Source organism: Heloderma suspectum, chromosome 2 (assembly GCF_057233095.1).
Source record: "Heloderma suspectum isolate Gila_16-S chromosome 2, 16-S_ref, whole genome shotgun sequence".
Taxonomy (NCBI): Eukaryota; Metazoa; Chordata; class Lepidosauria; order Squamata; family Helodermatidae; genus Heloderma; species Heloderma suspectum.
In genome coordinates, this window is record NC_139459.1 from 182295016 (window position 1) to 182583373 (window position 288358).

General features: G+C 45.1%; 4 protein-coding genes across 9 annotated transcripts; 2 read left to right on the forward strand and 2 right to left on the reverse strand.

Moving 5' to 3' along the window:
* Positions 1–10440: 10440 nt before the first annotated feature.
* Positions 10441–48897, reverse strand: STAC3 (SH3 and cysteine rich domain 3). Its single transcript, XM_084832271.1, has 12 exons — positions 48730–48897; positions 43195–43264; positions 34875–35130; positions 32013–32110; positions 29706–29766; positions 29520–29611; positions 28276–28342; positions 24011–24057; positions 21844–21935; positions 20516–20567; positions 18587–18736; positions 10441–14699 (listed from the first exon to the last, which is right to left on the reverse strand). The coding sequence occupies exons 2-12, from the start codon at positions 43261–43263 to the stop codon at positions 14601–14603; spliced, it is 1083 nt and encodes a 360-aa protein (XP_084688397.1). The 5' UTR covers position 43264; positions 48730–48897; the 3' UTR covers positions 10441–14600.
* Positions 48898–53737: 4840 nt separating this feature from the next.
* R3HDM2 (R3H domain containing 2) lies at positions 53738–226251 on the reverse strand. Of its 6 annotated transcripts, XM_084836602.1 has the most exons (25): positions 132174–142837; positions 126809–127005; positions 124917–124958; positions 122692–122778; positions 121505–121631; positions 117000–117078; positions 115217–115276; positions 111033–111173; positions 108523–108631; positions 106245–106340; positions 104834–104865; positions 104676–104729; positions 99049–99284; positions 89228–89385; positions 84646–84747; positions 80576–80818; positions 79728–79854; positions 77739–77974; positions 74379–74536; positions 72056–72156; positions 59658–59827; positions 59395–59542; positions 58674–58774; positions 57067–57151; positions 53738–54550 (listed from the first exon to the last, which is right to left on the reverse strand). In XM_084836602.1, exons 2-25 carry the CDS (start codon positions 126971–126973, stop codon positions 54210–54212), a joined length of 3198 nt encoding a protein of 1065 aa, XP_084692728.1. In that variant the 5' UTR covers positions 126974–127005; positions 132174–142837; the 3' UTR covers positions 53738–54209. The 6 variants fall into 6 exon arrangements, with proteins under 6 accessions (XP_084692728.1, XP_084692726.1, XP_084692724.1 ...); XM_084836600.1 differs by lacking the exons at positions 84646–84747; positions 132174–142837 and adding an exon at positions 225379–226251 and having other exon boundaries at positions 74379–74533; XM_084836598.1 differs by lacking the exons at positions 84646–84747; positions 132174–142837 and adding an exon at positions 225379–226251.
* A 1433-nt stretch (positions 226252–227684) lies between these two features.
* INHBC (inhibin subunit beta C) lies at positions 227685–234962 on the forward strand. Its single transcript, XM_084829743.1, is given in 3 exon segments — positions 227685–228553; positions 228555–228715; positions 234229–234962. Coding segments are annotated over 3 exon segments (1002 nt in total). The 5' UTR covers positions 227685–228446.
* Positions 234963–265852: 30890 nt separating this feature from the next.
* On the forward strand, positions 265853–270993 carry LOC146353502 (inhibin beta E chain-like). Its single transcript, XM_084832272.1, has 2 exons — positions 265853–266509; positions 269114–270993. Exons 1-2 carry the CDS (start codon positions 266146–266148, stop codon positions 269830–269832), a joined length of 1083 nt encoding a protein of 360 aa, XP_084688398.1. The 5' UTR covers positions 265853–266145; the 3' UTR covers positions 269833–270993.
* Positions 270994–288358: the final 17365 nt, after the last annotated feature.

The following is a 288358-nucleotide window of genomic DNA, read 5'->3' on the forward strand; positions in this document are numbered from 1 at the left end:
TACAGCAGCGGTGTTCCCCATTTCCACTGCCACTGTCTGCCCAACCTCATCTAATCTATTTAGGGTTGCAGCTGAATTTCAGTTGTGCTTCAGCATCCATAAAAAAAGGCCACATCTTGGGGAAGGGAGAACCCTGCCCTAGACTGTGCAGCCACCAGGGACAAAAAGCAGGTTTAATCCCACCCCACTGTTTTCTACAAGTGAGCCCCTTTATGTACTCTGTGTATCCAAGGCCCCATCCATATGGCACCGTTTTGACTCCCCACCCTGTCACAACTGCGCAGCAGTGTGGCTTTGAGGCAACATGCCCTGCGATCCACTCGCGATGTACTGTGCGTTTCCTGAAGAGACTCGCTGTGCCCTCTTTTTTTGCCATTATACTGAAATGTGCAGCTGTGCAGTCCTGCGAGTGTGGGGGTGCAACACTTCAGTGGCTGTTTTGTATTTGTGGGGCTCTGCTGTGTCTTTCCATCCCTTTTTAGGTAAAAAGTGGGTGTTTTGTGCTCCTTCATTTCCGCACCATCAGTTTGACAGTTCCCCAGCCTGAGACTCTCGCGATGGTTTGCACTCACAAGCGTGAGCGCTACATGCCTAGCCATCACTCCGAAATGGTGGCTGGAGCAATGCTGGTCCTTCCCCAAGAACCCCGCCCCCCTGGCCCTTGGGTACTGAGCCCACAACCGTTACGAAGATACGAAGCTGCAAAACTGCAGAAGTGTGATTAAAGAGATGAAAACACCCCTCTGTGCCTCTGCAGCTGCGATGGGATGGCGGAGCAAAGGGGCATCATAGAGTGACGCAGGCACTACGCACACCCACAACACACCCACTGCAAAATGCGAAGTCGGTTCGGGGAAAGAACAGACAGTCTGCAACCAAGGGGAACCCCGCAGCAAACCCCAAAAATCGCAATAAAACGACTCCTTGGAACTCCGCTTTTTCTGGGCAAAAACCACGGATGGCTGCGAAGTCGCGACTGTGTCATCTATCATGAGGGACCTCGGCTTGCACCCGCCCCAGAGTAAAACCCAGTGTAGATGGGGCCCAAATGGCTGCCATTCATGACTATGGGGAAAAGTGAAGCGTTATACTTGGGGACAACTTGTTGGTGGGTGCCAAATCTACTCACCTACAGGAGGCAGGAGATGCCCAGTGCACTTCTTGGATGGGTCACTGCTGACTCTTCCTTTGTACCACCTTGTCACAACAATGATAGACACACTTTCCTTATACACACAACATTTGGTGTGGCGGTGGTGTTTTTTTCATGAAAAAGGAGCCATCCCCCTCCTAGCTAGCACAATAACCGCAGGCGGCCGAAACCACACAACTTCTTACCTCCCGACAGGCTCACAGGCTACCCCCCGAGGATGGCCGTCTGTCTCGGTGAGGCAATCAGCGGTGGGCTGCAGCAAACAGGCCCCACGGGGACCGCTCAGGGATTCTGTGAAAGCTGCAATTTGCCGGCAATAAGATTACAAGAAGGTATAACAAAGCTGGCTAATTTAATTAGGCTCCTGATCGCAGAAAGATTAAAGATGTGACAGACTGGCTGAGCATGGAGAGAGAAGCGCCGGGATGGGAGTGTATGCAAAGCCACTTTGGGTAGGAGGGAGAGATATATAATTCTATTCACAGGCTGACAGCGAGAGACAAGGAGGGCTGCATGACTCAGGGCAAAGCAGTGAAAGGGGGAGGCCAGGGCAGCAGATGTTAGACAGGGGCATTAGACTCTGAGCTACTATGCTGGAAGAATTCCACGGACATATAGCGACAGCCCCTGCCTTCTCTCTCAAAGCGAGCCCCACGGATCAGAAAGAGGAGACAGGCTATCCTGTGAGCAGGGCTGGTGTCAAGGGCAGGCATGGTGGGGCACCTGCCAAAGGCCCACACCCAACAGGGTCCCACTGACAAGAATCCCTTGGGCCTACTCCTCCACTTCACCACTGCAACCTGCTTGTTCACCTGCCTCTTTCTCTGGCCCAGAGAAGGGAGATGGCAAGAAGGAGCAGCAGCCGATGCCACAATAGCAGTCGGTGACAATGGCGGTGAGAAGGTAGACTCGCTGAGGGAGGGGGGCCCTCCAAAGCCTGCACGTGGGGCCCCCAAGCCTTACAGTCGGACATCCAGCGTGAAGGAGTGTCTTGTTTCCCTGAGCTTCAGGCTTTCGCCCCTTTCCTCGGGGGTGGGGGCGGGGCAAAGAATAGGAAACTTGCCCTCAGTGTCCTCGCTTTGGAGCAACCTTCCTCAACCTGGCACCCCCTGGATGTTTTAGGCTACAGCTCTGAGCATCGGTGACCACTGAGCATGCCAGCTCGGGCTGATGGAATTTGTAAGTCCAATGCATGTGGAGGGCACCAGGTTGCAGAAGACTGCTCTAGGGCGTGTGAGCCAAGCAGCAGGGCAGCACTCAGATTATGAGGGAAAAGACAGGGGTCTTTAATGAAATCCAAAAACCCCATCCCCTGACTCCCCCCAGTTTTAGCCAAAATGCTCCCCATGCCAACCCAGTAGCCTTCTAAAACAGAGGCCTTCCACTAAACCCTAGCCCTCATAATCTGAGTACTGCAATGCTGTATGGCAAGGGGGAAAATCATTATTTGTTAGTTACGTTTATAACCTGCCTTTCCTCCAAGGAGCCCAAGGTGGCACACACGATTCTCTCCCTCTCCATTTTATGCTCACAACAACCTGTGAGGTAGGTTAGGCTGAGAGTCAGTGACTTGGTCCAAAGTCACCCTGGAAGCTTCATGGCCGAGTGGGGACTAGAACCCGAAACTCCTGACTCCCAGTCCAAAGCTCTAACCACTACACCAGACGACAGCAAGCTGCTCCTGTGTCAAGGATGGGGGCAAACAGAGAGGAGAGATTTCTAAATGCCCTCCAGATGTTTTGGACTATGTTGTATTGGTAGTAGGGATGACTGCAGGAATCAGCAGGCCTCGAACACAACTGTTCTTTATTCAGCACACACAGAAGAGAGGGCTTAGCAGAAATGCCACCCACTGTTGCTGCTGCCAATTCTACAGGAGCTGCCAAGGTTCAAAGACAATAACTAACCCACAGTACTCCCTAGAATACATAACAGACTACAACTCCCATTATCCCTGTCCACTGACCATGCTGGCTGGGGCTGATGGGAGTTGAAGCCCAAACTATCCAGAGGGCACCAGGTTGTCTACCCGTGGTCTGGTCTGACAGGAACCAGGCGTCTAGGGCCCACGTTTGTGACATTGCCGGAGGTACCAGGGCCTGCGCCTGGACTCTAACCTGCAAAGCGTGAGCTCTGCCGCTGAGCTGCAGACCCACCCGAGGCTTTCAACTCCCTTTCAGAGTGCGCCTCCCCACATTCAGAAGTGCCTTATTCAAGCCACAAGGGCCCTGCCAAGCTGGGCTTGCTACTGAATATTCATTCTGCACAGGGCCGCAGCCAGTCACAGCTCCCGCACACGGCCCACTTGCTTGCAAGCGCATTGTTTCCTGCATGGGCACCTACAGTTTCAGGTGCTCATGCAAAACCACCTTAGGTTAGGCATACTCTTTTAAAACACGCTGTGTGAAACATCCCCGAATAGTGTGACTACGAAAAAAAAAAGAGCAGACTGTTTGGCTGCTAGCTGGGGACTTGGATCAGGTATCGGCAACCCTGAGCTGTTGCAGATACCGTTCAAAGTGCTAAGGAAGTGGGAGGCGGTGCGGTCGTGGCTTCCCCTGCCGCATTCGTGGAGATGTGCGTGCAAGCAAAATTTGACTTCACTGAAGTTCTCCAAATTCCACCTCAAAGCGCGTTCCATCTCGTGTCTGCGTCAGATTCTGATCTTAGGTTTTTTTTTCTTTCCGCATAAAATTCGTAGGTATTTCCATGTGTGTTTTTCCAAATGTACACATCATTTGTCTGCATCTTTGACATGTACACATTCTTCTCCCACTGATTAAAGCGTGTTTGTGCACATTTTTTCATGAGCATTTTTTCCAAATGTACGCATGCTGTTGGCTTGTGAATGACATCGCAAGTTTGGAAATGTGTGGACTTTGACTTCAGATGGCATTTAAGTCCGTGTTCAGTCTGAAAGGTGCAAACTGAGTAAATCCTGATCAAAAATGAACTGAAACATCCCCATTAGCCGCCCTCCTCTCTCCTCTTCCATGGTAAGGGGGTTTGCTTCATAGCAGATGGAGGAAGAAGGACAAGGAACTGGGAGAGGGAGAGGAGTCAGGGGAAGCTGTGGTTGCATCATCTTCCACTAATTAAATTATTATTATTATTATTATTATTAATTATTGCCAAAATGGCTTCAACAGCAGCTACCTTGGCAGTTTCAAAGATCTATGCAGCACCTCTGGCTTGCAACCTGGCAATTGTACCTGGAACCAGGATTCAGGAAGTCCCCTCCTTGGACATTCCTACAGATCCAGCCTCAGCCCCACAAGGAGCAAACTATGTCGTGATGTCTGGAGTCTCTGGTTTGGGCCGTTTGGTTTGGCAGAAATGCTAGGAGGGTTTTGGTTGCCATCTAGTGGCTAAAATATGGAATACCTTATTTGTGTCTCTGATCCCAAATAGGGGCTTTTCAAGAGATCAGTCTCACTCTCTTCTGCATGACATGGTTCCCAGGAGCAGGCCCCTATAAGGATTCCATTGGTCCCAGAGGAGGTGGCCATGTGACGCATATCATAACCAGTATGGTCAGGGTGCTGTTGCACTCACATCGTGCTTGTGGGTTTCCTATCAGGGTATCTGCTTGGCCCCCATGTGAACACAATGCTGGACTAGATGGACCCTTGGTCTGATCCAGCAGGACTCCTCTTACGTTCTCAGCTCCAGAGGGGAGCAAGGTGGACTGTGGAGCCTTAACCAACCTTGGGAGTTGGACTCGATGGCCTTGTAGGCCCCTTCCAACCCTACTATTCTATGATTCCCACAAAGGCACTACATGGTCTTTGCAAAGCAGGGGCTCTACCACTTAGTGACAGCCCCTCCCAACCCCTCTGAAGCTGGACCCCTGGTTCTGATAAGCTTGGCCCCTCTCACCACCATCCATTAATAACATTATGATGACTGAAACTGAGCAAGCTTGCTTTGTTAGGGAGATTGCTGGCAGAAGTTTCCCGACTGGGAGCTAATGGCTAGGAAATAGTTGGGAGATTTCTCTTGAGCATTCTGAATATGGGTTTGTATTGCCCCTGCAGTGGGTGTTCAACTCCTAGGTTAGAAGTGCGAAGATAGTGATAAATCAGATTCAGTGGTTTACTTACAAGGAGATACTTTATTGAGTAACTTACAGCACACAGGCATACCCAATGGTTGGATCAGACAGCTTCTCTGAACCCCGAGCCATGGGGTCAAATGGGTTTTATACCATACACATTAGCAATAAGACAGCACGACACCAGCAAGCACCCCTAGTGTTCATTCCCAGCATAGGCTAGAAGTGTTTGGTTCTCAAGCACAGCTACCTAAGATAAACAAACTTTGCTTCGCAGGCAGATCTTGATATCAGTCTTTTGACTCATCTCAACATGCTCAGAGACCTACGAGCAAGGAGACTGCAACAATAATGAACTTAAGCAAGCATTATGGATCTCTAGGCCACTCTAACACTACAAATGACTTGGCTACACTCCTGGGGCCAATACAGGCAGGCTATCTGAGCTCAGGAGGTGACACATCACTTTCCCCGCAGCTAAGGGGAGGGGACTGATGCAGTGTGTGTGTGTGTGTGTGTGTGCGCGCGTGCATACACGCGTGTGCTGGACGGTATGTGTGTGTGGGAGAGAGAGAGAGAGAGAGAGAGAGAAGCAAAGACAGAAGTAGTTAGATGAAGACTAGAAGTACCCTGGGGTGCGGGCAGGTGCCTCTCTCTGAAAATCTGATGTGGGAGAGGCAGATCTGCCTTGTGACAGGAGAGCGCCTGTGTCAGGAGCACCCTAGCGGTCTCTTTCAGTAGACTCCAATAGCCAACTCAAGACACAGACGAAAGGATTCTTTTCAAGGCTTTAATCCTTTTACAACTTAATGACTCTTTCAGATGCTAATCACCAGCGACTAAGCAATGAACAGCAGAGTGGCCTGTGCTCCAAGTAGGCAGTTGATCCCCGTTTGAAGGCGAGTCACTTGCAGACCCTGAACTTATGGGCTAGGAAGAGATCCTCCCTCTTTCCCTTGGGTCCATGGGAGGCAGCCGTTGCTTGCACGCCTAACGGGCCCTACACCTCCTTTCCGCGCCCTCCATCGCTCGTCTCTCCCTGTGTCTGCGCCGAGCATCCAGCAAGCCCCCCTCCCACACTCTCTCGCTGCTAGCGTCACTATCTATCTCAGGAATGCCGGCAGGAGGAATCTCTGCCAGCTGCTGTGCCTGTGAGGGATGAGCTGGCTCCTCTCCCACGGATTGCTGCTCCTCCTCAGAATTGGAACTGCTCTGGGGCTCTATCAGCTCAGTTTCCACCCTGACATCATGCTGCTTGCCTCCACTTATGCCCTGCTTAGGTGTTTGTAAGTAAACCTTACAGATCAAACACACTGTAAGCCTCCAGTTCTCTCTCCTGAAAGGAAGCCAACCCCAAGCAACGCTGCCCCCGGAGCATGTCAGGGAAGTGTGGAGTGTGTCACATTACGAAGAGGCCAAAGAGGTGGTAACATTCAGTTCTGAGGCACCCCCGTTCCTCCAAGCAGGCACTGGTGGCCCCATCAACACAGAACAAAATCCAGCTTGCCACCAGCACTCCCACCCCACTAGCCCCAGGAAAGAAAAAGGCCCAAGGGTCCACAAAGTGAAGTGTTCAGCTACCTTCTGAGACGCATGGCTGCCTGCTCAGAGCTGGTATTCTGTCTCATTTGCTGCTGGACAACCTAGACAGACAGACACACACACACACACACACACACACACACACAGGACTTAGTTGCTGACATCAGAATAGGTCTGGATCATTGTGACCCACCAAGCCTAACATAATTCACCTACCATATAGGCCAGTGGCCAGATGTCCTACTGTCCTCTATTTGAAGGCAACCTCTCTCTGAAGGGCTGTCCAAGTCCAATTTAAAGATAAAGATCCATAAGGACAGAGAGCCAGCAGGGGCCTTGAAGGAAGCTGTCCACCAGCGGTGAACCTCTGGACAGCAGGCTGGGCAGGCACACCGGTCACCTAGTGGTCACAGTCTTCCGCCCTCCGGTGAGATGGATTGTTTCTCTATTTAAAATACAGCTGTTATTTCTAAATTTGCATCTATCCATATAAATTAGCATATGGGAATTGGTGTCCTCTTCTCTTTTCTTTTTTGGTGATGCATTTCCTTTTCAGGGGTGTTGCGTAAGTGGCCAACCTAGGTGGCCCAGGGCTGAGGTGGGGAGGAGCATTAAGGTCCCTTTTGTTGTTGTTGCTTACCCGAGACCGCAGGTGGACTTTGAGACCAGGCAGGGCACAGCATAGGACTGATAAACTACGTTTGTTGTGGCAAGCCCCAAGTTGTACAAGGCCTGCATTAACAGGTTTTGCCTCCTGTCATTGCTACATGCACACCTTCTGCCCTGGAATCTCCGGCCCAGCCTCCCTCCAGGGAGCGCCACCACCGGGGTTGCCGCTGTCCTGGCTGCTCTACTCAGGGGGTGTGAGAGGGTTGAGGAAAGAGCTGGGGAACGTAGGTTTTCTTCAAAAGCATGTGTGTGGAAGGGGGACAGATTGCTGCCAGGAAATTGTGATGAGATGGTTCAGGGAGAGTGAAATTAAGACTCCTTCCCAGAGGCTTGCTGGCAGAAGGGGGCTGTCGGTTGGATGGCCCCTGCCATTTTTACTCCCTAAGTGCAGCCCAAACGCCTCCGCTGCCCTTGGAAGAGGACTGGGGCTCACAACTCCAGAGACTCTGGAAGCAGTGGTACAGCTAAGTAATTTTAGGGCCTGGACTTAGGGCTCAATCCGATGCATGCTTAGGCAGAAAGAAGTCCTACAACTCCTGGCATGCTGGGAGTTGTAGGATTTTCCCTATCTCAACATGCATGGGATTGTGTCCTTAAAGCTCTCATGGAGGCCCCTTTAGACAGCCATGCGCATTAGTTTCATCGTGAAACACACAACTCACATTTCTCTCCCCACCACCTTGGCTGCCCTTTCAGGCTTTACAACTGCGTCTACCTTCCTGACACGTAACAGCAGTAAGATAGAAATTAAAACTGTGTGCCAACGCTGATTAAAGAGAAGTACTCTGAGCATGTGCAGTTTCACCTTTTAAACTCATTTAAAGCATAGCACGAACATGACTACACAGAAAAAGTGGAGTTTGCTTCTGCTGCTCCGATGCCCTCATCGTATACTGCTCTCTGGGTGGTCGGGGGGTGGGGAGCTGTGGCTTTTCAGACTTTGACCCCAAGGTCTAGCCCTAACTGCACTACTGTACGGAGGCAGTTTGCTGGTACTAGAAGACTTTATTCTCTTCCCGAAGTGTTCTGCCTGTAAGATTCTGTAAGATTTTATGTAAACTGTGTAGAGATTTTCAGACAACAAGCGGTACAGACTTGGCTTAAATAATTAAGATCCTGAACAGAAACTCTGCAAGTAGCAATTGGAGGGAAGTCTAAGGAGCCATCACAGAGAGATCCCATTAGTTCCCCCACATCCTTTCTGTTCTCTCCCAGACCCACAGAGCCAGCCTGTCTACCTACCTGCACAGAGCAGCTGACTAGTACTTGATTTAGGGTGCATCCCTATGCATGCTTAGACAGAAAAAAGTCTTACACCTCCCGGCATGGCCCAGTCAGCCATGCTGAGAGGTGTAGGACTTTTTTCTGTCTAAATATGCGTAGGATTGCACCCTTAGTGGGTGAATAGGGTTCAGATCAGGCAAGAAGGTGCAGAGAGTGGTAATAATAGTCAGAAACACCCATAAAAATTATATTTAAGATCCGCTTGCCTTAATCAGTAAGACTTCCAACTGCAGAACAAGGGGATGTTTGCAAAAGGATCCATGCACACTCCCTTAGTCCAGCAATCAGATGCATGGCGCTGGACTGAGGTCAGGGAGGAGAGTAGGATGGCCACTTATGGATCACCAAAAAGAGAGGACAAATGAGGGTGTTCATTTGCATAACATTTGCATTTGCTAATTTATATATCTAGATGCAAATTTAGGAATTATTATCTAATTTAAACAGAAATACAGTACATCTCACCTTAGTGCGGAAGACTGTGACCAGGTGACCCGTGTGGCTGTTCACTCTGCTGCCCAGGCTCTAAGTGTTGATGGGTAACTGCAAGGGCCCTGCTGGTTGTGCTTCCTGTTGGTCCTTTATCAGCTGGACCTGGACTGAACAGCCTTTCCAACAGAGGACATCTTCCAAATAGAGGACAGTCCTCTGGCAGCCTTTCAAATAGAGGGCTGTCCTCTGTAAAAGAGGGCATACGGCCACCCTAGGAGACGAGCTCTGCCTCCAAAGGGTTGGGAAACATTGTTCTACAAAACCTGAGTCTCCACGTTCTGAAGAGTACTAGTGCCCCCTTGAGATCTAGGTTCATATGACACATCCTGCTTCTGAGTCTGCATTGTCACCTGTCCCTCCTCTACCCTCTTGCTTGGCCCGAGCAGCAATGCAGACACCACAGGTGGACAGACAGCACCTGTTCACTTAGGAGCAAGAGGCACAAGCCTCCCCCCTCCCCCCGCCCCAAGAATCTTTTGGTCCATGAATTTTCCAGTGACATAGATTGTGAAAATCAACAGATCCAGCTGCACCTGTCTCTCCTGCTCCCATACATGGGCAGCCCCTAGGCAGTGCTCCAGTTCCCAGCAATGCACTCTGGTTTCACATTCCTATCAGGGACGTGGCTTCTGGCTGGTCTGTCTCCACTGGGTGAGAAGAGGTGGAGGACTTTTGATGCTGAAAATAGATCCAGGCAGCCTAAGTTTTGTGCAACTCGACAGCCAGCACCACGGTGTGCTAGAAACCAGTTTTCCAGAGCTGGCTACATTATCTCCTCAAAAACATCTGCCACATGGAAGCTCATAACTCAAGGCTTCAGGGCACCAACTTTGTGATGCCTGCATTTGTGGGAAGATGGTGCCCAGGGCTGTGCAGATTTCTGTGTCTGGCAGGGCTGGCCCAAGGCATTTTGCTGCCTGAGGTGAAGAACAAGATGGTGCCTCCTCCCATTCCATGTACAGAAGATGACTGGACTGATAGTTGAATCTTTCTTCATCACTGACAATAGGACAGCATCCTCCACCACACCTGAAGGTGGCAGGATAGCTTAGGGGTTGCAAGGAAGGCCATGTGGCATACAGTTCTTTCCTCCAACACTTTGCTGCCACCTCCCAGCATTTGCCACTTGAGGCAACTCACCCACTTTGCCTAATGACAAGACCAACCCTGGTGCCTGAGTAATCGACATCCAATGAAAAGACAAATTCTGCAACTTGAATAAATTATTGGAACTCTGCATTTGTTTACTGCTCATACATATTTTATTCCGCTCCTGGGAATTAAGCATACTGAAAACAGAACACCATGACATCTGGAATTCCTGCTCAGTCCCATTCCAGTTTCAGATTCCACCAGACAGTGACCAGACATGTTCAGGTTTATTTCCAGGGGCTTGCGATTAAAAAGCTGCTGATTTAAAAGCAAACATGAAGGTTGAGGTTCTCAGGATGCTGAAATTCGGCACTAAATACCAAATTCCTCACTTGTACAGTGCACGCACACGCACAAACACTTACATTATACATAGCCTTGTACATGCCACTAATAGGCATAAGTCCCCAGGCAGATGTTTCAAATATGTTCATGTCAAAAATAGTGGTTTCTCATCACCTGCCCCCTCCTATCAGTGTATTGCAGTCCTTCAGATCCAATGAGACAAGAGACAGGTAATGTGGTATAGACATTGGGTCATGCTTGTATTAGACACAAAAACATGCTCACCTTGGATTGCCTTCGCCAACCTAACTTCATCTTAGCTCTCAATTTCCATATCACATCACTCACAGATGCAATACTGAAAGGTTCCAGAGAGGCAACCGGAGATGGATATTCAAAGCCATTTTCAACACCCCACTGTACATTTCTTCTTTGCTCAGACCATCTGATCTGACAGAGAACTGTGCAAACACTTCCTGCACACATCTTCTAACGAGTGCAAATTAACCCTACTTGCTAACTTCTCCTTCTCTTTGCCCATACAATTCAGACCTACTCTCTTTGGGTGAAGTTGAAATGCAGCCGACACACCATCAGTTGGCTCAAAAAATCAGATGGGTTCACAATCTTGACAGAGACCAAAACTAACAAGACATCATTGTAGATACTAGACCAAGTACCTCATGATAAATAGCCCTCCTTGTTCTCCTTCTGCACCCACCCACCCAGTCCCGGTATGTCTAGTTGGAACTGCAAAGTACCCATGCTGGGGACAAAGAAAGTGTATTGCTGTCTAGGCCTTACTTAGAGGCTATTTACATCTACCTGAAATGGACTTGATATGATACAGCCCCTCTGCCTTGTTCACTAAGCACTGCCATCAAACCTTCAACCGCCTTTTGCTAGCATGATGTTTTATGTGTGTTTGCCTTCGCAACTTACCTTTTTTGGCCTGCCTTCCCTAAATAACTCCCCCCTCCTTGTTTCTGAATACATTTTGAGTTTTGCCTTGGGGATTCAGTAGCTCTCGCTCTGGCACTTGGTTCTATGCATCTTGAAGCGTGGGGGCGAGTCTGATCATCCTCAGTGTTAACTAGTAACCAGCCATGGCTAGACTCCACATCAGTCCCAAGTACTCCTGTTCATATTAACTAGGCATCCTTAATTAACCTAGAAGTAAATAAGGGGTATAAGCTGATAAACTTATTCCTGCACTTGTGCAATACAGTAGCATTTGTTCAGCTAGTCCGGGGATACGCAATCTGGCACTGTCTGGATGGTTTGGATCACAACTCCCATCAGCCAGTGGTTGGGGATTATGGGAGATGTAGTCCAAAACATCCAGACAGCTCTGTACTATATGAGGGCCATCATGGGATTTGGGCTGGAATGAAGGGAATGACCCTTGTAACATTTTAGAAGACAACCAAACCAAACCAAACCATAACCAAACAGCCAGAATCTTGTGGATGTATCAGCACCCTCTAGTGGACACATTACATCATAGACCAGGGAACACAACCTGTGCCCCCCATAGGTGCCCTGACCCCACCACTGCTGCCAAATCCCTGCTGCTATTTGTACTCTCCACTCCCCCACCCCATAGATCCTAATACAGATCACTCTTTCCCTGCTGCTGCTAGCAGTGAGGAAAAAGCAACCAGGATACAATCAGGATCACTTAGATGTGCGTGCGTGTGCATATCCATGTGCATGTGTGTGCACAGCCCCAGTCTCAGGGCCAGCATCGAATGTGGCCCTCAGGGCTGAAAAGGTTGTGCACCACTTGTTATAGGCAAAGCACTGCTGACCTGGATTTGGGAGGAAGCTTCCATGAAACGCAAGGAAAAGGGGACACAAAAGTGGGTGTGGTAGTGGGGAGATCCCAAAAATGTAGACTGAGAGAAAATTTGATACAAGGATTCCACACATGGACTGGACAGATTTACTTGCAGTCTGGCAATAACCAGGGAACTGCAAGAGCCTATTTAGTTCACGGCGCCAGAGGAAGCGCATGGGAGACTGTGGATCCAGGCTGAGGCCATGACAGCACTAGCCAGGGAGACAGGCAGAACCGCTGTCTTGTTGACTTCTGAGTGCTTAATACCAAGAAGACAACCAACCGCAAGGTGGTTGTGTATTCATGGGCAGAAAACGCGGGTGACAGCCAAGCATGATTCGGAGCATGTTGCTGTGTTAGCATGCTTTGGCAAGTGTCACCAACGGTGAGTCAATGAGGATGACAAGTGGCCTGCAAACGTGCTTGCCTTGGCATTCCTCGTGAAAGCAAGTGTGAGCGCAGCAGTGAGCAAGTGTGAGGGGAAACCTCAGCATGCAACCGCTCCGCACACAACAGCACGCCCAAATAACTTTGCAAGGGCTCAAGTTGTGAGCAGGCAAAGGGCTTGTGTTAAATTAGCATGGTTGGGCCAAGAGCAGCAGCATCACATGCTGCAAATGTGCCGACCCCACAAAGCAAGCCTATGCACCCAGACGCTGCCCATAAACTCTCTCAGCCACTCTGAAACCTGGCAATATCTCAGTGCAGGACTGAGCAGGGGGAGGCAACCTGGTGCCTTCCAGATGTTTTGGACTATAACTCCCATCAGCCCCAGCCAACATGCCCAAGGGCAAAGCATTATGGGAGCTGTAGTCCAAAACATCTGGGGGGCACAAGATTGCCTACTCTATAGCATCCCCCCCCCCGCACTGCCCTCCAATAATTTGGAGAGTGAGAAGAAAAAATAGCTCCAGATGTTACAACTACAAACTGATGTAACGTCTTTTCATGCTTCTCCCGTTGAGAGATTCATGAGTTCCAGACGGGCGTATCGCTCCTTCCTCTTTCCTTGGGGGAGATGCAGACATGACCACTTCAGCTGTTACAGCCAAAGCCTATCACTTGCGGACCTTCTGTTGCCTCATGTTTGTAACATCCAAAGGGCTCAGTTTAGCACGGACGCCAAAGCCCTCCCTGAGCCACAAGGAACGTGGGAACAGATAATGCTCCTTTTTCATACACCAAGCAACACCCACATTACTGTAGCCAAGCTATTAACGGCCTTGCATGCTCTTCTCCCACCTCATGTCAACAGACAAAGCCACAGCAGTATACAGAGAAATATACGTAGATACACGCTGCGACATATACCATCATGTAGTACATCAGATCTCCCTCATAACTGAGGCCAGAGGGTCACTGAAAGGGGACGCTCTGAAAAGAATCCATTTCACAACAGCAGGAAAGTGGAGGAAGGGGATAAGAAGGGAGGTATATCACGTCAACATAACTGGAGCTGAACAGCCCCACATCCTCCCAAGCCACCAGGCCTTTTCATTGGACACCGAATCCAAATCTTGCCACTTTATGTCAAGGTCGGTTGGGGGGAGAGAGAGAGAGAGAGAGAGAGAGAGAGAGAGAGAGAGAGAGAGAGAGAGAGAGATAACATATATTGGCAAAATGTAACAAAATCTAAGCATCCAAGTAACATGAGGTGCCAGGCCCGCCCCCCGCCAGCAAAGGGGCAACCATTTTGTCGCTGAGTCAGCACACGCGCACACAAGCTTGGCGCCACCTAAAGGAGGCAGCAGCAAATGCCATTTCTCAAGTCGGGCAGTCAAGGTGAACGATCTCTATCCACTTCCTTTGCAGACAGGAATCAGAACAGCTTCGATTGCATCCCAGCACTTCCGCGGCTACATCATCAAGGGATAATGGCTAAACCCATTCTGTAGTCTGCCACCAAGCCACTGAATTCAAGAGGAGCATCAAGGCCCTGAAGGTGTACTCCTTGCCTTGAACCGTAGCTCAGAGATGACAGGCCTTGGTGGGACATTCCGGGCCACAGGCACTTGCAGAACCCAGCTCCATTGCAGAGAGTCCTTGGTAGCTAGGAATCTCTCTCCAAGGAAACAACCGGCCTTCTCCAGCCCTGGCTAGGATACCATCACAAATGCCCGGGCCGGGCCTCAGATCTCTTGCAGGAAGTCGACGGGAAAGAGCCCCACCTTGCGGCCAGTGTAGACTTTCACGTACCCATTCAGCTCCTCGCCCTTCTGCACCACAATCTACAGAAGAAAGAGGGAAAAGAAGAATGGGTGAGGTGGATTTGAAGTCAGCTGCGGATGCCTTATGAGGTTATAAGGTTGCCACTTCTCCCAGAAGGAGGAGGAAAAACAGCTCTTGGTCATTTATCTAAGTTTGAAGGCATTACATATTTCAAATAAACCACAGAACGGCATGTGAGGGTGGCCTTGAAATGAATGCAGGACTTAAAGAAGCAGAGGCAGTTGTGGGGCTTAAAGCCATCAAGATCAAGGGTTTAAAAGCTCTACATGAGTCCGTATGCCAGAGACACAGCATGAACTACATACTGGAGCAGATACAGGGCTGCCTGATTATGAAAGGGGCAGCCCCATGTAGAGATGTAAAATTTCCAGAAATTTTGAGGCCATGGAAAAAAGCCATTTTTTTCCAGAAAAATTGGAGATTCTGGAAAATTTGAAAAATAAGCAATACCCATTTTTTTAGAGCTCTTTACAGATCTAAAGCCACTTTGTTGCTTTAAGACAGCCTTCCCCATCCTGGTGCCCTCCAGATATTTTGGACTTCAGCTCACATCAGCTTCAGGCAGTACGGCCAATGGTCAGGAATGCTGGGCATTGTAGTCCAAAACATCCAGAGGGCACCAGGTTGGGGAGGGCTGTTTTAGGAACATAAAGCAGCCTTTCTGTTCCTAAAGTTATTTTATGTATGACTTAGTTTGTTCATAAAATCATATATTTAAAAACATTTAAAAGTAAACTCAGTAAATTTGTAATTATTGTTTGAATACTGGATTAGAACTACATTAAGTGACTGCTACAGCATCAGAAACACAGGACTCTGTAGAACAAAACCCACGCTGTCACAAATGCACATTTGCTATCAAGAATGCACAATAGTGACTCTACTCACATGTGGGGAAACTGAGCATAAATGTATATCACTCAAACATACTTTAGATCAATTATTTTAATAAGGAATGAAAGAACCAACGATGCTGGGAATCTTACAGAGAGGATTAAAGAAATATCTTTCCCCATGGTTGCATTATTTCCAGACAGTTTACATCTCTAGTCTTTCTATAAAAGTGTTCTTATTACATAGTTTTTAGAAATCATTTTTGGGGGAGTAAAGGCTGGGAAACAATATATAAATACTTTGTCCTAAATTCTAAAAGAAAATATGTCATAATCCAAAGCTGTTCAATTTTCGGGGGGGAAACAAAAACAGTCCTTGGGAAAAAAACTGAGTTTTTTTCCAAATTTTTCCAGGTTTTTTCCAGGCCTTCACATCTCTAGCCCCATGTCACATTTAACATAACACAGTGGTGGGAAACCCCTTTTCAGCCCAAGGGCCGTATTCCCTTCTGGGTAACCGGGGGGGGGGGGTGCCGTGCCAGCAACATACCCCATTCACACACACCCATATATCTCCCCTTCACGCATCGTCATTTAAACCTTCTCATTCTTTATGTTTCTCTCCTTTCATCACCACTGATTTCATGCAGGCTTTCTCCTTCATGAGGCACTGATGCAGAAACGCTCATTCATGTCTTCCACGCAGGCATTCTCCTGCTCTCAGTGCTCGCTGCCCCTTCCCTGACTGGCCCCCAACAGTGCTCCTTGTCAGCTGTTTGCGTTCTGAACGGGACTTCACTGCCTCAGCAGAAGGGGGAAATGGGTACACGGGAACACGGGAAGCTGCCTTAGACCGTGGGTCCATGTAGCCCAGTACTGCTCACACTGACTGGCAGCAAAGGCTCTCCACAGTTTCAGGCAGGAGTTTTTCCAGCCCTACCAGGAGATGCTGGGGATCGAACCAGGGACCTTTTGCATGAAAAGCAGGAGCTCTGCCACTGAGCTATGACCCCTCTGTAAGTGGGTGGAGCATTTGCAGGAGTGCTCCAAAAATGCCCGGGAAGACCCAAGAGAGCACATCTGGAAACGAGCAAGCTCTTCTGAGCCTGAAGAACATGTCGGAGCGCTTCTCACTGAGGAGAAGCAAGGCACAGTGGGACAATGGTTGCATTGGTAACAGCCACACAAGCACAGGAGGCATGGTTAATCACCCAGGACCACAGCGAGGCATTCAAGAAGAGGGAAGAGCAGGGCCTGCGAGGGGCATGACCTGGGGAGGGGTGGGTGGGGTAGAATGAGAGGGGTGGGTTAGGCCTGTGGCCTGGAGGTTCCCCACGCCTGCCATAACACATAGTTCCACTTGGCTGTGCCATTGCCACATGGTGCATTTCCCCACCACCAGCAGCTCTGATGATGTGGAGTTGGCAGAGGGAAGCCTTGACAACGTCAAGTCACAGGTTAAGTGAAACTCGACTCTAGGGTGGGGTGGGGGCTGGGCAACCTGGTGACCTCCAGATCTTTTGGACTGGAGCTCCTATCAGCCCCAGCCAGCAACAGTCAGGTATTGTGGGAGTTGTGGTCCAAAACATTTGGAGGACCACAACTTGCCTACCCCGGCTCTAGGGAGAGAGAAGGGGACAAGTGATATGGCGTGGCCACTTTCAGCCGAGCTGAAGCATCTGCTACATTTAGTCTGGCTTAAGGGAGAGAAAGTGGGAGACGCTTTGTGGTGTTCAGTGCTTGAGAAGTGGGATCTCAACATTAGGGGACGTTTTCCCTAAGTGACACTAAGGACCCATTTTAGGAGTCAGTCATGCCCGAATGATGTTAATTCAGGCCACAAAAAAGAAAGAAAGAGGGGATTCATTTTAAATTCAGATCTACATTATAGTCAACAAACCGTTTTTCAATCAGTTTACAGACAAGGAAAATGCTAAATTGTTTTAAGCATCGCTTGCAAATTGATCAGGGATTCAAGAAACACACGTTTGTAAGGGTTGGTAGGAGTTCCTTACACTGTCTTGTTTCTGGTTCTGATTCATGGGGCTAATTATAGGAGAGAATACAAGATTGGATGTGTCTCCAGTGTTAGATGTATAGGAGTGTGTATGTATATATGTATAGTTTGGAGAGAAAGGAGAGAAAGCTGCTGACCATTCGCAGTTGGGGGGGGGGGGTTGCTTTTCAATGGCTGCCGGGGGTGTAGCTATTCATATCCAGTATCACTGATTTTGTAGTCATTTTTTTCATTATTTCTATACTGCTCAATAGACAAAGATCTCTGGGTGGTTCACAAAAATTAAGCCTCTAAAATACAACATGATAAACCATAATAAAAAAACCTTTAAAACCTTTTATTAAAAATAATAAAACCAGAGTAAAAACCAGCAGCAGGGTAAAGATATAAAAACACATCAACAGGTTTAAAAACAAACTGAAGGAACAAAAAGCCTTCAGGGGCTTCTTCACATGGAGCTTTTATCCTGTATTGAGACTGCTCACTCACAGAAGTTTGCACGTCCTTTTCATGATGTCATCAACCTCCAGGGCACATGCAGAGGTTATTTCCTGGTTATTCCATCTCAAAAAGATCCAGAAATAATGATCTATTTAAGTCAGATTGTTACACTATTAAAACAGCCACGAGATGGCACTGTTTCATTGATCTCTATGGAACCATGAAAATTAAAAACTTCCCCTCTCAGCAACCACATGGTCGCCATCTGGGAGCCCACTGTAAACGTGGAAAGGCTCCACAACGGGAGGACTGCAGGTTTTTTCTTTAATGTAAAGGCAGCCCAGGACTAAAGATGAATAGCTTTTAAGACCCATTAGCATGAGAAATACCGGGGGGGGGGGGGGGGGCTTGGTGGTTTGAGGGCATGTGTGAAGCATGAACTCGTTAAGGAAGGGTTTCTATAGATCAGAGAAGTGAGCATCCATTTCCAAAGTTTTAGTCCCAAGTTACACCATTGTTCTGGCTGTTTTGAGCTTTGTGTGTGTGTTTTGGGGAGTTAAGCTGCGGCTGGATAAAGTGCTTCCAAGTGACCTACCTGATCCTTTTTTAGTGTGATCTGTCCAATCTCTTTGTTGCCCACGAAGGACCGCATCACCTTGTGTACTCGTTCTCCTGCACGCACCCGGATAATGAAGTTTGGTGGAAAGTATCCAATTTTGTCCCCGACCTCCCCAATTTTCTTGCCCTAGGAGATCCACATATAAGGGTAAATTTTAAGGAAGCCAACCCACCAAAAATTCGTAATCCTACCACCACCAAACAGGACAGAATTAAAGACAAGTATAACAAATACATTTTCTGAAAAATAGCTAGAAAGAGAGAGAAAAACCTTGACAACTTGCACTCCCTCCCTCCCCCAACACATACACAAACTTCTTTTCAGGAGGAGGAGGAGGAGATAACAACTATGATTCTGGAATGTAGGCTCTTGCCAGCACAATACATTTAGATTTCTTCTTCTTCCTCTCCAAAAAACATACATCAATAACCATCCAGATTTCTCATTAAGTTATTTCCAGGATGGTAACTTAGCATGTTCTAAACGGGGAACATTTAAAAAAGTATTGCAAGAGGAAAGTTATTAAAACCTTACAAAAGGATTATTTTCAAAAGGAAAAAGACTTAAAATTAAGGTGACAGATTTCCTTGAACCCCTTCATGAAAGTGCTCAGTTTAACACCACAGAAAACAGGGCAGGTTTCATTCATAATGAGTTATTGGTTGAGGATGGAATAGTACATGTTTTGAGGCATACTTAGGGCTTGCAATCCTGTGATTGTCCCATAATGATAATGACATGGGAAGGGTGGGGTGGAATTTGCAGGGGAGAATAATCAGGCAGGAAGGGGTGCTTAGCCTCTTCTCTCCCCAACAATTCTCCTCAGTCAATTTTTTGCCCAGCCAGAAAGACGTCTGGCTGGAGCAGGAAGGCCAGGGGGAGGGTAAGCGCTCCTCATTCTCTGCAAGTGCCCCCCGCCTCTCAGCAAACACACACACAAACACATATATGAACCTCACAGAGAGAAAAGCTCCTGGGGAATGACAATTTGGAGTGGAGAAATGCCAGGCGGGGAAAGAATTAAGCACCCCCTCTCCTCTGCCGCTTCTCGGCTCAAAATCCCACCCCACCCCCATACATTTCTTTTTTGAAAAAAAAATGGTGTTGGTGCTCCATTGCATACACACGGACCGACGGTAGCTCTTTAACAAAGAGCTCTTCCACAAATGAGTAGTAAATTGTTTAACTGTTATGGTGCTACCCCAAAAAAACATGGAGATGGTAGCAGAATTCAGTGCTAAATGATCCCAAGCCTTTTCACAGATGCATAAGCACTAAAAACCCTGTTTTTATTTAAGTTTATTTATTTAGAAGATTTATATCCTGCTTTTCAGTTGAATGATCCTCAAGGCTTTTTTTCCCCCCTCAAAAGACATTGTCTATTTTTTCCTCAGCAGACAACCCACGGGTCTCACACAGACTGCTAGATCTCCCCCATCCCCATCTCCCACTCTTATCTCCCTGCACTGTGCTTGATGTTGCGTGTGCTGACTTGCCGGCACTTCAGTCCCAGCTGCCATGTTAAGGAAAGGAAATCAGGGCACCAGCAATAAGTTCAGGAAACCAATGTTTGCCCTTGACTCAGAGGTCACAGGACTTGTTCACCTTTCGATTTGACTGAGTAACAGCACTTTTAAGGGGAAGCGTCAGTAAAACCAGTATGTATTTGTCATGTGAACATGGTTTGAGCAGCACTGAATGAGCGGAGAGAAGCCCACAACTGAGATATCACAGGGGCTGCCAGTACAGGAGCCTAGTTCTAAAGCTACAAGCGAGGCAAGCCCCAAAGAATGCTTGTGGCCCCATTGGACTTGAAAGATATTTTAAAATATTAGTTCCAAGAGACCAAAAACATTCTTCTCAAATGGCCAGGGCTTGGTCCTGAAGCAGAAGGACTCTTCTTACCCGCCACCATTCTTCATTGGAGTCATCAACAATGGCAATTTTGTCCCCGGGGCTGAAAGAGAACAGGCCTAATTTGAAAATGCTGCTGCAAACCACAGTGGCCCTACATTCTGAGCTGCCCACAGAGACTCTGGAGTCTCGGACAGGTTATTATCTCTCTCTCCCCATCCTGAGTAGCTGACCAAGTCAGACAGAAACAAACCTTCCTCACTCACATTGCCACCACCAAGACAAGGAAGCTCTGGATGGGCTGTGGTGGTTGCCTAGCAACTGCCACATTCATTCTCCTCCATCACACAGCAGGCCTCAGTGGATGGCCTGTTGTGGAAGCTGCAGCTAGAGGATGTTTTGGTGGGGCTCTACTCTCATCACCACTGGAGTTGACATCTGCATACACCATGCCGTATTCTCATAGCCCCTTCATCCTGACCCTGACCCTGACCACAACCCCTCCCTCCGCTCCCCAAACCTCGGAAGCTGTCCTGAGACAGAATGGGGAATCCAAGCTCCATTGTCACTATAGTCTTCCTATGTGGGGATACCTCATTGACTCCAGGTTGGAGTTGCTTGACTGAAATAATGAAAATAACATTGAAATAAGAGAGACAGTCGTGGTGTTTTTCACAGGCCTTTGAAATACCTTGAATAAGGGACAACCCTTCATAATAAGTTACACCTTGCAATTCTTCTTCATTTTTAACGTAGCCCCTCACATACATTTGCATCCCACCTTAGAGAAGCCACGTAGGTAAAATGGGTTGAAAAGCTTTTCTTTTCCCCCATTGTGATATTTTAGGAGTCTTCCCAGCCTAGCAGGAGTTGACACAGTGGCAGGAAACTGAGTTTAGACTTTGTTTCCCTCCCATGCCTCCAAGTCCCTAGCTATGAATTACTGCTCAGACAATTGGGAAAAGCCAACTTAGCATAGCATACCACCTTCGCACTTTACTTTCTTACACTGACATTCATCTCAGTGTCAAAATTAACAAGTAAAATGGCTTTCATGTGACAGCTAGGAGCATCCTACAGCAGCCTTCCCCAACATGGAGCCCTCCAGATGTGTTGGATTACAACACCCATAACCCACAGTCACCATCAGCTATGCTGGCTGGGGATTATGGAAGTTGTTGTCTTATATAACTGGAGGACAACAGGATGGGGAAAGGCTGCCCCACAGGATCTAGCTTCACTTCTGTTGACACCAGGTTGGCTAAATATATCAGAAACTTCATCTAAACAGTTCCATGCAAAGCAGTGATTTCAAGACCATCAGAGCTTGGCTTAGTCTGACCAGCAACAACAACAACAAAATAAAACTCCTCACTCACTGGAAATCCAGGTCATCCTTCTCCAAGGCTTTGAAGCGATAAAGTGCAATGAAATAGTGAGACTGTGGGAACCCAGTCTGTTGCTTCTTACTCTGTTCAAGAGAAGAAAGGAGGCACGTTCAGACTAAGCACTGGAGTTCTTGACAGCGGTCAGAAAAGCCAGTGTCCCCTCAAGGTTCAAAAAGAACAGCCTATTCAAGGGTTCCCTTGCAAATGCTTCCAAAAACTGCATCCCTTCCAAGTCTTTTTTTGTTGTTGTCCAATTTGGGGGCAATGCACAGTAAATAACTACCACAGAAAGTCCATTTTAAACCATTCCCTCTTAGGGCTGTTCTCCATGAGAGCAAGAATTTAAATTGGCCTCCTTGTGGTACCAAGTTCATATATTCTGGCCTTTAATTTAATTTTTTAAATGTTTTATTTTAAATGCTTCTATGTTTTCACAAAAACGCTTCAATTCAAAATTTCCAGGGCAGTTTACAATAATGATATTACAATAACAATAAAAGGCAGTGCTAATAACAATCCCAGCAGTGGGAGAAAAACCTCACAGCTTAAAAGTCTGGGAAAATAAAAAGGTCTTGCCTGGAACCTGGAAGACATGACATAGGGGCACCAGGTGAACCTCACCAGGGAGAGGATTCCACAAGTGAGGTGCCACAGCCAAAAAGGCCCAGTGCCCCTGTAGCCACCCGCCTCAATTCAGATGATGGGGGCACCTGGAAAAGAGCCTCTGAGGGGGATCTTAATGTGTTTGTCCCTATAAAAGCTGGTGAGAGGCACAATTCACGGCCTTCTCTGTCCCACGGCACATTTACCTTATCCCACAAGGCAACCATGTTATGATATCATCTCATGACCAAGCCACTCTTTGGGAAACTGCTAAGTGAAGAAGTGAACTGGGACATGAAAGGCAGGCATATTCCCCCTGCGCACGCGCACACACACACACACGCACACACACACACACACACACAGCCACCTCATTTTTATACTTGTGGACTTCCGTCAATCTAACAGGGCAAATACGTAGATGTTGCTGAAGACCCAGGATGCAAATCTAGACTGTATCAGAGTAACTGCTATGACATTATTATTTTTGCCGTCAGAATACTAAAAACAACCCTGGTTGAAAAATGTGATGGCATAGTAGTCACCCTCTTTCTCTCTCCCCGCTCCTAATTAGCATCAGGAAGGGGGTGATTAAAATAAGTTGTTCAGAAAAACACAGGTCATGTATGTGAGCCACAGCAAAAAGTGAGCCAATCCCCTGCTCCACAACACCTGATCAAGACTATCAGCACTGTACTAAAGGGGGCTGGGGGTGGGAATTCTGCGTCAAGAAAAATCAAATTGTGCAGACTGAAGAAATGATGCCAGTTAAGCTGATACATGCATCTGCTTAACTGAATTTTCCCCAAGTCCATCAGGAGGACAAGAAGCTATGCAAGATTCTGAAGAACCAGGGCTAGGCCACTGGAAGTCTTGCTTTCTTGCCAGCCTCACAACTCTTTAAGGTTTCATCAGACATCGCCGAAACTATACTGCTGAAATGAAGAAAGCTTGGGGTAACCAGGGGAGGCGGAGGGCTGTGTGCTCCATTCAGTTCTAATATTCAAATGCTTGGGCTCAGAATTCTTAAATCCTAAGTGTATATGTCTTTCGCACCAGGCTCCTGTGGGTGGATCTCAGGGTTCTACTAAAAAACAAAACAAAATAGATCCCTAATGCCTGAAGTCTCCCCACCCTTGCCCAAGACCATTTAAGCCAGGAGGACTCAACAAGGCTTAGCCCTGGGACCTATTTTTAATGCCAAGTCAGGCTTGGAGATGGGGGGTGGGAAGTAATTAAAGTCCCAGTAAGTATACACTGAGCACCTTAATACCAAGGGCTGGTACACACACGCCACAAATGTGAATTGCTGGGTTCGTGCTGACATTTCCCCATGCAATTCACAGCCTGCGGCCATTTCAATTATCACAGCAGCTCAGGGAAAACACCCTTGAGCAACTCCACACATGTCTGGGATTTGGGGAAGGAGGGGGCTTTGCAGATCCGTGTGCAATTCCCAGGCAGGCTTGTGCCCTAGCTCCGCTATTCAAGCACACCACACACACACGCACACCACCTCCACCCCAAAGGAGGAAAGGGGCAGGCAAGTAGGCACCTTGTCATCAGGGGTATTCTTCTCTGCCTTCTGTCCTTCTGGATTCCCTGGATGCCCAAAAAGAAAAAAGAGACAGGCAGCATTCAGAGGGGGTGGGGCAGACAAGGAAAGAGCAGAACTCAGACAGTTGCTTCTCCCCTCCCCGCCGGCCCATGCCACCAGCCTGAGGCATTGAAAATAAAATTCCCCCAACAACAGCCCTTTTCCATGGTTTTGTTCTTTGTGCCTAAAAATGAAGAATCCATATAGCTAATCTCTTCAGTCCATTTTGATGCTTTGACCATGCTCATCCTTATGTTCCACGTTACAGCAGTAACGCGTTTGTCTGTGCGCTGTGTTCATTTTGTTCACCTCATCTTTTTCATTTCATTTCTCCTATAGTTAAAGACCAGTACAAGGGATAGACAGCAACTGTCAGCAGCTGTCAACCACAATGACAGCAGTACCAACAGCAGTTAAAGGGAGGGGAGGCGGGAAATACAATGACCACGTTGGTCCTTGCTGCTTCTTGGCACTGTCCTGTTCTTGTTTAGATGCGTAAAACATTAGAACCCACTTAGACCAGTCCTCCTCTTCCCGCAGTGTGGCCAGGTGTTTGATCTTCCCACACTTCCTGGTAACTCAGGCACACCTATGTAGACCAGTCATTTTTCACGAAGTGACAGGGCGATCAAGATGGCCTCCAGCACCACGCACTTTGCCAGAGGGGATGGTCTTTCCGGGCTGGGGTGGAGAACCAGATTGGCTCTGAGGGCTGGATGACATCCAAGGGTGGACCCCTCCCTCCTGAAGCCCTGCCCCCTGACATCATCTGGCCTCCCTTCCCTGTTTCCATACACAGAGAGGCACAGAATGATCGCTTCATGCCTCTCCTGCATGGAGAAAGGGCCAGCCTGTTTGTGTCCTGGAGAACGGGACTCCCTTCTTCATGCGGAGAGAGGCTGACCCTTTCTCAGTGCACAGACAGGCAAGAGCAATTGCTCCATCCCTGCCTCTCCACAGAGAAAGGGACTCAGCTGGCTTCTCTCCTCCCTCATCCTCTCCAAGACAAGGAAGGAGTGAAGCTGACTCAGTTCACTCCTCAAGGCAGCGGCCGAGTCCTAAGATGGCTTCTCTCCCCCATCCCTTTCCCTAATTGGGGAAGACAAGGGAGGAACCAATCCCGCTGAGCCGCAGCCTCAAGGAGCACTCCTTGAGGCCATGGCACAGTCACTCTCCGGTCCCTCCCGCTTCTTGGAGGGGGCGGAGCCTTGCCTGAGGCCTCTGCGGGCCAGATGGGGCCACGAGATGGGCCAAATACAACCTGCAGGCCAGAGGTTTTTACTCCCTGTTTTAGGAGAAGTAAACTACAACCACATAATTGTCACCCTCCCAAAGTACCGGAGGGCGTTTGCCCTCGCATGTTTTAATGTGAGACCCTCAGCCCTCTTGGATGGGGGATTCAGCGGGATACCTTATTCCAACAGACTATGTCCTCGTGGCTCAGAAGAAACTGTAATTTTTATTAAGACCTCCATGATGAGTTAATTAACTCATTAATCTCTTTGTATCCAGGAAGATCATCTGAATACTATGTCCTTTTTCTTCTTTTTGATACAAAAGAGTCTGTTACAAAAATTGCAGCTAAATACTTGCTGAGAGCAATGAGGACACTGTCTAAAATATTATCGAACTAGTCTACACTTTCTGCTTGTGTTCTGTTTTATTGTTTCTTTGGTCTTTAACTATTGTATAAATAGAAATATTTGATTTATGTTTTGGGATTTTATTTCTGTAAGTCAAGCTATGGCCTTGTATTTTATCCACCCATGTCTATTGTTGTATAGGTCTTACTGGCTGGATTCACATGACACGACAACCCATCATGGGTGACAAGCCATGGTGGGTTGTTGTGGCATCCCAACCCAGATTGATTCCCACAGGGTGGCTTGTGCATGGGCAACAAGCCACTCTAACAACCCATAGCTTGTTCTTGGGGTTGTTTAACCCATGATGGGTTGGAGTGTCATCTGAACCCGGACATGCCAACCCACCATGGGTTGCAGCACTGGGCAGCGAGCTGCTTGACAAGAGCAGCAGAATCCCCTGCCACTCTTCCCAAGCATGGCCACAATCTCTCTTTGACACTGAGACTCTTTTTCACAGAGGTCTACATGCTGCCACCCCTTTCCCTCAGGTCTGCACTAACTGTGGCAACTTTTGTCAGCTCCTTTGATAGCTAAGATGAAAGGGTGTGAAAAGGGGGGTGGCTTGTTTGTTTCTACAAATATGACATGCTGGGGGCTTGGGCAAGTGGGGATTTGAAACAGGGCACCCCCAAAGGCCATACATCCCCAATGTTCATCCATGCCCTGACCATTCGAAGCAGGGTATCCCCAGTGGTCATGCCCTGACCATCCCCCATGTTCAGGGCATTCCCAGTGGTCGGCACTCCTTTTCCCCACCTGCCAACTCTAAAAGGCTGTAAAATCAGCCTATATACAGTGTCTTCTTGTAGGTTACCTTGCATGTTTGACAGCATGTTTACACTGTAAACTGCATGTATATACAGTACAGTGTCTTCTTGTAGGTTACCTTGCATGTTTGACAGCTGAAACATATAAGGTACTGGACAAGGCAAGCATATCTCTTTGGGACAGCCGGAGCTGTGCACTTGCACAACTGCGAAAATGCAACAACCACATCGTCATCATCATCGGACATTTGTGCACATTAGTGGAGCTGGAAAAAACATAAAACTATTTTTCGGCCCCATTTTGCACAAAGAAAATATTTCTTTATTTTTTTTAAGGCTCCAGCCACGATCAGGGTCACAACCGGAGAAGGTATGGGGGACTTGGCAGCAGACAACATGGGTTCTGCCATCAAGTCCCCTGGGATACTGGGCAGAGCTGGCTGAAGGGCCAAGGGGGAATGAGCAGGGAAACAACCCACAATGAGAAAAGTTACGCAGACCACTAAAACCCCACCCACTGACCAAAGGAAATCTTACTGTGGCTCCCATCACCACCAGATCAGCTTCTGAAATGTCACCATGCATAGACTTTCAAACCTACCTTCAGTGCCCAGTACCCACAGCCACTCTTTGTGATCACTCAACACTCATAGGCCACTTGCATCCATTAGTCCAGTGCCGCTAGGAGACATAACCAGATTATGCAACTCCTGGGCTAGTGGAAAATGTGTCCCTACAAGGTGCCGAACACTATCCCCAAAATAGATTCAGCACCATGGATAGCTCCTTTGGAGTTCTGGGTGGCTCTGACTGAAACCCCAAATGGATTTACAGCCCCACCAAAATCGGAGCCACTAGCCACCACTGACTCCAGGAACACGCACCGCATTTGCACAGTCATGTGACATATCGCAGGAATCAGGATGCTCTGCCCAATGACGGCTGACAAGGGTTTTACTACCCCTTGGTAGACCTTATCTGCAGCTTATCCCAGTGGTTATGGCTGTGTCGGAAGGCCCAGGAAACAAAATCTGGCACAAGTAAGTTCCAAAAGGGTTGGGAAGAAAGCCACCTTCCATATTAGCCAACATTGTCCCCAAAGTCCAGTTGGGGCTGTTTCTCGCAGTATGTTTTTCAGAAGGAAGAGGGCTCCTATCAGTCACTCCCATGAAGTCAGACGTCTGCTAAACATGCTGTTTGCATGACTTCACCGATAATTCGACAAATCAGACAAGAAGCAATAGCAAGGGCTGCATGTGCTGTGTTGTAATTAAAATTCTGTAGGAAGGTAACACAAATTCTGCACCAAAAAAAAAAAGCTGGATATTTCAATATTGGCACATATTTACTTATTTTGCATAACTTATTCTGCTGGTAGTCATGGGGTAAGGCAGGGGTGGGCAACTTGTGGCCCTCCAGATGTTTTGGCCTACCACTCCCATGATCCCTCAGCATTGGCTATGCTGGCTCGGGAGCTTAGGACAGAACATCTGGAGGGACACACGTTGTCTACCCCTAGGGTAAGGATACGCAATAGTTTTAACAAAAGGCTACTTGGGAACTGGCTTGGAGTTTTGAGAAAATCATTAATAATTGCCTTGTGTTAAAACTATTGTGTATGCACAGATGTTGTCATTGGGTATCACTCATTTGGTACAGTGCAGTTGAAAGGTTTGATCTGTAGTGAACCATTCCCCACCCCCACCTCTTTACTGCTTCTGCCTCTTGTATAATTAGTCTACATGAGTTTGACATCTGATGAGCGGATGTTTGGATTGCAGACCTTTCTTGGAGCAGATTGTTAACTTACCTCCCTCAGGTTTGCCACCTTCTTGCTTAGGGACCTCTGTTTCCTCCTCCATCATAGCAGCCAACGGCTAGAAAGCAGGAAAGGAAATATGTCAGAAGGTGTATATAGCACATCCTTTGTTGCCGATTGCAATGACGCATCCTCAGCCACATAAATAGGGCTGTAGGACACAGGTTCCTGGCACTGAGGGACTCTGGGAAACAGAATGGAGTCAAGGGGCAAGCACAGCAGGGACTTCTGGGTAACATGACACTAGGAAAGCCCCCAGGAGATTCTGGTTGATGTTTATACATCATCCTGCATAGCAGCATGAAAACTGTGTAGCACAAGTACTAGTTACATAAATGGAGCCTACCATGGCATACACCTTCCTTTCTTCCTGTGAAGAGGAAATTCTCAATCTGTCAGTAGTTGCTGTGGGACTCCAGAGAGGGATTTGGGGAAGTAGGGTTGCCGATTCCCAACCTACCTCAAGGTGCTACATCCTTTAGTCTTCTATGGTTGGGAAGAAGTGGTTAGGTATCGTCTCCCCTGCTGCAGTAGTCAGAGTCGCCCACCTGCCCCATCTGCCGTCTGAGGCTGGAACTATACATTAAATGGGTGGTTGCCACTGATAACAGCAGCCATATGCTTAATCCCTCCTTCCCCTTTCTCACAGCCCTACTTCATAGCATTGCGCATTTCTCCACCCTGCAGCAGCTGCAACCAATGCAATGGGATGTGGGCAGGGAAACACATAAACCTGACATCATCAGGACACAAGGAAGCTGTCCTAGACATTATGGTTGGGGTGGGGGAACTAAACCACACCCTTGCTGTTCTGGCAGTCACTATGCATTTCATGTAACATGCCATTCCAATCAGAGAAAGGCACTATGCAAAGAAAGAGCGAGCACTCTGAACGGTGCAGCCTTCCACTGCAGTATGGAATCAGGGACTGGAAACATGGGGAGGGTGCAAAAGACAGAAACGTTCGATACTGTACATTGCATTAACCCTTTAAGGATGGGGAACCTGCGGCCCTCTAAATGTTTCTGGACTTCAACTCCTATCATTCCCAGCCAGCATGATGAATGGCCAGGGACCAGCAACACCCTTGCTTTACAACTAGCTGACTCCTAATCCCACCACTCCAACTTGACGGGTCTTGCCCTGGCTGTCAGTGAAGGAGGATGCTGTGGCTATGAGATGACAGATCCACCACCTTCTCATGTTAGGACATTTCCCCACACCAGCTCCCTTACGTTCTTTTTGTCATCCTGCCCTTTCTTGCGCTCTTTGTTTGCCATGACAACACCCGTCCGCAGGGTCTCAAACACGGGGTCGCTTCTGTTCGCTGTGGAATGAGACCAAAACCAAAAAAATTGCTGTTTGCCATAATGGAAGATGTCCACCATGCAAGGGGCGGAGGCACGGGACTCATTACTTACCACCAGCACGCTGTTGGGCACTGTACAATGGAGAGCTGTAAGCACGCCGGAAACCTGGGGGCTGCAGGGCGAAGACGAGTATTATGCACAGGCAAGGGTGTAGCAAAGAAGGGGCAAAACCCGTCCCTCTCCAACACTGGGGGGGGGGGCTTCCAACAGCATCAGCACCCATCTGTGAAGAATATCCCTACCCCCAGCTCAGATATCCATGCTGTAAAAATAGGGCTCGGCCGAAAAGCAAGGAGGTCATTCTTTGCCAATTTTCCCATCGAATGCAGAAAGAACGCTGCCTTTTGGTGACTGGTGGTAGTGGTGGTGAGTACTATGAATGGAGTGCAAAACTGTTTGCCTAGAGCAGGAGTGGGCAACATGTGGCCCTCCAGATGTTTTGGCCTACAACTCCCATGATTTCACACCATTGGTTATGCTGGCTAGGGCTGACGGGAGTTCTAGGCCAAAACATCTGGAAGCTGCCCACCCCTGGCCTAGAGGCACAGAGCTTCTGAGATACAGTGATTATAGTGCCCTCCCCTCTCAAATAAGACAAGTACTAATGGCAGGTCGCAAGGGGGCGGCACTGGGATTCAGTAACAGCTGTTTGCAGGAAGGGGGCTGTTCTTCAGTGCATCGCTAAGGAGAGACAATGTCCAAAAACAAGGCTGCTTCTGTGCCATGACCCCTGCCCTTTTCACTGGCCTGCTTAGGGGAGAGCCTGATTGGATGGGCTCATCCACACAACCTGTTCAGGAAGCCCTAACTATATCTCAGCTATGTTTGCCCTCACTTATGTCATCACTTTCACTATGTGATCCCTGGTTGGCAGAGATCATTCAAGGAAGGCGAGATCACAGGGGAAACGGGCACCAAAGCAGACGCAGCCCTGGAAAATGACGACTGCGAACTGCCAACAGTACTGAAAAAAGTAAATGTAAGTATTTTTGGGAGGACTATTTTGGTCCTCGCCAAAGCATGTCCAAAATGTTCACAGTAGAACATTCAGTGCAACACTTTTGAAAAACAACATATCACCATCTGCATAGGACTTTAATAATATGCAAAAATGCTTTATAAATCTTGATCTTGCTCACCCACAAAACTCCTCTGAGTTGGGTTGCTGTTCCCATTTTGCAGATGGTGAACTGAAGCCAAGGAACAACTTGCCCAAGGCTATGCACTGAATCCAAGATAAGAAAAGGATTTGAATCAGGTCTTTTAAAGTCAAAGGGTTGTATCCAACGTTAGTCCTACTTAGAAGAGACCCACTGAAATGAATGGGACTTAAGTTAATCATGTCCATATAGGAAACCTGATGCAATCCACATGTAGGTTACAATGTGGAATGCACAATCCTCATTTGTTTGTTTGTGCTCTGTCTAAATATGGGCGTATGCTTGCTGCTGGCAAGCTGTGGCTTGCCAGCACATAAGCAGTGAAATGCACACATTTGCAAGACTCACCCATGGTGACTGATGTTCAGGTTGCGCATTATTTTCTACATTAAGCTCTTCTCATGTAGGAAAAACCTCACACACAAAGTGGCCCTTAGATCTGGGGGACCTGGGTATAGCTCCTTGCAGTACTAGGGATCCCATGGTGGGGTTAGGCAAACTACTAGCTCTTCAGTTCCTACCGTTCAGATATTTGTTAAATGCACATCAGCCTTGGGAGAAACCAACAGGGTGGACACAGCATGGAGTAAGAACTGGGACCCAAGCGCGGGCTCCGAGGTCAGTTCCCGAAAAACGAAAAATCCTATGGCCGTCTAGCCGCTGTCTATCAACCATAGGATTGGACCCTAAATCTAGTTTTCTCATCCATGGTCAAATGGTCTTCTACACTATGATTAAGGTATTGATGGCCCTAGAACAAAATTAAATGGTTTCTATACATTTTCAAAAAGGACTTTTGCAATATCCCCTGCTCCAGCCATTTTGTCTAAAAAGTTAATCTCAATGATATCCCGGATCCACATATCTGATGACAATACACAAAAATGTTCCCATTTCAGCTAAATTTATTCTAGCTGCCAGCACTAGGCTACCCAGTAATACGTAGTATCTTGATCACACAGTTTCTGCTATGTTCCCTATTACAGCAATCAGAGAGATTCCCCTGTTCTCACATTAGCCTGCCTCTGCGGGAAGATCTCATCCTGCTCCCTATGCCTCAACATTTTCCACTCTTCAAGTTATAAGGCTAACGTGATCCAGACTCATAGTCCAGGCCCGCAGCACAACGTATCATGTTAGGCAGGGCAAGTAGCACAGAGCGGAAACTTTGCGTTTGGGGCCAGCAAGGGGCACTTACAATCTTGCCAAAGCAGCGTTGAAATTCCACATAGCTTTGACAGTGATGATGGATGTGGGTTTTGCAATTCTTGCATCTCAGGCCATATTTGTTGTTGACTAAAGCAGAAAGAGAGGCAATCAGTTGGTGGCAACATGGGCCAAGGCGACCTCCCTCCCCCCGAAAACTCCCCCCACTTCTAGGGACCAAACTACAGGTGACAGCATCAGACTCATGTCTTTCAAGGTAGGTCTGTCTCAATCACACTGAAAGCAGGCAGTGCCAGCCCTAGGTTTTGGAGGGCTTCTGGTCAAGACACCCTCAGTGGCCCCCTTCCCTCAGTGAGTCTCCCTTCTCACCACCATTGTCCCTGGCTGCTTTTGCTCCTCCGCCTCTTTCTCTGCACTACTCCCACTTGCTGGCTTGACAGGCAGGGAGCCAGGGAGCAAGCAGGCCATGGCCTCTGCTGCTCCTCCTCACCACCACTGCTGTTGTCTGTGTCAGAATGAGAGGACACTGAACAAACAGGTTGCAGTGGTGAAGAGGAGGAGCAACTCCAGGAGGCTCTTGTCAGTGGGCCCTGCTGGGGTGTGGGCCCCCGGCAGGTGTCCAGCCGTGCCTACCCTTGACATTGACCCTAACTATTCATCTTTTGTCATTTGGAATCTGCCTGTCTAGTCATTACTTTGGACACTTGGTAATCTAAATTCTCTCTGTCTCTCTTTTTAAAAAGCAAGTTTCTAGGCCACATGGTTATGGAGACACCTTTGAAATATGGAACCTTGCAGTGTTCAGGACGAGAGATTGAGCTCTGGGCCAGAACAAGAGGCAGGCGAACAAGCGGGCTGCAGTGGTGAAGAGGGGGAGCAACTCCAGGGGGCTCTGGTCAGCGGGCCCCTGCTGAGGTGTGGGCCCTCAGCAGGTGCCCAACCATGCCTACCCTTGATGTAGACCCTGAAAACCGGGGATGGGAGATGCCTTTTAAAAGCGTAAAAGGGGACATCTCCTCTCCCTAGCTTTCCCTTGCAGGCCACTTATCTCCCAGCTGGACTCACTTCAGTATCAGAGCCAAACTGGGGAGGAAATGGCCGCAGGAACTGGGTCACATCACATGCTCAGCAGCACTCTCTGAATGTCTTCAGCACTTGCAATCTCTCTGTCAGGAGTTCCAGGGGCTGCTGTATTGTTGGGGACCTTCAAGCTCTGTGTGCAACTGCCCCCCGTGGTGAACTGGGGGAATTGCAGTTTGGAACAGGGAGGTATTCTCAGACTTCGGGCTAGCCCCACTCAGCCAGGCTGGCTATTGGGCACTCCGGGGCCAGAGGGGCTATAGAAGGTGGCTTGTTTAGGTCAGGGCCGAGCATGAGCAATGCGGTCTTCCTAGGTGTGATATATTTCTGTGTGTCCTTTGGCTCCAACACTCTGGCTCTCCCAGTTCACCTCTGACAGCCAACTACGGCTCAGCCTTGACACGCATCCCGTTTCCATGTTACACGTGGGCTGTTTGCTTTTGGTGGAGGGAGGCCTGCGTTTAAAGACATGGCATTGGCTCCCTCACATGGAGTTTGTCCCCTGAGCTCACCAGCTTGTGCGTTCAAGCATTCTGGCACCTATAGCTGACTGCCTCTGAGCTTCCTTTGTAAAAGGTGCCAACTAGAGACCTCTCTTTAAAATGGACCAAAGGATCACTCACACAGCCTGAACGTGTGCAGAGTGCTCCCGTTCCTCTTAAAGGTACCTTTCTTTTAATGTGAGATGGATGGAAATAGCAGTGAAAATGTCAAACACGGTTGGTTGGTTGGTTGGTTGGTTGGTTGGTTGGTTTGCTTGTTGGCCTGGCTTTAAGTCCTCCTTTTCTGGCAAGTGCAGGAGGAGGAAACTTTGGCCAAGCTAGTAAAGTTTTGGGCAGTGGGCAAGGGCAATCCTTTCCTCTCCACTATTGGTGGAAGGCAGGCATCACTCTGGGCAACAATTGTGCCAGAAGGATGGATCAGGGAGTGAACCATTTCCCATACCTCATGAATATCACAGGCCCTCACCTCATGAGAGAACTGTTTGACTCACCCCCTTTCCAGACCTAGGTACGCGTGTAATGATATGTGGGGGAGAAGAACACAGATAGATCATGCTGCCTATTCACCCCACCTCAGCCCTTTCAAAGTTGGGAGGGAAATACGACGATTAACTTCATTCTCCCCCTCCCTGCTACATTACAGATTTTGGGGGAGAGCCACAACTTATTGAGAAAGAGAACTGCTGTGGCCAGCCATTTGCTTTCTCAGCTTTAAAATGGCTGCTTCTACACAAGAGAGGTAGAGGTGTGTGTGTGTAAGAGTGAGTGAGTGTATGCGCATGTGTGTGAGAGTGCGTGTGTCGCTGTGTGTGAGAAAGCATGTGTGAGAGTGAGCATGTCTGTGTGTGAGAGAGACAGCATGTGAGAGGTGTGTGTGTGAGAGAGAATGTGTGTGAGCATGCATGCATGTGTGTGTGTGAAAGAGAGAGAGACCACCCCAGTCAACATTTAGCCCATAACCTCTCCATCTTACTGCCTTACTCTGTCCCTAAAATCCATGCCTTCCCAATGCCAGACCTCCCCTCAAACCCTTCCCCATCTCCCTTCACAACCTCCCCCTTTACCACATAAGCTTAACTACTGTCTTAGGGGCAGGGCTCGTGTGCCTTTAACAGGTGCATGTCGTATAGAAATTCAGCAGTGAAACTCCCCTCAGCACAGAGATGCAGTGACAGGAAAAGCTACACCTGTTGGATCTCTGCCTGCTATGCCATTGTTAAAGGCTCAGGAACTCTGAGAAAAGGAGGAGAAAGCAACCTTCTGACCACCGTTATCCCCCTTGCAGCTCGCCCCCCTCAGGCAACACTCACGGACAATCATGCGGGCACAGACATCACAAAACTTGGGCTTTTTGAAGTAATGATCCTTGAACTTGTGAGGTTTGTCGTTGACTGGTCTTTCCGGCTCCGGAGGTGGTTCGGGCTCGTCTTCCTCCTCCTCTTCCTCCTCATAGATGTAGTAGATGGGTCCCCCCGAGGGGCTGACCAGCTCCCCATTGGCTTGTGGTTCTTCTGGGACAGGCTCTTCCTTGGGCTTGCGTTGGAAAAGCTGCTTTAGCCGCTGCAGCTGAGGATCCAGGGTGGGGTGGGTGGGGGCAGGGCAGGATGGGGGGGTTACAATCAGCACTTTCGAGATGCCAACAGGGAACCCTAGCAACCAGTGCCATTGGCATGCAAACGCCCAGCTTGTCCATGGCTAGCTCAAAAAGGAGGCAAAGTAATGGAGGAGGAACACCCAAGGGAGCCACAGGGCTTCTGAAGCAAAAACCAGGGAAGAGAACCCCAGATTCCTGCCTGCCAAATCTGTGTCTTCCCAAACACAAACCAATGTCCAATGTACATACAGAAGCAGTGCTGTGGCAGCCATGCAGCTCCATGGAAGCCCTACCACAGAGCTCACTGTTCGTGTGCAGTGGCTTTTTCACCACACCACCAAAAAGAAAAGAAGCTGTTGGTTTGCAGTGGTGAAAGCAGCCAGGTCCGGCTGTTTAGCCACAGCACAAGATCAGCTTGCACTATGGAGCGATCTCCTTACACTGGCATTCAAGCAGGACTAGCAACCAAATGAAGATTTGTTTATTTTCTTTAGTTGATTAGTCACCTGCCTTTTAACCAACTAATTGGTTAATAATAATTACTCGACAAAGCATTTATATAATTTCAAGTATAGGGTAAAATCCAACCGACGTCCTACTTAGAGTAAACCCATTGAAATGAATGGAACTTAAGTTAGTCATGACTAACTTGCATCCCATTCATTTCAATGGGTCTGCTGTAAGTAGGACATCGGTTGGATTTTACCCATAATCTCAGCCATCATTTTAACAACCCTGGAGGATAGGTCAGCATTATTATGCCCATATTGCAGATTTTGGAGGAGGGGGACGATGCAGATAGATTTGAACCGGGGGCTTCCTGAGAAAGAAAATTTCTTAGCAGGTACACTCTCTTGAACTGATTCATCAATCAGATTTAAAGCCCATGTGCCTATGACCAAAACTCACTTGCTCCCCGCCCTTTTTTGAAGGACGTATTTAACGTATGGTTTGACAAAGCTACCACTCATTGTTCGAAGGAAAAGTTATCTAATATTTTATTTTCATCTCCCATTAAAGCAACACACTAGAATCAAGATAGCCCCAAAAAACAAATGTGGGGGGCTGTAGGGGTGCACCATAGCAGGGGTCATGCCTAAGGATGCGAGCAGGCACAGCTTCACTCAGACGGGGTGGGCAGAATGTGTCCCACTCTGACAGTTGCGTAACTTTATATTTGTCTGTTTGTTTATTACATTTATAACCCACCTTTTTTCCTCCTTAAGGAACCCAAGGCGGCGTACATCATCCTGCTCCTCCTCCATTTTATCCTCACAACAACAACCTTGTGAGGTCGGTTGGGCTAAGAGTCTGTGACTGGCCCAAAGTCACTCAGTGAGCTTCCATGGCCAAGTGGGGACTGGAACCCGGATCTCCTGACTCTAGCCACTACACCACACTGGCTCTCTTCAACTTTACTTGAAGGCTTTGCTATATCAAACAAAGGGCTATTCCAACCCATGCTAAGTCCGGTCCATTCGCTAGTAATAATAATAAAGGCCTGGAGAATGAGGCAAGGGAAAAGACAGGCTCCAGAATATTCAGTTTAGCCAATATGTCTATTGACTGTACAGTAAAGGGGGGTCCTCTCTGGGAGCCCCTGCTAAAGGCGGGTGGCTACCAGGAGGAGGGGCTTTTCTGCTGTGGCACCCTGGCTGTGGAATGCTTCCTAGAGAGGTTTGCCTGGTGCCTACGTTGTACTCTTTCAAGCGCTAGATGAAGACCTTTTTCCAGCATTTTAGCGTTATAGTCTTTTAACTTTGCTGTTTTAAATATGTTACTATATTTTAAATCTCTGCATTGCTGCTAGGTTATATTGTGGTTGTGTTTTTATACTGTAGCTTGAAGCTTTTATATTTTATACTGTTTTTATTCTGTACTTTGTGGTTTTAACTTTTGTGAACCGGCCAGAGAGCTTTGGCTATTAGGCGGTATAGAAATGTAATAATAAATACATAAATAAAACTAAGAGGCAGGCACATGCCATGAGAGAGGGCAGGGAAAGATGCTAGTACACACTAATTGGTATGTGCATTTGTACGCACCCTAACGGTGCCACCATCTCTGGATTTCAGCCCTGCAGCTAACAGTAAGTAACTTAACGCTATAGGTATGATGAAGTTCATCTTGACCCTGAGCAGTGCAGTCTGTGCAAGGCATGGGGCTGGAGGACACATCGCTGGCCCAGATGTTGCTTCTGCTGCCAGGGAGGGCAGCCAAGGCAGCGTGCAGAGGACTCTTGGGACAGCAACAAGCTGGAAAGCATGGAGTCAGCATGGAGAAAGCAGTGGTTGAAATGCAACCCCTCTCTCCTAAGGCTACAGTTGCTAATACATGTCTCAGGGGACAGAACCAGCCAATACTCATCCTCCTGTATTGTTTCACATACATTTATTTGTGCACATACAGAGCCCCCTGGGATCCTGAAATTTGGCAGTTTAATGAAATGTGGAAATTCTTGCAGCATTTGGAGTGTTGCAGCAGCTTTCTGCCACCACTGAATGCTAAGCAAGATCACTGAATTGACAACTTGGGGCTGAGTCCAGCATCTTTCAAAACAATGCATTAGAATACAAATTCCATACCAAGACATTAGATTCTTGCTTGAGGGGAGGGGGGGCAATATCTACATGCAGATTGTTCCTGCAAAAGCTTTCTGTGTGCATTTCTATGGGGTAGCCCCTCGATAGCAGGGTTATAACATCCCATCAGTCCTATCCAGCATAGCCAATGGGGAGGGATGATGGGAGTTGTAGGCCAAAACATCTGGAGGGCCACAGGTTGCTCACCGCTGCTCAATAGAATAAGACCACCTTATGCTGGTCCTGGCCAGCCCTCTTCTAGTGCTAAGACATTAGGTTCAGCAGAATAGGTAGGACAGCAAAGCCGATGTATTGTAACTGAAAACAAATCTATTTCCAAAAGGGGTCCTTACATTTACATTTATACATAAGGGGTCCTTACATATCTAGTTCCAAGAGGGGTTCCTTACATTTTTCCACAGGTAAGAGCAAAATGGAACAAAGATCATAATCCTGGGTGGGGGACATTTTGAAAGGAAGGTTAGTATGAAGAGCAGAGACGTGTTGGCCTGTGGAAGACTATCAGGAGAGGGCAAGGGTCAGGATACTGCCTCCTAACCTCTGCATTTTCCTGCATGACTAAATGGACCCACTTCGTACATTACCCAAAAACAGCAACAGAGAATGCATGCAAGATGCATGTCATGTCTTCTCACGTTTCTGGGCCTTGGGAGAAGTTGCTAGAGCTGGGTGTGCAAGCTTTGTGTTCACCCTGAGAAGGGATGTGGCCTTTCCAGAGTTACATCTGAACACCTGAAAACCTTCAAGGGTGCATGTGCATCTGAGCATTTGCAGGAATGGTCACAGGGTCTGATTCCCTCTGCTGCCTGCTACCCGACCCTCATCCCTAAAAGGGATTTAAAAAACCCACCCCTCAACTTGGCGGCCAGGACATGTTAGCAGGTGGCAGTGGCTCCTTTGAAGAGGCAGGAGGCCCGCTCAGGAGAAGCTGTGCCAGTCTCCGTTTGAACCCAAATAAATTGCAACAGCTCAAGCAACACTCTTAGAACTTGCAAGTTTTCCCCACAGTCACATTCTCCCGTGAAATCTAGAGCTCACCAGATCGGCTTCAGGGAAGACATACAACTTCCCCAACGCATGGGAAGAGAAGGAAGAACACCATTTCACATCCACTGTCATCGTTTCTGGATTATGAGACAGTCTACACACATTTCACATACAATGCGTATAGAAGTGGTAAAGCACAATGGTAAAAAGGCTGCGCTGAGAATCTGGAAGCCCCTTGTTCAAGTTTTACCAATCCGACAAACTCACTTGTTTGGCCTCAGGCAAGCCGCTGTCTCAGCCCTAAGCCCCCAATCTGCAACATGTCTATCATAATAATGGTCTGGTTTAAAGGGCTTGCTGTAAGCATTACCGAGAATGCACGTGAAGCACTTCGAACACTCAGAAAGAGCTTTCTGTCTGCCAAGTATTGTGTGCACATGCGTTAAGTGGATGCAGAGAAGCAAGGGAAATTGTCAGGGATTTTCCTCATTTGAACCTAAAACTCCCCCTTCATCCTGCTTTACCATTGCAATGCCTCTGATTTTCCATTTTCTTGTGACTCATCATCATCATCTATACATCCCTCAATAACATCATCTATACATCCCTCAATAACTTCATTATGCAAGTCGTGCAACAACTCTGTAAAGTAGGCTGCTATTCTCCTCATTTTACATATGTGAAATGAAGGCTGGGGTGGGGTGGGGAATAACAATACCTGATAGAGACCACTGTAGGAGCTTATTATGAGTTGACCAAACCCCAGACAACTATTGAGCAATCAGGGACCTCACAAAATTAATGTCCCTTGATGGCTGGAACTCACTCCCTGGAATTTCCTGATTTCCTTCTCCTGTGGAATGCAACACCCATCAGAATATGGGCAATGGGCAGAGCAATAGCGAGAAGCAGAGGCAGGTTGGAATTTGGAAAGAGGAAGAGAACTGAGAGTTTAGAGCTGTGGGTTTACTGGAAAGCAGCTGGTGGTGGCATACTGGTGCTTTAGGAATCTGATTCAGGAACAGTGGTTTTGCTGCCTGTTTTTATGTGCTTCCAATAGACTCTACATCTATCTTTGTAAATAAAAATGGATATTACAATGCCACTAAGCCTCCAGTGCTCTCTCTTGCAAAGGAAACAACCCTTGAGTGCTACCTTTAAAATCACCACAACTGTGGGAGGTGGGAAGGAAGTGCTTAACATTAGTTTTTAAGGAATACATGATCAATTGTTCAAAAATGTGTATCCCATGAGCCAAACATCTATAGCTCCTGGGAATCCCACAGAAGAGATTCCCTGAATATCTAAGATTTCCCTATTCTTCCTAAGACAAACCCCATTGCTGACAATGGGTTCGATCCAATGGAGCCCTATCACAGGCAGCCAGCACTGCCAGCCCCAGCTGCGCACATAGAGACCCTACCATCACTGGCGGCGATGCAGCGCTTCTGGGGGCAAGCCCCCAAACAATCAGAAACACCCATTTCTGGAAGGCATGACCTGTCCCTTCCAGAAATGTGCGTTTCCACTTGTTTGGGGGCTTGCTCCGGAAGCACTGCATCGCCGCCAGTGGGGGGGGCCAGCCACACGTGCAGCAGGCCTGTGCTGGCTGCCAGCAGTAGGGCTCTATTGGACCCGAACCATTGACCCAAAGATCTGCATAAAGCATTGCCTTTTCTAAAAACAGAAAGCAATGTCACAGAGGGACTTAATCTAAGACACACACGAACATGCTCATTTACAGGGCTTCTGTCCTTCCTTTCAAGTTGAGGAGTTGAGGAGTGTGCAGAGGTAAGAAATCAGTCACTAGTTACCAGAGTGATTCTGGACAGGACCATTTAGTGTAGCACTCTCCATGTAACCCATTGCCACCTCATAAGGCCTCAGATATAATGAGCACCGCCACTGTGTGCACGCGCACGTGTGTGTATAAGCAGAAATGGCTCACACTTCATAGAATCGTAGGGTTGGAAGGGGCCTACAAGGCCACCGAGTCCAACTTCCACCATTTGCACTTCCAAGTTCATGTCCCAACAGAGAAGATGAGCAAGCTGCATCCTTATCTAAAGCTAGCACATCTTCCCTGCATGAGTTCCCTTTTAGACATGCACACTGGTACATGTTCTAATGCCCAAACCTATCTCACCTCTGCCAATTCCTCCAAATTCCAGCAACCTGGTCAACATGCCAGCAACTTCTGCAGAATTATGCAGCTTGAATACATTCGTATGCTTCACTGGAACAATGTATTCCACCCCACAGTGCAGAACTTTGGCCTCCTTGTTGCAAAATTCCCAGCATGCCTTGCGGATTTAGACCAGGATCCAAAACAAAACCCAAACAACTAGTTTTGCCGACCTAAAAAGGGCCTGGTGTTTCTTGAACAGCGACCCTCCATGCACCATGACAACTTAATGGTAGATGCAAAAGGGACTTTTAAAAGCAGCTTGTGACATGCAAAGTGGACAACTGTTGATTTCAAAAAATCCTGATACCTGGGTGGAGTGGGTAGCGCCCAGCCAACTCTGATAGCTCAGGGGGCAGCCTGAGGGTTGTTACACTGAAGAGGGCAAAGTTTTGCTCTCTGCTGTCTCAGAGGACAGAACTACATCTACTGGGTAATGTAGAAATGTAGGCCTGCATTGAACATGAGGAGAAAAGTTTTGACAGTAAGAGCAGTTTGGCAATGGAAGCAACTACCTAGAAGGGTGGTGGGTTCTCCCTCACAGGAAGTCTTCAAGCACAGCCCTAGCTCTGGAATCTTCGACTAAACAGTGGGGGTTGGACTAGATAGCCAACAAGACCTACTCCCACTCTATGATTCTATTAGTTTATCCTCATGTTTAGTGCTGTTAGGCATGTTGGGTTGAGTCTCAGTTTGTGTTCCCCACATGCATGGAAGTGGGGAAGGGCTGTGGCTCAGTGGTAGAGCAGCTGCTTTGCATGCAGAAAATCTCAGGTTCAATCCCTGGCATCCCCAGGTAGGGCTGGAAAAACTGCTGCCTGAAACCCCAAAGATCCACTGATGGGGATATTTGAGAATTTCATTTTGATTTTTTTTTTTACCATCACTTGTCCTGTCCGCACTCGTGAGCACATTTTTCGGGCAATGCTTGCAAATTTCCAAGCTTGCGATCGTGTTCACAAAACACACTCGATAGAAACATTTCATTCTTTAAAGACTCATTTCTTTATCCAGGCCTTCCCTGGATGAATGCGCTGCCCAGTCTGTTTGTTTGTCATTGCGATGTTTTAATTCATTTGAATTTATTTTAATGCTTTTATTCATGATTTATATTAATGTTTTAGCAATTCTAAGTATTTTAATTGTATTTTAATGTATATTATAATGTATTTTGTGAACTATTTAAAGATATTTTTAAATATGCTCAGTGGTATAGACATCTATGAAATAAAATTATTAAATAAAAATGTGCACTTTAAAATGCATATTTGGGGGAGGGGGAAGCAGTTTCACCTTACTCAATGGGGGAAAAGGATGCATTTATTTGCGCAGTTCAAAAAAAGGTGCAACCAAGTGTGCACTTTTCCCATTCAAACATCATCAACAAAAAATTCAGGAATGGGAACAAGGTGGACCAAGCTTCAAGGTGGAACTTGGAGACCACTGACGAAGCTCGAACCTCCCTGATTCTCCCATCATCCCTAGCCTGGATGGCCTAGATGGACCCATCATGGGCAAAACTAGCTCTGACTCAGTAGAAGATAGCTTCCTCTGGTCCTATGAATTGTGCATTGAAGAAAAGCAAGAGAAATCCTCACAGCTGCCATATGCTACTTTGTAGCCATCTCTTTTTTGCTTTTAAACAAAAAATATGTCAGCCAATCAAAATGTCTAGCTTTCACAGAAAAAAATATGGCAATTGCCTCAAGCTGTACAGAAGAGAAAAAAGGCACAACCAAAACAGGGCAGGCTGTATGAAGAAGAAGAAGAAGAAGAAGAAGCAGAAGCAGAAGCAGAAGCAGCAGCAGAATTCTGGCTTGTTGGTGACCAATGCCTTATACTATAAGGCTTATAGCATGATGGCCTTCTGTTCAAGAACTCATGTTTTTAAAAAATCCCATTGAACATGCCTGAATTAGCTTCTTTGGATCGCGGCCGTAAAAGAAAACTTCCTTTAAATTCAAGGCTGGACAAGCTGGTCCAATGGCTACCCTAACCTTTGGGAGATACCACAGGAAGGTAGGGGTGTGTGTGTGTGTGTGTGTGTGTGAGAGAGAGAGAGAGAGAGAGAGAGAGAGAGATTCCCAGATCTGATTGGTTGCAGCCACCGTGGCCAAAAAGGCCACAGTCAGAAGGTTCCGGCATCATAGGACATTCCGAAGGACTGTGTCCCTCCAGACAGACCCCATGGCTGATTGTGCAGGAATTAGAAGTGGGAGTCACCCTCCTTGTCCTCTCAGAATAACCACAACAGCACTTACCCCTTCCGAGGGTTTGCCCCCTTCAGATGTGGGTGACGCAGGTGGCTCAAGAATCTCTTTTTCCGTCATACTGCATGGAGAAGAGAGCAGATGCAAAGATAAAGAAGAAAATATATAAACCCGGTCTCTTCCACTCTTAGGGGGAGGCATGAGTCAAAGTCCCATGGGACAGGGGTGGTGGTCACAGCACCTATTCCAGGTGTGTGCATCAGGCACACATCTCTGGCAATCTCCCCCAGGCTCAAACCCCATGCCCTGATATTCTGCAAAGCCCCATCGTGGGAAACCACAAACATCTAGACAATTGCCAGCACCAGCTGTCTAGCCAATGGAATCCCAGGGATGGAAGGGGTGAAATAATGCCACAGGCATCTTTGGGGATGAACATCTAGCAAAGGGAAACCAGATTCTCAGGCTGGCTAGACTTTAAGGTTGACCAGGGCCTAGTCCCAGAACCGGAGTTCACCATCAGAGCTTAGCCCCAACATCAGTAAAAAGAGTACCTTTGAGCATGTGGAGAATGCCTCTCACCCCACTGGTATTACCACCTTTTAACTGGTAAACATGAGACAGTCCAGCATTTACAACGTCAGCAGGGCAAGACAGGTGGGACCTCAAGAGGCTGCATCTTATAATTGTAGACTACAGCATACAATCACAGGTATCGTGTTGCATTATTTGATTTACTAAATATGAGTTGGCGAGCAAGTGACTAGTTCCTATGGCTCATATAGGGCCTGATTAACCTACACAGCAATTTCTGTTTTCAGAACAGAACAAGACAAGTCCTCCTATGTTACATTTCTGCAAAACAACTCAGCTGTGTAAATTCTTACTTTACAGTCTCCAAACACCTTCATCCTTCCCAACACAAGTTTTTTTAAAACTGAAAAGCTTCTTCACTATATTTAGTATCTTGTGAGAATGAACTTACAACAAGGCTCTGCCCATAATACTTCCCACCTCCCTCTCTAATGGAGAGCTTCCAAAAGATGAGCAATCCATGAAGTTTATGAATGAGTGAGCAACCCTACTCACTGATGAATAATCACAACTCATGCTCACACATAATTAAGGAGAAGACCTTTCTATGCATTGCCGGCAGACCCTTAGCTCATGGTTTTGAATGCAAAAGGTTCATATGAGGTTCTGTATCTGAAATTCAACGCACCAGTTGGCACATCCCTGCCTTAGAAGAATTTTGGGAGCCTTATTTAGATAGATCATGAGGACCAGTAGATACATAATTTGGCAGATTCCAGTGGCAATGTTTCCCTTGGATTGCAACACATCAGGGTGTAGGTGAAGGGGTTGTGATGTTTGAATGTTCCCCCATGGCAGTGGTGGTACGAGACAGAAAAACCCCGCACAGAGACAGCTAGCACATGAGGGCAAAATTAGCTTTAGTACTTTCTCCTGATGTGCTAGTCATCTGTGTGCAGGGAGTCTGAATGCTCTCCCTTGAAAAAGAAAGAAACAAGCGCAACCATCAGCCGTCAACCTGAAGTGGTGTAGTCCACCTGATTCTCCAAACTGTAGAAATTGGACCCCAGTGTAACCCAGTAAATGTGCAGCTAAGTTAGTAAAGAAGCTCTGTGGTCTATCCTGGTCAAACTAGCAAAGAATGTCATTCCTGAGACTGAAAACTAGTTTACCAGAGCTTTGGCATGGCAGAGGGATGGCTCCAGTCTGGTGTAGCAAGGAATTTGAAAGGCATACCAAATTAATTGCTGCCAAGGAAACGTGCAGCCTGGCTCAAGGATGGCAAGATGGTATTTTAATTCCTTGTTCCTTATAGTGCTGCGCTCCCACAGTACCACCTCAGCCACCTTGGGGAGAATTGTCCAGTTCTTGGCAATGTTTGATCATCCAGCGTAATGAAAGACCTCACACAGATATCTGTCCGCTTCCACAGAAAGGATCGGCTTCTCTGCATCCTACCTAGAAAAGCAATCACTAGAGGTACTTTTACAATGCCCACAGAGTTTGGTATTCTTGGTAGTTCCCACAACACATATGACTTAATGTTCCACAGAAAAGCAGCTAAACGAATCACGTTTAAGGGGTCAGCAACTGGCAGCCCCCAGGCTCAGATTGAGCCCTGAAGGGGTGGAATTGGTGTCCTCTCGGTCACCAACCTTCTGTCTCTTGAAACTGCTTGGCACCTATAAGGAAGGAAATTCTCTCCTTCAGGTGCCACTCTGTCCATCTCCCCACGGTATTTCTGAGACAGGAGAAATCAATGTTTTAGAACAGGGGCATGGAACCTCTTTCAGTCCATGGGCCAAGTTCCCTTTTGGAGAAGCTCTTGGGGGCTGCATCCCAGTAGTGGGCAGGGCCAAATCCAAATGGCTGGGGCTAAAATACCAAAACTGCCCATGTATTTTAGCTTAAAGCTCTTCCTGCCAGTCACTAAGCTTAGGAGAGGCCCTTCAGCCTTTTAGAATGGGGGGTGGGGAACTGCCCCAAAGCCCAACAAGTGGTGAGGAGGAAAGGGGGCGTGGCCATCCATAGTGCTCCAGAGGGCTGGATTGGGACCCCAGGCAGGCTGGACTTGGTCCCTGGGCCTGACGTTCTGCACCTCTTGTTTTCAAAAGACCAAAAGGGCGAGAGAAAGACTGAGGCAAAACAGCTTGTGAAGAGAGAAGAGAATTTTCTCTCTTCCACACATGCCCGTGCCTGCTCCCTGAAGCTGATGAATGGCTTGAAAGTGGAGCCAGAGAGAGCAACAGCAGAGAAGAAACAGGGTGCTGTGGGGGCACCTCCTGCTCCAAGGTATGTCACATAGTGCACAGAGAAAGGGTGAGAGCAGTGCTCAGAGTAGCCAGTCGACCACTAGCGGGGGGAGGGTGCTAGGCCCATCACCCTGTGCCCATTTTTAAATGGCGTTTTCACTAGTAACACTGAGGTCGCCTTCTAGTCTGGAACGCCGCACAGGAAGCCAGTTGTGGAACTGAACATGCCTCATCCACCTAAAGTAAGTTTTACATTCAAATTAGATGATGGCAATATCAAATTCTGATTTAAGCACGGCTTGCAAAAATGGTTGAAACTGGCCCGCCGGCAAAGTTAGTTGCTGACTACGGTCATATTTCCTGAACGAGTCATCTCACTCATAGGGAAGACGGACCTCTGGGCTTTTTATTGTTCATGTGTACTACACTGCAGCCACCTCTGGGGAAAAGCAAAAGCAATCATTTCCTTTCACTGGAACAAATATTGCTCCTAATCTGTGCCATCATTAAGTGTTTTCTGGGTGCATTCACTGTCTTTTTTCGCTCCGAGACAACCTAGCAAAGAGCGGGGGGGGGGGGGGAGAGCGGAGAATTATCTTTATTATCTTCACTAAGGGTACATTTTCAGAGTCCCTTGTATTTGTGTTAGGCTTGTACGTAGACCCCAAACTACCACTGCTCCAGGGGCTCCTGCTCAAACCCAATACAAATTAGTTATCCCGGATTAACCCTCTTGTTTAACTCTCAGTTCAGGCTGGTAAAAAGGGTGGACCACTTCCTGGATGCAAAAAGGACCCAATCCACGTTAAGCACTGTGAGTACAGAACCTCTACATGTCCATTTCTAAAATGCATTTCTAAAAGAGTTTCCTACCCAGCTCCAGGAGTCACAGCATCAAGGACATATTTACGCTATGGATTTATATTAGGAATAGCTGTCATGACCCTCTCTCTCCCTCTCTCTCTCTCTCTCTCACACACACACACACACACACACACGCACACTAACTATCCCGGGAATTCTAGTTTGGTCAGGGTGCTGAGAACTAGAGTCGTCTAGCCCCCCCATACAGATGGAAATATAATTCTGGAGGCGGGGGGAGGTGTCCTAAGATCATTAAAGCAGTTTAAATCTGTAATAAAATATCCTCAAAGGACAACATCAACATTTGGAAGCCATCGTAAAATGTCCCACGGTGGGGTTATTTGATCAAGTGAGTCACAGCAGAAATTCACTGCTTTCCCCATGAGGGTATGGGGGTAGCTTCCCAGATTTCAGTACAGTTAAGGGGAATGAAAGGGGGTAAGTAGTTCTTGTAAAGAGCTAATATACAAAGCCAGAGATTTAGTTTCTAAGGGCTTATTGCTTGGAGAGATCAGATGGATTCCATCACTAAAGGGGTATAAACAAAGTGCTTCATTGCTATAAAGGCAGGTCATCTGGGAAGCCCTGCTTCTTAATCCTGGGTGCGTAGGAATAAACTGTGATTACTCAGTGGTGGGGTAAAGGCACTCTGCACATGCTCAGAGGTGTTTTTTCTTTATTACTCCTCCAGATATTTAAGCCCTGGTTTTGCAAAACACAGGCAAGTGCTGAGCTCTGTCACAAATCAGTCTGTGGGCAAAGGTGCAAACACACACTCCTAACCCATCCGACCAAGCCCTCTGAAAATAATCTGGCTGCACAGTTTTCCAGAAGTTTCCAAAAGGATTGGTACTCATCAACAGAAGAACTGAGCCCCGAAGTAAAAGCAGGAAGCAATTCTTGGCCCTTGACAAGATCCTTTTTCCCCCGCTCAGCACTCTCATCTTCCAAAACTTTATGACAGAGCCAGGGAGTGGCCAACCACAAAAGAGAGCCGTGCCTGCCGTTAGCCACGTCACTGGCAGCGCAAAAGCATTTGGGCTTTCCAATGCGTAGCTGGCTCTGGAGTCTCCGTGCCCACAAATGGATCCAAAGCCGCTGCAGCAATCAAACAGCAGCCATCGGCTTCAGATTCCTAGAGGTTTCATGATGGCTGCCTGGCCGTCCAGCTCAGCCAGCCATGTAAGCGACTAATTTACCAGGTTGGTGCAGAGACAGGAACAGCCTCCTGGCACAAATTGCAAGACAGTCACAAGCTCCAGTCTTATGCAAAATTCAGCCTCTCACTTTCTACACCTGAAAACAGCTATTTCCCCAAGGACAAAATGTTCCTTGCACTTTAAGCTGTTAAACCAGGCCCACATTTCATCTCATCAGGACTCCTATCAGGGCCACAAACAGCCCTCACCTCCTCTCCCTTTCCAAAATAACAGGAACCAGGGAGGTGGCACAGCTCCTTTCTTCACTTTAAACTTTTAATGGGAATTAACTACCTGTGGAAGCTGGGCTACTGCGCTGCAAAAAAGAACAGCCTTCAGGAAGTCATGAATCTTCATTTCCCCCCTCAAAAGCACAAACTGAAAGCTTATGGTGAATCCCTCCCAACGCTCCATGGCCTACCGACAACCGCAAAATGCAGTATTTCTGCAGAAATACGAAACCCGCTCCCCTCCTTTAGTTTTTTCCCCACCCACTGCCAGAAAGTGTTTCCGCCATTTTAAGCCTCCAGATTGAAACATACATATTCTTCTGCCTTAGAAAGAAAATCGCTTAAAGTAAGTGTGTGTGGGTAGGGCGGGGGGCAGGGGGGGACACAAAGGGACATCTGCCATGTTTCTCAACTTTAGGACCCAAGAGACAAGTCTTATTTCCCTGCAAGAAATCAGTAGCTGATGGCAGTGAGGGGGAGAGAGAGAGAGATTCATAATATACTGACCTTCAAGAATGCGGGTTCACACTCCCTGCAGATTAAATCCTTCTGAACATATCAGGCAGTCCCCACAGAGTCAGCTCTCCCCTGGCCTGCCCGACATGTCACTTTAGAGATCCATGGAGGGGATAGTTTCCCCTTCCCGGGTCTTAGCATGTAAAAGTTTGATGTCCCAGCACCACAAGGAACTCGAGTGACAGGACAAGAGGGGAAAAGACAGCTGCCCTCCATTGGGAGGGCTGACACAGAGAAATTGGACACTGTTCAGCTTTGACATGAATTGTGGGCCAAACTGCCTGAGACGTCAGCGCAACAGCTCAGCCAACCTATGGGGGACTGGGGACGAGTGGGCATTGTCCAGATATTGGCATGGAGATGGGCCAAAACTAAGATCCATTTGCCCATGAAGCCTCAAAGAGAAATCATGGCTTGAGATACAGGCTTCCACCAATCCAATGCTGGAAGTTAGCACCTCATCAGAATGTCCCAGATCAAGACCTATCAGCAGAGAGACCCAGGCACATGGAGACTACACAAGATCTCGCCAGGTTTCCTTATTTTTCATCTATGCCCCTCTGATCAAACCTACCTACCAAGGGCCCACAGCCCAACAAAGCTCAGTTAACAAGACTGCTTTCCACCCTGCACTGCCCCATACCTGGCAGATTTTGAGACCGTCGTAACTAAAAGGAGCGCCTGTCTCTGCAGAGTTTCCCCCTGGGTCTGCATGCAAGGCACCTGAGCTCAGCGCTGATTCCAGAAAAATGGATCCAAAATATTCATGGCAGAACTCCACCCCCCACCCACCCCAAGCCTGGTCCCAGTAAGGCAAGCCGATCTAGTCACGCCAGCCACAAATGCTTACCTGCTTCTTGACAGACAGCCCATTCAAGCTTTCTTCCCCAACCTGGTGCCTCCCAGATGTGCTGGACTGCAACAGCTAGTGGCAGTCCCGTCAGCACAGCCAATGGTCACGAGTGCTGGGAATTGTAGCCCAAAACATCTGGGGGCACCAGGTTGGGGAAGGCTGCTTTCAAGGAAAACCAGAGGATCAACATGCTTGGAGGACTGATGGAAGTAAGGTTTTCTCCAGCATCAGACTAGACATAATAGACTGCAGTTTCCCTTGAGTTCTACCCATGAACCCCAGATAGGGATCAGAGTACACAGAACATAGGAAGCGGCCTTATACCACCAGGTCAGTTTTCCATCTAGACCAGAATTATCTATTCTCACTGGCAATTGTTCTCCAAGGTCTCAGGCAGAGAAAGGGCTTTCCGATCACTGGCTACTGGAGATCCTTCATTTTAACTGGAGATGCCAGGGGTGAACCTGGGACTTTCTGCATGCTACATTTCTGCCCCTCCCTGCCTCCGACCACATGTACTGCGATGAACTGACCATATTTGACCACTGTGTGGATTAACCTATTGCATGTAGGACATGAGAAGACAGCTGTATTGCTCTGTGAAGTGCCATATACATTGATGTTGGTTTATGAACACAATTCCATCCAAGCCTATACTTTTGTCCTATATCCCAAGACTAGTCAGATCTAAAAAGAAAACTTTTAAAGCTTCTCAGTTCCTGCTCAATAAAAGAGAACCCACAGGTTCTACCTACCTATTAGTGATACAGACAATGGGCCTGTTCACACAACACGCTAACCCACACTCAGTGGTTGAGCGTGGGTTGTTGTTGAACCGGGTGTTGTCTGAACCTAGGACATTGTTTGCAGTGTGGGTTAACTGTCCTGAACAACCCAACATGTGAAAAATGTCCTGGGTTCAGACAACATGCTAACTCACAGTTCATCAAACAACCCACACTCAACCAATGAGTGTGGGTTAGCATGTTGTGCAAACCCAGTCGATAACTAAGTTGAGGCCAGGTGGTGGTGGTAAGGCTGAGAAATAGTTGCTTGCCTGGGGTTACCTAGTGAGCTGATAGCAGAGAAATTCAAACCAGTGAACATTTAGTTCACAGCTCAGGCTCTTAGCCACTAAAGCTGCAATCCTATACCCTCTTACCTGGGCGTAGGCCTCACTGAACTCAGTGGCATGTACTTCTGAGTAGACATCGATAGGATGGCACTGTAAATCACTTTAGCTCTCTACAGCAATACTTGGGGAACTCTCAATGGGAGGCACCAAGCAGGAGTTCCAGTGGTCAATGGGTAGGGCTCAACGCCCCTCCCCAAGGCCAGCCGAATGAATTATGCCATTTGGTCGCATTGCATGTTTTATAAAAAATCCAAAGTTACTTGGCACACAACTTTGTTTGTTTAAAGAAAAATATACACAAACCTTGGCATAGATGTAAAAAGGTTCTTTAAGCCAATGTATACTGCATTGGGAATTTGCATGTTGCAGGTTTGGAAGAGAATATAATATGGAAAAAATGGGGCAAATAGCAATAATCTCAGCCAGGAAGAAGGATGGATCAAGCCTAGGTCTTTGTGTTTTATATGTTGATGTAAATATTGTCCAATCTGTAGAACAGATTATGGATTCCTAACATCCCAGCCTTCAAATGAACCTTGTTTGTATTTTATCTAGTTTTAATTTCTAAAATTAAGAGATGCATGCCTAGATGTCACAGTCTCCCACCTTGGACGCTCTTACCTCTAAATCCTAGATGTGTGGTGGCTGTTGTGGTGAGCTGCATATTTTCAGAAATATTCTTGTTTAGCATTCCATCCCTTGTTCCAAGCCTGCTCCTTCACACCGAGAAAGGGTATCAGTGTAAGTCCACTAAACCCAACTCATGAAACTGTCAGGTTCATAACTGCCTTCCTGCTGGGCAGATTCTTTTCGTGCCAAATATTAACCAGCTAGCTAGTTGCCGTTGAGCTTCTCTTCTAGCTGCAGAATAAAAATCTTTAAAGGTACCTTGTTTCGTAGCTTGCAAAAACACAGATTTCTGTCTTAACCTTGTCAAGAGTCTTTGAAAATAAAAAAGCCACTCAGTTCAGAGATGGTACTATTGGCTGATTGAGGATGGAACTAGATATTATCCTTGGAACAGGGTTGCTGCCCAAAATGGCAGCCCTATGTTGAGTTCTCCCACCTGTCCCTGTAAAGCAGCCACGAAGAACCGTCTAATGTGAGCCGCGAGGCTCCCCAATCCAGCCCACTAGGCTGTTTCCCTTGGGAACGCACCCTTTCTGAAGCCATGCCCCCATTACCTCTGATTGTCTCTTCTCCAGAGTGCTTCCATGTTGCATCATCAGTGGCAATCCATTCTGAGACCTTTGGGAGACTGGATTGCCAATGAAACACTAGTGCTCTGGAGAAAGACAAGAGGCATGCGGAGCTGGCTTCCTTGGGAGCTGCCACACGGCCCTGTCCATTGGAGAAGGAAAGGAGCACACAGAACTGGCTCCCTTGCTTGGCATGCCTCCAAGTGGCAGCTCTCAAGGAGGCCATTTCCACACAACCCTCAAAAGAGAGGGGTGAATGCAGCTGACACCCAAGAGGCACCTGGAGCTTCCTCGAAGCAGCAGCCCCCAAGGGGCACGCAGAGCCAACTTCCTGGGCGTGTGCAGATGTGTGTGTGACTGCATGTGTACATGGGTGCGTGTGCATGGATGCACACACGTGTACATGGCGTATGGAGTATGTATGTGTCCGGGGTGAGTATGTGTCTGAATGGGGGGGTGCATGAGTACGTGTGCATGTGTAAATGGCTGCATGGGTGTGTTTGCACGTGTACATGGCATATGGAGTATATGGGTGTCTGGAGCGAGTACGTGTAAACGGGTGCATGTGTACATGGTGTATGGAATGTATGTGTGTATGGAGTGAGTGCGTATCTGAACGGGGGGAGGTATGCGTAAATGGAACTTGTGTGCACAGGAGGGAGTGTGGGGGCAATCCACTGCCGCCATGCGGCCCCTGACATCCTTCTCCAGCACAAATGTGGACTGTGGTCAAAATATGTTCCCCACCCCTGCTTCACGTTTAGCCATCCTTAGCCACCCCAGGCATTTCTCCACCCTACCAGATCTGAAGTGAGGACAAGGAAATGCACAACATGACTAAGTGGGCCTAAATAGCATGGGGTGGGAGAGAAATCAACACGGGACTGTCTTTTTTAACAGCAGCCTCATGTAATTTGCAACAAATTAGTTCCCCGCTCTAAATGGGTGTAAAAAAGAAAAGGAAAAAAAAAGGGACTATAGACGGTTGTCTTATCTTTTAGCAGCTGCCAAATGACTGCTTGTTCAATACATATTTGGCTAATTTGTCTGGGACATGGTAAATGTAATGAAATTGTCAAAAATGATTTGATTTCAGAAGAGCGCACACTTAAGCATATGCATGTTTTGAGATAATGGAACATGCCTTGGGATTTTCAGTCTCGGTAAATATTGATTGCATTTGGATGCAGCACTAAACCAGCCTTCCATAACGTGGTGCCTTCCAGAGGTGTAGGACTGCAACACTCATAATTCCCATCCAACATGGCCATTGCAGTCCAACACCTCTGGAAGGCACCAGGTTGGAGAAGGCTGCACTGAATTAGTTAAATGCCACACGTGACAAAGCCTTGGGCTTATGCACTCCCCCTCCCCCCACGTTTTTCTGGTGTGCCCCACAAGAAGAGATCAGAAGCAACTTCTTTAATTTCCCACTAAATATAGTTTGTCCTAACCGGGCTGTGAGTAGTATGTGAATGCTGCAAGTCATACTGTTATCTTAACCGATGTGCCCTCTTTGTAACATGTACCATTTTGTACATAATTTGTTTAAAATAAAAGTACAGTAGCCAGAACCAAAGGGAGGATTCTCCAAAAATTATTTCACCTGACTTGCACAGGTACTTACTACCCTGTTGCTCTGGTACCCCAGAATTAAATACCAGCTTAATATTCCAACCAGCTGCCTTATACTAGGCAATATCCCAGCATTGCATCTCCCAGCAGTATGCGTGGATTGAGAAAGGATAGTCCAGCCCATCCACAACAGGCTTCACTCTCACAACATCCGAACAGAGAAAGAGGCAGGGAGGAAGCAGCTTTAAAGTGACAGACGATTTTTTTTATATTTAAAAACCAAATAATAATAATAATAATATTAATAATAATAAACCCAGATTAAATAAAATGTACAGTGAACATACCCAACATCTGTATGTGCAATTAAATACGGCTCTGTACCGCGGCACAACGCTGAACAAAAACAATATACACGTGTCCCGGAGAGGGGGCGAGGGGTGGGACATGTTCTTTCACGCAAAAAAAATAAAAAATAAAAACCAAAAACCAAAAGAACAAAAGAACAAAAAAAAATCAATGTATCTCTTCATTCTGTCCATATAAATATCTCCAGAAAGATTCCCCCCCCCCCGCAAAAAAATTAAAAAAAAAGAAGGGGAGGTGCATGTGGAAATAAAGGAGGGGGGAGGCGGAAGGTCAAGGGGCAGAGAGGGGGCCGGAGAGGCCAGTCCAGTGTGCTTGTTGCCCCCCTCCCCTCCACTTGCCCCTATTGGGAGCTGGCACGCTCCAGCACACGCAGGTCATAGTTCTTTTTGGCCATGCGCAACTTGAAGCAGCTAAGAGAGTTGTTGAGACGCAGGGAGGCATTCTGGGCTGCCAAGGGGCTAGGGAAGACGGCCACGATGGTGTATAAGGCAGCGAGGTCAGTATGCCTGCCGTTCTCTGCAGTCCCATGGTTGTTGTCTCCACCGCCCCCAGGACGCCCCTGAGTCTCTTTGAGCCACTGGATTTTGGCACCGGACATGGCGAGTTGGGTGAACAGCTTGTCAGCCTCTGTACGCGTGATGCCCTCGGGTAGGTCAGTTACCTCCAGTATACGGCCCAACACTGTTGGAGGTGCAGGGAGCAAGGAGGGAAAAAAGAGAAAGAGAAAAATGCTGTCAATATCCTCAGCTGCAACCAAGACAGTAGTCAGAAAGGTGAGTGACGGGACCTAGACATCCTGGCTTCTGCTTTCAGCAGGGTTGCCAAAAGGCAAGCTTTGGCCAGGTCCCAGGCCTTCTGGACTGGGGCCACTGCTCAACTAGTCAGTAGCACTGGTTGCATACAGGGCTGGAGGAGAACCTAACCCTTGCCCTCTCCAGAGACCATGGCTCTAGGGAACAGAATCTAGGGGGCATGAGGTTAATTTCAGACTTTCCGATCTGCTGACAGTGGAATAGGAATGTAACCTCTATTGCTGCCCTCCTCTGGGATGAAGGATCACGAGGCAATGAGAAGATTGTCCCTCAGGTCAAGAGAGGCAGAGTATCCTCCTTGACACTTTGCTGATATACAGCCTGTCCCCTCACACACATCCCCTGCTCCATCTCCATCTTCGGATCCATTGGCTGGTGGCAATCACAACCTTGTGGGCCCATTCCTCCCTCTGTACTATCCCAGTGAGGTTGTGACCCGAAGGAACCCCTGAGCCCTGACCCTGATGGACCTATCACCAATCAGACAAGTAAAACAGTCGTCTCTTCCCCTCTCCCACCCCAGTTTGGGAGACATTGCTCTAAGCAGAAAAGAATTCTCCCCTCCAGCCAGCTCCAAGTATGCTGCCAGTCATTTTCACAGGTTCCTGCGCTTGGGGAACAGTGCACCACAGCCAGGGCCGTGTCTTGGCAGTAGCTCTGGATTTGTGCCTCAAGTAAGGAACAGCGTAGCAGTTCTAGTTTCCCGTTAGCAGCAGTGGCGGGTCCTGGCAGGCAGGATTCTCTGCTAATATTAAACAGGCATGTAACGAATACAGGAGACCCACCCCCAGGCTATTTTCCACTGGTGGGTGGGGAGAGAGAGGTTTCATGCTTTAAAGCAACTCTTAAAGGACCATCAGGGCGTGTCTGTTTATGGGGGCATTTTCAACACACCTCCTCCTTTGCTGGCACATGGAGTTCCCTTGCCAGCTTAGCTCGCCCTGTCCAAATCTAATTAACGAGCTTCAGCGCAGTTCATGTTACTAACAATATCAGGAGAGACTGGCCAGCCCAACTGAGCACGCTGTGTTGGCCGTCTGCACAAACTGTGTGTGGGGAGGTGTTCCTGCTCTTTGTCATGATTGTTTTGCAGGCCAGCCTTCACGAGGAAGCTGGCAGTGGCCATCGCTTGCCCAAGAATGCCCAAGGCCCTTTACACTTTCACACACTGAAGCTCATAAATGCTCAAGTGTAGACGGTAAGCACAAATCCCCATATATCATTCAAATGAGAAAAACAGAGGAAGTGGCAGGGGAAGAAGAGGGCTGGGCTATATGATCATACAAGATGGTGCTGGTAAAGAGAGAAAAGCTAGGGAATACTAGTTCTGAAAAATGCTGGCCCCCTGCTCCAAGCCATTAGAAAGCCTTCTTCCTAGGAAGCTTAGGTGCAGAAAGCTTAAGGGAATGGTAGTGACGCTACATCAGGAACACTGTGGGATGTTAAAGCGGTAGCTTCTGGCCCCCTGGCGCTGACTTGAAGTGCTGCTGTTCTCTACCGCTGGCGCCAGGTTTACATAGGTGGGTTTCACCAAAGGGCACTTTGCTGCAGAAAGGGCCCTCCAGAAGTTGATAGTGGTAGGAAAAGGGACTAGAGTCCTGCAATTCTACATTTTAAAGTTTACTGGATGGCCTCTTACTCTCTGTAGGGCCTATTAAATTGAGAGGTGCACTCTGGGAAGCCAGAAAGAGTTTGCTTTGCTGTCACTGAATCCATAGGTATAATCTGTGACGGCTTTGGTTGCCTAGTCTCTGGCCACTTGGCAAGCCGAGGTGAAACAGCTGTCCTTCTTAGCCAAAGCGTGCTGGCTTTAGCCTTGACAGAGGTCAAAGACCAAGCAAGTAGCCAACCCTATAGTCATCCTAATCTAGAGCTGAGACAGCAGGATTGAAAGGGGAAAAAATTCACATCAATGGAGCATGAAATGAGAAGTCTCCCTGACCAAACAGTAACCGGAGCTAGAGCAAACGCTTCTAACCTGGAAAGGCGTTCTGGCAAAGGTAAGGCATGAATCCTTCCTGCAATGGAGGAGGAACCCCAGTTGTTATTCCCTGTTTAGGCCCTATCCCTTCAGTTAACTAGCCATGCAGAGGAAGTGGACACTCTCCCAGGGGAGAATGATACATGGGCTCCCCATGTTCTTCTGCTGGCTGTGAGGTAGGGCAGGTGGGCACGGTCCTGCCACACCACCTATACAGGGAGTCGCAACAGAATTTGGGGGTATGGGCAGCACCTCCCATTCCAAAACACCCTTCCCAATCCCTATCCCAGATTTAGCACTTGCTCCATTTACACTGGCACAAGGCAAAGAAAAGACAGCTCTAGAGATGCTGGAGTGGGTGGGCTGGTTAGGTGCCGGGGTGCACGTGCGTGTTTGTCACTTACCTACATCACTTGTTCCGAGGTCTGTGGATGCTGACTTAAGAGCCTGCTTCTTGCTTCGATTGCCATGCTTCATCCCTGTTTGTCCCTGTGATGGAAGAGCAAAAGAGCAATAGCACAGGACACTTCCATGCTGGCCCAGATGTCATCCCTGATGTTTTAATCTGACCAGTGCTGGGGCCTGGGAAGGAGCTAGCACCAGGCCCTGGGAAGCTTATTCACTCCTATTCTGCCAAGAGGGTCACTATCATCTGGCTCCCTGAAGCAGCAACCTTGCTGAAGCTCAGCAGGTTTGGGTCTGTTCAGTGTCTGAATGGAAGACTGAGAACCCTGCGTACACTTCCTTGAGTTCTAGCATGGGGGAAGGGTGGGATATAAAGGACAACCAAACTAATCAATTAAAAAAATATTCAAATGGGTCACAAAGCAGTAGCACTGGAAATTTCCCACATTTTTAGATTTAAGACTTGAGTTCTGCCTTCTCCTCCTTTATCCTTCTGCATGAGTGAGAATCTGAGCTCCCCTCTGGGATGCTCCTTTTTTCTTTTTCCCTGGTAAGTTTTTGCTGGAAGGAAGCCTGAGCCCACGAACTAAGCAATGATCCAGCTTCAAAGGTTGCCCTTGCGCCCTGTCCACCGTCCACACTGGAGGGTGCTTCTGAGCAGAGTTTCCATCCTTCGTGCCTGAGCCACGGACATCCTGCTGCCCTCAGGCACATTCCCACCTTAGACGAGAGTGGCAAGCAAGCTGCAGAGGTGCAAACTCCGGGAAACTGGAGCAGCATAGTGCCTCAGTTTTGCCCTCCATGGTGTAGAGAGAAAGAAGAGGAATAAACACTGGGAAGCCACCCAAAATGGAAAAATGGCACATAAAAGGCAGGCTGGGCAGGAAAGTAGCCACCACAAGATTCCCAGTGGGGAACGCAGCACGTTTCATGGGCCATTTTTGCAACAGACTCCAGTTCACAATTCAGTGTTCCGGTCACAGGGAATAACTTTCAGTTTAGCCTTCATAGCGAGTTACACGGAGTATTTATACAGTGCATTAAGCATGCAGAGCAGCTCACGTATATTATCTCAGCAATCCCTACAGTTCTGTAAGGCAAGTGGATATTATTATTCTCCTATGACAGATGGAGGGCTAAGACCACCTAGGAAGGTCACGTGATGAGACCTGGGGCTTCAGCTCCTGGCCCACGATGCTGCCCCTGCCCCTACTCTCACTGCCATCACTGTGTTTCACACTCGGCTGACTGACCAGTTTAGAACCTTATGATCCTACAAATGCCTTAACGGGAGAGGCAGAGCTAAGTGGAATTCTCAGGAGGAGAATCTGGCTGGCGCTTCCACCTGCAATCCTAAACAGGGAAGGAGGCGGTGGAGAACCCAGCCTCCTCACTCAAGATTTTATACCAGGGGAGGGGTGTGTGTGAGAATGTGAGCATGGCTGGAAGTGCTTTGAAAGCTGGTGTCTTAATGCAGCAACACCTCTACCCATGAAAGGAAGACAGACACTTTCCAATGCTGCCTGACTCCTACAACCCCAACCTGAGCTATTAGGCAGACGAGCACACTCCTTCCACCAGTGACTCCATCTATGCCCTCTCTCACCTGGTGTGCTGTATAGCTGGACTGGTTGTGCAACAGAGGTGGGGGGCAAATGGAGAGATTGTACTGCAGCGGCTGGCCCAGCAAGGAATAGCGCCCATCACCTGGAGAGAGGAAGAGCCAAAGAGGGGATGAAGAGGCCTCATGATACCTGACCCCCATTTTGCCTTGTAAACAGGATTACACAAAAGGGAGAGCAACTTGAGCTTTTTTCCCTTTGCTATTAAGAGAGCCTCATTTTTGCACAAATACATGGACACCAGGTTGAATTTTTACTAGTTTAATAGCATGGCAAATCCTGTCCATGCGCTGTAAAATGCCCATGTTCTTGGCTTGGCTATAGAGGAGGAAAGCTTCCCTCTGGGCAAAGGTTCAGCATGGAAGTGTTTGAGTTACATCCATCTCAAGGCTCCAGAGTTCTGTGGTGATTATTCTGTAGTGTGGCTTTTAATAACGGGGAACTGCTAATTTTATAGTCCCTTTGTTATCTTCTCTGAAGGTTGAGGTTTATGTCCTGCAGTGAAGCTGGCACAGGAACTGGAAGTGCAACTACTCACAATGTATCTTGCTGCCCATTATGACACCAAGCAAAAAGTTCCTTCCTTTGTGAGCCTTGAAGGTCAGCCTCTTATGCTGCTCATATTTCCTGAGGCCAGCTCAGCCATGGAGTTTGGGTGCCTTGAGCTCTTTAGCTAGGATAAAGCCTCCCCAGAATCCTCCTTACCTTGTGCTGGGCCCACAGGCCGGGGGAACTGTGTGAGCACTGGGAGGGGGCTGAGACCTGTGCAGACGCTGTTGAGGCTAGTGACAGGTGACGGCGTAGGGGACTGCGTGGGGGACGTGATGGGGCTATTCAGCTGGGTGTTGCTGGCCTGGAGAGAGGGGTGAGGAAGGAAAGAAAGGTTATAGGCTGGGGCGGGTGCAACCCACTGCATTCAACCCAACCCTTTCCCCATTTCCCATCAGTTCCCTCCCCATCCTCTTTACCTGAGCACTGGTGTCTGGGTTGTAGATGTCTCCAGGTTTCTGACCTCGCTGGTCCAAACTGTAGTACTTGCAGTGGTTCCATTGCACCATGGAAGGGTTCTGGGGAGGCTGGGGGCCATTGGGCACATTGAGTTGCATTACCACAACACCAGGTCCTGTCGGAGACACCCCTACGGAGGAAGACAGGAAAAATTGTCGTCACAGAGTTATAGGTACCATATGAATTATCAATCCTGTTCCCCAACGCTGTCCATCTCTTACCAAAAAACATGGGAGGTCAAAATGGAAGCTTCATGAGGATCATGGTTATTACTACCATCATTTATACTGTGACATCAATGTACCTGGTGGTGGTGGTTTTACAGAATTGCATAAGCCAAAAATACAAGCCCTCTGCTTCAAAGAGCTTACAGTCTAAATTCTGATAGTGGAAGAGAATGGAAGGAAAGGAGAAGCAAACCAAAGAACAGCAACAAGGGATGGAAGTGAGCAATTGCAATGGTACCTGCTTAGGCTTTGATACAGAATCTTTAAATACACAATACAAGGAGGAACAAAAATGTTCTGACTTTTAACCAGGGCCAGCCCAACTGTTATAGACAGATGAGAATAGATGGGGTGGGGTGGGGTGTTCACAAGTTTCAGTGGTACACCAAGGTGAGAGGGAAGGTTTAAGAAGCCCTTTGCTCTCCATGCCTGTTTTTCACTTCAACTTGGCTGCACTTAACTGTTTTTTTTTACAGTCTCAAAAAAGGATCAAGGAACCACAATTAATGTGTAGTTCTGCCCTTGATGAAGGCAGGGAGAAGAACCATGTTGTGGAGGGAAGAAAGGTCTTGTTTGCTCCCTCTGGAAAAAAAAAAAAAGATTCCAGACAGCCGGAGATGTTAGCTCTAGTGACAGAGGGGGAGAACAGAGTCTGCTCAGTGAAAAATATGCATGATTTGGCTCCAGTGATGTCATTGGCAATAGCCAATAAGAGGCTGCAGCAGCCACAACACACAGCCCTTGAAACAGTGCTCACTTCCCTTTGCAGAAGAGATAAGTAGCCAATCTCAAGGTGCAGGAGGGAGAAAAAGAACTGTAAAACCAGATGCTCAAGATACTTCATGATAGTAATCCCTAGGTAGGCCTGCACAGGAGGGCTGCTTGGGGCAGAAAATTCTGAGGACACCAGGCTAATTGGGGAATCTCTCAAAGGGGAAAAGAATTCCCAGAGAGGTGAGGAATGTGGACAATTGTCCCCTCCCTGCTTTTTTTTATTATACAACTGCAGCCCCTGAGTGAACAAATATCTCTATTCACTTGTACAGAACAGGGAAAAGGAGCCAAAAAAATAGGAGACACATTTACCAACCCTCAGATGTCAAGGCAGGGAAGAAATGAAAATGTAGGGCATTTCATGTAGGGCAGCAACAGAGCTTTATCTTTTTAAAAAAAGAGGGGGAAAGAACTTGACCCCCTCCCATCCTAGCTTTTCACGAGCTTCTGAAATTGCTAGCTCGTTATCAACCTACCCTTTCCCAAGGGATGAAATTGTGGAATGTAGCATCTCCCCCCTCCCCACCCCCACAATAACCACCTCTAGCAATTAAATGTAGCCTGTAGTTTGGACTCAGGAACTGACTCCAATCCTGGGCCTGAGAGCTCCTTGCTTCCCTTGCACACCTGGGGAATGGGGAAATAGCACACTGCCCAAAAACCTCCTCATTGAATGCAGTGACTTGGAATGATCACACCATGCACCAGGCTGGTGATGGTGAGGGACAGATGTGGAAACCAAGCCACAGAGACTAAGTTAGATGGGTCCCATTTAGCAGCTAAAAAAGCCGCTGCTTAACAGCAATGACAGCGACAATGATCATCTCAAACCACGCCCTCATCAACGTCCTGGTGAGGAAAATGACTGCTAGATTAAAATCTCCCCTGCTGTTAAACACAGGGAAGACCAAATGGACAACATTGTTAAGGCAGACAATTTATAGCCCTAGAAATGGGTTTTGATGTGCTGTTTGCGTTTGCTTCTGGCTTCCAATATTTAGACTTGATTCAGTATTTATGCCAAAAGGCCATAACAATAAAAGACTCTATTCATCAAGACTTGGTGATGGACCACAGCCAGACGCTGGAGAGTGCAACGCTTGACAGGGATTCATGAAGGCCCATAATTAATATAGGCCTATTGGGGTGTTATCCTTGCCTCACACAGTGCTGCCCCCCAATCACAGGAAAGGCGGGCTAGCCAGGTTAGGGTGCTGAGCAGGAAATGCAGGTTGCTTACCTGTAACTGTAGTTCTTCGAGTCATCATCTGTACACTCACACATATGGGCTCTGCGCCTGCACTAAGCCTCTTTCATGAAACTTCTAAAGCTGAGGAACGTTTTTTGGTGGGAACCCTCCCCCACTGTCCACTGCACATGTCCCTGCATGTTCCCACCCGTTCCCTCAGTTCCTTCAGACCAACTAGTGTGGCTTCAAATCTGAGAGAAAAATCACACCTCAGTACCAACACTTAAGTCGACAAAGTGGGGATAGTGGGTGAGTTGTGTGAATGCACAGATGACCATTTGAAGAACTACAGTTACAGGTAAGCAACCTGTATTTCTTCTTCATGTCTCTGTGCATCACACATATGCACAGATGTGCAAAGAACTCTCAGAGCCACTGTCTATTATTTTTAAGAAATCATGGAGGACAGGTGAAGTGCCAGATGACTGGAGGAGGGCTACTGTTGTTCCTATCTTCAAAAAGGGCAAAAAGGAGGAACCTGGGAACTACAGACCAGTCAGTCTGACATCAATCCCTGGGAAAATCCTGGAGCAGATGATAAAGCAATCCATCTGTAAGCACCTTGAAAGCAATGCAGTGATTACTTGAAGCCAACATGGATTTGTCAAGAACAAGTTCTGCCAGACGAATCTGATCTCATTTTTTGATCAAGTAACCTCCCTTGTGTACCGTGGGAATGCTGTAGACATCATATACCTCGACTTCAGCAAAGCTTTCGACAAAGTGCCCCATGATCTCCTGATGAGCAAACTAGCTCAAAGTGAGCTAGATGAAACAACTATCAGGTGGATCCACAATTGGCTACAGAATCGGACTCAAGGAGTGCTTATCAATGGGACCTTCTCAAACTGGGGAGGGGTAACGAGTGGGGTATCACAGGGCTCAGTCCTGGGCCCAGTGCTCTTCAACATTTTTATGAATGACTTGGAGGAGTAGGTGTACGGAATGCTGATCAAATTTGCAGAAGACACCAAATTGGGCAGGATAGCGAATACTTTGGAAGACAGAAACAAAATTCAAAGTGATCTGGATAGACTGGAGCACTGGGCAGAAAACAACAGAATGACATTTAATAGGGATAAATGTCAAGTTCTGCACCTAGGAAAAAGAAACCAAATGCACAGTTACACGATGGGGGATACGTGGCTCAACAACACTACAAGCGAGAAGGATCTTGGAATTGTTGTCGATCACAAGCTGAATATGAGCCAACAATGCAATGTGGCTGCAAAAAAAGGCAAATGCTCTTTTGGGCTGCATTAATAGAAGCATAGCTTCCAAATCCCGGGATGTACTAGTTCCCCTCTACTCAGCACTGGTTAGGCCTCATTTGGAGTACTGTGTCCAGGTCTGGGCACCACACTTGAAGAAGGATGCAGACAAACTGGAGAGGGTTCAGAGGAGGGCAACAAAGATGATCAGGGGACTGGAAACAAAGCCCTATGAAGAGAGACTGAAAGAACTGGGCATGTTTAGCCTTGAGAAGAGAAGACTGAGGGAAGATATGATAGCGCTCTTCAAGTACTAGAAAGGTTGTCACAGAGAGGAAGGCCAGGATCTCTTCTCAATCATCCCAGAGTGCAGGAAATGGAATAATGGGCTCAAGTTACAGGAAGCCAGATTCCGGCTGAACATCAGGAAAAACTTCCTGACTGTTAGAGCAATACAACAATGGAACCATTTACCTAGGGAGGTGGTGGGCTCTCCCACACTGGAGGCATTCAAGACGAGGCTGGACAGCCATCTGGAATCCTGCATTGAGCAGGGGGTTGGACTCAATGGCCTTGTAGGCCCCTTCCAACCCTACTATTCTATGTTTCTGTGATTCTATATGGGCAATTAGCAAGCTCACATACCGGTGGTGGGTGTCTCACGACAAGACTGACAACAGCACAGCACAGTTGGAACATGGCTTGACATCCAGTCTGTAATGCTTTACAAACATCAAGAGTTTCAACCACATTGCCACTTTACATAAATCTGACAAGGACACACCTTTGCCGAAGGCTACAGATGTGGCAACTCCTCGCGTGGAATCTGCCCAAACACAAGATGGATGCTCCATGCCTGATATGTCATAGGCCAGACCAACAGTCTGTACAAGCCATGAGGAAAGCCTTTGAGAAGAAACAAGGAGACCCTTCTTGGGACCTCCATAACATATAAAAAGTCATTGCATCTTATGGAAAGATGCTGTCCTCAACTTATAAAAGGCCAATGCCCACTTTACATTCAGAGCATGCAACTTCCTTTCCAGTTCAGAAGGAGGATCCAGAAAAGTTGGAAGTGAGATTAATTGGTTAACACGGAGACCACCTTTGGTGAAAAGTCAATGTCTGGTCTCAAGTCAACCATGTCCTTATGAAACATCAGGTAGGGGTGATCAACTCATAAGGCACAAATCCACTAACACGTCTGGAGGATGTGTTGGCAACCAGAAAGGCCACTTTCCACAACAGCAACCGAAGATCTGTCGTGGCCATAGGTTCAAAGGGCTTCGAGAGAAGGGCATGCAAAACAACAGAAAGACTCCACTGAGTTACTATAGTTCTCACTGGGGGGGAGCCAAATTCTTTAAGCCCTGCAGAAACTGATGAGGAGTAGGGTGAGTGAACAGTGAAAAACCTTGAACTTGCCCTCTATAAAATGAAAGAGCTGCCAATTAGACCTTTATGGATGAAAACTGTAAACCTTTCTGAAACAAATGATGCAAAAACAAAATAACATTTTCAATCAATTGCTTAAGTGGATCAAAACCGTGCAGACCAGCAAACTTTGAAAACAACTACCACTTAACCACATAGAATCGATGCATAGCTGGCTTCCTAGCCGCGTCCCAAACCACCTGGACTTCTAACGGGAGTTGAACATCGGTACTCACTGCAAAATCCTCCAGGCTGTGAGTTTCAAGGTGTCGAGATCTGGATGTTGGATCCTGCCTCAATCCCGAGAGATCAGATCCGAGGATTGTGGAAGACGTAGGAACTGTCTTTGGGACAGATGCGGCAGGGCTGCAAATCATGACTGCCTCGGCCACCAAGGAGCTATCAAAATGCAGTCCTTCCTGTCGTGTGCTCCTTTTTGGAGAAAAGAGAAGGGGATTTCCTCAAGAGAAGGGGAAATGGGGGGAGGAGGAGGAGTGGTCTTGTTCTTCTGCGGCTGAGGAAGTTGGTAATGATCAAACTGCTACTTGGTTGAATACGGCTGATGGCAGAACCACCTGCGCGACTTGTACTGGTGTTGTGGCAGTTGAGGACCCAAATCCATCTTTTGGGAAGTTGTCTTTGCCTTTTGAACAGAGTCCATTTGTTCATCAGTCTTGGCATTAAAGAGCCCTTAACCATCAAAGGGCAAATCCTCAATTCACCATCGGGCCTCGGGAGTTAAGCCCGCAGACCACAACCACGCATGCCTCCAGAGTGCAATTGCACCCATCATTGACTTAGCACTACAGTTAGCTTCATGTCAGGAACTATTAATCTGCTGCCTAGACAACTTGCCAGCTTCTGCGTGAAAAACCCTGGCAGGATCCCTTTGCTAAGCGCAAAGAGTCAATTTTCTTCCATAGGAACAGTTGGTATCTGGCCATCATTGCCTGATAGTTTGCCATGTGGAGGCCAAGAGCAACAGAAGCATACAACCATCTCCCTAACAGATCCAATCTTCTACCCTCTTTGTCGACAGGTGAAGCATGAACCTTCTGTGACCCCCTTGCACTGATTTCACAATGGTAGAATTTGGTCACGGATGTGAACATAAAAATTCTGTGTCTTTCTCTTGTACGTGGTACAGGGATTCAAGTTGCTTAGATGTTGGTGCCATGGAAGATTGGATCTTCCATGATTGCTGAACTTCCTACCAACCCTCCTTCAAACATGGGCCTTCCATGATTGCTGAACTGTTTGAAGGAGGGTTGGTAAGAAGGGGACCGCTACGAGTTTCGACAATTCAGTATGGACTGCGTCAAAAACCGGATCCTGGACATGCTGCTCTGGTTGCTGCACATCAATACCCAGCAAATGGGCCATTCTTCTAACCTGTTTGCAAAATTAAACATGTTCTCTGAAGGAGCAGCTCCCTCCTGCATCCCTGCAACATCATCCGGAGAAGGAACCAAAGGTGGAATGGAGGAACACAAAGAAGAGTCAGACTGGAAATCATCCGCAGAATTATGAAGTGAATACGGTCTAGAAGCCAGGACAGGTGGAGGATTAGTTTGCCCTACGGGTGAAGATGGCAACTGAGTCAGCCTGACTGATGTTACCTGGCTTCATAGTAAGGACGGTGAGCAGGGCAGCACAGGCGGAGGTTTAACAGAATCATCTCCCACAGGGGGATGAAACTGAATCGCTGACTGCCGAGGATGGTACTGAGGCGAAGGTGCCCAGTCACCATGAGGAGACCTGGACCTCTCCCTATACTAATAGTCATGTTGATGATCAGTATAAGGAGACCTGAACACCTCAGAAGGAAGGAAACGATGTTCTCAGTCCCGAGGAGGGGAAGGTAATCGCTGTCAAGAAGCCTCATTTCTCACTGAGGACAACACCTGGCAATCTTCCAACAGAGACGTTTCTTGGTCCTGAGAAACTGGCTGTGGAGGAGACAGCTCCAGTATTTCACTTTCTGACCCCGTACAAATTGGCTCAATTACAGGAGCATTTGGTACCAATGGCAGTACCTGGACAGGTGAATCCAATACAGGTGGAGGGGTTGGAAAATTAGGTTTTGAAGGTTTATCAGCAACCATGTTTGTCTTTTGTTTCTTGAGGCTATCAGATCCCAACTTTGGAACTTTAGCCTTCTTCAAAATCTTCCTCGCTACTGACAGTGCTGAAGACAGCCCTGGAGTTGGAGGGTCAGCCCAGTTCCCGGAACCAGAGGGACGAGGAGACAATGGCTTTGACAAAGACATAGCAGCCACTTTCTTCTCCTTTATATGAGAGTCGGCCAAGTTTTTTTGTATCTGTGGCCAACAAAGCCCTCCCCTTCACAGCTCTGCCTTGAGTCTGTCAGACCTGTTCTTCCGTGCCTGCTTAGTGAACGACTGGCACAAAGAGCAAGTGTTGGGTAAAGTACCCTCACCTAAGCAAAAAAGGCAAAGAGAGTGAGGGTCGGGGGGGCTACTTACTCCCACATTTGACGCATTCACGAAACAGAGCCTTTGTGGCCATATGAAGACCTCAGATGACAAAAAGACGTACGGATGATGGTTAAACTTTTTTTTTTTTTAGGTAATGACCAAAACAAGAAAAAATATCGAAGAAAAGATGAAAAATAGAAAGAAAGCACCTCAGAACCAATTTGTCAAACACTGACAAAAGTTCTCTACGAACAGAGAAAGCTCCCTAAGAGGCTACTGCTAGGCGATCAAAACAGAACGGAGGGAATGGATGGGAACCTGCTGGTACACGCGCAGTGGATTGGGGGGGGGGGGTCCCACCAAAAAATGTTCCTCAGCTTTAGAAGTTTCCCAAAAGACGCTCAGCGCAGGTGCACAGCCCATGTGTGTGATGCACAGAGAACACAAAGAACTAGGGATTTAATTCTGTTTGCATCCTCAAGTTTGGTGATTTTCTGAGTGTGTGCTGGGGAACCCTGGAGTTCCTTGGAAACTTATCAGGGGTTCCTCAACAAGAAGAGAAGGCTACCAAGCTTTCTGGAAAGACAGCTTGCCCAGCACTACTGATCCTGCCCTGCAACATGCAGCCATAGCAGAGCGTTGGGTAGGATCTAGGGCCCAGCCTCAGTTCACGCAGAGAACTGGTGGGGCCCAAGAAGCTCTACAACAGGGGTGCAGAACCACTTTCAGCCTGATGGCTGAAGTCCAATTTGGAGAAGCTCACAGGGGCCACATTCCAGTGCCGTGCAGGGCCCGAGGCAAAAGGGGCAGTGCCAAAATACAAAAAATGCCAGCATGTTTTAGGTTAAAGCCCTTCGTTCCAGTAACAAAGCCTTAGGAAGAGGCATTTCAACGTTTTAGAATGGAGAAAAAATTGCACAAAGGCCGGGAAACCACCAAATGACTGGCAGTTGGATGAAAGAAGCTGGGGTCAGAAGAAGGGATGTCTGGCCATCTGAAGATCCCTGGAGGGCCAGACTGGGATACCAGGAAGAACAGATTTGCCCCCCAGGCCTGAGGTTCTGCACACCTGCTCTAGAACATGCCCCAGAATCCTTTGCTAGAGGAAAAGCTTGTGGCAGAGCATGCAGGTGTTCCTTGGCAGATGTGGAAAGGATTCCCTGAGGACAGAAAATTTGACAAACACTGCTCTAGACTTGCTGTGCAACTCATTAACCACATATTTACTGTATACAGGCCAGTGACATTTCCAAACACACATCCAACCCTGCAGAAATGGCTACTGTGGTGTATTTGGCCTAGCAATATCTGAGCTATTGCAGGTGGGAAACTGCATGGGCACAGTGTGATCACCTGTCATATTGTACTCTGCTCCCCCCAAACAGCACAATTGCTATCTGGGTATATAATTGGCTCTTTGACCTGAGCTAAATACACAAATCAGAAAAAAAGCTTAAAGCTAGTACGGAAATATTTAAACAAGCATGAGAATTGAACTGGACTTCTAAGTAGCCATGATGGTTAATGCTTGACATTCCAACTTCCATTTTTAGGAAGGCCAAACTCCATTTTCTCTCCCTGTCACACACATGATGGGGGCTGCTACATCTCCTCTGATCAGGCCTTTCCAAGCAGTGTTTGTGTGTTGTCTGTCTGTCTCCCTGTTTACTCTACCATCATGCTAATATGCTTGATTTCAGTGTAGTAACAGAAACCCAGTTTAGCCTTCATTAACATGACAAATGGAAACCTTTTATTAGGGTAAGCTTCCCCATTGGGCTCTCATAAGCCCTGCCTCTTGCCATCATCTACAGCACTCCTCCCCATCCCACTGCCCTCCAAATGTTTTGCGCTACAACTTCTGGCATTCTTGAATATTGGCTGTCTCAGCTGGGGCTGATGGGAGCTCAAGTCAAAAACATCTGGGGGTTACCAGGCTGGGGAAGTCTGTTACACATGATGGCAGAGGCAGGGCTTATGAGAAGACAAACAGGTTGACTAGTGTTGACTAGTCCACGTAATCAGAGGACTGGGTACCCTTTACCAATTGAAGACTTTATATTAAAAAAAAAAAAAAAAGACAGCCCAAGTGTGTGTTTCTGTGCATTCTAACAGGTGTTTGGGTGAAGCACGTATGGTCTGGCTGGAGCTGCTCCGAGGCAGGGATGGCCTAGGAAACATGCAGCCGGCTCCATTTTGGATGCTTTGAAATAGTCTGAAAAGGACTCATTAAGTCAGTCTCTCTCTCTCTCTCTCTCTCTCTCTCTCTATATATATATATATATATATATGCCTTGTCCCTTTCACCATCTGGAGGGCAAAGAAAATTTGCTTTCTAGCCAAATTTAGAAGTACTTTTTCAAAAAAAAAGTTTGAATGCCAAGTGATTCTGATTTCCTCATTAACAAACCTTTGCCTCTGAATTTAAATATTCTGTGTCTTCCTACACTAAGGGTGCAGTCCTATTGGGATGCTTGTCAGCCTCTGAATTCGGAGGCTTATAATCATCCTTTGCAGAGTGGGAGAAGCACAGAAGCGATCTTTGTCTCCATGCTCCTCTTGCTCTGCATTTTTGCTAGACGGGCTTTTTCACCCGTCTACAGGGCGCTCTGTGGAGTGGGAGGGCAGGAGGCTGGAGGATTATTTGTAAGATGGCCTCCCCAGTCCCCTGCCCTCCCCACCCACAGAACTGCTCCCTCTCCCTCCTCTCTGAGGTCACTTTTGAAAGCTCAGAGAGGCAGGCGGTGCAGTTCTCTCTGCATCGGCTGTGAGGGGGAGGGGACGGGAAGCTCAGACTCCTGAGTGTGAGGTCGGAGCACTGTCTCCGACCTCAGATCTAGAAATCCAAACTATCCTATGGCGACTCAGGTGCTATCTAGGGGCCACAGAATTGCTCTCCCCAGCACTCTTTTGTGCTACAACTTTTCTGATAAACAGATGTTTTATGTGAGAAATTGAGGAAACTCCAAATGCTAAGAGGGCTACAAGGAAAGCCTAACTTGGCCAATGGTGTGGGATAACTATTACAGTTATTATTACATCACTGTAATATTAATTAACACTGTAATATTACATTATTAGTTTTTGTGTGTTTTTAGGAACTGTCCAAGGCTGCAAGTTGAGGAGGTCGATAAAACCCCCTACTTGACCCCAGGTTCCCTCACAGGGTGCATTGATGAAACAGAAAACCACCCAAACTGCACGTCAACACAGAACACAATCAGATAGTGCATTTATTCCATTTTGAGTGTGGAGAGCCAGCCACAAAATGCACACCCGGCTTTGCACTGTAATTCTACAGCTATGGCCTTAGTTTTCCTGTGCCTGTTGAGAAACTTTTGGTGCCCCTTCAGGAGGATAACAAAGGGAATTAAACTAAGGAGTTTTATAGATCACTGATGGAGTAGAATCTTGTGGGGAGAATACCAGGAGGTGGATTCTGAGGAATAACACCGCACAAATGGCTACAGATGCTTTCATTTCCAGGTAAGGAACTGGAATCAACACTGGGTGCCAAAGCAAAAGATGCAGGTTGTGGGTGTCCATAGAAAAGATGTAGGTACAGAGTGGATATGAAACTGCGTGTTGCTAATACACTGACGGTGTGCATGTGCAGGTTATTTGGTTAGCTCCCTACCCTGTCACAGCATGGATACATTTGTCCACTGGGGAGAATGGTGAGCTGCAGTGACCCTGGACTGCTCTTCATGTGGGGTGTGAGCAAGCTGTCTGGAAGGGCTTTCTATCCCAAGCATTCAGGGCAAGTGCAACACCAGGGAAGCGTGAGAACAGGCAGATGACATGAACACATCCAAGCCAAGCCAGCTGCTCACACTTCTTTCTTTCATCGGCATACAGTCAGTCACTAGTTCCCCTGGGAGGAGCCGGCTGCAGGCTTTAGCTGCTGGTCCTGGCTCCAAGCCAAGTTCAAATACTTTGGAGTAAAGGGTGGCAGTAGCTGCCAGCTCAGTCTGAGGAAAACACCTCTGCCCTCGTTCACAGGCCCTTTGCGCTAAAACCCCAGCCACCACGGCAGCAGCCTGGCAGACAAAGGCTTTTCTGCACTCTATCACTGCAGCCTTGCAAAACGAGAGGTACATTCAGAAATGAGCAAGACTCAAATTACTAGGTTCAAACACCCATCCCAGCACATTGTGGCCTTTGGCAAGTCTTGCCATGAAATTATGAGAAGGAACCCAGAAACATGGTTTGTACTACACCAAGGCCACCAGGAGGTGGTGCCACAAACCCAGCTGCAAGGTTTTGAAAAACCTGTTCAGAATCCAGTGAAAGTTGCCTCCTGCTTGCGGAAATGCACAAGCCAAAAGCAGCCCAAAGCCACAAAAAATCCAAGGGACACAGCCAGCACCAGGTTTTGTCGCTGTACTTAGGCAGGATAACAGAATGCAGGATGTACATAGGCAGAGATGATCAAGCTGGGACTCACATGTGCTGGGCATGCCGAATTTGTACATGTAGTACAAATGTGGCTTGTGGCTTGAAGTGCACAGCCCTCCCAATCAATTTAACAGCAGGAGACCTGTAGGGCTATCAGGCCTTTTCCTGTCATGTTTGATGCTGTTCCTTGCATTTATTTATCTGTTAAGTGTGTATCCCGCCTCCCCACCAAATGGAGCTCAAGGTGGGTAACAGCAATAACACAATTACAACGAAATATAATAAAATACAATGAAGCTGCAGTAAAACACACAGTTAAAAATGCAGTAAAAAAGTAGAACACTGGTAAAACTTCAATAAAGCCAATTGCAACCTATCAGCTCATGGGCCGAGGTCCTGCCGGAATAACCGTGTCTTTGCTTGCCGACAGAAGCAGTTTGCTGGGCCTCCCTTGGCAAGGAGTTCTAGAGCTTGAGGAGAAGTATTTATCATCTGGACCCGGTGATGGGCAGCTGGTGACCCCCAAGCACCTTGGTTTTAGCCGTCTTTGGAGGTGTACATAGGGGGGAAATCACATCCTGCCAAGGTGGGCCAGCTGCTCCTAAGTAGTGAGGCGCCGTGCCTTACCTGAATACTGCTGCTGCATCTGTGGCGGGCTGCAGGGCGAAGGGGACTGGGGCATCTGATACTGCTCTGTCCCAGGTGGTTGCAGGAAGCCAACAGAAGGGCTGGGAAGGGAAGAGGGACCTCTGGTCAGGCAGCAGAACCAGTATGATGGAGACAAAAGTTGTGCTCCTCCTGAGAGGCAGACCTTCCCGAGCCCAGTTGTGCTGGGCAATGCTGATTGCTGAGATTCCTACTCAGATCATCTTTCAATCAAGGAGATGCTTATTCGGTGCTGCAGGAGGCAGGGACACAACGCAGTCTCTCTCGCAGGAGCTTCTCCCCTTTGTCTAGCTGGCTGTACTGGAGGGTATTTATGTTCTACCCCAGAGGGGTCTACAAGTTATATGGCTGATCACATACGAGACAAGCTTCCCTTGGGTGGGAAGAGGCAGCCAAAGACGTCTGCAGAGGATCCACACAACAGATCAATGCCTCTCCTCTCCCAGCTTCCTTCAATGAACTTCTGACTGATGAAAGTAAGCAAATGAACCTGTCTGTACACTACGATCTTCATCTGAGGGTGTGCCCCCCCTCCCCTGAGGGAGGTTCAGAGGATGGGAACAAGGGGGAGAGCCTTCTCGCTGGTGGCCCACAGATTATGGGACACTATCTCCAGTGAGAAATGCCTGGCACCAGCGCTATCATCTTTCCCATATTTTTAACAGGTCCTGGGACTTTTATTGGTAATTGTGCAAAATTGTTTTATATTTTATATGCAAATGGTTTTATATTATGTTTTATATTGAATTGGGGGGTCTTGATCTTTGTAAACCACCCAGAGAGTTTTGACTACTGGATGGTATAGAGATATAATGAATGACTGAATGACTGACTGACTGACTGAAAATCTTTCCTATGGATTTATGTCTGCGGTGGAGAGCATCACATATTCTTTCAGTTGGGACAAAAATGCTAGCAACCTTTTAAAATCTATGTATGCATCTGCAGAGACCAAGGAAGACAACCTGGTCTAGAGCAGGATGCTACTGCCCTTACACAGAAGATCCTTGGGGAGAAAACGGGGCAAACAGCGACCCCTAGTATTACACTGGGGCCCCCATGGCTTTGAGGTGGTGATGGGGAGAACAGATACAGATCTGGACAGCAACTTCCTACTGGATGCCAAACATTTTAGACGTCTTTTGCTGCTGCAGGTTTTTCAGTTGTGCTTTTATTGTGATTTTATGTTGAATTGTGTAAACTGCTTTGAGTATTCTCTTTTAAATAGAAAAGCAGTGTATAAATATTTTTAAACACAATGGGCTGGTCTGCATGATCGAAACAAGCCACGGTGGCTTGCTGTGAGTCACAGCACCTTCCAGGCACAATTTAAATAATCACTGCCTGCCGCAACTTATCATGTCATCCCAACCCAGGCGGCATGGCTTGTTGGAGGGTTAAACAACCCTCAAATAACTCTACAATAGCCCATGGGTTATTTGAGGGTTATTTAGCCCTACAACAAGCCATACTGCCTGGGTTTGGATGACACGATAAACTGCAGTTGGATGGTGATTATGCAAATCGTATCTGGCACACACCATGGCTCACGATAAGCCATAGCTTGTTTCAGCCAAGGTGGCTTGTATAGATCATGTAAACCAGATCCTAATCACAGACTGGGTTCACACAACACAACAACCTATACACTGGGGCTGTTCACACAGCACACTAACCCACGCTCAATGGTTGTTTGTGCTTAACAAACCATGGCTTGTTAGTGTGACTGGGTTCACACAACACAACAGCCCATGTTTCAACAACAACCCACAGTTCAACGACAACCCATGCTCAGTCTATATTCAATCCTGAGTGTGGGTTATCATGTGTGTGAACCCAGCCACAAACTTACTCTGATTCCCTAGGCTCTCATTTTATTCTATTTCTTTAATTTTTATTCCTGCTTTTTTTCTTTTTCTTTTTTCTGCCAACAAACCCTCAAGGCAGCTTACAATAAAAACCAACCATGAACGAGTCAATTCCTTATTTTTTTAAAAAAAATTATAAAACGAATTCCTCAAAACAAAATTTCCAAAGCAACTCGTAGCATACAAAGGACTGAATAAATTAATCCTTCCCGCCATCAAAAGCCTGGTGCCATTACGACAAGTTTTAACGTGCTTCCTAAAAACCATCAAGGATGGGGCCCTGCAGCTATATTGCAAAAAGGAGTTCCAAAGGAGGGGAAGGGTGCCACAGCCATAAAGCCTCTGCTCCTAGTTATCACCAAGATGACACAGGCCAAAGGGAAGACAGTGAGCAGGGCCTTTGCTCATGTCCTTACCTGGTGCCATTCTGCTGGGCTGGAGGGATAACACTGTAATAGACTGGCATCCCCCCAGTTTGTAGTCCTCCTTGAACAGACTGGTTTGCTGGTACCAACACAGGCTGCTGAAAGGGCTGCTGGACCACGCCCTGAGACTCACTGGCCACTGGCACCTGCTTCGGTGAAGGAGAAAAAAAGGGTGGGAGAGCCCATTATATAGGGAAAATATGATAACATAGTTGAAGGAGGCACTGACCATAGACAACAGTGCAGGAACATTGAGGCTCCCCCTCTTTGGGATCTCAGAACCTGTGTGACCTTCATGATCTGGCCTTTAAATAAAAAATCCCTGGAATCTTAGCATTCATTTTAGGAAGGAGCAAGTATCTAATTCTCACAGTTGTGAAAATAGATTCCCTACTTGAAAGGAATTCTTCCATGGCTTAAAAACTAGAAGATATCAGGGAGAGGGCAATTTTTATTCAGCATAGCACCTACTTTCTTCCTCAATGGCTGGGTTCACATAGCATGCTAATCCACATTCAGTGTGTCACAGTTGGATCTGACCCCACAGTAGCTCTGATTCTGAGGCGGAGATAGAGTCCGTGGGAGAGGAACCCCCTCAGGTTTCAGAGGCGCAGCTGGAGGGGGAGCCCCTCCCCCCCCACTCACATTCCTGGGAGCGATACTGACCCTGGCATGGAAAGGGAGGGACAACTTGAGTTTTTAGACACGAGGCACAGGTGCAGATTCAAGCGAGAGGTTGCGGGAGCTGAGCTGAGGTGCTCAGCCCGTTTGGCTCGATGTCAGCAGCTATGCCCCAAGGCCCCACAGGAAAGGGGGAGAATTTCCCCTCCTACTCCTTAAGTTCAGAGAGTTGCTGTGCTTTTCTCCAAACGGAGACCAACTGATGTCCTAACCCTCAGAAATCCCTGGTAGGCTCAGAAATCCCTGGTTCCTTTGTCTTTCCTCTGAGTCTCAGGCAATTAGCATCTGTAAGCCTCATTAGGTTGAATGGAAATAAAGCTTTGGAAAGCAGCCCTTTTGTCTTACCGTTGATTCTGGCTATTGGAGGGCTCAGAAGACTACAGGGGCATTCCTGACACAGTGGTTGAGTATGGGTTATTGTTGAATCATAGGTTGTTGAACTGTGGGTTAGCGTGTTCTCCAAACCCAGGACATTTTCCACAGGGTGGCTGGTTAACCATACAGTGTGGCTTATTTTCAATAAGCCACCCTGACAACCCATGGTTTGTTCTTGGGGTTGACCCACGATGCGCTGGCATGTCTTCCAACCCAGCAAAGCCAAACCATCGTGGGTTGCAGCGACTGGGAGAGCCACTCAGCAAGAGCAGAAAAAAACCTTGCTGCTTTTCCCGAGTGATCTTGCCCGTGCCACAGTAACAGCTCCACCAGTGCCCAAATGGCACACTGGAGGGGCTGTCACTCATTTGCCAGCCCCTTTTAAAACATTTTCATGTCCCAACATCTGCACAAATGGGGCAGGAATATATAATTTTTTGGCCACAGGAATCTGCACAAATATCTTTGTATTATTATTGTTGTTGTTGTTGTTATTTTCACAGTTGCACAAGTGCACACTTGCGGCTATCAAAAATATATAGCTTTGCCTTGTTTATTGCCTTGCACGTTTCAGCCCTCAAAGGCAAGGAACTGCACTCTGAAACATACAACAGAATTGACAAGAGGAGCCTGCACACGGGCTGATTTGACAGCCGTTGACAGTGACAAGCGGGGGAAAGGGTCAAGATCGCCCACTCAGCAAGGGAATCCCCAGGGTTTTAAGTATTGAGGTGATACTTGGGATGCCCTGCTTCCATTCCACACTTCCTCAAGTCTCCAGCATGTCGTTTTAAGAGAGAACTACGCTCCCCCAACCTCTTCATCGCTCCTATTCACAAAAAAAGGAAAGGAGTGGGGGACAGTACAGCCAATTTATTTCTACAGGCCTCTGGAAATGAAATTAGGGAACTCAATCACCAGTTTAGTTAGTCCTAGTTTACTTTCAACATCAGCAGCAACCTGTGGCTTGCTACCTGCAGGTTTTTAGATTTTCAGATTTGTAATGGGGTTTTGTCTGGTTTTAAGTTTGCCAGCACTGCCTCATTGTTTTTGTGAACTGCCTCAAAAGGGCAGGAGAGGCTGGACAAAAATGTTTTATAAGTAAACAAGTTAAAAGAATAAGGTCAGAGCTACCTATTACAATAAATGCAGACATATGGCCAAAAACAGCAGCCCCACATTGATGTCATCAAGCTGTGCATTCCTTCACCCCATTCCCTATCTTTGGCTAACACCGATGCTGAATGCATAACATAAAGATGGCAGGTTAAGTACAGAACTTATACAAAAGTTTTACTATACAAAACAAAAAAGACAAGGACCCCATTAGGAGTTTCAGTACAAACACTCCAGGTGTAGAAGACCTTACTCAACTGCACCAGACTGGTCAAGTACAAAATGTTTAGTAATTAGTGGTACAATTATGTCAATTGATTTTACAAAACAACCATATCAACCATAAACAGTCAGTCAATATTTCAAAACAACTATATCAGTTATGCTCATCTACAGAACCACGGTGTGTTTCCATTTCGACTCTATAAAGTCTTCGTCAGGTACTCCTGTAGACATTACATATTCAAGAACAGTTCTTTCAGGGGTATGCTAGTCACTAAAGGCAAAATAGCCTCCTTTATTTGTGGGTTAAGACCAAGGTAATCTCTCTGATTGTTTCAGCTCGCTCTTCCCAAAATGTGTAGATATTCTCAAACAGTAGACACTGCCACAGCTGCTGTGGTTCCTGTCCACTCAACAAGTGAAATTATTATTCTTCAACATTACTGTAAACTGTTATTGAACATGTAATGTCTACAGGAGTATCTGACAAAGACTTCACAGAGCCAAAATGGAAACACGGGCGTTCTGTAGATGAGCATAACTAATATAGTTGAAATATTGACTGGCTGTTCATAGTTGTTATGGTTGTTTGGTAAAATCAAGTGGCGTAATTGTACCACTATTCACTATAAATTTTGTATTTGACTGGTCTGCTGCAGTTGAGTATGTTAGGTTCTACTACACTTCATCAAGGTGGGTCCGGCCCAGGGGGGCGGGGGGCACTTGCCATGGAGCTGCTGTTTCGTCGCAACCCGGGCCTAATTAGTCCTGCATGAGTTGTGTTTGGGTCTTTTAAAAGAGCATGAGACACAGTCACAGGATTTCCAAAAGACCAAAGGGAACAAAAGACTGTGTGGGATTCACTCCCACCATACAAGAGGTCCAGTGCTGTAACAGTGCAATTGCCAGTTCCACAGCCCCTCACCCTCCCATCATCCTTCTGTCATTGTCACTCACTTGATATGAAGGCAGTGGAGTGTACTGGACCATCAGGCCTTGCATCTGGCTGCCCATATTTCCTCGCTGATTGTTGAGGAGGCTCTGGCTTTGAGACTGCTGCACACCCATCAGGCTCTGCATCTGGCTACCCATGTTGCTGCGCTGGTTGCTGAGGAGACTCTGGCCCTGGGATTGCTGCACTCCTATCATACCTTGGTACGTCTGCTGCTGGTTGGACATGATTGGCTGTAAACCTGCAGCATGACAAGACAGCAAAGCTTAACTCTTTATATGTGGGACTTGCAGTGTGGCGTGCTCCTCCTCGGTGTTCCAGTCAGCCATGCCTTCTTTCAGGATACTCCATTCCATGCCCTCACCCCCAACAGACACTCAGCATTAAGCCGCTGAGCCCGCTCAGACCTCAATGGGCTGTTTTGGAGGGGAGGTTGCCCCATTAGGTGTTTTTTTTCCCCCTGAAGATTTTTTTTCTACTTCTGCAAATCTTGGGGTTCCCTGGAGGATGCCAATACCTCCCTCACTAGCCCTAGTTTGGCTTCATAGCCATCATAATGAAGCACCTTAATTTGCTATCAGTATAGTTGATTGATATCCCAGGAGTGTCCCTTCTTTACTCCATTTTAAAATTTTAAGTGCATAGGCAACTCTTAGCATGTTTATGTGAATGTATGTAGAGCAGTAAATTGGACTACACGATCTTCAGAGCAGGAAGGTATCTGCAATTCTATCAAGCTGGGAAGACAGTAATCTCAACTAAGGTAGGGACCAAAATACATATTATGCTAAATGAATGACTGCTACCAAATGCAGCAGCTTTCTCTATAACTTCTAGTAAATATGTGGAAGGTGCCCTGGTGTCATGACATTCTGCATTTCCCCACACCCACCCACCACTGGAGGATGCTGGTGAGAGATGGGAAATATAGAGCATTGTGGCATCATGGCATGAGACAAGTAGATGTTACAAATGGGAGGAGCTGCTACATGTGTGGCTGTCCTTTTACAAAGGAAGCTTCACCTTTGACGGAGTATCTGCTTTGGCACAAGGCATATTCAGTTCATGTGGGCTCATCCACAGATATGTCATTTATACCTCCCTTGCAGCTTCCTCCAAAGCTTGCAAACACAGCCGAATAAGTTCGCCTTTGAATCTCAGCCAACATGTTTAAATGGACCCTCCATGATAGATCAACAAAAGCTTTATCGATATTGATTTGAAAACCTACAGCTCTTCCGTGCATATGTACAGCTGGACTTAAAGAGTATAAGGTAAGATTCGAGTAATATCTTTTCCAGTCGCCAGTAGATTGACACAGGAGACCATTTTTTGCTGAAAAAGTTCTGCAGACTTTTTTCTCTAGCAAGTATGAAGTTATACATTATTCTTAGTAAATAAGCAGGTTTTATATGGTTTTTATAAAAATGTGATATATGTGTAAGCCCCTGTGGCAATTTGTATTTTAGTACAGGAAGGCCTGGCGTGCTATGGTCCATGGGGTCACGAAGAGTCAGACACGACTGAACAACAACAACAACAACAACAACAACAGTTTTAATGATGTGTGTTGTAATTTTTATTACCATTAATGTTACAATCCCCTGAAGAAGGCCTAAAGATATGAAAAAAGCAGAAACGCATTGAGCTTCCTAAAGTAATTTTTTTTGCATCCTGAGAACCTGTTTCTCTTCTTTGCATATGTACTATAAACCAGTTACCAGACCTGAGCCTTCAAATGCACGTAAAATTGAAGGTTAGCAATAACCACAAGGACCTGTGACCCAAAGGCATACATGATGCCCGTTTGTGCCTTGCAGCCAAACTAAACCTGCCCTCCCAAAGGTCTTCAACATGCACATGATTCAAGCCCTATAAATAGGCTGACTCCCCCTGGCTCCAAGAAAGGGCAGGATGGCTTGGATCGCCCTAACAGCACGAAGCTGCTACCTCCCCTTCTCCCTGCTTGGAAGCTGCAAGTGCTGCACACTTACCAGGCTGCTGCGACTGTTGAGGCAGCTGTGGGCTGCGCTGTGGGCTGTAGGCCACCGGGTGAGAGAGAGGTCGGTATTGCTGGCTAGAGTTTGGGTACTGCCCGGGAGGGTAGTAAGAAACCTGAATCTGTCAGCAGGATAAAGGAAGTAGTCAGTACATAAGACAAAGGACAGGATGCAGAGGGTATGACCAGAGCAGAACCCTGGACTCCCAGCAGAAAAGCCACTCAAAAGGACTGTGGTTGCAGCAATAAGCAGGCTCAAAAGAGATTATCAGTGGCAGACATTGCCACAAGGTTGCTTCCTGAATCAGAGGCAGATAATAGGCACAGTCATCAGCCCTTGGAGAACCCTCAAAAGGGAAAGCATACAAGAATTTCAGAACTGGCTCTCCCCACCAAAAAAAAATACAATAGCAAAGAACCAGGAACAAAAACCCTCCCACACTTTCTGGCCCTTTCTAGCTCTACTGTATATACAGATATGGAAGTGAGACATGGAGTTGGACCACAGAACAAGCGGTCTGCCCCCCTCCCCCACCCCACCTCATCTTTCTTAGTTCGATAACACCTGTGTGGATAGTGTGGAGTGGTGTGTGCATAAGCACTGCAGGAGATCTTTGCAAATTGGGCCTAACCCCTCCCTCTCCACTACCATCCTGCCCCCAGCCTCTGCCAACTTAAAGCCTAAGGTAGCTAGCCTGATCAAACGTTACATAACCCTAATGCTGTGTCTGGCTCAGGTTCTATGAAGGATGGATTTCTGCACTCTTCTGTACATTTTCTCATCATCAGTCGATGGTCGTTAATAGTCACACAACCACACACAGACAGACAGACACAGCTTACTTGCTGGGGAGGCTGCATATAGCTCTGGGGCTGCAGGACCTGCTGGGCTGGTGCCGTGTGTCCCGGGGCAGAGTAGTTGGAGGCAGTGATTGGCTGCCCTGGGGAAGCCATGATGAATCCTGTCTGCTGGGGGTGCTGGGACATGATTGGCGGCTGGAACATAGCTGAGGACGGATCCGGAGTTTCTGTGGAACCCTGGCGGCTGAGACTGATTTGCCCAAAGGGGTTACTGAGCTCATCAGCCTGTGGCCAGAGGACAAGAGAAGGAAGAACTGAATAATTGTGTCCCTGAGTTGTTTCCACCAGCAACCCAAAAATAACTGCCCCACTGCAATGAAAACAGCACCAAGGAATTATCAGCACAATACCCAGGGTTAGGAAGTGCATACAACAAACAAAAAATGACCACTGCACATAGAGCAGACATGCTGAAGAAAGAGCACTTGCAGAAGGTAGCAGAAAAAGGAGAAGGGAAGGAGAGATTACCCAGTGATCTTTCATTCCACTTTAGTACCTTAATTCTTTGCCCCTCCAAAATATAGACCAATGCATGCAACATAACTACATTAAAGATACGGGACTGCATACAGACAAAAACTAGCTCCTTCTCTTTGACCTTTTATACCCAGACACAACTGAAAACTGCAATCAAAGGTAACTTAACCCATTGTATAAAAGAAAAAGGGAACAAAAGAAGTATTAACAACTATAGACCAGCCTTTTCACATTGAGAAATTAATACCATTAAAGTGTTCATGGGGCAAAGTAACACTTCCGTTTTTGCCTATTTACAATGAAAACGTTACATTGACACCCACATCGCAACTGCAGGAAGAAGGTGGGAAAACGCATTAGGAGAGCAGGAGCTGGGAATCCTACTCGAAAATTATCAGGGAGGCCAATTTTGCAAAACCACCACTGACTACCTAGGCATCTCCTAGACCACATTCTATGAGTTCATTATTATGGATAAGAATGGAATACCTCCAAGGAGATGGCTGACAGGTCAGGCAAAATGGATGAGATTTCCTCTGCAGCAGCTTTCCCCAACCTGATACTTTCCAGATGTGTTGGACTGCAACTCCCATAATTCCCAGCCAGCATGGCTATTTGCTACTGGCCATGCTGGCTGGGAATTATGGTAGTTGCAGTCCAACAGGCATCAGGTTGGGGAAAGCTGTTCTACAGCAACCTGGGACAGCAACATTCCATAGAATCATGGTATATTTTCTATTATCGGTGAAGGTAGAGAGGGGTCAGGGCTGGATTAACCCACAAGACTGGCAAATGAATATCCAATACTGATATATAACTTGTGTATGATGGTGAACCTTCCCCTTGTGTCTCCTGTCACAGGTGACGAGCTCACCCATTTTATCATGCTAGCATAATGCAGAAAGCTACCACCAACAATGATCAACAGATATATGTGGAGCAAAATGGCACACATGTACTTGTCACATGATGGCATACATACAGGGGATGTGCAATTTCCTACATGTTACTGGTGTTTGAGAACTAAGTGTTTTGCGATGCAATCCAAAGCAAGTTATGCTTCCGGGACTCTGCTATGAGATCATCATCCAGAACAACTTCACAGCTGGATACAGGATGACCTCCTGCTCTACATATCTGACTTCAAATTTCCCCAGAGCTCACACTATGATAGATCTTTACTGTGTGCATTTGACAGAGGAACAAGCAGCAACACTTTCAGGAGAAGAGCAACATGAACGTACCAACAGCTGGCAAGTTATGAGAAGAAAAATAATAATCATATTTTCCACCCTGCTGCAGAACAATCACATGCTCTTCCCTGCCAGGGCTGGCCCAAGACATATTGATACCCTGAGGCAGTAAAATGGAAATCGCACCCCCCACTTTGCCCATCCACTAGTTAATACTGGGCACAATCGACTGGAACATTCTCTTGTGCAAATCCTACTGAAATTACCAGGAGTTGTGCAAGAACACAGCAGTGCTCTTGTACAGCTCTTTGTTCATTTCAATGCAGCTCATTCATGAGGTCTTCCCAGTGGATTGTGCCCCATGAAACACATCTGTCCACCTCCCAACTGCAGCCCTCAGTGGTGCCAAAACCGAGGAACCTCACTTTGAGTTCTCACAGAACTACAAAGGACATGATCCCACAAATAAACACAGCATTATGTACTTTCAAAAGTTGAACAGGTTTATAAGATATTGGGGAAAAAATCAACAAAAAGCAAACTCAGTGCCCCAAGGCACAATTCTCTACACATCAGATCCCCCACAGATCAATCCACATATCAGTGTGCTGTAGTAAGAGAACAAGATGCATCATAGGAAAATATCTGCAGGACTCAATTCTCCGATGTCTTGAGCATTACACCACCTGGGATAGTAGCCCTCTCCCCCAACCCCTCCAATGTGCACCTTATAGATGGTTTGCTAATCTAGAATTCCTGCCCAACTCTGTTCCCCCTACATTCTTGCTGAGTAATGTGGAGTGCAGCCTTCAGGTTCACAGGGCTTGCATCTGTCCAACAGACTAAACCCAGCTCTGACAATTCTCTTATCCCTCACATTTTAATTAACTATCCTCTGGAATCATCAGAAAAAGCACTATGCAAATTGAGGAATCATACAGCTAGGGGGCAGAACCAAGATTATCAAGGTTACCCAGTCATCACACATTATAGCTATACTGTGAAGCTCCCTGTCACTCATGTCCTGCTACAGATGAGAAGCTGTGGCTGATAAAGCATGCAAACTAAGTGTTACATACTGGTTAAAATGTCACTTGCCTTGCACTATCTGATCATGCAGACTAGGTAACTGAATGCTATCTAGTGGCTGTTAGGGCCACATCTCACATTAAGGGCGTAATCCTACCCATATTTTGACAGAAAAAGATCCTATAACACCTAGCGTTCCCCAGCCAGTATGGGTTGCTTAACCGCTAAACAACCCCCTAAACAACCCAGAGTGTCTAGATTTGGACATCATACTAATAACCTACAAAGAGGGTGGCTGTAGATTATAAACTGAAAGTGGAAGTGAGGAATGTGCCAGAGGCAGTGTACTCACTCATTCCTGCTTGTGCCTGGACATTCGTGGGTTAATAAACCCACAATTGTAAGCTACGTGTGAACTGGGTCATTGTTATAAAATCCACTCCACAAATAATGGACTGGTACATGTTGCGTGTGTGTGTGTGTGGCGGGGGATCCTTGCTTGGAATGGGGGAGACTTGCCCCAGATGGAAGGCAGCCATCCTGCAGTTCTCCTCCAGGTACTTTGGTGTGTGTTTTAAAAAAAAACCCACACCAATCAGTGAGGATAAGAGCAGAGTGCTCCGCTTGCAAAGATAAGACAAACAGGAACTAAAACATCTCAAAGCTATGGTTATTGGGAGTAAAGTGAGTGCAACTGAGAAACAGACAGAAGGCTTCCCTACACTTTGCGGCGAAGTAAATTTTAGCTTCCATGCCAGTGCCCTGTTTATATGACAAATACCAATGTAAAGGTCACAACATGGTGAAAACACTGCAGGGAGGGGGAGATGGACTTGTGTCACATGTCATCAGTGATATCACAGACCAATAGTACCCCTATGACACTCTCATGCAGCTACATTCGAGACAGTACTCAACACTGCAGCAGCGCTACTGAACTCATTTTATTTTCCTAGCTACAATAATATTGCTCTTTCAGGGCTGGAAAAGTGCAATATGTGCTTCCTGGAAGAAAGACATCTGGATCCCACTCAACAAATCAGCAACAGCTGTGCATGTGCTGCAGTATAAATAGGTGTTCTGAAGGCCTCTTTGAAGTGGAGCCAGAGGTAGTAGCAATGGTTAGCACTAACCTCAGCCCTCGGCCTAAAGTAGCAGCAGCATTGCAATGCAAATATTTATATTCCGCCTTTTTGTTTTTAAAAGGAACCCCAAGGCAGCTAACAAAATCGGCATGGGAATGCAGCACATGCCAAGGCTAAGAAAAGCATAAGCACATGCCAAGTATTGATTGAGAGAGAGAGAGAGAGAGAGAGAGAGAGAGGATCATCTAAGAAGTTGGGTTTTTAATACCATGTTGTACTGCTGGGGTGGAGAGACTGGCAGGAGGACTTGGGGACAGGAGCTTGGAGAGTACTGAACAGGCTGCGGAGAGGGCTGCAGAGCTGGGACCGGCTGAGAGTAGAGCAGGGGGGAAAGGATGGGAGAAGGGGAAGACACAGGCATAAGGAAGGGGTGGAGAAAAGGGAAGGAAGAAGAAAAAGCAGAACAAGGTTAGTCACTGTACACAGAGATAGAAGAAGACTGAAAAGACACCACCAGCTACTGAGTTTCCCCCTTTTTTTAATAGAGAAAAGCAAAAATAAGGAGTAGGTGCTCAGGAAATGTTTGGCCACAGGAGAAAGGCAGCGGGGATAGCAAGATGCTAGATAAGCATCTCTGAGGAATTTGAGATGCAACATGCATGTATGCCTTCCATCATAGTCAAATATGCAAAAATCCAGGTGCCCGGTAGCTCTCAGGGTCTAAATAACTGAGCCTGGCAACTGACACTTGCATTTCTGCAGAGGTCAGGAAGCAGGTTTCTTCTCCTATACAATCTTGCTGGTTCCTAAGCTTTGCAAAAAAAGGAAAAAAGAAAAAAAGAAAATTGCAGCCCTGATCACAGCAATGATGCTGAATACCCATTGTCTCATTTTAGGTGGGAAATTCTGGTGGCTACAAAACCAATTTGGGTGGAACACATTCACTTGAACCAAGGTAAATAAAAGCCCATTTATCCGAATTGCTCATTTCATTTTTCTTGGAAGTCACAAAGCCAAGTGGGAAAAGATCACACAATGCTCTGGGGATGCACCCAGAAACAAGAGGAAAAAGTAGATGAGACAGCCGACAGACATCTCCTCAGATGTCTTTGTGATCTCTTAGGAGGAGATCATGTGGTCCCTGCACCCAAACATGCAAGGAACGTGACCAGAACATTACCCTGCCACTCACACAAAAACATGGGGTTTAGAAATGACACTGTCTTGGTTTCCACTCCTAGTTAGAAATGTGAAGGCCTAGAAACAAGAAAGGGAAGGGAGGGCTTCCTCCCCGCTTCAGACACCAATTCTGATTAGAGAAATACATTTGAGATATGCTATAATTTTCAAGGTTACATTATCTCCTGAGATGGAGCAGGACAGAAATCTAAGCAATAAGGATCGCTAATTTGACACTTGCTAGGTATGATGAAGCAATATTGTGCTCTTCAACAACATTATAAATTAAAACAGAACATCCAAATTTATTACTACTGCTTGATTATATCAAAGGGAGGTTTATTTCCTGAGCATTTTCTCTCAACATGTCTTTTTCTTTTCTGCATAACAATGCTGAGGTCTACATACTGTTTCTAAGCCCAGATAGCTACATCTTTTTGTTTGCTATTTTCATTGTTTCCATGTTCAATTAATTTATTTCCTACTTTCCCAAACAACAAAAACTATGATATATATTGCAAGGTGCATTGAGGAGCAGCAGGTTGCAACATCATCATGAATGCTGGGTATATCTGCAATTATTGTTTTATTAAAATGAAGCTCTCTATATTTTCATAAGTATACCAAAGAGTATAATTTTTGTGTTAAGATATATATACCTTATTTCATGCTCTAACAGCGCAAATCTATACATGACTACTCAGAAGTAAGTCCCACTGAGTTTAGTAGAGCTTACTCCCAAATAAGTACATATAAGATTGCAGTCAGAGTACAAAAGTAAATTTAGTCCTGATTAGAAAGTATTGCATATATTTCTAAGACGCAAGACATACATTGGGGTGGGGGTGGGGGTATGAAACCTGCCCCCTTCAAAATATCCAGAAATTTTATGTCTCTGTTCCTAGTGACCCTGTTCAGGCGAGTCTAACCAACAATTCTCTTATTTTGAGTTACTATCTTCTCCTAAAGTTATCCAGAGCATGGATAACTATATCTAGGCTATCTCTGTTGAAATAGTTGTTATATCAGCCTACACTGCTAAAAGATGCTCCATGCCACTGAGTCGACCTGTACCTCTGGTAACAATGCTGGATCCAAGAGCACCCCCAAACTATGAACCTGATCCTTTTTTGGGAAGGTATTCCCCTCTAGGACAGGTTGAACATCACTTAGACAAACCACCCAGTAACACTACCTCTGTCTTGTCTGGATTGAGTCTGTTTATTGGCCCTCATCCCGCCCCTTACCATGCCCATGTACTGATTGAGAACACCCACTGCCTCACCTGGATTGGATGAAAATGAAAAATAGAGCTGGGTGTCATCTGCATATTGGTGACATCTCAGTCCACATCTCCAGATACCCTCTCTCGGAGATTTCATGTAGCGGTAAAGAGCATGGGGGATAGTACAGAGCCCTGTGGAACCACATAGCATAGCTGCCAAGGCACAATCCCTAGCACTGCATTCTGGAATTGACCATCCAAGTAGGAGTGGAACTACTGCAATGCAGTATGTCCATTTCCCAACTCAGACAGCCTATCCAGAAGGATACCATGGTTGACGGTATTGGAAGCTGCCTAAGAGGTCCAGCAGAATCAACAGGGGTGCACTCCCCCATCCCTCTCTCAGGAAAGGTCATCCCACAGGGCAACCAAGGCAGTTTCCCTTCCAAAACCAGGCCTGAAGCCCGATTGAAATGGATCTAGATAATCAGTTTCGTTCAAGAGTGTCTGCAGCTGACCAGCAGCTATACTAGAGACTCCCAATTGTTTAACAACAGCAAGTAAAATTGAAAGCTAAAAAAAAATATCTCTGCCATAGCTGGCCTTTTGCTAATCCCCTATCTCTTGGTGTCAGTGCTCCTCAATTGTAAAAAGGAAGTATTGACTGGTTGCCTTTGGCCAGGTCTCTATGCAGCTCTTTGAGAGTTTTGCATCAGAATCCCTGATCTACAGTAACACAGATGTATGTGTATATACGGAGTGTATAGCTCATGGAGTGCAGTAGATAATCGACTCCACTGTCTGTCCCCCAAATAATTTGTACCTGGCTCTGATTAGTGGACTTCAGGGTTCTAGTAAAAAAAACAGGTAGATTCCACAAATCTGAAGTCTGCCCACCCTAGAGCGAACTTTATATGGTTGTGCTAGGGCTAACTTTATAAGGTCTGTCAAACAACAAAAGGAAAAGATCCCTTTGTGCAAATATTTCAGAGAGCTGCTGCTCTGTATGGCAAATGAAGGAAACTGAGCAGGAAGGAAGCTCACCACACCTTCAGACAGAGCAGTTTGGCACAAACACACCTCCTAGGTCTGTCTCAGATGTTCTATCTAGATTGTTACACTGTGGCTGATGCAGACAATTCCCATAGGCAGAACGGCACAGAGACCACAACAAACTCTCGAGGCTCCCCTGATGCAAGTTATCTTGACATATCTCCATGCATATGGTTAAATATGAACCTGCCTAGCTTTCTTGGGCCTCTTCTATCATCTGAAGGGGAGAGAGCACAACCAGACTTTTTAGGGATGGGAAGATCAGATTGGCTGTGTTTGGGCAGTCATATTTCAGCCTTATAAAGCTGAGATAAGAACAATCCTTTTGCCCACACACTCAGCTGCTTTGCTCCCCCCTTCACAGCAAGGCCTATGATGTCTGCCAGGCATGAGGCGAGATGTCAAGGCAGGACTCAACTATAGCACATTATGCGACTTTTCACATCTTGGCACATGCACACACAAAACTGAGAGTTTAAGAAATCAATGTGGCCTGGTGCTACGGCTGTGCGTATTCTTCACACTGTGTAAAAACAAAAACATTAAAATCTGGAAATGTATGCAAGAATCCTGAAAAATTTCTACTTTCCTTGGTGTGGGGGAGCAAGTTTACAGCCTATATGATTGCAAAAGTATACTTATCATATGGGCAATGCCTGGTGAAATCCAGGAAGCCAGAAAGAAGCTATTTATGACTTCACTTGGGCAGGGAAGAAGACTTCAAGTATTCTTTATGTCCCCCTCGTCCTTCCCCACAGCTAGCATGTGGTCATAACTCAGTGGTAGAGCCCCTGCTTTGCGTGCAGAAGGTCCCAGGTTCAATCCCCAGCATCTCCAGGTAGGGCTCGGAAAGAACCTTGCCTGAAACCCAGGAGGGTGATTGCTATCAGTCAGTGTCAACAATACCAGGCTAGATGGACCGATGGTTTGACTCAGTATAAGGCAACTTCCTATGTTCCTGGTACAACAAACTTGAACAATTTATCTCCATTACAAAAATCCACTTTTCTTGGTGAAGAATACAGGATCTTTTTTCTTTTCTTTTGTGGGATAAATGCAGAGTATACACAGTCCTGCCTTATAGTCACCTCTCTGCAGCTGATGCTCCTGTTTCCCTGCAGAGCCACGCTAGGACTCGCAAGGTCTGCCTATTGAGGCAGCATAGCCCCCCAGATGTATATGGGGGGAAGCCAAGCTTTGCTACCATGGCCCAATTCTATATTACAACCTGGTAAGAGGGAAGGGGAGAGTTTGAGAGGACCATTTTGTGTAGATAGTCATACAATTATTCTAGCTCTCTACAGGAACACTTCTGCTCCATTCTTCTGCTTCCTGGCTAAGGAACCATGAGGAAGAGCTCTCCAGAACCCGGTGACATTGAACAGTGACTCACCTGTGCTATGATGTGATTACTCATTGCTGGCTGTTGCTGGGGTGTGGGAAGAAGCGGTTGCTGCTGCTGCTGCTGCTGAGCAGCACATGGCAAGAGGCCTCGGCCAGGCTGAGCAGAGGAGACTTGGCTACAGGCTTCTGGGGTACTTAGTGACAGACCTTCGAAAGGAAACAAAATGCACCAGAGAGATGAGAAATAATGCTTTGTTTCTGAAAGGAGAACAGCCACGGCTGACCCCTGGCTAGAAGGAACACCATATGCACTTCAAATTCCAGACTGTAATCTCAGATGTGTGCAGAAATGACCTTACACATGCTCAGCCCCACCCCCCATTATTAATGCAGGTTTTCCAGGGCTGGGCTGAGCCTTTCTAAACAGGTTCAATACTGAGCCTTGGCTCAATTTGGTGCAGAACTTCCTATTTCACTTAGCTTATTTCACTTCATTATATTGTTGCTTGTATTTTATTGATCTCCGGAGCTTCTTTAACTGTTATTTTTGTATGGAAGAGTGGAAATCATCATCCTGCATATTCCAATTTTGCTTTACTTAAGACTCTTGCAGATGGAAGAGAAGGTTTTATATACTTAACATCCACCTTAGGAAGTTCCAACACCTGCAAGATAACTCATCTTTGCAAAAAGGCATTTTACCCGATTGGTCTAAATATCTGTTGTGGAAGACACTTCATCCATAGTCCCCTTGGATTAGCTCTCATTGGAATATAGACAAACACACATGGCATTTACTCAGCCAGTACAACTATCAGTTACATTTTCACCTACTGAAATTGGGGGAAGCAAGTAAAAGGACAGAAGTATCACCAAAAAATGTCAGAATGGGCATACTTCTGAAATACATACAACTGCATTTTTTTGTCTATCTGTGTACCACAATAGCAGTTATCCTCAATGGCTTCCCAATAAATCAAAATGCATTGACCCACAATGGCTTCCAATCAGTGTCAAAACAGAGATTCATGTCCAGTCTCACATTGCACTATAGGTTTTTTTTAAAAAATATCCAGATATACTTTTACATACATGTATATTAAAACAAATTTAGTTATAATTATATCCTACAGTGCTCATCCCTTGACAGCTTTCACTGATTTGATGCAACAATTTCTCTTAAATGGCTGACTTAACAAGTTAGGTTCAGAAATACAGCCTCTCCATCTTGAGATGCAAAACATCTTTTCAATTTAGTTCCTTGGTTTCCAAACTGAAATGTTTTCCTACATCTTTATTAAAAATGAGGGGGGTGCTGGGAGTTTGTGTGAAATATTCCCTCCCCTGCAGTGTCAGACCTTAGTGGTTCAATACCAAACCGGAGATGTAACAACTTCCATTTCTAAAAAAAAAACCCCACTTCTAATACCTACACCTGCAGAATTCTATGTAACCCAAAATCTTTCATCCAACATTTGAGTATCGGTTATGAGAGTAAGAACTGTTTCACTTGATCAGAACAGAACCAAGTGTGCCTAGTCTAGCATTCTGTCTTCATATCATTACTGTATTTGCCCACGTTAACAACCCTGTGAGATACTTGACATTCTCATCTTACAGAATAAAAACTTTGATTTCAGTGTGAGGGGAGGTGTTTTTTTTTTTAATGTTTGTTCGTTGGTGAGCTTTACCACGTGCACCAACAAAACCCTGTTACCTGCTAACCAGGTACGTTCAATTGGGAAGCTGGATAGCCCCACCACAGCAATTTGATTCTGCCTGTAGTCAAGAACAGGTGTTATCCCAGACATGACAACAGTCTCCCCTTGGGAGAAATAGTGACTTATTCCACACAGTGAGGGCTTAGCAGAGAAGGGGCTTGAACCCAAACTACCACATCCAAATCAAACACTGGCCATAGAAGGGAGGTGGGATTAGCCCAATTAGTTGATCCCTTCCTCTGTACTTCTCGTTCTATGACAATGCTAGTACTCATAATTTCTTTCCTTTGTCACCAGTTTTGCAAATCTCAACTTGCTAGACAAATAGAGCCTGAACTCCTTCCCTGCACTTACAGACAGGCTTTCAAAAGATCTCTCTCTCTCTCTCTCGTGGTGCGACCATAATCACAGCTGTACCTGAGCAATTTCAGGCATTAGCTGGCTTTTACTCCCACAGACCCTCTGTAAGGTATAGAATTACTGTTATCACCATTTCCCACATGGGTGTGAAGGGTTCAGGTAAAATGTAAAGGCTTAGTCATTTAAATAAGTAACTGGACTAACATATCCTAGGTCCCAATCCAGGGCCCTTTGGACCATTACTCAGATAAAATTAATGGTGTAAGAGAATACTGATAGTACAAAGAACACTGCAATTTATTCTGCTCGCTGTAACTCTGAAGGTGGCCGCATTAAGGATTCACCTGCATAAGCTGTATTGCCTGGTTATGTCAAGAACTGCTGATGCCATCTCAATCTTGTCAAGGTTCCAATAAGGACCCCACTTTTTGGTTTTGTCCCAGAAAGTCATTATACAACTAAAGGCTGATTCACACATGACACTGAGAAGTTTTTACTGGGTAGGTTTTCTGTACGTGAGTACGTGTTTCAGGGAGACATGGCCAATTGGGGATTCCTTGTGACATGTACCCTTATGATGTATGTGTTTTGTATTCTAGAAGTTACTTTTTTCAAATGTACAATAGAAACTGTAAAGTGACAATGTATGAAGTGACCTTAACCTTCCCACATCCAACCCAATTAAAACCGTCCCCTTCACATTTACCACCATAAGAGGCAAACGCTCTTACCCATTTTGGCAAGTTGCTGCATGTAAATTACATGTACATTATTTGCATTAGTTAACCATTTATCTGCTCCTATTCTATTCACGGGCGTATGACAGACATGCAAAAAGTACGAAGGATAGACGAGATACACGATGAGGGAGAATACAAATAAAATAAAAATTAAATTAACTGTAAGTGACAGTGTTCAGCTATTAAATCACTTTAAAACTACAACCACTTCATATTTCTCCCTCAAGCACCAGACGTGTCATGTCTGTACCTCACATATCATACAGCCTAATGTCAGAAGGAGGCATCGGACATCATCCAGTGAGAACTCACTAGGTCTCAAACTACCAGCCCTTCAAAAGGCAGCACTTGGGGAAAACAAGCAGGTATTATAGAATGGCTATGCCACAGCTGCACAAAGTAGCAACCTGTACTGAAGCAGGATTCTACTGTTGAGGAATATAACTAAAGCTGCCCTCTGCCCAGGAGACCCTAACCTTTCTTTACTAGCATATGACTGACATTTGAGCCAGTCTCTGGTTACGGAGGGGGAAGCAAGTCCTAATTAGCAGAAATGCCGATGGGAGATACTGCACCAGCATGTGATCAAAGGTCATGATGCAATATCTGGTGCAGTATCTCCCATCGGCATGTGAAAGTATAACTCAGAAGAGCATCCCATGAAGCCTACTAGGTGACCAGTCAGTCTCCCCTCAGCCTAACTTACCTCACAGGGCTACTGCAAGGGCAGAATAAGGACTGGGGGGGGGGGAGACCAGGTACATCACTCTGACCTGCTTAGAGATAGGGCAGAATAATTTAAAAAAAAGTTTTAGTATACTTCAGAAATGGAGCACAAAACCTTAGGATTGGGCTGTAAGTCATTGGGTCAATGTCAGATGCCCTGTTTGAAGGGCAAAGCTTGATTTGGGGAAATAGATATACTTCAGCTCACTCAACAATGCTAGCCATACCTGGTGCGTCCATGGAAAGCACCTTCCCAATTCATTAACCAGTCTGACCCAGAGGGGAGGGGAAGATTTGGGGCTGAGCTAAAGACTGTGCAAGCATGCTCATATTTCATTAATATTTTTTTAAATAGCGAAAGAAAAGTGAACATTATCGAAAAGTAAGGTTTGGGAATAGAATTTCAGCCCCTCAAAATCCACTTTGGCCTGAAAATATAAATGGATGAATATTCATGTCCAGTGGTAGAGGATTTCCTTCCTATCCCCAATTATGCACTCATTTATACCACCAAGCAAGGGAAGAGGTCCCAACCACACAAATTTTATTCTATAGCACTATGGCCTGTGTGCATTGTGTACTACCCAGACTAATCTTGCACCAAAGGAAACCCCAGGTGTATGATCAGAATTCTGACAATTCAATATATTTGATTATGCATCAGCTTAATAATACTTTCTGGTAAAATAGGGCTTTTTGTGAGGGCAGAGATACTGACCCATTTCGCCCGTAATGAAACCTATGGGTTGTTTAACCCATGGGTTGTCAGGCAAGCACACAAGTGAACTGCCTGACTCCTGTCTATTCACTGCTTCTGCTCTGCATCCGGTTTCGAAAACAACCTAGGAATGCCCCATTCCTGGGTTGTTCAGCATGCTGTGCGAACCTGGAACTCTGGGTTAAAACTCTGTGTTGTTTCCCCATCAACAACCCAGAGATCTAGGTTTGCACAGCACACCAAACAACTCAGGAACGCAGCATTCCTAGCTTGTTCTCGAACGCAACTTGCTCACTCGCTCCTGTATGGCCCCAACCAACCATGGATTAACTTACCCCATAGCTGGTTGGGGCTCCACAGGAATGACCAAGCATGGGTTAATTAATTGCGAACCAGGTCACTGGGTGCTTGGGGCTTCCCAGCTCATAGTTCAAGCTCTTGGCCACTTACACCATACCATTTCTTGGTGTTCTTTAGAACTTATATTACATAATATAATATAATATAATATAATATAATATAATATAATATAATATAATATATAATGTTTCTACTACATTCAATACTCTACTTTTTTAGAAAACTGGAATACTTCAAACCCACCCCCTAACCATCACCACCTTCACACAGGAACAATGCCACAGAGCAAACTGGAATGGCACACAAATTAGACTTGGATATTTGTGGGATGGGGTGGGTGGGCAATGAACAGTAACGACTGGAGAAGAAAAGAAAGAGGGCTAGCGATGAAAAGGCATTGCATCTACCAAGGAGACAGCCATTCCAGCTTCACTTAAATGTCTTGTCACTTGCACCAAATTGGAAAAATGTCCATTATTTTTGTACAAGTGAAATAAAGATTCCTGGAAGAATGTGTCCCACCAGATTACAAAGTAGTCTACAAGTGGAGGCCCTTCTCACTGCCCTCATGGTACTGCGGCCACTACATTGACTACTGGAATCCTTCCTCCACTTCTCTCCAGCTTGAAACTAATGCACATGGTTAGAAAACTTATGCACATAGCTAGAAAAATGTGTCAGATCACTAGATGCCAGAGACAAACCTCTACACATAAGAATCATTTTAGGGATAGGAAGGAAGGAAGGAAGGAAGGAAGGAAGGAAGGAAGGAAGGAAGGATTCTTGGGTGCAAACACCAGCTTTTTAAGCACCTGAGCAATCAGAGAGAGGCCAGGAGTTTTGTCCAGTTCTACTCATGCTGTGGTAGAAAAGTTTAGGTATGGTTGGTGGGGTGGAGGGAGAGAGAAAACATGCTCATAAACAAGCACAGTAAAGGAAAGATGCAGGAGAAATAAACAAAGGCATTTTGGTGCCTGCCCTTGAAGTTCAGCTGGAGGATGACTGTAAACAGGGTGAGTACATGCATGATTGCATATGAGTCATCCCCACTGCTGTAGGAAGCAACAGTGAGCAAGGAGACATAATGTTGCTGCTTGCCACCCCCTTCATTGACACATCCCTGTTTCTGAGCTCAAGAAAAAGAATAAGTACATCTGTAAAAGCATCATCCACCCTTGTGCACAGAAAGAAGGCTAGGCAATGCTGTAGAGTGATGGAAGAAGCTCTGGGAACTGCAATTCCTTCCCATCTGACATGACTGGGAAAACAGATATGTTATTTTATAATAATATGTATAAGCAGACCTGCATGTTTCCTGCCTCTCCAGAAGAGCACCACTCATGCACAAAACTTGATAGGTGGTGATAAATCCAGCATTCTAAGAACATGTGTGTGCATGCGTGTGCACGCACCCTCCCCCAACTCTTTCCAAGTGGATCAGCTTTTTGCAACCTAGTGTCCTCAAGATGTTTTAGGCTACAAGCTCCATAATCCCATAATCAAGCCACTGGCTTGATGGGAGTTCAAAAAAACTTGCTCTAGACCAGGGATGGGCAGAAAGTAGATCTCCAGATGTTTTGGACTTCAGCTCCCAGCATTCCTGGCCACTGGCCATGCTGGCAGAGGCTTCTGGGAGTTGCAGTCCCAAACATCAGGAGAACTACCTTCTGCCCACTCCTGCTCTAGGCCATATGGCTGGTTAAAAAGCACCAGCAATGCCTGATAACATCTCAGAAGCCAGAGATGGATGGAGCAACATTTAGAGTAGTTAGGGAGGAAGGGCTGCTGCAGCAGGAAGGCTGCAGCCCCACCATGTCCTTTGTTCTTTCTACCCCCTTAGCAAAAAACACATAAAACCCCCAAATATTTGAAAACTCAGGTGTTGGAAGTGCAAATTTACTTAATTTCGTCAAAACATAGATTGTTCTTGGCATAGAGTTCTTTGCTGGGGGTGGTTAGTTAAGAGTAGGATATATGTAAGTAATTTTGAAAGGAGATGGGGAGATAATGAACTGCTCCTATCAAATCACTACTTGGATAATGTTAGCGGTGTGGTAGAGGCGATGCCTTCACATCTCTACAATGAGGTTAAACTGATGGGACCCTCAGCTCTGGCCATGAATGATCGTTCTGTAGTACTACCCTTTGCCACTCCTGTCAAGCATTAAAGCAGCTAATATGTATCACAAATGACACAAAAATGGGGGGGGGGGTGCAACATCTCGACTGTCAACTCTCACCATTTTATGGTAGTTTTTCCAAGGGGAAGATCCCTGTTATTTGCCACCAGGAACATAGAGAAATACCTTATGCCAACAAACCACTGGTCCATCTAGCTCAACATCATCTACATGGAGTGGCAGCCGCTCCTCAGGTTTCTAGGCAGGACTTTCCCCCTGGGCAACTTCAGTCATAACTCTGCCTTTATTCCTTGTAAATTGTATTTTAAAGGCCTGTGGCTGATGCAAATAAAGGAATCTGAATCTGACTTTCTCCAACCCTAACTAGAGATATCAGGATCTGAACCTGGGACTTTCTGCATGGAAAGCATGGGCTCTACCAGTGAAGCAATGCACTTCTTCTCTTATTGCCTGATTCTGATCCATCAATGCACCAGAGGCCAGCTGCCTCCAATAAAACAGTAACTAGTTTGTTCATTTCCAGTAGGCGTAGCCTACCCCTCCGTGTGTTGTTTCCCCCATTATGAGAGTGAAGAAATACTTGTTTTGAACTCACATTTTCCCACCCAGGTTATGTCTTTGGAGACTGACAGCTCTCCCCTTCAATAACTTTCCAAAATCCACCATCATTCCAGTCTGCCCATATGGAAGCTTGGCAATTCTCTTGACTTACAGTCTTATGGGCTGCCTCTAGATGGGAGCAATCTATAGTTATTATTGAATTGTGAACTAAAAGAACTGGAGAACCTCAGAATGAGGTTGCAGATTGAATTCCTTATCTATCCAGGAGAATTATGCAGGGCTGCTGTTCCTATTACGGCCTTGGCCATCTTTCTTACTTAATGCAAGCCGCCACTGAAGGCAAAGAAACCAAGACGATCACGAGTTCCTTGTGGAAGACATTGCTCTGGCGGTAAGTATAAGATATGATGGACTCACTCGGCTATTGCAGGTTCAGAGAGCATCTGCCAGCACTGAGCAAGACTCGTAGCATGGTCATGAGTTTGCAGATGCTCCGCTGGCCCCGGTTACTGCGTAAAAAAGCAGGGGACTAAGAATTACACTGGGAGCTGCGTTCAAATATGACAATGTGGAATACCATCCATGTGTGCCTATTGTACTGCATGTATGTGTCTTGCAAATCCACGATTATCCAGAGCTTCCCAGCACATGCTTGCAGTGACGACATGTGATGATCTAACATGATTTGTATATCTTTTTCCCTGACAAAGATGCGCTTCCTGTATAAGAAATCTGTCATTCTGAAATGGTCTTGAGTCACTGGGTTGGCAAGTCACCAAGACTTGATTGGAGAACCAGGCCTCCCAAATATAGGACTAAAGCCCCCAAGAAGGCAACACAAGCTTACTTGGTGGTAAGTGCCTACTATAAACCCTGTCCAGTTCCAGAGGTGATCTAGATACCCTGGACAGGGTCCAGGCCATTGGTGTACATTCATTCCACACTGGAATCAAAGGACTTTTCCTCTCACTGATTTTATAAACTAATTTTGCACCCAGTACAGAAATGGCACTGGTAAAGAAGAATGGCTCATGCAGCTTGTAGAAAGCATCCAAAATGGATCCAAAAAGAGAGAACTAGTCTTAAGATGCTGAAAAAATAGTATTGGGCTTCCAAAGAATAAACTATTTTTCCAGTATCTTGAGACTAGTTCTCTCTTTTTGGATTCATGCTGCTTGTAGGCAATTCAAGAAAATGGTGTTGAGTGGGATGGAAGAAGCAATAGCAATGTCAACTGCTGGAGGGAGGGAGAGAGAAAAACACCACTTTGGGTGTCAGTCTGGTAGCAGAGAATGCAGTACAGAAATTCATTAAATTAAGGGTGCATGGAGCATCCTGAGAGTTATAGGACTTTTTCTGTCTAAAAATGCATAGGAATGTGCTTTAAATTAAACTGCAGAACATTAGGGAACTATGGGGCAATTGCTATCAGGAACATGCTGCATAGGATGCTTAGAGCCTGGAAGAGAAAAGCAAGGGTCCCAAGCCTTGTATCTTATAGTTCTCGATCTTATCAAAGTTGTTACATTCTCAGGCTCAGGAACTTTTGAAAACAGGGAAGAAGCAAAGCCATCAAGGCACAATTATAATTTAATAAACCTCCAAGATGTTTTTGGCTATCTTCATCAAAGGAGTTAATTCAGCAGTTAGCTACATGCAAAATTTAATTTCCTCCTAATGTGCCGTAGAGGAGCTATCTCCCCAGACATGTGCACAGTTATGTTTGGAGATATGGCTTCCTCGGAAGATACAATTCTGTGCCTAGCTGCTGAATAAATTCTCCCTGATGAAGACAGTCAAAAATTTGTTGAGAACTAAAATTAGAACTGTACTTTACTGGCTTTGCCTCTTGGCTTATAGCAATGTTTGAACATACTTGCAATATATACCATGTCAGAATAGATTATAGGAGGAAGGGCTATGCAAACTTTTCATATCCCCAGAACAAAACCACTGCTTGGTCAATTCCAGGCTGATCAGTAGAAAAGGGGAACCATGGAGTGACCATACAGGCCTTATGAGTCAAGTTTCATCACCTTGGTGCACTTCTAATCTGGTTAATATCAATGGGTATTTTCCCACTGAGGCTAATGTGGCAAACAGTTGCACCCATGAGGTAGGGTTAGTGTGTATCCAGGGCCTGGACTTCTTGTGGGACATCTAGATCATTTCTGGAATGGGACAGGATTTGCAGAAGGGCACTGCCTCCAGGCTTCTGCTGGTGCCACCTCCAAGTCTTTACGGCTACCATATTTGTTAGCCCATGCAAGGCTTCCTAAGTAACTCACTGGGCTGCACACCCCTCTCAGGGTGGCGTCTGGTCTTCTTCCAGGCTTCTTGTTTATATAGTGCTAAATAGGCCAGGTGTAGCAAAGCATGAGTTGAGGCCCATATAGCATCTCTCCACTGACAAAGAGAACAACGTCCAATTCTTTACTGGGATGGGGCTAGTTTTAATCCTGGATTGTCCCAAAACAGATTCACCACTGCCCCTGGATTTCCTCAATTTACTTGAACGAGGGCAATAAAAAGAGAAGCGGTACCTGGCCTGACAGTCCTGCTGGCACCGCTCCCTTTGCCAATGCCACCAATGCTATCTCCTCGTGTCAAGATGGAAATGCCACTGAAGCTGCTGGCTTTGGTGACAGGAGGCCGCAGATTGCGGGTCGAGCCATCTGAGTCTGTGCTGCTCCACGGCCGGGGCTCCAGCGACTTCATCTCACTCTCTGTGCTGCTCTGGCGGCTGCCTGAAGCCCGGTTGAGACCATCCCGGTTACCCCTGCATCAGAGATCACAGTAGTTAAGGCCAGCAGGGGCTGGAAGGACACAGCATGTCTGAACACTGAAGGCGGCAATGTATTGTTTGGTGTTAGAGGAACAGACAAACAAGCACAAGTAGTTACACTGAGACGGACTGACTCAGGGGAGTGAGCGAGTGCTGCTGGCCCTCAAATGCACCAGCGTGGAGGCAGATGTCTTACAGGCTGCTCCTGGAAATATGGGCTGCCTTCCACATAGAAGGACCTGCAGCAAAGTTGCTCAATGGATACTCAGAAACGGAAATCTAAAGGTAAACTGACCTGCAAAGGTACAGATCGAGGGCACCCTGGCAGGAAAAAAATGTTCTGACAATGCAAACACATCTTGACATCAAGGTCTTGCATCCCTTTCTGATCAGACAGATGCACTACCTCTCCCAAATCGTAAGCCCAAGGCAGATTAACCATTCAGTAAGCAAGCTGCAGCAGAGGGCCCTAGCAAACCTCCCCGCTTCTGCAGCATATAATAATTTGGCAGTTTCCCAATGTGATGTGCCTATTCTGTTCCCTGCATACATCACCTTCAAAAATACCTTGTAGCTCAAAGTGTGGAAAGTGTCCCCCCAAAAGGCCACTACACTTAGCATGACTTGTATAACATGTGTGGTAGGTGATTTTCATCTCAACAAATGAATGTGCCAGGCCACTGGTGCGACCATGAACTTCGAAGCTGCTAATATCATCCTGAGATGATCCCGAACATCTCAAAACCTGAAGATGGAATTCGTGCAGGGAACCTTGTTCTACATCACAAGGCCTTTTAAACCCATGCCTTCGCATTCTCAACCTCATCTACCACAGAGGCTTATTGCTCTTAAAAATCAAAGGCTGATGCACACAATTCTACTAACACTGTGGTCTCAGTGAATATGTTGAGGAGACAGAAGGCACCAAGTCCACAACAAGGAAGGAGGAAGCCTCCAGGTCTCCCCCCGCCCCCACCCCCCACGAATGTTTATTGAGCCCAATGTGTTTCAAACATAAACGTTTATTCAGGGGCACTCTTAGGTACAATCAACTTCAGTCTTTGGTCTCCAACCCTGTTGGGAGAAATAATCTTCTTTTCAAAAACGCTGGAGGCCAAAGACTCAAGACCTAAGAGTGCCCCTGAAGAAAGATTTATATTTGAAGTGCATTGGGTTCAATACTACTGTGCATTCGGAAGCTTTCTCCCATCTTTTCCTAGGCGAGTATTTTACCATCCTGGGTGATCAACAGCAGGATGGATTCCTCTGTTTATTCGTCTGACTTCTTATTCATACCAAGATCTCACTGAACTTCACAAGTTCAACAAAGTTTCACATTACACTGGTAATAAAAATTTTACTAGTATAAAAATGGGCTTCAGTCAATGAGGCCAGACACTTCAATGTGTTTGCAGCTACCGCCAGGTGGCTTGGTTTCAAATATGGAGAAAGGGGCTTTAGCCAGATCTGGAGACAACAAGACTTCAGAGGCTGTGGTCCAGTTCTAAAAGAAACCAAAACAAATCCTTTGCTTGTCAAGTTGGGAAAAGTCTACAGTTCTCTTCAGTGGTTAACTTTTTTTCCCCTCAATTCTCTATGGTAAGGCAGTTTGCTATGAAAAAATGAGAATGATGTAATTTTGTTTTTCAGATGTAAAAATGGCCTGGCTAGGCTTCAGATGGTTGAAATGGCCTAACCTTACCTACAACGGCAAATTGAAGAGTCACTATCTTATCCCAGGTGCCAAGAGCAGAGAAGATGACTTTCACTGTTCTCTGGGGAGTGTCAGATGTGCAAGTTTCTACCCCGCAAGATCAGCATAGCAGAACTAGAATCTCTCAAGACATGAAGACTGAATCTGAGGGTTTACCAGGGATGGTAAGAAAACTCTTGTGGAAATATTTTTTAAACGCCTTCCATTGCCAAGGCCATGCCCAAAAAGGAAAATTACAGTGGAGTCAATAAGCATAACCTGAAGGGAAAAGCTGTGGACAATTTTAGACCAGTACTGCTTCTGCACCTTCCCCTCTATGCAAGAGGTTGGACAACAAGATACCCTAAGAGTGAATTTCAAGTTGGCTAAACTTAGAGCTGTACAAACATCTAACATACTTTGGACAAAATATACTAGGAGCTTCTTTTATCCAGATCCCACTGGAATCAGAGTTGGCCATTTCACATAATGGCCATTTCAAGGAGGCTTACCCAGCAGAAGGTCCATGTGAACAGTGCCCTTTAAGCCCAATCGACAGGGGTCAGACTGTCTTGCACCTATCTTTGCTTTCCAGCCAATTCCAACTCATGACTCACTTCTGTGAATGCACATAAGCCAATATGAACAAGAACTGGAAATGTTGGGAGCGAAGCGCTTTTATATTCTTCATCGCCAGGCTGAAAGCTGAGCAATGTCCCCTGGAGCTTAAGTTCTTAATTACTTTCTACCACTTGAAGGGGAACTGCCATGCCCGCAGATGGATTCCTCATCTGTACTGGGCTCTTGCTTTGAATAGATTTCCACAAGAACTAATTTAGCACTGAACTCTAATTTATTAGCACAATTTTCTGAAAAACACTGAGATAGCCCTACGGGGAGGCAGCCACATGAGGTGGCAGGGTTTGGTGGTTGCCATTAAGGGCAGCAGAGAAAGAGAGAGAGAAAGAGAGAGAGATCTGATCCATGGGGCTTCCGTGCAACGTACTTCCGTGCAAGCCCCACTAAAATGAACAGAGGCTGCACAAGAGTACAGTAGTCCTGAGCCAACCCTGACAGGTACAGTTTGGTACATCTTCTGTGACTGAAGTGCCTCTCTGAGGAGCAGCAATACCACACTGAGCAAACTTTTTCGCAGTGAAGTAATCCTGCACAGACCATACAAATGTGGCGCTTTCTTATCTGGTTGGCGATAGCACTGCCAACAGATGAGTCAGAGACCAAAGATCACAGGGAGAAAAAAGTGATGCAGGGGAGGAAAAAAGATAAGTAGCTATGGGTCCAGGAGGCACCATCTAGTGGTCGTTCTGCTCCTACTTGGATAGCTGTTTCCAGAAGGCAGAATTGGGAGACTACTGTCCAACCCCTTGGCAACTATGTTTTGGGGTTATATTCTTTTTCACATGCTGTTTAACATCTGCTTGAAACCGCTGGGAGAGGCCATGCAGACATTTGGTTTGAGGTGCCGCTGGCATGTGGATGACAACCAGCTTTGTCTCTCATTTTCATCAGACCCAGGTGAGGCTACGGCTGTCCTGAAGCAGTGCTTGGGCACAGTAACGGCCTGGATGAAGGCAAACAAACTGAGACTCAATCCAGACAAAATGGAGGTAATATTGACTGGCGGTTCTTCTACCTGGATGAAGGGTGTTCAGCTTATTATAGAAGGGGTTGCTTTTTTTCCTAAAGCAGGGGTGGGGAACATGCGGCCCAAGCACCGCATGCAGGGCCCATGGTCATTTTTGTAACCCCCTGCCCTGGCTGCTGAATTTGTCACCATTTGTGATTCTGCACAGGAACAGGGCATGTGGGAAGCATACGCTTCGTCTACAAGCAAAATAATCTACTTTCAAGATTCTACTTGCAAACAAGGCGCACATTCCCCGCATGCCTTGATTCCTTGCAAAATCACCTCTATTTTTGTCACCACTGCACGGAGATGGGGTGCGGCCCCTGGTGGGTTCCTGGGGGGGGGGGATGTGCCCCAGGGAACCTGGAAATTGCCCACTCCTGGCCTAAAGGTTTGCAATCTGGAGGTGCTTACCGATCCAGTACTTCCATTAGAAGTTCAAGTAACCTCTGTCACTTGCAGTGCCTTCTGTCAGCTTTGACAGATATGCCAGCTGCAACCTTACCTGGATGGAGATAGCTTGGCCACCATTACCTATGCTCTGATAACCCCATGTCTAGACTATTGCAATGCTTTATATGCAGGGCTGACTTTAGCAATGGTTGGGAAACTGCAGTTGGTCCAAAACAGGGCTGTAAGATTACTGACTGGAACGGCATCGTTTGATTAGATTATGCCTGTGCTTTGTCACTTGCACTAGCTCCCAGTTCATTTCTGGGGCCCATTTAAAGGGTAGGTGTTAACTTTTGAAGCCCTAAACGGCTTGGGACCAGGTTACCTGAAAGGCTCCCTTCTCTCATATGTACCTACCCAGACCTTAAGATCTTCATCACAGGCCCTGCTCCCAACTGACTCTGACAAATGAGTGAGGTAAGTGGCCACCAGGGCGAGGCGATTTTCAGTCTGACATCCCCGTTATAGGACAAATGACCTAGAGAGGTTCACCTGGAACCACCCTTGTGATGTTTTCAGTGCTGGGTGAAGACCTTTTTGTTCACCCAGACCTTTCAAATAACTCATGTAGTCTGGGCTGCTCCATTTAAGGTTGATGTCAGTTTTGTTTTTTATTGTATTTATCTGTTTCTGATTTTATGGTTTCATGTATTATTTTTTATTTAAATTGTTTTTATGCTTATTTACTTTAAGCCCCCCAGCATACAAATGTTGTTAATCAGCAAATAAGTAAGACTAATTTAAAAAGAGCTGAGATCTCCAGAGCTCCACTTTGACCCTACATCTCAAATGTCGGGCAGAGCCAGTCTTGGGGCATGGTCCCTTTTCCAGAGCAAGGGAAGTTGAATGAACCTGCCTCCAGCTCAGCAGGAGTAGCTTATTCCCAAAGCTTTTGGACTGCCCTCTGGAGCCAGGGAAGAATAAGGTCACTTTCATGCCTTTCAAAGATCTACCCACTGAAAAGCCGCCATCTGCAGCATTAGTATGGGGCAAGAGGTAGATCTTGAGATCCTTTCTCCCTGCTGAGCCACTCCTTGGAGAATGCAGCTGACATTTTCATAACAACACCTCACCCACTCTGCTTGACATACAACAGACTGCTGCCTCTCTTTACTCATGTAAAATTCATTGTTAACATATGTATGTGCACGTGTGTAAATACAGATACCCATCTCATCACAAGAGGTTAAAGAAAGGCTTCTCATTTTATGAGAAGCAAAAGTATAATTTCCTAAAGCTTCAATAGATGGGGAGGGAGCTGTACCCAAATTGAAGCATCCCCAATTCTTTCATCTAATTCTTGCATCCCCTAAGCCTCCATAAGGCTGCAATCCTAAGCACACTTACTTGGAAGTAAGCTGCACTGAAATCAAGTGGAATTTACTTCATAAGTGAGTGCTCCTGGACATCAGCAACAATAAAGGCAAATTCTTGAGTAAGCAGGACTTTTCGTTTTCATCTTATTGTGGGGGAAAAAAACACAGAGTGATGTTGCAAAAGATATGACAACTTGAAGGACTCCACAAGCAGCCATGCATGGTGCGAATTCGCTCTGCAAGACAAATGTATGCAAGAAATCACACAGAAGTACCTAAAGATCTGCCGCCTTTTGTGAGAACTAGAAGAAAAGCCTTCTTTGGAGAGTCTGTTGGTTAACATCAAAGAAAAGCATTGTTATGGAGTTACAGATCCTCCCCCTTGAGAAAGACTGAAGAACGGAAAGAAGCATGCATAAGCTGTACTACTAACCTGCTGTCATTCAGGAATCCGTTCTGGCCCGACTATCAGCACACAGAGCCGCAGGATTTGAAACAGAAACAAAAAGAAGAAATCTCATAAGACAAGCATTCTGTCAGGCTAATCTCAAGGGGAATCTGAAGGCTCTAGGAGTAGGGGTCCAGAATCCCCTGCTAGAATATTCCTATAACTGCAACTAAAAAGACAGTTGTAGAACTGAAAGAGAGGGTGCTCTTTGAGCCTCACTTGAACTAGAGATCTGCAATTTGATACACATGCAGACTGAGACCCTAGACAGTAAAATATCAGTCAAAAGAGGCACAGATGTACCCTCAAATAGTTAAACTCCATGCACACAAGTAGGTGAAGAAATGTGGTACTTCGCTTACTTCAAGATACCCTGATTACGAGAAAAAAAATTGACTCTCCCTAAAAATGGGGGGAAAGATGTTTATCCAAAAATGGTTATCATATTTCATCTGGACAGTTCTTAATATTTTTGCTTTCCCCTTGCTCTCTCCTTTGTCTTTCCTGCTTGTCCGGACTTCCCTAATGCCACTGGCTTTCCTGCACTGATGTCAAAGGGGGGCAGTGTTGGCAGAAGACTGATAGCCCCTTTGGCTGCCACTGACTTAGTTACTATAGTGTCAGTGGTGCTGGTCACCCTTGGTGAAGTTAGCTAAGTGGCACAGAGACCATCTTAGGCCAATGGGTGCAACTAGTTGTTATGCCTTATATAGAACAAAAATGGTTGGATTTGTAAATGTTTGGTCAACTAACTTAATCAGCTTCATATTTCTGAGGCCTAAAATCTCAGTGTAAATGGCCTTCTTGCTTGCACATGCATAATTTCCTTGTGGCTCAATCTCTGCCACCTAGCAGAAGATGGCTCCAAATCCTTCCAGCCACCTATTGTTATCCTGTTAGTTAAGTAATATTAATTCAGTTTCGAGTGCCTGAGATGAATTCCCTCCTTCTTGCCCAAACAGGTATGAAGTATCCATGGTTGTTCAACATTTAAAAGAATTAGTTTCTTGAAATCTTTTAGAATATCAGATGGTAACTGAACACAAAATGGCTTAACCATGAAGAAATAGAGTACTTAACATCTTCTGGGCTCTAGACTTCTATTTAGAGGGCTACTGATACCCACAGCCCAAATTAGAAAGCAAAGAAGCAATGCTGGATTCTAAAACCTTTTCTCATTAATGAGATGGGGGTAGAAACACTCTTCAAAATCAAAATACAACTCATGGTAATACACAAGAGCACTCATGCCAATGGCCCAGTGAGTGACCTGGGAATACGTGATGGTGTAACACTGCTGCTGCTAAGCAGACACAGACCTACTCAGCAACCTGGATGGGACACCATTGGGAGTGCCATGTAGGAACAGGATTACTTTTTAAGTATCCTTGCTCACCTCTCGTGCAAATATGCGTTCTCTAACCCTTTGATACTCTTCCTCTCGCTCTTCTATGGATTTGCTCCTCCGTCCATCCTGCAGTGGGATTCTGATCTAGATTGACAAACAGAACTTAGCTTAGTTAAGACCTTGCTGCACACTGAGCACAGCAGCAAGGGAAAGGCATGCAGTGAGCAATTGATTTAGGAACACTGTAAGCAGGCTGGGGTGTCAAACTGGCACGACACGGTGCACAGATTTACAGTGTAAATTAGCATGCTAGACACACGTCCCATTTGGGAAGCTCTATTTGGCACAACTCTTCCTTCTGGAATAGGAACCTCACCCCTAGCTTTCGGTGAGCATTTAATTTAGGAAACACCATGTAAGATGTCACTGTTGCTGAAAAACAGGAATGGGAATTATTTTGCTTTCAAGCATCACAGCTAGTGGATATCAATCAATTCCCACTGTTCTGAAACATGCAATCCACACAGCAGGCAGGCACACCATTACAAAAAGTGATAACACCATCATTATTAGCATTACGAGGAAAACACAGTGTTGGAAATCCCACGTATTTCCATCATAACACCTAATTCTTCCCTTGCTAGAAGGAAAGGCCAACTTTAATATATTCTCTTCTCCATTCCCTGTTACAGTAGAATACCAGAACCAAAACAGCCTTGAAAAACAAAAGGGCTCTTAGCTCTCAGGACCAGCGATTAAAATTGGCCCTTAGTGAGGATTAGTCAAGTAAAGCTTTGGTTAATTCAGCTGAAACCTCTAGACCAGCCTTCCCCAGCCTGGTGCCCTGCAGATATTTTAGACTTCAGCTTCCATCAGCCCCACTCAGCATAGCCAATGGTGAGGAATCCTGGGAGTTGTAGTCCAAATATCTGGAGGGCACCCAGCTGGGGAAGGCTGTTGTAGACTTATTCATTTATTAACATTCTATAAAGGACACTTTACACAGACTAAGGCCAAGGCAAGTCCACAACTGAAACAACACTGTAGCCTCCCAGCTCTGTTGGCTTTGTGCTGTCCACTCCATCTTGCTGGCTTGTTAAGCGTATTCCTACTTTCTGGCCTGTTGGCTTTCCTTAGTGATGATAAATAAAGTGGCAAAAGATCAAGGCAATATCCGCGCTGACTGCATGTTTTTGCAACAGCGTGGTGAGAGAGCATTGTTTTGTGGGCAGAAGGTCTCCTGATTAGTCCATGACCTCTCCGATTAGAAGGATCAGGTCACAGTGGATGGGAAAGGCCCCTCTGTGCCTGAGAACCTAGACAGCCTCTGCCAATCAGAGTAGACTAGACCGGGCTGGACGGACAACAGTCTGACCTGATCTAAGGCAATGTTTGATGTTTCTGTGCATTCAAGTTCAAGTGAAATGGAGAGTATCCCATGAGGCACTGCAGAGAGCTTTGGCTAGTGGGCAGCATTAAAAGGAAATAAATAAATAAATAAATAAATAAATAAGTATTGCTCCTTGTACAATGGCAGGACACCTCAGCAAACTCCTTTCCCTCCTTTGTTTAACAGAGACTCAACAGAAGAGTTGGCACAAGGTGCAGGACAGTTGTCATGTTTGCGCACCTGTGTTCAGACCCCAATGGCATTCACATATCACAGGGATTTCATGGAGTGTAAGATGTTTGTATCACTCAAGGGCAGGCTTAAACTGCATGTGGCCTATCATGTACTTGATACACCTCCCTGTTTTGGCAGACCCAGACCAAAAAAGGAGTGGCGGGGCAGTTTGTTAAGCACCTAGTGGGCTGCAATACATGGGTCTTATGATACATAAGTATAACTGCTCTAGAGGAGCCTATTAATTATGAGCCTCAATGAACAAGTAATGATGTGAAAAATACCCTCACTTCTTCGAGGTTGCCACAACAACTTTGGCGTAGAATAGCTCTTTGTGTTTTGTGAACGGTTGGCCATTTGTCATGAGATCAAATGAAACAGGAGAGTTCCCTGCACATGCTCAAAGCCTTGTGGGCATCACTAGAATCAAGGAGGATGTTAAATAGTTTTGGAAGGGACATGGGTTTATGTGATACGCTACGCACAAATACGATTCTCTGCCTGCGTTTGAGAAAAGACAAAGCAGAGGACAGGGAAAGCATTACAGGAAAAGCGGTCTTCTGGCACCTAAAAAAAAGGAAGAAAATGAAACACACTTACAAGCCGAGGTGGGTAAAGAGCCAAGCAAAGAAAGCCTTAAGAGCCGCCATTGCATTTCTTCAAGGAGGGGCATGCAAGCAGTTATACTCTAGCTATTCTCACCTGATTATCATCTCGATCAATGCTGGTGTCATCTCGCTTGAGGATAAATCTCTGTGGGAACTCAGAGCTCTTCTCATCTTTGATGTGCTCAGAGAACCTCTGTTCAGGGCTGTGGAGAAGATCCAAACAAACTTTTATCCAGTGAGGTGGAGCAAACCCAAGGAGGCTGAAGTGTCACTGCATCAGCGGAATGCATGTATCATTCCTATTAACCGGGACAGGAAAGGACAGGACCAAATGACAGAGTTACCAACAAAATGAACCCTGACATGAAAGAATCTGCCCCTGAGGAGACACTAGGGCCACAACTGGCAACCTTCAGGTCAGTGCCGCACTACGCCTTGTGTTCCCAAGATGACTTATTTATGCAGGTTATCCTTTGGTTTTGCTTGAGTTGGGTAGAATTATAAAAGCCAGACCAGGCTTGTGTTTTGCCTGGTAACTGTCAGCCTTGAGCAGAGATGCACCAAAGTTCGCCAGGCTCAGGCCCAGAAACAAGCTTCAGGGGCTAAGTAATGCTTGCCTAAAAGGAGTCAGCATCAGAAACCCCCGGGTTTTTCTCTCACTTGGATTAAAATTAGACCCAGCAAAGACTTCCCAGGTCATGCCCTGCTTCAAAGGGCTACTCCCAGTAAAACTGTTGCTGGGTGGCGAAAGCCCTCCCCACACCACAAGGGACCAGCTTGCCCCAAGAGCTGCCCACGGAGGAAGGGCTTTTCCCTTCCTGTCCTGCTTTCCTGTATGTTTGTGGGGGCGGGGGGGAGCAATCGTTCAAAACAGCCCGCTCTGCAAAGCAACAGAGAAACGTCTCTGTCACTTTGCAGAGGGGGCTGCTTCGAAGTGCTGCATCCGGGGGAAACCGTTAGCTGCTTCAGAAATTAACTGAGCTATTTCCCGATTTGGAGGCGGGAGGAGAGGGGGAATAGCTCAACTCATTTCCAAACCAATCCAGTGTAAGCTGAGAGGAGCTCGCCCATTTCTAGGCTCGACCACGTGTTTTTGGCTGCTATACCTGGCTATTGCTCCCTGACCTGCCTGATTCCGCTCAGGCCTCAGTCTGTGCCCCCTGCTCCCCTCCTTAGCAGATCTCGAAGCTGCCAATAGCCCAGGATTACAGTGCTGCCCCCCCCCCCCCAAAGGGTGGGCAGAGGATTTTGACACATAGAACTCAGCTGGAAAACCAATTTTAGGGGGCCTTTTGCTGTTTCTCCTGCATCCGGTTCCGGTTTCTCCCCATCACTGAAAAACATTACCTGAAGCTACACTAATGCCACTGTAATCGATAGTGCTCTGGAAGCCTCCAGCACATCCTACGAAAGAGTGAGGGGAGAGGGCAACAGGAAAACCAAATGCCCCCTTTCCTCTTGAGCAGGGGAGGGAAGAAACCAGGTGACAAGCCCACAATGGGTTGTGTGGTTCTCACTAGTTAGACATGAGCTCCATCCACCAGGAAGTAATTCCTCATGCTTCCCTTTCACCTCCGCTCCTTCCCTCAGAAACTGAGCAGCAGAAGGTGGAAGGACCTGGAGAAAGGGGGAAGGGTTAGGGATGAGCAAAGGGTAGATGTGAAGAGTCAAATTCCATGAACATTGTCTTTTTTTGGAGCACAGAATTTCTCAAGGGGCCTGTTGAGCAGGAAAAAAGGATCAGGTTGTATAGGAAAGGGACCATTTGAAAGGACCCTCAATTATTAGTATTATCAGAGCAAGTGCTATCACTAAACTGTGAACCAGGACTGGTTCACATACCAATTGAAGGAAATGAATATATTTAGAAGACTGAGGGGGGATATGATAGCACTTTTCAAGAACCTAAAGCTGGGTGGGCAATTTGTGGCCCTCTAGATGTTTTGGCCTACAACTCCCATCATCCCCCACCACTGACTATGCTGACTAGAGCTGATGGGAGTTGTAGGCCAAAACACCTGGAGGGCCACAAGTTGCCCAACCCTGTCACACAGAAGAGGGCCACAACCTGTTCTCTATCATCCAAGATGCTAGGGCACGAAATAACAGGCTGACGTTACAGGAAGGAGATTCTGCTTGAGTATCAGGAAGACATTCCTAATGGTCAAAGCAATCAGACAACGCAACCAACTGCCTAGGGAGGTGCTGGGCCTTCCATCACTGGAGGTATTCAAACAGAGACTGGACAACCATCTGTTAGGGATCCTTTAAGCTGCACTGCTGCATTGAGCAGGGGTTTGACTCAATAGCCTAAATGGCCCATTCCAACACAGTGATTCTAGGAAGCCCCTGATCATATTTCCCTTCTGTCATGAACTCACTAGCTAGCTTTAGGCAAGCTACTTTCTCTCAAGTTTAACTCAGAATATGAAATACAGGGATGTTAACAATACTGACCTGATGTACAAAGTTGCTGTAAGGATTACCGAGATAATATATGTGAAGAACTCTGAACAGTCTAAAGAACCACATAAATAATAAAATATTAACATTATTATTCCTTTCCCCCCACCCCTGACTGGTTGAAACTCATTCTTGCCTTACATTCTTGTGTTACCGGTCTTGTTGATAATGACGGCTTTCCCAGTTTGGTCTACATTGTGGTCCATGCCAAAATAAGCAGCAACCCGGTGTAAAAGCATTCTGTGGTATGAGGTCATTTGGGGAAACTTCTTGAACTGATTGCTGACAGCAGCAAAGATCAAAGGAGATGGAAGAGGAAAAAGAGGAGAGAGAATGAGATACAAAGACATGATATACTAGATCTTTCCAACCAAAAACCTAATCCTCAGAAGAGCTCACGCTTAAATCTTTGCTGAAGGGGGAGCGGGAGGCTGAGACTACCCTGGGTTTACATAAGCCATTTCCTGAAAATGATGAAAGAGAATGAAGAGTGTATACTCTGATTTGTTCTGAAATGCTCTAAAATTTAAGCAAGCAATCTCTTAAACCACAGCCTAAGACCAGGAGTCTACTGAAATGAAAGCAAGTTTTGGCCAGACAGGGGATCTAAAAGAAGAGAGCCCACCAGTGAGATGCAGCACATTCTCAGATTATTTACAAAAGGGCGTAAGGAATTGTAGTACTTAAAAAAAAGAGATAATATTCTGTTGGTTGCACTGCTGTAGGGCATGTGTGAAATGGGCAGAAGCATCTGAGGAACCTCTTTATATGAATGTTATCTTCAGCACCTCTTGAAACCCTCAAACTAAAACTAGATGTTTATCTAGCAAACATATTTTTTCTGGAACATTTTATTATTACAATTCAAAACCCAAGACTCAACAACAAGGAAAGCCCAGAATTCTGCAAGCTCATTGGCTGTGTTTAGACATCACAGTAAACCAGTAAAAAAAATTTTTAAAATTCTGGCTTACTGTAAGCAAGCTACCATGCCAATGTACGTGACTCGATCACTTACAGTGACATCCAGTGACTTGCACAATTCTGGGCTCTCCTGGTTGTGGAGTCTTGGGCTTAAATGCTTACATGTTTTGTTAAAACAGTAAAACCTCACAGATAAGGCTCAACTGAATCTCACAGGTCACCATTTAGTCCATTTCACCTCACTGCTACCTGGCACTCCTAAATCTTTTTCTGGACAATCTTGAAGATCTACATCGACTTAATTGTTTCCATATGGAGGGATGCTTATCCAGAACTTCCTAAGACTTGAAAATGCAGACAACTTCTATCACTGACACCATGATAGAATATGGGATGAATTTACCATAGAAACTCAAATTTATCAACTTTAGGAGACAAAAGGTCAAGCCAAACCAGACACATTTATGAGGAATTGGTGCCTTTCAATATCATATGTAGATGGTAGCAAGTAGCAAACCTCCATCAATGTATGAACCATTATTTAACTACATTTAGCAAGCAAAGTCTTTTGCTACACTAGGAATTGAACTAAATATACCTCAGCAATATATTGTTATAGAAATTACAAATGTTGTTTTCCTGAAATTTTCCAGAGTGCATATTAAACCTTCATTCAAATGAATTTTTCCCCTAATTAAGTTTTCTCAAAATAACTCCTTTGAATCCAGATGGTTCTAAAACATACCTATGTACTGCAGAAAGAATTAGGCACCAAGGACCCAGTGCTATGACTACAGCAAGAAAGCAAAAACCTTTGATTTCCATGCCCCTGCCTTCTTCCCTAGTAGCCATCATGAATAAGTTCACCTACCACTGGTTTCTCTACTAAGGGTATATATTAAATATTGCCAAAAGTACTATAGACTTTTACAAGGTTGACACCTGGGGGGTTCTCCACGACAACAGAAGGAGACGGAAGGAGAAGCCAATTGTGGCTTACCCTGATTTTTCAAGGAGCCAGCTTTGCTCACAGAGGGCTCCACAAGCAAGTGTATCGCACCAGTAGAAGTCATTTCACACAATATACTTCCAGGTAGGGTGGGGGAGTTGGAGTGAATGTCATCTGACTGGCAGGGGCTGCTCAACCAATAAGAGAGGCTCCCATCCAGGCTCTCCCCCCCCCCGCCCTTTCTCCTTTGATGAAGTCCTGGGAGGTTTCATCTCCTGTCTTTAGGGAGTTAGTGCTTTAAAATGTGCTATTTCAAGGGGGGGGATCTCTGTAAATTCTAATCTGCGCATTCAGGGGACAAGCCTCGCTGACCACAATGAGAGTTACTTCTGAGTAGACACTAATTGGTTTGTGCAGGGATGGGAAACACACAGGAAACACCCCTTGACCAGGGTCATGGTGAAAGGCACACCCCTGGGCAGGGCTAACATACCCAAAGTAAATGAACGTGTTGGGGCACCGAGCATCTAAACCATAGAGAACCCGACTTAAGGAAAAGAATCAGACTTTAAGCAGTCTCATGAAATCTGGTTTTTCCGTGATAAGCTCCAGGGCAGCTGCTGGATGTCCACGATGTCATATATCCCTAACAACCTCCAAATGCAGCCAGCTCAGAGTAAATCGCTCATGGAGGACACCCCCCCCCCCATTAAGACAGCGGAAAGGAGGTAGTGGCAATAGTATGGAACTTTAGAAACATGGTTTCAAGTCTGTGCTTAGCCATAACTACTCTTCTGTATAGCCTTAAGCAAGTCATGAAGCCTCTTTCAGGAGACATTCAGCCTGGCCTTCCGATTGGCTAAACAGCTACAGGATCAAATCAGTACAAAATCCAGGACATTCTGGCTGTGGTGTGGCCATTCCAGAAATCCCTTCGCGTTGATTTCAAATGCCAAACCCTATCTGCACTATGCTTTCCTTAAGTTGCTATGGAGACAATTCTCCAGATACTGCGAGGCTAGCTGACCAATTTTATGGCAATACACCCCTGCCCCTGGGACAAATGAGGGAACAACCCTTCCAAAACATGATCCAGATCCTAGCTTTTGATTGGACCTTGGTGTATTCCACCCAACTGGACTCCAAACATGCCCAATTGTATGTGCTTTTGTTCAAAACACCCTTGTGCCAAGCAGATCTTCTACCTTGAGGGTTCTTTTGGTGTTCCCTGTTATTGGATATTCAAGGGTCACCTAGCCTCCAAAAATACAAACACACTATGCAAATGTTCAAATCCTACACATGACAAAGGAATGAGACCCCACAATATGAAACACATGAAGCTGTCTGACACTGGGTCAGACCATTGGCCCATCGATCCCAGTATTTGTCTGAGTATCAGCAGCTCTCTAAGGTTTCAGCCCAGCAGATGACTACCACAGCCCTGCTAGCTATGATCCTTTTAGGTGGAGATGCCAGGAATTGAACCTGGGACCATCTGCATGCAAAGCCTGTGCTCTGCCACTCAGCTATAGATCCCAGCCCCAACCCCTGGGCCTGATGTTCATGCATCAGACTTAACAAAATTAAAGCGTACAGATTGCACAGATATTGTCTACATGACTAACCTAAAACAGACTTCCCCCAAAATGGCGCTCTCCAGTGGTTTGTACTACAGCTCCCATCATCCCTTACCACTGGCTGTGCTGGCTACAGCTGATGGGAGTTTTAGTCCAACACATCCAGAGGGCACCAGGCTTGGGAGGCTGACCTAAAACTGTGTAGCCCTCTATGCAAATATGAAGAGGGTGTGAGCAGGCATGATCCTGATCTCCTGATGTGTATTGAATTTAAATATCTGCATAGAGTTCAGACAAACAGCTGTACAAGGAAGCTTGTGAGAAAGGAAAGTGTACAATCCCCTACCTGCAAGCTTGCATTCCATCCCCACTAAAGTATGAACAAGCTTGTTATGGGTAGCAAAGCATGACACAGAGACTTATCTACTTGTAACAGATGCACCTGACCATCTAGAAAGAGCCAAAGCCCATTGGCAATAAGCATGCTTTTGGTATGTATGAAAACCCAGTTTCAATCCTTGGAATTCCCATTCAAAGGATCTTAGGGAATGGCTTCTAAATGAGGACAGAATTAAATGGTACAGAGAATACATGGCTGCCACCAAACTCACAGCCCAGCACTTCCTCCTTCCCTCAACATGTGGCAGGATGCCACAACAAGGAAGAGATAAGGAGAAGGAAACCTGGGCTCTTGCACATTCTCCATATTGTATAAAGTTCTGCCTTAAGACCCTACAGTGTCACAGCCAATTAAGGAAGAGAGTACAGGGCTGCTAGGCAGACTCTATATGAGAAAGCCCTCATATGGCTGTCTCTCTGCCTATACATCAATCTTTAAGTCACTCTAACTTACAAACCAGCACATTACTTACTTGTTATCGTTAATAAATTCCAGGATCTCCTGTTCTAATTTTAGCAGCATCATCCTATCCCTGTTAAGGAAAAACAGAGAGAAAAGAGGGGGGGGGGGACCATTCAGAGCTATACAAATGGCTATACAAATTGCCCTGAAAATCTGTCGATTTATGTCCTCCTCCGCCCTAATATTAAGCTAAAAGCTCAAGGTAATTCAACAATACAGGCATCACTACCTGTTCTGCACTGACAGCTGCAAAACAGATGTACAAAATTAAAAGGAGAGCTTTTTTGTTCAGGTAGATTCATTTCTGCAGTGATTATGCCTCTAGGAGCATAACACCCCATGGGCTCTCATGGAGCCTGTATTATTAAAGAGAAACAGTACATCAGAACATAGCAGTGCCTGGCATTCAGTTTTGACATTGTTTATTCGTTAGATAGCAGGAGGCACTTTATAGAGAGGTATTGGGAAGCTATTTATATGAGGGTTTTTAGAGCTATTAAGGTTCCTTCCTGACCAACTCATACCAATTATTTTTCCTCTTTTCATTCTTGTGTTCAGTATATTAATGCATTCGTTTTGTTAGTCTACAATGCTAGAACTACTCTAATGTTTACTGATCTAAGTTTTCATGGTTTTCAAGGAAACTCTAGAGTGCCCAGTGAATGATGCAGACTTACTGAAGCTAAATGAATATAGACCTGGATGGGAGACCTCTGTAAAGTTTATGTAAGAGAAGGATACAAAAAATACTTCAAGTATTAGATATCTGGGCTGGACCAGATGGACCATTGTGTACTTTCTAACAAAGACTCTGAGCTTGGGACCTATTTAATATTTTAATCATGGTTAGCACTACTGTTCAAGGAAGTCACTTAGTGGGCCAGGTCCAAGCTTGAAGAGAACCTTCAGCAAAGGCCCCTCTGGTGGTATCCTTCCTATGTTGATGGCCCCTGGCTGGATTAGCTGGCAGCAGAAGTAGCCACACTCCAATCCGCACTAGTTGGCTGGGTCTGGGAGCCACTAGTATAATTTCCCACCATGCCCCAGACAGAGAGTTGCTCCAGAGCATTGTAGGAAATTAAAATGGTGGCTCCCAAACCCAACCACATAGCACTGATCAGAGCACTAGAAAAATGTTTTAAAGGGGGGCCCAAGGCAGAAATCTGCAGAGGACCCTTCTGATGTGTTGGGGCTCCAGCAGCTACCTGAGGGTACCGTATGCTAACACTGGGCCCAGGCACTTGCCAAGGCCTAGTGAAGAGCCCACTAAGTCCAAGATCTCACCATTGCTATTTTATGCTCAAGACCCTGGAGAATGAGATACACACATGCACCATGCATGCTTGTGAGTAGCACGACTGGACAAAGCGAAAGTGCATCCTAGGGGGACTTTCAATTCATGCTCAACACTTCCCCCATTTCATGAGTTAAAGGGCCCACTGACGGCTGCTTAACCCCCACCTCCAAATCCTGGAACTGGCTATGTCCTTAGTACAAGGGTGGGCAACCTGAGGCCCTCCAGATGATTTGGCCTACAACTTCCATCATCCCTCACCGCTGGCTAGGGCTGATGGAGGTTGTAGGCCAAAACATCGGGAGGGCCACAAGTTGCCCAGCCCTGCCTTAGTAGGAACATACCAAGAGCTCAACACCAATACCCTAGATTTCAGTAGTTGATACTACCCTCTATTCCACCTCCCAGACTTATTGATTCTTCAACCATGCAATTATTTGTGCAGGAATACCTCCCTCTTCCACTTGCAGATCTGCCACATAGCCACACTGGAACCTACCTTGGGTTTTTCTTCAGTGTATTTACTAAAAATTCATGCAAATCTATTCCAGTGGAGTCTGTGTATTCCTGGCTGGAATCTATAACAGACAACAGCAGCAAACTCAAGAAATGTCCTGCTTACAGGAATAACATCCAAAGAGTCAAATCAAATAAGAACAAATAAGAACACAATGTTCAAGGGACCAAATTCACTGCTGCTGCCATTACCACCATCACCACCAACATAAACAGTCTCCCTTAGAGTAAACAGTGGAATGGCCATTTGCAGGACATAATGCTAGCACAGTGGTTCCCAATCCTGGATCTCCAGGTGTTGCTGGACCATGACTCTCACTATCTTCAACCAATGGCCATGCTGACTGGGAATGATGGGTGTTGTAGTCCAACACTTGGGGACCTGCTTTTAGGAACCACTGTCTAGCACTTTGAAAAAGCAACAGTCTGAATCTGAGAGCAAGGTTACCATCACAGACCTTCAAAATGGGTTCAGCTCCTTGTTCTAACACCAATTCCATGAATGAATCATTGTACCTGATAGGATCACCATCCCCACCACCCAGCCCTTTACACAAGTCCTGGAAGGATAAACTCCTAAACAGATTTACAGCAAGTGCAGCTTTGTGGGAGGAATGCAGACCAGAAAGAAAAAGGGACTAATTAAGGGGATTGCTTGCCTGATCAAGGCATACAGTGACTCATCTCAGGATTATCATCCCTGGATGCTTATCATGAGATACCAACCTGTGCCTGTGCAAGCAAAGAATTCCAGAGTATTTCTTAAGGCACTAAGGATGCCTGAGGAATTCAGTCTTTTCAATATGAACTGACCTGATCCGTACCTCTCAGGCTAATGTACGGATCAGAACATAGTTCTCCACTGGCTTTCACACTTCCCAACCCAACACATTTCGAAACACACTTCAGAGAAAATATGCTTAGAAATACTATTTAAATGCAATTATTTGTGCAGACATGTTTTAAAAATGAGCAATGTAGAAATGGGACAGACTTAGGAGCCTGCCCAGATTTTAAGACCTTCAGGAGAGGCCCTTTTCTTCCTTGCCACTACCGGAGGCATGCTTGGTAGCCATGTGAGACAGGGGCATCTCAGTGGCTAGCCCAAGCTTCCTGTCAAGGGAGGCCAGACTAGTGCCATCCTTGTCCTTCCTCTGGCAGACAAAGACATTTTTAGCCAGACAGGGTTTTGGTTTTTAAGGGTGTGTGTGTGTGTGTGTGTGTGTGTGTGTTTATGGATGTATTTTTAATCTATTTGCTTTTATATTTTAATTATAATTTTGCTTTTTATCTTGTATTCTATTGTTGTCAGCTGCCTTGAGAACTATTTGGAGTGGAAAGGCAGGACAACAACAACAACAACAACAGGTGAACACATGTGAAAGTGATATAGACTGAAAACAGATTTGCCCATTCCTAGAAGGCAATGATACAACCATGCTAAAGCTAAGCAAGCAACCAAGCCTCAGTACTAGCACTAATAACTAATAACAATAATCATTTCAGCAATGCACCTAACATACTGCTTGGGATAACTCACTGTGTTTTTGAAATCAAAAAAGTTAACTTTACCATTGCTTATAGGGCTGCTTATCCCAGGGTGAGGAAAAGCCAAACCCTGATCTTGTTAGTGGCTGCTGACTCCACTTAGTTCAATCACTGACTCATTCCACAGACATGTAAATATATCACAGGGTGCAAAGAGTTCAGGATTGTCATCTCAGGCCAAATGACTGGTTAAATGGGCTCTCTGTTAGCTATTACCAAATATGAGAGAATGCTGCAAAGGACCAGGAAACAACTTCAGACTGATAACAGTCATGCGCCCACAGCTCCAAACAGCATATGGGGAATTCCAGTACACACATTTTTCTCTCTCTAGTGTATGTATACTGCATTTGTGACCTCACAGAAGAGAACAGGGCAGCTCATGCACAGGAGAAGCTGTATATGCACAGGAGCCTTGTAGAGCTTTGAACTGTACTTTGCAAATAATTATTTAGCGAGCTGTAGCTCAGTGGTAGACCACATGATTTGTATGCATAAAATCCCCCAGTTCAACCATGGCACCTCAAGTAAAACAATTTCAGGAAGCAAGGCTAGCAAAGACTTCTGCCTTTTAGCCTTCAACAACCCCTGCCAATCAGAGCAAACAATACTGAGCTAGACAGACCAATAATCTGTCTCAATATAGTGTCGTACATTAACCCATCCTCTGTTCTACTTCCCTGAGTTGCAGCTTCTCTTCTTGCCACTTGCACGATATTCTAGCCTTCTAGCCTTAATGGCTACCAGCTATTTTAAACAAGAAGAGGGAGAAAAAGTAAGCCACACAGACAGCAAACTAAGTGATGGGCTGTGTTAAAAACAAGGCAGCATTAAACTGACGTGCAAAAATAACTGTGTAATAATTTCATAACACCTCTGGGGAGGTGGAGAGAACCCCACCTGTAGCATGTACAGTTTGCCATGTGGGGGAAAGGGTTACTTGTCTCATTTAAGCAGGCAAGTGTCAAATTATATGGCTGCTGTAATGCCATTTCATTCTAAGAGCACACTCTCTAAGACCATCTCACTGGTAAGATGATGTACATGTGCTGGGATGCTTTGGATACAACAGTAAGGAAAGGCTATCATTATAATATCACAAGAGTTCTAAGGTGTGCAGGTTATAAAGAAGAGACCCACAGAAAACCCAAAGGCAAAAGGGAATTGTGCGGAAGGAGAACTGGAAGAATATAAAGTGATGTGAGAACCTGCACAAGTAAAATGAAGGTAGGTGAAAAAAGAGCAGCCCAAATATGGATGCTGTCATAGGAACACAGGAAGATGATTTATACCAGGTCAGACTATTTGTCCTTCTAGCCCAGTACTGTCTTCTCTGGCAGCAGCTCTCCAAGGTCTCAGGCAGAGGTCTTGTACCTGCTACCTGATCATTTCAACTGGCGATGTCAGCAATTGAGCCTGGGACCTTCTACATGCAATGAGAGTCCTCTGCCACTGAGCTACAGTACCTTCCCAGTCACTGGGGGAACTGGAGATGTAAGGTACTTTGATGATGGACGGCCTAAGAAAGTAGTCAGATAGGTTCTAAGTATGTGTCTACAACAGGGGTTAGCAACACAGCGCCCATGGGTGCACTGGCACCCGCCAAGACCCCCGTCAGCGCCCACCAAGGCCCTTGACCCCTGCACACCAACCTCACCCTCCACACCCACCCACCCTGCACACACTTTCCCTAACCCTTGCCCACTACCTACCTCATCTCAGCAGACACGAAGCCCTAACCAGGAAGTCGGCAGATGGAGATAAAAAGTCTCCCAGTTTGCTGATTTCCTGCTTCCAGGTTAGGGCCTTGTGGCTGCAGAGGTGATCACAGCAGAGGCAGGCAGCAGAAGGGGGAATCAGAAGCACGGGGAATGGGGAGGCGAGGAAGGTGTGTGGGCAGGATATGAAGAAAGGAGAAGTGGGAATCCGTGGAAAGGGTGGCATGAAAAGAGGGAATCCCAAAAATAAGTGTGTGTGGGCCCAATTGACCACAGGTCAAATGTGCCCTCAGGCCTGAAAAAAATGACAAGTGTGCCCACAGTTTTGAAAAGGTTGCCTACCCCTAGGCTACAGCGTATTTATTTCACATTACAGAAAAATAAAAAATTCAACCAAAGCATCTGAACAGAAAACAGCTAAAACAATATCTCACCTGCAATATACTCATGCAAACACCTTTTCCACAAAAGGCATTTGAAACATCTGTTTTTTCAAGGGGCAAAAACATGAAAGCACCAATTAAAGTTCAGCAGTGCAAGCCAGAAAGAGAAAATGGACTCGCAGCATGCCACATTGTGCCTAGGTGCTTTACATATTTTTGCTATACTAAAGATAATGCAAATACCATCTTATATTCATCCTGATCAGGTCTTCTGGCTACTTCTGATATGCCTTAACATAACATGTTAACATGGAAACATAACATGGGAAGGATTACATACATGCCTTCTTTAAAGTCAAAATGAATGTTCCCCTGATGGCTTTGGGGAATTTTTATCAAATTATGCCTATTCAGAAAAACATGAGCCCCTCCATACAAAGCACTTATATGCATCGTAAACTTATATCTGCACGCCTGTGTCTTTAAACACATCTGCATATCCATGTCTTTAAAAACATAAAAACCTAGTCCTGAGGAACTGTAACCCTTCTTTGCCCCTATAAATACACTTGTGACATTGAGGTTTTGTGAATGAACTGTTGTTTGGTCCTTCTTAAGTGCGATAAGTTTTAAAATGATACCAAAGTATACTGTATAAACTTCAAGGGGTGGCAGAACAAAGCATATTACAGGGATAACTAACTAACCCATGTTAAGATCTCAGTATATGTCTGCATTTCATTCCACTTAATTTCATGTAAATATTTATTTATATTGCACCACTCAAGTACTCCCACTTTACAAAGAATAGGTTTGACCGGAGCCTGAGATTATCTTACCTCTAGACAACATTTTCTTGGGCGCCTTCTCCTTATTTTTCTCTTTTTCTTCTTTTTCAGGACCCTCTTTCGCAGACTTGTCATCTTCCTTGTCGGATGGACAGCTGATGTGCAACTGTATGATATCCTAGTGACAAGACAAAAACCACAGCTGATGCTTTGCAATCAACAGAAGCTGAAAGTATGGTATTATCACTGTTATTTGGATCTAGGAAGGAATTTTACTTCGAGTCAGATCGGCTAGTGACTGTGAGATTTTTGCTTCCCACTACAACATGTGGCCAAGTGTTTGCTTGCGTGATTCATTTGGAGTTACAGCTATTTATGCTACGGACCTATTCTCTGCTTATGGCACAATTGAGTAAATAGGATGATTTGAGGTGGACAGAGGGCTGGACTAGATCTGTTCCCCCGCCCTCCCTCCCTCCCGCACAATCCCCCCACCTCTGACATTTACCAGCAAGAGAATATCATGCTGTCTTTAGACTGCATGTGATTAGAGCCAACCAATAAGTGATCAGTTATTGGGGGTGAGGGAATCTCCTCCAGGTCAGATAGGTTAGCAACCCTGTGGATTTTTGCATTCCCACATACCAAATAGCATGGCTTACTTGCGTCACTAATGGACTGTGCAAGCACCTCTGGTATCCAGCACCTCGCTTGCTTCTGAACTATATGGGTTTACCATATGAATGCATGCTCTGGATATGGTTTGCTGCATGAAGTCTGCTTTTCTTAGGGCACTGGGGTATAGCAGATGTTCAAGTACTCTACGGGGCTCTGACTGTTGGCATAATTTGGAATCACTAGAAGATTAAAAGCTTTCTTTATCTCATCCTGAGTTCTATCGTTTGTGATTATAATCTATTATATTGTAATAAATAGATAACTCTGCTGTCTTAAACATACTACTTTCAAACAGAACCTCACATAGTGATAGCCAGAATACGTGCACTTATAGATATGGAAGAAAGTAATCAGAACACTGCGTCTTACTATGTTAATAGAATACCCATATCTTCATACTACGGTTTAATCTGGCCTATCATTTTCTCTTTGGCTACTGTAGGTATGAGTAAGATTTGCTACAGGGTAAGTTTTTGACCCTGGTCTAAACCAGGAAGAATGATCACTTAAAGCAGTCTCTCCAAACTGGAAAAGCAATCTGGAAAAGCAATTTGGCTTACCTGGGTCTCTAATGGCCCATCCACAAAGGGACTGGAGGATTCTTCGCATACAGCCAGGCTCCTGACTAACTTCAGCTTTGAATTCGACTGAAAAAACAAACGCCTCGGTGGTAAGATGCAGGTGACTAGAGCTCTCTTTGATGCATCACTGAGCTGCTAGTCAACTGGTGCTAACTATGCTAACAGAATAAATAGAAATACAAATTCTTTTTTGTCCAGTGCTCACACATGGTGAAGCAGTGGGTACCAACTGCATAATGATTTGCACACATATGACTACCAGAAATGTTTCCTCTTTAACATCCTACATAAAATCCACATCTGCCACCTCAGGAGGTGAAAGGCTAGCAACATCATCCAGTGCTCCACTTAGCCTCTGCTAACGCACTGCCTTAAAGGTGAAATACACTGACTGGGCTTCCCTGCAGCAAGTGAGCCTGTTAAGTAATCTGCTGGCTGTTAAACCACCTCTAATAAGTGGCAAAACTGAATGCTTAACATCTTTCTGCCTTAATTAAAAGCCTGCCATTCTACAGTCAGCACTTCACCTGCCTCCTTGACAAGCATAGTTATTCCGGGTGATCTACTAGCAGCACTTAAAGAACATACTTAAAATAAAGACAGTCTCTTGAACTGTCTTTTGGGGAGGAGGGAGATGGCAACACACAAGTATTTCACTTGGACAAATACAATCATGGTGAAATATGGTTCTGAGCACCGTAGCAAAGATCTTTTCCCCAGTGTTAAAGGTGTGTATGGCAAGGACATAAGGAAGCCAACAGAGAAAAAGTACCATTTTATAGCTATTTAATCTCAAAGATTTGGGTCAGATAGCAAAAGTTTAAATAACAAAGTTATATTATCATAAAGCAAATTCTACCTAAAACAGCTAAAAGGTTACAAATGCTAAAAACCCAGCCATCCCCAAACTTATGGCCATGGGCTAAGGTGGTAAACCTGTATCTGGGCTGTACCATTTCAGATTGCAGAGAGGGTATCACATGCCTGGATGCTCCTTAATACCTCTCCCCCGCTCCGGCATGCTCCAAAATACAGAGAACTGGTGTGTCATTGAAAAGGGTTCTAGTACAGCCTTCCTCCCAGCATGCTACTTCTTTATGTGCAATGAAGGTTTTGTACGGAGGGGCACTTAGGCACATGAACCCCCACCTGCAGTGTGAATTTGTACAACCCAGACACAGATTTATTACCTCAGTGAGAAGTAAGACTAAGCCTGGACACAACACCAGCCCAAATATAAAGTCCTTGCATGAATTACAGAAGATAAACAGGTTTCCATTAGACTCCCAGAGGAGGCAGTTTCACAGCTGGGTGATAGCCACTGAGAATGGCGGCTCCAGCCCTGATTGTGGTGCATGTTGTATTATTCAGAAGGCATCCTCGGGTAGGGATGTACGAACCCTGCACTGTCTGGTCTTGGGGGGGGGGGGGTGTCCTGCTGCAGGCAATTCAGGCCACTTGGGGCCCTGCAGAGTCCTCCGGAGCCCTGCCGTGTCTGCTGGAGTTGGCGGAACGGTTCTCCGGCTTTCTAAAAAAACATGACACACTAATGGCAGCTGCCATTAGCCTATCATGGGAAAATTACAGCCATAAATGGCGTATTTTAGGCCATTTACAGCCGTAAAGCACTTCCTTTTACCTTTATTACAGCTGTTTATGGCTGTATTTAGCTAAAAGTAAGTGTTTAACAGCCGCAAATGGAATACAATATACCATTTACAGCTGGAGCTTTCCTGCGATAAGCTAATGGCAGCCGCCATTAGCATATCATGTTTTTTAGGAAGCTGGACAGCCACACCACAGGAACTCCTCTGGACCCAGAGGTAAATGCAACCGGTCTGCCGTGGACTCCAGAGGTCGGATTCTTTGGAATCCGGTCTCATTTGAGTCCGCGGCAGATTTCTCCAGCATCCCTACCCTCAGGCGATCTTAAAAAGAACGCGAGACCTAGAAATAAAAGACAACCATTTTGGCATGCTGGGCTCTTGTATCAGTTATGGACAAGGGGGAAAGTTAGAGCAAGAAGGTTAAAAATGAGGTAGCAGACGAGTCAATTTTGGATCACTGATAGAAAGGAAAACGTCTGAGGCTCAGTGCCAAGGATTATAGCAATAGGATCAGAGTCACGCAAGCTTTTCTTCAAGTCCCAGCCCGGCAGCATCACACAGTACAATGGAGGAAAAGAAGATGGACAAGTCTCTTACCTTGACTCTTTTTCTAGCATGCCCATGATTAGATGTTCGCCTCTGCAAAAAAACAAAAAAAAAAATAGTGGGAAGAAGGTGAAAATGCTACTCGATGCATTCTGTGCAATTTAAAATACCTGCTAGAAGAAATCAAAATGCATCATCCAAATGCACTCTGTGGAATGGAACAAACATTCAGCTCACTGCACTGAGATGCGTTTTTGCCACTCCCAGCTTTAAAAGAGCAGGAAAGGCTCAGGAGATGGGAAGGGTGAAGGTAGGTGATGACACAGGGAAAGTGCAATCTGCCACTTAATTGTTTGCCTGGGTGAATTTGCTGTTTGCCCCTAGACAAGTGGGAAACTATACAGCTGCTGAAATCTTATGACTATTTCTGAACACAAAAGAGATAATGATCCTGAGGGAAAAAGGGTCTGGTGTTAGCAGATTAAGTTCACATCATAAAATCATGTTGCTATCACTTCCATGACACATTTTATCTTGTGAGAGTAATGAAAAAGACTCATTTTACATAAATTTGAGCAAAACCCAGAAACACCTGTGGCAGGAAACTACCATAAACATCTAAAGGTCAAGTAAAGAACTCAACTAGAGAAACATGGTGTGTCCAAATCCATTTTAATCATCCAGTTTTAGGGATTTAAACACACTCCTAAAATTGAGTTCTCTTTAAGTCATGGTGTACTCTGTTTCTTCCACTCCATCCTCAAAGCCCATCTTTCCTGTCATAGTTATCATCCCCAAGCTGAAATCTAACTACATTTAACCACATTTGCTTATATTGGTTCCTTGCATGCCAATGCCTATTTCATACCTCCCCTCTCTCTGTTTTCTTTGCACTACTTAACTTTAGATTGCAAGATCCTCAGGGCAGGACTTGTCTGTTAATTGTTGTGTGTTACTTTGAGCAAGACTTGTGCGGCCATAATACAAACTGGCTCAGACATGTTCCTGTTTTGGGGGGTGGGGGTTACAGTTTGAATGGACATAAGAGGTGACGCCATCGTGGCCACACTAAGCTGGCAATCCTACACACACGTATCAGAGAGTAATTCTCATTGAACTCAATGGGACTTAGTACTGAATACTAATGCAAAGGATTGCAGTGAAATAGGTCCAGAGGACTCCTCTATGGGACAGAAGGAAGAAAAGAAAACTGGTCTGGAAGAGCTTTCCTACAATAGCCTAGCATGTCTCACTGTAAAGTCAAATGACAGCATGAGAATAACCTCAACAGAGACTGTCACAGTGCCGTGTTTAACACCAACAAGTTTGCACTGCACTCAGAGGATGGATGTGTAACTCTGTTGTAGAACTTGGCATCATATATAGTTGAAGCCCCACTGTTTATTACTGCTATTATTTTAATGAGCACGACATTTTCTGTATGAAAACAGAGACGCCGCTGCCCTGAGGAGCTTACTATCCAAATGTCAACAGTGGAGGACACGAGAGAGGAGGAATGGAAAAGGCAAAAGTAACCCAAAGACAAATGTGTGAACAAATGCAGTACTTAAGACTCCACCAGTTTGGGGATGAGGACTACAGGATTAGGCTGAAGGCTTTATGGGATCGTTGAGTTTTGAGGAGGGGTTTGAAGATTGTGCATGGGGGGAGGTGGCACCACACTGGTGTTCCAGGAGGGAGTTCCAGGCATGGGAAGAAACAAGGGAGAATAAGTTGAGCAGTTTAAGGGAGCAGGAGATTTGGAGGCAGCTGAGGACAGTAGAGTTGGGATATAATCTCTGGAATTTCTAGTTCAGTGAACTCAGTAGCAGTGCTGGGAAGAACTGAGGTAAAGCAGAGTCCAAGATCAACTGCCAGTCAATACTGGGCTTTGATGGGCCTACTACTCTGACCGTGTATGTGACAGATCTTCCTCCAGTTACCTGAGATTCCTGCCGTGTGCTGCTCTCCTCCCCATCCTTCTCATGTTCCTCTTTGTTTGGTGACCTGGATACAAATTTGTTTTTGTTCACAGATTCTTCAACCAGCTTCTTTTCTGACTCTTTCATTATCTCCAGCGTCTCCTGTGTCGTGTTGCTATTAGACATCTTCAGCACGATGCAGCGTTAGTGATGGACACCTGCAGACAGGGACAGAAGGGATGGAGGTCAAGGCACCCAGGAATATAGATTAATCTTTTTACCAAACTCTCTGTTTCTTCCCTTTTTGCCCCAGGCTGAAGCCATGCAATTATCTACACAGGGTTCATTTTTCCTGTTATTGGAGATTTGACACTGCACTTTCCATCTCTCTTCATGTCCTTTGCTGGGGTGAAAAAATGCAACATTCCATCCAGAGTTTGTTTTCCTCCCTGCTGTTTTCCGGACAAAAATCCCTTCCCCAGCTGCTACTTGCATCAGGAGGGAAGCTCACATGGGTACCAGGGAACTTCCCCCCAATACAAATAGTATCAGGGAGTTGATTTTCATCAGTACTGCAGGAGGGCGAGGTTAAGCTCCCCCACTGCTGCAGTCCCCATCCTGATCAGGACACTCCACAGCAGCTTTTGTGTGTTTGTTTCTAAAGTCAAATTAAATGCAATAATTCATTTTAACGCAATGATCCTCTTCAGATGCACACTGGGGAAGGGTGGTTAGGCTAACCATGCTGCAGGGTGATTAGTGCTAACCACTGTGAGAGCCCCTGCCACATGGCCTGCAGCACGGTTAGCCATTTACACCGCAATTTACATATAAGAAAGTGCTTTACGGCCGCAAATGCCATAATCTACGCAATTTGCAGCCATATTTTTCCTGCGATTGGCTAATGGCAGCCACCATTAGCCAATCGTGCCATTTAGAATGGAGGAGAGCCGCCCCACAGGAAATCTGATGGACCCAGAGTGAGTGGGGTTGGTCCGCTGGAGACTTCACAAGTCAGATTTTTGAGACTCCGGCCTTATTTGAATCTGCAGAGGATTTCTCTGCCATCCCTATGTGCAACACATGTTAAAGTATGCACAGAAATGCGCTGTGCCAACTCATGGTGCAGGTGTCCTTGAAACATACAAGTCTTCTACACACACCACCCATCGTAATGGTAGGCATTTCCCCAGCTCTCTAAAGGGTCTATGTTATGGTGAACCTCCCTAATGAGAAAAAAAGCTTCCCAAGCATAGCTATGCATTTCAGCAATTGGGACTTAATTTTCATTTTAGTCTGGGAAAGGCATACTGAAATAAAAGGGAGAGGGGACCATACAAGGTTAATCATATGATTTAAGTGACTAATGTTTTGTATAAGAATTCAAACCCAGGTCTCCAAGAGCTAAATTCAGTATTGCCTATATTTGGCCACACCAGTTCATTATCTTGTCTGGACTAATTCACCTCGGCATCAAGGTGCATAAACTCTAGAGGGACTTCATCTGGACCCTGGCTTCAGGTGGTTTATACCAAATAGCACAAACATGCATCAATAAATTTGACAGAGATGTTTGCTTAGCTTCATCTTACATTGTACTGCAAACAAGACAAGATACTCTTTGGGCAACAGGGAATCAAACACTTCTAAGTCCATTTATGTAGAACATGGGAGCCTTTGTTTCCAATGCCCACATTTCAAATGAATCTACAGCTAAAGCAGACCCTTCCAAGTGGGCAATCTGACTTTAGCAAAAACAAAGCTTAAGTCTCAAAGACTTAAGGACTAGGACAGAAATACACCACCCTTAAAACCAAAGTAAGGCTACAGAGGATTCTGCAGAACTTTAATTAGCCAAGGTTAGGCTCTAGTCTCATTGAAAGTTCAGTGCATCCCTTGGCTATTAACACCTGAGCAGAAACTCCCAAATGCAGCTCAAAATTTCACTTTCAGCAATAAATAAATACATAAATAAATAAAAACTGCAAATTTTGTGCAGAGGCCTCCTGAGAAACATTGCTAGTCTTACTGAAGTTATTCCAGTTGAAATTCCTCAAGGGTTCAACAGGAATCTCCAAATTTGCCTTGAAAGTTTGCTCTAGGTGAAATTCGGTGCCAACTGTAATTGCAGCATCTATCTATGAAACACAGGAACACGGTATACAATGCACATCCATCTGCAACTGCACTGTGGGAAAACAGGTGAATGCCACAAGAGAGCCCCGTGAGAATGCAGTGACTTGTATATGCCTGGCTAATTCTCGAGAGAGCTTACTTAGAGAACTCTGGTTATATGACGATTGGGAGGCAGAGAAAGGAAAAGGCACAGACAATGTTTATCAACCTGTTTTATTAAGCACTTGCCAGAACTCAATAGAAAAGCAGTCAGATACAACAAAGATTTATTGAGTGTTGGCCCTGCGTTGGAATTACTAATATTCACAGCCTAATTCAAAGTAATTTCTCTTTAATTTGTAGTGCTGCTGAGCTCTGAACATGCATTATTGCTTATTTTACAGCCACTGCCCTATGAATTACCAATGTAGAATTACCAATTACGAACCAGAAGTCTGATTTCCAGACAATTTCGACCGGGAGTGGGGAGAGGAGATGTCTGGGTTAGCAATTATGTTATGCTGAGAGAATAGAACCTCAGGACAAACTGGGCCCATGTTGTTGTATAATTAACAGGAGATGCATAGAAAATGATTTACTACATTTTAAGGGATAGCCAATATTCCTTAGGTACACTGCCACAATCACTATGTTCAAAAGGGAAGACTAGCCCACACCAATGTGTGAAGTGACAATTCTAATTATTGACTATGGAATCAATGAAAGTTAGTTGTTCAGGCTTAATTGACAGAGAGCATACAGGTGCAATTTTGTATACCCAGTGTTAGAACACCTGTGTGTGAAGGATATGAGGATTCCATACACTGTATAGAATTCTAAGAGAATTCTAACCATAACGTTATGGTCGCTGCCTTATTGTGCCACAAAAAAAGCAGCCACCTTGTTCCTAGCTCTTGAGAAGCAACTTCCATTAACAGTGTGAACAGTAGAAGGAAGCAGACTAATCCTGCTTGTACAGACAACAGGCTTCAACTGCAGGGCTGGGAATACTTCCTGTTTCTGTATTATCGTCTCCATGAGTAGCATGGAAAGGAAAGAAGGCAGTTTGTGGGTCAGAAGTGACCAAGGCCTTAAATATAGCTCAGCATAAGGCACCATGACTTTTACAGGAGTGGATCACAAGAGCAACTTTACACCAGTATTCCTAGGTCTGCACTAGTTTTCTGTTGTCAGTCCATCAGGTTCTACATACTGATTTCAGCCTTTAAAATGCTGATTTTGACACTGCAAGCCCCAAGAGCTACCTCCTCCTCCTTCTTGTTGCCACTACAGGAAACCTGGTGCCTTCCTGATGTTTTGGACTACAGCTCCTCCCAGCCAGCATGGCAAATGGTCAGGGATTATGCATATTGTACTTCAAATTATCTGGAAGGCACCAGGTTGCCTAACCCTGATTTATCAAATCTGTCAGGGTAGACTTTTGGACACAACCTTCTGCCTCAAGTGTGAATTTCATTTCAAGCACTTATGCCCCTGCATTTCTATCAAAATACTCAACGACTGAAACATCATCATCAAAGGAACCAACCTAGCTCTAGACAGATTTTGGATGTTTGCTTCCCCATCCCAATGTTCCATTAAATATTTGAAACTCTGTATCTTTTAGAAGTGATCCAAGAAATAGGAGTAGGCCACCTGGTACCCTCCTGATATTTAGACTACAACTGCCATCAGCCCCAGCCAGCATGGTCAGGGCTTATCTATTTATTTATTTATTTATTGTACTTATAGGCTGCCTAAGAACCAGAGTTCTCTGGAGGTCTACAGGTAAATTAAAAATTGCAAAACAGTAGACAATGATAATATGTTGGCTGTGACTCGTCCCCAGTCTTCCACACTGAGGATGGGGTTCAAGATGCGTCTTTTTAACCTGGCTTTTTACATTGTTGTTATGGTTTTTAGGGTCATTTTAAATGTTTCACTCTATTTTTATTTGATTATGTGTTTTTATCTTCTGATATTTTTGTTAGCCACCTTGCTCAGCTTCACAGAGGTGGTGTAGAAACATAATACATAAATAATGCACATAATAAAACCAAAATAAAATAAAATCAGCAGCAAAGGGTTAAAACAGTGCACCACAAAACCCAAGGAAGGCCATTTCTAGCTCTCATCACTGAGGGACAAGACTATTACCAGCATGCCTATACAGCCCACAATCCCAGCCTGTAGTCACTGTTAAGGAAATATCCAAGGCAGGTTAGGTTGTATATTTCCTTAACATCACATACCACTCTAGTGCCCCTAAAGTGCCCCTAATTTACCCAGATCTGTCTCAACAAACTATTCTATTATTATACAATTCCAAATGTCAGGCTCATAATAAAAGTGTACCAACTTATCAACTCTATGTAAATCAAATCATTTCACCTGATGTTATTGTGATCTCTTGATGCAGAACCTGGATTTCCTCAGCTCACTGTTTGAAAAACTCTCACAATAATCACAGTTCAATAATATGGAATCACACACACACACACACCCAGTTTGAAAGGCAATTGCTTCCAATGCTAGCAACGCTTCAGGGTGAAGAGAATGGAATCCAGAAATGGGGATTTCAACAAGATTTTTATTTATCTGTTTTTAGTCACAAGTGGTGTCCCACCCCTCCACCCTCAAAAGAGAGAGATTTCAGCCCCATTTTGTTTCAATTACCACCATTGCGGAGTTTGTTTCTGGAATAGAGAGACTAAAAAGACAGTCATAAATCCTACAAGCAAGGCTCTAGGCAACGCGCCATGCAGAGCAGCAAACTGAGGATGATGGGTTCAGCTGAGGTTCCCTCCTTGCTGACAGGCACAATGGACTAAAAATCACTAACTGGGGGGCGGGGGAGAGATACAGCTGATCAATCTCGCACTGTGCCTTGCCAGCCAACATCAGGTTGTTGTATCTCACAGTTCCTCCTCAGACTGGATTCACAGGATTTTTATTACACTACAGCCTAAACCTACAGGTGGTGGGAAGCAGGGGAAGGAGACCCTATGTAGATGCTCTCCCTTCCTCGAAGCCCACAGCCCCTCCACCATTGCAGCACGAAAGCTGATAGGATAGCACATTTTAACAGCTACTTAGTCTTTGTCCCCTGCAAACCACATCTACCCTCTACAAACTCAATCTGGTTTTATGACATAATAATTTGTGGGGAGGTGGATTGAAGGGGAAAACATTAGATACCACTCATATACATATAGGGCGCAGGATAGCATAGAGTTACACTCCAATAAAATATCCTTTTATTAGAACTTGCCATATTTGGAAGTCTGACCATTGAGCTGGGGCTTTGATGAGAGGTGTCCTCATGCAGCAAGTGGCTTGGCTCACTTGCTTGAATCGCCTGGCATTATTGCTTGGGAAGCATCTGAATGCAGTGTGCTTGTTCTCTGCTTGTGGCATACTGAAGTCTGGACTGCAAAAGTTGATCTGCGAGGAGATAGATGGATGAGCCCAACCAAGTGAAACTTCTAGGTTCAGAGTCAGTCTCCTTCTCTCTCTCTTCGATCACCCTTAGCATCTGGTAAACAACAAGTGAAGGTTATCTCCATCATGTCCTATTTATGAACTTCCTAGAGCTCTCTGTGTGGCTGCTGTTGGAAACTAGATGGACTTTGGTTTGATCCAGCAGAGCAGATGTTATAGTCCTGTCTTGCATCAGAAGTTAGACTGGAAGGCCATTTTATCTTTGATTCTAGGATTCTCCAACCAAGGGACTCCTAAACATGTATGCATATTCACCTACAAGTGGATTGGTTATAACTTATTTCGGTCAGCCTTTTACACATGCAGGAATTAGAGAGGCACAATGCAAGTTTGTGTGGAGAGTGGCAATTCCAATCTATGTTAAATTTCAAGTCCAAAAGCAAGGGATGGTGGTAGCTGTGGTTGGGATTAATCTAATCCAGCTGTAGCTAACTCTTGGATAGCCTGAAGTGTCTCCAGACCAGACCTCTGTAGGATGGTAATGTACAGAGTTACTTAGTCAAACAATTGCCTAGAACTGGTATGGAATTTTGAAGATTCACACACTTAAGGAGTGCGGGGGGGGGGGACCCATTCCACCAAGAATGTCTATTAATATCAGTGGCAGAAGTATATCCTGTAGGACAGCCTTCCCCAACTCACTACCCTCCAGAACTTTTACACTATGACTCCTAGGATTCCTAACCACTGGCATACGATGGGAGTTGCAGTCTAAAACATCTGGATGGCCAGCTGCGGGTTATTAAGTTCAGAATCTGTTCTTTTACAATGTTTTAATTATGGGGTTTTATTCTTTTATCTTGTTGTTCACCGCTCTGAAATCTCTGATGTGGAGTGGTATACAAATATTGTAAATTAAATAAACAAACAAACAAACAAACATATCACAACTAGCCAAGTCCCTCCTTCCACAATCCATGGCTGAGAAAAACAACTTCCACTTGGTTCATATCTTTGCCAAATTACTCTGCCTTATTTCAGGGATGTTTAGTTAGTTAGTTTCATGCCACCAACTATGCTGAGGGGTTTTAAGGCAAACAAGTGTTTTATTACACACACTCAGCCTTAACAGAATTGCACAACCACAAAATTCACAATGAAGCTGCAGTGCTGAAAGTAAACAGCTTTTTCATAACACAATTCAGCTACCATTTGTCACCTTCAGTGCCCCTAAATGTGACAAGCAACACCCACTCCCCTGCCGCCTCCCCCACACACTAACTCAATGCCGGTAGCTGAAGTGATGATGCAAGGGGTGGTACTTCTGCCCAGGTTTTAGTGCCGCAAAAGACTTATACTTCCTCCCCACTCATAGTGGGAGAGAGCTGAAGGAACTGAGCTATACACATTCCTCATTCACAAGAAACTGATCAGCATGTTTAGAGCTATCATACATACAATGAACACCTTCAGAATTATTTCTTCCAGCATTCAAATTAAAAGCAGCAGTATTGTATATTGTGCTGGGAGTGGGAGGGCGGTGTTCCTTCTCAGAAGGTTTTCCTTTTTGTATGAATGAATCAGCCTCACACTCTCAAGACAAGCGTGGGAGGGGGGAGGGAGGTAGCTAACATGATCCACTGTGGCAAGTAGGACTTGCGGAGCTCATGGGGTTCAGGAAGGAAGAAAGAGGTGGGCGACTAGGATGGACAGGCTATGCCTAATCACTTTCACCAGGCAAATAAAATGAATTAAATAGACAGAGCATCAGGGAAGCCACAAGCTAAAATCTGGGTCAGGGAAGGAAGAAAAACACACACACACACACACACACACACTAGGGGTAGCAGAGGAGAGATGTGAGTTTGGTTATGTTGGAAGAGCTAAGCCAGGTGGAAAGAAGCCAGTGAAGGCAGCGTCAGCCATGCACAGACAAAACTGGTTTTCTCCCACTTGAACCACTAAAATCAGTGCTGAATTACAAGGGGTTCAGAAGGGGCCTGGCCCCCTTATCCTGTGTGATGACCTCCTTAGCTACTGCTTTTAGATGAGCAGGGGGCATGTTTTTTGGCTAAAACAGGGAGGAGTCAGGGACTGGGGCTTATGGATTTCATTAAGGGCCCTCGCATTACACTTCCCCTACCACCACCACTATTATTTGATCAGTGACTGAAGTGAAGGCAAGCAGGCATTGCTCCTTCCCCTTGCTCATCCCCAAATAAAGTGATAAAAAAAGGAAATCAAGCTCTCTCTTTGGGACCTAATACAGCTAATGGTAGCCTAACCTCCCTGTGCCCACAATCGAAACGGTTTTCAAACATCAGGCCAACACCAACATCACCATCCTGCCAATGTCAAGGGCCTGGTTCTTGAGGGAGGTAAAGTCTCTGTAAGACTGATAGACGAAAATTGCAAAAATAAAAAGATACTATGGAATTGAAATGTTCTGTTCCGTAGGAGTTTTACTTGATTTTCTCCCTATGTGGTCATTAAAGGGCTTCCTTTGGGGTCAGAAGCAAATATACATGAAGTTCAACCTCATCAGCATCAGCACCATTATTACTGGGTAATGAAAGGGAATCTTCCTGTCCATTCCTTCAATTCATACTGAGGAGATATATGTGTAGGTCTCCTTGGAATGCCAAGGGCATGGGCTCATCATCTTCAGCTCTTTCTGAAGTTGAGAGGCATGAAAAACCAATGGCCAGTGCTGCACGTGCCATGAACAAGGCAACAGGGATACCTGACAAAAAAACAATGATAGCCAGATTGTCTATTAGGAGGTTAAAATCCCAGTTTAATAGATGACCATGATGCTTATGTTACTCAAGAGCCAATAGTGTTTTCCCTTATTTAATTACAGTATCAGGCCCATTTTTAGGCAAGCTAGACATCCATTTTGCCATATCTAAAATGCAAAGTTGTCAGTATCATTCAGGGGCAGAGTTTCTAACCCACAAAACAAAAGATGTTTATTTTAATATAAGATGATAGCAGTTGGAAAAGAACAGAAGAAGCAGCACATTTTCAGGTGAGAAGAACTTATTGTAAGTGAAGAAATAACTGCCACAAAGATTGCTCCGGAAGAGCTGCCAAGAAGATATTTCCTATACCCCGAGCCACCAAATTGCAAAAAAGAAGTGCAGAAAGCGAAATATGGAAAGAGGTTCTGAGGACGCTTGACTATATTTTCTCTTCATTCACCAAATACTGAATTTTGTGTCCTCACCACCCTCAGTTTTAGGAATATAGACACTACACATTATTGTATAATATCCCTATATTCCTCATGGGTTCATAAACAGTTACATTAGGGCCAAATTAAATATTATGCTAAAGTGCCTCTGCCACCAAATACCACTGTGGTGGATCCATTAACAGCTAATTGAAGTTACATCAGGAGTTGATGTCATTACATTCTTCTGGGTTTCCTCCGACCCCCTGACAGCCAAAGCGGTGGAACATGAGTGGAAGGAAACAGAACATCATGACATCATGTTATGTTTTAAGTTCTGCTACCTATTGCGGGGGGGCTGTGAATTTACTCTAACAATGGATTGGCCCTACAATAGTCACATAAATGCATGGTCAAATCACGGCTGCTCTGCAAGAAAATGTATCTTCCAGAACCAAGAAACTGTTGCCTCCAACTGTCGAGAGAGAAGCCTAGAACAGCTGCTCGACCATCCAGCCTAAGAGAAAATCATGAAATTAAAATTACATCCCTCTTCTTGTTCCAAAGAAATGTGAAAATAAAGAAAAGAGAAAATACAGAGCAAACTGTTTCCAGTTGCTTTAGGGAGGGAGGGAGCACACAGTTCCATAGGCCAGCCAATTCACAGCAGATTAGCAGTCAAAAACTTGATTCTGACTACCAACTACCTGGGCCTTCACCGTGTCCATTCATCCAATCGAGAGGTGGCAGAAAACACGGGTTTTGTTTCACTTCTTCCCAAAACAAAATTCTCAGCAGGTGGAAGAAGAAAAAAACACAGGCTACAGCAACCTTCTTCTGATGCTCAAGTCTTTCAGTTCTACAACTCTTGCACAAGGTTTTGGTATTAACGTCACATCTCACTGAATTAGTACATCCTGCAAGGTTAAATGACGATGTTCTTGTTTTCTATTTGCTCATTGGCCTCTGGGTCAGCCAATCTGAATCATGCCTCCATGGCAACAGGCTCTATCACTACGAGCAACGACAAGGTTTTTTTTTATTATTATCATCTATGTTCCCAAGTTTCTTTTTTTTTAAACCAAAACCTGCTGCACGTGTCTGTCGTGCAGCACCGTTTCAAAGCAAGCAGGGTGCTTCTCTTGTCAAAAGTGGTCAGGCATACAGCACATTGAACATTCAAATACAAAGCACAGAAGTGCATGGTTTCTGCTAGCTGATGTAGGGAAAGCTAGCAAAATGCCAACCCCAGCTCCTATACAGTTGAGGGTGGAGGTAAGACAGAGGCAAAGGGGGAAAGAGGCAAAGGCCATCTATAAACAGCAAGAACAGTCTCCTAGTTGGCTCAAAGCAATGAACAAACCTGACTCGGGCAATTTTACAGTGGTCAGAGGATATTGCCTGACCCGCTTTATCCAAAGGGTGCAAGGATGTTTTCTCAGCTGGCCTCTCTGCAATTCCCCCCTTTGGCCAAAGATGATTGGTGGTACAAAGGCCGAAACTCAGCCTGACATCTCTAAGGCTGATGTTGGCTCAAATCCTGACACTAGTTGACATTTCACTGCATTAGAGATCAAGAGTTTCAGGGCAACAGTGGCATTTGTCATGGGCCTGCAGTGAGTAGGTGATACCATTGAGGAGATCAACAAAGTCACAAGCAGCCCATCCCTCCCCTCTGCTGAGTGCTTAACCACAGGAGCTGCAGCATGCCCCAGCTGTTTAAACCAGCAGGCATGAGCCCCACAGCACACCACTCACAGCTTTGTCTGCTATTCTCAATTGCTAGTAGTATTCTAAAACACACACAATACAGATTATAGCAGTGTCCTAGGTTCCTGCATGCCAGCTACCTGTCCTGGCCTTAAGTCTAGAAGTTAGAGAAGAAGCCCAGAGAGCACCTGTATTAGCACTGTGCTTTCAGAATTCCACCCTGCAGAACAGGTGAGGAGGAGGTGGATACTAAGTTACCAAGCCCCAGTCTTACTAAGGTGCTGCTCAACTGGACAAGGAAACAGGCCCATCCATTCCCGAAGGACTTACACCCTGTTGTTAAGACAACCAAAATAGATTGGAGGATAGTCAGGGATTGGCAAATGAGTAATGAAAAGAGGGATTAGGACACCTCAGCAATGGAGGAAGATGAGAGTTGGATACTTCAGAAAAGGATTTGCAGAAAGAACCTTTTGCACAGGAGGGCAACAAGCTCTTGAGCTGCAGAGATCTCATGCACAGAGTTGCCAATTTGATCCATTAAAGGTGTATGAATAATTTGGGACACCATCTCTGTCTCAGAGACTAAGAGACTACTCTAGTAATTCCCACAAATAATCTGGCTTTATTTAGCTGTTCCAAGGCACCAAGCTGGTAATAAGCAACCTCTAAGGAATTAGCCACACATTCCCATGTCACGTTATTCACCTGGTAACTGCAATTATCACTTCATAATGCAAATGCGTGCAACTCCTACCATGCATCACTGCCACTTACCACACCAGGCAACACACTTTACTAGCAGAGGTTTGTCAATTACTTGAACTTAATGCCATCACAAATTTATTAGCCTTTATGGTGCCACAAAACTCTTTATTGTTTGGACTGAGTAGACCATCTCACTAACAAGTCCTGAAACTATTGTTGGCTGAATAGCGGGAGGAAGTGGCATACAATCTGCAGGGCCCCATTTGCTATGTTGCCCAGTTTGGGGTGCCAGGAAACTGGCTTCAGTCCAAAGGTCTTGCTGTGTGAGCAGAAGGAACTTCTACTGCTGTGTTTGTGTGTGGAGGGGGATGGGGGGTTGCCAATCTTCTTTCCCATCTGAAAACCTTCATGTCCTCCAAAAACTAGCTCAGGAAGGTTGGTTAAAACTCCACAGTAGGATTTTTGGATCCAGGCCACTAACTAGGAGGGTGTGAGAGGGAGACAGGTAGAAACCTTGCTTCTTGCCTCAGTAACACCTGTACTGGATTACTACAACTTGCCAGGGGTCAGGGGGTGTCTGAAGAAGTGTTCAGAAACTGCTACATCTAGTCCAGAACATGGTGACCAGACCTGTTAATTGGAGCTGGCTGCTGAGAGCACATAACACAGATACTTTGTTTCTGAGCACACTTCAAAGTGCTATTTGTAAAGCTTAAAATGCTAAATGTCCTGTAACTCAAAGTTCATCTCACATATGTACCCCTAGGCAGTCCAACATCTTCAGAGGAGGACCTACTTCAAGTGTCCCCACCCTGTAGTTATAAAGTGTTTGCAACCTTGGCTAATCTTGCTGAATTTGGTTCATTTGGTTTCTGAATTTCGTTTATATCACTGTTTTGTAGTTTTTAATGTATTTTTATTGTATGCTTTCACTACTTGTAAGTTAGCCTGAGAATCCATTTTAGATCTTCAGAGCAAGATACAGGGTTCCATAAATGCACTCAACATGTTGCCATTGGTGGCCAGGATCTCTTCTGTGTGACTGCATTTCTGGATGAGGGCAAAACGGGAGATCCCTCTCTCACACAAGCTCCCCACACATTGCAGGGAACTCAAAGAGGGCAGGGATCTCTTACTACATGCTGGGTGAGCGAGACACTTCTCCCTCCCTGTATCATTGCCATCTGCAGGAATTTTTCTGGGGAGTGGGGACAAAGTACATACATAAGTTACTAGAATCAGAGAATAAGTATATATAAGAGAGAAGGAATTAGCTTTTCTTTACACCAAGTTGGGAGACATTCTCTAGCTTCTTCCAAATGCCTCCAAAGCTCAGGTTGAGGTGGCTAAATTACCTCTACCTTTCCCCAGGTTCCAGAGAACTCAAGGAAAGGGAAGGGTTGTTCTCTCACCATGCTAGGCTGTAGGAGTAATTAGAATGAATGAAGTTTGCTGCTTCTGGCTATCCCAAAAGCCCAGTACAGTGGAAGAAAATAACCCAGCCACTCCCCCCTTTCACCCATCTTGGTCTTCCAGAACTTGAGAGCAAGGAGTGGGGTCATTCATTCACCTTGCACCATTCTTTGGAGGCACTTGGAAGCAGCTACCATGATTTTTGCCACCTCCTGCCTCAGAGTGTCTCACCTGAACATGAAGCAAGACGCTGACACCCGCTCCACTTTCTGAAGTCCTTTGTACGAGCCAGAACTCAGGACCATTGAGACAACCACAAAACATGGCTAGCTCCCAAAGCCATGAATGAACCACAAGGGATAACAAGTCATTAATAAAAAAAAAGATAAAATGTAGAAAGAATTATCAAAGATCAGAATGCAATGACAAAAAATTTCCTGAAATAGGTCACATCAAGAGCTATTTTACATGTTAACAATTCACCTAGAATTGAAATACAATAAAAGTCTTGCAGCTTCCCAGTGCTGGTTAAACTGAAACACTCCCCAGGATTGTGCAAAATGCATTCTGTGATTAAAAGTGTTTTAAACCCCCAAGAGCCACAATGGAAAGCTTCCTCAAGGGACAATCTTCTCATGTGTTAACATCCATTGATTTCAGTGGCTGAAGAATCTTACTGAGCCTCGAGAACCATTGTACTCAGCTTCCTCAAGAAACCAATGCTCTGGCCGACAGCCGCTCCAGTCAGTACTGAGTACTGGAGCTCTCAAAGCTCAGAAAGATTCTTCAGTGACTGGAATCAATACCTGAATTGTATTTCAAGTATCCGTAACTTGAATTGCATTGCATCAATTACTAGCTCTTGGCTATCAGAATTCTGCAAGGCACTACCAAGGCCAGCCAAAGTTTGTGGACTAATAGTGGGAGACACATTTTAAATAATACATTAAATTAAAGTATACACTATTCCCCCTCCTTAGGGATGTCTGCCTCACACTTTAGAACCATGGCTTAAATAGACATTTTCTCAGATGAGCTTGTTCTCTTCTTTCCCCACCCTCTACTCCAAGTTCTTCCTTACAACTGAATCCTTTAACATGCCTAGGATTCATCCTGCACTAGAAAAACTACAGGATCCCCTTAAGGCACAAGGAACCAAATCCTAAACGATGGTCAACTAAAGACACAAGAGGACATTCACTCTGGTCCCTACAGGAACATTACTTCTGCTCCACTCCTGTTAAGTGGAGCATTGTTTCTTTTTATCTAGGTATTGCTGGAATATCTTGCATCCATCTTTGCACTGACTACATACTAAGGCAGAAGAGATTTTCTTGGACAACTTTACTTTGGCTAGACAGTCACTTTACACTCTGTTCTCAGAGCAGCTGTTAGAATGCTAATAGCATTTGGGGTGGGAGTGGGGACCAGCACAGAGGTCTTCTGACATCTAAGTGCAACAGCACTACTAATCAGAACAACAAACAGTGACAATGTACATCCACCCAAGGCATCAAAATTATGGCCACCGTAGATTCACTTGCCCAGCTGGATTTCGTGACGTAAGTAGCACTGAACATTCTTGGAAGCAAGCTGAGTTGGAAGCAAGCTCTATGAATCAGGACGTATGCCATATTGCTGCTCATAGTTATCCCCACATCACTGGAACTGGTTGCCTAAAAATATATCCTGTGACACAGCACCATCAATGGTGTCAAAAAGGCAGAGCAAAGAGACATAAAGCAGAGTTGTTGATTACATCAACATAAGCAACTATTGGCTGGCAACTAGCCAACGGTTTTCAGGTTCTTATTTCATGCACACACCCTATAATGGGAAATCTGGAATCATGTCTAGGATTTAGACCCATACACATGGGCGAGAGACACACATGTGCATTCATCACATAGCTGTATATGCAGTATGCATATGACGCAGCTGTAAGATAAGAGTTTCCTGCTGCCTATGCAAAAATAAACTATGGCTAGATTCTTGCAGGGAAAATTCTGGTCCAGCTGTAAGCTAGTAAATCTGTTGAGTCCCAGCCAAGCTCCCCACAACCCAATGCTGTAACTGTGGATGTTATACCTGTGGAACTATACCCATCAATGCTGTGGTCTACAAATGCAGCAGAATGAGGTGGTAGAGTGGACTGAATCAAATCAGAATACAGGTGGAGGTCCCACTTTTGAATGTCCCCTCATGTAAAAACAAAATTGTAAAAAATAAGTAACAGAACACAGATAAAGGTTCCAACCCAGTCTATTCCTTGCTGTGAGGTTTTCTGTTTCTGTTGTTTTACAGAGGCAAGCATTTTAAATAGGAAATCCAGCTATGGTCTGAAGTTGTACAGTCCACTCTACCACCTGTTTCTGTTACATGTCTAGACAAGACCAATCTGTATCACGTACCTGTTTCCTTATCACAACAGAAGAGGAAGGTAGTAGCCAACTCTAAACTGGGACTAAAGGTAGGTATAGCATACTAAGGGGTTCTGGTATAATAGCAGCTATGCCATATTGCTTCTGGTACTGGAGCAGTTTCATTGAAGTCATAATGATGCACTATACTGATTTCATGATGGTCCAGTTTTTGGTAGATTAAAAGATTTATCATCTGGTGATAGGCAGTCAGTGCCATCACAGCATCCTGGTTTCACCACTGTCAAGAGGATATACATTTTAGTCAGCTGTAAAGGGATAGTACCCAGGGCCAAACAAGTACAATGACGCATACGGTTGCATTTTGACTGTGCCATCACTGCTGATCACCCTATTTGCCCTTAGGACTAAAGGGGATCAGCACCCTATACGTGTACTGAGTTAATATGCCCTACACCTTCAACTCCTCCATCTGGAACGGCCTTTTTGTGGAGGGTAGAGGGGGTAAGCCATGATCTAGCACACTAATTCTTATCATACTTTGAAGGTTTTAATGCAATTAGACTATTATGGCGTGCTCTGGGGCTAACTGCACACTACATCCCAACTGCTTACTAGGGTATAAAAAGTAAAAGTATACCACTCTCCTCCAGTCTGAATGCACAGCTTGTCATCCTGCATGAATGATGCAGGGATGATATCAATCTTCAGATTGGTTGTACAAGTGTTAACATAAGTCTCTAGCTACAGAAAATAACATTTAAAATCCAAAACCTTGAAATCCACTCTACTCTTAAAGAATTCCAAATCCAAATACTAGGGTACAGCCTTCAAGGCAGCCAGTGTCTTCTATGAAGAATAACCAAGAAATATTTCCCTTTTTCAGCCAAATAAAAGTATTAGTATTAATCTGAAAGCCTATAAAGTAAACTCTGAATAAACACACAGAAGTCTAAGACTGGACTCCTCTACAGAACTGAGAGTTGGTTCATTCATGAAAAAAGCTGAATTAAGGACAATAAATTTCAAAGAGCAAAAACTGTATGCCACATCTTATATAGTACCAATGATTTGGCATTGAATTTCTATATAGAATCATAGAATCATAGAATAGTAGGGCTGGAAGGGGCCTACAAGACCATCGAGTCCAACCCCCTGCTCAATGCAGGAATCCAAGTCAGAGCATCCCTGACAAATGGCTGTCCAGCCTCGTCTTGAAGGCCTCCAGTGTGGGAGAGCCCACCACCTCCCCAGGTCATTGGTTCCATTGTCGTATTGCTCTTACAGTCAGGAAGTTTTTCCTGATGTTCAGCTGGAATCTGGCTTCCTGTAACTTGAGCCCATTATTCCGTGTCCTGCACTCTGGGATGATCAAGAAGAGATGCTGGCCTTCTTCTCTGTGACAACCTTTCAAATACTTGAAGAGTGCTATCATATCTCCCCTCAGTCTTCTCTTCTCAAGGCTAAACATGCCCAGTTCTTTCAGTCTCTCTTCATAGGGCTTTGTTTCCAGTCCCCTGATCATCTTTGTTGCCCTCCTCTGAATCCTCTCCAGTTTGTCTGCATCCTTCTTCAAGTGTGGTGCCCAGAACTGGACACAGTACTCCAGATGAGGCCTAACCAGTGCTGAGTAGAGGGGAAATAGTACTTCCCGGGATTTGGAAGCGATGCTTCTATGAATGCAGCCCAAAATAGCATTTGCCTTTTTTGCAGCCACATCACATTGTTGGCTCATATTCAGCTTGTGATCGACAACAATTCCAAGATCCTTCTCGCTTGTAGTGTGGTTGAGCCACGTATCCCCCATCTTGTAACTGTGCATTTGGTTTCTTTGTCCTAGGTGCAGAACTTGGCATTTATCCCTATTAAATGTCATTCTGTTGTTTTCTGCCCAGCGCTCCAGTCTATCCAGATCACTTTGAATTTTGTTTCTGTCTTCCAAAGTATTAGCTATCCCTCCCAATTTTGTGTCATCTGCAAATTTGATCAGCATTCCCTGCACCTCCTCCTCAAAGTCATTAATACAAATGTTGAAGAGCACTGGGCCCAGGACTGAGCCCTGCGGTACCCCACTCGTTACCTCTCCCCAGTTTGAGAAGGTCCCATTGAGAAGCACACTTTCAGTCCGATTCTGTAGCCAATTGTGGATCCACCAGATCGTTGTTTCATCTAGCCCACTTTGAGCTAGTTTGCTCATCAGGATATCATGGGGCATTTTGTCGAAAGCTTTGCTGAAGTCGAGGTATATGATGTCTACAGCATTCCCACGGTCTACAAGGGAGGTTACCTGATCAAAAAATGAGATCAGATTTGTCTGGCAGGACTTGTTTTTGACAAATCCATGTTGGCTTCGAGTAATCACGGCATTGTTGTCAAGGTGCTTGCAGATGGATTGCTTTATGATCTGCTCCAGAATTTTCCCAGGGATTGATGTCAGACTGACTGGTCTGTAGTTCCCAGGTTCCTCCTTTTGACCCTTTTTGAAGATAGGGACAATGTTAGCCCTCCTCCAGTCATCTGGCGCTTCCCCCGTCCTCCATGATTTCTCAAAGAGAATAGACAGCGGTTCTGAGAGTTCTTCTGCCAGTTCCTTTATTACTCTAGGATGCAGTTCATCTGGCCCTGGAGATTTGAACTCATTCAAAGTAATGAGGTGTTCCTTGACCATATGCTTATCGATCTCAAGCTGCAATCCTGCCCCTTCAGCCTGTACTTCACCTTTGCCAGGGGGGTCATAGACCCTCTTTTGGGAGAAGACTGAGCCAAAGTAGGAACTGAGCACCTCTGCCTTTTCTTTGTCATCTGTTATCGTTTTGCCATCCTTATTTAATAGCTGAACAACCATTTCTTTCCTCTGCCTTTTACTATGCATGTAGCTGAAGAAAGCCTTTTTGTTGTTTTTAACATCCCTCGCTAACCTCAGCTCATTCTCAGCTTTAGCCTTCCTGACGCCATCCCTGCAATTCTGTGCTATCTGCCTGTACTCTTCCTTTGTTACTTGGCCTTCTTTCCACTTCCTATATGTGTCCTTTTTTGTTTTCAGGTCATCCCTAAGCTTATTGTGAAGCCACATTGGCTTCTTCTGTTGTCTTCCACATATTATTCACCCCAATCTTGTTTTCTTTATATATTTTTTCTTTTCTTTTGGGGGATGGGGTGGAAGAGAAGAGATGGCTTTCTAGTATACCTCTAAATAACTGGTGCTGGGGACAAACTACAGGAGAGGGCTTGTGTTCTGCATGCGTTCCCTTGTGTTCTGCTTATGGGATTCCTGGAAACATCGGGTTGGCCAAAGCTGGAAACAGAATGTTTAACTAGATGACCCCTTGGCTGGGTCCAGCAGCACTTTCCTTATGTTCACCACCACCCAATTTAACCAGCTGTGTAATTTCACGTGATTTCCCTTGAGATAGGTCTATACTACCTGTGATCTACCAAACCAAATGCAGCCAACTACCCATGTATTTTGGTTTGCCAGAGACTTGATATCCGCCACACACACACACACAAACACACACTTCTGCAGTCCTAAGCAGGAAGCAAAACAAGACGTACAACAAGCCTCTGCTGGCCTACAATACAAGGCTGGCAAACCGTTTTGGGGGCTTTGTGGGTCACAAGTTTGCAGTCTTGATTTCAGACAAGTCCACGGTGGGAGTGACTGTTGCTGTGGAGTCTATCACAAGGCTCTGCCTAACACCCAATGAAGAGGATGACTAAAGAGCAAGACAGACTGTTTCTAGATATTAAGACAACGTTTGGAAGAGCAACTGACAAGAGCATTTCTGCTTCACTTGCTAAGCAGCCTGACCCAACTCAACATTAGGTCCAAGCTGCTGCCTGGAGTAACAGACTCTAGAGCAGGGGTAGACAACCTGGTGCCCCCAAGATGTTTTGGACTGCCATAATCCCTGAACTCTGGCCATTCTGCCTGGGGCTTATGGGAGTTGTAGTCCAAAACATCTGGAGAGCACCAGGTTGCCTACAACTGCTCTAGAGGAAGTACTTGTGAACAAAGACAACAAAGGCATGAGTAATCCTGAGGCAGGAGGAGGAGGAGCAGGGAGAGAAGCTTTAGCTGGCAGGGCGAATTGTGAGCAAGATACAAAAGGTAAGTGGATATTAATGTTCACTGTAGCTATCAGGGCAAGATTTGGCAGTCACACAGTGTGTGTGTCTGTGTGTGTATATATGGGAGAGAAAAAGAGAGAGAGACATGTCAGAATAGATGCAGTGATCTCAAAAGTTCGTCATCATGATGGCTACTTCAGATAATATTTCATCAACAATTATCATTAGACTGTGACTAAGAATTTCTGTCAATGTCATCTTTGAAGGATCACAGTTTCATTCTAAAGACATGCAGCCAATGTAGGAAGCCAACCAAGTTAATGCCCATTATGGGTACCCAGAAGACATAATATGACCTATGGATTTTTAGTGCTGGATGCTGTGAGGGTCTACACCTAGGATTAATTTTAGATACAGTCTTCATGGAAGATGTCTATCAACAACTACTAACCACCACTGCTAGAAAGGGACACTCCATGAATTTCTGTGGGGCATGCAGCTGGCTACTACTGGTGAGGGTGGGGGGAGTGTCGGGTTTCATGAACCTTTGATTAAGACAGCATGGCAATTCTTATTTCTCAATATAAAAATGACAACACTATTGCCATTCAGATGTGATGTTTGCCAAAGTAATTCTTAAAGATTTGAAAGTAATTAAGACATATCAGTTGGCAAAGCTCTCATCTCTTCTTCCTGGACTAAACTGGCTAGTTCACTGGAAAAGAGCACAGGACCAGACAGGAACACGTTTTGTTCTAATTATTTTTAAATGTTTTGGTTGCTGTCAAGGCTCTGATATGCAAGCAAGAAGAAAAAGAAAAAAGACAGGTGGCCTTGCTTACAGCATGGTTCGTTTCACAGATCACAATGAAGACTTCAGTTATTTTGCACCTTGTTACATTGTACTTTGTTTCTCTCTCCCCCACCCCATCCCTTTAGAGGTTATACAAGGGAGAAATTGGGCTGCTTCTTTTCTATGCTTTCTCTATTTATTTTTGAGGATTGCAAAGGATCATAAAAAGGCTCATTGCTTTTTCCTCCCCCCCCCCCGCCATTTCCATGCTCCTCCTATTGGGGTGATGCACCAAAACAAAGCCAGGGCTTTCCCCTTCGATGACGTAAAATCCTTGAGAGAATCCTTTTCAATCTAGCCATTAGGCACAGAAAGGCATTAACATTAAAAACCACACAAGGTCCAAGATTTAACTTTAAGCAAGAATACCACAAATTTCATGGCTGCAAACAAGGTCATTAAGGAGAAATGAACAGGGGTGGGGGTTGTTTTTTAAAGCAAGTATTTACCAGTTTCATATCAGCTACCCGTTGAAGGCTGCTCAGTGCTCCCACATGCAGACGGGAACCGCCATCAGTGACGTCAGAATGGTCTCCTGGCAACAACTAAGGGGGCCGTCCACCATGGGGATTTCCTGAAAATCTAGCATGAAAATTACCCACCTCCTCTAATGTCAAGATGTGCGACACGGCATTGGAATTCCTTTTAACCCTTTCTTGCAGAGGCACTGCTGTTCCCTGGCACAGTTCTCTTTGCCCAGTGCCCTGATTCCTTCAGCTAACAGTGGTGGGAGGGGGGAAATTCTGGGGGCTATGAGCCACTTGCAAATACAGGGCCAGCTGCTTGTTTCCAGAATGGAAAAAAATTATGCCCAACCATAAAAATAGCTCTTAACTCTTTCCTTCTCAAAAGCCTGATGAACTGCCTGTGCTACACAGAACAAAATGCGAATGAGGAAGATCAAGTTGGATCTCTTTCACAAATGAAGTTAGCTTAAAGCTCACAAATAGATCTGGTTCAACTTTTCATTGACTTCTGCTGTCCACCGCACAGGTCGGATACCAAATGAACAGAAAACTAAAAGTGATTTTGGGAGTGGGGGTGGGATAGGGAGGTAACAAAACTGAACCTTCACTGAATAGCAAAGAAGGATTCTAATGCTAGGGGTACATGTTGACTATTAGGAAAACAGGAGGTGCCCGCATGCACCCAAATCCTCAACTCAGTCCTATCTTTTCTGTTTTAAAAGATGTTAGCCATTTTAGAAGACAAGTAAAGGTGCTGCAAGTGACTCAGTTTATTGCAGCTTACTTTAAATGTCCTGGGCATGCACCAATAAAACATCCTGCATTTGAAAGGTAACAAACGAAAAGAAACCTCCTCTTAACTGGGCTAGAACAGCACTCAAGAAACCATCTACTGGAGTGGGGCTTGAAAAGAATAGGACGGAAAGAGAGGCGACAGCTATTCAGCAACTCACCACCACCCCTTCCCTTGCTGAATATTGGTTTCATAAGCACAAGGACAAAACCGAAGAGAACACCCACATGCTGAAGCAGTTATCATTCAGCAACCCACCCACCCCTGCCAAACCTCACCCATGACAAAACTGCCTAATGCAGGCAGCTCTCAGTTTAGTTTCCTTCTTCACCCCAAGCCCATGAATTAGCCCAGTTTGGATTCTGAAAAACATCTGCTGCATTTTCTATCCTATTTATTATTATTAATAATAATAATAATGTGTATTATACATGTTTCAGCCAAAGAGAGTTTGAGGATTTAACCAGTAATATAAAAGGTGACAGTGGAGAGAGGAGAGAAGCAGACCTAGATAAGATTCAGGGGAATCCCTTCTGGAAACCCCAGCCCAACACAAAACCCAACTTGACCATCAAGACAAACAGAGAAGGAAACCAAAAGGCATCCGTTTAATCTGACTGTGCTCAATGGCATACAGCCAGCAAGCTAATGGAGTGGTTGCTCAAACATAACAGTGAACATCCTTTCCTTGGATCTAAACAAACCTTTACCCCCCCCCCCAAAAAAAAGTGCAGGGCTTATGAGTGAGGTTGTGGGGAACATTTGGCTTCCCATTTTCAAAGCCAAGCAGGAGTTAAAATGAATGCAAAATCCTGTCAGCAGAGTCCAGTGGTGAAAATTCCTTAATGACACAAATGAGCTGTATGTTTATTGGGGATTCCCTTCTTCCCTCTAGGTAGATGCACAGCATATCACAGAAAACTGATGACACAGGAGTCACAGAGACCCTGCAAGGCTAGAGAAGGAGGCAGCGTGGGGAGAAGACATGAAATGAGAGACTCCTGCATCATTCAGAAGAAAAACCATTCTGAAAAATCTTATTAAAAAAGGCAGGCACCCCCCCCACACACACACACTGATGTACTATGATAGCCAAATAGCTGCACAATTAAATTACAAGACTAGATCCATTGATTTCTCTTGCTTTTTCTCCCCCACACCATTCCAAAATCATCAGAGACTTCACTCTAAAAATAAACTCACCCCGGTGAAAGCTGCACTCTGAGTAGGTCATCTATTTCCCCTTCTCAACAGGGACCTCATTGCCATGAACAGTTACCAGAGGAATTTTGCCCGGAGACCTCGGTTCTTGGAATCCTCTCTTTCTTTCCCCACAACACTGCCATGCCTGCCTGCCCCCCAGCCTCCAATGAAATGTGAATGCTCTGCACTACTGTTACAGCCAGCTAATTATTCTGACAAGCCGTTCGGAGGGAAGCAGACCCCAGCTGTTTGAAGGGATGGCATAGACAGCTCTGCCAACGGACACTTCCACACCCCCTCTTCTCCCTCATTCAAAGACTTGAGCGGAACTGCCTCCGCAAGGCTTAGGAAATGCGTTTAAAGATACAGCATCCTCTTTTCCACCACTAAGCACAGCAGTAAGGGGAGAGCAGCCAAATTAAATGGGAGCATCTTTTTCTACTGAAGCTGTGCTCACTGGGAAAGCAAGACTGTTATCAGTGCAGCTATGACCCTGCTCAATATGAATTCACACACAGATGAATCAGCTGTTTACATCTACCTGATGTTCAAACTGAAACAGCTGCACGTTGACTTCCCACTTGACAGACACATTTGCCCAGCCTTACAGATATATATTTAATTGCCAGCCCACAGAAAAGTGTTAGTAAGCTGGCCATTTACATCTATATGTCTTCTAAATGATTGCTGTTGTGTTGGTCCCAAAGGGTAAGAAATAGAAAGTAGGTATATAATGGGTTGGATCCATACTAGGTAAGTTGCAATTCGTTCCCGCTGAATGTAGGATCTGAGTCACGACTACCTTTTCACATTGATTTCAGTGAGACCTAAGTGCAACTTAGTCTGGATCCAACCCAATATCTTTTACTGCACCAACACAGCTTTGTGTGGAAGTATGTAGATTTTTCAGTTTCACAGGACACTACTTTGGGCTGCTGGATGATGGGTCCTGCGAAATTAAAAAGTTTACATACACTTGTGCATGAAGCCCTTACCACCACCACTCCTTCCCCTGGTAAGCTGCATAAAGTGAGAGAGAACAGCAGGAACAGATCCACTGTGGCATGACTTAGGGGATGAAACTGCACCAGACCCAATCCAGAACAGATCTAGGCAGATCTGCCCATTACTAGTACATGCAAAACACCATCAGAGTGCTCTGCTGTGTTTTCCAGGCCACAGAAACATAGCATAATGCTGCGACAACGGACATTCTCCTGGTTTAAGCAGCAGGCAGACATACCTGACAACTGTTAAGTAACTGCTACTTACCCCAGACAGGTAGGAGCAAAGTGCACAGATTATTTATAGGATATAGAGGACCATTGTTCTCCTGATATTTTACACTGGATTTTACACCAAAACCTGGCATACAAATTTAGATTCCTAAGGTGTGTGTTTTTAATAAATTCTACATTCATCAATATATTTAATGAGTACTTAAATTGAAGCTCTTCTAAACATTAAACAAATGAGATGATAATTAATGCAAATGCAAAACTAGTTGATGCTGAGGGGATTTTAAACAAATGGGTCCTTTCACATCAGCTCTCATGGACCTCTGTTTCCCATATGAACATACCTGCACACTTTGGTAATCTATGGAGGCCTTTCTCCATGTTACTCCCCTGCAAGAAGGACAGAGGGTGGAAATGCAGGGCAGGGCCTTTTCAGTGGTGGTACTGAGGCTCTGGAACTCACTCTTCAGATACGAGTGCCTTGCTAGCTCTCTCTGTCAGTTGGGTATTCAGTAAAAAGGGGTTTCTTTTAGAAGAATTTTTGAACCCCTTAAGTTTTGAAGCTCTGTTAACTCCTGGGGCTTCCATTGTGAGTTTATTGTTTTGAATTTGTTCTATATTGTTTAATTTGTTTTATTATTATAAATATGGTTATAAGTGTATGATTATACATTTTACATTTACAATTGTATATATACATTCGTTTGTTTTAAAATTTATTTACTGGATATTATATTTTATTATTTTGTAAGCTACCACCTGGGTCAAAAAGCAGGATAAAAATCTCTCAAATAAAGGAAAATTCCTGATGCTCATACGTTTAAAAGCATGTAGTCAGCATCTCTAAAAGACCCCATCCACTCAGACCAACCAAATGCCCTGCATTTAATAAATTTCTCCCACCTTACTTGTTCACTGTCCAAATACTATTTATTAAATTTCTATTCCACCCAACAGCCAAAGCTCAAAAAGGTGTTAAAACCATAAAATATAAAATTATAAAACATAGCATGAACAACTAAAAATAAAACAGCTGCAGAATAAAACCAAAGTAAAACCAACAGCAGCACTAAGATCTAAAAAGTTCTAACATCATTTTTAAAAACTGAAGGACTAAAAAGCCTGAGAGAATTCAAAGGTCTTCATTTAGCACTATAAAGACCACAATGTAGGCGCCAGGCAAGACTACCTGGGGAGGACATTCTACAACCAGGGTGCCACCACAGAAAAGGCCATCTCCTTGGAAACCACTTGCCCCTGAAGAAGACTAAAAAAATATCAAAATTCTGTAAACATCTGAAATATCAGGTTCCCAATAGCAAACTAGCCTATTTATTTAAAAAAATTAGCAGAACTGCATATTTTCTATTGATTTTCATACTCCACGTTTAGTTTTCTTAGCAAAAGTGCTGGCACAGAATACACTTCATGAACCAAATCTGGGGCATACTGTATTCATGGGGCCACTATCATGGCAGCGATCTTAGTATCTTACAACCTTAAAAATGCTTCCTCTTGCCACTATGTTCCCCATGCACATAACAAGACTATTATGCACATTTAACACAGTAATTTGTCCTTCATCTCACAGGAATTCTGTTCTGAAAGCTTATAATGTTTTATTAAAGGGAAATTAGCTAGAACACACTGTGGTGAAATACAAACTCCTACATCCCCATTTTTAATTTTTAGGCACCTAGGATTTTTCCAGTTCAGATCATAAAATGGATATGACTGAATATATGTATGTTTAATTGTCAGAATGTCCTTAATAAAAATAAAGAAGAAAAGCTCAACATTTGTAAGCGGCAGATACAAAATTTGATATAGGATGTTAGAACTCTTTATGGTACAACAGAAAGTTAGATACAGACAATTCAATTCCATCCGTGAAGACTCTACCATCAAGAAAGCTCACATTCTGAAACTACTCTTCAGTAGGAAACCCATGAGCAAAACCAGGCCATAGCCTATACCAAACCTACGCTTCCATCTTTTCCCTTTCCCACATAAAGAAAATTATGCTACAAAGTCGCTCCTCCCCTCCTTCCCCACACGTTTCTTAGTTTGGGTCTTAAACTAGTAGGTACTGTCCTCCCATAGTTTTATCCAGTACTTGACCATTCAACCACTGTTAAGTAACTTCCATTTTTCTTGGAGAATGTTTTTAAAGCCAGACTTTCTAAAAACCCAAGTTCTGTCTAACTGAAGGCAGAATGTATTTCTGAAGGCAGAATCTACCGGCCTATCTATGAAGGCAGATTCTATTGTTCCCTATCTCATGCAGTCATTGTACGCCTCTGTCTTGACATACATTTAGGACCAAGCCTCCAGCATCCTTGCTTTTAATTCTTGTTAAAAAGCCTGCCACCACTTCATATCTTTTTCAGAAACATGGAGCTCCACATAAGTTAGCATTGCCACTTCTTTAGGTCTGCAGTTCACACAACACTTCTACGAGGATGTAAGCTGTAAGGTTACCATCCTATTTCCAAAAGTTATGCAGAACCATATGCTGATATGTGACAAGTTGTGATCTAACCTTGTAATGAACCAGTCACACAAATTCTTTGCCATAGACAGAACCACAAGTCACCCATCTACCATGCTGAAAGGGGAACACAACTTGGCCTGAAAATTCACAGAGTCTCATGACTTTGATGCAGTAGCAGACACAGGGCTCCATCATGCCCCAACTTTGTTATTTTACTTCTGACAGAGAAGCAATGAGCACTTCGTACTATGTGAACAGAGTGCAAGGCCATTGCCAATCCTGACTCCCTACCATGTGACCATATTATACATATAGCTGAAATCACACATACGTTGTACATGATAACATAACACAAGAAATGGTGTTGTTCACAGAACAAACTCAGTTGAAAAATCCAAGAAAAAAAAGAATAAGCTAAAACAAGGCCCAGGAGATAAACGCCAAAGATCAATGAAAAAAGAAAACAAACTCTGAACTATTACTCTTGCAGTGATTTATCTGCAAGGGATGCTAAAAGCAACAAAAAAGCTTTCTTCAGCTACGTGCACAGTAAAAGGCAGAGGAAAGAAATGGTTGTTCAGCTATTAAATAAGGATGGCAAAATGATAACAGATGACAAAGAAAAGGCAGAAGTGCTCAATTCCTACTTTGGCTCAGTCTTCTCCCAAAAGAGGGTCTATGACCCCCCTGGCAAAGGCGAAGTACAGGCTGAAGGGGCAGCATTGCAGCTTGAGATCGATAAGTAGATGTTCCTTGACCTACTTTGAATGACTTCAGATCTCCAGGGCCAGATGAACTGCACCCTATAGTAATAAAGGAAATGGCAGAAGAACTCTCAGAACCACTGTCTATTCTCTTTGAGAAATCATGGAGGACGGGGGAAGTGCCAGATGACTGGAGGAGGGCTACTGTTGTTCCTATCTTCAAAAAGGGTCAAAAGGAGGAACCTGGGAACTACAGACCAGTCAGTCTGACATCAATCCCTGGGAAAATTCTGGAGCAGATCATAAAGCAATCCATCTGCAAGCACCTTGAAAACAATGCAGTGATTACTCGAAGCCAACATGGATTTGTCAAGAACAAATCCTGCCAGACGAATCTGATCACATTTTTTGATCAGGTAACCTCCCTTGTGGACTGTGGGAATGCTGTGGACATCATATACCTCGACTTCAGCAAAGCTTTTGACAAAGTGCCCCATGATATCCTGATGAGCAAACTAGCTCAAAGTGGGCTAGATGAAACAACGATCCGGTGGATCCACAGCTGGCTACAGGATCAGACTCAAAGAGTGCTTATCAGTGGGATCTTCTCAAACTGGGGAGAGGTAACACCGCAGGGCTCAGTCCTGGGCCCAGTGCTCGTCAACATTTTGATTAATGACTTTGAGGAGGAGGTGCAGGGAATGCTGATCAAACTTGCAGATGACACCAAATTGGGCGGCATAGCTAATACTCTGGAAGACAGAAACAAAATTCAAAGTGATCTGGATAGACTGGAGCGCTGGGCAAAAAACAACAGAATGACATTTAATAGGGATAAATGTCAAGTTCTGCACCTAGGAAAAAAAAACCAAATGCACAGTTACAAGATGGGGGATACGTGGCTCAACAACACTACAGGTGAGAAGGAATTGTTGTAGATCACAAGCTGAATATGAGCCAACAAGGCAATGTGGCTGCAAAAAAGGCAAATGCTATTTTGGGCTGCGTTAATAGAGGCATAGCTTCCAAATCCCGGGAGGTACTATTTCCCCTCTACTCAGCACTGGTTAGGCCTCATCTGGAGTACTGTGTCCAGTTCTGGGCACCACACTTCAAGAAGGATGCAGACAAACTGGAGATGGTTCAGAGAGGGGCAACAAAGATGATCAGGGGACTGGAAACATAGCCCTATGAGGGGAGACTGAAAGAACTGGGCATGTTTAGCCTTGAGAAGACTGAGGGGAGATAGGATAGCGCTCTTCAAGGATTTGAAAGGCTGTCACAGAGAGGAAGGCCAGCATCTCTTCTCGATCATCCCAGAATGCAGGACACGGAATAATGGGCTCAAGTTACAGGAAGCCAGATTCTGGCTGAACATCAGGAAAAACTTCGTGACTGTTAGAGCAATACGACAATGGAACCAATTACCTAGGGAGGAAGTGGGCTTTCCCACACTGGAGGCCTTCAAGATGAGGCTGGACAGCCATCTGTCGGGGATGCTCTGACTTGGATTCCTGCACTGAGCAGGGGGTTGGACTCGATGGTCTTGTAGGCCCCTTCCAACCCTATTATTCTATGATTCTGATTCTATGATTCTATCTTATATCCCTAAGGGAGTCATGCAATGTTACTAGACCATGAATTTTTTTACTAGCCTGCCCACAATATGCTAGTTATCTAGGGCCTAAAACTTTCTTTAAAAAAACATCAAATAGCTTTTGGTCAACTTCCCTACACGGTTGCCTAGAGGCAATTCCTAATCATCACATGTAACCAGGTGAATGGTTATTTACAAGCCTTCCCTAAGCATGGAGCCACAATGTCATAAAAAGGTCTTTTCTTATCTATGGGTGCATCAAAAGAGTATGCTGGTGTGCTCTGAAATGTAGGAATTGTTTCCAACTCAGTTTTTCTAACTCTGGTAGATTTTGCTTACGCTTAAACAATAGCATCCTTGACTTTCTAACTTTCAGTTCATCTTTACATCATTCCAAAGCATATGCCTACCTGCTTTAGCAAAACATTTCCAGAACTTTTTTTTTGCTTTCTAAATTGACCAAACAGTTCTATATATGTCAGCAGACACCTTACTTTTTCAATCTGCAGCATCTGGCAATTTTTATTCTTATTTTAGGAAATGTCTGTGCACCTAAGGATTTCTTTTAATGGTAAACTTTCTCCTTGGAGACAGTGGCTCTGGGGTGGAAGAACTGCAAGTGGGCTCCCTTGACAAGTATGAATGACAATGAGGGATTGGGCCACACCTCACATACCACCTGCTTGTTCTTTGTCTTTCACACCTGAGTGCCACTTATTTAGGCATAGCAGGTGCATGCAATGGAAAGTAGGTCAGAGACACAGGAGAGATGCTGAAGCATTTGTGTTTTAGACTTGCAATGGAGAGGCCTATATGTTAAAAAAAAAAAAAAAAAACCTCACTTGGCACAGTTGGTACAAAAAGCTTCAACAAGCAAATCACTGAAGAGTAGAGCCCTGAATAGGACCCCCACCTACTATGAGCTACTCCCATGCCATTGGGGTAATTTACTATAAAGATGGAAGCTTTGTTTGTCCCTTTTAAAGCAGGAGGGGACAACCTAGGCCCCAGGTTCAATCCTTGACATCTTCAGTTAAAGGAGATCAGATACTGGGGCTGGAAAAGACCCCTGCCCTGACCCCCTGAAGAGCCACTGTGTTAGATAGACTAGCAGTCTGGCTGAAAATATGGCAGTTTTATATGTTCATATTTTACAGCCTCCATTCTCCATTTCTCTTCACAAGAAGTATGAAATCCAAGAAGTAGTTCCATTTGCTCCCTCCCCAACAGTAGCCTGCTAGGAGTATACTACTTAAAGTGGAAGCAGAGGCAGGTCGGGACACACACACACACCAGCATGAAGATGCTCCTCTCACCAGCACTACACAGTCTAAAGCTTCCCTTCTCACCTCTGATGCATTATGACAACATAAGGGAGTTTTAATCCATTTTTTCCCAAGGACCGTTTTTGTCCCCGCCCCCCACCCTCCAAATGAAAAAACTGAACAGCTTTGTATTATGAAATATTTTATTTTAGAATTTAAGACAGTGTGTGTGTGCGCGCGTGTGCATGTCTATAAGGAGGGAGAGAGTTACCCAGCCTTTACTCCTCCCTCCAAAAAAAATTATTTCTAAAAACTATGTAATAGTAACACTTTTATAGAAAGGCTAGAGATGTAAAATATCTGGAAATAATGAAGCTATGGGGGCAAATGTTTTTTTTTTCCTCTCTGTAAGATGCCCAGCACAGTTAGTTCTTTCATTCCTTATTACAATTATTGATCTAAAGTATATTTTACTGATAGACATTTATGCTCATTTCCCAACATGTGAGTAGAGTCACCACTGTGCATTCTTGACAGTAAATGTGCATTCTTGACAGCTTGGGCTTTGTTCACTTTGTTCACAGAGTCCTGTGTTTCTGATGCTGTAGCAGTTATTTAATGTACTTCTAATCTATTCAGATAATAATTACAAATTTACTGAGTTTACTTTTAAAAGTTTTTAAATATAATGATAGTTTTATGAACGAACTAAGTCACATATAAAATAACTTTAGGAACAGAAAGGCTGCTTTATGTTCTTAAAGTAGCCCTCCCCAACCTGGTGCCCTCTGAATGTTTTGGACTACAATGCCCCGCATACCTGACCATTGGCCATGGTGTCTGAGGCTGATGGGAGCTGAAATCCAAAATAGCTGGAAGGCACCAGGTTAGGGAAGGCTGTCTTAAAGCAACAAAGTGACTTTAGACCCGTAAAGAGCACTAAAAAAAAAAAAAAATTGCTTGTTTTTCCATTTTTCTGAACCCCCTGGAAAAAAACTTTTTCCAGAAATGTTACATCTCTCTCCACCACCATGAAGGCTAGTAAAGTTTTGGAAGAACTACAGATGAAGGCTGAGATTCTGAAGAGTCCATCCTAGATACAAAATTGTACACGTGGTAAAGTTTAAAACAAGCAAACAAGCAGTGGTCAGAAGACTTATTGAAGTAACCATACTGGCAACTCAGAACCATTCTGCTAAATTCCTGAACTTGAATTTTAGAGGCCATGGACTTTCCCCTCAAGACTTAGGAGGGGGGAATCAAAACAAGATCCATACTTCTTTTCCTGAATGATCTAGTCATTGTTGAAAAACAGGGGTGCAGAACCTCAGGCCTGGGGGCCACATCCAGCCCACCTGGAGTCCCAAAGCAGCCCTCTAGGGTTCCCTGATAGCCACCCCCCTTTCCCCCAACCACCAATCATTAGGTGGTTGCAGCTTTTGTGCAGTTTGTTTCACCACTCTAAAAGTTTGAAATGCCTGTCTTAAGGCCTAGTTATTGGTAGTAAGAGCTTTAAGCTAAAATATGATGGTACTTTTGGTCCCACCCCTTTTGCCTTTGGCCCCACCTACCATTGGAGCACAGCCCCAAGGGCTTCTCCAAAATGGAATTCAGCCCTTGGGCTGAAAGAGGTTCTGCACCCCTGTTGTAAACATTCAGTCAATTATCCCACAACTAAATAAAATCATCCTTTTGCTCCTATGTTCAGAGCTAAACTGGTCCATCATTTTGATTTGTGTTTGCTTGATTCATGTGATCTCTCTCAGTTTCTTTTTGCATTCTACAACTTATGATCACAAACCAGTAGGCTTGACCCAGGAAGTTTTCACACCAAGAGTCATAAGTCATGGTAGGAGTTTTTAGCCCTAGCAGTTGCAAAGCCTCAAAGCTCACGGGTTGGTCTTAGGCAAGTTACTATTGCCAAGCCTAACCTACCTCAAAGGATTGCTGCAAGGATACATGAGATACAAAGAGCTAGCTTCGAGAGCAGGTAAGGAGTGACACCAGCAGTTCTTCCCTAGATAAAAAAAAAAATGTAAGAGAGTCTTCCATGCATACCTGGTCAACTTCATACCGTTCATTACTACTTACAAACGTTACCACATGTGCCCTTTCAAATTACTCTTAAGTGGGAGTTTAAAAGGTTACTGTCTGTGAAACAGATGGGTCAAAACCCCAATGGAAATTCCAAGGTTGATATCCGAAGTGAGACAACTGCAGCCTCCTAGATTGCTAACCTTACACCACCACATTCAAGCAGCCGTGGAGGTGTTACCAGAGGCAAGACCTGTTTTGTCCTCAGATCACCCCACTGTGGTGAGCAATTGTGCCACAGCCAGCACTGTATGCAAGTTACATGCAGCCATGCCACTAGCTACTTCTGCAGCACTTAAAAAACAGCCCAGAGGAACCTAGGGGCAGCATTTATAGAGCTGGCTTGGAATAACATTTGGAGTCAGCTCAGAGGATGTACAGCTGGCTTCGGCAAATGTTTGAAACAAGATTTCTGAAATTAGGTCAGAAGCAAAAAAAAAAAAAATAGCATTTCGCTAGTTAGGAGCTGACAAGGAACTGCTCCTGCCCTAGATTTGAGCTATCCAGTGGAGGATGAATAACAGAGGCAGCATACAAAACAAATAAAAAAGCAAGGCCTAACCAATGGCAGACACAGCATTTTAGAATTCAAAGTTGCATGCTGCCAGTCATGTTGATCAATTTACTGAGGGGCAAGCCTGCTCCTTGGCTCTCCCATCTCCCCAACCAAAAGCCTGCAAGGCTTTGTGATGCACAACAGTAACAATGAACGATCCAGTGATCTGGAAGTCATGCACCTGCTCTGTGCCAGTGAGACATTGTTCCAGCCACAGAAGGGGCAGTCTGCTTTTGTCAGCTCTCTGGCTGGCACTGGTATTGGAACAACCCACAATGCCAGAAGAGAGGATGCCATCTAACTGTCCATTCAAAAGTGTTCAGGGAAGTACTGTCCCAACTGTTACAAGTCATCATCTTTCTAAAGCAGGAACCTTAGCGTGTTGCAAGTCAAAATCCAAAGAACTGAGCAACCCCAAAAGGGAACTCCATAAATTAGGGCAAAGAAATCCAGTCTGACTTCCAGAGGGGTAGCGATGTTTGTCTGTTGCAGCAAAAACAACAAGAGTCTTGTGGCACCTTAAAGGCTAAGAAATTTATTGTAGTGTGGTTTTCATGGGCACTGTGGACCACAACAGCTTAAGCCAGAATAAATTTGTTAGCCCTTAAGGTGCCACAAGACTTTTAGTTGTTTTGTCCAATCTGATGTGTTTTTATTTAACAAAATCATTAAGGGAATTAGTACTGGAGTCTATGGGGGGACAAGGGAGTTCATGCATATCTTACTTTTCACCAAGAAGCCTTCTCCCATTAATCTCACGTGTCAGCTCACCAATGCTGAAAATGCAGTTTACTCATGTTCAGATGTACTCACTCCTTTACTACTACTTCACAAGTTCTAGGGCTGAGCCTTTGCACCAAAAGCTGAGCCCTGTATCAAATGAAGCTCTGCTCAGGCACTCCATTTTACCTTTATAAGTTTGGTCTCTCTGTAGTTATGTCTCTTGAAAGCTTCCCTTTGAAAAATGATTGGAGTCTCTCAACCATGGTTGCACCTGATGCTACAAAGGAAACTCCACTTTTTGCAAGGCAACTGCATCCCAACACTAAAGCAGCTTTCCCCAAGCTGGTGCCCTCCAGCTGTGTTTGACAACAGCCCCAGCATCCCCCAACCAACATGACCAAGCTCCACATTGAGGATCTGAGCCTATGCGACTAGGATAGACCAGGAGATTTCTCACCATTTTAACTGGATGTGGTCAAAGTCCATCTCAAGCCTACAAAATAAGAACTCTACCTTGTGCATGGGTCCTGTTTCAAAACATTCAGGACATGTCAGCTTATACTTTTAACACTTACCAATAAGGATGAATCCGATTACATTCAGACAAATGGTGATTCACTAACTCTGTTCAGGCGTTACTCACCCAAAGAAGCAACACGCATACGTGGCTGCAAGGCTGTGCATTTAGCCCTGCCGCCAATGTCACGTGGCTCTTCCCAGCCCCCCAAATGAAGAGGGTGAAGGTCTGCAGCAGGGAACTTTTTATATTTTTTGGAACCCTGGAAGAAGTTATTTTAAGCTTTACTATTTATTTATTTATTTATTCATTCATTCATTCATTCATTCATTCTATTTCTATATGCCCAATAGCCAAAGTAAAGGTGTTTACTATGGAGAAGGGGGGAAATTAATACACATACTGCAGCAAGGAAGGGGCAAGGCAAAAGCAGTATGAACCATAAGCTGACCTGCTGGCCACAAATCCAGATTCTGCAACCACCACTCATATTCCATGCAAAGAGGCCACAGATCAACAATAGATACACAATGAAAACACCACTTCTATTAGTGTTTGTATTTTGTGTTCCTTGGTTTGCACACTTGTGTTCTGAACCAAAGATCTGCTTCTTGCAGTTAAAAAAATAGCAGTGTGGCATGGGGCAAGGTATGAGGAAGTAATGGACAGTTGGGATGAATACAAACAAGCCAATTTTGCCTCTCCATGTGATCAGGTACCCGATCACACTGAGAAATGTTTGTGTGAACCTGACCAGAGGAAGGGAGAGTGAATGAAGTGCAAAGCAGCGCTGAGGCATGTTCATGTAAAAGAGGGGAATGGACTGTTCACTGGGAAATGCTTCCCCAATCCAACAATACAGGGATTTTCAAGATGCATTCCTCTTATCAGGGGATCCCCAATGAGAAGAGTGTTTAATTTATCCATACATACATAAAGCACCATCCATCTGCATAGTGCTTTACAAAGAATAAAGACAGGACCATGCCTCATGGTGCTTACAATCTAAAAAAATAATACACACGGGACAACAGAGGGGAATGGAGGCGGGGCTGAAGAGGGGGAAAGTAGGCAATTATTATTCATTTATGTGTTTATATCCTGCTGTTTAAGGCAAGCCTTCACAAATCAACGTACAATAACTCAATACAAATACATATCATTTAAGCAATAATGATCATTAGACAATTTTGTAAAAGCAATCTCACTATAATTACAAAAGCTAAGCAGCAGTTAAAATTAAAAAGCCAGCGCAGTACTTTAATAGAAAAACAAATTATTGGAGTTACACTAACTTAGGCTTAGTAGCAGTAGGGTATATGGAATACAGGGCTGTGCCAAAAGCTTCACAGAAAAGATCAGTCGTGGGCGACAAGCTTCCCTGAAATAAATGCTTGCTCAACCCTACAAATATGCACCTGCAATATGTGCAGATATAAGGTGAGTCTCAGGTTATATTGGGCAACACTGAGGCTTGACAGAGCAGGCCTGACCAGTACCCCTTGTGTACTGAAAGTGCACCCCTGGGCATAATCCTTAGCAACACATAAGGGTTACTTGGCAGATAAGTGATGTGGGAAGTGTTCCCTGAATTTAAAAGAACTGAGGACTACTGCTACAAGATAAGCACCACTTTAGAGATATTTGCTTTTCTATGTTCTAAACAACACACAAATGCACAGTATTGGGAAAGCTCCATGTATTTTGGAAGGCTTCTAGTCATTACATTCCTGTTCATAATCCAATAATACTCTTCCCTTCCCACTACTTTTGAACTACATGCCTACTGCTGCACTCAAAGTGAAGAGCAACTGGTCAGCAATTTGACCATTCTAAATGAAGTAAACCGAGCTAAGAAGGGAGCACAGCAGTCTATACTCTCAGCTCAGGCAGTATACACACAGGCAAACACACACACACATACACACAATGATCATTTATTATCATAGGCTGTGGTCTCCCTTTCTTATCCTTTCCGAAGCTGTTGACGGCAGAATTTGACATGAACCGAAACTGTCAAGAGCTCAAGACAGACACGTGGGCTTTAATGAGTGGGTGGGGCGGGGGGAGAGAACCATACTGCTTCATTCAGCTCCAAACAATGATAAATAATTCAGGAAGAGAAATGCCGCAATACAGAGCACACAGCAGGGTTTAAAAATAGAACACACCGAAGTCAAAGGAGGAGACACAGAGACAGTGCAAGCACCATATAGAACAGGAATCTGTGTCAACAAATCAGAAGCCACCAGATGCTGCGATCATGACAGAGCTGGCTGCCGCCAGATTGCAGCGATCACGACATCCTGTTGTCGCCCAACACAGTGCTTGTTTTTTTAAAAAGCTGGTTCTTCTTTCTGGAATGCTGCAATTAATTGTGAAGAAAATACCAATGTCAGAAGATAAAACCTTGCTTCATTTTGGTTTTTGCTAACCATTTGAATTCATACCGTTCATCACCAAATGCAGAAAGTCTAAAAAAGGGGTTTGAAGAAGGGGTTAGAAGACTCATGTCTCTGCAGATGTTCCAGGTACCAAACCAAGCTCCAATTTAGCTAGCCATATTTATTGCCTCTGACATCCATCTCTACCTGAATACACATAAACTGCTCATCCATTATCTCTTGTAAAATGCTACACGCATGGAAGCAGGAACACAGAAAACAGAGGACAGTTCTAACAACCATCTTGTTTCTGGATTTCCCCTATTACTGCTCTATTTATAACAACTTTTCTGAATGACTCCTCCTCAAGAAATTATGACTTTCACTTCTGAGAGACCCATGTTTGGGGGAGGCAGAGGGAGAGATTTCAAGTTCTTATGTGCCAAAATAAAAATTACAGACACCAGCATAAAAGTTTTAAGCATGTGGGTGATCACACACCTACAACTGTTCCAGCCCTGATGTACCCTTTATTTTCAGAGCTGCTTTACCTATACTTCTTAGATTGTGAACGACTTAGGGATAGGAACATGTCCATCACTTATGTAAAATTGATCTAAATGATCCTGGTTACTTCTAACAGAAGATACTACCGATCTAAAATTAAATAAAATAATTGGGTGACTGAGTGGACAGCCCTGAGGGAAAGAATGACAACCTTGAACTTTGGCTCACTCTCCAGCTTTGCTATATGTTCCCGTTGTCTCTCAGGAGACTACACCATATCTGCCCTATGGTTCTTTTAAGTTCCCAAACTGAAAAAAGGATCAACTTACTGGACTCTTAAAAGCAACAATGACAGAAAATGGTAAATTTCTAAACACTGCTCTTATGATTGCATCCCAGAGGTATCTGTTTTTGCACTGAGAGTTGTGAAGCAAATCACAGGGGTCAGTTGCACATCAGTAAGTATCAAGCACAACCGGCCAGAGGGAGCTAGCTACTGTACAGCAAACACAGCCTTGGTTTGTGCCTGGGCTCCCAATAGGCAACAAGAAACTAGAAGCTTCATAGAGGAATACGAGTGTGGGGCTCAAAATGCTCCTGTGCTAAGAAAATGTAAGAGAGCGGTGTCACTATAATCTCTTCCCATTCTTTTATAGGGGAAAAATGAGGGTAAAGCAAAACTCCTTTACACCTGCAAATATGAACTCAGAATGCTTAACAGACCCAATAATGAGCACCTCAGATTGAGTTAGGTTCCTGGGGGTTAGGGAGATGTCATGTTCTAGATTTATGCTTAAGACAAACAATATTTAATTTCAGTCTTAATCACTGAAGAATACATAAAGCACTGCAAGGCATCACTGGTCCACTTCTCAGAAATTCAGTCTTAATGGAAGCCTTGGCTGTAATCAACCAAACCACTGTTCTGATTTTAATGGAGTGCTTTCTGCTACCTTGCCTAGCTATTAACACAATTAAATTAAAGCCATCACATTTACCTCCAAACATTAAACACTTAATATCTAAATACAGTGCAATGGGCTTAGAAATAAAGGGTGAGTGGGAAAATGTGGTATTGGAGAGATGCAGAAGTTCAATCAGTATTTTGCTTTGCTGTTAACAACTCTGCCCGCACTGCATGTTACAGCTGACTGAGAAAAGGTGGTAAAAATATATCAAGCAGGATGCAGAGGAGTGTCCCTTCAACATGCCACCCCCCAACAGCCAGGAAAATAACTTTTTCTTTTCCCAAACTCTTTTTTCCACCAAGCAGGAGAATGTGGGAACTCACACTATGCATCAGCAAGTGCCAATGATGAAATTATGGGGGTCTCCCCCAAGTTAAAAGATAAGTGCTTCACCTGTTGGCTTTTGTTTGCATCTAAAGCAAGCCATTTAAAAGAAAAGGGAGTGAAGGAGGACCAGGTGAATCTAAAACAAGCTCTTAGATCCTCAGAGAAGATATAAAAGAAAGCACAAGCCTGTGAAAGAAAAAAAGACATGTCCCACTTGCCTCCAATATCAAACACACTACAAAGAGGGGGGGGAATCAGAGAGGCAATTAAACTGCCACCACCTGTCTGAGGGATCAGCCAGGGAGTTCTGAATCCACCATACATGTTGAGAGCTATGGTCTTATCCAGGAAGCAAGAGTTTGGGAGAAATGGGGGTGGGGAGTGGTTTGAAAAAACAGCAAAGAGGAATTTGGTTTGAAAAAACAGCAAAGAGGCTTTCTTGGTGGATCTTCCCCACCACACCCCCACCCCAAGCTTCTTAGGTACAGTTTTAATCCTGCTGCTTTTATGATTTTGTGGCTTTCAGTTTATTATGTTTTTATATTTGCATTTGAATTGTTTCTTTCTTTTTGTAAACTGTCCTGGTAATATTACTAAAGGGTGGCATAAAAATTAGATTAAATAAATAAGCAGCTACAATGCTATGCACAATTCCTTAGAAATAAGCACCACTTAATTTAGCAGGACACTTCTAAGCAAACAAGCAAAGAATCAGGTTGGAATAGTCAAATGCTAGAAGAGATCAACATCAGTGGAGTAGGGCTGAATATCTGACCAATTTAAAAAGGTTTTTAAAAATCTAGTCAATCAATTAGCAAGTACTGATCAAACACAAATAAAGCATTTTTAAGCAGAACTGTCAGCCAATTAAAGAACTATCAAGTGATAGTTGTTTAAACAGGTGAATTAAATGTAAATAAATTTGCATGTTACCAAAACCTCAAGATAGGTGCCTTTGAAATATTAATATGGTTTCTGGAATTTTTCTTATGGCCAACACAGCTACCTTTGTTTTTGGTGTGAAATGTAAGGTAACTTTTATTTATTAAATTCTATGTTATTGACTACTCGCTGTCAGAAATCCAATTTTAATACTGGGTTTTTCTTCCCTATTAAGCTAACACATCAACACCAAAAACATCCTCAAAATATAAACAATTGTGCCTTTAACTCACAGCATTAGCAATTAAAAGTTGCCCTCACCAATCAACCAAAACTTAAGTTGATTTAATAACAACTTAATATCTAGTATAAGAAGTCAACAAGCATTCCTCCAACTTATAACAACCTATCAGGATGTGCTGCACAAACAGTAAGCAGCCTTTTTAGCAAGTGTGCTACAACTAACGTCCAAAAATATTGGATAGTGTCAAGTCTAGTGCACACTATACTATATGTGCAAGTCGCTTCTTCACCCCACCCCATCATATCTTCGGGGTTTGCCTCTGTCTACTGAACTGGGGGATTGGTAGTTATGCAGTCTGAACAGGAATGCAAGAACGTAGGCCAGGCTATGCCAAGCTCAGACCCATATGCCCTTCTACTCCTAATCCAAGTGCCACAAACTCCAGTTTCCTGTGCTACTAGTGGCACCAATGGGCTACATGACAAGAAGCTTTAACAGTTTTCCCATGTTTAAAAATCCCTTGGCTCCCAATTTAATGTTTCACACACACTCGTGCATTTAAATTCAGTCCATAGCCTTCAGTTCTGTTTCTAGCAGTCACTGTAAAATGACTGACACCAGCGAAGAGGTCACTCTCTGGGGTTTTAAAGCAACACGGGCAGCTCTAGCCTTGGCAAAAACAACTTGCGCTCCTTTTACTGGATGCTTCCTTTAGAGAAGGCTGCAGTTCCAATAGCAAACCAGTAGGAAGTGTTCTATCATGCTGAGGACTAAAAAAAGAACTTGAGATATGCATTGTTGTTTGTTTATAAGTTGACAGCATTCTCACAATGGGCTTTCCTGCCTTCAGTTATCACTGAATGGAAACACTGGCTTGTTGTATTCTTGGTGACTGCAACTGAAATAAAGACTTCTGTTCTTCCAACACTTCACAGACTGGAAGGTTTGGAATATTGTAAGAACTGGAGCAGCAAGACAGAGCAGGACGTCACACTTCATGCTCACATGGTTGCAGTCCAAAACATAGCGTAAATCATTTTAAAATTTCACAAATTGGTCTTAAACTAGAGGTTTTCATGGCATTCCTTACAAAAGCAGGGGTTATGTGCAAGAAGTCTGTCTGACACACTAGTATATACACTCAAGCATGAGCAAGCACAGCATCACAAAAGTGATTTAAATGATGGTGTCACCTATATTCCACTTTTACTGCAAGACTGAAAGTAACTTTTTTTTCTTTACTGTATTGAAAGACATGAAGAAAATATCCTCAGAAGGGCTCCAGAAAGCAAACACTGGCTTTTTCTGGAGAAATATTAATAGAATTTTAATGACAAATTATGCATACTATAAAAGCAGCATACAAGGTAATTCAGATGGCAGTCATCAATTTTATTTTAAGGCAATTCTTGAAAGAATAGTTCAGGCACCTAGAGGATTATGGGAAAATATAATCAGCAGCATGATTTACAGACCCTGTTTATCGCTTCATGCTCCAAAGCATGGTTTTTCTAGTGGTAAGTAATCACTTTAGGTTCTTTTTAAAATTATAAACCTCTTTTTCTGAAGATGCTACCACTATCTCCCCATCAGTGGTAATAAGTCTTCAAGTGTAATCCTCAACTTTGTGAACACATCACCAGAACCATCAGTCTTTGAAACCCTGGACACCAAATCCCCACTGCCGCAGTATTCAAATGTACAGCCTGACAATCCAGTCATGTGACTCCGTGAAGAAAGGGGTGGGTTGGGATATATCACTGGAGAAAACCAGCACTGCTGGAAATATTCTCCTTTTATACATGACAATGGCACCATGGGCTGTTGTATTTCAAATGGTAGGCCCTGTACCTCAAGATTTTGTAGAGTGCCTGTTATTTATTTATTTATTTATTGCATTTATACCCCGCCTTTCTCCCTCTCGCAAGGAACTCAAGGTGGCTGTTACTACATTCAGACCAACTGTACCCAACCTGGAAGGGCTAGCTAAAGTAATGGATGCTACTCCTCAGATAGAGCCCCCATTTGTACCTAATGGTGGTAAATCATGGGTTAATTAAGCCACGACTTGCTGCAGCACGTGCTTGATGCATGCTGCTGCCATTTTGAATATTCAACCTCTGATCAACATGCAAACTCAGACCCTATGGGTTAATCATGGGTTACTTCTTAGGTTAACTGTGGGTTGTTTAACCCAAGACTAACCCATAGTGTCCAGGTTCACCCATCACAGAATAACCTCTGATCCGAGGTTGCATAATCAAAATGGCAACAGCATGCAACGCAAGCAAATCATGGGTTAATTAATTCACCCATGCTTTGTCACTGTTATATGCGATTGTGTTTGGAGGACATGTCTTTAATGTGTTAATTATAATAGCTGCAAGCTTTAAAACAGTTTTAATCTATAATTAAAGCTAAAATAGATTAAGCTACAGGTTTAATTTGCACTCAATTAATCGGTGGGGCTGATACTGAAAGAAGGATTAGCGTACAGAGTACTAAGATGCACCTGCCCCCTGTCAAATTTAAGGAAAGAGAAAGATGTTCTCTCTTCTGGTTGTTATCTGAAGCTAGCACAATGGCATGGCCAAATAATCATGCACTTTTTCATAAAAGCACTGAGCTTACAACATTTGTGGATTAATGCATAGCTATCATTTCAGATATTGGCACGTGCACATGTGTGGGAGTCTGCAGCTGCTTGGGACATTTTTATTCGAGCATGATGTAACACAATGCAACTTATATATGAAACATAATGGTGACCACAATTCATAAAATCATTAAGTGCACTACAACAGCTTTGAGCAATCATACAATTGCAATTTTTAGAAATTTGATATAATATACATGTACACATGCACACTTCAGCAAAGGAGATCGTTACCTTGTCGTGGTGCTGGAGCTGGAGCACCTCAATGACGTCGTGAGCTAAACCGTGAAGGGACACCCAAGACGGGAAGGTCATGGCAGAGAGGTCAGACTAAATACAATCCCTGGGGAAGGAAACGGTAACCCACCCCAGTATTCTCGCCATGAAAACTAAATGGATCAGTACAACCAGAGATACGTCGGTATACCATCGGAAGATGGGACTCCCAGGTCAGAAGATGGTCAAAATGCTACTGGGGAGGAACAGAGGATAAGTTCAACTAGCCCCAGATGTGATGACGCAGCTAGCTCAAAGCCGAAAGGACGGCTAGCAGCCAATGGTACTGGTGGTGAATGACGAATCCGATGTTCTAAAGATCAACACACCATAGGAACCTGGAATGTAAGATCTATGAGCCAGGGCAAATTGGATGTGGTTACTGGGGAGATGTCAAGATTAAATATAGACATTTTGGGTGTCAGTGAACTGAAATGGACTGGAATAGGCCACTTCACATCAAATGACCACCAGATCTACTACTGTGGACAACAGGACCACAGAAGAAATGGAGGAGCCTTCATAATTAATAATAAAGTGGCTAAAGCAGTGCTTGGATACAATCCAAACAATGACAGAATGATCTCAATTCGAATTCAGGGTAAGCATTTAACACCACAGTGATCCAAATATACGCCCCAACCACAGATGCTGAAGAAGCAGAAGTAGATCAGTTCTGTGAGGATCTGCAGCACCTACTGGATAGTACGCCGAACAAAGATGTTATTTTCATTACAGGAGACTAGAATGCTAAGGTGGGTAGTCAAACGACACCTGGAATTACAGGCAAGCATGGTCTGGGAGAACAAAATGAAGCGGGACATAGGCTAATAAAATTTTGCCAAGACAACTCACTGTGCATAACAAACACTCTCTTCCAACAACCTAAGAGACAACTTTATACATGAACTTCACCAGACGGTCGACACCGAAATCAGATTGACTACATCCTTTGTAGCTAAAGGTGACGGACATCTATGCAGTCGGTAAAAACAAGACCTGGAGCTGATTGTAGTTCAGATCACGAACTTCTTATTGCACAATTTAGAATCAGACTAAAGAGAATAGGGAAGACCCACAGATCAGTTAGATATGAGCTCACTAATATTCCTCATGAATATGCAGTGGAGGTGAAGAATAGATTTAAGGCACTAGATTTAGTAGATAGGGTCCCGGAAGAACTATGGACAGAAGTTCGCAACATTGTTCAGGAGGCGGCAACAAAAAAGTCCCAAAGAAAAAGAAAACCAAGAAAGCAAGATGACTGTCTGCTGAGATACTGGAAGCAGCCCAAGAAAGAAGGAAAGCAAAAGGCAACAGTAATAGGGGGAGATATGCCCAATTAAATGCAAAATTCCAGAGGTTAGCCAGAAGAGATAAGGAATTATTTTTAAACAAGCAATGCGTGGAAGCGGAAGAAGATAACCGAATAGGAAGGACAAGAGAAACATCGGAGGTAAATTCCAGGCAAAAATGGGTATGATCAAAAACAAAGATGGCAAGGACCTAACAGAAGCAGAAGAGATCAAGAAAAGGTAGCAAGAAAATACAGAAGATCTGTATAGGAAGGATAATAATATCGGGGATAGATTTGACGGTGTGGTCAGTGAGCTAGAGCCAGACATCCTGATGAGTGAGGTGGAATGGGCTTTAAGAAGCATTGCTAATAACAAGGCAGCAGGAGATGACGGTATCCCAGCTGAACTGTTTAAAATCTTGCAAGATGATGCTGTCAAGGTGATGCATGCCATATGCCAGCAAAGTTGGAAAACACAAGAATGACCAACAGATTGGAAAAAATCAACCTATATCCCCAAATCCCCAAAAAAGGGAAGCACCAAAGAATGTTCTAACTATTGAACAGTGGCACTTATTTCACATGCCAGTAAGGTAATGCTCAAGATCTTGCAAGGTAGACTCCAGCAATTCATGGAACGAGAAAAGGCAGGGTTTAGAAAAGGCAGAGGAACTAGAGACCAAATTGCCAATATCCACTGGATAATAGAGAAAGCCAGGGAGTTTCAGAAAAACATCTATTTCTGTTTTATTGACTATTCTAAACCCTTTGACTGTGTGGATCATCACAAATTGTGGCAAGTTCTTGGTGGTATGGGGTACCAAGTCATCTTGTCTGCCTCCTGAGGAATCTGTATAACGACCAAGTAGCAACGGTAAGAACAGACCACGGAACAACGGACTGGTTTAAGATTGGGAAAGAAGTACGGCAGGGTTGTATACTCTCACCCTACCTATTCAACCTGTACGCAGAACACATCATGTGATGTGCTGGGCTTGATGAAGCCAAGGCTGGAGTTAAAATCACTGGAAGAAACTTTAACAATCTCAGATATGCAGATTATACCACTTTGATGGCTGAAAGCAAGGAGGAGCTGAGGAACCTCATGACGAAGGTGAAAGAAGAAAGTGCAAAAGCTGGGTTGCAGTTCAACCTCAAAAAAACCAAAATTATGGCAACCAGCTGGACTGATAACTGGCAAATAGAGGGAGAAAACGTGGAGGCAGTGACAGACTTTGTCTTTCTAGGCACAAAGATTACTGCAGACGCTGACTGCAGCCAGGAAATCAGAAGACGTTTACTTCTTGGGAGGACAGCAATGACAAATCTTGATAAAATAGTTAAGAGCAGAGATATCACACTGCCAACAAAGGTCCGCATAGTTCAAGCAATGGTCTTCCCTGTAGTAACCTATGGCTGCGAGAGCTGGACCATAAGGAATGCTGAGCGAAGGAAGATAGATGCTTTTGAACTGTGGTGCTGGAGGAAAATTCTGAGAGTGTCTTGGACTGCAAGAAGATCAAACCAATCCATACTCCAGGAAATTAAGCCAGACTGCTCACTTGAGGGAATGATATTAATGGCAAAACTGAAGTACTTTGGCCACATAATGAGAAGACAGGATACCCTGGAGAAGATGCTGATGCTAGGGAAAGTGGAAGGCAAAAGGAAGAGGGGCCGACCAAGGGCAAGGTGGATGGATGGATGATATTCTGGAGGTGACGGGCTCGACCTTGGGGGAGCTGGGGGTGGCGACGGCCGACAGGAAGCTCTGGCATGGGCTGGTCCATGAAGTCACGAAGAGTCGGAAGCGACTGACCGAATAAACAACAACAACAACACATGCACAAACATTTGAACTAATGTGTTTACATTAGTCATACTGCAGAGGATCATATAAAAAGTAAAAAGTTAGGCTTATGTTCTCAAAAAGTGATATTAGTTTTTAATTTAACAAAAATCTGTGCTGAACAAGGTTGTTTCAGGTTATCCAACTGAACTGTCAGAGCATTCTCTTCCATAAGAGCACAGCGCAGCAGATGGAAGATTAGCCCTTTCATTGTACTTCTTGTGACTGCACAATGGTTGCCAGGCACTAGATGGGCATCTTGGTGATTTCTTCCAACATGACAATAAAGTGCACCCTCCTTTGCTATCTGATGGAAGAAGACCGAGCCTAAGTGCCAAGAGTGACCTAATGAAATGCCTAGAAGAACTTCCAGGGCCACAGACTGAGCCACCTACTGTTACATGAGCAATCACTCTCGAAACTGTCATCATCATTCTGATACTTAGTACTGGTACTGCCACAACATTTAATGAGTATGACCACACAGTGTTTCTGCCAGATAGCCCAGGGAGAAGGCAAAATTACTTTAAGCAGCTCTGCATGTGCAATATCACATGCCTCAATATCTGAAAATGACCACTATGTCCATAAATGGTGAATATTTGGCACTCTTATGGCAAGTACAGAATTGTTATACGACTCACTGTGTGTTATTCTCCAACAGAAACATTTCAATTAGCTGCAGATGTGCAACAACATGCGCCCAATATCTGAAAATCACCCCTATGCATTAGTCCTCATTTATGAAATAGATAACAACTGTTGTGAAAAGTTGAGCTATTCCACCGCACTATAGCACTAAACTAGGGCTTTTCTCAGAACAGTAAGAACTATATGCAACTGAAGTTGTCTATGCTCCATTGAGATCAGTGTCAATGTGTCTTTTAAATCTGGGTCTTCCACAATAAAAATGGGGAACTGAACTTGACTCATTTCTGAAGTCATTTTAACACCAGATGCTATTCCAGTAAGAAATATTCTGTATTTCATATTACCAGGCTGTGGTCTTCCCCTTCTAAAAATGTGGTGGGTTTTTTCTATTAAACTGAAGAATATGTTTTTCTTTCAAAAAGGTTTAGGTAATCAAAATATATTTTAAAATAATCAATTAATCAAAAGCTAGATGACTGATCAACTAGAAGAACTTTAGCAGCTCTACTCATTACATGCCTCTAGTCAAGAGCAGGATGGAAACAATTCCTCCTCTGCCTTATTAGCATCAATAGGAACTTAATTATATACACACACAATCCTCTCATGTTCTCGAACCTGAAATCCATGTGCTGTGTTACTGCAGAAACAACCAGTTCTGGAACTATCAGTGCCAAGAAAAATAGGATCTCTTCATTCTCAAGTCTTGACCCTTTTCCAGGGTTCAAAACCCTTTTGATATGGTCTCTGTCCTCCCATAAGAAAAGGCTTCCTTTGAATCCACAGTGGAGAGTGGAGAATAGAGATAAGGTCTGGATTAACCTGAATTGCCCTTTGTTCAATATTCTAACTTGATAACATCAAGTACTTTACAATGTTTACTTACACAATAGCCTCATTCTTTAAAGAGGAATTAAATACAATTTCACAGAGTTTTCACATATACAGATGGGGCCTTTAACAAGAAAATGCACGGCCTCCAATTTGATCAATATCAGACAAGCAGGAAGACAATAAAAATGGCCATCTAACCATTCTAACCATCTAGTAATGTCAAAGATGGCTGGATTTTGGAAATGGAGCCAAGTTTCAAAAAGGTATTTCAAACTTAGCTCAAGAGCCAGTGAAATCTGTTAGAATAGCATCAAGAGGCATCTTTAAGGCTAACAAATTATTTATTATTTTAAAAATTAGATTTTGCCTTTAAGTGCAAAATCCTTCTCAGGGTGGCTTACATAATAAAACTCATGCAATAAAAATACATAAATCAATCAATACCAGTAATAACATCTAAGCCAGCAAATACTAAAATCTAACATATAACTGCAGATACAACAGTCCAATAAAAGCAACAGTGCAATGAAACACAATCAAGAAAACAGATGTTTTCTCTCCTAAAAGCCTTTAACTGTGGGCACTGATGGACCTCAAATGGAAATTCATCCCAGTGGCTGAGGGCCACTGTGGAAAACATCCTCTTCCTTGTACTTACCAGTATATCTGCCTCCAAGGTAGGGATGGCAGAGAATTCCGCCACGGATTTCAGTGAGGCCGAATGCACTAGCATTCGGCCCCCAAAATCCGTGGTGGAACGGCCTGCCACCCCCCGCGGATTCCCCCCGGGATGAGGCTTACCTGGGGCGGATGTTCCGGACGGCAGCGGGTACGGCGGCGGGTGCGGCGGCGGCTGGTCTTTCGACCGGCTGCCGCAGCCACCATTGTCGTCCTGGTCTTTGCCATGATAGGCTATGTAAGTATTTACATAACCTATCATGGCAAGCCAAGCAAAAAAAAAAAACCGGCGTACGCAAATGGCAGCGGCTACGGCGGCCGTCATTTGCATTCCCTATTTTTCGCCGTTTTAGTCTACGTAAATACTTACGTAGGCTATTACGGCGAAAACAAGGGGAATGCAAATAGCGTAGTGGGCATTATTTGCGTTCCTTTTTTTCCCCACCATTTTAGCCTACGTAAATATTTACGTAAGCTATTATGGCGGGAAAAAAAGGAACACAAATAGCGCCCACTATGCTATTTGCGTTCCCTGTTTTTTCGCCATAATAGCCTACATAAATATTTACGTAGGCTAAAGCGGCGAAAAATAGGGAACACAATTGGCGGCCGCCGTAGCCACTGCCATTTGTCTACGCTGATTTTTGTTATTGTTTTTTTGCCCAGCCATGATAGGCTACGTAAATACTTACATAGCCTATCACGGCTGCCTGGCGGGACGCAAATGGCAGCTGCCATTTGCTTCTGCAGCAGCCCATCCGAGGCCGGAACTCCAGCTGCGGACAGGCCTGGCCGGCTGTGGAGCGGAACCGGCTGGGCAGGATTCCGGGGGGGAGGACTGGATCGCCTCCCCCCAGTCGAGTATTCCAGGGGGAGGGACGGAGCGCCTCCCCCCCCACCGCGAACACAATCCGTGAAAAGGTAAGTGACTTTCATACATCCCTACTCCAAGGGCAAGCAAGCAATAAGGGCCTCTGTTGGTGTTCTTAAAGTGCTGGCAGGCTGATACGGGTGAAAGTAGCCCTTCAGGTAACTTGATTCCAAACCATTTAAGGCCTTAAAGCTTAAAGCCAGCTCTTCAAATCAGGCTCAGAAATGTACCTGTAACTAATGTAGCTGGTGCATTATAGGCGTGATATGATCTGACCACCTTGCCCCCACAAGTGCCTGAGCGGCCACATTCTGCACTAGCTGAAGTTTCTGAACAATCTTTAAAAGGCAGCCCCATGTACAGCACATTACAGTAGCCCAGCCTAAATATCTCTCGTGCATGGATAACTGAGTCCATCCCCTCCACATAGATGGTACAGAAGCTGCAACCCTAAGCTGGTAAAAAGCACTCCTGGCCAGTGCAGCCACCTGAGCTTCCCCAGTTAGTGCTGAGTCCAGGCATCCCCACAAACTGCACATTGGATCCTTCAGGTAGAATGCCAACCCATCTAAGACAAACTGTAAATCTCCCTTCATAGTAGCTGCTTTCTCTATCCACAATGCCTCCATCTTGTCTGGATTAAGTCTGATTGTTCATCTTTATCTATGCCAAAACTGCCTGCAGTCATTGGATCAAGAGTTCAAGAGCTGCCTTGGAAGAAATAGATGGAAATGAGAGGTAGAGACAAATATCATTCTCATACTGAAGAGACTTCAGCCTACACCTGTGGATGGCTTCCCTCCAGCAGTTTCATGTAGATGCTTAAAAGATCAGGGCCATAATAGAACCTTGTGGCACCCCATAGGCCATGGGGTAGAACAGATGTCCCCCAGCACCACCTGCTGTGACTGGTCCTCCACAAAGGATTGGAACCACCATAATACCATGCCTCCTAGGCCCAACCCAGATAGACAATCCAGAAGGATACCATGATCCAGCTGTCCCCTGCCTGGTGCCCTCCATATATTTTGGACTATAATTCCCATCAGCCCAAGCTAGTATGACTAACGCTCAGGGAATTATAGTCCAAAATATCTGCAGAGCACCAGATTGGGACAGCTGTCATGGTTGATGGTACTGAAAGCTGCTGGGAGGTCCAGAACAACCAACAGTGTTCCCCCGGCATAAGTCATCCACCAAGTCATCCACCTATAACCGGGTCTGGAACTGGACTGGAACAGATCTAAATAACTAGTATCATCCAACACAGGCTACCACATGTTCCAAAACCTTGCCCAAGAATGGTAAATCTGACACTGGGAGGTAATTAACTGAAACCTGTTTCTTTCAAAGCTGTGGAGATCTCACCATCCCTCAAGGAGGCACTGACCACCTCCAAGGTCCAAATACTCAGCCCAGTTCTGTCTAATCTTACAAACCAGGATGGGCAAGGATCTTAAAATGGTAGGTCTCAATCCTTCAAGCAATTTGTCCATGCCCTCAGGATGCACAAGACAGAAGGCTAAAAGCTGAACATAACTACACAGTGCACCAGCCCTATTCATCTCTGACTCTGTCAAAACACTGGCTTCTAAGTCAGCAGAATGGATACAAGCAACTTGATCTGCACAATGTCCAGCAAACTGGTCACAGCAGACATTCAAGAGTTCAATCCAGAGCCTACACTCAGGAGGCCTTTTAACTACTTGAAAAAGCTCTGCTGGATGACAATAAACAGATGCAATACTGGAAGAGAAGTAAGATTTCTTCGCCATTAATGCCACAGAGTAAGATTGAAGATGGATTCCTACCTATGTTCTTACCTGTCCTACCTGCATACAGATCTTTCACCATTTGCATTCTAATCGTCGACCCTGTTGTTGCATCACTCTCAGCTGTTCAAGGAACCAACAGCTCTATGACTGGGCTGAGGCCATCTGAGCATAAATATTTATTCTGGTCTATGCTTTTGTGAGCCAAAGCACACTTCATCTGATCTATAAGGGCTATTCTGAGTTGTCAGAGGGGCATAGGTGTGTGTCTGTGTGTGTGCATGTCCATGTGCATGTAGATACACACAGAGATAGAAAGGGTGTGGGGAGAGAATGTTGTTACAAATCAAGGCCACACGCCCCCGCAATGCAAGAGATAGGATGTCACATTACTATGCAGGAAACAAATGGGGGGGGGGGAATCCAGTCAAAAGAGTGAAATCAGAGTGGGTGCAATGCTTTCTCAGCTGGTGAAAGAAGCTGAGTAGTGCACGTGAAAATCTAAAGAAGGACAATTACTTTCTGTAACTGACTAGCCCCTCCTAGTCTCAACTGCGTTTAAGTCTGAGAGGGTCAAATCTGCAAATCAGTGCCAACTTGGCAACTCCCATGCTGGAGTCACATTTTGAATTTTTTTGTAGAAATATGGCAAGTTTCAAGACTGTTACAGAATGTCCAGGGAGACTGAACCTCCTCCACTGGTGTCTAAGTGTTACCCTTTTTAACATTCAATTTTTGTCCCATTATTATCTTGCGTAGAGACAGTCCACTTCAGTCAATGCAAATGGCAGAAGAGCACTGCTGGCACATGATGGCATATATCACAGATGTGCAGGTGAACAAGCCCTTGATGTGGGTCTCAATATAACAGTAATCTTCACAATTTTTCAAGCTGTAGCCACTTTGGCTCCAGGCCAACTCGGGGCGTTTCCTGGGCCATTGCAGGCCTCTCCACTTCCTCCCCCAGTCAAGTGGTGACACCATGCACTAGACCCAGCTGGAGGGCTTTTCAGACCACTCCTCCCCCATCCCCTTCCATGTTGTCCATATTCCTCATCAGTCAGTCACCAGGTAGGCAAATCCCAACAGGCACACGGACCCTGAATTGGGACAAATCTTTTTCTCGTCAGTAAGAGAGTGCTCTGCTCAGTGCTGCAAAATGTCCCAGTGCAAGTCCACATTCTGTTCTCCCTCGCTGCCCATTCATCCCCCCACTACCTCCAGTGCCTGCACAATGCATCACTGCAACCAACCAATTACATTTTCCTTTGTCTCTTGGGCTCCTCCTCCACCTCAGCTAAATGGCTGGTTGCTCCTGTGTTCTCTTCTCTGCACCCCCCTGTCATAGCCACCTTCCAGCTGATGAGTGGCAGGTCTCCTGACTCCCTACACTGAAGCCTCCTGTGGTAGCCCAGATCACAGCCCTTAGGCCATGCAGTGAAGGCCGTGCACTGCAACATAGTTCTGCTTGCATAGATACAGGGACAGAGTTGACACTGTGGTTTGTAATCCGGTGGGGTGATCCATTATTCCTGGAAAGTAATTGCTCCAGGGTGGCAGCCTGTTTATAAGCAAAGGCAGGCTTCCCACCCAAGGCTTGTTGCAGGAATTAAATTAATAGCTGCATTAATTATATACAGCTTTGGACATCTTATTATAGCCAGCCCTGATTTAGGTGGGTCCTACAGCCTCACCACACAGGAGAAAACTAGGTTGATTACCAGCTACTCTTGGGTTTAAACAGCACAGTTACTGAAACTAAAAGCACACCTACTTTTGCTGCTCCCCCCACACACACACTTTTTGGTGCTTTTCAGATGACAACTCGGCAATTGGTTGCTGGCAACTGTGCACAAATTAGCCTATATGAAGTCTCACCTTGTCAGTTTTCTTGTATGTTGCCTCCACCTCCTCAGAGCTCCCTTTGACATCTGAAACATACAAGAAAATTGACCAGGCAAGACTGCACATATTGGACAGCCGTAAGAGTGCACCTGTGAAAGACGAACAAATTAAAAAAAAAAAAAATACGAACACAACTGTGCAATTTTCTGAGGCGGAAAAAAAATATGAACCCAAATGTACATTTCTGTTTTTTTTAAAAACAGCAGTGAATGAAAAGTGGTAGCAATCACAGCAGGGATGGGGAGACAAGATAGATTCTACTGTGAAGGACACTGGGATACTGGCTGGAAGACCGAGAGGAAAGGAGCGGGAGAACAAGCCACAGTGAGCCACATCATCTGTCAGGTACACTATGGGTTGTTCTGCATAGCTTATTTGCAGGGTGGTTTAGCATGATGTGCAAATGCAGCTGATATGTGATCTGATTGGTTACTGTACTGTGTTATTCACACTTCTTCACATATATCCACATCTGCCCCTCACATCACTTACCACTTTCTCCTAGTGACTTTTGTCCACTGAAAAGACCCTGAGATTTCCACACAAAGCTCATTGCACTCTTACGATGTACATGTACCCATTTTAACTATAAGGGAGACATCTCTGTACAGTCCAGCATCAGCTGGGTAGCAAACCTCAATCATTCCTAATACCTCAGTATTTACTGACCATATACCTTTGCCTGAATTTTAATTCCTGCTTTATGTGTTTCTTGGCTTCAGAGTCACTTCTTCCTCTTTTTATACTCCTGCACTTTCTAAGGGCCTCAAACTATGGTCAAGCTAAATTGTATTCTAACTTTATTTTAAAAGATATTCATTCCCTATGCTGAGAGGGGGAAGAATCATCTTCCAGGATAGGTAGCAGATCCTTGAGGATGCACTGGAGAGACTGGGAAGGTGCAGGGGAAGACTAGTGGTACTCTGTTACTTTCTCCGTTATCCCAGTCCTGTAATGTAATGCAAGTCCCTGGTACCAGCATTATCAATTTATTTATTTATTTATTTACTTATTTATTTCTATACCGCCCAATACCCGAAGCTCTCCGGGCGGTTCACAAAAATTAAAACCAAACAACACACAATATAACAATTTAAAATATATAGAACATTAAAACCACAATATAACAATACAACCACAATAAAACCTAGCAGCAGTGCAGGAGTTTAAAATACAGATTTAAAACAGCAAAGATAAAAATTTGGAAAGCTAAAATGCTAAAATGCCTGGGAAAATAAAAAGGTCTTCACCTGGCACAGAAAGGAATACAATGGAGGCGGCAGGCGAACCTCACTAGGGAGCTCATTCCACAGCCGGGGTGCCACAACAGAAAAAGCCCTCCTCCTAGTAGCCACCCGCCTCACTTCTTTTGGCAGGGGCTCACGGAGAAGGGCCGCTGACGATGATCTTAAGGTCCGGGCAGGCACATATGGGAGGAGGCGATCCTTCAGGTAACCTGGCTTCAAGCCGTTAAGGGCTTTGAATGTTAACACCAGCACTTTGAATCGGGCCCGGAAATGGACTGGCAGCCAGTGCAGCTGGAAAAGTACTGGCGTAATATGAGCTCACAGGCCAGTCCCTGTTAACAATCTTGCTGCCCTATTTTGGACCAGCTGAAGTTTTCCGGACCGTTTTCAAAGGCAGCCCCACATATAACGCATTGCAGTAATCCAGACGAGAAGTTAACAGAGCATGGATAACTGTAGCTAGGCTATATCTGTCCAGATAAGGACGTAGCTGGTATACCAGCCTAAGCTGATAAAAAGTGCTCCGTGCCACTGAGTTCACCTGTGCCTCAAGTGACAGTTCTGGATCCAAGAGCACCCCCAAACTATGAACCTGATCCTTTAGGGGGAGTGCAACCCCCTCCAGGACAGGTTGAATATCACCTAGCCGGGCAGACGAACCACCCACTAACAGTACCTCCGTCTTGTCTGGATTGAGTTTCAGTTTATTAGCCCTCATCCAGTCCATTACCGTGCCCAGGCGCTGATTCAGAACAGCCACTGCCTCACCTGGGTTTGATGAGAAAGAGAGGTAGAGCTGGGTGTCATCTGCATATTGATGGCACCTCAGCCCACACCTCCGGATAACCTCCCCCAGAGGTTTCATGTAGATGTTAAACAGCATGGGGGATAAAATAGAGCCCTGTGGAACCCCATGGCACAATTGCCATGGCACAGAGCAATAATCCCCCAGCACCACCTTCTGGAATCGGCCATCCAAGTAGGAGCGGAACCACTGTAGTGCAGTGCCTCCAACTCCTAACCCAGACAACCTATGCAGAAGGATACCATGGTCGATGGTATCAAAAGCCGCTGAGAGGTCCAGGAGAATCAACAGGGTCGCACTCCCCCTGTCCCTCTCCCGGCAGAGGTCATCCCACAGGGCGACCAAGGCAGTTTCCGTTCCAAAACCAGGCCTGAAGCCAGATTGAAATGGATCTAGATAATCCGTTTCATTCAAGAGTGCCTGGAGCTGTCCTACAACCACCCGCTCAAGCACCTTGCCCAGGAAGGTGGATGTTGGCCACTGGCCTATAATTGTTAACATCCTCTGGGTCCAGGTTAGGCTTTTTCAGGAGTGGTCTAATTACTGCCTCTTTTAAAGCGGCAGGCACCACTCCCTCTCTCAAGGAGGAATTTACAACCTCCTGGACCCAGCCAGACAACCAATCTGATTCTTCATTTCCCCAGTAGCTTTGGTAGTTTTAAAAATGTGTGATGTAAATCTTGGAAGTTTTTTGTAGAAGTTGCATTTGCCACATACAACATAAGGAGAAACATATCTCCTAATATACAGCTCCCAGGTACGTGCCTATCAGAATGGCACCCTACGCAGGCAGCCCTGTGTGTGCCAAGCTGGCATTCAATTCAATTCAATGCAGGCATACAGGCCTTCTTGTTTTGAGAACCATTTATGCCTTAATCAGGCTAAGGCCTGGCTTCCAAGGATGGCTTTATCCAAAACCTTTGGTAAAGTAATCAGGCAATATCATATCCTTATGCCAACCAACTGGTTAGTGGAAGAGAAATACCAAATAAGGTCTTATATAATGTAATATTCACCTCTATTGTGAATGGTCAGATGTGTTTCTTCTGTTAATTGTATCCATCACTTAAAACTGGAATCCCTCACTTTAATTCTTTGAGCTCTGGGGCAGCTTTGAAAATTGGGATTCTATACCTCTTCCCTCATTGTCCCACTTGGGGCTGTGCCTGGCCAGTGGTGCTCCAGGTGTGAAATAAACTTCTTCTGCTTGCAATATTCCAAGAGCATTTTATTTATTTATTTATTTATTTATTTATTTTATTTCTATACCGCCCAATACCCGAAGCTCTCTGGGTGGTTCACAAAAATTAAAACCAAACGGCACACAATAAAACAATGTAAAATATATAGAACATTAAAACCACAATATAACAATACAACCACAATAAAACCTAGCAGCAGTGCAGGAGTTTAAAATACAGATTTAAAATAGCAAAGCTAAAAGTCTAGAAAGCTAAAATGCCTGGGAAAATAAAAAGGTCTTCACCTGGCACAGAAAGGAATACAATGGAGGCGGCAGGCGAACCTCACTAGGGAGCTCATTCCACAGCCGGGGTGCCACAGCAGAGAAAGCCCTCCTCCTAGTAGCCACCCGCCTCACTTCTTTTGGCAGGGGCTCACGGAGAAGGGCCGCTGACGATGATCTTAAGGTCCAGGCAGGCACATATGGGAGGAGGCGATCCTTCAGATAACCTGGCCTCAAGCCGTTAAGGGCTTTGAATGTTAACACCAGCACTTTGAATCGGGCCCGGAAATGGACTGGCAGCCAGTACAGCTGAAAAAGTACTGGCATAATATGAGCTCGCTGGCCAGTCCCTGTTAACAATCTTGCTGCCCTATTTTGGACCAGCTGAAGTTTCCGGACCATTTTCAAAGGCAGCCCCACGTATAACGCATTGCAGTAATCCAGACGAGAAGTTATCAGAGCATGGATAACTGTAGCTAGGCCATCTCTGTCCAGATAAGGGCATAGTTGGTATACCAGCCTAAGCTGATAAAAAGTGCTCCGTGCCACTGAGTTCACCTGTGCCTCAAGTGACAGTTCTGGATCCAAGAGCACCCCCAAACTACGAACCTGATCCTTTAGGGGGAGTGCAACCCGCTCCAGAACAGGTTGAGTATCACCTAGCCGGGCATATGAACCATCCACTAACAGTACCTCCTTCTTGCCTGGATTGAGTTTGTTTATTGGCCCTCATCCAGTCCATTACTGTGCCCAGGCACTGATTCAGAACAGCCACTGCCTCACCTGGGGTTGATGAAAAAGGGAGGTAGAGCTGGTGTCAAGGGCTCCTTGGAGGCCTCTCTGTCTAATCCAGTAGCCAAGTCCAGACACAGACAAAGGGATTCCTTTCAAAGCTTTATTCTTCTTTTACAACTTAACAACTATACCATTTGCAACTAGATCTGAGCAGCACAGTACCTATGCCCTAAGTTGGAACAGTTGGTCCCCGTTTGAAAGGGAATTACTGGCAGACACCTAAACTTAAGGACTAGGGAGAGTCCCTCCCCTTTTCCCTTGGATCCTCTGGGCGCAGCCGTTGTTTGTGCGCCAACCGGGCACTACGTCTCCTTTCCGTGCCCTCCATCTGGCGCCGCTCTCTGCGTCGGCATCTCGCATCCACCAAGTCTGCTATCCGCGCTCGGTCACTCCCTGGACTGCTTTCTAAGATAGGAATGCTGGTGGGAGGAATCTCCGTCAGCTGTTGGCCCTGGGAAAGAGGAGCGCGCTCCTCTCCCAGGAGCGACTGCTCTTCCTCAGAATCAGAACTACTCTGGGACTCCATGGGCTCAGTGTCCATCCTGACATCTGGGTGTCATCTGCATATTGATGGCACCTCAGCCCACACCTCCGGATAACCTCCCCCAGCGGTTTCATGTAGATGTTAAACAGCATGGGGGATAAAATAGAGCCCTGTGGACCCCCATGGCATAACTGCCATGGCACAGAGCAATAATCCCCCAGCACCACCTTCTGGAATCGGCCATCCAAGTAGGAGCGGAACCACTGCAGTGCAGTGTCTCCAACTCCCAACCCAGATAGCCTATCCAGAAGGATACCATGGTCGATGGTATCGAAAGCTGCTGAGAGGTCCAGGAGAATCAACAGAGTTGATTCTCCAGGGCATTGTCTCTTGATGCTGAGAAGAACTCAAAGCCCCCACCATTTAAGAAAGAAAGGAACCTGCCCAAAGGAGCTTACAATCTGAAATTCAATAGAGGAGAGAAATGAGAGGTCAGAAAGGAGGAAATGAAGAGGCATAAGGATGAATATAAGCAAGCAGAATTACATGTACAGAGACCAAAATACACACAACTACACTTACTCATTCATCCCCAATTATAACCCCTGTGGAATGCAGATTTAAGTCTAGCTGAAGTTCATCACCGAGTACAGAAGTACAGGGGTGACAGTTATACAGGATTAAAAGTTACCAGACTTTGTAACTTGTTCAGTATATTGGGTGTTCTTTTTTAAAGAAAAATATTTTATTCCTAGTCCCCAAATTCATACAAGCAAAGATCCTCTACTACAGGGATGGGCAGAAAGATGATCTCCAGATGTTTTGTAGTTCAACTTCCAGCATTCCTGACCATTGGCCATTGTGACAGGGGTTTTAGGGAGTTGAAGTCTGAAACATCTGGAGATCTGCCTTCTGCACCCCCTTCTAACTCACCCTCACACTGCCAGTTACAGAGTGGATTTGGGGGTTGCTGGGAAATTGTGACCAGGCTGCTGGGATGAGTCACCTTATCCCACAAGTTCCTAAACAATTGCAATGGCACTGTCTCATCCCTGGTTCAAGCAAAATGCACCCATATTGCATACTTTACTTCCTTGTCACTTTTCATCAAACTTTTCTGCTAGTGCACTCTAGACACTAGCTTTATTTCATTTGAGAAGGCGGGGTAGGGGAGTAAGAGGATCACATGCACAGATGGCAGGGGGATGGAGGGGAATGTCTGCTAGGATGCTCTTGAGGAAAAATTACATGAGGATATACAGTGAGAAGTCCTGGTACAACTGCACAAGGGTGTACAGGCTACATTCCAAGAGCCACTCAGCTCTCTTTAGACCATACACAAGTTAAACCTAAGGGTGTTCTCTCTTATCACAGTAGTTTTGGACAGATTTAAACTTGAGATCGACGTTCAAGACTGATTCAACTTTCTCATATGCAAAAGCTCTAACTGGCTGCCTGACAAGCAGCTGATACAAATGTATTGGTAATATGAAGGAGTTAAGGCAAAGGCAATTACAATGTGCTAATTTACAACACTAAGGCAATGTCACTGTTGCAACTAGAGGAAAACCAGAGGCTCCCTTTCAAAATTAAATCATTCATCTCCCTATTTTTATTTGGATACTTAAATTTGCCCATCATCATAAACTGATTCCCAGTATCCTCTCCGACTCACAGAGCTACAACACAGCTGGAAGGCAACTTAAAGATGAGGAAGAGAGTAGCATTTTATTGTATGAAAAACAAGAACACAGACTGATGTTTATGCTGCAGTGGAAGAAGAAAAGGCCTTATTTATTTTTGCAGCCTCATTCCTATATGTGTTATTATTTATACAAAACAGAAGGAGATTCCACATTCCATCTTGCCTCTTGGGAAGCCCAATGAATATACACCTGTATCAAGTGACACATTCCCACAGCAACCCCCAAACAGTCAAGAATTACATGCCAAAAGTCTCCAACAATCAGCAGGCTTGTTTTAAAAGGCTGGCCAACCAGGGCAGCCAATCCCCTTCCATTCCGCTCCAAACCCTCTCTTTCTTCATGCTTAGGCAGCTGGAAGCACTCGCTGCCAAAAACACCAAAATTCTATGCCAAGAAAAATTACACTAATAAGTTGTGTTATGCAAATTAATTAAGCATTTACTCTAGCAGTGCATGTTCTGAACACTGATTAATTAGTTCTTTTAAAACACCATACTTTTAAAAGGGATTTGTAAACAGCAATGTTTTGGAATTGAACCCCAGCATTTGAATTTGAAGACTGTGAAAAGTATATACAGTACCTATATCAGAAATAGGGACAGATTCACTTTTTTCCACCCAAAGACAAAATTCTGAACCAAATTTTGGGATGAGAATTATCAAGATCAATACAATATATACAAGAGTGAAGAAGCTGTTCTTATTGTAGAACTCCTTCCGCACTCATATACAGTCGGCACTGAGCCTTACAAGCTTCCAGTGCCAACTAAAGACCTATTTATTCACCCAGACTTTTGATTGAATGTGTTGCTGAGTCTTGTAAACTATTATTTTTCTGTGTTCCTCTTCTCCCCTGTTTACTGTTTTATCGGTCATTTATTCATATGATTTTACTGTGCTTTATTGGTTTTGTACCCCAGTTTGGAATTATTTTATAATAAAGAGCAGATAATCGATTTTATTAAGAAATAAACATGCATGCTTTACTCTGCATGTTTTATTGAAGTTTTGGTAGAATGCAAGTCCATCACCTTTGTAATAAATTGCTGGGATGGCATAAGGGCTATTCTGGGCAACAGGAAATGGCACCAGACATGCAAGCTGTTTGCTGCAGTTGCTATTTTTACCTGGTGCCACAGGCGAGCAGAAGGCTATGATAATTGGTAGTGTTTTGGAAGAACTCTTTGTTCAATGGTAGGTGTCTATATAGATAGATAAAAATTATTATAAACCTACAGCCTATTTACAGTGTGTGTGAATTCTCCTATTCTCTAAAAAGGAAAAGAACTACAAGTAAGACCAATGCAAAGAAACATGGAAAAGTATCTTGAGCTGTAGAGAAACACTGAGAGTTTGCTGGGATTATTTGGAAAACACAATGAAATGATGAAATCATATTTAAGGTACTAGAAATATTTTTGGTATTTTACAAATTGAGTTGGAGAGAAAACTAAAGCTTCCACCTCACAGACCTGGTGGGGAAGATGACAGCAAATTATAAAATCAAGATAGATAAAAGATTATTTCTCTCTCTCTAGATTTCACGAGTAAGGTTAATGGTATTCAAACAACACAAGGCAACACAAGGAAAACTGTGGTTGTGCTAAGCAACTCAAGTGGCTGGACACAGTTTAACAACAAGGTTTTCTAGGAATAAGTAGCATTCCTGCATCATTTGATCAGAAGAGTGTATGCTTCCTAACAATCTACAAGCATGTCTAACAATCAGCACTGAAGTTAGAGTAGCAAATAGATCTGCTGCTGTTGGGCAAGAGCATAAACACTATAATCAAGCTTATATTGTACATATAAGTGCTATGTGTATATCCTGCCTTTCTTCCATGATGGAACCCAAGGCAACATACATGGAGTTCCTATACATTCTCCCATTCAAACACTGGCCAGGCCCTGACCTGCTTAGCTTCAGCAAGATTGCTCCCTCATGTGCCCTTCAGACCACTGATGTTGCTTCTAAGTTATTTAAAACAGGAAGGAAAAGTCCTTTAGCAAAAAAGTACATGCAAGACTATTCTATAAAATGTAAATGGACTGTTTTTTATTTTCAAAACAATTAGTCTGTATCTCCCTCCCACCCAGAGAGCTATGGGCTCGTAACAACACTTGCAGAGGGAAAAAAAGAGATCAAGAGATAGTGGTTTAGAATAACCCTTTACCTTGCTTAACACCAACCATCTATCATCAGTCAAAAAGAAAAGATCTTACACTATGTCTGCAAAATGCTCAGGCTCTAGCAAACTCCCAGAGTGAGTAAATTCCCCAGAAGGAATGCCTGCCTACGTGCCCCTATATTTTTCGCACTTGGTGCAAGGACAGAATTACTAAGAGAGTGCTCAGTTCTGTTAATCCTTAGAGCCCCATCTGATCTTTGCAAAGGGGGCTATATATAGTATTATACAATGGTAGGGGTTTAATTTCAGCAGTGGAGATAAGTATACCTGCATGTGGCTCTCTCTCATATTTCATAACCTCTTTATCAGAGATAGGCAACACATGGCCCATGGGCCGCATGCACCCCTCCCCTGTCCTCTGGGTGCAGCCCCTTATTCATCTATAAAACGGAGATGGGAGAAATGAATGTCCCAGCCCACACTGGTGCTGCAGGATAAATGCATTAAAAATAGTTACACACACACACTGTTCCTATGACAACAGGAGAATAATTCCAGGACTGGTGCAGGAATCACTCAGTGAAACTGTGGATTTTGCTATATGGATGAAACTAGCTGACTGATCCCTTTTGGCCTTAGGACTTGAAAAACATATGGAGAGATGTTACTGAACAATGATCAGAACAAGGTATATGTTATCGTGGTTCCAGGTTTGCCTTGTAATTACAGTTATGAGGCAGAGTACACCTTGATGTCCTGTGGTGGGACAAGCTATTGCTTTGTTTTTCAGCTCTGAGGATAAAATATTCCCAGTATTGAACAGGACAGTTTGTGAAATGATATTGGAGAGAAGGAGAAGAGAGACCAAGATGGCTTTAATTAAACTGTTCCTGAGAAAGGTAGCATAAGAAGGAACAAGGCTCTCCAAAAGAAGATGTCAAACCAATTTTAAAACTTTATTTCATTTTTTAAAAGGACTGACAGAGTAAGTGGGCTACTTGTGCCCACACTCAATAATCACTGGAGAGGAATTTAATAGGAGTCATGAGTGACTCACAAGCTATGCTGTACTCACAGAATGCACTCACAATGCAAAATGAGAACCGGGGCTTTATATGGAGTAATACATCAGCATGAGTCCTACTGACAAGATGCATACAAGGGAATCCCAGCACTCTGACATAGCAACAGCCTCAGAAGTGCCAAGCCTTTTTAGCTCCTGCTACTCACACACCCAAGGAAAATGCAAAATAAGACTTGGCAGGATAACTCCCCACACCTTTGCTTACAAACTCAAAAAATCAGAGAAGTAGGTCAGACTGTGTGTGCATTTCCCTGCCCCCACCCCAACTAGGTATACTAGGGCTTAGAAAACAGTCTGGAAGTGTTAGAGAGGAAAAGGAGAGCACAGAGATTCATTTCAAAGACATCAGACCTTCCAAGCCCAGACAAGCATAAATGGGCCAAACTTTCTCTCTTCCACCCCCTAACCTTTTTCAAGGGTCTGGAACAGCCAGTTCGGTGTTCAAAGGAAGAGGATGAGCTGCACATGCAAAACTCCCCAGGCACCAGTCTTAAAGCCTTGATGAAGAAGTCCAAGGGAAAATCTCATAGCCACGCACTCTTACCCAATCAACTCTGCTATCAAGTTTTCTTATTTGGCTTCTCCTTTTTTTCTTTCTTCTAGCAAGGACTGGAGCAACACCTTAATACTTTACAAAGCAAACTATACTGAAGGAGTCTGTGCCACCAAGTGGTACAGAAGATTATAGGGTTCCCAGAGATCATGCTTTTTTTTTTCTTTTTCTTTTTTACAGGAGATCACACATGGCAGCTATTCTAGTTCCTTTCAATGTAACAGGGGGGATAGCCCTCTGGAAACTCACAAACTGGGGCTGTTCACACAATGCCCTAACCCACACTCAGTGGTTGAGTGTGGGTTGAACTGTGGGTTAGCGTGTTGTGTGAGTTAAGGTGTTGTCTGAACCCAGGACATTTTCCACAGGATGGCTTGTTAACCAAGCAGTGTGGCTTATTTTTCTCAAACAAGCCACCTTGGGAACTCATGGTTTCAACAACAACCCACTCTCAACCACTGAGTGTGGGTTAGAGTGTTGTTTGAACCCAGACATTTTCCACAGGATGGCTTGTTAACCATGCAGCGTGGCTTGTTGATCACCCTGAACAACCAAACAACAAACCATGAGTTCTCAAGGTGGCTTGTTTGAGAAAAATAAGCCACACTGCATGGTTAACAAGCCACCCTGTGGAAAATGTCCTGGGTTCAGACAACACATTAACCCACAGCTCAACAACAACCCACACTCAACCACTGGGTGTGGGTTAGCACATCATGCGAACCCGGTCACTGTATCTGACCTCCAAAGCTTGGTGGGGTGAAGGGGCGCTCTCCTATCAAATGTTTACCAAGGCAAAAGGTTTCACTCATACCAATAACTAGAAAAGATGGGGTATTGCCCACAGTTTTTATACAAAATTCAGAGAGAGAGAGATAACATTCATCTCCCAGCTATGCTTGAACGTGCACACTCTATAACTGCGAAGCCCTTTATTGGTACGTGACACCAATCTGACTGTAGAACCTGAGGTCAGTTTGTACTGAGAGCAGATTTTAAACATACAGGCTACTCCTGCAATATAGGAGAAACAGAGCCCCAGACTGAAGAGCCACAATGCCAAAAGCAAGAAATCTAGTAAAGCAGTACAGAAATATTTTATCTGCGCCTGCAAATGCCTCAGGATGATTAGCTGACAAACACAGAAAGTATTCACATTACAGAAAGAGCCTTTTAAACAGCTAAGAATTCAGCCTGAGACCCCCAAATGCCTTTAGCAACAAGAGTGGCTGCATTAATCTGTCACAGTAAAAGAGGAAGAGGCAGCCTAAAGATTTAAGTGAGTGCTAGCCAGGAAGTTCCTAGATCAAATGTTACCTCAGCAATGAGTTCTGGGTCTCATAAGTACTCATAACATAAGTACTCATATGCTACGATATGGCTGCTATTAAGCTTTTGCCGTGGGATTCCCTGCAATGAAGAAATCTCACTGATTTGAGTGTCCAGTGTTAAACTGCTGAGTGTGTGTGCTGAAGAGACCGAGAAACCAGACAGCATATTCCTGGCCAAGCCAAAATTATGCTACTACCATGCTCCTAGAAGCTGCAATAAACTGTGTAAGCTGGGAGACCCAACCTGATTGAGAAAAAAAGAAGATATTAGAGTAACTGTCTTGAAAAACAGTGAAATCTGTGTAGCTGGCTGGCTGACGCTGTCAGTGATGTTACAACTTTAAATTAAGACTGTTTTCCTGTTTGAGACCCCAGCAAAGAAAGCTAACCTGAGTTATTTGTTCCCCATGCCAAAGCAAAGAATTTGGCTGCCCTGTACCTCATCGTGTCCTGTTTTAATCTTGGGATTTACAAATACAAACTGGGAAGCTTGCCTTTGAAGTCCTGCAAATCACCCCACCGCCTCCCCGAAGAAGATTAATGGCTGCCTGAAAAAAATGCAAGTATAAAGCGATGCCCATCACCCCCCAGCGTCCTGAGTTTTGGCACTTTTTATTATTATTATTTATTTATTTCATTTCTATACCGCCCAATAGCCGAAGCTCTCTGGGCGGTTCACAAAAACTTTGCTTTCGTGTACCAGGTTAGAAGAGAGAGGGAAAAAAAGAGTAAGTTTTTAAAATGTCTGTGAGAACCTGACAGAAGTAAAATAAAATTTACAGAAGAGTTGCCCAGGTTAAAGCGTCACGGCTAGAGAGCTGAGCTGTGCCGCTCTGTTTAGACAGAGGCCTTGCTAAAAAGTTAAAGGCCCTTGTCTGTCAGAAGGGGTGTAGGGCCACACTTCCCCTTTTTAAACTGATGCAAAAGTGGGGAGCCTTTGCTGGAAACATCTCATCTTCATTGCCCAGAGCCTTCTCTGTTTGCCTCCATCATTGTCTGAGCTTTTTAGAGACACTCTGCACATAGACTAAAATTTTGAATTGTCAGAGACTTGCCATGGACAGTGCTGTGAAGCTTTTCATAAACTTGAACTCTCATTGCTGTAGACCGTGTGTCTGTGTTTGTAGTCAGCTCAGTGTACAGCTGGATCTGCTCCATCATGCCTTACCATGCAAGAAGTGTTTTCCATTCATTGTGCTAAATTGAAAAAAAGTTTGTTGTGTGTATTTTATGATTTCTTAGATATCATAAAATATATGTGATATTTGCAGATGTTTTTACATCTGCAAATATGTAGTTGCAACTCCAAATGATACTGAGTGTATACCCAAATGATACTGAGTGTATACCCAATGGTTGACAAGAAGAAAGAGAAAGAACATTTGTAAAAAAAACGTGGCCATAGTTGCCCCAGGGTGAATTAAAAGCAGCTGATTATGCCTAGAGCTTATTACCTGGGGGTAAAGTAGCCACAATAATGTAATAGTTCTTTAAGATAAGAAAATGTAACTAGAAGGAGAAAAAGAGCCTATCCCAAATGTGCGTCATTGGGACTAGTGTAGAGCAGAAAGGTTTAAGTAAGTAAGTTTAACTTGCAAAAAAGAGAAATAAAGAGACAAGGCTGGTGCATAGAGCGGAGAGTTATATAGAAAGTTTGAAACATAATCTGCAATACAGGCAGATCAGCAAAAAAAAGAAAAAGCAAGAGAAAGAGGGAGAGATTTCTCTCTCCCAACACACAAGCGGGGCTAAAGCGCCTCACCCAGTATCAAACCCTGCTGTTAGAAGCCATGAGAGCAAGTATAAAAAAGTCAGTTAATATGACTAAAGTGTCTGAAGTGCTGCAAGGTGCCACCGAAGCCCCCACAGCGTACTTGGAGCGTCTTTTAAATGCCTATCGCCAGTATACCCCCCTCGACCCAGAGGCCCAAGAAGACGTGGGCAAGGAAAAGAAGAAGACCCGGCAGAGGCAAAAGATTCTTAAGAAAAACCCAGTGTGCCCAGTGCAGACAAGATGGACATTAGTTGCATGAATGCCCAAATAAAATAAATCAAATACAAAAAAGAAAACCAAAAAGGCCAGAATGGGCGAAGAAGGAGACAGCTTGGTTGGCAACCACACTGGCAAAAGCAGGGGTCTATAAAAATGTATAAAGAAGCCCCCTTCATTAAAATGGCTAAAACCAAAAGTCTTAAATAAGACAGACCGGGCCCCCTTAATCTCAGCCCCGGGAAGCCCCTGGTCACTGCCACTGTGAAGGGCCATGACATTGACTTCATGATTGACACTGGAGTAGCATCAAGAGCAAGCAAACGTTAGCCTTAAACAAGAAGTCGAAACACTGGGCAAAGTTCTTCAAGCCCAGAGTCGTTTTGTCTTAGAAAATAGGCCCCAATTCCCATCACAGAAGATCACCCTTTCCAACCAAAAGATAAAGTATGAGTTAAAGAGGGAAAAAATAACCCTTTAACTCCCAGATGGAGAGGACCAAAAACTGTTATACTTTCCACCCCCACAGCTATAAAAGTAGCTGAAATTAAACCTTGGATACATTAGACACGAGTCAAAAGAGCGAGAGGGGGAAAATGGACTATAAACAAAAATCCTAAAAATCCTTTAAAAATTATTCTAAAAAAGCAGTAAGAAGACTCAGGCTAGACCTTACTGTGAGCACACCGGGAGATTGTCCACCCAGTGTACAGTCAGACCTGCAACTGGAAAAATTGAAGAAAGAGACTAGACCCTACTGCAGCTAGCCAGGTGAATAGCTGCCTGGCATACGGTCAGATCCCAAAGAAGATCAAACATGCGTGTTGTAGTGTTAGTAGTGTTGCATTGTGTTTCCTTAATAAGGTGCAAAAAGGGGGGTCTGCCCCTAGAGAGGGAAATCTGTCCCAGCGATTAGCTGATAATTACTTGCTTCACTTAGCTAACATCACTAGAGTAAAACATTTTTGTTTACCAAAAGATATACCTGCAAACAGGCTTATTAGCTCTTGTCTAATACCTGTCTGTAGACATCCTGAGAAAATTTAAAAAGATACCATGTTACGCAATTATGGTATAGGCTTGACTTATTCCCAAAATGCTGATTGGGGCATAGTTGCAAAGATCCTACCCCCTACAGAATTTACTTTACATACCCCCATCGTTGCTGAAACAAATGCTACGTGTGCACGAATGCTTAATTGTCAAAAATTTTCCAGAAAATATAAAGTTATCCCTGGCCCCCCCTTCCACTGTAATGAAATTCAAAACATATCTTTTAATGATGCCCACATACTTTTGCCTCATGGATGGTTTTAGACATGTAGTTCCCGCACTTGGTCATTCATTCCTGCCAACTTGTCTAATAACCACCCATGTTGCCTCAGCCGCCTGGTGCCAATTCTTCCCCCGTGGCCCGAGAAAATCCGTCGATGGTAGCCTCGAGCACTCCAACTAACTAAAAATTGTAATAGTCATGTGCAGTTATATTCTGACTCAGAAAAATTGGCCTTAGCAATGTCACTGGTTGGGGTTCCAGGTTTAGCCTTGGCTAATGGTCTAGAGATCAACCGGTTAGCTTGCAGCTTAGCCAAAAGTATAAATGCCACACGAGCATTGTCATTATTAAATAAAGAGTTGCGTGATCTAAGAGGTGCAGTTCTAGAAAATAGAGCTGGTATAGATTACCTCTTCCTTCTTCATCATTTAAGTTGTGAGACACACCAAAAGCTCTGTTGTTTTAACTTAACTGATAATGGCAATGCTGTAGATGAACAGATCAACAAGCTGCACAATATAGTAGCTAACAAAACAATAAGACAAAACAATTAGCTAAATTAGTTAACCCCTTGGCTTCCAGATCTTAGCTGGCTTGAAGCATTGTTCATCCTAATTCTACCAGTGTTGTTCATAAGAGTTCTGTTATGTCTCTGCGTTCCTTGTCTTATGCGCTGTTTAACCAATCTGTTTTATGTCTCAGCTAATAAAACTGCTGCCCTCTACGCTCTAATAGCCCAACAAGAGGCTAAGTAATATGCATGTCACAAAAAGCTTTGTATAGTTATCAGAAATGCTATAATTGTAATGAAATTATGCATTTAAGGGGGGAATGTAGCAGCCACATCGGGGGTCAGACTAAGTAGCCTCATGCAGTCTCATGCTTCATGTTCTTGCTGAGCTCTTGCTCTCTAAAATATATGTTTGTAAGCCGACAAGACGCAAGAATGTCTTATCTAGTTAGCAAGGCTAAGGTCAGAATAGTGGATATCATGTTCTTGCATATTATGTTCTTTATTTATCATGGCCTATAACCCAGTTCCTGGGATATAAACAACGGTGCTAAGAGAGGAAATGTTGAGGACTGCAACTCCACACGGGAGGGGGAGGAGGAGCCGTTTCATATGTGTCACAATGTCTATAAAAACAATGTGCTGATGTAAATTGGGGCTTCTGGCTCTTCGGAAATGATTCCAGCCTTAAGCCCGCGCGTTAAATAAAGAAACTCTTTTTCCTTCACTCCATGGTCTCTCTGACTCTGAGTTCCGCAACAATCTTAGGCAAGCCATCGTTTCTCAGCCTTAGCCCCTCCCAATAAGAGGTTAATAACGCTGGTCCACCTTAAAGGGCTGCTGTAAGGAATATCAACCTACTGTATGTGAATACTTTGAACAGCCTAGGAAAGCACTATGTAAATATCAAGGATCATTAAGTCATAGCATGAGTTTTTGTAATCTAGTGCCTACTTCATTCGAATCATGAAGCAATAAGCAAAATCCTCCAGTGTTGGGCCCTAAAGTCCATCAGGAACAATTTTCTTCTGAAGTACCAGCACCACTATGGTAGAAATCTGTAGTATGAGGGTACTTCTTGATTCAGCAGTTCCGACCCCATTCTTCATTCATTCATTCATTCATTCATTCATTCATTTTATTCCATTTATATCCCGCCTTTTTTCTTCTTGCAAGGAACCCAAGGCAGCTTACATTATCCTCCTCCTCTCCATTTTATCCTCACAACAACAACCCTGTGAGGTAGGTTGGGCTGAGCGTCTATGACTGGCCCGAAGTCACCCAGTGAGCTTCCATGGCTGAGTGGGGACTAGAACCTGGATCTCCCAGCTCCCAGTCCAACACTCTAGCCACTACACAGAGCACGGAAGACTTTCACGTGAGAATGTGAGTTTAAAGGTACCTCATTTCATCTAGTCTAGACCATTTATCTCAATGGCAAGACTTCAAGGCAGCAGAAATATGGAATAACTTTGTACCTGAAGTTGTGAACTTCTCTGATATTGTCATCACTCTTCAATTTCCCTCTCCTGTGCTTTGTCTTACCGAAGACTGGGAGAGTTCTTTGGATTTGTAATTATCTATGTTTATTCTACTTCATACGATAACATCCGGAGCTGCAAGCCTCTTGGAACCACAGTGTTCTTGTCAGGCCTACGTATGTATCAGTTTATCGTTTTCTGCCCAACTGAGCTATGGTCAAGCCAAACAACTGAAGAAACAGATATTTCTCCATGATTGTTTTCAAAGCTCCCAAGGATTATGAGCACCCATTAAAGTTCCTAAAGGAAGACCGTTATTTATCTCATTTGTATCCCACCCTTTTTCTTCCTAGGTGGTCAGGGTGGAGTAAGTGTGATTGCCCTATTTTATCCTCATATCCCCACAATCACACCATAAGGCAGAGGTGGGGACCCTTTTGACTATCAAGCTCTACATTACCTTGGTCAAAACCTATCAGGGCTCACATTCCAGCAGAGCCAGAAATGGGCACAGCTATGGATGTGACTCTTACCTTTGTTCAGTACACAGTGGAAAAATAAGGCATTTACATCCAAGCATTCTCCTTCTCCAACTTGTGCAAGGCTTCCTTCATCAACTCTGTAGTTGAGGGACAGAGAAGGAAGATAAATAATATCTATAACCCAAATCAAGGGCAATGAGGGAGCATGGCCCAGGGATAATCCAGAGGTCCAGACTGAGAGACCTGGAGGACAGCATTTGTTACATGGGCCAGAGGTTCCCCACCCCGTTACATGGTAAAATTTGGAAGAGAGCACACAACTTGCCAAACATGTCATGAACTTTACGAACTAGCAGGAACTGGAACCAAGGTGAACACGATTCAAGTCCAGAACTTTAGTAACTGCACCAATATCAGATTTATCTCATACCTATATTACCCAAGTGAGTATTTGGTTCAACATACCCAAATGAAGCCACAACCAAGGGAAGTGGGCTATGTAGGCATCAAGCACAAAAAGAAAACCAAACCTAATCTTCTGTGGAATTTGGGGACAAATGCAGAGATGATCCTGAAGCCAAGCGTAGCAAATAAACAGAACTTGTTTAAGGAAGAGACAGTAATATTTGGTTAACAACCAAACCATTCTAGAGATAAAGCTACAGTGAAGTTTGTGTCATGTGCTTTGCGAATGAAAAACAGGCATGGCTTCTTGTGGCTAATGGACGCAAGTTTAATGGAGTAATTTCGATGACAAGATGCAGAAGTTAGATTCAGGCTACCTTTCTTCTCCAGTGCTTGGGGAGACTGGATATTATCTGTCTTCTGTTAAACTCCTAAGAGATCTCAGTTCCAAAGCTGTACTTGATCTAAATTTAGCAAGATAGTGGAAATAGTTGGAAGGCATGTACTTCATTTTAATATCTGCACTTTTATGTTGTCAGGCAGCTAATTTCTAGATGATTTTAAAACACTCACCCAGAAAAAGAAAAAAGCAATTTGGACAAGAGGACATGGATAGTAGGTTATACACTTGATAGCAATGCTAATTCTAATTAAGATTCCATGATCAAAAAAGCTGCTTCAGGCTAGCTCATGTTGACTCAAGCTCTATAAAACCAGGAAATGAGAAGCTAAGGCTTGTGCCTTAACTGACATGCCCTGTGATCAGTGATGATGTTGTGCAATGTCACAAATCTTGCTTGCTTACAACTTACCCTCCAGTCACCCACATTTTTCCTTGGTCTTTCAGGCCCAAATCCAGAGTGGGAGGATGAAGAGAGATATACATGCACAATTTTACCATGTATTGTTATTATCTGGGAACAACTGGTATTCCTTCCAGGCAATACATGATTTTTTGCATCATGTATATTAGATTGTAAGCCTGTGGACAGGGGCTGTCTTATCTTTTAATATCTGAACTGCTCTTAGAACATTTTAGACACTTTATAAGTGCTAAAACAACAACATGAACCACACATGGCTTATGCATGGCCCCAATTACAAAGTCAAGAGCTCTTGCTGGTATCCTAAGAATCCCAGTTTTCTCTCTAATATGTATATATGAAAAATGTTCCCCCAATGGCTAAATTCTTCTCATTTCAGTGTAACAAATTCAGAGAAAAAATAACCATATTGCACTCAGCTTGCAGTGTCAACTACAGTTTGTAATTGGCCATGTTCATGAAAATGACATGAATAGTATGTGAAATTATGAATGAAAAATATATTCAAATTAGCTGCAGACTTTCAGCTCAAGACAGATCTCCAATAAGGTCCTTTGCACTGAACAAATTCCCTCACCTCTTCCCAAACATTGATGGAAAATATTCTACAGTATCTTCACTTTCAAATACTGCTAATGCTGCATCATGTTCCATTTCATCAGTACCAGGTGCTCATGTGCCATTCATCTATCACCAGTATACAGAAGGCCCATCAAACCCTTGCTTCCTAAGTACAGCAGCCCATTTTTATTTTTATGGCCAGGGCAGCATCAATATTAAAATACCCGACCCAGGGGTGAATTCATACTGCTCAGGGATAAAGTGGGCTTTCTCAGACTGCAAGAGCAATCTGAGAAGTCTGAAAGCTATTTCCCTTGTTAGCTGGTTTAGGCTTTAGATAACATGTCTTAGTGCAGCCCTATATAGACAATTCACAAAAGGTTGGTCATGGCTCAGCACAGCAGAACAAAAAACAAAGAGGAAAGAACCATTCCAACTCCAAAATGCAGGCTGCCCCTTCCTGTCCATCTCAAAATAATCTGAACTTGCCTCAGAACATTAATATCATGTGTTGACTAAGGGTTGTGTGTTCATTCCAAGAAAGCAGGCAGGAAGAATAATATGAGAATAAGTTTACTGCTCCTGCCAGCAGCAGGGACAGGGATACTGCTCCAAATGAATTAGCAGCAGGAAAGAAGGAAAGAAAATGAATGGAACAAGTCTGCAAACAGCTCATATGGGCTGCCCTTTCAACTCAGTGCTGCTATTAACATATTGGATTCAACATCAAGCAGTTGTGAGTACACTGCTATTAGGCAGTGTCCATTAAGATTTTCTTTCATTCCTTTCTGCACACGCTGTACAAAGAGATTAGAAAATACTAGATCCAGCCCCCAGATCTGTTAATGGCAACTTCAATTTCCAGCATCTTTTAATGTTCTAATTCCCTTAGTGCAGACACGCTGTGGAATGTACCTTCTCTGGTTTTTAGCTTATTATGGAATAATTTTATTTATATATATATATATATATATATATATATATATATATATATATAATATAAAAATATAAACACACACACACACACACTACACACACTGTATGTATGTGTGTGTGTGCGCGCTAGAAATTGTGATTTGTCATGATTCATCATAAAAAGCTTTTTAAAATGACTTTCTACCAATCAACTAGAATTCTTTAAACATCTTTTAAATCACGAATAATTACACTTTCACAATATCAAATTCTCAATATTGGTGCATTTTTGAGATTCTAGCTGTGGGATGCTGGGAGTTGTAGGACTTTTTTCTGTCTAAACGTGCATAGGATTGCGCCCTAAGTTACTGATTAAAAACTTGCTACCCTGCTTTTTCCAGAATGCCAAGTCTTATCAACTTTCTGGAAAACATGCTTCAAAGTCATGCCTTTTTAGGCAATCATCTTGGACGTTGCACCTTGAACCATGCTGGCTGACTGAAAAAATATATATATCCAGGACAACTATAACATGTAGGAAAGCCAAGCTGCCCCCAATCCCCCAGCAAGAAGAAAGGATAGCAGCCTCCACAGACTCTCACTTGCACTATGGTTTTTGAGAAGGTAAGAAAAAGGAGCATCTTGCACCATTTCATACTTTCTCCATATCTAATCACAAATGAGAGAAAACCCTACCTCCCCCATAAGCCCCACATGCAAAAAGAGGCTGGCTCATAAATAAAGGCAATATTCATGGACTCCTGAAGCACCACCGATAATTACTAATCTGTTTTCTGTTTAGCTTTCAAGATTCCTTGGACAATACATGAGCCACAGAAATCTATGATACATGACCATGTCTGACTGTGTTCACACAGCATGATCAGCGGTCCACATCAAAAGGAGCCACGTATGGGCCTGAGCAACCCACAGCATTTGGCTCAGGCCATCAAAAGGAGCCACGTATGGGCCTGAGCAACCCACTGGAAACTAAGGAAAACCTGTGGCATCACTCCTAGAAGTGACAGGATTTTTAAGAGTACTGAACATATATTGCCCTCAGTGACTACGCAAGTTTAGAAAGCATACATGCTGGTAGATACAGCAGAAGACCTGTAACAACTGGTCTACACAGACTCAGCAGTTAGCAACATCTGGACTGCCAATTAACTATTCCATCTGCCCAGGAAGGGTTCCAACAAATGGGTGATGATGCCTTGCAATCAGTGCTGCTATTCAGAACCTTAAGTATGTAATACACCAAAAACCTCTGTGACATAATAAATAATTTGAATACTCAGCTGACAGACACAATAAAATGCTGGAAATAATAATAATAATAATAATAATAATACCACCACCACCACCACCACCGCAGCAGCAGCAATATAGCACATTTAGGAGTAGAATGAAGAATGTGTCCACTTTTCTCCCACTCTAAGCGCACACACACTCAACTAGAAAACTTAACTATGGATTTGGCATAGTAGCAGAATTGGCAAGTCACCACTGGTATACAGCCAACAACACCGGTATTGACGGTTGTGAATATCACAAGTTATCTAGATAGCCTCATGGATAGTGCTGGGGTGGCATCATCAAAGAGGGCACAGCGTCAAGCTAACTAGAAACCGCAAAAAGGTTAGACTCTTCTACAGAATCTCTGTGGATGACAATATCCGGCCCCAAAGTATTTTAGTATTGGGTACATGTTATCATCCCCCGATGGAGAATGAAATCAGAGAGGCATCCAAAGTTTTGTAGTAATGGATGATGTCAATTACCTTCACAAAGACTAGATAAAGTATGTTCCAGTCACAACAAAGAGGTACAATTATCAATACCCTAAAAGATTCTCCTAGAACAGTTGGCCATGGAAGAGTCCAGAGGGGAGGGGACCCTGGGCTTAATCCAAAGTGGCACCCAGAAACTAGCACAATATATGACCGTTTTTGAACTAGTTGGAAACAGTGACCACAGAGTTATCAAACTGAATTTATATGTAAGTGGAAAATTGCCAAGGGAGTCCAATGCAATCACCAAAATGGAAGTCATATTTGACTTCAAAAGACAAAACTTCTTAAAAATGAGGGAGCTGGTGAAAAGGCACTTGAAAGGGGGAATCAAGAGGATTAAATCTCTTCAAAATTCTTGAAGGTTCCTCAAAACCACAGTAACAGAAGCTCAGCTAGAATGTATACCACAAGTCAGGAAAGTTAGCACCAAGTCCAAGAGGTCATCAATATGGTTAACAAGCAATGTCAAGGAACCTATTAGAGAAAATAGGCACCCAAAATGATATTGTAGAAAAGGGCAACCTAAATGATAAAGGGGTTGGAGCTATCCCCCTATGAGGAAAGGTTACAACATCTTGGGCTTTTTAGCTTGGAAAAAAGACACATAAGGGGGGACATGATTGAGGTGTATAAAATTATGCATAGTGTAGAGAAAGTGGATAGGGAAGTTTTCTCTTTTCGTAATACTAAAACTCAGGGTCTCCCCATGAAGCTGAATGGCTGGAGATTCAAGACCGATAAAAGGAAGGACTTCTAGACACAGCACACAGCTAAACTATGGAATTTGCTACCACAAAATGTAGAGATGGCTACCAAGTTGGATGGGTTTAAAAGGGAATTAGACAAGTTCATGGAGGTTAAGGCTTTCAATGGCTACTAGTCATGACAGTATATTACCTCCAGTATCACTGCCTCTATATTCCAGTTGCTGAGGAACATGAGAGGAGGGTGCTCATGTCCGGTCATGAGCTTCCCATAAGCATCTGGTTGGTCACGGCACAAATACACTGCTGGACTAGATAGGCCTTTGGTCTGATCCAGCATGGCTCTTCTTATGTCCTTCTCAAACCTGTTCACAAAAGTTGTGGATACTGAGGTGCAGAAAGGGGTGGTGGGAATAATTATGATTTCATTCTCTTTCCCCAGCCCCTCCAAATTCACACTGTGGATTTCTCTGGTACAGGAGGACCTTCAACTGATAAAGGACCCCCAGTCTCACATGGCATCCTATGGAAAGGTTTATCAGGATAAATCAGTTCATCTTCATCTTCTGCTGCTGCTGCTTATTTCTCTTTTGACGTAATTGCAACAGTATTATCTTTGTGTATATACATGTCCTCTATATCATTTTTAGTAATATTTTATATAACCTCTACTTGTTTCAGACCTTTATTGGTATTTAGTCTACAAAAAGGAGCAGCATACCAACCAGTTTTTAGTTTGTTGGTTGGTTTAAAAAATTTAAATTTAAAAAATTTAAAAGACCAGTTGCTTACCTGTAACTGTAGTTCTGCAGTCATCTATGCATTCACAAATCTGGGCTCTGCGCTTGCTTGGAACCTCGATTCAGGAAACTTCTATAGCTGAGGAGTTTTGGCGGGAATCCTTCCCCCACTGTCCCAGTGTGCATGTCCCTAATGGGTTCCTGCTCATTCCCCCATTGAGGCCAACACTGTAGCCTTGGAACCAAGACAAACCCTCAGTACCCAGCATCAAACTCGAGTATGACACTGAAGAGGGGATGGTGAGCAGGTTGTGTGATTGCACAGATGACCACTCAAACAACTACAGTTACAGGTAAGCAACCTGTCTTTCTTCTTTGTGGTCTCTGTGAATCACACATATAGGTGAATAGAAAGCTGACTTACCAGAGGCAGGTCAGTGTCCTATTGCAGAAGAGATTAAATGACTGCCTGGCCAAAGGCACAGTCTGCTCAAACCCAAACATCAAGTCTGTAACATCAAATCAACATGGAAGGCTATGACCAAACTGCCACCCACCATAGTTCAGGCAACGGTACATGCCTCTTGAATGCGACAGATGCCGCAACACCAGAGGTCGAATGAGCATTGATCAGACCTGAAGCTACAGTCCAGCAATACTATATGCCAGTTTTATAGTTTGTACCACCCAGGTGGTGAATTGCTGCAAAGACAATGGCAAACCTTTATGACTGCCTCCCTAGCAAAAGAAAAGTCTCAGTGACCATCTAAAGGATTCTGTTCTGGATTTATAAAAAGCGAGAGCATGGTGAACATCAAGGGTGTACATCATCAACTCCAAAGGCGAAGTGGGGGATGATTCAGATGGAAAGCAGATACCACCTTTGGTGGAAAGGCAATGGCAGGACAACATTGTCCTTATGAAATACCACATACTGTGGGTCAACTCTTAAAGCACAAAGATCACTGGATTGCCATGGGGGCATAATAGCTAAAAGGAAGTCCCAATCTGAGAAAGGAGAGCTGGAACGCTCACGTTGAGGTGGAGGGTGATGCACGACTTCCCTTCGTTCCGGCCAGTAAGTATCAGAAGTGACCAAATCCGGAGAACCCTCTCAGCATCAAGAGCCCTCTCAAACCCAAGAACTATAATACGCCCAATGAACACCTTCATCCCATATTTCACGATGTCAAGGACGGGTAGGATCTTGTACCTCACCCTCCATTGTCAAAGCCAGTTGAATAAGTTCCTGCATCAGTACCAATAAAACTGGCACCATTGGAGTCAGTGAATTCAAAAGTGGTAGTGGAGTCAGTGGGAGTGGTTTCATCAGAAGGTCTCCTTCTCCTCCTCCTCCTCCTCCTTCTTCAACTCAGAATATGACTTAGGGTGTTCTAGGCTTCTTGGATAACTTTTTTGCTACTGATAGCATAAGAGACCGCCCTGGGATCAGTACAGCCTATGGTTAGAGCCAGGGGAAGGGGCAAGACAGGCCCTGACTGTGCTACAGTCTGCAAGACAACTGGTACAGGCTCACGGGGCTACAAGAATGGCTGAGTTTGAGCTATCTTCTCCTTAGGCACATCTACTGCCTCCAACACTTTTCCCCACAACACTGCCCAAAGTCTTCAACCTATTACAGCAGCCTTGCTTGATGAAGGTTTGGCAGTGCACGCAAATGTCAACTACATGTCCTTCTCCCAGACACAACAAGCAAAGAGAATGATCATCTGTCAGTAGGAGCTTATTGTCACAACTCACAAACTTCCGGAATGACACCTTCAAGGCTATACGCCCTCAGGAAATCTGGCTATTGCAAAGAAAACCACCCAAAATAACAAGAATTTATTTTATTTATTTATTATTAAATTTATTAACATTGTTATTAAAATAACAAGAATAAAAAACAAACAAGGAAAAGATTGAGAAAAATGACAGCAGGGTAGAAAGAAAGAACAAAAACCTCAGTAAAATTCGTAACGCAGTCTACAAGACGAGAGCAGTTCCCAACGAGGCTAGCACAATGGCAATTGAAGAAGAACTGAGGAAATGAGCAGGAACCCACTAGGGACACGCGCACTGGGATAGTGGGGGAAGGGTTCCTGCCAAATCTCCTCAGCTATAGAAGTTCCTCGAATTGAGGCTCTGCACAGGCGCAGAGCCTGTATGTGTGATGCACAGAGATCACAAAGAATAAACGTGGGTGTTTTTTTTTTTTTTAAAGGAATGTGACATCTTAATGTGCCATTGTTGCATATTAGGAGTATAGCATGTTAAATTAAAACTTCATGTAATCCTCTATTAGGATATATCTGAATGGGCTGACCTGCCCCAATTTCTAAGGGACAAGACTGCAGGTAGCTATCATTGGTTGATCTTTGTTTCACACTAGAAATGTACATTGGCTAGAAAAAGCTCGGACTTACAATTTCATATACCCTAAACCAGAAAACCATCTCTGAAGCGGGTTATGCCCTCATGTCCATTTCACAGTCAAGTTTCCTAGACATATACAGCCAAGACTTTTGTCAAGGTTCTTCAGAAGCTATGCTCCCTGGAGTCCACACTAGAGCTTCTATGAGGAGGGCAGAGACAGACCTTTGATTTGTGTCTCAAAACAACGCAACAAATTTTCTGTTGTTTACCCTACCTACCTATCATACCAGCTAAGACAAGTATACAAAGCTAGAACCATTTTTCTCTTTTATTTCCATGACTGCAGTTCTCTGTGTTCATTAACACATTTAACTTCCTGGTCAAGTAAACCTGTGTGATCTGAGAGGATTCTAGCTAATCTTATCCCACCTCATGCTACTATCTTTGTTTTCTCAGCCAAGTTATTGAGAAAGTGATCACTAACCCTCTAGGGGACTTGGGTAGTGAAGATACTGAAAGCTGTCAAGAGTTTTAACTTGGTACCTCAGTTCAGTTAGATCTTTCTTGTATAAGACATAGGACTCTGACTGCTCTTTTACCCAGTAGGAGGTGTCAACTGATGATTTATATATATTTTAGGGTGAATCAAGTCCCAAGTAGTAAGGTTGAAGCTACTAGATACCTATCTAATCAAATTTACCAAGTGACCTCCCGAGGCAGTGAGGACTCTCCAAAGAACCCCAGAGACATCACAGTAGCCTTTCAAATAATCTTTAGAAACCCACCTGCCTACTTCTTTATCACCACTTCTCATCATGACACAAAGAGTACTGTAGCACTGTTGCAGTTACCTCTACCACAATGTGACCACACTGCTGTTTCCAATCCTATTGCCACACTGCTATTGCCTGATAGTTCTCATGACTGGGTGCTGCCAGAAATGTAGAACCTTAGCTGCAAAGGACCCCACAGTGCAATCACAGATAGGCAGCCAGAATATTGCAACACACTTTCTGTCCCATAAAGATCTACTGTATGTGGCAGAGAGAAGAAGCAAGCCAGTGCTGCTACTTGCCCAGTGCAATTACTACTCACCAGTATGTATGAGAGTAGCTATTTGCACCCCTGATCGAATGTGTGTGATTTTTTAATAGAAAAAAGGTGTGTGCACGCGCGCACACTTGTGATATATATATTTTACACACAATCTTAAGTCTTTGCAACCACAGAGAAGTTTGCTTCCAAGCAGAGCTCTGCTTCACAGCTAAAATTGGTTTTGAAGCTGAATTGTAGACCCGTCTTTGAAAAATAGGGTCTTATAATGGAAATGCTGACACAGCCCTAAATATAGCTGCACAATTGGTGGTGCTATTATGACAAGAACTAAAAGCATCTGTACACAAGAGAAGGTGGAGAGCAATGAGAGACCACAGGCAACAAGGAAGATGGAAAGGTTAGCAAGGTCTCTCCTCTAGAGGCAATGGCCTATCTCAAGACTACCATCGAAAACTAGTTTCTCATCCGTTATCCCACCCCCTCCTCTTTCACAGGCATGCCAGTTTTGACCTTCTCTTCGTCCACTTTCAAAAATGTGTCTTGACTTTTGTTCTATGCAGCAGCATTGCTCTCCTAGAACACAGGTTCTGAAATGGATCAAAAACCCTCAACCATCACAATGGCACTGTTGCTATCACATTTTGTTAGTGCTCATTAATCACAAAATCGTGATCACCAAATAGAGAAAAGCAACTGATCATTTCCAGTGAGGTAACACAAAGAAGCTGGGCAATTAAGAAGCTGAGATATATATTTCAAATTTCTCAGAGCAAACATCACATTTTTAACCACCAGAGCTGCACACTTGAATAGATATTTCACATTAATGGGCAGAGCAATCCTATGGACTCCGGGAGAGTGTTCCAGGGGTCATAGTGAGTTCCCCCTCCCAAAGCTATAGACTCTCCTATGGCCTTGGTAGGGGGAATGCAACATCGGATTCTCCCCCCAGCCCCTCACAGCCACTGTTGCAAGGGTGACCTCAGGGAGCTCAAGGAGGCCAGAAAACAGGCATTCCAGTGGGCAGGGAGGGGAATGGATAGAAGAGGCAAGAATCTGCAGAATCCTACAGCCTCTTCATCGCCCACCCCCACCCACCGCCAGTAAGTTAGATAGGCCTCTGATCCCATCTAGCTAACTGATTTTTTTGTTTTTGAGGAGGAATGGGAGGTGAAATTGCCTCCATCATTCCTCCTGTCCTGCCATCAACAGCCCAGCAGGGCATAGGATTTTCAGAAACCTCCAAGCTAAGAGGCTTCCTTCTAACAGGCAGGAATTCCATATGACTGTACCATAAATGTCTTAGTACCTGGATAACCAGGCACTGAGGGGCAGTGTAGCAATTCTGATTGCTTAACTATGGTGCACAAACCAGGCCTGGGAATATCCATAAGTTGACTTTGAACCTTGCTTCTGAGTAAGTAAATATGCATAGGATTGCACTATACATCTCAAGCAACCAGTAGAACCACCTATGAACACATCCAATAATTTTTTCCAACATGGAAAGCAGGAAGGCACTCAATTCCAAGAACCCATCCCACTTCTAAAACCATAGATTAGTTTCTGGCAAAGAATAAAAACTTTTTGGCACCAACATTCATAATGACGTGGTTCAGTACTAGCCAGGGGAAGGCAATCTAGTCCCCTCCAGATGTTTTGGACTGCAATTCTCAGAATCCTTGCCCATTGCTCATGCTGGCTGGTGCTTACAGGAGTTGTAGTCTAAAGTGTTTGGAAGCACAAGACTGCCTAACCTTGGTGTATGCATCTGTTCAGCTCATAATGCTCAGTTGTATGACAAAGAGAGCACCATTTCCTGGAGAAGTTCTTCTCTGGCTCAGAACGTTAGGCGAAATTCTGAGGATCTGCATTCAGCAGACCAGGCATCCAAAAACACCTGCTTTTCAGACATATGAACAGAGAGTCTTTAATGTGAAACCATATTCTTGATTAAACTCTCACTGATCACCATGAAATAAATTACCAGACAAACCCCAAGCAAGTAGCCTTTTGTTTGGGGAGTATTTTCTCTATTTGAGTCAATACAGGCTGTTGTCTTCCATCCATATCTAAAATCCTCTCTTCTTCCCACACATACTTGGTGGGACTGAGGGAGCTGCATTTCTAAGTGGATGTCTAGTTCACTCAGCAGGTGAAGCCAAACTACAGTTCCAAGAGGGCAATGATAACGGGCACATGAGTAGCACTATCAGTGCACATGATTCAACATAATGAGCTGTGAGAGAACTCTTAGAAAAGACAAGTTTTTCCATACTATGAATCAAGCCAAGGAAAGTTTGATCATCACTAACATTTACATCTCATTGCCCTCTCATCAGTCAATTATTTGTAGATAGCAGCTCTGCTGAAGAAAGGAGTGCTTGGACTGAGGGCCCAGTAGCATTATAGCGTGATCACATATGTAAGCTTCCCAAACTACTTAACAGCTCTGCTCTCAAGCTAAAAGCCAATGTTTCCGACAGTGCTCAATACTCACATGAGGTCTCACTAAACCCTTTGTACTTGGCACAAGGAGATGCAAGACTTGTCAAAGTAAGAAAAATTACACTGTCTATAGACAAACATGCCCAAAGTAATAGAGGGGGTTCTATTGTTGTCAGTGAAGCACAGGCAAAGCATTCCTGCATGTTCTACTGATACAGAAACCAAAGATATGTGGTAAAAGGAAGTACAAGTATAAAAAGATGGAAAAAGCCAGCCCAAAAGCAAATGTTACTGTAAGAAGAAATTGACAGAAGTAGCTAACAGAAGCATATTTTGCAAGAGAGCAGGGCAGCATTCTGAGACTAGACAGGCTGGAGAGAGTGGTAAGCCATCTCTTAAATTTAGATTCCGGTTAAATATTTCATTCATCTTACCTGAATAAATGCTTGAGAAAATTATCACATTAATGTGTCTCAAGGAACAACACCCTTGTGCATTACCCATTCTCTTAGCCATGATTAAGAGATCAAGAGCTGGCTGCAAGCTCCCACAGTCCCCCTCTCAAATACTCCCTCCTCCAGTATTAACCATGGTGCAGCATGAAGTCTGCACCAACACTAATGCTAGTCATGGCTAGCTTTAAAACCAAGCTTTAAACAGAGTTTGCAAGCCAACTTCAAACCCTGGTTTCAAAGTAACCATGACTAGCTAGATTTAAAGCTAGGTGTAAACACTACATCATGGTTAATGATGGAAAAAGAAGGGAGAAATTCACATGGGAAAAAGGAAACGTTTGAGCCAGAGGACTGCTGCCAACTCTATACTGCATCAGGCAAAGGCATATGAAGCAAACCAACTCAGGTTCTCAACATTCTTCTACTCTCAAATCATATAGGTACGTAAGTGTCAGAGGCCCATTCTGCCCTCCATCTCTGTTCCAAATCTGCTTCCACGTTACGACCTTTACCAACTCCCCTTTTATCTCATCCCTTTTATCTGCTGTGCGCACGCGCACACACACACACCCCTCTACCCTTACTAGCTGAAGATCCAAATAAATAGAACAAAAAAAATCTTAATGTTCCTCTATTAAGAATCCAAAGCATGTCCGCACCTTTAATACTGTTAACAGCTCTAGCAAACACCTTTAAGAAGGATGTTACAGAGTTGCAAGGATGAACAGCAACACAAATGATTAGCGCTATCAAACAGGTCCTAGAAAGTACTCCAGGAAAACAAAATGTTTAAAACAGATGTTTACAAATTGAAATGTAACATTTTGAAAGCCACTAGTATTTCTTAAAAGTAACAAGGTTAGACAATTTGTGGGCGACAGATTAGTATGTACTGGCCAGAAGAATCAAACAGAACATTATGATTATGGGTGATAGTCATTACCCTATTTTAGAGATCAAAATTATGAGAAATATTGAGGTCATGGAAAAACAACTGTTTCCCCTCAAGAAAAAATCAAATCTGGGGGGAATTTTGGGAAATACATGCAATACTTACTTTATCAAACTTAAACTTGTTTTGCTGTTTAAACATAAAATGCATCATTGATAACTTGGCATATAAAATTGTACTATATAGCAAACTTAAGAAAGTTACAGCACAATCTTATACACGTCTACTCAGACATAAGCTCTACCAAGTTCTATGAACTTACTCCCTGTTAAGTGCATATCAGATTACAACCTTAGTTTTATACAAGCTAAATTGCAAATATACCCAATATAAGAGACAAATGGAGCTGCAAATTGCTGTACCATATTCTACCAAGGCACACATATCTCAGTTTTTGCAATCTGAGAAGAAGGGGGGAAATAAAGTTGAAAATAGAAACCACAAATACTGTACTCAACAACAGAAAGTGTATTATTTGAACAGAAACAGCCTCATAGTTCACAATATTATTTGGATATTTAGTTAAAGTAAATAAAACCTGTCTTATAAAGCACTTCATTCATTCCAAAAGAGAAGATACTTCATAGGAGTTTCCCACCCACCCCTCAAATGTTCCCCAAAATGTCCTCCGGTAAAAAAATTTAAAAGCTCCTTGGAGGGCGAGGGGAGAAGCTGGGGGACATTGTTTTCTGAATGTTTTTGTTCTATTTTCCTGGCCTTCAAATCTTTACCCTATTTCATATAAATATTCCTCACGATATATCTGGCAGAAGCAGCTGGTTGAGGCAAAGTATTGTTCTGGGCTAAGTTGGGTGAATCACTGCTCCAATCAAGCCCAGCAGCTTATGGGCATAATCCAGTGCTGCCCATCCACTAGCTGATCTGGTCGCTCATTTCTGGAAGGTGCAAGCTCTGCTGACCTGCTTCCGGCCTGCCCCTGGAAGTGTTAAATCACCGTTCCGCAAGTAGTAGGAGCACTCGTGGAATGGAACTGGAGGGGCTGGCTGCAAGCAGACTAGAATTGGCAGCCAGCTCCACTAGTGGATGGGCAGCATTGGATTCTGCCCAATGTCTTTAATTCATATTTCAGTTTGCATCACTTTAAATCTTAAACCAATCAGAGTAAGCCTAGGAATTAGAATCCATCCCTATCATTTTTAATAGGCACCAATAGGACTTTCTTTTTGCACAAGTACAGACTAAACTACTCTTCCACAGTTGCAGCTACCAACAACAACTGCGAAACCTGTACAGTATGGTTTGCCTTGAAGCTCTAGCTTAGGCTCAGGTCACAACAAAAAACAGCCTTAGCATGGGAGGTTTCGCCATGAAATCTACCAGCAAAGTGAGAAGTTAAGATTTAGATACATTTTTCAAAGTCCTGCTCCAGACCATCTTCCAGCTGGATGCAGAATGGGCACAACCAGGGAAGGATTCCTGATCCTAGTCTTCTCCATCTCCAACAAGATAGACAATAGAAAGGAAAGGAAAGGAAAGGAAAGGAAAGGAAAGGAAAGGAAAGGAAAGGAAAGGAAAGGAAAGGAAAGGTTCCTCCTGTGCAAGCACCAGGTCATTACTGACCCCTAGAGGGACGCCACTTGCGCTAGCGTTTTTGTGGCAGACTGTAGCGGGGTGGTTTGCCATTGCCTTCCCCAGTCGTGACTACCTTTCCTCCAGCAAGCTGGGTCCTCATTTTACCGACCTCGGAAGGATGGAAGGCTGAGTCGACCTAAGCCGGCTACCTGAGACCCAGCTTTCGCTGGGATCGAACTCAGGTCGTGGGGAGAGTTTCGGTTGCTATACAGCCGCCTACCACTCTGTGCCACACGAGGCTCTAGACAATATAAAGCCCTTATACAAATCTATGGTGTAGCCACATTTGGAATAATTTATATAGTTTTGGCCACTCCATCTCAAAACAATATTGTGAAGGTTGAAAAGGTAAAGAATATGGCAACCAAATTGACTAAGGTGTTGGAGCATCCTTCCCTACAAGGAAAGGCTAAAGCATTTGAGGCTTTTTAGTTCAGAAAAAGACACATAAGGGGGGGAAACATAATAGCGGATCAAAAAATTACACTTAGTGTGGAGAAAGTTTTCCTCCCCCTATGTTACTTGAACTTTAAATCATCCAATGATTGGCACTAGATGCAGGACAGTCAAGAGATAGCACTTCTTCACACACTGCGTATACCTTGCACCTTTCCATATAATTCAAGTAACCTCCAACCAAATTTTCAAGAACAGCTCCACCTTTCCGCTGTCTTATGGCCCTGGAGATCTCCCCCTCTGAGGGCAGAAAGAGAGGTCCATCCTCAAAGGGAGAGACCCAACCTTTAAGCTCCTCCATAAGGTTGCGTAAGGGTCCACAACCAGTGGTTCTCCAGTGTCGGAGAGCACAAAAAGGAAGTGTTCTGGAGATGTTCCATGGGCATCCCGGGAGAGGCTGTGGATCTGCAGGATCCAAAGACCTTCAATGCCTTCAACACACCTCTGGAATGGGGGGGGGGACTATGCCACCCCTGAAACTATTTAAGAAAAAACAGAGAAGGGGAAAAACAGAAAAACACTGCTCTTCTCTCCATTTTGTGGATAAGGCAGTTCCTCCTCCTTCAGATCTCCCCCAACCCCTGCCAGTAGGATTGCTCTGCCCATTACATTTCCACTTCATTGATTTCACAGGTTGATCAGTTCAAGGAATTTTTAATAGCATTATTTATATTTTATATGTTTTGTTTCAGATATTTGTATTTTGTCATGATCATTGGTCTAGACCAGGGCCTGCAGGCACATTTGGAAATTTGAGAAACGGTCCCGGGCAAAACCATAAAATGAATAAACATGGCTAGTCACCAAGGTCATGTAACCTGCCCAAATTGCATTCATGGGAAATTGAGACAGCAGCAACCAGAGGCTCCCAATTCACTTTGAAATAATTCCAGCTGCCAGTAAAGAAATATACAAATATTTTTAAAATAAAAATTGGGAGAAGTAAGGTGTCTTGATGGGTACCAAGGAAGGTGTCTGGGGGAACACTGGTGCCCAGGAGCACCATGTTGCCTACCCCTGATTTAGACAAATCAACTCTCATTCTAGTTCTGAAATTACATTTCCAACAAGCTAATGCCAATATCCCTATAGGTCCTGTTTAATCTTTGGCGTGTTACATATCAATGGTAGATCAGTTTGTACTGCACCTCCTTCAAACTGAATTGGGAAAATCCCTGTATATTCACCAAGCCCTCCTGACATTTTTTATAAAGTCACTGTATGTCTCATTCATTAAAACAGCATTATATCTGACAACTTCCTTTCAATATGGTTTTCTGATGGGAACACTCTTCAGAGTTCATTATCTCCCCAAGCTTAAAACTTCCCCTCGGTTTTTGAATGTGAAAATGCCTTGCACGTAAAAACTAACAAGATTGGCATTTCATTCATTTTCACCAGAATCTCCTCAGGTTAGAACTTCATTATACTTTCAAAATTAACTATGTTAACAAAAGCTTCAAAATGTACTAATCCATATCCAAGTTAAAGAACTTAAGGGCCCCAGTCCAACTCTGCATCTTCACTGGCATCAAGAGACTAATCCGGGCAGCTCAACGGGGCCTAGACAAACAGGATGGGGATGGACTACAGAAGCCTGCTTCTGTGAACAGCTCTTACCTGGTAGATCAGGCTGATTATTTTTAAACAAGGTGTAGTTACATAAGAAAGTAGCTTTAAAGGTCTTTGCCATCTTCAAACACTTTTCAAAACAGCCATAAATAGGGACTTGTTTGAAGTAGGGTAATATCCAAAATTAGTCCTACATAGAGTACGCCTATTGAAATGAATGAGACTTAAGTTAGTCATGATTAACTTAAGTCTCATTCATTTCAATGGGCCTACTCTGCATAGGACCAATACTGGATACTACCCACAGTTCTTTCACATATGTAAGTGAAATAACTGAGCAGTTACCTCATCAGATGCTAAACTACCTTGACTCTAGGTGTTCCCTTGTCTATTACCATTTAGACAATATTCACTAAAGAAAAGGAAGGCACTTTCATCTTAAGTCTGCTGTTGCCTCACAATTCTCATTTTCAGCTCATTTCAACCTTCCTCAAAATGTCTTGAACAAAATGAGCTGCTAAACCTCAGTCATCTTTCAAGGAGCAGACGTCCAAAACAAAGGACACCACTTTATCATCACCAGCAGTATCAAACAAATGAGCAATTGAATAAGCCCAAGACTGACTCTTCCTTGCTTTTAGAGGCCCATGGGCACCTTGATGGGAAAAGCGTCTATTTCCATGTGAATTGTTGTTGTTCAGTCGTTCAGTCGTGTCCGACTCTTCATGACCCCATGGACCATAGCACGCCAGGCCTTCCTGTCCTGCACTCTCTCCCGGAGTGTGCTCAAGTCCATATTCATTGCATCGGTGATGCTATCTAGCCATCTCATCCTCTGCCGTCCCCTTCTCCTTTTGCCTTCAGTCTTTCCCAGCATCAGGGTGGGGACTCAATGGCTTTAACTCCCAGGCCTGATAAAACTTCCCTCCTTCCTGGCTGGTAAATTTCACAATAAGTCAACTAAAACCTGAAAACTTGAAACCCATTACTGAATTCAAAGGAAGCAGCAAAGGCAAGCCAGTTAACTCTCCTTTGACAATATAGTAGATGAAGATGAGAGCACAAAAATACTAATAAAACATTTAAAAGTCCAGTAACTGATAAGCCACCAATTCAATGAAGAAAATCAATGGAAACGTTCAGCTAATTGAAGTAGCAAAATGAGCTCCCCCCACGCCACCACCCCGCTGAAGATCAATGGCTGCCAGTGTTATACAGTGCACCAAAGAGGTGCAGAGACAGATCTTCATTATTTTAAAATATGTCTGAATTTTCAAAGTGGAATTCCACAATAGTTATTCCCTTGTAAGAACGGAGTGACTGTTAAAGGTCAAAAGACTGCACTGAGACTCGTCACTGCTGGAATTTCTTTTCACAAAGAACAGTTAATATAGACCAAGCAAAGAGCCTAAAATTAGCTCTGCTGCCAGCTGTGTTTTGTTTCGTCGGCATGCACATGTGTTTGTCTGTTCCATTTTAGCAAGCAGGACAACCACTGAATTATGACGTTGATCTGTGAAGTGATGAAGGCAGAAACTTCTTGCATATATACATTCAAGATTAAAGAAGGTAGGCAACACCAGACTCCTGATCAACAATGCAATATATCAAGCTGTTTTGTTTTTAATCAAACAAATCAGACTCCTGTTTAGCTGATCTCTGTCCTACCCATTAGCAAGGTAGAAGCGAGGAATTGGAAAAAATGCCAAAAATAATGTTCCCAGTCCATGTATTTAGCATTTGGGGCAGCTTCCAGCACTCTCAGTTTGAGATCGTTGTCCTCAACCAAAAGATCAAGATAATTTCTGCATCTTTTCCAGCTATACAATATCCTTTTTCAGGTGCAGTGACCGGTACATACATAGTATTCCAAGTGTGGCCACATTATACATTTATATAAAGGTATTATGACACTGGCAGTTTTATTTTAGATTCCTTTCCTAATAATCCCCAACATGGAATTTGCCTTTATCATAGAAGATGCACAATGGGTTGACACCTTCACTGAGCTATCCACCGCAACCCCAAGATCTCTTTCTTGGTCAGTCACCACCTGTACAGACCAGCACATATGTGAAACAAGGGTTTTTTGCCCCAGTGTGCATCACTTTACAAATTGCTTACTTTGAACTGAATTTGCCATTTTAATGTGCATTCCCTCAGTTTGGAGGGATCCTTTTAGAACACTTCACTGTCCCTTTTTGTTCTAGCCACCCTAAATAATTTGTTGTCATCGGCCACCAACTTGCTCACTTCACTGCTCACCCCAGCTCCAAGCTCCATTTATGAACAAGTTAAAAAGCACCAGTCCATATAAAGATCCTGGTACTGGAACCCCACTGCTTACATCCCTCCATTGTCAGAACTGACCATTTTTTCCTACTCTCTGATTTCTGTTCTTTAACTAGTTACATATCCATAAGGGCACCTTTCCTCTTATCCCATAACTTCTAAGTTCACTCAGGTGTCTTTGGTGATGGACTTCGTCAAAAGCATTTTGAAAGTTTAATTAAGCAATATCTACTGGATCACCCCTATCCACATGCTTATTGACACTCTTAAAGAACGCTAAGCAGTTAGAGATAGGACTTACCTTTATAGAACCCATGTTCAGTCTTTTTCATCAGGACTTGTTCTTCTATACATTTGATAAGTTTATCTTTAATTATGTCTTACACCAATTTATCCACCAGCTAACTGACCTGTAATTTCCTGGATACACCCCTCCCTCTGTAGGATCCCTTTTTCTCATAAACTGGAAGTCTGGACTCTTACAGTGCTGAATGCACAGCAGAGCTGGGGAAAATCACTACAATTCCTAGGCACCAACAACATGTTTTTAGGAGCCAGCCATGCACAAATCTCAAGTATTGCAAATTCCTAGATGCCAGCCCTGAACACGACTGAAATATTCTATCAGCTTCCTAGAAGACAGCCACATATTTCTATGTGTCCAGTCTTTTCCAATCCTGCAACACAATCTGAACAGGCAGGGAGATTAAGATGGTACAGAAAGGCAACTAAAATGATTAGTGAGTGGAGGATCTTAAGAAAAGCTGCAGTTTATGGTGATGAAGACAACCAAGAGGGGACATAAGAGCTTTATAAAATTATGAACTATGTGGAGTGGGAATACATTTTCATCTCTCAAAACTGAATTGACAGAACAAGACAAAAAGCATTTTTTCAACAATATACACTAAAATTATGGAATTTGCTGTCGTTACATGTGGAAATGGCCAAGCAATACAGATAGCTTTAAAAAGGTATTAGACAAATTCATGCAAGACAGAGTGGTGGACTAATTTAGCAGAGCAGTTCTTATATTCTTAGGCAAAGGTGTGAGACCAGCAAAAGCTGAAATAACATGCAAGAGTGGATGCAGGGGGAAGGGCAGATGGCTGTATATACACTGGAGTGCATATCTACCCCACTCTGAAAATCTCTGTGTAAACATTTATTTAGGGAGCAATCCTATCAGGACAGGCGACCACCTCCGAAGTGGGAGGCAGCTAACTATCCTATGCAGGGCTGGTGGAGCACGGAGTGGATCCTCCCCTCCACGCTCCACCCACCTTGCTTTTGTGGCTTGACAGCCAATGTTGGCTGTCTAGCTGGGACGCATTGGAGCGGGGGAGGGGGGAGGCTATGCGGCACATACGAAGCTGTGTAAGCAGCTTCTGCAGTCTACTCCCTTCCCCAGGAACACTCCCGCTCCACCCTCCATTTCCACACTGCCTCCAACCTTGGTTCCTGGGAACTGAGAAATCCTATGGCCCTCTAGACACTGTCTAGTGGCCATAAAATTGCTCTCTTATTTATTTATTACATTTATATCCTTTTTTTCTCTTGCCAGGAGCCCAAGGTGGCTTACATGATCTTTTTCCACTCCATTTTATCTTCACAACAAGCGTGTGAAGTAGGTTAGGCTGAGAGTCAGTGGCTGGCCCAAAGTCACCCAATGAGCTTCATGGCCAAGTGGGGCCTAGAATCTGGATCTCCCAAGTCCCAGTCCAACGCTCTAACCATTACACTATCATGGGCAACATTTGATATTTCAGTCTACAAAATCACCCTCCAACCTTATACTGCAGTGGACAAATTTGGGACGATCCATTTCCACCTTAATTCCCTGTATCACGGTTCCCCCCCCCCTTTTATTTATTTTATTTATTTATTAAATTTATTAATCACCCATCTGGCTGGTCACGCAGCCACTCTGGTTGATGTACAAAGTATATAATAAAACAGTTTAAAACAATAACATTCTACAGTAAAAACATTTTCTAAAATACCCTAACCCACCCCAAATGCCTGCCTGAACAACCACGTTTTTAATGCGCAGCGGAAGCTCATTAAAGAGGGGGCATGGCGGAGGTCCCTAGGGAGGGAGTTCCACAGAGTGGGGGCCACCACAGAGAAGGCCTTGGCACAAGTTTGCATTGAAGCATATTCTTGTTGCCAGTTTCCTCTGGACTTATATCTATGCCATACCAGCAGCTGGCAACTGAAGATACCATGTTGTCAATGATAGCTCAGCATTTAATCCACTGTAATTATCACTGGAAGAGGGGGAGTCAGGGTTTCACATGCACACACCCCTGCTCATTTAGGAACGGGCACCCACCCTGCCCTGCAGCATTCTCCAGAGTGTTTCTGCTCTCTCCCTTCCCAAGTAAGCTTCCTACTGGCCATGTGCTACAACTGCAAATGAGTTGTAAGTGGAAGAAGAACATGTGATTTCATGAGAAAGCAAGAGGCAAATATGCATATGAGCAGCTTTTGCAATCACAATGGCACAGGGTACAAGTGCCCAGGAGCCTGGACTACCGCCAGATTGAATTCATCTGCTGTAAGAAGAAGGGCCATGTGAATCTAGTATAGTGGCTGGGTTCAGACAACACGATAATCCACACTCAAGGGTTAAGTATGGGTTGCCATTGCTGAAATGTGAGTTATCATGTTGTCTGAAACCAGCCGTGCTAACAAACCATGGTTTGTTAACCACGGACAACCCATGAAGAGAACCCATGCTTTGTTGTTGGGTTGTAAACAGTGGGTTGTTCATTTCAACAACAACCCATGGTTCTGTCAGGAGTGTTTCTGAGCACAGGCAGTGGGAGAGTAATTCAGATTCTGAAGAAGAACTACCAGACATGGGAGAGGTATGTTCCTAGGCTAGTCCAGACATGGTTAGGCAGGCTCCTCAGGTTTCAAAGGTCCAGCTGCAGGTGGAGGGTCCCTCTTCACACACCCCGCCCCATGAGAGATAGCAAACAGGGAGAGGCGGGGTCTGGGGAATCTGAATTAATAGATAACAGATGCAAACACAGAGCAAAGGGGGGGGAAGGCCAGGGCAGAACTTAGACGGTCTACCCGATTGGCCTTGCGTGAACCGCTGCACCTACAGACCTCACGAGAGAGATAGAGAGAGAGAAAGACCTCCCCCCACCCCTTAAGTTGGGCTAGTGAGACTGCTTTCCTTTCAAACGGCAGGCAACTTTTGTAGCTAATTTTTGAACCCCCTGAAAGCATTTCCTTGTAGACTGAGAGTCACTGAGAATTTGCATCTGTATGACCCTCTGAAGAAATGGATCAAAAGCAGTAGATTGAAGCTTCTTGTCTGTGTTTGATTTGGCATTTGAAGTTCAGGGGGGGCAAAAGGAATCCTGACAGGTTCAACAACAACCACACTCATTTTTGTATTTTGTTGTGTGAACCCAGTCAGTGATTTGTAAAGCTGTGGGAAGGGACAGACCTCTGAAATCTTCCAGAAAGATAGTAGTTTTTGTAATTAGAAGATCTCTCGGTTCTTTGTTACCAGTCTAATAATTATTTTATTTATGTATATAAAAATGCATGCACCATTCAGGTCAGCCACCAACAATTAAAACCAATCATAAAATACAATATAATTCCAAAAAAGAAAATAAATAAAACAGACAGATGCAGCAGATAAAACAAAGACATTGGATGAAATGTACCATCTGGTAGAACAAACACCTCCCTAAACAAGGGGCAGTATCCAATCCTGCCAGTCCACACACAGGGCCCACTGCTGCTTTCATTATGCTAGCTCTGCTAACTGCACCCTTCCATAAATAAGTGTTTTACTAGTTTGGGGTTGCCCCCAGAAGCGCTAAATCACCTCTGTGCAAGCGGTGAGGGCCATTTGCACAACAGAATCAGCAGAACCAGCCACATTCAGCAGGACCAGCTGCATGCAGCCAGCCATAGTTGGATACTGCCAAGCTTTTCGCCATGTTGCTAAATGCTATTAAAGAAGATGCCAGCCTAGCCTCCCAGGGCAAAGAATTCTACAATTTGAGTGCAACCACAGAGAAGGCCCTTTCTCTTGTCCCCATCAACCATGCCTCCACAATAGTTGTGACACAGACAAGTACCTCTCCATCAGACCTTAGGGCACAGGCAGGCTAGAATGAGATTAGTGCTTTAAATACCTGATTATTTGATCAAGGTTTTTTAACTGGTGACATACCAATCTAAGGCAAACATCATTCAGCAAGTGACAAACATTTCTAATCCAAATATGAAGAATGAACTCTCACTCTGAAAGCTGAAAATCAGAGACCAGTTCTACTTGCAGCCCTGGCTCCTCTGTTGGAAAGGTGAAACTCCAGTGTTGGAACCTCCCTGCAAAGTTTCTGTCAACAGTTGAAGGCTATATATCTTTCCAGGGTATTAACTGGTTTGTTTATTCATTTAAATTATGTTGCTGCTTTAGCCTTTTGGCATCTTATTCTAAACTGTTTAAACTGCATCATTTTTATTTATTGCAATTTAATACTGCTTTTACCTTTGTTCATTGTTCTGAGTGTAGTTCTAAAGGAAAGCAACTAATGGGGCAATCCTATGGTCCCTGGGATAGCATCCAAGGGACATAGGATTTTTCAGATTCCCCTTTCCAAAGCCGTAGACACTGAAACAACTTCAGGAAGGGGACTTCAGGGTCTCCTACTCCTGCTACAGAAAGAACCGCAGCACCTGCTTTCCAAGCGACCTCGGATGACCTCATAGAGGTCAAAAAGGAGTGTTCTGGTGGACGGGACGGGAAGGGGAGAGAAGAGGAGAGGAGAGGCTGGTATATGCAAAATCGCATGGGCTCTCTAGCCCTGCTCCTGCTAGTGGGACTCCTCTAGATGGACTCAGTAGCCTGTCTGGAGGAAAAAGTTAAAATAGAAGGATGGAGAGGCGAAAAATGCCTCCGTCGCTCCTCCTGCATTGCCGGCAGGGCATAGGAATCTCGGAAGTCTCCAAACCTGGAAGCTTCTGTCTAGTGGGCAGCAACCCAATAGGGCTGTGCCTTCATAAAAATTATAAATATTTTATTATTACATACTATACAAAAGAGACAGTGAACAACTAGAGATAAGCATCAAGGCCTTTAATATTTAGCTCTAGAATTCAACCACCCGAGCAGTGACATAGGCTTGCTATCACCCTGTACCAGGGATGCATAATCTCTTTCAGCCTGAGGACTAAATTCTATTTTGTAGAAGTTCTCGGGGACCACATTATTGGACCAATGGCCAAAGGGTGGGGCTATAAAACCAAAAATAACAGGACATTTTAGCTTAAAGCTTTTACTGTCAGTAACTAAGCGAGGCGTGGGCAACTTGTGGCAGTCTGGATGTTTTGGCCTACAACTCCGATCAGTCACAGTCAGTATAGCCAATGGTGAGGGCTGATGGAAATTGTAGGCCAAAACATCTGGACTTCCACAAGCTGCCCACCACTGAACTAAGCCTTTGGAGAAGCATTTCAACCTTTTAGAAGGGGGAGCGGCTGCATACAAGTCAGGAAACCACCAAATGATCGGTGGGTGGGAGAGACAGGTGAAGCCAGGGGAAGGGGGTATGGCCTTCTGCGGGAACCCCAGAGGGATAGGGACCCTCAGTCCTGAGGCTTTGTACCCCTGCCCTATACCAATACTTTCTGCACAATGGGACCAGAAGGTTGGAAGAAGCAAGATTCTCATATCCTCACTTACAGTGCAATGTTATACATGCCTACTCAGAAATAAATCCCACAGAGTTCATTGGGTAAGCATGTGTATAGGATTGCACCCTAAATGACAGAGCAGTCTTCTTTGAATTTATCTTTATTTTATTTTGTGAGATAAAATGTCTAGGCAGTGAGTCAACCAGTCCAATGCCATTGCAGAGCCTGGAAATAAAATTCCCTCCCTCTGCCCTCTTCTTTGGTAGGATGGCAAGGTCAGAAATAGAACCCAGTGTCATCACAAATTCTTACAGAGGTCACTGTCTGTATTTTCACTCCTACAGATTTTGTTCAGTTCTCTCCTGTGAAAAGCTCACAGTTTCTATCTTTAGATGCTTACATGGCCCCAATACATCTGTATCCTAGTACATCAAGTCTTTAACATATCCATCCCCAAAAATATCTTGCCAGGAAGGGAAACAATTTTATGGATGAAAAATTAAGGGTTTTCAAGACCAGCAGCTCAGATTTTGAAAAGCAAAACCATCCTAAACATGTTTACTTAGTTAAGTCCCACTGAATTCCCTAGTTAAGTACATTTAGGATTGCAGCCTTAAACACACTGGAAATATTACTGATTTCAATGGAATTTACTTCCATTGTTTAGGTTTCCAACCATTGCTTGGACTACTTGGGTGAGTGGCTGCTGCCCATAAATGATAGTATAAAGGGGACCTATAGAGGGTATCTTATCTTCATTCAGAGACCACATCCTCCCTGAAATCTTTATTATTCTGCCCCTAACACCCTCTGAAGGAAGAAGGAAGTGTAAGGAGTTACATTACATGAAGACCAAAACATACAGGTTCTTTCAACGCCAACAATGATCAACAGCCCTCCAATGCTACCTACTTTACAAATCTCCAATATGCTAAACTAAAGACTTCACTTGCCTTGCATTCGAGCCAGCTTACCAAAGCTCACTGAGTTAGCACTTGGGAATTACCAGATGGGTCATTTCCAGGCTCCTAACAGCACCATCCCCAGGCAAACAAATTTGCCCATTCCTCAAGGAGAAATGGATCTAACAAATATTGCAGCACTGCATATAGTTCATGCAAACCTTTTACCAGAAGCATTAGAAGGTGGTCTACCAGTTTACAACCTTCATTCACACTCTCCAGAAAGCAAGGCTGGGAAAATATTTCACATTTCTTAGGCAATTGGGATTCTTCTGTGACAAAGGACATGGCTGAGCAACCTCAACAAGCAAAGAAGCTCATCACCACCAAAGCAGAACAAAGTACTTTACACTACGAATCACTTAACTTGGCCTATTCTAGGGGTTATTAAACCCCTAACACAGGCCTGCACAACTTGTAACCCATCAAGCCAAAAACCGTACAACAGCCATATTTGCAGGAAAAACAGGAGGTTTATTCACACACACACACACACACACACCAGTGAGCAACAAATATATCACTTGTGGCTTGTGTTCACCATGGCAGGTCACAAGGTATGCAGGCCTACCTTAGCTCAAGGCTACATTTAAGGCAACTATACCATGGAGGAAGAGCACAATTCATTCACAGCACCAATTCCTGCAGCAGACAAACGTCATATCAATTATAGGCCTACCCTTCATATTGTCATGATGTGATTAATTGCTCCCAATACGTTCTGTCTACAGCCAAGAATCCAGAAGAAGCTGAGTTAAGAAAAAGGAGAGAAATACCTTAAGAGCCAAATCAGAGTAAAACCTGCAACAGAACATCGTGCAGGACAAAAGTGAACAGATCAACAGAGTACAAATACGATGAACTTGTGCACGAACAGCTAACTTACTAGGATGCTACTTTTAAAACCAACTGGTAAGCTGAGGATGACAATACAAAGGAAAACACAATACAGAAGCAAAGAAAAGCAGAATTAAAGTTGTCCCAGTATGGGATAAGACTGAAAATGTGATAATAAACTACTGACATAGCATGGTCATAATGGCATGGAAGCCTGACCAATTCCTCCAGACACTAAAATGCCCTTCAGGTTCAATATGTCGTAACAAGAGGCAAAAATAAAAATGAAAGCATCCCAGTTAGCTTATAAGACTGATTCTTCAAACCGCGTCCCCCACAAAAAAAAACCCCTTCCTCCACAGTTACTAGATTAAATAACACATGCACAAAATCATTACACAACAATTAGTAACAGAGCGCAGCCCTGGAGCAAGAGCAAGCAGGAACATCTTTTGCTTTCCAACACAATTTGCTCTGAGCAATGGAGTAACTTTTCAACGGGCAAACTGTTCTCAAGAATTTGTTGTTGTTCAGTCGTTCAGTCGTGTCCGACTCTTCATGACCCCATGGACCATAGCACGCCAGGCCTTCCTGTCCTCTGTTCTCTCCTGGAGTGTGCTCAAATTCATATTCGTTGCATCGGTGATGCTATCTAGCCATCTCATCCTCTACCGTCCTCTTCTCCTTTTGCCTTCAGTCTCCCCCAGCATCAGGGTCTTTTCCAGTGAGTTTTCTCTTCACAGTTCTCAAGAATACTGCTACTGAAACCACAAAAAGGCTTTTGAACAGTTGAGGATATCTGTACTTGGCTCTGCATTTTATTTTTCCTGTTTCTCAAAAACAGATTGAGGCTGTTTTGACCAAGGCCAGATTATCAAATAGGCCAACAACTCCCTGGCCTAGAGCCCATGATTTTCATAGTACAGTGCTGGTGCAGTCAACTAAGTCTTCTCTAAAAAATCTGCCAGTTAAAGGGCACTTCTCAGCAGGCTGGCTAGGGCCCATGATTTTTATAATACAGTACTGTTTTGACAATGATAACTGTGCTGAAGAAAATATATTATTAAAATATGAGAAATGTAGATTTGTAGAAAAAGAAGTTTAAGCAGTCCATCAAGACCCCCCAGCAATTTTCAAGTGGACTGTGAAAAATAGAAGTTTGAGAACTGATGCTCTAGAACAAAGACTCTCTTCCTTAGAAAGAAGACATTCCTTGGAGTGACTTCATGAGAATGGAAAAGTTTAAGAAGATGAATAAAAGATGACACTGAAGAGGCATATTATACAATGAACCATTAAAACCTTCTATGAACCTCAGGGACCACTGCATAAACTTGGAAAGCAAAAGACAGCAGATAAAGAGAAGCACCTTCCACTGCATACAACTTAACTGGGAGGACATGCTGCATAAAAGCAGCCATGAGCTTAGCAAGATTTCAAGGAAGGGCAGATGTGCAGAGCGAATCCATAACTCCTGCACAGAACTTTTAAAGTTGTGACAGTGATATGAATCCACTTCCAAGTATGATCATACACCATGACATGAACTGTCTTCTATGGAAAATCTTATCCGTGATCTCTCCTTAGGGGGCTTCCTACTCCCCCTCAGAAGTTTTCAATGCTGTTATTTGATAAAAGGAGAACATGGGTTACACACAAACTTTATAGTTTAAAAAGAGAACAAGAGAGAAGAAATGAAGTGGGGGAGAAACCTGGACAGACTTTGACAATTTTCTCCATGAGGTTATCCTAACAAGAGATACCTGTAAATATATGAAAGATCATATTCCACTTTTCAAGGTAAGATGTTTTCAGGGATCAACCATATATTTTGCCCAGACTGCAGTCAGGTTCGATCCAGTGGCCTTCAGCAAGTTTTCAAAATATAAGATGTGCTTTGGAATGGAAAGTGACTATTATTATAAATGGGGAAAAAAGGCAAATCTGTTACTAGAGATGCTAGAACTTGCTTTTGCTTTCATCACCTCCAAATGCTGGTGTTCTTTTACTTACTTATTAGATGTACACTTACCTCATCTCAAAGGCTCATCTCAAACCAAAACAACTCTCCATAAAATAGGGTACGACTTCACAAAAATGAATTCAGTTCCTCCCACCCTTTACCAAATTAATCCTGAACCTCAAAGGCCAGCCCAAATGGTACGCTTACTTCCAGAAAATGTTCAGACTTGGATTCTGGCAAACCCACAATGGTAAGGAGTTCCAGGAATGGGAGGGAGCCACTGAGCACATCTCCCTGCCCTCACTGACTGAACCAACCCACAGACAGTATCATCAGCATTTTCACAGTACATCTCAGTTACCAACTTTAGAACAATATTCTGCTACCAACTCTCTTAACACCACACCGCATGAAAGTGCTTTTCACCTGTGGATACCTTGGAGTCATAGGAACCCAAAAGGTAAGAAGAACCTTCATACCCCAACATACAAATAAACTACAGAATACCAGTGTCAGACTCATCAAGTACAACAACCTGACTGGGCTAAACAAATATGCTCCAGCTCTAGCAATCAACATTCCCATGGCTTCATTTGACCCAGAAATGAGACTCTCAAACCCCACACCAAAGGTAACACAGGTCTCCCTTAAGACTCTTTCTACAGCTGCTTTATCGAGATTTCACCACGCTCAGACACAACATGTGGGGTGGGGTGCGGGGGGAGAATAGTTTCTGATGGCCAACACAACCGTCCATTCCCTCCCTTGCCCAAACTCTACATTATACTCTAAACACCATTCATTCTTGGTTCTACACCTGTTGCACAGGTGGAGCAGGAAATATTGCCTTCTCTACTCTATCTGGGGGAACAAAGTCTTCGCCTACACACAAAACCAGTCATGAAAGGAGTATCACAGAGAGAAAATCAGCACCATAAGCCCCCACTCCCAGTCCCAGAACATGTTTGCAAACTCCCAAATAACGACATCCCCAATACCAAAACAGTAAGGGGGCCGGAATTCCAGTCCTGCGCCCAATTAGACGGTGGCGCTTACCTGGGCGGGCGGGCGGGAGGGAGGGGGAGAGCAGGGGAACCTGTCCCCCCCTTCCCTCGCTGGTGTATCCTGGTGGTGGTGCTGCTGTTGCCGCCGCCTTCCTCCTCCTCCTCCTCCTCGGGGCGGGGAGAAGAGGCTGGGCTGACCAAGGGACCTGCTGTGCCCCTTCTTCCTCTGACGTGAGCGACAGAGCGTAGGTAGAGGCGGCAAAGGGAGGGGGAAAGAGAAAAGGAAGTGGGGGAGGAGGAAGTTCTGGGGAGCAGCAAGAGTGGGGAACTGGAAGGAGGAGAAGGGGGAGCTGGGGAGCAGGGGGAGGGGTCGTGCTTGGTGATGGAGCTAAGCACAGGGAGCTGAGGGTAAAGGGGGAGCTGGGGCGGCAGCACCTGTGGGCCCAGGGGCGGAAGGGAGAGGCCTGAAGTGTCCAGGAGCTCCTACGGGCAGGGAGCTCGGGGGTCGCAGGGTGGGCGGGGGGTGTCTCAAGCTGGGCCCAGGGACGCTGCTAGGTGAAAGGCCCCCGGAGAGGGGGGCGGCGGCAGCAAATGGTGGCACTGGCTCCTAGAGGGGGGCGAGAGCGGGAGAGGGCAGGCAAGCAGGCTGGTTGGGGCCTGGAGTAATGATGGTAGTGGCCGAGGGGCTTGCGAGGGGCAGGTAGGGCCGCCGGTGTGGGGAAGGGAGGGAGGGAGGGAGGGAGGAGGAGGGAGAAAAGAGAAGAAGGGAAGCGGGGAGGGGGGGTAACCAAAAAAAGAGGGGGGGAGAAAGGGGGGGAAGAAAAGAAAAAAAAAGAAACAGAAAAAGGGGGAAAGAAGCTGCCGGCCCCTCCCCCTGCCTGCGCGCGCGTGTTGCGTCACTCCCCCCGTGCGCGGCGCGGCGCCGTACCCCTCCGCGCGTCACGCTGCCGCCACGCCACGCCACGCCACGCCCAGGTCTCCGTTGCCATTGGCAACTCTGAGACGCGCCCGCCTACGAGGCCCGCCCCGGAGACGGCGCAGCCTCGCCTCGCCTTAAAGAGAGAAGGGGGGCGGCTCCGGGAGCGGCGAGGTTGCTGGTGGAGGGCGCGAAGGAGGGGGCTCTTTAGGCTGTTTTTAAATGCGTTTTCTCAGGGCACAAAACAAGCGGGTAGTCGCCGAGTTTTGTCGTTTCTGGAACAGCCGGAGAGCACGTTTCTCGGCGGCCTCGTAAGTGGCTCGCGGGGAGGCTACCGCTTTCCAGGCATGTGGCGTTTGCGCTTCCCTCAGCTGGCCCTGAGGCGCGCATGGCACCGCACGGTGTGTGCGTGCAGAAGAGATAAAAGAAGGAAACGCCTACTGACGTTGGGCTGCAACTCGTGTGCACGCGCACTGACCCCCCCTTAAATTTGGGCCACAGTTCACATGCGCCCTGCTGTAAGCCTCCATTGAGCACAGTCGGGAGGAAGCCCTCCCGAGTCGAATGAAACCGCACAAGACACTTGTCTAAACATGAGCAGTTGTCCTTAAATATTTGGAGTGTGGCAAGAGTTACACTGGGACATTTTCCAATAATCTTACTTGAGATAATTTGTTTCAGAAGACACACCGCTTCCAGTCTTGCTGCTGAGGTTGCCACCTCCATAGCTGTGTTTTGTAAAAAGAAAAGGGGTTTCCCGGGAGCAGCTGGTTGGCCACCGTGTGAACAGGATGTTGGACTCACTAGATGGACCTTTGGACTGATCCAGCATGGCTCTTTTTATGTTCTTAGAAAATGCCAGGGACAAATTACATGTGAGGTCCCATGTAGCATGGCCCTCAGATGACTACTGCACATATCCTAACTTCTAGGAAGTGAAGTGACCTAAAGTCTGCCTCTTACCTTTTTTCTTTGGAACACTGACTATTGGATTGTTGGATTTAGAACCTGGATGTGCAATGTTATCTTTTTACAGCAATTATTACAATGTGGTCACAGAAGATAGAATAAGCATTACACAGAAATATACCAGAAACCACAGAAATAAACATATCTTTGTGTATGTATAGCTTGTCCCAAAAGTAGTCTAAAAGGAAATTACAGGGCTCAAGTCTTTTCCTCAGACACTTCTACAGTAGCAGAGGCAAGGATATTCCCCATGTCCAGTGCTGTGCAGACCAAAAGCAAGGCCTACAGGAAGATCACCTTTACCCAGGCCCAAATGGCCTAGCCTAGGCGGAAAGCCCATTACTGTGTGGAAGGCCAGAAGATCCAAATGGACAGTAATGAGCAATGGTCAGGAACAGCAATGTGTCCTTTTGCCCAGATGTTGAGAGGGTGTCTTTTGAACTTGGGTTTCTCCAGTCCTATTGTCAATTCTAACCACTGCACTACAGTGGCTCTCCGTGAGATCCTTAAACCCAACAGGAGGCATGCATCCGACTGAGCTGCCATTCTTTGCGCCTCTTGAGAAGACTCCCATAATGGCTCATAATTGGGACTGGATCCAGGATCTGCCTTCCAAAAGAAGAAGGACTTTGCTTGCAGAAGTTTCCTCTGCCCAGTTTTCAGGGATCCCCCCCTCCCCCACACACCACAGCTCAGCCTATTCAGCAGGGTCTCCTGACTCTCTGTGTAGCATTTTCAGGATACTGGAGGGGTTGCCTTGGGAGGGAATGGTGGGGAACTCCACTTTCACCAGTGTAGCTGATCTAGCTTAAATCTGAATACAACCATTAGCAAACCTTTATATGCAAGTACACCATTTTAAGTAATTTGTGAACCATAGCTATAATTTACCAAGGGACAAAACCCAGCAATTTTGCCAATGAATCTACCTTAACCTCCAGGTATCAGTCCAGGAACCAGTGATCATGAGCCTGAGGGGGCATTATCTGAGCTCAGATCAACCAATATTTACAGGAGTAAAAGGCACAAATGTTTCATAAGTTACAGAAGAGCTGTTCCTGGAAATTAGTCCCATTTGACATATTTTTCCAGCATTCACTTTTAAGGGGCATTCTTCTTAGGGGCATTCTTCTGTCTTTAATACCTACTAGCCCCAACCTGCTATTGTCATTATCCTGCCGTCCTGTGGAGAGATCAGGGAAGGATGGCCCATGTGCAAGCTGTAGCTGTCCTGAATGCTCAAGAATGTAATGTGCATGGGAGTTAGTTGTCCTACCTGCAGAGCAGAAATTCTAGATCCAGAGAAGCAGAAGATGTTCCACACTGAATTAGCCAAGCAGAACATCCAAGCTTTCCTTGAAGAGGAAGTCCAATATCACCCATCCAGTCTCAGGAGCTGCTTTGCAGGAAGCTCTGAAGAAGCTATATAGCAGCCAGGAAGACCCATGGCAGTTGTCCAGAGTGGAAGGGCAAGGATACGAGATGCTAAGCTTTGCAAAACCAGGTTTGTATGATACCACTACCCACTCCAAAATTAGGAGATGCTTGAAACGTGGGAGGAGAAAGAGTCCCAAGCAGGCACAGGTGAGGGGGAAAATGAGTTTTTCAGTTCTGCATGGGTATATAATTTCTAGAGACTTAGTCATGTTACGGCACAATCTTGTACATGCCTACTCAGACATGAGTTCTACCGAGTTCAAGGGGATTTACTCCCAGATAAATGTGTGTACAGGACTGCAGTCTGTTTGTAGTAGCACAAGTAATGAGGTTTGTGACACCTTAAAGAGTAACCACTTTATTATAGCACAATTTTTTGTGGACTCTAGTCCACAAAAGCTTACATCATAATAAAGCAGTTACCCCTTAAGTTGCTACAAACCTCTTTGTTTTGCATGGATATATTTTATCCTTGTAGGCCAGTGTAATGCAAACTTCCTTCAAATTCCTCCCACCCTGCCCAGTCCCCTCTATCTTTGATCCACTTGATATGAAACGCAAATGGAACGGTTGCAATCAGAACAGATACACACATGCCCGTCTCACTTATGTATAGACTATGTCAGAATATATAGGCACAAGTTTGAATTCAGCACTGATGTAAGAGGGAGAATGCAAGACAATTCCCCCCCACCACCAAGAATTGAAGGTGGGTTGAAAGAAGGATTGCTGCTCATTGTGAATACATTCATCCCACAGTTACCTCTGGTAAACAGTTTTTTCAGGGTTTTGTGTTGTTTCCAAAACCTGTTTGATTGGAGAGAAGAGTGGGACAAAGGAATGTGTGTTTGCAACACAGTGAGGCAAAGCTTCTTGCAAATCACTTTCAACTCTCTTAAAAGCCTAGCAGAAAGATGTCCATTTGCAGTAGCAAAAGAACTGGCTGCAGGGGAACAAAAAATATGTCAATCTTCTGCTGAGCATGTAGTACATTGGAGTCAAAGTGACCTTTGGTTTGGTTTCTGTCCCATTCTCTGCATTCTCCACAGTATTTTTAAATCTTTGTCCTATCCTATTCTCATTAGTACACAGACTGGGGAAAAATCTCCACTAACCTTTTTGGAGAGGGCTTTAATGGAGGGGGGGGAATATATATTTCCAATAAGAGAAATTACAGCCCGCCCCCATTCAGTGCCTAACCTTCAAGAGTGGTAATTTTACATCATAGAGTTTTTGAAGGTATTACATTTCCATTCTTGATTCTTTTTTTAATCTATTAGTATGTATTAGGGTTGTCAACTTTTCCACCAGCCACTGTAACTGCACCTTTAACAGTAGCATAATCTGCCAACATCAGCAGGTGATAATTTATATTCATGCTGTGAATAGTTTCACATGTTGATTTCTGCACATCAGGTACTGTTAAAAGCTGAAGAGCAGGCCAAGCAGTTTTCCTTTCTTTTCTCTGGAAGCTTGGGGTGGTGAGGTGGGATCCCTTCTGCATTCCTTTTACATTATGTTTATTACATGACAGATTGATTTTAAATGGCTTTTAAAAGTAGGTTCAGATGTCAAAATTAGTTTACAATTTTTGTTTTCAAATTAATGTTTTATATTTTTCTGTAAGATGTTCAAATAGATTATTTAAATGAGGAGTTGGGCCCATTAATGCATTTGGTAATTTGAGAAGCTGTCCTAGGCACCAACACAAAAAACATCAGCATGCAGCCGCATGCCACATGCATTTCCTAAGAATGTCTCTTAGCCCCACATGTGGCATTCATGGGAAAAGAAGATGGGAGCAACTAGAGACCCCTCCCTTTGCTTTGAAGGAATCCCAGCTGCCACTAAGAAACTTTGCTGTTTTGTTTATAAAGTACAACTTCAGTGGGAACTAAGGAAGGTGTCTAACAGCATATTGGTGCCTGCGAGCGCCACTTTGCCTGCCCCTACACCCCCAATTTAAACTGATATTTTAGTGGGGGTGAAAACAGCATTTTCAGCAAAATTTGATTTTCTGTTCAGGAAATAACTTGGTCAAAAATATTATCAGTTCTACTCAGAATACCTTCTGGTTTATGAAGTGCCAGGTGAATTGTACTATCTACCCAGAGATGAGGGATTACGTTCTGAAGGTTTAAAAGCTTAAGAGCAGCCCAGGCAGTTTTTTCTTTTTCTGCTCTCTTGGCAACCATAAGCATCTTCCTTCTAGGTTAATCCTCCAGAATCACTTCTAGCACCTAACAAGGGGGGTATTCAGGAGTGCAGAGAGAAGCGTGCCACCTGCTAAGTCTGTACTGCATACATGCTTCCTCTATTTCCCTAGACAAGTTCTGTCAGTGGTTATGCCTGCAAAGCTTCCCAGTCATGTCCACGACTGCAATACTGCCATTCTGGTTTTCGTTTCCTGGGTGGGAAATGGGTGGTTAGTCCCCTACCACCACTAGGAGTGAGTCTATGCCCTGAACGGAGCACGAAGGTGGTAAAGATGAAGAGCCAATTGCCTGCCATCCCTGATAACAAAGCTGCTATAGATAAGGATACTAACACAGAGAGATGAGAAGGGCTCTAAGCTGTGCTGACTCCAGGTTTTTTAAAGCCCTTGAGCCAGACACTGCATGGGCCCCCTCCCTCAGTGAGTCCACCTTCTCACCACCACTGTCACCAGCTGCTATTGCTCTTCCTCCTCCTCCTCATCCTTGCTACCAGTTGCTTGCTTGACAGGCAGAGAGCCAGTGAGCAAGTAGGCAGTGCTCCTCCTTCACAACACCTCTGTTGTCTGGGCCAGAGTGAAAGGGGAGAACAAGCAGGCTGCAATGGTGAAGAGGAGGAGCAACTCCAGGGAGTTCTTCTGAATGGGCTCCTACTGGGATGTGGGCTCTCGTCAGGTGCCCAACCATACCTACATTTGACGGCGGTCCCGGCTCTAAGTCTCCCTCCCTTTTCTCCTCCTGAAGCCCTTCATGGAAACTGCTGCCAATATCTGATCAAAATCCAGCCAAGGAGTTGCTGTGGGCAGCCTGGTTCCTGCAGGGCCCTCCCAGCCTCCACTTGGTCCTGTGGTGCCCAGTGCAGTGCCTGTGGACATCATGGCACCCCAGAGGCCTTCCATGTGCATACCCCATGCTTCTCTCCTGTGCACTAAATTTTACAACAGCAAAGCAAACAAAAATGACTAAAATGGCCTCCGCTGCTGCTGTTCCTGCTTGTTGTTGAGCACTGGGCCTTTGCTGCACACACCTTCTTCCATCCTGACTGGAGAGGAGAGAGAAAGACCCAATAGGGGCTGTGCTGTGCTTATGTGTTGTGGACTGAAAAAAGAAAGGAAGAGGGAGGGTGGAAACAGAGTGGATGGGGCTATAAGTGAGCAAAAAAGGAGTGGTGGGGGCCATGATGGGAAAGAGGAATGCCCAGATCACTGGGGGTGGGGCGATGTCTGGTGTGCACCCACTCACAAATTTTGGGGAATTCATGGCATAGAGACAGCAAGAGGGGATAGGTTGGCTGCCCCACAGTGAGGGAGAGAGATTGGGGGAGTGAGTTGGCTGGCAGAGAGAGAGTTTGCCTTATGTGAAATTGATGTTCTGTTAGAGCAGGACACTGTGGAACTCCCAAAAGCATGGTTTGGGAATTCATACTTCATTTCTGCCTTGTACTCAGTTTCTTGAGTTACTTACTTTTCTTTTAGCCCTACCAGTTTACCTTCCCTGTTGGGTGTTTGTGACTGGCAGCAATTTTATTTATTTATTTACAACATTTGTATACCGCTCCACATCTAAACAGATTCTGGAGTGGCGAACAAGAGGTAAAATGAACAAAAGATAAAAAGAAGAAACATATTAAGATTATTCTTTAAAAAACAGATTGCCAATAAAACCAAGGCTAGTTAACCAAGGAAGGCTTCCTGGAAAAGAGCTGTTTTCAGGAGGTGCCGAAAACAACCCAGTGTTGGCGCCTGCCTCTCCTTTAAAGGCAGGGAGTTCCATAGAACAGGAGCACCACACTCGGGGTGGACTCCAGTCGAGCCATAGGTCCATATGGAACCATCCTGAGCATGCCCTCTGATGACCTCAGTGATCGGTTAGGTGGGTAAGAGAGAAGGTGCTCTCTTAGGTATCTTGGTCCCAAGTTATTTAGGGCTTTGTACACTAGTACCAAAACTTAAACCTGGCCCAGTAGAGAATAGGCAACCAATGCAGTACCCTCAGCAAAGGCGTTACATGCTGGAAAGGGGCAGCTCCTGACAACAGCTGAGCTGCTACGTTCTGTACTAGCTCCAGCTTAAGGGCAGCCCCACATATAGCACATTGCAGTAATCCAGTCCTGAGGTTACTAGCACCTAGACCACTGTTGCCAAGCTATCTCTGTCCAAGAGAGGTTGCAGTTGGTGAACCAGCCAAAGCTGGTAAAAGGCACTCTGAGCTGCTGCAGCCACTTAAACCTCCAGCAACAGTGATGGATCTAGGAGTACCCCCAGACTATGAACCTGATCTTTGAAGGGGAGTGCAACCCCATCCAGAACAGGCAATAAGCCTATCTCCCACATCCGGGAACCACTCACCCACAGGGCTTCCATCTTGCCATGTTTGGATTTGGATATTTTGTATGAGTTTAGCCTTTTTGGAAACCAGTATTGTCACTATGTTTGTATGTAAAACGCTGGACTGTTGATTCCTTACTGTTTGTAAAAAATATAATTTTATATGATGTATCAGTTATTTAAAACATTCTTTTTATATTCTATATGTTATATAAGTCATTGTATTAACATTTGTTTTATCGCAGTTACATTTTTCTCCCTATAAGTTTCCTTATACCTGCTTTGTTTCTCTCATGCCCTTATGGCAGCCATTTTGTGATGGCATGCATCATACATTCTCAAAATTCCAAATGTGCCCACAGGCACATAAAAGGTTGACCCCTGTCAGTTAGTCAGTCAGTCAGTCAGTCATCATCTTGTTGATCCCTCACTTAAGGTTGCCCATTAAACAACAGAAAAACTGGCTGTCAGATTGCTTTGCTTTTGGGCCACTTGACAAAAAAGCAAGAGGCAAATACAGTTTTGTCTTTTAAAGTTATACAACTTGGGTGAATAGACGACCTTTGCTCTGGGTTGTGCCTCATAGCAAGCCAAGTGTCAGAACCAGGCATCCTAGGTCAACTGCCAGAGCCTCGCTGCCCCACTAGTGCTAACTCCATACTGGGCGTCTGGGTCTATGAACCTCTATTCTAATTTCACACAATGTCCTGGAGTAAAACCATGTCAGGCATTCCAGGGCATTGTAGGAAATTAAAATGGCATTTAGAGGCATAGGAACTTACATATGAGAGAAGGCACTGCCTAAGGTCTCTTGGCCCATATCCCATTCTCAGACTGGACAAAACAGGTTGAGCTGACCATCCAAATGGCTGAGATGATCTGCTGTCTTGATTGCCCATTAATTAGCATTCGTTATATGTGGCCCAGCCATATACCAAAGCTAAAGGGAGGCTTTGAATAACAGGACACATGGCCCATAACAGTATCATTCAACAAAGAGTTTCTTTTCCCCATTTCCTTTTCCCCCACCCCTCATACAGGACCTTCAATGCTCAACAGAAAACGCTTACATTTTGACTTCAGGCAGGAACAAGGAAGGAGCATAGAAATATTGCAAGCTAGCCTATATGTGTTCATCAGTCAACCTAGCCAGAGGGTCACAGTGAGGCTATTTCTCCCAAAGCCTGATGGTTCGAATCTGACATTCATTGGCAAAACAGAGCTGAAACTGAAGGAGAAAGGATGGTCCAGGCTCGAAGTAGGGTCAGCTGTCCAGACGTGCTTCAGCCAAGGCTACTAGGTGCTGACAGAAGATCTAGAGATCAAAACCCATCAAGAACCTCCCCTCCTGTTCACTAACATGGACTCTCACCAGCCATTTGTAGTAGCCAAAGCTCGGACCCTGGCCATGCATCATCTCCACCGTTGGGAACTTCAATGTGACATAAGATCCAGGTGTTGCAAAAAGGAGTTCTATCTTAAGTTTAGGGACATCAACTGGCATGACTGGATTGTTGCTCCTCAGGGCTTTCGTGTCAAGTATTGCACTGGGCTGTGTGAGAAGAACATTGCTGGGGCTTTTAGTACATCTGCCTCCGACCAAGGTTTTCCTCTCAGCACCTTCAAGGACATGATTGTCCACAGCATTGAGACCTCCTGTTGTGTCCCTACAGAGTTCAAGCCACTCCCTCTCCTGCATTTTACTCAAAACTACACCATCATTTTTTCCTTTATTATTCCTAATATGATTGTTGAGGCCTGTGGCTGCAGCTAGCTCAATACAGGGAATGTTGGTGACCGAGTACGAGAGTCACCCATGGGGAAGAGAAAAGAAGACTACATTATAGTACTAATTCTGGGTGCATCAAAAGGGCTTACCCCTCCCATCATCACCATCATGAATTCTGCACGTGGGTAGTGCAATGGAAATATCTTATCAAAGCTACCTTCTACATAAGTGTTCATGACTGACTGAAGCCATATATCTTCTTTCTGCTCCATTTCAGCATGGCTTGTTTTTTCCCATAGGGGTGGGCAACTTGTAGACCAAAACATGTGGAAGGCTACAACTCCCATGATTCCTCATCATTGGCTATGCTAGCTAAGGCAGATGGGAGTTGTAGGCCAAAACATCTAGAGGGCCACAAGTTGCACACCCTTGCACCAGGAAAATCCCTTCCCTCCCCTCCCCTATCCAGATTTGGAAGCATGTAATGGTGGCAACATTGTATGCTGTTGTTCAGCCATTAAGTTGTGTCTGACTCTTCGTGACCCCATGGACCATAGCACGCCAGGCCTTCCTGTCCTCTGTTGTCTCCTGGAGTGTGCTCAAGTTCATAACATTGTATGTATTTATGTATAAAAACATCCGTACTGCCTTTTGGCTCTAAAAAGGAGCTTCTCAAGGCAGTTTAAAACAATAAAACATCAACACAGTTAAAAAGAGCATTCAAGCCACAATAAAATAAAATCATAACTAAGAGAAGAGCCTGCTGGAACAAAAGTGTCTTAACTGCCTAAAAAAAGAAAAGTGGCCAATCTAACATCCCTTGGCAGTACAAATTGCACCTGCCTTGGTGGTAGAACGCAGAGCAGGATCTTCAAAGATGGCCACAACTGATGGGCAGATTCATGCAGCAGGACCTAACTGAGGGCTGCAGTTCATGGACTAGACCACAGGCATGCTTGGATGGTCCACACTGATCTGGGCTGGACTTTGGGGTGCAGAAAAGGTTGGGGATAGGCACAGCCAGAGCCTTAACACTGTTGGGGAAGGAAAACAAATGTTTGGGGTGAGCTTGCAAGAGTGGGAAGAGAGGTCACGCAAGGGTTTGTCCTAACAGCAGATGGTGCCATAAGGCTAATCCTGGCACACAGTTACAACAACAAAAGGGGATGGTAGGATGGGATTGCCTACAGCCATCACATTCTGTAACTTTCAGCACCTTGAGTCCACAGGGCTTCTTCCCATTTCCTCTAGGGGGAAAAGGTAGCACTCAAGAGGACAATAAGGCTTTGCTTCCCATCTCAATCATGGCAGCCAAATCTTCCAAAAGACTTGCCAGACTGATGTGGGTTTAGAGAGGAAACATGGACAGGCAACAGGAGTCTCAGTGACAATACTTCCCACTAGATGACCAGGGGAAGAGTGCACAAAGTGGCTGGGCTTCCACCCAAATATTGCCCAAAATTAGACTGAATTGCACACTTACATAAGGCACACAAAAAGGGTACAGGGCAGGAGGCTACACTTCATAGAGGAGAATCCTCCTGAAAGCAAGATAGAGCTGTGAAATATACCATTCCTTTGGTTCGAGTAACCCAGTCCTGAAGCTGAAGACTGGGGTACATTGAAACTCCTAGGGTCTCAGCAAGAAAATGGTATCCATTTAGAAAGAGGTTGCAGTGGGTCTCTGCTTTGGGAAGGCGAGAACCCAGGTGGCCAGGCTATGGAGAGTCTGGGCAAAAAGGTGGTGTAGCTGGGTGGCGGAACAATGGTGTCTTGTGCCTTTTAATTATTCTACCTAGGCTTGCAAGGACCAACAGAGGCAACCACGTGTATCCAGGATGAACGGAGGTAATACCCGGCCCTGGATGGCCACGGAACTCCAAAGTTTGCCATGCTCTAAAAAGCAGGTTGGAATCCTGCCAAGAGCGGGAAGGTTAGGAGACCAAAGTGATTTTAGTAGCGTAATCCCAGTATGTTACTGGTCCAACAGCCAGAAATGGAACCAATCAGACAAACGGGTGTGCTGAGGGCTCAGAGCCTGGGATTTTCACAAAGGCTTCCAAGGCATAATGGGTGCTAGGTCTGACATGACAAAAACACAAAGGGGCTAGAAGAAGATTCCCAGGTGACATCAGTAGCTGTTCCAGACTGAAAACAAAAGGGTTGGGACAACTTTGCCAGAGCCATTACAGACACAAAAAGGCGGTTGCGCCAAACCAATCAAAGGAGTGCTGAGCCCACAGCTATTCAAAATTCTATTTTGGAAAGCTATTTCCAAAAAGTTCTGAATCTTGCACCTGGATCGGTGATTTAATCATACTTGAAGGGAGTCGCTTCAGGGCCAGGATATACGTGCATAATTAAATCAGCATTTGCCGGTGCTGAGACTTCCCAATACGAGCAGTTTTTATTAGATTGGTGCTGCCAGATCTGGCCTTCTATATGTGACCTGCAAGGGTTTTAGGCAAGACTGCTTTGTGCTGTCAGTTTTACTGCCCTTTGCTCACACAGAGTATCTTAAAGAGACCATATCCATGGTTGCCAAATACTCTAGAAGCCTACAGCGCCTGCCCTACCTCCAAGCAGCCTGCTAACACACTTACACAAACCATTGACCCTTTGTAATATACCTTGACCTATTTTACACAATTCTTAACTTGGCTAATCCTACTAGGTTAGCCAAACAGCCATCTAAAAAAATAGATGTCCACTTCAGCATTGGATAGACAGAGCATGTAGCCTTCAAAGAAACTGCTTTTTAAAAACCAGGAAAGCAGAAGGTTCGCATTCTGGGTGCTTTCACACTCTCCAGAATTTATATTAATTACTTACTCAGGTTTTATGAAAAATCCAGACAATGTTGCTGCAAATTATTGTATTCTGATATTTCCTCTGTTGACCTCCCATCTTTTCAAGGATCTTCCTTTTGTCCATTTTTCTGACTTTCAATGCAATGCAAAGACAGTACTAGCCTTTCCTGTGTGAACTGACACTGTTGACCAACCTAGGGGGTGTCTCCACGACAACGGAAGGAGAAGCAAATGGAAGAGTATCGGATTTTTGAAAAGGAATCAGCTTTGCTGCGCTTTGGTCCATGCAGGGCTCCATGAGCGAGTGCTCCGCACCACTAAAAATTGCTTCACAGAACATACTTCTGGGTGGGGCTGGGAGTTGGAATGAACAACGTCCTCTGACTAGCAGGAGCTGCTCAACCGACAAGAGAGGCTTCCTCCCCCTGGCTCTCCCCACCTTTCTCCTTTCCCCTGAAGGTCCAGATGCACCTGCATTTCAGGAGCAAGCCCCATTGACCACAATGGGAGTTACTTCTGAGCAAACACACATATGCTTGTGCTGGGAAAGATGGTGGGGAGGGGGGAGAACACAGGGATGGGAAACCAGCCCCCTTTCTATCCAATCCAAACCAAACCAAATCTCTATAATGAAGCTGTGAAGTAGTTACTTCCTAAGGCAATAAACCAAACAACGGCAAATCAGAGCCTCGAGATCGCGCGTTAGAGCATTTAGGGAAAGTGCTTTAAACTGTGTCATTTCAGTTGAGTGGGATCTCTGTAAATTCTGATGTGGGCATTCAGGGGACAAGCCTCATTGAGCACAATGGGAGTTACTTCCAAGCAGAAACTAATTGGTTTGTGGAGGGACAGGAAACACAGAGAAAATATTCCTTGATCGGGGTCACAGTGAAAGGCACACCCCTGGGCAGGGCTAGCATACCCAAAGTCAATGCGAGGGTTGGGGCACATAACTATACCGCCGAGAACCCGACTTAGGGAAAAGAATCGGACTCAACTCTCAGCTCCGAGGGGGCTGCTGGATGGCCACACCATCATCTGTCCCTAACAGCCTCAATACACAGCCAGCTTGGAGTAAATCACTGGTGGAGACACCCCCCTGGTGTAAGAGTGGCCTGAGGGGCAGTGAAGTCCCACCTTTTCTGCATTCCTTGCCTCCATTTCCTGGTTGCACTAACACTATTACCAGTCATGCAGTCATAGAATCTCTTCAGAAGAGGTTAAAATTCTGCAGATTGGCTGTTAGGAAGAGGGGATGTCATTCAACACAGTCCCTTCTCCTGCTATTTTTCAATTGCCAGTGTTTCCCCACTTATTTTTAAACTTATTTCATTTTTGCACTAGAAAAAACCAAAAAAAAATTGCTCACACCTCTGCCTCTACATATCCTGCAACGCAATCTCTCCCTGACCCCCGCCTCCAGTTTCTTTTCAATAGCTGCCATTTGCTTATTTCCTAATTTTTACAAAAAATAATTACTTTCATTTTTGTGCTTTAAGCACAGGTGCCAATGTTAAATTAAATCAATGAGCAAATGTTCAAACTTTTTGTGTGCCCCCACTTTTGCCTTTGCCATGAGGAGATATTGTACAATTTTAAGGGGGGGAATCTAGCAGTATATTAAGTGTTGTGTGGAACAGGGCCAGAACTACCATTAGTGGAGTGAGGTGAATGCCTCAGGTGGCAAATGTTGGGCGGCAGTAGCAGCAACTCCCCACCATTGGTCCTCCTGAGTGCACACACACACACCCAGCTGTTCCCCTCTGCTAGAGCCCTGTATGCCACACAGCCAGTGCTGCCCCCCCCTAAACTAGCCCATAGCCTCAGGTGTGGCAGAGAATGCGATCCCATTGCTGATGTTGAAGGGAGCTGTCTTACTATGGCTGGATCAAGGTCAGCATTAGGTTAAACTAACTGGTAATCCAAAAGCAAATCAATAAGCTGGCAATGGTCAAAGGCACAGTTTTACCAGAAAAGAGGGACAGTTCTAAAAGAGAGGTCTGAAGAGCAGTCAGCAGTCAGATACAACACACAGTCCAAGAAGCAGAGTCAAGCACGACACGAGTCCAAGGTCAGTAGCACAAAGGTTCAATTGCAGTAACCAGTCAGAGGTACAAGGCACCAGAGATGGTAGAAGACTTTGGCCCTATTCACACATAATGCTAAGCCATGATGGTTAGGGAATTTGCACTAATCATGGTGGCTTAGCATGCTGTGTGCAGGGAGAATAAACTGCTAACGATAGTTCTGAAACCACCCCAGCCACCACCACCACCCCACAGCAGGGTTAAGGAGTCCCAGGGTGGCTTACTGTTACATGTTCAGCCTCTCCAGTGAACCAGCTCCTGGTGGTTTCTAGACCCTGACTATAGAAACAATGGCCTAGAGCATCCTGCACTTCTAGTGATGCTCTAGCCAGCACGAACTTTCTCTATGGCCTCTGACACATCACAATAGAGCACCCAGCACACACATTTTCTCAGCATGAGAGCCACTAGGATCACTGGCAGTGGCAGGATGGTTATGGTAACTACCAACAGGAGTGGTTACGGGAACCATGCAGCACCACGTGATTCCCAGTCATGTGACAGGCACACATGGCATGGTTTCACTACCCACTATCCCTCCCTCCATGTGCATCTGTACAGTACCATTGTTTCCACCAATGACTAGACTGATACTGCAGGCTTATATTGGCAGAGCTTCCTGAGCCCCACCCAGGGCTCAGCTGCAGTTCCTTACAAGACTTGGTCATGAGGAGTTCCTTCCTCTTGAGGAGTCCTTTTTATTTTAGCAATTCTCCTTAAAGGAGCCCTATGGGCCTGCCTCTTGAGATGACAACACTCTCAGGGGCTACATAGACACCCAGTCTCCACCTCAGAGGCAGAACTTTCCTCCTCCTGCTGGGCCCGAACCATGGTCATCTCCCCTGAGGGCCCAGGCTCCCCTAGGTCTCCTACCATCAGTGGTTCCTTGGTGCTGGCCAACTCTGGGAGCTCTAGCTCCTTCTCAGAGGAGGATTCCTCCAGCGGGGGCATAACATAAACTATATTGTGAATTTGAATTCAGTGCCTTCTATTCCAACATGATATGTGGGCAACTTAATTTTTAGATCCCTTGTTGGGAGATATTGTCTACTAGCCCTTAAGTTTGGATGTTTGCATTTCTTGTAAGATATACATGAATTTAGTGCCTCTTATTTTCAATATCATATGTGTGCAATTTAGTTGTTGGATCTCTTGTGCAGGGTATAATGTCCATTAACTTTCTAGCATTGTAAGCATTGTATGTTTGGATCCCATGTGAGATACATATGATTATGTTGTTGTTGTTCAGTCGTTAAGTCGTTAAGTCGTGTCCGACTCTTCGTGACCCCATGGACCATAGCACACCAGGCCTTCCTGTCCTCCGCTCTCTCCTGGAGAGTGCTCAAGTTCATATTCATTGCATCAGTGATGCTATCTAGCCATCTCATCCTCTGTCATCCCCTTCTCCTTTTGCCTTCAGTCTTTCCCAGCATCAGGATCTTTTCCAGGGAGTTTTCTCTTCGCATTAGGTGGCCAAAATATTTGCGCTTCAGTTTCATTATCTGTTCTTCCAATGAGCAGTCAGGGTTGATTTCCTTTAGGATGGACTGATTTGACCTCCTTGCAGTCCAGGGGACTCGTAAGAGTCTTCTCCAGCACCACAGTTCGAAAGAATCAATTCTTCGGCACTCAGCCTTCCTTATAGTCCAGCTCTCACAGCCATACATTACTACTGGGAAAACCATAGCTTTGATTAGACGGACCTTTGTCGGCAAGGTGATGTCTCTGCTTCTTACTATGCTGTCTAGGTTTGCCATAGCTTTCCTCCCAAGGAGCAAGCGTCTTTTAATTTCATGGCTACAGTCACCATCTGCAGTGATCTTGGAGCCCAAGAAAATAAAATCTGTCACTGCTGCCATTTCTTCCCCTTCTATATGCCAGGAAGTGATGGGGCCAGATGCCATGATCTTTGTTTTTTTTTATGTTGAGTTTCAAACCAGCTTGCCTGTTATCCTGATTATTTCTTGACTTTCTACTTTGGCATTCCAATCCCCTATGATGAAGAGGACATCTTTTTTTGGTGTTAGTTCTAGAAGGTGTTGTAGGTCTTCATAGAACTGATCAACCTCAGCTTCTTCGGCCTCAATGGTTGGGGCATAGACTTGAATTACTGTGATGTTGAATGGTTTGCCTTGGATTCATACTGAGATCATTCTATTGTTTTAGAGATTGTACCCCAGTACTGCTTTTCCCACCCTTTTATTGACTATGAGTGCTACTCCATTTCTTCTAAGGGACTCTTGCCCACAGTAGAAGATATGATGGTCACCTGAATTAAATTCGCCCATGCTTGTCCATTTTAGTTCGCTGATTCCCAAGATGTGGATGTTCAATCTTGCCATCTCATGTTTGACCACCTCCAGCTTACCTTGATTCACTGATCTTACATTCCAGGTTCCTAAACAATATTGTTCTTTACAGCATCGGATTTTCTTTTCACCACCAGACACATCCACAGCTGAGTGTCCTTTCGGCTTTGGCCCAGCTGCTTCACTCTTTCTGGCGCTACTTGGAAATACCCTCTGCTCTTCCCCAGTAGTATACTGGACACCTTCCGACCTGAGGGGCTCATCTTCCGGCATCATATCTTTTAGCCTTGTGATACGTTCCATGGGGTTTTCTTGGCAAGAATACTGGAGTGGGTTGCCATTTCCTTCTCCAGTGGACCACATTTTGTCAGAACTCTCTGCCATGACTTGTCCGTCTTGGGTGACCCTGCACGGCATAGCTGATGGCTTCACTGAGTTACGCAAGCCCCTTCGCCTCAACAAGGCAGTGATCCATGAAGGGGACATATGATTATACTTCATACTAAAACATATACATGATTTTTTGCATATGTATTAGAGTGTAGTAATACAACAGTTAGGTGCCTTTTAGCACTTTTGGTTGTTTGTAGTTAATGTCCCCCCCCCTTGCTGTCAATAGGAGGGAAATGAAGATGGGGGAAAAGCTCTGCATGGGGGGGGGGGTAAAACCGCCCCCTGCACTTCTAGCACAAAGCTAATAACATAAGCTAGTGTGATGAATTTTCCAGGCAAACCCATTGCACCAGCTAATTCTATGGCCTTTGCACTAGAGATCGCTTACACTCGTGCTACGTCAATTGCGTAAGCACAGCGGCCTCACTGGATACCTCTCAATGATCTAAGGACAACCTTATGTACGTGCTCCATTAAGAGTGAGTGAACAAGGCACTGCTAATGGACCCTCCAGAAGAGATTTCATATAGGAAAAGGGGAATTTTCACAGTAAGGTTTAAAGGTCTTCTCAAAGGCATATTTAAGATTAAATTGCAAACATACAGCAAGTGTATTTTAAGAGTATTTCCTGTGGTTGGTTTTTAAAATCTCCTAATAACTACAACAGTGTCATCAACAGAGGTCAGTCATCCTTTTTTTTAGACAAAGAGTGTGTGTATTTTTACCAACCATAAGGCCCAACGTCATTGCCTGGCACCCCAGGGGCAGAGCAGGGTCCTTTGGTGCCAGTGCCTGGCCTAGTTCTCCATGTTGGATGACTGGGTTAGGGCATCAGACACTATGTCAGGGGCATTGTGGAAAAAGTGTAATGGCGGCTTGTAGCCACCAAGCAAGCCCACAGCCAGGGGCCTGAACTAGAAGAGAGGCCATCAGGGAATATTTTGATGTCCTCTGTAAAATAGGGAAGTATCAAGAGCACCATTTAGGGCAGAGATAGGCAACTTGTGGCCCTCCAGATGTTTTGGCTTACAATCCCTATCAGCCCTAGCCAACATAGCCAATTGAAAGATGATGGGAGTTGTAGGCCAAAACATCAGGATGGCTACAAGTTGCCTATTTCTGCCCTAAATGGTACTCCTGATACTTCCCTGCTTTACAGAGGACAGTCCTCTATTTGAGGGGCCATCAGAGGACAGTCCTCCATTTGAATGGCTGTCCAGTTCAGGTCTGGACAGACAAAGACAAAGGTTTAAAGACAAAGAACCTTAAGATGGGAGAGCAGGGAGGGGTCTTGAAGTGGCCCATCCACAGCAAGCACCTGGGCAGCAGACTGAGCAGGAACACAGGTCAGCTGGTCACAGTCTTCCCCACTATGGTGAATTGTGCTGTATTTTTAATTAAATTCTAGTCTTATTTCTAAAGTTTCATCGCTACCTATAAATCAGCATGTGCAAATGTTATGCAAATCACTGTCCTCTTTTATTTAATGATGCATGTCCTCTTTTTTGGCAATGTATGAGTGGCCACCCTGCTTCCCAGGCTGCGTGAAAGGATATCCTGCAGAAATAAACAGGTCCTTGCTTTTGACAAGGGCAGTTCCCATACACCTGACTGCACACTAGAAGGCGCATGAGAAGCTAAGGTATGAACAACCTTCCAGAGGTCTGCCTGGAACAAACACTGGAACCCTTGAGACATCTGGAACAAGAAAGGAATCGATACCATCCAACGAAAGGGGATCAATGCTGTATGGGAAGCCAAGGCTATGCTTGCACAAAAATGGAGAACGTGTGTTGTTTTTTCTCCTCTAATTTACCCCTCCCTGCCAGACCTCACTATCTGTATTTGCTCAGCAAACATGTGAAAAGTGAGAATCCATCATCCATCTTGCTAGATCATTATCCACCTAGGAATAAATGTCATAATTTGTTAGCTTTATTGTGGCATGGCCTGCAAGAATCTAGGTCACAGGCCAGGGTTCTGTCGCATCAGGTGCTAAACAAGCAAAGAACAAAAAAGGCAGGTGCTGTAAACCTCCAGAGATTCTACCTTAGACATTTCTCGTCTAAGAGCCAATTATACACACGTCCATTTCTTAGATGCTGCCGCCAATGTGATTTTCTGCAATTTTGGCACAGCTTGATTTTGAAAGCAATGGTCCAAAGGGCAGCACCAGGACGAGACTGAGACACATGCACACAGATGGCAATGCTCAAAGACAAGTGACAAAGGTACTATAATTTCTCAGACGTTATTGCAAATACTTCACATATTCCAGGGCTGAGCCCTGGCTTGGGGCCAAACCACACATTATATGAAATGTGTCTTTGCATTTGAGTGTGTGCGTGCGTGTGTTTTAAGAAATAGCAGCCGCAGAGGTCCTGATGCAGATGGAGTAGGGTGGCCATGTGTCCTCTTTTACAGGGGACAGTCCTCTATTTGAAGGGCTGCCAAAGGACTGTCCTCTGTTCAAAGGCATCCTCTACATAAAGGGCTATCTGGTCCAACAGAACCATTAGACCTGTTGCCCATCATCAGTTAGCACCTGGACAGCAGACCAAACAGAGAGGCACACAGATCACCTGGTCACAGCCTTCCACACTATAGTAAGGTGTACTTTATTATACTGTATAATAATGTCTGAATGTCAATGTTTGTAAATTAGCATATGCAAATTTTATGCAAATCGGTATCCTCTTTTTTTGGTTATGCATTTCCACTTGATTATTCATAAGTGGCCATCCTATGGAGGAGGGTTAACCCTTTCCACTTATGCCATGATCCCGATGAAAATCATCCCCCTGAAGCTGCTATTTGCCCCAGGAGGTAAGGTGCTGTTTCACCTGAGGAGGTACCTCTGAATTCACTTTGAATTCTGCCTTAGACAAAAGCCAGTGACAACTCAGGGACTGGACTAGGAGTTATAAGAGTCAAAGAGCTGCCATCACTCTGTGGTTGTGTTCAGAGTTCAGACACAGCAGAAAGCTTCTGGCTCTGGCTTCTCTGGGGAGAAACAAGCCAGAATTCCCAGTTCAGCTATCATGCCAAACAAAGTATGGACAGAGGGTTGGTGGTTTCTTTAGCTGCTCCTGATTACAGAAGGGGCCAAGCAGGAGCAATCAAGCAACATGAATGAGCACACTGCTTCTTACCGATAAACGGAGCTGGCATCAAGGGTACACATGGTTGGGCACCTGCTGAGGGCCCAACTCCAGCAGGGGCCCACTGACCAGAGCCCCCTGGACCTGGTCCTCCTCTGCACCATTGCAACCTGCTTGTTCCCCAGCCTCTTGTTCTGCCACAGACAACATGGTGGTGAGAAGGAGCAGCAGCAGAGGCCACGGCCTGCTTGCTCACCAGCTCCCGGCCTGTCAAGCCAGCAAGTGGTCGCAATGATGAGAAACAGAAGGAGGAGCAAGAGCGTGGTGACAATGGCAGTGAGAAGGGAGACTCACTGAGGGAGGGGGCCCATAGGGGGGATCTTGCCCAAGGGCTCTCAAAAACCTGGAGCCGGCACTGCTGATAAGCCAGGGTTCCAGACAATACTGGCTTATTATGACATCAAAATACAGTCTCTATCTTTCTCTCCTCCTCCTGGTAACGTAACAGGATGCGTGATGGGGTGTCATTGCACTGTCAATTTCCCCACAACCCGTCTCACCTAAGTGGCTATGGATTCAGGGAAAAGCACAATACAGTGATGTCACATCATGTATCATTTTATACTATACTGTACTGTACAGTACTATACTGTACTGCACGTGACCAGGAAGAGGGGAGAAAGAGATATAGACTGATGGCAGTACTGTTTGTCATAACATTATGATCTTTCTTAGGTTTGTGTGGCACCAATGGAAGGGTTTTGTTTTTTTGCTAATTTCCGTTTGGGTGGATTGGGGGGGGGGGCATGGCTGTGGAGGGATTAATCCTCCCTCCCCACATGCTGTGTTCCTGATTCAGACTGGGGGATTTCCAAGTGAAGAAAAAGCTCATACGGAGCTGCACGCAATGTATATTTATTGTAACATGTAGTTTATTTTGCAAGTCCCTCAGAGGTTTTAACCTAGGGGGGAAAAACCCTCAATTTCACATAGAACGTTGCTTCAAAAAGTTAATTTTCAGTGACTTCTTTGTTTTTATTAAGCAAACATTGGATTAGGAGGAGCAGCCAGAATCGAATTTTCTGCAGCAGGGCTGAGGTGAGGTATGGATGCCTTTTTCTCTGAGAAGGCAACTCACGGAAGGAAGCAGGCCGCATACAGGCCAACAGGCTGGCAAGGCATATGGCTGCGGTATTTATAACTATAATAAGCCTCACATGAAAAGTGACTAAGAATCAAAGGGCTGTATTTTTAAACAAGCTTTGACGTAAGTGTGAACAAAGAACTATAAATTAACCTCCTACATCCCCACCTTCTGGGCCCGTTCCAGGCTAACAGGATGTAGGGCCATTGGGAAACTAGGGCTGCCTTGTTAGCACTGAAATAAAGCAATATTTCACCTACTTTTCTGGAGGGCTTCAGAACCTGGAACACTTTCTAAATGCACGGCTCTCTTGGGATCAAGCTCTGTCAGCCAGGCAGCACAACCGCTACCTGGCAAAGATTTCATTTCAGGCGCAGATCAATCTGGGAACATGTTATCAATGCCAGGGCTCAGCTCTGGAGTATGTGAAATAGTCATAATTTAGAGGAAGTGCCTCTGGCAATGTGCAGAGTTCATTTGCCCACTGCCACTGAGATAACTGCACAGTAAACATCTTCTTCTAGGTGTGGGGCTTCCAGGGAATGTTCATTTCCAGGACGGCTTCTGCCTGAGCACGTCTTCGGGGGTCTTCTTGCATGATCAGGCATTCTGAGGTTTTGTTGTCTTTTTTAAATTTAGTAAAAACTCAGTGCTTACCCATTTATGATTTGCATCCAGTCCAGATGTATTCCCATGAGGCTATGCTTCTATTGAAGGAAAGCTGCTTCCCCCCGCCCCACCCCCCGGTCACCACAAGCTTGCTGTTCTGTGCCTGAAGAAAACACTACTGTGCCCTGGGTAGTGGAAACATTGACTTTGACCCGGTTTGCAGAATCAAGCAACCCACTTATTTAATTGGTCGGTTTGCACGATCAGAACAGACTACCATGGGTTGCTTAAGCAATGGCATGTGCTGGGCGGAATCTGCATATTCCATGCCCAGCCGTGGCTTGTTGTGTCAAGTGAATCCCGGGGACCGTGGATGGGCTGTTTAACCCTCACATAACCCACGGTCCCCAGGATTCACTTGACATGACAACCCACGGTGGGCTGTTGTGATCGTGCAAACCGGCCTGTTGTGACTATCGGTCCCCTACTGACCGTTGTCTGCAAAGTCGTTCATGACGCTTCCCTTCCCCCACAGAATCCAGTTCCAGCACCACCGTGAAGTAAAGTGAGGCGGCCATCTCAAAGGGCAAAGATAGGCCCCCACAAAAAGGCATCAAATGGGCAATGATTTAAATTGTATTAACACCAGTGAACATGCTGGTGGACCAAGTGGGGCTATCAACCACATCCGGGCAGGTGGCGGCTTCAGCAGCAGGGCCCCATTGGTAGCCGACGGCACAGTGGAGTCTGGCACCCGCATTGATGAAAATTATAATGATTTCTAAATTTACATCTATACAAGGAAACTGGCGTATGCAAATACTATGCAAATCTCCATTCCCTTTTGTCCTGCATTTTGGGTGATGCGTCTCCTCTTTTTTGACGGTTCATAAGTGGCAGCCCCGCTGTTTGCTCAGTCTGTTGTTAACTGGGTTCTACGAGCTGTGTGGTTTTGAGGGGCACTGAACAGAAAGGAATGAACTAATTCTGGACTCTGGGAGGCATCAAATCCTAAATATGATGGATCCCAAAGGCAAAGGCGTTAGGTGTGGGCGTACGCATGAAAGAAGCCATGACCTGAAGATGGGGATTAGTCCAGTAAACGATCCAGAACTCTGTATACTTAGGTCCTACAGCCCTCTTCAGACAGAAACAGGAATGTGCAATCTCAGTCCTTATGATTAACAAGCCTCTGCATTGGCCAGGCCTGAGGACTAGGATCCTGTGAAAATAGTACTTCCTGCCTCCCAGGCCTCCTGGGCTTGAGAATGCCCATTCCAGTTCTGGTTCCTGGTATGACTCCAACAGCTGCCCCCCATCAGACTTGCCAGATGTTTAACTAGGGGAACTGAGTGAGGACCTGAGGCCATAGCCCTGGGGTGGGCCACTTGTGACCCTCCAGATGTTACTGGGCTGCAACTCCCATCAGCCCTAGCCAGAATAACCAATCGTGACATGGGTGGTCAGGTGTCCTCTTTTACCAAAGACCATCCTCTGTGTGAAGGTGTCCCTTGTATGAAGGGCTGCCCTGTCCAATTCCAGGTTAAAGAGAATGAACCTGTTGCCCATCACCAGGTAGCACCTGGACAGCAGGCTGAACAGGCAGGGCACACTGATCACCTGGTCACAGTATGGTGAGATGTCCTGTATTTCCATTTAAATTGTAATAATTCTTTCTAAATTTGCATATATACATATACAGTATGTTAGCATAGGCAAATGGAATGCAAACCGCTATCCATTCTTGTCCTCCTTTTTGGTGGACAAAAATGATGAAAGATGATGGGAGTTGTAGCCTTGCAACTGAAGGGTCAGAAGTTACCCGCCCCCACCATAGACCAAGAGAAGCCTGCTTGCTTCTTGACACGGTTGGATTCAGAGTTCCGATGCCCAGATAAAAGCAAGGGCCCACTTCTAAGGGCACCTGTTGAAGGGTCATCTCTCTAGAGATGGAGGCCTGGGCCTATCCAAGACCCGAACGAAAAAGTGTCTGCAAATCTTTTGTGTACATCTGCCAAGCTTCAACCTGGAGATGGTATGTCTTTTTAAAAGCCCCATAGCATTGATGGACCTATGCACCCACCTGGCCTCTCCTTTATGCGGGGATGGGCAGAAAGTAGATCTCCAAATGTTTTGGATTTCAACTCCCAGCATTCCTGACCATTAGCCATGCTGGCAGGGGCTTCTGGGAGTTGAAGTCCCAAACGTCTGGAGATCTACCTTCTTCCCACTCCTGCCTTTCTGCATTCTTCCTTTCCATCTGCTGTGACGAGCAGGATTCTAATTCTGCCCCGCAAGAAGGGGGGATTGGTAGAATAGGAGGCCAGGGGGGCGTCTCCATGGTTGATTTGCTGAGAGCTGTCTCTGTTTTGAGGTAATTTGGGGCATGTGACATCATGGCCATCCCACAGCCAGCCTGGAGCTTTTTGCAGAAAAACCAGGTTTACTGAGACTACTTTAAGTCCAATTCTTTTCCTTAAGTCAGGTTCTCTGTGGTATAGTTGTTGTGTGCCCCAACCCCTGCATTTACCTCAGGTATGCTAGCCCTACCCAGGGGTGTGCCTTTCACTGTGACCTCGGTCAAGGGGTGTTTCCTGTCCCTGTGTTTCCCGTCCCTGTGCTTCCCAGCACAAACCAATTAGTGTCTACTCAGAAGTAACTCCCATTGTGGTCAATGAGGCTTGTCCTCTGAATGCACACTTCAGAATTTACAGAGATCCCTCTCAATCAAAATAGCACATTTTAAAGCACTAATTCCCTAAAGAGTGTAAAGCATTATCTCGAGGCTGCAATTCTCCATTGTTGCCGTTCAGAAGTAACTAATTCTCACCTTTGACTCTGCGCTGCATCGGGTTAGAAAGGGGGCTGGTTTCCCATCCCTGTCTTTCCCATCCCTGTCTTTCCCAGCACAAACATATGTGTGTCTACTCAGAAGTAACTCCCATTGTGGTCTATGAGGCTTGTTCCCGAAATGCGCACTCCAGAAGTTACTGAGATTCCCATGCATTGTAATAACGCATTTAGGAGCCTTAATGTCAAAGCTGCGTGTCTTTGATGTTGTCAGGAGCACCCTAGCTGCCTCTTACAGTCCTCTCCAATAGCCAACTCAGGACACAGACGATGAGGATTCTTTCCAAGGCTTTATTCCTTTATTACTTAATGACTCTTACAGATACTAATCACTAGCGACTAAGCAAGGAACTGCACTGGGGTAGATAGCAGAGTAGCCTAAGCTCCAGGTAAGGCAGTTGGTCCCCGTTTGGAGGAGAACCGCGGGAAGACTCTGAACTTATGGACTATGGACAGATCCTCCCTCTTTCCCTTGGGTCCTCAGGACGCAACCACTGTTTTAGCGCCAAACTAGCAGAGCGCCTCCTTTCGGCGCCCTCCATCTGTTGCCGCTACCTGCATCTGTGCCGAGCATCCAGCAAGCCCCCCTCCAGCACTCTCTCACTGCCAGGGTCACTATCTATCCCAGGAATGCTGGCAGGAGGAATCTCTGCCAGCTGCTGTGCTTGTGAGAGATGAGCAAGCTCCTCTCCCACGGATTGCTGTTCCTCCTCAAAATCAGAACTGCTCTGGGGCTCTACGGGCTCAGTTTCCACCCTGACAGATGTTTGCTTCCTTGCTTGTCAGAAGTAATTAATTCGCAGCTTCAATCCTTAGCAGCATTGGGAGCTTCAGTGGAAAGGAGAAAGGGGATTAGAAAGGGGGCTGGCTGGAGCCACAATGCTTCAAGTATTCAGAGGGTTAACTCTCCTAAAAGCTGTGAAGTGCTATGTTGAAGCTGCTTTCTCAGCCGTAAGGGAGTAATTAATGCGAAGCTTCAATTGTTCGCAGCTCTGTCTGCTGTAAGAAAGGACAGGGAAGTCTCTCACGTTTGGCTGGTGGGCGGGCGGGCAGGGGAAGCCTCTCACATTGGCTCATCAGCCCCTGCCACTCTGATGACATTCACTCCAATCCCCCCACCCCACCCTGAAGTATTTTCCTGTGAAGGGACTTAGAATGGTGTGGTGCACTCATTCATGGAGCCCTGTGCGGACCAAAGCTAGCTCCTTGAAAAATCCGGGTAAGCCACCATTGGCTTCTCCTCCCATTGTCATGGAGACACCCCCCGGGAGGCACAGCATCCTCTCAATGCCATACAGCATTTAGAGATAGGCGCCATCTCTGGCAGCCCCATGTATCTCAGAACTATAGCCTTTTCTATGGAGATCTCATGCCAATATGTGTCTGTTGTTTTTGAAGCCTCTTCTGCCAACATCAATAACTGCAACCACCAAGGTCCAAGGCACAATTTTGGTCAAGGCCAGATCAAAATCTTCCTATGTCCTCCACTTTGTCACAGGAAGGGCTAATTTTTAATTCCTCTGTCAAGAACATTACCCAAATTCCCCATCAAGGTCATCCTCAGCTCCCTCCCTGAGTAGCTGCTTGTTTGCTGATTTTTCTGAGGAAAGGAACCTCTCCAGAGAGGTTGCAGCTCAGTGGAAGAGCATATGCTTGGCACGCAGGAGGAATCAGGTTAAACCCCTGGCACCTCCAGTTAACAAGATCTCTGTGAGCAGGACTAGGAAAGACCATCTCTGGCCAAAGCCTTAGAAAACTGCTGTAGGTCAGATAGACAATGCTAAGCTAGATGCAGCAATGGTCTGACTTGGTATAACAAATATACACTGGTTCATTGGTGTGATCTATTTCATGGCCAGCTGCAGAGGGTGAAAAGAAAGAGAGGGGAGAAAGGAGTGCTCGCAACCAAAACATGACCCCCCAAAGCAAAAAGAAAATCCCCCTAAACTGAAAACCGTACACAGAAAACCAATCTGATATATAAATAAAAGTATATTACAAGAGCCAATGGGGCTGTTCACACAACACACTAACCCACGCTCAGTGTGTTGTCCAAACTCAGGACATTTTCCACAGGGTGGCTTGTTAACCACACAGTGTGGCTTGTTAACCACCTTGAACAGCCCAACAACAAACCATGGGTTGTCAAGGTGGTTTGCTCAGGAAAAATAAGCCATACCGTATGGTTAACAAGCCACCCTGAGGAAAGTATCTTGGGTTCAGACAACACGCTTACCCACGGTTCAACAAACAATCCATGGATCTACAACAACCAACACTCAACCACTGAGTGTGGGTTAGCGTGTTGTGTGAACCCAGTCAATATGTTAAATATAAAAAATCAATATAAATTAGAATGAAACCAAGCTACTCTGAAAAAATATACATATTATAAGGCCAATATCTTCCAATTAATAAAATGCAGTAGGAAGATATTAATAATACAGCCCACAAATACCATTATGATATTTAAATTACTATTACATAGCTCAGTGGGAAGCCAATCAATTGGATGTTTTGACAGTATGTATTTCTCCGAGCATCCCACCTGAAATTGATATTTCCTTTGTGCTTTGCAAGAGAAAATATGTGACTTAGCTCAGGGCTCAAACCCCACCTTTGCCTTGTAGTCAGGTTCTTGGCCAAATTACATGCCTCTGAGCCTCATCAATTTGCCTTCTGTGAAATGGGATTGGAGCAGAAAACTGTGGGTTCAAAAGAGTGTTTTTGTGTCTTGGATCTTAGACCCAACCTCTGTCTTGTATTTAGTTTCTTGGGCAAGTTACTTTTCTTTAAGCTTCACCAGTTTGTTTTTTGGGGAAAGGAATGTTTTTTGATTGGCCATGCCCAATATGGCAGCCATTTTGTGAAGGCACCCACAATAGTCTCTCAAAATTCCAAATGTGCCCACTGGCCCCAAAAAAGTTGGAGACCCCTAATTACTAGCCCATTGTAGGAGTATAAGACAGAGTACTTAAACACAATCAGTACTGAAAAGTGAGGAGGATATGTTCTGAGCTGCTGTTTTTAGAAATCAATCAGTTCAGGGTTTCAAAAAGTTCAAGATTTGCCAGCCTCAAGCAGCTAGAGATCTACAAAATAGTATTTGCTGGCTGAATGCAGTTGGAGCTTTAAATAAGAACATAACTTCTTGAAGAAGCTATATAATTGAAAGGTAAAACAGCAGAAATAGTTGTTAGAGCTTGTTGCCCCCAATTAGTTTACTGGTTACAAAACGCTACATATAATTGCAATTATGTTATATAATATTCAATGAATGCTGACTCATTGGGCTGATCTGCATGACATGACAGCCCACCATGGGTTAGCTTACACACGGGGGCTGTTGCATCCTGCTGGGCGCCTGCAGGCACCATTTTGGCATGGCCTCGTGGGTGCCCAGCTTGCCCTGGGTTGTGTGTGCAAACCCAGGCGGCAGGGGTTCTTTGAGGGTTAGATAACCTTCAAATAAGCCTAAAACAAGCCATGGGGCATTAGAGTCACATAAAAAGCATATGTAGCTCAAAGCCCAAGGTTCCAATTCTGTAAAGAATTAAGGGTGCAATCCTACACATGTTTCTTACAACTCCTTGCATGCCCCAGCCAGGATTGTGCCCTAACACTATTAAAACTAAGGGTGCTTCTAGTCTAAGGGCTCCTACCTCCTAGCACTACCTTTTAGTAAGTAATGTGCAAATATTCCATCTTTTCCACCTTAACAGATTTTCTGTGGGAAGAAAAAAGACAAAGTGATGAGAAAATATAGGAGGGCTACAAATTGAAGACCTTGTCATCTGGACCCTGTGAAAAGTCCATGAATGAGGCAGGGTGATGGTGGGATAACAGTCTGGAAGTACCCTAAACCTAGGGATGTCAGAGAAATCCGCAACGGATTCAAATGAGTTCGATTTTCTATGAATCCAATCTGCAGATTCTGCAATGGGCTGGCTGTTTCCAAGCTGCATGGATCCCACGGACCAGTTTTTTGCAGACAAGTTTTTTTTACTTTCTAGAACTGTAGGCAAATTTAGTTGTACAAAAATACATTAAAGAAACAACAACAACAACCAAAAATTTGCATGTCCCCCCATAGAGTGAAAATGCAGATTTGGGGGCATTTGCACATCTGTGCAAATGCACATTTTCAGAAATGCACATTTGCACAAGTGTGCACTTTCCAATGGAACAACAAGTTCAGGGAATTGAGAAAAATCCATTTCTATCAATGAGCGGACCACAGAATGAAAGACGCCTGACAATCCACAAAACACAGGTAGAACAGATTTAACAAAATCCATACATCCCTACCTAAGATGCATCTCGGAGAAAACTGATTAATTTTATTACGTCCTTCATTCGCTGAGGGGCCACCAAATGCAAAGTGCAAATCAAGATCACTTCATACTGGAGCAGCATCCTATTCAAACTGGAACTATATTTATGATCCAAAACTTGTTCTAAACCACAGAAAGTTCCGACTTTAATGCTGAAGCTCCATAAAATGTTCATGTTCCTGCTCATTGGTTAGATCCAGGATCTGCCTTCTGCAAAAGGAAGGGACCTTCCAAAAAAGGAGGTCCCTCTGCCTCAATATTTGGGACTCCCTGCTCCCACACCACCATACAGCACACCAGTGACATAGTGGAGCCAGGGCTCGCAGTGGCACAGCACTGGATCTTTTGATTAGCAGTGACGCTGTCATCTGCCACCCCACCTCAGAATTGTCTGTGCCCTCCGAGCTTAGCTGAAATTCTCACATTGGCTGTGTGTGTGTGTGTGTGTGTGTGTGTGAAGGGGTGTGTGGGGGGATAATAGATGTTCCCAGCCACAGTTTATGGTTCCCTGTTGTATCTTGGAGTGGCCTGGTCTTGAATGGGCAATTAAGACCGGCTAGCTTTACAAAAGACCTGATCCTGTTGGAAATGAAAATGGCTAGAACTGGTTTGTTGATATGGATTTACACAGCCGCTTGAATTTTGGGACTGAATTTTGGGGCCTGCACTTTCAAAGTTACCACTACACCACTGCAGCTCACCCCATTCAGCAGGGTCTCTGTGCAGCATTTTCAGGGGGCTGGAGGGGCTGCCACAGGAAGGAGGCGGGCGGGGAAGTCCACTTCTGCCAGCGCGCTGCTGACTCAGCTTAAATCTGGATCCAACCTTTTTGTGTTTGGAGAACATAGGGCATCATCACATGGAGCTTTTATCCTGTGATTGAGATTTCTCCTTCATGGAAGTTTGCGGGCTCTTTACATGACGCCGTGACCCTGCCGTGACCCTCCTGCACTAGATGCCCTTTGTTCCGTTTTTAAACAGGTCGCAGATAATGAGCTGTCAAATTACCCTATTCCTTCCTCTGGAAGTACCCTAGGTGGGCCAGTGAACTCAAAATGCCAAAGCCATACCTAAAAAGAAATCCACAAGAATTTTGATGGTCAAGAGGACTGATGCTTATTCCTAATAATGCCACAGGGTGGCAGTAGCGTTGCAGTAGATTGTGTCTCTTGGGCCTATATAGGGATATTGGAGGAATCTGTCTGGGGGGTGAAGTTCGCTGAGCTTTCAGCAGCTCTCCCCCCTGTGCCCCCAGACTCTGGCTCATTTACCCATGACCTGGCCCAACTTGATCTGTATCAAGTTGGGCCAGCTCGCGGGTTTTCAGCTTTGTTTTTTAATCAAACATTTATGCAAAATGCGGCTGCAGGCCGTGTACACAAATTGCGTCCATAATGTGCTTAATATGCACAAATTGCACCCACAATTTGCCCAAATTGCACATCAATTTGTGCAAAATTAAGCATATTAAGGCCGTAATTTGCACAGATTAAGCATATTTGTGGGCACAATTTGCATAAATGGCAATTAAGTAAAGAATAACAACATCAATGAGAAAGTTCCTAGATTTGGGGGGAAAGCCCGTGGCTTGGCTCGCAAATGCAAGCTGAGCATGGGGCTCTGGGGGAATCCAGAGAGCCCCAAAAAGGCCAAATTTCCCGACGACGGACATCCCTAGGCCGATATATTTGTGAGTCTTCTGTTGCCACAATATCAAGATAGCAGGAAGCAGAAAGAAGGGTCCCAATGATACTTTGAAAACCAAACACAGTATAGCACAGGACCTTGTGGAGCTGGAAAAGGTGCAGGATACAGCCACCAAAATGATGAGGGGGCTGGAGCAAGGAAAGGGTACAATGTGTGGGGCTATTTGGTTTAGAAAAAAAGGCAAGTACAGGAGAGGATGATAGAGGCGTGTAAAATTATGCATGAGAAAGTGGATCGAGAGAAGTTTTTCTTCCCCTCTCATAATTAAGGACAGGGCTGGCAGGCCCTGTATGCATGCTAACGTAGGAATAAATCCCTTTGAATACAGTAAGACTTTTCTGAACAAGCAGGAATGGGGTTATACTCTGAAAGAGGGGAACTTTGGCCAAAAAACCAACTCAAGAAATAGCATGCTTTTCTGGATTTGTTTCTCAGCATTCACAAAAATATTTGTTATCTTCTCTTTTCAAGGTGGGCTTTCCATATTGTCTCCAGACTGATGGTGCTGTAAAGCTGGCATAATAACCCGCAAAGCATGAGTGTAATACATATTCATCTTTTTGAGAAAGAACCCAATGTGACTGAGGCCAGGTGTAGCCCTATATCAGGGGAACTCTATAAAGAAATGGATTTAATGTGATTGAAGGCTTGCCAATGTGTATTCAGTTGAACAGAAATGCTTCACAATATGATGAAGGAATTTCATAGAATCATAGAATAGTATGGTTGGAAGGGGCCTTTAAGACCATTGAGTCCAGCCCTCTGCTCAATGCAGGAATTCAAGTCACTGACAGATGGCTGTCCAGCCTCGTTTTGAATGCCTCCAGTGTGGGAGAGCCCACCACCTCCCTAGGTAATGTCGTATTGCTCTAACAGTCAGGAAGTTTTTCCCGATCTTCAGCCAGAAACTGGCTTCCTGCAACTTGAGCCCGTTATTCCGTGTCCTGCATTCTGGGATGATCGAGAAGAGATGCTGGCCTTCCTCTCTGTGACAACCTTTCAAGTCCTTGAAGAGTGCGATCATATCTCTCCTCAGTCTTCTCTTCTCAAGGCTAAACAGGCCCAGTTCTTTCAGTCTCTCCTCATAGGGCTTTGTTTCCAGTCCCCTGATCTTTGTTGCCCTTCTCTGAACCCTCTCCAGTTTGTCTCCATCCTTCTTAAAGTGTGGTGCCCAGAACTGGACACAGTACTCCAGATGAGGCCTAACCAGTGCTGAGTAGAGGGGAACTAGTACTTCACGGGATTTGGAAGCTATGCTTCTATTAATGCAGCCCAAAATAGCATTTGCCTTTTTTGCAGCCACATCGCACTGTTGGCTCATATTCAGCTTGTCACCTACAACAATTCCAAGATCCTTCTCGTTTGTAGTATTGTTGAGCAAGGTATCCCCTGTCTTGTAACTGTGCATTTGGTTTCTTTTTCCTAGGTGCAGAACTTGACATTTATCCCTATTAAATTTCATTCTGTTGTTTTCTGCCCAGCGCTCCAGCCTATCAAGATCTCTTTGAATTTTGTTTCTGTTTTCCAGGGTATTCCCACCCAAATTTTGTGTCATCTGCAAATTTGATGGGCATTCCCTGCACCTCCTCCTCCAAGTCATTAATAAAAATGTTGAAGAGCACTGGGCCCAGCACTGAGCCCTGTGGTACCCTGCTCATTACTTCTCCCCAGTTTGAGAAGATCTCACTGATAAGCACTCTTTGAGTCTGATTCTGTAGCCAACTGTGGGTCCACCGGATCGTTGTTTCATCTAGCCCACTTTGAGCTAGTTTGCTAATCGGAATATCATGGGGCACTTTGCCAAAAGCTTTGCTGAGGTCAAGATATATTATGTCCACAGCATTCCCACAGTCCACAAGGGAGGTTACCTGATCAAAAAATGAGATCAATTTAGTCTGGCAGGATTTGTTCTTGACTTGTTGTACATTAAAAGTCCACAACATTGGAAAACTTTTAGAAGTCTATAGCAGCCTTCCCCAAACCGGTTCCCTCCAGATGTTTTAGACTACAATTCATAGAATGTTTGACCATGGCTATGCTGGCAGGGACTGATGGGAAATGAAGTCCAAAACATCTGGAGGGCAGCAGGTTGGGGAAGGCTAGTTTACAGTGTAAAGTAAAAATGACACTAAGGGCGCAATCCTATGCATGTTTAGACAGAAAAAAGGCTACAACTCCCAGCTTGCCCCAGCCAGCAAATTATAGGACTTTTTCTGCCTAAACATGCATAGGATTGCACCCTAAAAATCTTAACTCCCATCTAAAATGTTGATAGTGCTCTCAATTGCATAAATATTCCCAACTTCTCTTTGAAGAGAGATTTTTTTACAATGGCAGAACAAGGGAACTGTCCAACATGAAATGAGTTTTCAAATCTAAGCTCTCTTTGTGTGTTCGCCTGAGATATACAGGCTACATGTATTCCATGATTCTGTGATCACCTTGCACGTTTGCAGAAATCAGCACTGCGTTCTGAGAATCTAGGGGTCAAACTAGGCAAAAGGCAGGAGATGTGAACGGCCTCTTGACATTTTTAAAACACCAAAAATTTCATTGGAGCAGGGGATGAGGTTCCTTTTCCTTTCCTTTCCTTTCCTTTCCTTTTAGATGCAGATCGAAAGTTTGAGATCTTTACTTTATTCAATACATTGTTTTTGTTTGCTTGTTTGAATATATATTCGTGTAAAGAGTTTAATACATATAAACAAAGAGGATAATAAGTTCATATCCACTAGGTAGGTACTTAGCCTTTGTCCCATGGGCTGATCATCATGAAACACACACAGCTCCTTTCCTACCTAAAAGGGAGAGGATACAAGGTTTCCATATCTTTTTGACCAAGGGAAGAAAAGCATCTGGGAGAGATTTTGACAGGGAAAATGGCCCTTGGAGAAAATTCTAAGTGCTCTCTTTCCCCATCTTAGCTTTCTTGCTTGCTTTTTAAACAAAGCATGTTTTTAGTCCTTAAGGCCGCAAAGACAGGGTTGGGACTAAGTGGGCAGTTCCTGAAGGGCGCTGGCAACCTCCTAGGCTTACCTGGGGTCTGTATCTCTGCACAGCCACAAATGCTGATGTAGCATAGGTAACACCCATCATGCCATTCTGCTTGTTGTTGCACGTGAATTGGGTGCAAGGTTTGCTTTCTGGGAAATGCTCCATCGATTGGTGGCTTATGCAATATGTACAGTGGATCTCAAAATACTGTACTGACCTCTGGCATAGATTCCCTTGGGTGACCTTTGGAATAGGGGATGGGGCTTTGGGAAGCCAGAGAAAGTCGAGGGCGCTCTTGCACAAGCTCAGCACAGCTTGGGAACACCCAGGGTTGTTCATCTGCAGTTTTGGGTTCCACTGCGCTCCCCCTAAGCCAGAGAAATGTGCTTACTCTGTGGCTGTGAACACGCCCTAAACCTGGGAAGTTTGCTTCCAGTGTGAAACCCAGTCATTTCATGTGTTCGTCTGATTCTTCAGAACTCCAAAAAGATTTTTCAAAAGTTCCTAGCCCTCATGGTTGTAAGGGAAAACTTTAAAGGGAGAAGGCACCGAGTACTTTCTAAAAACACAGGTACTGAGGCTCTTGTTTGCCAGGACATCATGCCCTTTAACCTGGAAGCACATCCTTCTAGTTCCAGTTTTGTGGATGCGAACAATGGCTTCTTACTGTTGTACAGAGGCCAGACTTTCCAGAAGTGGTGTCTCCCCTTCCCATCCCCTACTCTCGCAGGCAGGAAATTAACATAGCTGTCCCAGTCAATCAGGAGTACAGGTTGGGAGCCCATCAGGTCCCCAAAAATGTATCCAAAAGATAACTTGGGGAGTGAGATTCTACCATTTCCCAGGCCTCCCAGGACAGCAGAAGGTTCAAGCACACCGGGTGTCGACATGTCTGCGCTCTATTGGGCTGCACATAGCCGGTGGTCTCCACTAGCTTCTTGCTTTACGGAACAGCATGTTGCCCCGTGGGGGGAACTGACATGAAGGTCCCCTTAGAACAAAGGCTGCCCAGCTCATGGCCCAGGGTCACATGCACGCAGCCGCAGAGCCCTGGAGCTCTGGGCCACTTTTCCTGCAGCCCAGCTACTAGCGGCAGAGAAAAAGTGATCTTCCTGGAGATCCCTGGGGGCTGGGGGAGGCTTAAAATAAGGAGCATTTGTAAAAACCATTTTACACGTCTCCAACCTGTGACTTTAAGCCACAACAGGGCAGGTTTGCGGTTCTGTGAAAATTTCATGGGCATTAGATGCCAGTCTGAGCAGCGGAATGACCCAGGTGCACAAACAGCTTCCGGCCATGCTTCTACCAAGGTATATCAACAGTGAGAGGAGACCCATACCAGGTCAGGAGCCACAAGGCCCCCTGCCTTGTGGCTCCTGTCCTAGCTAGGGGTTTACATACCAGCCACTCTCAGGGTCAGGATACTGGGCTTGATGGACGACAGATTTGTCCCTGTGCAATAGTTCTTCCATGCACTGTGGCTGGTGTCTGTTTCCAGGCAGGTGTAGGCACCATGGGACACGTGCCCTGGCACCATGCCAGAGCCAACTGCTAACTGTTTACATTCCTGGCCTATTCTGGGAGCTGAGTTGCCAGCAGACTTAGTGTGCTGTGAACTTCGGCCCTGGCCCTGCAGTTGCATCATATTGCACCAGTGCTTTTTCCCAGACAGCCGTGTTTACACATTGCCTCCATCTCCAGCCAAAACCAACTCTCCCACTGTGCCCCTCTCAGCAGCAAGAGTGAGCCTCCACCCTACAACCAGATCCCTGAATGTCAGCAGAACTGCTAAGGCTCGTTGTGGAACCTCTCTCCAGGTGGTGGACTCCACAACTCTGGTCTTGGGTTCAAATTCCTACACTGCAAAAGCAGCAAGAGCCTACTGTAGAATTAGTCTCCTGATCAAGGAGGGAAAGAACCTTGCCTTGTTCTTCACAGGCTGGTTCAAGGTGATACTGATATTGACTGTGATCAGTAGCATAGTGATGACTAAAGCCATACCCAAGTGCGGATATACTCGGCATTAAAACAAAGACTGCCCCACGGAAAGTTGAATTCTGTGCTCCATGTACCAGAGAGAGAGAATATGCCTCAAGACGCTGGAAAAGAGGCGCATTCACTCTCTGTGCATCTGTGGAGGATGCTTTCCAGTTTGTCTGTATTCATTGTGCTCCATGTACATCATGCAAATTGAGCACATTAGCACATATATAATGTACTTATTTTGCAAATGTCTGCCAGGCACAGGGCAAATTCAAGTAACTGAAGCCCCCTGGAAATCCTCCCCTGTCTGAAATTTCATCAGGCATTTCCCTGATGATGGGCTAGGAGCACTACCCATCTGAAGGCATTATGCAGAAATTCCATCTTTTCTCCCTAATGGATTTTCTGTAGTAGGAGATGGAAGAAGCTGTGGGAAAACACAGGAGGGTTACAAATGGAAGACGGCCAAGTCCAGACACATGCATACACCCTGTAGGATTCCATGAATGAGGCAGGGTGCTGGAGCAATAAAAGCATTGCCTAGAAACTTATCTTCAGAGCCTTAATGTCTAGGATGGGTTTCCTGTTCCTGTTGTTTACCGAAAGCTGAGATTCTCAGAACGGTGATTTCCACATCCCGGATGAAGTTCTGGATTTGTGCGAAGTGACTATAGAATGTCCCCATCCCAGGACACAGAGTCACACAGAGATCTTTGCAGCCCAGCTAATACAAGGCACAGCCCACAGTGCTTCCTGGTGGCAACATGCCCACAGACACGGCCAAGACACTCCCTGCAGGCAAGGTTCATGCTCTCTCATGGCTCATGAATGCCCATGTGTGGCTGATGCCAGAAATGAAACTTCCTACCCAAAAGGTTTCTGGTCTGGCCAGTTATAGGACTAGGTTGACTGAAAGAACTGGGCCTGTTTAGCCTTGAGAAGAGAAGACTGAGGGGAGATATGATAGCACTCTTCAAGTACGTGAAAGGCCGTCACAGACAGGAAGGCCAGGATCTCTTCTTGATCATCCCAGAATGCAGGACACAGAGAAACGGGCTCAAGTTGCAGGAAGCCAGATTCCGGCTGAACATCAGGACAAACTTCATGACTGTTAGAGCAATATGACAATGGAACCAGTTACCTAGGGAGGTGGTGGGCTCTCCCACACTGGAGGTGTTCAAGACGAGGCTGGACAGCCACCTGTCAGGGATGCTCTGACTTGGATTCCTGCATTGAGCAGGGGGTTGGACTCGATAGTCTTGTAGGCCCCTTCCAACCCTACTATTCTATGATTCTATGATACTGGAGGTAGCATATAGCCATTGAGACTAGTAGCCCCAACTACTAATTTTGGAACACAATCCCTGTCTCATTAGATTCAGCTGCTGTCCAACACACACACACCTCACGTTTTTGTAGTCACAACACTCCTCTTCCCTCATTTTCTGATACAGTCACACACTAGAAGTGCTCGACATTGGCTGGATTGTGCCGGTGGATTTTTAGGTTTATGCTATTTGAATCATGTTATCTCAATAATTTGTAAGCCATGTTGAGCCTTATTGGAGGATGCAGAGGCATATATATTGAATCAATCAATTATTTGTAATAATGTGCACCTTCCTTTTTTCCAGTTTCTGGCAGGGCTTCCCAACCATTATGTATTGGTGGGCACATTTGGAATTTGAGATGGGCAGTCTCACAAAATGGCTGCCATGGTCCATCTGAGGGAACTTGCCCATGCATAAAATGGCTGCCATCATGGGTGTAGCTGGTCACAAAACACCCATTTCTCAGAAGGCAAACTGATGGGACTAAAGGAAAAGTAACTTAGCTAGGATGCTCCCTGTCACCTTCTCTAGCCCCCAGGACACTCCTTACCACCACCACCACCCAGTTTACCTTTTTTCTTTTTTCTGCTCAGTTAAAAAAGAAATGTACCCTATATATTCTAATTGTAGCAGATGGGGAATGTGGTTACAGAAGCTAAAGTCCAAGGACTGTCCTGCAACTCAGGTGCGGGACCTTGGCACCCGAGCAAAGCTTAGCTGATGTCTCAGGGTGACGGACGGAACCCTGAGCAGTGCAGTAACGTGGCACCTGCCCAACGTCACAGCACCAAAAGGGAAACTAGTCGATGCCTACAGGCATCCTTCCTCACCTTGGCTAATCATCACCAGAGGATTTATCAGCAGCAGATAAGGACTTTGTAGCTTCTGAAAGATGGGGGAGCCAAGAAGGGCTCATTTCAGAAGGCCGTGCAGAGGCAAATGCCAGCAGTGGCAGGGGCCATTTTTCTGCTTGCCAGTGTACTGCAGTGGATGGGTAGAGCAGCCTTCCCCAACCTGGTGTCTTCCAGATGTGTTGGACTAGAACTCCCATCATCCCCAGACAGCTGGTTAGAGCTGATGAGAGTTGTAGTCCAATACATCTGGGGGCGCCAGGTTGCAGAAGGTTGGGCCAGAGGTTCTCCCTGTGCCTTGGGACAAAGTGCCCAGGAACAGTCCTTCAAAGAGCTAGCCTTAAAAGAGAGGAGACCCAGGTGCTGAGTCTTTACCCTGTTTATTTACCTCAGGGCAGCTCCAAGCTGGAATTTTAATCCAAACCTAATTCTGACTATATACCAAAAGGCAAGCCAGATATGTGCATTTCAAAAAATGCAAATAGCAGTTCTGGGGGACGGGGTGGGGTGGAGCCTGATGATTGACAGGATCACAGCAGACAGGAAGGGGGAGTTTAACCTTTTTGTTCCCTGTTGTGGTCCTGAAGAAAATCGCTCCTTTGAAGCTGCTATTTATGGATGGATGAGAGGATAAGCAGAGCTCAAGCCCATCAAGGTTTTCTGAGTTCCACTTCAAAGCTCAGTCCACCTCATTCCCATTCCCGCTTGTGAGCTTTTTGTTGTTGTTGTTCGAAAAGGAAAAGTGCAGTTGGATATGCTTTTAGTTATTTTTAAGTGCACTCCCAAATGCATATTTCCCCCCGCCCATTGACTAAGGGTGCAATCCTATGAAAAAAAGGCAGAAAAAAAGTCCTGGCTGACTGAGGAATGCTGGGAGTTATAGGTCTTCTTTCTGTCTAAACACGCATCGGATTGCACCCTGAAGCATGAAAATGTGCATTTCTCCAAAATCTGCATTTTTACAGTGCACATTTTTCGACAGTCCGCATTTATTTTGGACCAGCATTGCAAGCTCAGGAATGTGGAAGCTTTGCCTGAAAAAATGTGCTCATGTTTGCATGCAAGGTTGCGAACAGGACAAATTTTGGTCAGAAACGAATGCATGAAGTTTTCATATATCCCCACACCTATTTGCACTGAAAGGAAATGCCCCTGTCCCCCTTGGGTATTTGCCTTTTTGAAAAATATGCACATTAAATGCAAAGACACCTTTAATATTCCATCTAGACTGACCCTGCGTGGCATTCTTCAGGTGTACACCTAACATGTATTAGGCAGGTATTATATGTATTACACGTACATTCATAGCATGTACACTATGTATTAGGCGGGTATTACATGTATTAGGCGGATTTACATGTATTACAGGTACATTAATAGCATGTACACCAGTCAATCAGCTGACGTTGGCAGCTGCTCCTTGTCAAGCGTACACTCAGGGCTCGCTCAGCTACACATGATGTTATTTCCACCTTTTAAAAAAGTGGGAAAATCTGGCCTATTTTATTCTGACAAAAAAGCAGCTGTGGGCCCCCAATCCAGAATGTGCTCCTGATCTGGACTGGGACCCCGCCCCGGTTTCCCACCCAAAATCACCCCCCAGAGCTCTTATTTGCCCCCACAGCAAACATAAGGCTCCCAATGATGATGTGTACCATAACAGAAATGTCGGGGAAAATGGCCTAATGCACAATCCCGTGGTTCTGTGACTGCCGCCACTGCCACTCTCTGCACCCACAAGCCAGAAAGGAGAGGACATCTCCAGCGCAGCATAGTAGCAGTAGCTTTTATTGTATGCTCTGCAGGTTTCGGAGTAAAAAGACTTACACTCTTTAAAGTCTTTTAAGTTTCCAATGTATTTATGGTTTTCAGAGTGTTGTCTTTTGCAACTTTTAGGCTTTTTTCTAAAAGTTTTTTTTTTACCCCAAAATGCATAGAGCATACAATAAAGGCTATGCCCAGCGCCAGAGACGTCCTCTTTTTTCTGGTTCGTGCATCTGAGGTGCAGCTGTTTCTTCTCCCCCAAACCCCACGCCCCACCCCGCTCTGCTTCACTCTCTGAACCCAGGCAACTTCTCTGGGGTTATTCCAAACTCCGAGGCAAGCTGTTGTTTCCCTCACCCTCTCCCCATATTTTGCCATTTCACCTACCCTGGGCCCCTCCTCCCTCTGGGGCACTGAACACTCCCCCCTCTCCTCCCCCCCAACACCATGCAATCCTCACCCTTTTCTGCATCATGGCTAATGGTGGTGCTCCCACTCCCCGCACACCTGTTCCCACCACAGGGAGCCTGTAATCCCCTCTGGCTAATCCCCAGCTCCCTCCCCAGCTGGAGGAAACCTCCCTTGGGGCACTACAGTCAAGCCAGCCAATCAGACAGGCACAAAGGGCAGGGCCAAAGCTGGCTGCCTGAGTGACAAGTGCCGAGGAAGCTGGCTGGGCGGCACTCGGGAAGAGCCAGTCAATGAGCAGAGATCTCTGGAGCCAGAAACACCGGCCTCTCCTCCTGGCACTAGCAGCAGGTCCTGGCCCCAAGGAGCAGGGAGACCTGCGGGAGACAAAAAGAGGTCCTGGGCCCAAGGCAGGCTGCCACCCTTGAGGCTAAGATGCAAGCACTCAGGACACGGCAGAGGCAGAGCTCGTGAGCTCCGGGCACTGTCACTAGACGACGCGGCAAGAAACCTCCCAGCCTGCCGATTGCTGCCTGCGGCCCCAGGCCCCTTCATGGCTCCTGCTCTCTACAGCCTGCAGGGCAACTGGACTCCCCTGGCCACGCTGGCCCTGCTATGGGCCTCTTTGGCCTGGGTGGGGGGAAAGCCTGCGTGCCCGTCCTGTAGGACGCCCCCTCTGGAGCCCAGTGCTGAGAAAGCCTTCCTGGTCGAGGTAGCCAAGCAGCAGATCCTGCAGAAACTCAGCCTGAGCGAGAGGCCCAACATCACCCACCCCGTGCCACGTGCAGCCGTGGCTAATGCCCTGCGGCGCCTGCACATGGGCAAAGCCCGGGTGGATGGGATTGGGCACTTCTCTGGCTGGGAGAACTCCGAGCCTGACGAGCAGGGCTATGAGATCATTAGTTTTGCAGAGACAGGTGAGTCCTCTCCGTCGCTCTTCCAGGGGTTTGAATGCTCTGGCACAGGGAGTATAAGGGCACAATCCTAGCGTGTTCAGACAGAAAGAAAGTCCTGCAGCTCCCAGCATGCCCCAGCCATGCTCCCTATGCTGGGAGTCATAGAAAATATCCTATGCTGGGAGTCATAGGATATTTTCCTGTTTAAACACACATAGGATTGCACCCTAAGTCACTTAGAGTGACAACATTGCTGCATACAGAGCCATGCTTGGGGAGTAGCGGCTAGTAGTTATTCCTTGTACTTCAAGTTCTCCTCTGTGGGAGTTCTTGGTTAAGTCTGATTATGTGCTCAAAAATATCAGATGAAAAGAGAGAAGGGCAGTGCATTTAGAAGAGCGGGGCCAGATGGCTATATTTCTCATCCAGTCCTGCCTCCTGTAGCATATCTCAGGCTGTTATTATTTTTCAACAGAGAGCTTGAATGGATATGGTAGAGCGGAGGCATTGTTGCCTCTGGTGTACATACCCATGCCACTATTGCCTCTCTTCACAGGCTTTGCAGTACTTTAAAAAACCCTGCAAAACCTGTTTGACCAGAGCGATGGTGGGACAAAACAAACGAGCCTGTACAGCACAGACAATGATATCGCTGTCCTCCCACGTTCGATTCCCTTAAAATGACTGCCTGTCTCCAGCCGCAGTCCTGATTTGTTCTGTCTTCTCTGCTTAATATGCAAGGTGGCAGCGGATGACTGGGAGCAGCTGATATACAGGATGAGGCCAATGAAATGCCATTGGATCACTGCCTTTTTATGCACAGATGTTCTATGCCTTTAATACTTGCATGGCAGGCAAAATTAATAGCTGAGGCTTTCCCAAAGGTGACAGGAAAGCTTCACCTGTTGATTTCTGCCTGTCATTCACTATTCATCAAAATAAGTGGTGGGCAGCTGTAGGAATACCCCACACCATTGTGTGGCTTTCTTGCTTGATGCCTGTTTTATTAATTCGCTCGTCTCCTTGACTTCATCCTTTCTGTGTGCCCCTGGGGACTTGGAGGCTTGTCCCCAGCTGCCCATTCATCACAGTGGGTCTTGCACAGGTGGATCGGGCCCCAGATCCCTTCTTGCTCCCAGCAGGCCAGGAGGGATGGTGGTTCTACTGAGAGGCGCTGAGATCTCCTAACAGAATTCTGGGAGGTGTATCGATTTATATACAACTGTTTGTTTTCACCATGGGGTGACCTTTGTAGCCACTGCATGGTCGCAATCCACGTGGAATCCACATGGAACACGGTGTTGTAAATGGGCTAAACAGGAGTGTGTCTGCTCAGCCCGCACACACAGGGCAAGGCAAAACTATCCACCTTCTTGGCACATTGGTTGTTCATCTGTTAAGCACATTGCCAGGAGGCACAGATAAGGTGGCCTGGTGTCCTCCTTTACAAAGGGCAGTCCTCTATTTTGAAGAGCAATTAGAAGACAGTCCTCTCTTTGCAGGCATCCTCCATTCGAAGGACTATCCAGTCTATATCTGGTTTAAAAATAAAGGACCATGAAAAGCGAGAGTGGGGGGGGGGGCCTTGAAGTGGCCCATCCACTGTTAGTAGCACCTGGACAGCAGGCTGAATAGGCACACAGGTGGTCACCTGCTCATAGTCGCCCCCACTGCACTGAGGTGCAACGTATTTCTGTTTAAATTATAATAATTGTTTCTAAATTTGCAGCTAGACATATAAATTAGTATATGCAGATGTCATGGAAATTGGTGTCCTCTTTTGCCCTCCTTTTTTGCCGGGGGGGGGGGGGATGCATTTCCTGCTCTTTGGCAATGTACAGCTGGCCACCCTATGCATCGACGAGTCCCACCAAAGAATGATGGACAGAGGAAATGGTTGTGTGAGGGAGCAAGATGAAAATGGCCTTTGATATGGAGTCAGGGGGCTGAGAGAAGGACAGATGCTGAGAACCAATGTGGCGCAGTGGATAGATGTTAATTTCGGTATTCTCCCTCACTGCTTAATCATACCTCATTTACGCAGGATTGTAAACCTATTTTAGCAGGGCCTGCCTTCCCGCATATTTTGTACAGAGTCTATTTTTTTAGGCACCAAAAAAATAATAACAATAATGATAACGTATTATTGTGATTGTTATTATTTGGCTTATACATGGAAGCCAAGGGGCTCAGGTGAGAAGCTCACTGGGTACCGTTGGGCAAGTCACGCTCTCTCAGCCTACTCCTTGTTCTGGGTCATAATACAAATTGCTGGAGGAGCCGGGGATCAGTGGCAGAGCACCTGTTTTGCATGCAGTAGGGTCCAGGTTCGATTCCTGGCATCTCAAGGTAGGGTTAAGAAAGAATCTTGCCTGTAACCACGGACAGCCATTGCTGTGAGTCAGCGTCAGTGACACTAGCCTAGACGGACCAAGGGCCTGACTCAGTGTAGGGCAGCTTCCTATGTCCTAAATGTAGCAAATAAATACGGAGTGAGAGCAAGGCAAGGCATGGAGACCCTGTTGACACTGATGGAAGGACCCTGGCTCAGGTGTGTTCTGGGGCAGGCCAGGATGAGCAATGCAGAGACTGATTTTCACCTTGACGGCTTTTCTCCTCCAACAGAACCTTCTGGGCTACTCCAGTTCCAGCTCACCCACACCAAAGGCCAAGACATGCACATCCTCCAAGCCCAGCTGTGGCTGTACCTCAAGGCCCACCGAAACATCACCCTTCAAATCTACCCGGCAGGGCATCGGCAAGCGGCCCTGGCAGAGCAGCAGCTGGAGAGCAAGGGGAGCGGCTGGCACACCGTCTCCCTCATGCCAGCGATGCAGGGCTTCTTTGAGCGGAAGGAGAAGAGCCTGCGCCTGGAGCTGCAGTGTGACGGCTGCCGTCCTGATGCCGCGTCTTTGGTGACTGCTGCCAGCAGCTCCCACCAGCCCTTTCTGGTGGTTAAGGCCAAGATCCGGGAGACTGGCCATCGGGTGGCCAAGCGCAGCCTGAGCTGTGACCAGAACTCGAACGTGTGCTGCCGAAAAGACTATTATGTGGACTTCCGGGACATTGGTTGGAACGACTGGATCTTCCAGCCAGAGGGTTATCAGATAAACTATTGCATGGGAGAGTGCCCCATGCACCTGGCTGGTGCACCTGGGATAGCAGCCTCCTTCCACACCACCGTCTTCAACTTGGTCAAAGCCAACAACATCCGGACCGCGGGTCGCTCTTGCTGTGTCCCCACGCAGCGGCGGGCCCTTTCTCTGCTCTACTTCGACCCGAACAGCAACCTCATCAAGACGGACATCCCTGACATGGTGGTTGATGCTTGCGGTTGCAGCTAAGGGCAGGGCTGTCAGCACAGGGAACTCTGATAGGGGCAAAGCAGGGGACATGGAACAAATTCCCCTCCACTCCCATTTGGACATCCGTGGCAGTCGTAATGCTCCATCCCAAGTCGGGGTGGGGCGGGACGATGGCATGGACTCTTTTCAGAGAGCAACGGTGGTTTCTGCGGAGGAAAGCCAGCTGCAGCCGGACATCCCCCATCCTGCCTCCCCCCAAATGTATATGTTCATGGGAAAGCACAGAGAGGGTGCTAGGTAGGGCTGCCCACAGGATCCTTTCGACCACGAACACTATTTGTATTCAGATCTGCCTCTGTACGTGGCTACTCGGTGGCCCCTCTGAGCTCTGCACCCCGCCCCCCCATGTCCCAAGTAGATCTGCAGGTAAGTGGCAGAGCCCCTGCTTTGCATGCAGAAGGTCCCAGGTTCGATCCCTAGCGTCTCCAGGTAGGGCTGGAAAAACTCCCGCCTGAAACCCTGGAGAGCCGCTGCTGCCGGTCAGTGTCAACAATACGGGGCTAGATGTACCCAGGGTCTGACTCAGTGTAAGTCAGCTTCCTATGTTCCTATCCACTATACCTCTTCCCCAGCCCCTATGTGTGGCCCTGAGGTGAGGCCAGATGCCAAGTGGTAGAAAGGTCAGCAAAACATGCTCCCCGGAAATATAGGGGGCCCCACAGACATGGCCCATTTACTTCACTTCCACTTTTGATGCACTCAGAATTCCACAACAGGATCGGAGAGGAGGAGATGGGAGAGTTAATCACGGAAACCCCTTCACAGCTGACCAGCTGGGAACAAGGGGACAGAATTTAGGGTCCTTAGCCTTAAAGGCAAATTTCAGTGGTGCATATCGTTAAGATTCTCGTTATTGCTACTCTCGTTTTCACGGTCTTCCTTGCAATCTGTGTCTCCAGATGGACTGGGCAGTGTTTACTTGGGGAATTCCTGCACTGGGCATACAGGAAAAGGGGAAGACCAAGGAGCAAGGCCCGCATGCCCAGTGCGTGACACTGACACCAAAGGGGCCCTTGATACCATTGTGCCTTTTGTATTTGTGTGTGTGCGTGTGTGCACGTGTGTGTTGCATTTATGTTAATGTATCTTATCTATATTATTTTATTTTTGGAATGTCATCAATAATTAAAAAAGGATTTCAAAAAATAGCAACGCCTGGGTGTGCTTTGAGAAATGTTGTTCATCTGTAAAATTATCCAGATATGATGTTAAACAGGATAAAAATTGGACTCTCAAAGCAGACACACCACTTCCACAAGAATCTGCTCTTAGGATTATACCAGTATCTGCCAGGCCAGGCCAGCTCTTTTTCCTTCCCATGCTTATATCTGCTAACCATCCCTCCCCTGGTGTGCCTCCCCACTTCCTGGGATACCAACCTCAGCACCAACCCATTTTTCCAACAAGCCATCCCCCGCCCCCCATTTCATCACACTGGAAAGAATGGTTGGCTGGGGGGCAGGGCAAGCCTAGGCACAGAGGTAACGCTAAAGGCATTTGCACACAGTTCCCAGTTACAATTTTCTAGCAGTCATTTATCGGGTGCTTGGGCACATAAAGGGCTTCTTCACACAGAGCTTTTATCCTGCTATTGAGATGGCTCACTCACAGAAGTTTCCGGGCCCTTTAGATGATGCTGTCAACCTCCAGGGTGTCTCCCGCACTAAAAGGCCTTCATTCCATTTTTAAATACATCGGAGTTAATGAGCTATCAAAGTACCCCGCTTGTGTTCCACTTGAGTTCCCTCTGTGAAAAACGAAAAGCCGCAAGAAGAGGAGGGAGACCAATTAAGCATATGGAAGACTCAGGTAAGGGGGAGAAGGCTGGGGAAAGGGGAGGGGGGAAGGAAGCTCACGTAAAGCGAGTCTGTTGTGATCCTGCATTTAAAATGGAAGCACAAAGCCCCCTTTTAAATGCAGGATTTTAGGCTGGTGTAGAGATGCTCCAAGAGAGAGGGAGAGTGCAAGATCCTGCCAGAGTTGGAAGGACAACCATTTTTAAAAGTATTGGAAATGACTTGAGAGAGGCTTCCCTTCACACAAGCGACTGAAAAATCTGCTTGCCCTCAGCCAGGCGTATGGAACCTCAGGCCCAGGGGCCAAATCTGGTCTGCCTGGAGTCCCCATGCGGCCCCCTGGGATTCCCCAGATGGCCTCTCCCTGGCCACACCCCCTTCCCCAACCACTGATCACTTGGGGGTTTCCTGGCTTCTGTGCACTATCTTCCCCATTTTTAAAGGCTGAAGTGCCTCTCCTAAGGCTCAGCTACTGGCAGGAAAAGTAGCAATATACTGGTATTTTTCTATTTTTGGCCCTGCCCCTTTTGCCTTTGGCCCCACCCACCACTGGGATGCAGCCCCCGAGAGCGAAACTGAATTCGGCCCTTGGGCAGAAAGAGGTTCCCCACCCCTGCCCTAGATGGAAGTGTGATGAGTAACACCACACACAGCAATCCCTCTTTCAAAAAGCCTTCAGCTCTGAAAAGAAAACGATCATCTGTCTCCAGCCTGATGAAAGTTACCTCACATTCCTTTTTTTTAAGGGGACACCTAAAAATCTAATGTATGCATTTGACAAACAAGAGTTCAAAACTATGCATGTCATTCTAGCATAGTCATTAGAGGACCAGGATTGGCTGAAGCTGCATGCTGAGCGTACCTGGTGGCAAACTCAGTTTAGGGCTGGTGGCATAATAGGGGGAAACAGCCTTTTAGAAACACCCGGTTTACTTCTGAGCCATCCAGTTTCCTTCCCTGAGCTGGGAAATGGGTCTAGGAAAGGAAGACAAGAAAGGAAATTGGACTAAGTTCCAATCCCACGGAGGACCCAACAGGATGGGGCTTTTCATCCTCTCCCTCCTCTCTTCTTCTTCCACTTGAGCTGTCCATGGGGACAGAGAGGGCAAGCTGTTTGCATGTTGGTTTGTTTCTCTAACCTGTAAGCCACTCCTTCCTTTCAAGATGAGAAAAACCAAACTGACTCTCACAATTGTCAAAGTGGACAATACCCAAACCCTTAATGCTAAGGCAACAATCAATGTAAGGCAGCCCACAATATGATGTCCAACGGTAGTATCTCAATAGGATCCTCATTGTACCATTTTAAAGTCTCCAAATTGAATGACTCTTGAGAGTCAAGTCATACCAGTTTAGAATAATGAAAATCTATAGAATAATGCTGCAGGAGGTGCTTTCCTGTAGATTCAACCCATGACACTCGTGCGTATTTAAAAGGACCACCACAACCACCACTTCTGTAATCAGCGGTCAACCGTACGTATCTGGGGGGGAATGAAGAAATCTACTCCAAACTGTGAAGAAACCACATGACTACTTAACTGGACAGGCCCAACACACCAGCATGCAGCATACTTGGGCAAGAACCAGGGCCCCACAAGGGCCCACCAGTTCTTTCACTGGGTTGCCATTGGTGTTATTGGTTCTGCCACAACTCTTACCTAGGGAGCCCACCACCTCCCTAGGTAATGGGTTCCATTGTCGTATTGCTCTAACACTCAGGAAGTTCAGCCGGAATCTGGCTTCCTGTAACCTGAGCCCATTATTCCGTGTCCTGCACTCTGGGATGATCGAGAAGAAATCCTGGCCTTCCTCTCTGTGACAACCTTCCAAGTCCTTGAAGAGTGCTATCATATCTCCCCTCAGTCTTCTCTTCTCAAGGCTAAAGAAGCCCAGTTCTTTCAGTCTCTCCTCACAGGGATTTGTTTCCAGTCCCCTGATCATCATATAGCCATCCATAGGTATAGACGCACACTTGGAGAATGTTACTATAATTTAAATAGAAATACAATCCATCTCACCATGGTGGGGAAGACGGTAACTACTAGGTGACCTGTGTGCCTGCTCAGCCTGCTGTCCAGGTGCTGACTGTTGATGGGCAACTTCAAGGCCCCTCCTGATGGTTCTTTATCTTTAAACCAGACTTGGATTGGACATGTGGCTGTTATGTGGGCATTCCACACACTGGCTGCAAACTCAGATTTTGCCACTGAGCGCCAGACCATGAGGATGTCAAGAACTTTCTTCCAATCTTTTGTTGTTGTTGTTGTTGTTGTTTTTAATGAGAAGCAGCCTTGGGAGGCTGTGATCAGGGGCAGAAGAGCAAAAGTGAGGTAGAAGAGGTACAAAAAGCTGGCAGCTGCATAACAAATATATTTCCAGATGCATTTCAAGGAAACTCTTTATCAAAGGAATGTTTAATGCTTCTTGCATTAAAGGGTTTGAATAGATGAGCTGAAGTAGAAAAGTTGACCCACGCAGTTTTTAGCAAGAAGCATTAAAGTTTTCCTTGAAAAATAGTTTTCAAAACATGTTGGAACCATATTTCCTGTGTATCTGTCTTCTTTTTAGTTCTTGGATTTGTTATGGCTGTTATTGATCCTTTCTTTTTGTAAGGGGAAAGAGGCCCCTCATCGTATTTCCTATCAAAATCACCTCCTCCATTGCTTCTCAACTGTTGACCAGAAGCATATTTGGCAGGAAGAGAGCTAAGTAGCATCCCACCCACCCCCCTCCAATCAGATGCTCTTCTGTTCCCAGTTGCTACCACCCAGGGCTGCTTTGCACTTTCAGGAAAAAAATCGGGAGAATGTTATGAATCTGTGGGGAACATTAATTTGCCCCCAAGCGTACACTTGGCAGGGAGCTGCAGCCAGTCCTAGTCCCCGATGAGCAAACCTGCATGATATACACATTTCCAAGCATAGGTGGGTCTCATTCACACATTTTTAGATGCACACTTAAAAAGAAACTTAGGTATACACTAAACAAATGTGTAAAGCAGGAGTGCAAGGGGCCAAAGCAGGCCCTTCAGGTTTCCCCAGAAGTCCATGCTCCCTAATCTGGCCCAACCCCATTGCCCCAACAACAAATCGTTTGGTGATTTCTTGGCTTTTGTGTCATTTCCCCCCATTCTAGACAGTTGAAATGCCTCTCTTTCTGGTAGCAAGAGTTTTAGAGAGCAATCCTATGGCCGCTAGACAGTGTCTAGACAGGCATAGCATTTCTCGGTTTCTGGGAACCAAGCTCGGAGCAGGGGCTCTGAGCTCAATTCACAGAAACCGCACTCCCCACACCCTCCCCTGCTGCCTCATAGGCGGCACGATTCTTCCCCATCTCCACACTCATAACCACAGTGGGGAGTGGACAAAAGGGGGGCGTTTCTGGGGGCGGGGCGGGGAGAAGACCTCAGAAGCATCGTTATGACACTTCCTATGCACTGTGTGCCCCCCACACTCCGATGTCCCCAGCTAGACAGCCAAAATCGGTCATCTAGCTGCAAATGCAGGACAGCCAGAGTGGGGAGGACAGGATCCCCTCCGTGCTCTGCCTGCCCTGCATTGGATAGGGTAGCGCCTTTAAGCTAAAATATACTGAGGGGTGGGTGGGTTGTTTTTTGCCCCAGCCTCCTTTGACTTTGACCCACTCAGGCTGAAAGGGGTTCAACACCCCTGGTGTAAAGCAACCGTCAGCCCTCTGTATAGCTGCTCCGTATGGACATGACCAATCATGTCTGTGGCATTTCTCTTTAGAACACCTTTTGTCATTCTTTATTGCACATTTTTTCCCAAGAACCTTGCAAGGTAGGTGAGGCTGAGAGGCACTGACTTGTCCAAAGCTAAGCAACCTAGGAACTGAATGAGCGAGGCTGCATTACTGTTTGTTAGGTTGTACACCTAATCATGTAAAGTGTGGATGTAACAAACGCTCCTTTGCAAACCCATGCACCATAAAGCGACGAGAATCACAGAGCTGGGATTGGCTGCAGCTGCCTGTTCAATGTATACTCCATGGCAAATCTCAGATAACTGTAACTTGCTAACCTTCAATAAATACATTATTATTGATGGTTATGATTGCTACTCCCATAATTCCCAGCCAGCATGGCCATGGTGGCTGGTAATTATGGGACTTGCAATCCAACACATTTGGAGGGTGCCAAGTTGGAGAAAGCTACCTAGAGCAATTCCCAGTTTAGTCAGCAGGTAGTCGATCTGCATCGGGTGATTCCATGACACTCGGGAAATTCATAGGCTTGCTCTACTTTTAAACGACAAGCAGGGCTTTGCATAGCATGGCAGCATGCGAACGCCACTGCGTTGCACGGCTTCGCTGTGCTTCAGAGTGCCCTGACTCCCCGTGGAGAGAGCGCAGCTCAAAGTCCAGTGTTGCATGGCAGCTCGGAGGCACATTGCTCATCTCTCAGGCCAGGCCTGTTCCCCTCTCCTATAGCCACGGGCCCACTGGTTGGCAAAGTACAGCGCAGGGGGCGAAGGGCAGCTTTCATCAGCCAGCAGGACGCTTTGTGCACAGTCTGCTGCTCAGGTGGCTCCGTTCATGAGAGGATCACAACTTGATCCTGTTCCCGGGCCTTTTAGGGATGGCTACAAATCCTGACAGTTCCCCTGGGGCTTGCAGTCACCTTGCAATTTGCACATTCAGCTCCTTGGAATGTGGAGGTCCAGCCCACCACTGAACCCCACGATTCAGTTCTAATCTCTTTTGTGGCTACCGGACATAGCTACAATGCTGGAGCTGGTTACTAGTCCCCAGTGCCTTATTTGCGCAAAAGTTCAGAAGAGAGCTCAGTCGGTAAACCTGATAAGGACCTACCTTAAGATGCCCCTGTGCCCCCAGATAAGCTTTGGACTATCATATAAGTCCATGATTAGGGGACTGTCCCCTTCAGACAATAATTCTCTCCAATGAAAACCATTGTTTTTGCGCAACGCTCATTAATGTATGATGAACCTGGAGGACAATTACAAATAAGGCATTGGGGAGGTACGAAACCCACAGTAAACTTTGGGTCACCTCCAGATGATACACGCACACATCCAAGAAAGCATCTATGAGAGAGCAATTGCATTGCATCCAGCCCAAAGATTCAGTGGGGCTCAGGGCAATGTCAAGTGTGTGTGCTCAAGCCAGTTATAAACAGAATAGGTAGGAGAGCCCATTTCTGTCTTTTTCTACATACATTGTTCATTAGTAGTATGGGGGCACCATGATCAACAGTGTCTTGAGCCAGAAGAAAGCATTGGGCCAGATGTAATTTAAGGCCATCTCATAGAGGACACGATCCTTGAGGCGTGGGTGTATCATTTGGGGGTAATCCAAAAAAATGTTCTGGGGTTTCGACCCCCCATTTCCTTATTTGCAATTCACATCTGGGGTCATCACACATTAATGTGCAATGCACACACACAGAAATCAGTGTTTACTGGAAACAATTATTGTTTATCTTGAAGAGGCTGATCCCCCCCAGTCACAGAGATGGGATAGTCCAAAGCTTCTTTTGGGATGTAGGGGCAGTGCTGGCTCCACTTTTTAAGGGCCCTTGGGCAAGACACCCTTAACAGGGGCCCTCCCTCAGTGAGTCTCCCTTCTCACTGCCACTGTCCTCGGCTGCTCTTGCTCTTCCTCCTCTATCTCATCATTGCTCCCACTCGCTTGCTTGACAGGCAGAGAGCCAGGGAGCAAGCAGGCCGTGGCATCTCCTGTTCCTCCTTCTCACAACCTCCATTGTCTGGGCCAGAGCAAGAGGCAGGTGAACAAGGATATTGCAAGATGAAGATGGGGGCAACTCCAGGGGGCTCTTGTCAGTGGACTCCTACTGCTTTGTGGGCCCTCAACAGGTGCCCGAACATGCCTACCCTTGACCCTGGCCCTGTGTAGGGACAGATAAAGTATAGGTCCTTACTTCATTTACTGATTGAGCTCTGTTTTGAAATTGCACGCTAATAACGAACTAGGATGCAACTTCAGCACTGTGTCATAGCTAAAGTCAACCTTCCATTTGCTCACTTTTTTGGATATTCTGATGCCTTACCCTACTTTCCACACTGTAACCACCCTGCTGTCAAGCCCCTGAATGCCACACAAATATACCCATGCATTACAAAGCCAACCCACAGTTCTTCCATCATCCATCACTCCATCTGCTACCCCTGGAACTAATCTGTTCATGTCTCTGTGGCAGTCTTCCATCTTGTGATAATAAAATCATAATTGAATATGTATAAATGCCAATTCCATGTGTGTCTTATAGCATGAAGCATCCTTCCTTCCATTCTGTATTCCCTACAGTGTGTAGGGGCTGTGCATGCACTTTGCAATATGGCTGCGTTGGACGGAGAAAATCAGACACCCACCGCTGCCACCCAGCCCCTCCTGCCATTGTCATCTATAGGAGAGGCTTCTGGGCAGCGGTTGGAATGATCATTCAAATGGGGGCAAAACTTCCTGATCCCATTGACTTGGGAGGGACACTAGTTTCTGGGGCAAATGTCCAGATTTTGCCCCTACTTCAACTGTGCCCTCATTGGCTGCCTTTCACATTTACAAGAGAAAGTAAATATTGACAAGCACTTTCCTCACAATAATTTGCATCATGCTTTAGCTGTGCAAAGTGCTTATCTCCAGAACATTCCTGACTTTATTTTTCATCGTCATGGAACTTAAGAAATGTATATAAAGTTTAATGTCCTGGTCAAGTTTACATTTTAAGCATCAAAGTGTTGTTTTCTGTTTTGCCCCTTGCCCCCTTTTTAATTGGATTTTTAAATTGCTCTCTGCTTTTTCTGTTTTTATTTGCTGTTTTTTGTGATTTGTATTAATTTTTTTTAATAGTGTGTTTTATTTTATTGCCTTGGTACTGGCAAGAAGGTGGGGGTACAAATTCTGAAAATAAATACTTTTATATTTTCAGTCTTTGTCAATGTCACTTGAGATAGGTTCCAGGCATGTTCACATAATTTTACAACTTCTAAGTAGTTTTTCCTGATTCATAAAATTGATATGAACCATCCAAAAGCAACATCTGTATGGATCTGTTGTCAAAAGAAAGGAAAGCTTTGTTCGCTCTCACAGCAATACCATCTCATTTGTCCACTTGCTTACACACCGTATTAAAAATTATGCTAAGTATGTTATAGTGTAGGTCTCTGGTCAAACTGGGGCTCCTTCACAGAGCAATTGTCAGGGAACTGTCCAGTGGGAAAGAATTTAATTACTCAAATCATAATACAGCCAAGCATTACAAGCTGGACAAATTCATACACTGAACTAGGCATTAACTCATTTCAGCAACATCACTGCTTATTAACATTGCATGCCTCAATCAAGTGCAGGCCGCACTGAACTCCCTTACCCCCAGTGTCTAGTCATATGAGTTGACACTTTCCCTAAAGGACCTCAGAGCTGGTCTCAAAAGAACAGTCCTAATACACACACACACAGAGCCAGTGTCAAGGGTAGGCATGATTGGGCATCTGCCAAGGACCCAAACCCTTTGGGCCTGCTTTTTCTCCTTTGTACCTGCTTCTTCTCTTCACCATTGCAACATGTTTGTTCACCTTCTTGCTCTGGCCTGGCAGTGGTGGTGCTGTGAAGGAGGAGCATTAGATCCTACTGCCTATTTGCTCATTGGCTGGCTGGCTGGCTGGCTGGCAAGCAAACAGGTGACATCAATGATGACAGAAGAGGAGGAGGAACAGCAGTATGTGGGTAAGAAGGTAGACTTCTGGACAGAGGGGGTCTTGCCCAAGCGCCCTCCAGATCTGGAGCCAGCACTGCACACACCTAATCTGTTCCTATTTTCCATGGTGAAATAGCAGGGTTGGCCCACCCATGAAGCAGGGTGAGGCCCCTGCATCAGGCGGCAGAGCAGGAAGAATGGTAAATGGCTCCACTCTCCCTCCTAGTGCTGCCCCATCTCCTCCAGCAGGTGCTCTAGAGAGCCCCATCAGCTACTCTATCACCATGGCATTTGCTGCAGGAAGAGAGCAGCCGGGGGGGGGGGGGTCCTGGAGCAGCCACCCACCTTCTGTTTCCCTTGTCAAGAGCTGCACAGCCAGAAGAAGTAAGTGCGGGGCTCTCACAACAGCTTGCCCCGGGTCTTGTGAGAGCTCGCTCGGGTCCTGCGAGCACCAGACAAGCTCTCACACTCTCTCGTGGGATCAGGGGGCGGGGGGGCGGGGAGAGCTCTTCTTTTGGTCATGAGGCTCTCCATACAGCCAGCACGGTCACGAAGTTAAGGGCGACACATGTTCTTTCCCACTTTAGGTGGCAAGAGAGCTTGTGCTGGGGCTGTGAAATGGAATAATCTGGATATTCTTGTTCGTGGGTGCTTCCACATGACTAGTTCCTACCACCACCAATCAAAAGACATTGTTCAACTAGTCCTGTGATCCAACTCCCTGGGAACGTTGCTTACGCATACCAGAGACCATGAGGCATCTGGCATTAGTGCTTTGGGGTTAGTTCGTCCTTCTAGGCAAGTCACGTGCATCTGAGCTCTAGGGAAGTGACAGAGAAGGACACCATTCTAGGGTTAGGGTGAATTGCAAAAGTGGGAAGGAGGTTGGTGGGATTAACAGGCTGATGGAAAGTTGGGATTGGGGTCAGAGTGCAGCTGTTAATAGGGGAGGTCTGTGGTCAGAATCCTGGGTTTGCAGAATCCACATGGGTCAGCCCTGGTTAGTCCTTGGATGGGATTCTGCCTGGGAATCAGGCTTCCTGCACTGAGCAGGGGGCTGGACTCGATGGTCTTGTAGGCCCCTTCCAACCCCATGAGTCTATGAGTTATATGATCTATGAGTTATGAGTCACAGTGACTCACTGACATGCTGACATGCTAACCTGCCTGCTCAAGGAGTTGAAAGCCTGGATCACTAAACTCTTAATCCCCTTTGTTTCTGAGCCACTTTAATTTTTTTAAAATGACAGTGGAAAGATTAACAGAATGGGAGAGTGAAGGCATTCATTCATTCTCTTTTACTCAGATACCACCTCTCCTTGTAAACAGACTAGAGAAGCCTGCCCCATGATGAGCAAACAGTGTGGATTTGAGGGGGATTCACAAACAGACATTACACAAAATGAACAGACGGTGCTGTGGGCCTTTCTGGGTAGTACTACCAGGGTTTGCCAGAAACGGGGCTCATGGCCCATGGAAATTGGACAGTTCAGTAATCATGGGGCAGACACTTTCAGACAGCTGATCTGGCTCAGCAACAAATCTAGACTAAGTAGATTAGCCCAAATGACATACATCCACCTCCTCACCTTACATGGGCAGGAGCTGCTGGGAAAAACTACTTGGAGCTTAGGTTAGATTGTGGGCCAAAACAGACATTACTTTAAATCTGCATCTAGCAGCTACATCTTTTTTCGTTTTTACTTTAGAGTAGGTGCAGGGGTCTCAGTCTGGATCTTAAAAGCCCCGCTACCCGCCACATTAGGGTCCCAATTCCGATCAGGCCCCCTCTATGCCTACTCTAGAGCAAAAACAAATAAAAAGATGTAGCTTCTAGATAGAGATTTAAAGTAATGTCTGTTTTGGCTCTCAGTCCCATATCTATGGCAAGTGCTCCATCGCAGGTTTAGAATTCTGACTAGGCCTCTCTCTCTCTCACTCTCTCTCTGTCCAAATGCAGCCAAAGAACTGTCAAACCCCAGACTGGATATGTGCTGCAGCAGCATCTAAAAGGCCTGAGTTCAATAAGCATACATGAAGCTATCGATAATGTCAAAGTCATGACAACTTCAATATGTGAAAAAGCAATTGCATGAATCATCCACCACTCTCTTCATCCACAGAGCAAACTGGAAGTCAGTTCATTGCCAAAGCCTTCTTGACTGACCTAAGGGAGCAAGGCACACAGCGTCTGAATGGGTGGTGACCATCAAACATGCTGAGCTTCTCCAACCAGCGAGCAAAGCTGCTGGTTCTTTCCTTTCCCCTCCATCCCCTACCATCATAATTTCCCCATTGCTGGCACTCCACTTCAGAGTGCAGTTTTGCTTTAAGATCCTGTGCATAGGGTTGCCAGGTGACATCCTGGAGAAGAACATGCGTCCACCTTTATACACACACACCCCGCTAAAACAGGACACAAAGATAGCTGTGGACATGGTTGCTTACCTGTGCCTCCTCCCCGGCCTGAAGTAGGACTTCACATTTGACCTACTGCAGACAGGAGAGGGATAACTGGGAGGAGCCATCGCTCCCTCTGCTTATTTAATACTTTATGAGTACATTTAAAGGTAAAGATATGATAGCGCTCTTCAAGTACTTGAAAGGTTGTCACAGAGAAGAAGGCCAGAATCTCTTCTTGATCATCCCAGAATATCTGGGTAGTATTGGAATAATGGGCTCAAGTTACGGAATAATGGGCTCAAGTTACATGAAGCCAGATTCTGGCTGAACATCAGGACAAACTTCCTGACTGTAAGAGCAATACGGCAATGGAGCCAATTACCTAGGGAGGTGGTGAGCTCTCCCACACTGGAGGCGTTCAAGACGAGGCTGGACAGCCATCTGTCAGTGATGCTCTGACTTGGATTCCTGCATTGAGCAGGGGGTTGGACTCGATGGCCTTGTAGGCCCCTTCCAACCCTACTATTCTATGATTCTATGATTCTACAAACACATTTTCTCTCAGTTGTAACCTGGTCATCCCACCTGTGCATTCCAGAGTGTTTAAAACAAAGAAAGAACAGATCATGTAACCATGTATAGCAACATCCACAAGTGGTAAATGTAGCCTTCCCCAACCTAGTGCCCTCCAGATATGTTGACCTGCAACTCCCATAATTCCCAGCCAATGACCAAGCTGGTTGGAAATTATGGGGGTTGCAGTCCGACACATCCGGAGGGCACCAGGTTGGGGAAGGCAGTGGTAACCTATATAACCATGGTTACATAGCAGTAAACGTGGCGGCCAGAACTGGAACAGCATTAGGTGTGAAGGAAAGATGATGGTTAAAGGGCAGAAGGTCAGAGGCTGAATTTGGCCAGCTCAACAATTTAAATGAGTAATATGCTGCAGTAAGGTGCTCCCATCCTCACCTGTTCAACCTGGGTGCACCATCTCATTTAAGCCATGACAGCACAGCTGCTTCTCTCCACATATCCCAAGTATTTAAGGTGGCCACTTATGAATCACCCAAAAAGAGGGCAAAAGAGGACAGCAATTTCTATAAAATTTGCATATGCTGATTTATATGTAAAGATGCAAATTTAAAAATAATTATTGTAATTTAAATACAAATACAGTGCATTTCACCATAGTGTGATAAACTGCGACCTGTCTGCCTGCCCAGGTGCTAACTGTTAAGGGGCAGCAGTTATCATTCCTTATCTTTAAACCAGAATTCGACAGGACAGCCCTTCAAATTGAGGATACGCCTTCCAATAGAGGAGATACTTCCATCAGACTTCCAAATAGAGGACTGTCCTCTGTAAAAGAGGGCACATGACCACCCTACTTGAAGTGTTTCTATCTTTTTTTAAAAGAGGATTCCTCTGCTTATAACACTGTGTCACAGGCCGAAACCTAACATATGTAGCCCTCCTCTGGATGGAGATGTAGTTATGAGGAAATGCGCCCTTGTTGAATTCCTGCTTATCATACTTCTGGCAAAGGCACACGCTCCAAAATCTCCCTCCTGGTGCCGTCCTCCCATGGAACCTGCACTTCAGCCCTACTGCCAACCAGACATTTTGCCTGGTTAGGAGAGAAACAGTTTATTACACCCCAGGTCCCTCAGGCCAATCTTCAGGGATAGGGGCAGGCTCCAGGCTTGAGGGGCTTTCAACAAAATGTCCATTGGTGGTGCTCCTCTTCCTACATGAGCCCCCCTGGCAGTAGCAGCATGGCAGCAATGCTCCAATAAACACCAAGCAGCCTTCAGTGGGAGGGTCAGCCATTTTAATTTACCACAATACCGATGCAGCGTCACTCCAGGGCGCTGCAAGAAATCAAAGTGGCATCTCCCAGACCTCCACTCAGAGGCCAGGGCACACAGAGGCGGGCAGGGTAGGCACCAGCGGTGGACCCTGCTAGGGAGGCTGGGGCCTTGACAGCAGCCCAAGGTTGTGGTGTCCTAACACCAGGGCTGTTCAGAGAATCCCCTCAAAAGCCCAACTGGAGGAAACGTTGCGTCTGTCAAATGAGCAGGCTGACCTTGCCTTTCATCAACACTACCTACCCAAATAATTACTTACCTAAAGGAGTGGTCTGTCCCGGGCTGGGGCTTTACCTTTGCTCTAGTTTCCAGAGCCTTACAGTCACCTTTGCCTTGTTAGGTTTATTCTTGGCAAACAAAATCATGAGAACATCCATGAGAGAGCAGCACTGGGGAAGTGGTTAGGGGCCTTGATGAACCTCCACAATCTCTCTATAATATCTTGGATCCAAGCCTAGGAATACGGTATCCATGTTCAAACATAAGAGCAAAACAACAGCTTGGAGCTTCAGGACCCCCTCCAAAGGAAATTCATTTATATATTTATTTATTTTATTTAGGGCCTGCTGCAACCCTAAAGCTCCAAATTGGTTCATGTTTTCAAAAATGACAGATAAAAATCAAGACTGAAAAACCAAAATGCAAAAAGCCACCAAAAGCCAACAACAAATAAAAAGGTATTGCAATGCTTCTGGAAACATTTCAGGTTCAGACATTGGTATCCAGCTTTTTAACTGGCCTTGATCTTGTGCCATTAACAGCAGCATAGCACACAGAGATTAAGATTAAGTTTTCCCCATCATTTTGGGAAACTTTCACCTACTAATTATTCACCTACTAATTATCAGTAGCCTGAATTCAGACTACCGTTAAGGGCATAAGACAGGGTCAGTAAAAATGTCAGCAACCCTAGGTTGTCTCAAGGGAAAGAGAGTTATGGAGCAACTATTAGGGGCCCAGGTGTCCTACTTTACTGAGGTCAGTTCTCTATTGCGAGAGTTCTGCTGGCATATATGGTGCATCTCCTCTTGTTTGGCAATGTGTAAGTGGGCACCCTAGCACCTATGGAACAGACTGTAGGAATGCCTATCTATGTGCCCCTACTATCCGGACTTAGCACACAGATAAAATAATGCAGAGGACATTCTTAGGCAATCTGATCTGACAGATGGTGACAACGATGCATGGGCATTAGTGGGGTGTGGAGGGTGAAGGGGGGAACAGTTCCCCTCCTCAGAATGAGCCATAATCCCCACATATATATCACTGCAGCAGCGTATTCGTATTCCACCAGTCTAGCAGGGCTTCCACCCAATCCTACAGCCCCATAGCCTGTAAAGAATTCCGCCCCCTAGGAATAAACACCATATAAATATTAATACCCCATCTTTCCACTACCAAGCCTTTGAGTGGCTTACAAAACTGGAGTAAAGATATTAATGATACAATTAAACAGCAGTCAGAACATACAACCCAAACAACTAGCAGCAGTCATCAGAGTCAGAAGAAAACGTGACTGACTAAATGCTTGGGAAAATAAAGCAACTGTGATCTGGCACCTAAAAGACAGAGGAGTAGGTGCCAAACAAATATATCTAAGGAGAGTATTCCAGAATCCAAGCCACCACAAAAAAGCCCTTTCTTTGGACAAAACCTTTGTAGACTTTGAAGGTGGGGTACCTGGAACAGGGCCTCAGATATTATCCTGGGCGCTTTGAGAGGGAGGGCTCCTAGCGCTGCCCATCGGGAAAGCATCGTGCAGCAATTCCATCTTTTTTTTTCCTTAACGGATTTTCTGCAGGAAGAAGTGGTGGGAAAATACAAGAGGGTTATGAGTGTTTTGTATATGAGAAACAGCAGTACACACCAGATGGCTTCAAACTCAACAGCTATTTATGACAATTTACAGAAACACAGAACAATATAGGCCTAAGATTATCCTGGCCTCTCAGGAGATAATGTAGGCGAAACTGCTCCTAGTGACTTCTGCCCAAAAGTGAAAGTGTTCCTCTCACATGGCCTACCAACACTGAGACCTTCAGGGCTTACGTCTTAAAGAGGCAGTATACAGCATGGAAGATGACATCATCTAGACCCCTTTGTAAACTACCATAAATGAAGAAGAGCAATGGTCTCATAAAAACCTTGTCTGGAAGCACCCATAATCATCATTGCATGGACATCTGCAGGAATTTTGGGGGAGTGAGGGCAAAGGATATAAATACATAATTCACAACAGAGAGGTGGTCTACTATTTCTGATAGATCTGGTGACAGAGCAGCAGCAAACGCTGAGCACCAGGTCTACCAGTTCCTGCATCTAGTCTCCATCTACCAGATGTCATCCGGATGACACCAAGTCCACCTGTTGATGGTTGGCAGGTCTACCCGCTGAGGAAAAAACAGAGGGGTAGACCTGGCATGCAAGTTTCTCACAGACCCATCTACCAGTTCAGCATCTGTACAGTAATACTTAAAATGTTTTCAAACTCAGGGCGGGAAAAACCATTCACATATGTTGCTGTTGTATGAAATAAGGCCTGAGATAGAAAGATCATGAACTCTTGCCTTCCCTGCTATCTTTTGTTTTTTGGGGTGGACACACTACTGCCCAATCACAGCTGCACGGAAATCCTGGATTTCTTAATTGTTTTCTATTTGGCAGCTATCACTTTCCCGCTAGGGAAAAAAGTGGCTTAAAAATGAACTAGGAAGTTTCTTCACCAGACAATAGGTGTCTCAATAATTTATATGATTTCATCCATTGGTTAAAAACACTGAAAGGCGGGAACAGACTAATTTCTCACAAAAGGAATGGACAGAACAGTCACTGTACATTTTGTGTCATATGCTGGGTTCTGCAAGGACTCATTAGAAACATTTTTGTTAGTTTGTTTTAATGAAAGCTAGGAACCTGAGGATTATGGCTCACTTGTGGGAGGGCAATGGTTCCCCCCTTTAATCCTTCCGCACAACAGATGCCTATACATCTTCATCACCATCTCTCAGATTAGATCACCTAAGGGTGTCCTCTGCATTATTTTACCTGCATGCTAAGTCTGGATAGCAAGAGCACATAGATAGGCATTCCTCTGCTCCGGAGGTGCTAGGGTGCTCCAAAAAGAGGAAATGCACCATATATGCCAGCAGAACTCCCCTGATACACTGACAAAACACAACAGTGCATGTTCACTGAGGGCCAAAACGCATGTTACTTTAAATCCATATCTGGCAGCTACATCTCCCCCCGCTTTTTTTTTTTTTTACCTCTAGATTAGGCACATGGGTCCTGTTCCAGTTCTTTAAAGTCCCTTACCCCGCATGCTAGGGTGCTAATCTGGATTGGGCCCTCTGCACCTACTGAGTAGTTAAAATTTAAAAAGACATAGCTGCTAGATATGGATTTAAGTAATGTCTGTTTTTGGTAGTGCTGTGCTGAATCTTGTCCCCTATTTTTGGGAAATTTTTCTCAATTTGTTTTTGGGAAATTTTTCTCTGTGAAAGAGGCATTGTTTTTTCTGCCTCTTTCACAGGGAGAGGGAGAATTTTGGAGAATTTGCTCCTTGGGAGGGGGACAGGGTATCCACATACCTTTTTAGGTTTGGGAAGTGTCTGAGGTAAAAAAAACAAACTACTTGAAAAACACCCTCAGCACGAGACTCTTTACAGAGAGGCTTCTCCAGCCCAGCAGCACTTCTGGAACTCCCATGAGACCACGCAACCTCACCCTCTCCTATAGGCATTCAGGAAGAGCTCCTGGGTTGCAGAAGCTTCTTTGCAAAAAGCTTCTTTGCAAAGAACAAACAGCACTTTTCAAGCTTTAGAAGAATGCTTATCTTGCTTGCTCTGTGTTGCTGCAAGGAAAAGCAGAATTTTTCTAAAGCTGTAAAATCCCTGATTTCTCCTGCTTTGCAAAGAAGCTTCCACAGTGCCAGAGCCTTTCCTGAATGGCTACTGGAGGGACGAAGTTACATGGCCTCCTGGGAATTCAGAAATTGCTGCTGGGCTGGGGAAGAGTCCTGGGCTCCTGCAAGTGCAGGGGGGAGGGGTGTGTGTGTGTGTGTGTGTGTGTGTATATATATATATATATATTAGAAAGAACACCCCTCAGCCACCTCCTACACTTAAAAAAGTAAGCTGAAATCCTGTCCTCCTCCCCAAGGAAAAAGTTATTTGAAATTCTCACTTCTCCCAGCCTCTTTCACCAGTTTTTGTTTCACCCCCATTTTTGGCACAGCACTAGTTTTTGTCCCTTAGGAGTAGGGCATAAGAGAGACACCACTCTGTTAGATATGCAAGGCTGTAGAGGCCCACACTAGTCCCTTCCATTTTGGCTAGAATATAATAGGGAGCTGGCACAGACAGAAATGGCAGAATTGCAAACTATCCATCACTCTTCTCAGCCAAGCAGTTCAATGTTATCCTGTTTTCTTAGGTCATGCTGAGTTTCCTTACATCAAGAAAACAACTGACAGAACCTGCCCAAGGGCAGATAAGGCCCCCAACAGGAAGAAACACATTGCTTGGCAAGGTTCATTCTTGTATTCAGCTTGGAAGAGAGTAGGTGGGGTGCCCTGGTGTCCTACTTTACAGAGGACAGCCCTCTGTTTTGGAGAGCTGGCAGAGGACAGTCCTGTGTTTGAAGGTATCATCTGTTTGAAGCGGTTTGGTCCAACCCTGCTTTAAAGTCAAAGAACCATAAAGAGGGGCCTTGAAGTTGCCCATCAACACTGAGGC

What these genes read in the sequence shown, in the direction of transcription:
- STAC3 (XM_084832271.1), bottom strand. Translation starts at nt 43,263, where the DNA reads ATGACGGAAAAAGAGATTCTTGAGCCACCTGCGTCACCCACATCTGAA. An exon ending in GGGGCAAACCCTCGGAAGGG is followed by an intron (nt 35,131 to 43,194) that starts GTAAGTGCTGTT and finishes CTGGATCCTCAG; the next exon opens with CTGCAGCGGCTAAAGCAGCT. An exon ending in TCACACTAAAAAAGGATCAG is followed by an intron (nt 14,700 to 18,586) that starts GTAGGTCACTTG and finishes TTTCTTCTGTAG; the next exon opens with ATTGTGGTGCAGAAGGGCGA.
- R3HDM2 (XM_084836602.1), bottom strand. Translation starts at nt 126,973, where the DNA reads ATGTCTAATAGCAACACGACACAGGAGACGCTGGAGATAATGAAAGAG. An exon ending in AACGCATATTTGCACGAGAG is followed by an intron (nt 104,866 to 106,244) that starts GTGAGCAAGGAT and finishes GTGTGCTGATAG; the next exon opens with TCGGGCCAGAACGGATTCCT. An exon ending in GGATTCCTGAATGACAGCAG is followed by an intron (nt 104,730 to 104,833) that starts GTTAGTAGTACA and finishes GTTAACCAACAG; the next exon opens with ACTCTCCAAAGAAGGCTTTT.
- LOC146353502 (XM_084832272.1), top strand. Translation starts at nt 266,146, where the DNA reads ATGGCTCCTGCTCTCTACAGCCTGCAGGGCAACTGGACTCCCCTGGCC. An exon ending in CATTAGTTTTGCAGAGACAG is followed by an intron (nt 266,510 to 269,113) that starts GTGAGTCCTCTC and finishes CTCCTCCAACAG; the next exon opens with AACCTTCTGGGCTACTCCAG.